Raw genomic sequence first — 288358 nt, forward strand, 5'->3', positions numbered from 1 at the left:
AGTCTTCCAAGGCTTACAGAGGAAAATCCTCTTACAAGGGTTACACTCCTAAGAGACATGACTTCCATCAGTCCCAGAAAATTGGAGATCGAATCTATCGGTACTATTTTCAATGGTCCTCCATACAAGGAACCGTTGGGTTTTGGAAATTATAGAAAGAGGTCACACTTTGGAGTTCATCGAATTCCCTCCACCCACACCACCTACCGGACTGCCACAGGCTCATATCGAAGAACTGTTACAACAAGTTCAATTTCTATAACACAAGGGAGCCATAGGAGTAGTACCAAGATCTCAAAAGAGGGAAAGGATTTATTCCCGATTCTTCCTTATCACTAAAAGGAAGGGGGAATGGAAGCCCATTCTAGATCTGAGGGCTCTCAGCAGGTATCTAAAGAAACATTCTTTTCGTAGGCGAACGCATGTAGAGATCTTGCGATTATTTTCACAAGGAGATTTCATGGAAACAATCGACCTCCAAGATGCATATTTACATATCTCCATACTACGACAACATCGGAAATTTCTTCGTTTTCGAGTGGGTCGAGGGGTTTTTCCAGTTCAAAGTTTACCATTCGGACTACGCTCGGCCCCTCGAGTGTTTACAAGGGTGCTAGCCCCTGTGCTAGCGTCCTACGTTCCAGGGTATTCAGATCTTTCCATTTCTGGACGACTATCTCCTAAAATCACAATCGAAAGTTCAACTTCTACAACACACACATCTTTGACAGGAGGTGTTTTCGCGCCTTAGGGCTCTCCATAAATACCACAAAGTCCCATCTACAGCCTTCTTATCGCACGGATTTTCTGGGAGCAACTTTAGACAGTGTCAGCAAGGGCACTTCTCTCCCAAGACCGTCTTCAAAAAAAAAAAAAAAAAAAAAATTCTCCGACTGGTAACCCTTATCAGATCAAAAAGACCCGTTTCTGTAAGAATATTGAAGTCCTTTTCTGAAAATGGCGTCATCATGCATTGCATTGATCCCTCATTACAGATTACAGACACGCCCCATCCAAGGAGTACTGGATGTCCAAGAACGCCAGGTTACAGGTTCTTTAAACGATGTTGTAAACGTCACAGATCGGATGAAGTTGGCGCAAAGGTAGTGGACGCAACCGTTAAATCTAACGGAAGGCATTTCTTTTCTGACAATGGTACCAGACATGACAATAACAGACGCCTCTCTGGAAGGAGGGGGTGCTCATTTGGAGGATTTATCAATAAAGGGAAAATGGTCAATATGTCAAGAAACCTGGCACTTCTACAGGTTGGATCTCATGGCTATATATTGCTGGCTCTCAAAGCTTTTCATCCTTTAATCCAAGGAGAATCAGTCCTGATACAGACAGACTATACAACCTGCATGCACTATATAAACAAGCAGGGCAGGATAAAATCTCCGAAACTGTCTCGACTAGCTCAGTCGATTTGGGATTGGTCTGTCAACCATCGCATCACGATATGCAGCAGTTAATCGACCGGGGGTATCCAATATCCTGGCGGATTCCCTGACCAGGTCCTCCTCATCGACCCACGAATGGGAGTTGCATCAACCAACTCTAGAGAGGATATTTCAACGATGGGGTAGCCCACAGCTGGATCTCTTTGCCACACTAGAGAACCGGAAATGCCGAGATTACACAAGCTGGCATCCCCACAAAAGATCTCTGGGCAATGCCTTTTTGATGGACTGGTACGATCTGTTTGACTACGTTTTTTCTTCCCCCAATCCCATTCGTACCTCGAGTTTCTGTGGAAGATGCGGAGGCAACCTTGCCATCTACTTCTATAGCCCCCGTTGACCTCGGCAGGCATGGTTCTCAGAACTACTCCTACTGTCTCAATGCGAACCAATCATTCTACATCCTCGTGCAGATCTTCTCACGATGGACAAGGGGAAAATTTGTCATCCGAATCCCTCCTCACTGAGCTTATCAGCTTGGAACCTGAGCACTGTGAATTTGCCCATTTGGATATTCCACAGGACTGTAGAGACATTTTTAGCTCAGGCGAGGGCTCCTTCTACGGTGAAAACGTACAAAATAAAGTGGAAAAGGGTTCTCCAGTGGTGTGCATCTAATGGGGTGCACCCGTTTTCACTCCACACCAGAACAATTGTTACCGTTCTTCTTGCATTTAGCTAACTCCGGGTTCTCTAATGCAACCTTTAGGGGTTTTTTCTGGCGGCAATTTTCCGTTTCCGTCAGGATGGTTCAACTTCCCTTTGTTCTTCAAGGATTATCCATCAATTCGTCTAGGGGTTATTTTGCAAATTTCCTCCTGTTAGACGCCCTCCTCCATTGTGGCATCTGAACATCGTATTGGTTCAACTAATGAGACCACCGTACGAACCGATTCACAAGGTCAAGTTGTAGTATCTAACATGGAAGGTGGCTTTTCTTCGGGCGCTAACGTCTTCACGTCGCGTCCGTGACATTCATGCATTTACAATAAATCCACCTTTTTTCCTACAGTTCAAAACAGATTCTGTAGTATTGCGTACAAATCCAATTTTCTTGCTGAAGGTGCCTTCAGACTGTCATATTAACGAACCAGTGATTTTAAGAACTTTCTTTGCTATCCGCAAACTCCTGCGGAGCAGAGATTACATTCCCTGGATGTGAAACGATGTTTAACATTCTACATCAGCAGAAGGGCTGCTTTACGAAGGACTGATCAACTATTCATAGCTTATGGACGCTTTCACAAGGGTCGTCCAGTGACGAAACCAACTATTGCACGTTAAGTTTTCAGCTGCCATCGTCTTCTGCCATCAAAAGGCAAACAAGCCATTGCAGTCACCAGTGAGGGCTCACTCCACCAGAGCAATGTCTTCCTCAACTGCTTTATTTGCTGGAGTGCCTTTGCATCAGAGCTGCAGAGCAGCTACGTGGTCGAGCAGACACACGTTTACAAGACACTATTGCTTGACAACTTTAAACAAGGAGGATGCTGCAGTTGGGCAGGCAGTGCTTCGCAATCTTTTTAAATAAGATGAGCCTCTTCCTTCCCTCCTCCATATTGTTTCCATTTATAATTGACATAATGATGCATTTATACTTTACAGTTATTCAGTACTGTCATATGCATAAGAAGATTGATTGTCATTACAATTTCGAAGCTGTGTGATCATGGAAACAATGATATTGTTACTGCTAGCTATTCTATATTCAAGCATGTGAATCTATGAAAGACACCCCAATACTGGAGAAGAACAATTGTTACTTACCTGTAAACAGGTGGTTCTCCAGTATTGGAGTCTTTCATAGATTCACATGCGACCCTCCCTCCTCCCTTCAGAGGCTCTCTTCTCCTCATACACTCTGAGTCACTATGGTGCTACGAAAATCTGAGGTGAGGAGCTCTGAGGAGAAGGTTCTAGAGAGGAGCTGGCGCCTGATTGGCCGGAGTTCGGACTAACATAATGACAGAGATAGACTGCGAATGTCTTTTTTCTCTTTCCATGTAGCTCTATGGAAATTTCATATAGGGACATTCTTGAGGTTATTATATGCTTATATCTCTGTTTTTATATGATTACGTATGTATAGGTATATATATATATATATATATATATTATCACTGTATATATTGCTATATTATTTACCGTGGGACTCCCACTCCGACGACGGGGAATATTCAAGCATGTGAATCTATGAAAGACTCCAATACTGGAGAACCACCTGTTTACAGGTAAGTAACAATTGTTCATACAAGGCGGCGAGAAAGGTTGCCAGCCACAGGTAGCAATGTCGTGCGATGGACACAAAATTACAAACCAGGATGCTCCTCACTCACCCCTACCCTGATGCCTTAAATTGACACTCTGCATGCCAAGGGAAAAGCAAGGTAGGACTTGTAGCGTCGCAAAGAAAAGTTTCACTTTGAGGCAGTTTTCTTTATTTAGATTTCCCAAAATGCCACAGGTAGATTTTAGCGAGGGGCTTGAAGTATAAAGTAAGGGTTGTGAGAAATGGGGGGGGGGGTGCGTTCTCTGAATGGGTCCCAGCCTGCAGCTATTGGGGCGCATGTTTGGCGACTCATAGATTCACGCACAGCTTCTACAGGTAGCGCCCTACTACAGCGCTGATGCCCCAGTTCTACGACTCAACTAGAAGGGGGTGGAAGAGATTTTGTGGGTGCAGTCCCGTTCTAGGTTTGAGGGTGGAGCTCATCCTCACAGGGAAACCCCGATGCATGCTCTCCCGCCTCCCACGCCAGCACGGAGAGACGCCGCAGCCTGTGGGGAGTAGCGAATTCGAAGAGTAAACTGACGTGGCTGACGATCACGCGCCTTACGCATGCACATCACCTGTCTGGGCACGCACATGAACTGAAAGCTAAATCTAGCGCGTGGTGGGAGCATGTGAGGCAGAGAGGAGTCGCCATGCGCGTGCACATCGCCTGTACGGGCGCGCACATGTCCTGTCCCACTTCGCGCACCAAACCGACAACAATAGTCACGCCAAGGGGAGCAGGGCATGCGCTGCGTCGCTAGGCGAGACCTAAAAATGAACAATCTGGAAATGGCTTTCATCCTTATTATGCAAAAGAAAATAAATTAGATGTGGAAGGGGATGGATGGTGGATTTACAGCTGTGAGGTCGGGTGGGGGAGGGATAAGTTAGGTAACCTAGAAGCGCACAGATTGTAAGTGCTATAAAGAAATTATACATCATTTATTAAACTATTAGTTTATTAACTGTACATGGAATTGAAAATAATAAAAGGAAAGTATCAAACGAACACACGTTTCTAAAAGGTGGTGATTGGCTCCCAGGAGGGCTTTTTGTTAGGTTGCCGATGGCTGCAGGTCTTTAGTACAAAAATGAGTGGATCCTCCCACAAACATGGCAGGAGGAATATTTCCTGAAATATAGCGTGGCTTCTCTGGTTTATAAACACCAAACTGATTATTTCCCAACACGTACAGGAGCAGCAGAGCCTCGGAGTGAGTAGCTGCTCCCCATGTAATTTTCACAGGCATTCCATCGAATTGCTCACAGGTTTGCATCCGATTCAGTCTCTTCACCTATTCCACACTGAGGAATTTCCTTTTCTTGGCCGTGTGGGTATACGGGTGCCAGCGCCACTCCACATCTGCAGTCTTCTCATTTTCGAGAGTTCCAAGTTTAATCATGTACACTGTGAATAAAAAGGGTGGGATATTAAAGCATGGCATTTCCTGCTGGTTTACAGTCTCTGTCAAGACATGGGATGCTATACTAACTGCTGTGGGCAAGTTACAACAATGTGACTGGTCCTAGACCCATATTCTATGAGGAAATAGTCTTTACAACAAGGTTTTTACCTTATTTTTTAGCACATGCATGCCTTTACAACGTGTACCTTTACCACACATTTAAGTTTGGGGGGGGGGGGTCCCCGCAAAAATACATTGTTTTTAGATATAAAACAATGCATGGTAATGGCATGCGTTGTAAATGCATATTCATGATAAAAACATGTGAGCTAAAAAATGTGTGGCATAGGCATACAATGTATTTACTTACAGTGTAAGGTCATACAACCTATTTTATGAAACCTTTAAAGTGAACAACTTGCTTTATCAGATCATCTTTGTTCCAAGGACATCATTTAGTGATAGGAAAGTAGCTGTCAGAGGTCTGTCCGCTATATTTAAGCTGGCCGGGACCATTTTCCAAAAGGGATTGCTTCTCCTTGGCTCGTCAAAAATGTACTGAGAGACAGCCACTATGAAATGACAGCCATGTCTTTTTAGAAAGAAACCCAGGAAGCAGTTGCTTTTATTCAGAAATATAAACAAGCATTTGCAATGCAATAGGTCTCGCAATGATAGAGTTTGAGCTATTGGCATTGTAAATAGGCATTGTCTTTTACAATGTCAGTAGCATAAACTTGCATAAAAGCAGTGTATGGAGTGTAGCAGTGTGTGATGTGCAACATTGTGTGGTGTGTAGTAGTGTGTGGCGTGCAGCAGTGTGTGGCGTGCAGCAGTGTGTAGCGTGCAGCATGCAGCAATGAGTATTTCAGCAGTGTGCAGCAGTGTGTGACGTGCATCAGGGTGCGGTGTGCAGTAGTGTGTGTTGTGCAGTAGCGTTTTGTGTAGCATTGTGCGATGTGCAGCAGTGTGCGTTGTGCAGCAGTGTGAGGCGTGTAGCAGTGTGAGGCGTGTAGCAGTGTGAGGCGTGTAGCAGTGTGAGGCGTGTAGCAGTGTGAGGCGTGTAGCAGTGTGAGGCGTGCAGCAGTGTGTGGCGTGCAGCAGTGTGTGGCGTGCAGCAGTTAAGGGTGCAGCATTGTGAGGCGTGCAGCAGTGTGTAATGCAGCAGAGTGTGCATTATTGTGTGGTGTGCTGTAGTGTGAGGTGTGCAGCAGTGTGTGGCATGCAGTAGTGTGTTTTGTGCAGTGACATGCAGCAGTGTGGCGTGCAGCAGTGTGTGGCGTGTAGCAGTATGTGGCGTGCAGTAGTGTGAGGCGTGCAGCAGTGTGAGGCGTGCATCAGTGTGAGCTGCGCAGCTAATTTTTTGTTTTAATAATGCATATCTTAAGAATATAGGTTTTTAAATTTATTTGGTAAACATGCATTTTCTGTTATAACATTAATAATTATTTGGTTATATTAATACACATTGTAATTTAAGCCCTTTTAAAAAAATATTATGCAAAGTATGTGTAAAAACAGTAAGCATTTTTAATTATTTTTTTTGCATTTTAATCAGTTTTTGTTGAATAGTAGGTGTTACGAAAACATTTTAATAATAAGGTAAATATTACACATATTTATTTTTTTAATGCACAGTGTAATGTTGATAGCTATGTACGTTTTTGAAAATGAATTTAAAAAAAAAACATAAGCAAAAATAATGTTATGAGCAAGGTAATAGCTGTAAGTTTACCAATGCCGAGATTTTTGCATTGTAAAAGCTTGTTTAATGCTTTTGTGTTATGGTTTATCACTTTTAAGTAAAGACTTTAAACACGTATACACGTGTTTACAATATGTGTTCAAATATGCATATAATTAGTGCGTTGCTGAAAGAGCAACATCGTAAAAGCAATATATAAAATATATCTTTATTTATAGAGTATTTTTAATAACAACTAACATTTATCTTAAAACTGTTCGTCATGCTGAACGTATGCTAGTTGGGAAAAAAAAATATCACGTGATACGACCTTGCTAGCGTGCTCGTGCACATTGCTGCTGGGAGCATTTTGCTTTCGTTTATACACAGGCACAATGGAAACGTTAGCTGGATGGGCACACGGAAACTCGTAGCGAGGCTATTTTAAATGCTGCTAACTGTAAGTACCTTAAAAGATTATTACATTAAGAGGAGCGTAGAATCCTAGCATGATGAAATAGTTGTAAGAATGCTAAAGTAAAAGGATTGAATGTTGTAAGAAGAGAAAAGGTATGGCGTAGTAACCGCGTTGGTAGTGTAGTGTTTATGTATTGCAGATAGAGTAAGTGCTAGGTTGCAGGGGAGTATAGACTATATTTAAATATTAGTGTTAGTAGGAGAGCGCAAATGGGTAAATACGAGTAAAAATGTGTTTGGAGCTATGCTAATTATGTAGCAACGCAAGAGGCAAATTAACGTGGCGAAAACAGTCAACTAAGCAAACGCTGATGTGAGTCACTGAATGCTGGGGCCTATGTATGAGCGTTCACAGACACTAATGAGGAAGAAAGTGAAACTGGATACTGACTTGCTGAGGGAAGAGAGACAGGAGATGTGCACGCCGCGTGGCTGAAAGCGCGTACACCAACTCAAATCCGCCGAGACCATGCGCGTGCCCATCTCCTGTCCCACTTCCGAGGCAAGTCAGTAACAATAGATCTCGCTGGCGACAGCGCTTCGCGCTGCGTTCGCCAGGCGAGACCTAAAAATCTGTGTCGTTCATTTACTACCTTCATCTGGGGGCCACAGATTTTTTCTTCAGCAAGATTTGCCATGTCTTTCATGGTGGCACCAGGAAGGAAAAATGCACAGGAAAGTCTTCCCTTAATACCAAGATATTGTTGCTGATGTCCCCAGTGGTGGATGGGCAGCTGGCCATGTTTGCGATGGCAAAGCCAGCTGAGATGCTGCCAGTGAACCCCGCCCTCCTGTAAAAGAGGCAATGGAAGCACAGGTTTGATGAGACAGTAGACCTGCCAATTTATGGTGAATCTCCCCACTGCCAAACTCCAAATGAACCCCTAGATGCCCAAATTGATTTTGGTTATATTACTCTAGTTTCTCAAATGTCGCCAAACTAACCCAGGTCATAAACTAGGGGGGCCCTCAGTTTTCACTTCTTCCTTGATGCCCAAGGTCCAGGCACGACCTAGTATCTGGTGTTGTCTTTTTAACGGGTAAGGAGGTAAAAAAGAAATATGCTAGGTAGATTTTTATTATTCTTTGGATTCTTCTGTGGTTTGATGGTTCATCCATGTGATAAGGATATAGTAATTTGTGGATACTGCATTTGGAACACAGCAAATTCGTCCCTGTGTGGATCGACAGCCGAGGGCCTTCTCAAAGCTAGTAATTTAATTTGTTAATACAAAAGCGTTACTGGATGGTGAAGATGCAAATTACTGTTCTATAGATGATCATGTGGCTATTTGAAAAAAGAAAACCTAGCAGATACCTTAGCGTTAAAGGTAATCTGTGCTGAGCAGAAATCTAATTCTAATCTACATCTAATTCTTGTCATCCATCTACCAAGAAGTAGATGGATGAGAAACAGAGTCCAAAACAAGTGTGAGATGTGCATGCATGGATGCATGTTCCGGATACCTTTAGGTTCTCCAGTATTATATATTTCATAGATTCACATGCTTGAATCTTTCCCATCGTCATGGTGGGAGGCCCATAGTAAATAACAATAGAAAAGCAATGCTGGTTGATAGGCAGTAGAAAAACCCACTGAAAACAACAGAAATTGTTAACCTATTAACATGTTTTAAAGCAATCCATTTCAGACGCAAAGATCCAGAAGCGCTCTTCCCCTGCAGAGTCACCATACTTCAGATTTCTTACAGCACATCCACGTCGAGCAATAGGGAGTCTCCCGGAGCTCTGCTCAGTCAGCTTTGACCTTTTGACCTCTCAGCTATTTGGTGACTTTGTGAACCTCCAGCTACATCTGAAGTACAGTGAGAGATTACTTCTCAAAATTTTGCATAATGTCCGAGGGGTCCTGAACTTATAGGCCTTGCAAATCCTGTGGGAAATCCAGGATATATTCAGAAGATCCCCACAAGGAGTGCTTATGCTGCCTGTACCCCCAACACAAGTCAAAGGAATGTAAATACTGCCGTAATTTTCTGCGAAGACTCTCAAAGACAAGAAGGCCAGACTACTTCCTCTGGCTCCAGAGAAAGAAGGTGACTAAGCCAGACTGACAGCGACGAACGAGGACATACATCCTTTGAAAGGCAAAAAAGGGAGGACTCTGCCTCATCTGCCAAAGATCCAAAGAGGGCGAAATCCCATTCCAGGGAAGCAGGTGCTGGGAGGTCAAGTGATCAGGATCATACTAGACCATGTCCCTCTCACAGAAGGTCTCCATCTGATACTCCTTCAGTTCCTGTGAAACCCTTCAAGGAGCCAGCGACTGAAAATTTGCCAGTCTACGGATCCCTTGATGACAACACCGTTGACCGCAGCTTTGTCCTTGAGAGCGTGGACGATACAGATACTCAACGTCACTGACCACAGTGGCATTGACGAGAAGAATGACAACAGCAGTTGATGAAGTTGGGGGTGCCTGCTGAGAGTAGGAAGGGGGGGACATAATGGGTTTGGTTCAATGTGTTGCATCATGTTTGCTGGGGAGGGGGGCAGTTTTGTTCCATCAATATGCATGAATACTGACACTGAGGCGAGAAAGCATTGTCCGGACGATGCCCAGGAGTCGGGGGAGGTGGGGGTAATTCTACCTCTTGTTTGACCATTAGGCATGATTACAGCTATCGCGCACCAATGGTATTGTTGTGGAATTGGTACGGGAACGCAGTGGGCAGATGAAGTGAGACACCTTCTTGATCCAAGGCAGGGGGAGTCTACAGTCATGACGTGGAACGTCAATGGGCTAGGGAACAAAATTAAGCGGGGTCTGGTATCCAACTACATTAAAAGACTCAAGCCCGATATAATATTACAGTAGACGCATCTTCTGGGTCCACACTGTTCATTTCTGGGTAGGGGACAGTACACCACCCTGGCTCATGCGGGGTTTACTCGTGGCTCGAGGGGAGTGGCAATCCTTATTCGAAAATCACCCCCCCTTCAGAGTTACACTCAGATGGGACGACCCGGAGGGTACATATGTAGCGGTCAAGGGCATCTGGAACCACACACCATGGTTCATAATTAGCGTTTATGTTCCCCCACGCCTCCAGCAACATACACTTGACAAAGTGACGGATCTCCTCCTGCAGTCCGGCCCCGCCACACATCATAGGGGGTGATTTCAGCGTTGTGAGTGATCCCTCTCTAGATCGTACGCTAACGGGGCCAGGGCCCCGGGAGACCACTACACTGGCATGATTTCAAGCGACTGGGATTAACTGATCTTTGGAGGCGTCGCCATCCGTCTGCACGTGTATATTCGTACTTTTCAGGGGCCCACAGGGTCTTTTCAAGGCTGGACTACCTCTTTGCCCCAGCCGGAGAGATAGGGCAGGTGGAAGAGTTAGTGTACCTGGCCAGAGGTATCTCAGATCACTCACCGCTCTACTTGAGGGGGAGGGGGGTGGGCGTAGGAGGAGGAGGGGAGTGCAGGGTACCTCCTGGAGATTGAACGCATGGGCCCTGAAGGATGAAGCGGTTGCCAGAGAAATTAGGGTAGATGGGGAACTCTACTTCCATGAAAATCAGGGATCGGTGCAATCCGCTGTCATTTTATGGGAGGCCTTCAAAGCAGTAATACGCAACAGAGCTCAAAATATTATTGCCCATTAAAAAAAAGGAGGGAACTGCAGGAGCTCCTGACGTTGGAAGGCAAGCTGGTAGACCTTGAGAATAGGGGGGACACCACCTTAAATCCACACACCCTCCGCCAGCTTGACGTCACTAGAAGAGAATACCAGGCATTGGTCACCAAAGAGACACGGACACACTAGCTCGCAGTCCAACATTGGCTGTATGAGGTTGGGGATGAGGCGGGCAAACTGCTGGCATGGTTGGGCAGGAAGGAACAAGAGTCGAGGTGGGTTATATCCATTAGGGAGCTAGACCAGACCTACATCACGCCTCAAGATATTGCCGGGGCTTTTGCTCGATATTACTCAACATTATACACAACTCAGACACAAGCCACTGAGGCACAAATTACACAATACCTTGAAGGTATTGAACTCCCCTGCCTCACCCCTGAGGAGCGTGAGGGACTTGATGTAGACATTACATTAGACGAAGTCACGGAGGCCATTGGTCGTCTGAGGATAGGGAAAACCCCGGGCCCCAACGGTCTCCCGGGGGAAATTTTTAAACATAGTACCCTTTTGGCTCCACACCTACTTAAGATGTTTCAAGCTTCTAAATATATTGGGATACTTCCAGCAGATCTTCGAATGGCAACAGTAGTGGTGATACCCAAGGCAGGGAAACCCTCGGACGAATGTGGGTCATATCGTCCCATTTCGCTACTAAATATAGAAACCAAAATCTCAGCTACTATACTTGCGACACGCCTCTTAACAGTCATCACCTCCTTGATTCATGAAGACCAATCAGGCTTTATGCTGAAATGAGCCACCCACTATAATCTTCGAAGAGTGGCTAATTTGATGGATGCAGTCAGAGACAGGGGGGGGGGGGGAGAGGCAAACTTGCTCCTTTCCCTGGACGCTGAGAAGGCGTTTGACACAATCCATTGGCCCTTTATGAGACATGCTCTTGAGAAATTCGGATTTGGCGAGGGTTTTAGAAAGTGGGTGGAGCTGCTTTACACAAAGCCCGAGGATAGGGTTCGGGCTAACGGAGCTTTATCGGAAACCTGGCCAATACAAAGAGGTCTGTTCCCTTTACTCTTTGCTCTTATTCTAGAGCCCTTGGCCTGTGTCGTACGCACCACCCCAGGGTTGGGTGAATTTGTAGATGGTTCCCGAATACTAGATAAAGAACGTATTTCCCTCTATGCGGACGACATCCTACTTTATGTGACGAACCCCAAGGAGACGCTACCCCAACTCCTACAAATTTTTGAGACCTATGGACGCCATGCGGGATATAAAATCAACTGGAGCAAGTCCACCCTATATCCAGTTGGGGGTGGGGGGGTGGGAGGTGGAACCCAAAGCGTACCACGATTGTCTACATTGGTCGACCAAAGGGTTTACTTATCTTGGCCCCTATATTACTACAGAGGAGGCAGCGTGCATATCACGTAATATTAGGCGGGTCCTCTCACACTTTCAGGAAGACGTGAAGAGATAGAGAAGACTTCCTCTAACTATTATTGGGAGGGCCACCATGTATAAAATGATTAGACTTCCTCAACTGTTATATGTGTTACAAAACACGTATTGTAAAATTCCGGATACGTTGTTCAAACTCAGAGAGTGAGTTGCGCCTGCTTCTCTGAGACGGGGCCCAACCAAGTGTGGCACTTCAGACCCTGCAGTGAAATCCATACAACGGAGGTTTGGCCTTCCCAGATATTAGGGCATATTATAGAGCGTCCCACCTTATAGCTATCAACGACTGCATCCACGCGCCGGGGAGTCACTCGACATATCAATTGGAGCGTTTGCAATTTAGGGGACATACACACCTTCACTATATTTATGGGGGTAAGGGAAGTAGGTGCATGTTACAGGCGACCCAGAGATCAGTAGAGGCATGGAAAAGCTCGGAGCGTCAAATGCAGTGGGACCGGAAGAGCACCAGGGAAACCCCTCTATGGGAAGGTTGTAGGCTGACCGACGTGGCGAAGCTCAGAGGCTTCAAGAAATGGGATCTGATAGGCATTTCTAAAGTAGGGGATGTCTTGGACAGGGGTGGGCTGGCCTCGTTTAGCACACTACAGGTCAGATATCAGCTACACGACAGTCAGGCATATGCATACCTTCGTCTGAAACATGCATGGACTGCGGAGGGGTTGGAGGGGGAGACATTGCCCGAATACGCCCCACTAGAGGGTCGGCCCCTGCAGGAGGAGATCCCAGCTAAAGCCATCGCACTTAATCATAAGACGTTGCTCAACAATATGCCTGACAAATTAGGTCCACTTCGAACTAAATGGGAAATCACCACCAGTGTGCTGGAAAACAGACTGGGAGGCCGCTCTCATGCATCCTAGAGAAGTGGCAATCACTTTGGTTACGTCTCATCCAATACAAGATCTTGCATTGCATTTACTTTGATGGAGCACGGTTGCATAAAATAGGGAGGGCGGAAAGTCCAGAATGCCTTAGGTGCCAGGTAGCAAATGGCACATTCATACATAGTTTATGGGAATGCACAAAGATTCAGGTGTACTGGAGAAAGATTGTGAGGGAGCTTAATAATGTCCTTGAAGTTCAAATAGAATTAGAGCCACAGTTTCGTCTTCTAGGAATCCCCACAGACGTGGATATCTCGAGACGCAAACTCCTATTTGCCAACTTGGGGTTAGTGGTGGCCAAACAGAACATAGCGAAATATTGGGGTGCCCAACAAATACAGACACTTGCGGAATGGAGGACGAGTCTTGATCTCTACATGATGGCGGAATTGGTGACGTATAGGGCGAGGGGGTGTCCGCGGAAATTCCGGAAGATATGGGCACCGTGGATAAAATACTACGATTTAGAAGTGGAAGGGGAGGTCGAGGGCTGTTTTCAGAACAGAGGGAAGAGTCCTGAAGGATATATTGTACGTCCCTGCTGTTGGGAAACAAGTGTGTTATAGTCTTGGGGTGTTCTTCATGCCTGCCCGGCTCGTCCGAACTCCTCTACAGATTCATCTACAGTGGCCGGTACATTTGAACTATTGCCGTATGAGTTAAATGTGGAATGATAATTATTGTACATTATGTATTCATGCATTGTTCAACGTGTTAGAATGCACCAACTGGTCTTATTGGTCATCCCATGCCTGATTCTGTCATAATGCAGGTGGCACAGAGAAAGGTTAAGAATCCATCTGCTCCTTGTTTGGCTCCACCCGATAAGGAAAGCCGTAGACTTGACAACATTGCGAGACTGTTTTAGGCCATTGCAGTGACTATGAAAAGAGCCTCTAATGCACTAGCGATTCAAGGGCGATATGACCGGCAAATGTGGTCCGATCTGTCAGCATTTATAGAGTATCTCCCTGATGAAAAACAGAAAGAGAGATACTCACAGAAGTAGAGAAAGCCTCTTTGTAGATTATAGACACAGCAATGGATATCTCCTCCACTGCATTCTGTCAAATGGCAGGGGCAGCAGTATTGAGGCGCCAGGGCTGGCTGAAGGCTACATACATCTTTCCGCCCCAAACTGCAATCGAAGATCTTGGACATGCCATTTGACGCTGAGAATCTTTTCGACAAACATGTGGACAATGTCTCCTGTCCATTAAATCCAATACTGAGATAGCCCACTCTTTGGGTTCAGTTCAACAAAGACGTTTTTCTTCCTTTCAGAAGAAGAGGCAGGGGTCAATTCACACCACCACTATACAGGCCAGATGTCAAAGCTCAGCAGGGATTTTGTCCAACCTGTCCCTCACAGACAACCCACTGGGCAGCTGCAGGTTCCACCTATCCTTGACCACCAGCTCGAAGACGCCCTCCAGCTGTAGGTAAATCTCAAGATACCTCTAATAGACAATGATATGTCCCTGGCACCGGCCATCTCGGCCCCATCTCAGAAATTCAGCGATTTTCTTTCCAAATTCTTCAGGTTGTTGGAAAAACATCTCTTCCGAAAAATAGATGTTAGACGTAAACCAGCACGGTCACACCTTGGAATTTGTTCAAAAGCCTCCAAATCATCCACCATACAAAACGTCTCACCGACGCCTCGTTTTGCAGAAGGCAGAGATCTGTGAGCTTCTCTCCAAAAAGACACTAGAAGTTGTCCCGCCAAATCAGCGCAACAAAGGCTTCTATTCCCATTTTTTTTCTTCTCAGGAAGAAAAGAGGCAAATGGAGACAAGTTTTGGATTTAAGGCTTCTGAACAAGTTTATCGAGAAGCAATCATTCTGAATTCTTTCTTTGCAGGAAATTCTTCAACAAGTGGATCCAGGAGATTTCATGACATCAGTAGAACCTCTAGATGAGTATTTCCACATTCCCATCGATCCCAAACATTGAAAATTCCTTCGCTTCAAGGTGGCAGGGTGCCATTATCAGTTCAAAGTGCTTCCCTTTGGCCTTCACTCCGCCCCAAGTCTTCATGAAATGCATGGACCCGGTGGCGGCTTTTCTGAAAAGAGAAGATCACCAGGTATTCCCCTAAATGGACGACTGGCTTATAAAAGGGACCCACCTTTCTCTCAGCCACAAACTCGACTTGTGCCTGTCAAACTGTTGCAGTCTTTAGGTCTGCAATTGAACAAAGAGAAGTCCTCGCTAACTCCATTCAACAGCTCAAGACAACAACAAGACTACTGTTCTCAAGAAAGTCCACTTCAGTACGGAAGCATAAATCAATGTTGGGGATGATGTCATCCTGTATTAGGTTAATATCAAACTTCGATTTACAGATGTGTTTGCTGCAGGAAGAGATGGACAAGCAGTGGGTGCAAAGTTGAGGGTCTTTCCAGGATTCCATCTCAATAACTCGTCAGATGAAGTCTGCAATGTCCTGTTGAGTAGAAATACAAACTATTTCCCAGGCCTCTCATTTATCCCAGTGAAGCCTCACATAGTTATGACAACAGATATTTCTCTCCAGGGATGTGGAGCTTATTTGCAAGATCTGGAGATGCACGGTAAGTGGACCCTGCAGGAAGCTGCCTCCCACATCAATCTCTTGGAGCTGGAAGTGGTCTTCCTGGGTCTTTAGGCTTTCGTACCCAGGTTATGCAATTCCTCGTCATTGGTTCGAACAGACAACACCACCACCATGTTCTAACTTTTCAAACAAGGGGGTACAAGTTCAAAGGTTCTCTCAGCACAACAGATCTAAGAACGGGTGCTCAACATCATCATCTTAAAAGTAGAGCATGTCCCAGGAGAACAGAACAAATTGGCAGACACCCTAAGCCGGACAGACAAACAATGTCACGAGTGGGATCGGAATCAACATCACCTGACCAAAGTGTTCCGGCGATGGGGAACTCCCAAATTAGATCAGTTTGCTACCCTGTTCAACAAGGACTGCAATCGGTTTGCCAGGAGATATCCTCAACCAGGATCCCGAGGGAATACTTTCAATCTGACATGGACGTAGAGGTTTGTATAAGCTTTCCCACCTTTTCCTCTCATCCCCAGGATCATCAGGAAGATAAAGCTAGAACCGGTCCATCTAATTCTAATAGCTCCGGCTTGGCCAAGATAGTACTGGTACACAGAGATTTTTCGCCTATCAGACAAGCTCTCCTCTAACATTCCAGCCAGCGGAGGATCTATTTCATTGAGCAAGGGTAAAGTTCTGCATTCGCAGATCAGATACCTAAATCGGTCTTAAGATAGGATGATTGCACGACAAGCACTAGCAGAATCTAAAAATAAAAATTATACTGCAAAGTGGAAAAGGTACTGTCTTTGGTGCACTTCTCACTTGGTGTATCCCATCTCTTCAACACCAGAACAAGTTCTGCTTTACTTGCTGCATTTAGCAGTCAGATTTGTCTCATACTTATGTGAAAGTTGAACTGGTGTCCATATCCAGATTCATACGACAGAAAGGAAAGCTCTCTTTGTGGTCGAACAGATTCACTAAAGAATTTGTGAAAGGACTTTTCCAGGCCATTCTGCCAGTTAAGCCTCCACCAGTGGTCTGGCAATTCAATTCAGTTATTACAATAAATGAAGCCTCCATTTGAGCAGATTCACAAGGTTGACTTAAAATTTGTTATCTGGAAGGTTGCCTTTCTCTTGGCTATTACCTCCACGAGGAGAATAAGCTAAATTGAGGCTCTGACAAGCTGAGAACCATATCTTCACTTTCAGGAAAACAGAGTAAATACGAGAACTAACCCAAAGTTTATTCCAAATGTGCCAACCAATTTACATTTCGATGAGCGTATTTTCTTGCTAGCCTTTTTCCCTAGTCAATTTTTGCCTATGGAAAAAGATCTTCATTCTTTGGACATTGAAAGATGTTTCAAGTTCTATCTGGACAGACCTAAATCGTTCAGGAAATCTGATCAACTCTTAGTCTCCTATGCCTCACCCAGAAAACGGCAGGCCCTCTCAAAGGCAAGTATTGGACGTTGGGTTGCTGCAGTCATCGGATTCTGCCATAAAAAAAGCAGGACAGCCACTGTCAGCTAAGGTGAAGGCACATTCCACAAGAAAAGTGGCAGCTTCTTTGGCCCTGTTTGCGGGGGGTTACAGTCCCTGACATCTGCCGGGCAGCCACATGGGTTAAAGCAAACCTGTTTGGGAAACACTACTGCCTGGACTCGCGGCAAAAAGGTGATGTGGCAGTTGGACACGCTGCATTACGACACCTGTTTTCATAAGGTATACAAGTTTAAGTCTTTTATAACATGGTGCCTTTTCATATTCCCTTTCCCTCTGTCTTTTATTGAAATGTCTAGTTCATGATATAGGATTAGAAATTCTGCAGATATTTAAATGTTGTATTTTAAGCGTGGCGTTTATGGTATAAATTGGTGCTTAGGGAAAACAAAATTTCATCAGTATATCATATTTAAGGTTCTGATGGTTCTCATTGTGGGAAGGTTCCCCTACACCTCCTAAACATGTTTGATACTGCTCGCTACTCTTGATTCAGGCAAATGAATCTATAAAAGATATGATACTGAAGAAAAAACAAGTTACTTACCTATACATTGTGGTTCTCCAGTATTGATATCTTTCATAGATTCACATGCGACACTCCCTCTTCCCCATTCAGGCTCACCAATATTTTAGCTCTTATCCCCTGGGTATTACACTTGTGCTCGAAATCTCAGGTATGGTGGCTCTGCAAGGGAAAAGTGCTTCTGAGTCTCTGCTCTGATTGGCTGAAGTTTGGATGCTTTAAAACAACGTCAATAGGTTAACAATTTCTATTGTTTTCAATGGGTTTTTCTAAGGCCTATCTATTAGCATTGCTTTTCTATTGCTGTTACCGTGGGACTCCCACCATGACGACGGGAAGATTCAAGCATGTGAATCTAAGAAAGATATCAGTTCTGCAGAACCAGTGTACAGTTAACTAACTTGTGTTTTATATATATAAGTCCTAAAAATAAAATAAACAACGGAAGCCCAGCCTTAGGAAGTCATGGTGACTGGAAGCGTGCAGCTCCTCAGATTGGGTAGGTGCGTCTTGCTTAATGTGCCTAGTCCATGGTGTGAAGTCAAGGTCTTCTTTAAGTTCGCTGGAGCATCTTGTCATGATGCTGTGTGGTAAAAGTAAGTCCATGTTGGGTCGTGCCAACTGTCTTAGCTGTTACCATGTTGTGAAAATGTAGGTGCCAAAAGACGTTGAGTGGGTTGTTCACTAGTGTGCAACATCCTAGTGTGGTCACCATGTTGGGAGAGCGGATGCTGGAACAGCCTGCATGATGTGGTATGCCAGTCCTCATAGTCTAACTATTGGCATTATATCTGCTGTACTGGATGCCATAATTTCAGTGGCCTGGAAGGAGGATGGCGATTCATTTTATCATGATATAATATTGATTATCAGGTCCTTCCCTTGTGCAACATAGTGCTTTGTGTCTGTCAAATAGAGCACAGACGTACAAAACTGTCAGGATTGATATCAAGTGTTAGTTGTAGAAAAGGACTCCGGATCCAAGTGTGCATAATATGACTAAAAAGCATGTTGTATATCGGAATTTTGCAATATGCGCAGTAATAAAGTGCCAAATAAATGAGGTCTAATTAATTTTTATTAAAATATGATTTTTTTTAACGTAGAAAAGGAAACTGGTGTGATGCCACATTTCACATAAAAGTCAATTGTACAAACTTGTGTTCTAGATACTTAATTAAGAAAATGGGCACTGGCTGAGTGTGCAGTATGAATAAGGCAACGTATAACAGTCAATATGGAATACCTGGCTGTTTTCATGTAAAAGTAGGCTTAATGTCAAATTATGCCCAGTAGTCATGGGTGCAAGCATGGTCATTGGTACTGGTCTTTATATGGTTTGTACATAAAAGGTATGTTACACACGCCTGTCTTATAATAGGAGGGCATGCTAGGGTAGCAAGGCGTCCAATTGGCCCTGTGAGGGATTATGCAGTGTGGCATATAAAGCAGAGTCACACATACTCGTATGTATAGCTGTAATTCTCTAATTTACCAATGTGTTTCTTAAACTGCTAACCCTGAGCTGGAGCATTTAGTCGAGAGCTGGTCAGGGGTTTATAGAAGTGTGGTTCTGCATCAAAATTCAATCAATGTTGTACACGGTTCAAAGTGCATTGCTCTCTTTCTTTCTTGGAAGTCTTTGATCGTTTATGTATGTGATAGATCGTGAAGGATTTACAAAATGCAGTCATGTTTGTGGAATTCACTGAAGTGTTCAGACACTGGTTTGCCTGGGTTGGGTTTGTGTATATCGCAGTATTGTGCTTGTATTTTGTGTTTACGGGGACCAATTGTGCTTCCAACATTGTTTACAAGTACAGTTAATCAGGAAGATAATGTATGTACTAGTGCAGTCCAGCCAGTGTTTAATCAAATAATTGTATTCTTTATGGTTAGTGAATTTTGTTTTCTTCTCTATTGCCAGTTTGTACACGGGACACTTGTGGCAGATGTGGAAACCTGGTGGTCTTTCAGTATGTGTTTGGGTGCTCTTCAATCTCTGATCTGCACAGCATGTCTTTTAGATTTTACAAACTTCTGAATCCTGCATGTGGCCTTGATTAGAAGGCCTGTTGCACTTTAGAGTTGTCTATGAGCTGATTTGAATGTTGGTGTATTGATCGTCTTATAAAATACAGACTTTCATGATACTGTGTTATACATCTTATAGGCGCTGTTATTGGTTTCCTTCTTCCCATATGTTTTATCCAGTAGTTTAGTTCCGTTTAAGCTCATTACACTTTGTGCCATGATTCGCGCTTATCGTCTACGGATAAGGTGTCCAATTCTTTTTTATATTTTTTTGTATGTGCACTTTTGGTTCATGCTACGGTCCCTTTGATGCTCATCTCAGGTAGTCCGCTCGGTTTCTTTTTTTCTCTTAGTGTTCCGTCATATTATTATTGAATTAGATTGTTTTGTATGTAATCAGTACTTTGCATAATTAACATATTGCAATGCCTTGTAAGTAAGCAGTACTGAGTGGACATGTTACGTTTTATACACTCACCCATGTGCTGCATAAAACTTTCACAGTCATTCTTCAGTTTGCTTAATCCAATACAACAGTCCAACGTAAAATTCTACGTATAACTGACAACCGCGTTCCTTACCAACTGCTACCCTTATGCCAGTAGTACTCAACACAAGCGGTCAATGAACATTATTTAAAATGAACCAACTTATTCCCTCCTCCTGGAGGTAGTAAAGTAAATCTATGAGATATATTGTAGCTTATAGTAAGTGGAGCTGTCCTATGGTGAATCTAGGAGATATATTGTAGTGTATATAAAGTGGAGCTGTCCTAAAGGCCATTTCTGGGTATTCCTGGTCTTGATATCCCAGCCTATTATATGTGCGACTCCTCATACAACCTTACTAAATGTTAGGCATTGGGGCAAGAATATTACAAACAGTTGTTGGTCCAGCGGCTGAAATACTCTTGATCGACCTTAAAGAGCCCTCAAATAGGGATCAAATCTGGGCCACTGGATTTCGGAAACACCGACTTTGACTCTGCAAAATAGACTGTCTACCTTTTAGACTCAACCAATAAAAGGAGATGAAAGATTGCTAACTGTCAACTTTCAGAACAGTCTGGAGCATCTGCAAATGAAGTTAATCATCAGGAGTAGCATACGCCGAGAAGCCTAACTTTCCTTCAGCACCAGGTTTAAATTAACGTTTGCAATGGCACAAATCATCATGAAGACATAATATTCAATGAAAACCAATGACTTTGCCTTCAAAATCTCTCCTGCCCACAATGGACTGTGAGGTTTGGACATTTCCAATTATGGCAGGGCTCATCTTTAATATAAACTTACATTTCATCTCGAACCTGGGACCAACTTCGGAGAGTTCTATGTTCCGGTGATCTGTTTTTTTGTACACATGGTGCCTGTATAAGAATAAAAAAGACAGCATTGCTTCAGCTCAGATCCATCGATTCTGGCCACTTCAGTTCTACTAGTGAGAGACCTTGGGTAGTCATACTGGATCTTTAGCATGAGCGAGATTCCTTGGGTAGATTCCGGATGAAACAAAATATATGTTGGAGGCACATACAATATTCAATTTCACATTTATGTGGTGCTTCTTACCTTTGAGGAGGTCACAAAGTACACGATTCAGAGTCAGGTGTCTGGTGCATTCTTACAGTGTATGGTAGGTGTGGGATAGAGTGTCCTATAAGTAGGTGCTGGGTGAGGAGTCGGTAATTCTAAGATGCGTTTCCAACATGGGGTGTTGAAACTAAATACTTTTACTCAATTTACAGCCATTACAGCGGATATCTATTACTTCAGGTGCATCAGTCAATGTGAAAATAGGATTACCTGATGTCCAAAGTCAAACTTTGTGCTCGGATCAGGTCACTGGCTAAGTACATGATCTTCTACCTACAACCAGTGTAGGACCCGTTTTGCCTCAGGGATAGGCACACTATTGCTCCTAATCACTCATCTTAAAGACTAGACTTTGGTGCTCTCTGCTATATAAACATGGCTTGGAGTAATATATCAGTAATAGAGGCAGGCTTGAAGCACCTCAAGAAAGCCACAGTGTTATCACATATTCAACTTGGGCAACAACAGTCCTTTCAAAATACTTAATTTGCTGCTGACCATTTTAAGATTGGTTTTAATATTTCTTTTTAGAAAGACATGGTTAGAGGTTTGTGACCTTGTTTTTGTCCACAAGGCGCATCTCTCACCAACTACAAGCATTAAAATGCCTTCATTTTGTCAAGATTTTACGGAACTAAAGGGGATAGGAGTTTATTTTGGAGAAACTGCTTCTGTGTACCTTAATTCTCAATCACTTTTATCCTTTATAGGTCTCGGCTAGCGTGGCTGCGCACATGCGCAGCTCGCTCGGCGAGATTTAATGATTCTGAGGGAATTCTGAAAAGGGTTAAACGGTGGCCAGCCATTAGGAAAGAGCACGTTGTGACGTAGACTTTTCCAATTTTAAGACGGCCCACTTGGGCGGGCTCGTCTCACTTCCTCCCGTCGCAAAAGGTTTCTAATCTTTATGGGGCCATGTGTTTATTTTTGCATCTCGCTAAACCGTGGCTGCCTGGCGAGCGAGCCCTCCAGCCATCATAACCCCTCTTCTCCACTACCCGAAACGCCCCCTGCGACCTCCCCAGTCTCAGACGACGCAACCGACGATAGTACATTTTGCTGCTGCAAAACAAGGATCACAGGCAGCTCCGCCAATGCACCTCACTCCACTGCGTATTGCTACAGTTATACCAATATTTCTCACACGGAGTGTGGCTCTCTCTTGCAATGTTCACTAGTGTTTTATACTATTTATATAATGTGTAACGTAACTGGTGCTCATGTAAAGCGCTCCAATACCTTCGGGTCGAGTTTTTTTTTTTTTTAAAGTGGTCATCCTAACACTGCTTTGTCAATGCACGTCACATAAATAATGCCTCGTTTCACTATAAGCATCACATAGGGCATAAAAAGGTCTTCTTGGGCGCTTCACTTCAGTAACTTCGTTTATACGTATAATCAGTTCCCTCAGAGCTCTCCCAAAGCACCTCAGTTTACAACCTCAAAATTCTACCGTATAGAGAACACTCAGCTCCGCAAATGCGCCTCACTGTAATGCCTTCTGCTGTTAATATACTGGGACCACACACTGGTCATAGAAAGACCTTCACGTTTGTATGTACACTCTACGCTCTGCACGGTCTGGGACTTTCACTCTGGCTCCGGATAATCTATACTGCACTATAGGGATGAAACACTCATGGTGCGCCACGCCTCACTGCTGATCATTATGGCCGATCACACTTTACATGGGTACAGTTGGGTGGACACATCCGTGAAGAATTCCTTCTCTAAATTCGTGATCCAACCAAACTAACGCATCTTTTACACTCTCGATGTGATGTTGACGTGGGGATCTGCACTTAAAATTTCTTTCGGGGTAGTGGTTTAGCAGAGACACCCTTCATACTCGCTCTTAAGCTCATGTGTGAGGGGGCTTTTCATCAGCCTATCAAGCAGCATGAGGGGGTTCTCTTCTTTCTACCCCGCAAGGCAGTTTACGTGTGTGATATTTCACAACACATGTGCCCTTTTGGTCATCCTGAAGCGACCATGGGTACCTCCTTCTTCCCAATTTAAAGCAGTGATTGGGCGTGATACTCCCAACACGTAGGCCGTGTAAAAGGCTTCCCTCTTACAACCTCACTCGAAGCAATGTTGGGTAACTTTCCTCTTACATTTTACCCGAAGCAATTTGTTAGGGCCCATCTAAGCAATGTTTGGTGTAAGGAGCCCCCCTTCCCCAGGAGTGTGCGCGTCTGAGGCTCCCTCTTCCAGCTCCCCAATTCTTCATTCCTCTCGGCAGTTTGGCTTGACGGGCGACTTTGAAGCAGGGAAACCAGGTTTGAGTCTTGGCAGGAGACTCAAACATTTTGTGATTCTGGGTAAATCACATAATTCCCCCGTTCCTAACAATGAATAAAAGTGTCCGTCTGTGATACAACTATACCCCAAGTTCGCATTATATAACAGTACTGCAAAAAAAAAAAAAAAAGAATACATTTTTTTTACCACGCGCACTTTTTGAAAATACGATCATGTCTCGCATTTTATTAAGTTAAAAACATTTTCTTTGCTATACAATACCATTAGCAAAGCAAATGGCTTTAACTTAATCAAAGGCGAGACCTATTGAATTTTTAATGCTTGTTTTTAAAGTTAATGACTGTGAGAAAGTGGCTCTGTATATACTGTTCCCAAATAGGTACAGTGTGTACAGAGTCCACAGTACCCAGAGGTTTGGCAGAGGCTAAAGTTAGATATAACCTTACTCTCTAAAGTGGTAGCTTGGTCGAGCAGTAAGGCAGTATCAGAGGACAGTGAAAAGCATTTGTTGTACACACTCGGTCAGCAAATGGTCTCACACACTCAATAACTGAACTCTAGGCCAATGGTTTATATATAAAAATATGTTTGTTTTATTTTAGAACCAACAATAGGTATTAAAATATACTTTCTCAGAATGAGATGATTTTGTTAAATACTTTTGCAATATGCAATTGATTTTTGTAAGTAGTAGTTACAGGTTGTTGCAATACGCAACACAATTTCTAACACAATAATACATTGAGCTCAATGGAAGTTTTAAGTTATTTGCAATAGATAACTTTCAGGATTACTTTTGTAACTCCAGGACTGGATCCTAGATTCAGTCCTGGGACACTTCTAGAAAACAAGTGAGTAAAGTCGACTTAGTTACTGTTGTGATTTTTAGGCAATATTTTGCTATTTTAAAAGTTGACACTTCGAAGAAATTTCATAGAAAAACAGTCAATGATTCCCTATGGGAGAAAATTCAAGTTACAGGTATGGTATGTTCTCGTTACTTTTGTAATCCAGTACTGGGCTCCTAGGCTCAGTACAAGGACCTCTATCTAAAACAGGTAAGCAATTACGTTTTCACAGTTGGTACAATTTTTAAAGAATATTTGTAGTTTGCAAAAATCGACACTTAGAAGAAATTTCACAGAAAAAACAGTCAATGATTTCCTACGGAAGAAAATTGGGTTAATGGTAAGTATGGTTGTGAGTACTTTTCAGAGTCAGTGCTGGGCACCAAGATCCATCACTGGGATCTCTCCTAATAGCAGGTGAATATTTTCGTTTCTCGGTTGATTTTAGGTGAATATTTAAAGTTTTAGAAACTCCACACTTGGGTTATCGGCTTTCGGGTAAGTACTCGACTGGCAAAGTTAAGGTTCTGGGCACAGACTCAAGGGTCTCCCAGGGTCAGGTAAGTACAGTTGTTACACCCTCGGCGGCACAGGGGCAGCCGGGTGCAGAGTGAGTTAGGCCCAATGTTATCCTATGGAAGGCAGGGGGGCCTTGGTTGGTGGCTGCTGACTAGCAGGCCACGCGGCTGTGGGAGCTGGGCTCCTGGTCTCTTGCTCAGGGCAAAGGTGGAAGTAGATAGGAGTAGAGGTTACACTGCCAGGGTCACTCGGGCGGCTGGCTGCAGGGTGCTTTTGAGCCTTCGGGCGCTCAATGGATTTCAATGGGAAAGCTCCTGGATGAACAAAGGCTGCAAGCTCGGGGACGAAGATTCTTCAGGTGCCACCACCACTTCGAGAGGTAAGTTGGGTAGTTGGAGGATAGGTAGGTACCTAGGAGTTTGGCACAGGGGGACACAGGGGGCCGGGTGCAGGGGTGCCTTTTGGTGTCGGGAAATCTTACTCGGTTGATCGCGGTTGGGGGGGGGGGGGGGGGGGGGGGGGCATCGTCAGGAGCGTCGAGGTGAGTCTTTGGGTGGCGGATTCGGGGTCACAGTCGCCGTGGGGTCGTCCTCGGGGTCTTTGTTCACTCCGGCACAGGCAAGGCTTGGCGGGTGCAGAGTGTGCAGGGTTCGCGGTTCCAGGCTGATGCCAGGGGTTAGAAACTAGTTTTGAGCGGAGCCACTGCTCATGGGTCCCAGGTGCTCAGAGTCAAAAGGTAGCCAGGTCCTCCGGGGTTTGTGAGGTTGCTGGCCACAAGAGGTGCCGGGATGTAGCAGGAGCAGGTTCGACGGTAGACAGGCCGGTAGGGCTGGGGCCAAAGAAGTTGGTGTCTTCCTCTTCTTAACAGCTACACGGTAGGTCTTCTTTCTTCTTGGTCTTCCTTGTTTTTCGGAATCTGGAATGTAAGGAAGGAAGGTTCAGGGTGCCCCTAAATACAAGATTTAGGGGTGTTACAGGTAGGTAAAGGGCAGGGGATCAATGGGTCCCTGCCCTGGGGTGGGTACACCCCCTATCCTGCCACTCTCTTATGGGAGGGGGGCAGTAGCCTAGTCCTGATTGGGCAGGGCCTCCCATCTACAAGATGGCGAGTGCCCGGAGATGCGCTTCACCTCGCCTCCCCCACCTGAGGGGTGGGGTTGGCAGGCTGGCACATCCCCTGTCCTTATTTGGGGTTTCCGGCCAGGCTTCCCGCCAGAGTGGGGGCAGCAAGTGGCCTGGGGAAGCTCACAGAGGTGACATGCCTTTGAAGCTTCCCCCTGTCCATCCTGGGGGAGGAGACCAAGCACCTCGTTCAGGATGTGCTTTGTTGCAGGCCCAGGAGAGCGGGGGCTCGCCTACCCAGGGGTCCAGCAACATGTCTGCTGTGTGGCAGCCTAAGCAGACTCCCAGACCAGACGTGGATTGTAGGTTAGGTTTCAGGGGGCCTCTCTAAGATGCCCTCTGTAATGCTTTGTACATTAAATCCCACACTGACAACAGTGCGGGTTTAATGTGCTGTCTTCAGTGTTGCTATTATGGTGCTGCGGAGTTAGTGTTTGACGAGCTCTCAGCACCATGTACTCTTAAATGGCAGCACTGCACTTACAGTGCCCAGGAATGGACCTGGGTACTGTAGGGGCACAGGGCTCATGCTCCAGTGCCCACACCACTGGCATAGGGAACCCAGCTAGAGGGGTGGCTGATGTATGCCAGGGCAGTGTAGGTTGTGGGCATGGCACACAGGGATGCGTGCCATGTCGACTCGGTTTCGTCTTGTACCCAGACACTCAGCCTGCAAGGGCAGCGTGTTTGTGTTAGGGTACAGGGCCTCTGAGGGTGGCAAAATAAGTGCTGCAGCCCTTAGAGGCCTTCCCTGGTCACAAGGCCCTGGGTACCTAGGGTACCATTTACCAGGGGCTGACATATGGCCAGGGTTTGCCAATTTGGGTTTGAGGTTTTAGGGAAGGAACATAGCCCTGGGCACCTGATTGGCAGGAGCCCAGGGCACACTCAGTCAAAGTACATTCAACAATTCAGAAAAAAGTGGGGGCATACCATGCAATAAAGATAGCACTTTCTCACAATGACCAGCCAACTTGGAGGCCTGTTGCTTACATCTAACCATTGGAGGCAACTGTACACTTTTCCATGCAAGGGAAACGCTCCACTTTATGGATATGGTGCTCAACAACCACTCTACTATATATGGGCAACACTGAGATTCACCCTTTTCTGCAATTGCTTCGCTGCATGACAATCCCCAAGCACAGGGCTCATACACGGTGTGATATGCAAGCAAACTTCTTCCACCCGAGTTGGATGAAGTGCTAAGCTAGGGAGAGCAAAGAGGGGCCCTAGGGAAGGCAGGGGCTAAGAGCCCAGACAGATGATACAAACGGTACAGGGAAAAATCTTTCTTGTGTGAGTGGGACCTATCAACAAGAAGTTAAGTAATATACAGAAAAGGCTACAAGACATTTAAAGTGCAAATGGGAATAGGTGCTGTATGGGAGAATATGGCAGAAGTGACGCATTACCCCAAAATTTATTTAAAAACAATTAAACAAATTTACTTTATTTGCTAGACAAACTCATTGAAACTAGGAGAATGTTTAAGCCATACAGTGGATTGGAATCAATAATGAATATAAATAATGTTAAGGCACCAAAAATAGGAATAATTGAGCATAACCAACACAAAAACTGTCTTTATCAGAGCCAGGCTCCTACATGTTGGCAAGATATCCCAGTGAACTGTGTTGAGTGATCCCATTTTATAGCACTTCATACCCGATGAATCCACAAAGCTGTCCTATTTGAAAAGTATTCCTGGATACCCTTTTAGAGTTTGTGGTTGTAATGTTTTGGATGTATCTTCTATAGAAGATGTATGATGAGGTGCATGAGTGTAGGACGCTGGCTCTTTATACAATATCCCAAAAGAAGTATAGAGTGTCCAGGTATCCCTTATGAGTGGACAGGGGCTTACTTTAACAATCCCAAGGTGCTCTTTATGTGGTAGTGTGGTCGAGCAGCATTAGGCTCATCAAGAAGGAGTGTTAGACATTTATAGCATACACACAGTCAATAAATGATACAGGCACACATTCAATAAGGAGATGCACAGCAATTTAGAAAAACACCAAGTATTTTTATATATTTTTAAACACCAAGAACTTAGTTGGGTAAGTACGGGATAAGGTCCAAGGCAACACCAACAGGTCAGCTCAGTAGGACCTGGGGCGTCCGGTTGCAGAGGTGCTTTTTAGCGCCGGGTGCCCCGTTGGTTTCAATGGGAAACGGTCCTGGGAAAAAGAGGCTGGAAATGGTGACTGGGGAGCCAGTCCTATTGAACGCATGGGGGCTTGGTCCTTGAGATGCTGGGGCATGTAGACACAGTCGGTCCACTTCTCCTTGGGCTGTGGGGCTCAGGTGCAGTGGTGCTTTTAGGGGTCAGGTCTGTGCTGCGGAAGACACTTGCGGTTGAGGGGGCCTGCACAAAGAAGCTGCAGGCAGCGACTGGGAGTCCAGTCTGGTCAAACCGAAGATGGGGTTCAGCTCCGGAGGGTCACAGGACCTCGTTGGCACCATTGGCCCATGTCGACTCAGACGGGGGACTTAGATGCAGTGGTGCTTTCCGGTGTCGGGTTTTCAGAGTCCTCACAGTTCCTCTTAGGTGCTTGCAGGGTGCAGAGAAGTATCTCCCCTACTCCATGGGAGATGCTGGTTGCTTCTTGAAGTGCTGGTAGTCCTTTCAGACTTTTGGAGGCAGCGCATTTGCAGGACGAGTCGTCTTTGGCACAATTGTCAAGGACAGCAGGCAGGGTTGGCGCCACGTCAGTTGCTGCTCCTCAGTTCTTGATCTTTACATCTCTTCGGTGTCCTCCTAAGGTCGACAGAATCGGCTTTCCTAGTGCCAGGGACTCCCCTAAATACTTGTTTTAGGGGAGTGAAGGGTTGTAGCCACAGGGCTACTTACCCTTGGAGTCACTACACCCCCTATATGCCCACTTCCCACAGGAAGTGGGCATAAGCCTGTCCCAGAGTTCGTAATTCTGCCACCACCAAGATGGCAGAATTTTCCTAAAGGGGGGTCACATCAGACAGCACACCTTAGGGGTGTGAATGGTCTGGTAGTGCAACACGCCTCCCTTCATATCTAATTTCCCGTCTGTCCTGGTTCCAAATGGGCATAGGGCAGGGGGTTGGCATTTTCGTCTGTCTAGGGAAGCCTTGGTCACATATTAAAGGTGGCAGAGGCCTTTGAAGCCTACTTTCAATCAATCAGGTGTTTGTTAAGCGCGACTACTAACCCGTAAGGGTCTCAAGAAGCTGGGGGTCGCAGGTTCCAGTCTATCAAGGAAGGGGTCTGCCGAAGAGCCAGGGTTTAAGGTTTCATGCGAAGATGGGGAGTGATGTTGTCTGTCTGAGGTGGAGCGGAAGTTCGTTCCAAGCTCTGGCCGCGCGGAAGAAGGAGCAGCCTCCCGATCTGGTCTTTCTGGTGCGGGGTACCACAGCGTAGGACAGCTGGGCTGATCGTAGGGTCCTTTGGGGTGCGTGGAATTTGAGTCGGCTGTTCAGGTATGCTGGTACGGTGTCGTGGAGGGCCTTTTGAGCGTGGGTTAGCGTCTTGAAGGTGACTCTAGCTTCGATGGGGAGCCAGTGGAGTGTGAGCAGGTGCTGGGAGATGTGGCAGTGTCTTGATACTTTGATATGTTGATTACTTAGTCATCCTACTTGGAGGAGATGACAACATCTCCAGCCAAAGCAGGCACTGTTACTGCCCTCCAAGAGTATAGGCTCTCACCTGCAGGGGGTCAGAAACCTGTCTGAAGTGGCAGCCTGGTCGACACCAGGCAGCCAACACACTAAAGGCTGGTAGGTTTTCAAGGGGCACCTTTAAGGTGCCCTTTGGGTGAATGCATTAATAAATCTACTGCTGGAATCAGTGTGGGTTTAATAATACAAGGTGTTTGATACCAAACACCATAGATTTCAGTAAAGCCATCATGTAGCTGGGGAACCCGTTTTTGTGTGTCCAGCACATGTAATTAAAATGGCTTTCCTGTTCACTTGTGATTTCTAAGAATTGGCCTCTGACATCACAGGGGAATATTCACTCCTGAAGATGTGCCCACATGTGTAGTATAGTGCACCCTGCCTTAGGGTTGTAAAGCATTCTGTAGGGGTGGCTGAACTATACTGCATGCAGTGTCTACAGGCATGGCAGATGGGCATGTACCGTGTTGTGTTTTCACTTTTACCTACACCAAGACACGCAGGCTGCAATTGCAGTCTGCACAAGTTAGGTGAGGGGTCACGTAAGGCAGTACAATTCATGCTGCAGCCCTTAAGGACACTCTTTCCCCTCCTTGCCCTGGGTACCACTTACTAGGGACTAATAGGGGGTGCTAAAGGTATTGCCAATTGGGGGAACAATTGTACTGTTTATTGAAAGAGACCTGACACTGGGGAACTGGTTTGCAGTAACCCAGTGCACTTCTGTGAAAATTGCATCAGATACCAGGCAAAAGGCGGGGGTGACCATGTCTAAAAGGGCCACTTTCCAACAATGAGGTTCAAAGACATGCTTCAAATATGTGCAGCAAAAGTGACGCACATAATCTTAAAGTGGAGCAGAGTATGAATAGACACATCTGATGGAGACATTTAGCCGCAGATTCCTTACCTCTGAATTTACCAGGTATAAGACTGGATTTGGAACATTTTTGTGTGAGCAGTAACCCTGCGCTCCTGTGACATTTGCGTCGTCTATATAGGCGCCACCTCATCACGCTGTCAGTTCTTTTCTTTTCGCGACAGTTAGCACTGAAAGAGCTACCCCTCTGTCGGTTTGTTGACAGAATTTTATTTAATGTTTTTTCAAGTTCTTTTTTGAGGGATTCTTCCTCCCGGTTGTGTCGAGAATGTCTTCGAGAAAGACGGGGTTAAACCGTGTGACGCCTGTCGTTGCGCCAATGTCGGTTACAGACCCACATCTAGTGTGTTTGTGATGTCTTGAGCATGACCACAACTCCAAGTCGTACGTGGATTGCCTGGCCATTGCTCCCTGGAGGTGCTAGCTGCCTGGCAGGCAATGCGCCGGGCAACTCCTCAGAGATCTCGCTCCTGATCGAGAGGGAGGTTGTGGGACCGCTTCAGGAGCCCAAAGTCGTCTTCCTCCCACACCAGGTCACTGCGACATTCGGGAAAGAAGCACATGTTGAAGTGGGCCTTGACTTCGCCTCATCCGTCAGCTGACGCGACGAAGGAGTATCGACGTAAAAGGCACAGTTCTTCAGAAACGTTGCAAGGGCAGACTCCAAGCCTCCCACTTTTTCCAGGAGCTGGAGCAACCCCGCTCACATAAAATAATTTTACGATGCCATGGGCTGCATATGTGAGCGGCCCAACACCTTCAGCGTGCCTTCAAGCCCTGAGGGGGTAGGAGGGGGCCCCATCTGGTTCCGCACCAACGGCTCGGGCCTCAGCTCCATGAGCCCCCATGGTTGCGGACCAGCGTTGGTTGTACCACTGAGATTGTCCCCGGTGTCAGCCCCATTCGGATACCGGACGACATGGAGACGAAGCTGCGTCGATTGACGCTGACAGGACCCCTGTGTCCTAGGTCGGAGCCTGAGCCTTATTCTGAAGGGCTAGGCATGGGGGGGAAGAATGGGAGAGGTCACTGGACCCTTCACAATACCAGTTATAACAGGATGTGGACCGATGTGAGGAACTCTGAGGCCAGTGGTTTGGACAGCTCTGCTGGTATGCTTTCTCCGCTACCGTGGCTACTAGGAGGGAGCATCATATTCCATGGTGGTGAAGAGGGCAGCTGGACCTCGAATTGCCCTCTGTCAAGTCTAACATCCTGACGGAAGTGCTACAACTGGGACCTTCCGCTCCCGAACCCCTGCTCACTTTCAATGAAGCACTAACAGATGTGCTATTTGGAACCTGGTCCAAGCCCAGCCCAGGGGTTGCGGTAAACAGGACAATTGCCTGCCGCCACCGCCATGCACCGGAGAACCCAAACTTTCTCGCCCAACCCCCACCCGAGAGCTTGGTGGTCCACACCTCTACATTCCATGGCAAATTCCCTGCCCCACCCCCAGACTGGGAATCCAAGAGGCCGGATAGCTTGGGTAAAAAAATGTTTTCCTACACCATTCATTCCACACCAGCCTTGCATTGCGATGGGTGAACACCGCATGCTTAGTGGGCAACTTCTCCCACACTCTGTGGGACATGGTTGTGTAAGTGCTGCCACAGGTCCTGGAGGAGGCGCGGGAAGTTCTCCCCCAAGCGGTCAAGGAAGAGAAGTGCAACGAAGTTCACCATTAGGTGTGGTTTTGATATGACGGACTGTTTCGTCAACTGTGGCACTTAGACGCCACGCCTGGCTGAGATCATAAGGCTTTTTAGGGAATGTCCATACTTCCCTCATGGCCATGCCCTTCAATGGCACCAGTCTCGTCGAAAAGGCAGACTCCGCGCTGGAGCGCTTTAAGGACTTACAGCTACAGCCAAGTCGTTGGGCCTCGCAGCTGCCCCGTGTAATCCTCAGTCTGCCTATCTCAACCACGCCAACCATATTCCAGCAACCGCCCACGCAAGCTTCCCAGACTGCGGGGGGCGTCTACGCTGTTCATACTGCCCATGTGAGTCAGGTAGCCAGAGGTCTGCCACAACCACCAATCCCCCTGCAGCCACAGCCTCTAAGCCCGTCTCATCTTACCCTACAAGATCTTAGGTGTCTAGCTGTAGTCAGAATCAGCCATCATCTCTACCACTGGCAGTCCATAACATCGGACAGGTGGGTTTTACAGATTTTTTGGAGGGGCTACTCCCTTCCTTTCGAATCCTCCCCTCCATCTCACGACCAGCTGACGGAGGATCATTTGTCCTTGCTCCGCGAGGAAGTCACAGCTCTCTTGGCCAAGGGAGCCATAGAGAGGGTTCCGGTGTCAGTAGTAGGTAGTGGTTACTATTCCCGCTACTTTCTGATCCCTAAAAAGAGCAACAGGTTTCGCCCGATCTAAGTTCAGAGAATCCTCAACCTCTACCTCAAAAAGGAGAAGTTCAAGATGCTCACATTGGCTCACGTTTTGTCTGCCCTGGACCCAGGAGACTGGATGGTAGCAGTGGACTTGCACAATGCCTATTTTCACATCCCCGTCCTGCCCGCCGATTGGCATTACCTGTGGTTTACGGTAGGCCACGAGCATTTTCAGTTCAACGTGCTCCCCTTGGACCTTACCAGTGCCCCTCAGATTGTCACCAAGATGATGGAGGTGATAGCAGCTCATCTGCACAGATCAGGGGGTGCCAGACTTCCCCCTATCTCAATGACGACTGCTGAAGGCGGGCTCACCCCAGGCTGTCTTCTTCCACCTTCAGACTGTGGCGGAACTCCTGCATTCGCTGGGGTTCACTCTCAACATGTTAAAGTCACACCTAACTCCCTCTCAGACGCTCCCTTTCATCTGAGCTGTTCTGGATACAATGCAGTTTCTGGCTTATCCTCCAGAGCAGCGAGTCCAGGTATTCAGGATATGACACCGATGTTTCAGCCTCTATCTTGAATTTTAGTGAGAATGACTGAGGCTGCTGGGCCTCATGGCCTCCTGCATGCCGCCTGTGACACATGCCAGATGGTGTATGCGGGCTCTGCAGTGGAACCTGAAGTTCCAGTGGATGCAGCACCACAGGAATCTCTCCAACATGGTCCATGTTTCGGAGGGAACTGCAAGAGACATGCAGTGGTGGCTAACGAACTGCAATTGGGTCAGAGGCAGACCACTCTCCCTTCTCCAATCAGATCGGACAGTAGTGACAGATGAGTCACTCCTGGGATGGAGCGGCCAACTGGGAGAGATGGCGACCAGAGGACTCTGATCTCCAGCGGAATTCGGACTCTACATAAACATGCAGGAGGTCAGAGCGATCAGACTGGCATTGAAAGCTTTTATACCCTCCACCAAAGGATGGCTGATGCAGGTGGTCAAAGACAACATCACCGTCATGTGGTACTGCAACAAACATGGCACGGCGGTGTCGTGGATCCTTTGTCAAGTGGCCCTGTGTCCCTAGAAATGGCTGGAACAGCGGGACATATCCCTGGTGGTTTAACACCTGGTAAGTTCCCTTAACACCAGGGCAGACAAACTCCGCCGTTGATGCTTAGCGGATCACGAATGGTGTCACCAATTGGAGGTGGTGCAGGTCTCTTTCAGCAGTGGGGAGAGCCTTGGTACGACCTGTTCACCTCTGTCGAGAATGGGCGATGTCAGAAGTTTTGCACACTGGAGTTTCCAAGGCGGCTCTCGTTTGGAAACACTTATCTCATGTGGAGCTCAGGTCTCCTGTACACCCTTCCACCCATACCACTTCTGGCCAGAGGTCTCAAGAAGATCAGAAGCAACCAGGCCCAAGTCATCCTTGTGGCACCGGAATGGGCATAGACAGTCTGGTATCCTGAGCTTCTCGGCATGAGCATCGATCTTCCAATCAGGCTGCCCCTTCGGGAAGATCTTCTGTCGCAGCAGCAGGTGGTTCTCCACCTGAAACTGTCCACTCTCTGCCTTCTTGCGTGGATATTGAGCTGTGACAGTGGACAGCTTTCGACCTTCCTCCCGAACTCTGCAATGTTATCTTGGCAGCCAGGCGTCGCTCCACCAAGATATTTGCATGCCGGTGGAAGAAATGTATATTATAATTGTACAAAAAATTCTATTGACCCTCTTTCTGCTTCCCACATATTTTTTATTTTTATTTTGACCCTTGCCCAGCAGGACTCTGCTCTGGGCACTCTGAAAGGGTATCTTTCTGCCTTTTTACGATTGCCTGGCCAACACTCTTTATTTAAATCTCCCACTGTAAATAGCTTTCTGATTGGTCTTGTACATATGTTCCTGCCTTACTCTTTCATTCCGCCTTAGTGGGATCTTAATCTGGTTCTCACATTTCTGATGAGCCTTTACATAATTGTCCCTTAAAGGCTGCTCACCATCAAAACAACCTTTCTCTGTGCAATAACATCTGCCCAGAGGCTTTATCATCCAAGCCTCCATTCCGGTCTGTCTTTCCAGACAAACTGGTGCTTCTCACTAGGGCCTCTTTCTTGACAAAAGTTAACACCATTCCATGTGGGCCAATCAGTCACCTTGCCCACTTTCTATGCTCCTCACAATCCCTCAAGAGAAGAGCGACTCCGTCTGGACTCAAGAAAAGCATTGTCATTCTACCTTGACTGCACACAAGATTTCTGGGTGTACGACCAACTCTTCGTAGCGTATGTTGAAGTGAAGAAGGGTCAGGCAGTGCAGTAAAACTATTTCGCACTAGGTCAACCTCTGTATTAAAATCTGCTGCACACTGGCCAAGAAGCAGCTCCCCCCACCCCCAAGGGCTTAAGGGCTCATTCCACCAGGGCTAAAGCCAAGACCACTCCGTTAGCACGGGGAGTCCCGGTCCTGGACATCTGCCAGCAACCTGGGAGCCCCTGCACATGTTCACCAAACATTACTGCCTGGACAGTCAGGTCTGCAGGGATGGGAAATACGTGCGTTTGGTCCTGATGGACTTTCTAGTTTAGAATTTGTCCGCAGCCCACCACCAGGGACGGTATTGTTTGGGTATCTTTTCAAAGGTAAGGAATCTGCGGATAGATGTCTCCATCAGATGAACAAGTTACTTGCCTTCGTTAACACATTATCTGGTAGAGACCATATCTAGCCGCAAATTCCTTACTGACCCGCCCTCCCCACTCTGCGGATAGATTTCTAGGGTTAGGGCTGATCCCTATGAGGGCCATAGTTTGAACACACCAGTGTCAGTACACTTCATGGGCTTCATTTCTCTGCGCTCCTGGCATGGAAAGTCGTGAAAAGTAACTTACAGGTGATGTATAGTGACGCACACATCACTTGCATTGTGGATCTTGCTGATGACGCCACGTAATGGTGCAGAGGGGTACTGCTCACGCGAAACATCTTCCAGGTCCAGTCTGATGCCTGGGAAATTCAAATGTAAGGAATCTGCGGCTAGATATTGTAACCGAATCTAAGTAACTTGTTCATTTATGCATACCTACGTAGTAATTTGCACAGATCATCATTTGAATCTTGCGGGTACAATTATTGGGACAGCCTCTTTTTAGTGCCCAACGGTACTGGATGAGCTTGACAATTCTTATCCATGCAAGCATTTAATTTCAACGTTTTGCTGTCTAGACACAGGTGGAGTTTCCACCGGGTTGTGACTTTTTGAAGGGTACCACAGTGAATAGAGGAGCCAGCCTTGATTCACGAGGTGTGTGGAGTTTTTTTTCCCATGGAAGAGTGGTTGAGTCTTGTGGATTGCTTGATGAGCTACGCCCATTGCCACGAATGGAATCTTGCGTTAGCTGATGAGACCTGTGTCCTGCAGGTCACAACTTTGAATTACGCCAGCTAACTCAGCACATTAGTCTTCTCAAGCCAATAAAAAAGGGCTCCATTGACTTGGGTAACGATAGGACCGGCTATTTAGAGGACTATGAAAACTTGTTTACTTACCTGCAGTAATAATGTTTCTGATAGGTATATCACCCATAGATTATCTACCCGAACCCCTTTTGGAGCACCAGAATGAGTCTGATAACTCTTTCACAGTCCACCCACTTTCAACTGCATCAGGTGGCACAGAATCGCACTGGCAGTGATGTATGTTGGCTCCATTAAAAGTGAAGTGTCGGCCTCCGTAAGAAACGGCGCGAGCTATGGTGACATCAGTTCCTTCAATTTTCCATGCCGCAAGTATGTTAAAAAAAGCTGTACATAATACAAAATCACAGCATAAATTTCCTCAAATAGATGGAAGACTCTAAGAGACATCCATCAGAAATTTACCAAAGGTAGTAAACTTGTTAAATGTCCAAATAGTCCACACAAAAAAAAAAAAAGAAGGTTGAGGACTGAAATCCAAGTTTGTTCAGAAAAGACTGCAAAACTGCTTTGGAAACTTAAACTGAGCACAGCTCCCAAGCTCTTGGAAAGGTAAAAGAGCGAAAAGAAAACTATGTTGCAGCATTACAAACAGACTGCGCAGGAACAGAAGCAGAAGTTACTGCAGTACCCCTCATGGAGGAGACCCAAAGCCTTTAGGATAAAGTTCATCTGCCAACTCACAGCCAAATGTCACAGTGAAAGAAATTCAATGTGAAATAGAAACCGCATAACCCTTCTTGGTTTACAAAATGTTGATAATTTATTTTGAAAACACTACTCATTCTCTGGATATAGAAGCTTAAATTCCTCCTGGGGTCTAATATCTGAAGTCTCTCCTTTTTTGAGTGATGCTGGAATAGAATTTAGTCTGTAATACCTGAAATTCAGACACTCCTTAAGGTAAAAAAAAAGTTTCCACTGGAAGGGCTACTGTATTCTTCTGAAATACTGTGACAAAAGGAAGAGGCTGAAAAAGCCTGTAGCTTACAGACTCTTGTAGCCGATGTAATAGTTACCCCTGTCAGCCAGGGAAATACTAAATTGCTAAATATTACCTGCCTAAGTCTGGAAAGAATCAACAAAACATACAGGACACCAGGCAGCAAAACTAGGCTATGTACTAGAACATAGCGTGGGTCGAGTGCTTACGAGGCAAGAAAAGAACCTCTAACGTAGTGGAAAACAACAAGAGAACATTCATATCGCAAGATCTTGGTTCAAAGGCTGGACTCTGTGCTTTGAGTGGAACAATGTGACCCCCTGCTCAGACTCGATCCCCCATTGGTAAAGGTCTTCTCTCTGAGGAAGAGGCCAAGCAGAAGTCAGACTTGGGAGCCAAAAGTCTGACTACCAAGGGTGAGAAGTCCAATCTGGAACAATCCAAATCACATGTGACTTGTGAAATCAGAATCACCTTCGGCATCAGACCAAGACGTGAAAGTGCTTAATTAGGTCTGAAGCTCCATTACAGGCACAGAACTTCCATCAGAGAACCTTCCAATCGATACTCTCTTGCACAAAACCAAGGGCAAACAGTGTTGTCCTTGGTTGCTAAAGTGTAGGAGAAGATGCCATTTGTAGCATGTCGACAACAGGCTGCTCAAAGATTTTTAGGTCTCGCCTTGCTATCGCGTAAGCGATCGCAAAGCGAGACTATTGTAAAAGGGCTTTTCAAAGTGCTCCCAAAAAGCGGATTGCATTGCTAGCACGCGCACAATCACGCGCATGGTGCCGCCATGCACTCCGCTTTTTGGGAGCACTTCAAAGGGTCCGCTCCCCCGCCTGGAATGCGCTCCCCCGCCAAGCGCGCGTCACGCTCCGCCGAGCTTGTTTAATTTCAGCTGTTTGAGAATGCGCAGCTGGTCGTGTTATCTTGTTTAGCTCATTTGCTGTACTTTCGCTGGCCTCACAGAGAAGATATTTTCGAGCCTCGCAGAAAATAAACACTTCCTTGCTTCAGAAGCTTCGCTTGTGCTTTTCACGTTTCGCTGGCCTCACAGAGAAGATATTTTCGAGCCTCGCAGAAAATAAACACTTCCTTGCTTCAGAAGCTTCGCTTGTGCTTTTCACGCAGCATTTTTGTCGGCCGAACTGCCCTCCTTCCACTAAACAGGGTGATGGCTGGCCGTAGAAAACCCTTCTCTCAGTCAAACCAAACACACGCGGCGTGATTTTAAGCTCCGGCAGTAAGGTAGCTATCCTGCAGTGCTAGTTATTTCTACCCTATAACAGCAAGCATTGGAGTTATTAACACACACTGCAGGCACTTCTCTGCAGCGGTAACACTGCCCCATTGCTGGTAGCTGCAGCCCACAACTCGGACTCTCCCGAGCGGCCCCGCCCATGCTTCAAGGACTGGTCATGCTTAAATATGGAAACCGTGAGGGGTAAAAACCTTTGAGGGACGTAAGTAACCCCTCCATGTGAGAAATTTTGTTTACAAAGTTAATTTGCTAATTTTCCACAAATATATTGAGCTGGGTAGATTTTGTGGAATTGTGTTTTGCAGTCTTTGCACCGTTTTAAGGGTTTTACGCCTCACCCCCATGCAAACTACCGTGGGAAAACACCAAAACACACGCTCGCCTTTCCCTCGCTTCGGGCTGTTCTCCCTTTTACAGCTGCCCCTTCCTCCTTATCTACTACCGGACGTGGATTATTTTATTGTAAGCTCGACCCTCTTCCCGCCCGCCTCTACGGTCGCATCTCTTTGCCTTCTCAGACCTTGTTCATCCTACCTCGAGCAGAGTTACAGATCAGTAAGCGAGTCCGTGGCACATTTAGTATAAGCATATTCACATATTAAGTTAAAGCGGCTCAGTGCAATCAATGTCCTTTGATTTTAACTTCGGCAGGCACTGCGCTTTACACAGCGTTTTTATATCTGCCTTCCATAGTGAAGTGCAGAGGCAGCCGACGTTAAAATCAAAGGGCCTTGCATGCACTGAGTCACTTCACTTTTACTGACTACACCACGCTTTATATCTGCATTCGCATAGTCAGTGAAAGCAGCTCAGAAGCATGCAGGCCCTTCGATTTTAACTTTCGCAGGCACCCTGCTTTAAATCTGCCCTTCAGATAGTAGTTACTCACTGCCCTTTCTCTGAAAATATATTTTCAACGGTTTCTATGCAGGGCTAGAGGCCTCCAGATCCCTTTCTACTTTTTGAGTGATTACCAACGAGAAGCGCAGCCTTGTGCCCCTTCTGAAGTGGAGCCCCAAACAACGTCCATAAGTAGAAGCAGCTCCTGTGTTCCTGTCACAGATTTCCGGCGTCACAATGGCAGTGCCAGGGATTGTAAGGGGAAGCCAGGGATCGCAGCTGCGACCCCTGGGGACCCGAAAATGATGTCTCCATGGAGTAGGGAGGGCATAAGGGATGATTAGGGAGGGACATGCACCCACCCACTAATGAGTAAGCCCAAACATGCAACGTTTTAGAAGAGGAAAGCAGGAGATTTATCAAAGTTATCAGGAGAATGTATTTCTCCCAGTGACTTCTATTGAGGGTGATGCCTTAATCGGGTCTATTGTCATGTATGGGACTTGCACGTGTGCTGCTGCAAGGTCAAGATCAGAAAAGCAAACATTTTATTTTACTTACCTGTCATGAGAACAGAGAAAGCGCTATAGCAGGCAGAGAGAGCATGACAAAAATGTTGTGCACTGGCCCGAGGGAGAAGGTTACTGGCTGTGAATACATTGTTGCATGCAGGAATCGGGAGGTGGGAGACTAGCTTTGAAATCGGTAGTCTCCCGCCTGAATCGGGGGGGTTGGCATATATGTAAGCCCATCACTACACAAACTGTGGGGCACATTATCAAGACAGGCGATAAAATTATCTCCGCTTTAGCGGCAGAAAACCGACGCTAAAACGGCGATAATGGGCTTGATAATATGCTCTATGGAATTCCAATTAAAGCCCATGTTAGATGTGAAGGACATCTAACATGGGCTTCAATTGGAATTCCATAGAGCATATTATCAAGCCCATTATCGCCGTTGTAGCGTCGGTTTTCTGCCGCTAAAGCGGAGATAATTTTATCGCCTGTCTTGATAATATGCCCCTGTATTTCTATGGATACTACCGCCACAAATGAGCCAAAACAGTCATTAATATACTCTAGCTCAGAGCTAGAGTAAGTCTAGCGCCACACAGACAACCACGGGTAATGCAACACAATTGAAAATGAAGGAGGCAAGGACAAAAAATAAAAGCATATAGGAACTACTGTTAAATTAAATTGACTTATTTTAACTTCAAAAAAATATAAGTACATTTAATATAAAGAAGTGCCTATTTACTCGGCTGTTGACCAATGGTACAAAATCTTTGCTATTTACGCAGTGGCTGGCAAAATAGTCCATAATTTGCGGTTTAGCTGTTTAGACCAAATAGTTGAGATGGTGTGCAATTTGACCAGTGTATGTATAAATAGTGCAAATGAGGTCTTTATTTAGCCTGCCATAAGGGAAACAAGCATTTGCAATGCACTAGGTCTCGCATTTGAGAGAGTTTAAGCTATTGGCATTGTAAATGACAATGCCTTTTATTTATGTTTTAAAAACCAACATGTATAATAAAAGGCATTGCCATTTACAACGCCAATAGCTCAAACTCTCACAAGTGCGAGACCTATTGCATTGCAAATGCTTGTTCTTGTTTAAGCTGTGTGGCCGAGGAAAGGATACAGCATCAACTACTTGTCATTGAGTATTGACTGTAACTCTGAATTTTACATTAACTTTGGGATGCTCTCTCAAGTTTGGTGGCTTACCTGTTGATTTTAGAAGTAAACTATTTTTATTTACTGTATTTATTGATACTGTGCCGCCATGTGGTTGTATTTAAGCGAAGGTTACCCTGTCTTGAAAGAAAACTTTTATATTAATAATTTTATTGCTTCCCTTTTACTGAGAACGATGGGAGGAGCCTTGTGAAAAATATTTTCTAATGTTTAAGTTTTGATTCTTATAAGCGGATTGTAATGTGGAGTAAGAAGGAGGAATGGTAAACATCCTTTACCTGATTTGTGTCCCTTGCACTTAAGGCCAGGGTCTTCAAAGCTGGCGACCACAGCCCCTATACCTATGATACTCAGTGTAATTTGTTTGCTGGTGAACGCTTTCCCAATGCCTTGGCAGTATCAGTTGTTTGAAGTGCTCTAATGATGAATCTATTTTCTCAACAAATACCGATTGGCCATAAAACAGCATATCAATCAACTAAACCTAAACATCATTAAAAAAAACAGTGATCTGCATCCATGCTTGCATTCTCAAGACTATAGGCGAGACCATGGACTGCAGAATTACCTACACAGTATTCAACCCAGTCTGTACCATTGTTTGCCTTGGTACATTCATCCCAATCTTGCAAAAGATCTGTAAATGGAGAGCATAATGTGTTGATGAAGAGAAGGCACAGCTAGTATAGCCAATCCCCATACTACACGAGTATCTCTCTAGCCCTTTGAATTCAGAAGCCACTTGCTTGCTAGACAGCCCAGTGAAAGTGTTTTCCCCAAAGTGTCCAATTGTTTTGATTGCCCGGGGATAGGGTTTTGTTTCAATTTACTTGCAGAAAGTCGCACAGAAAAACTTTCAGATATAGGATACCTAGAGAGCTAAGGTGTGTATGATGGTGCACATCTATACTTAATCGAAGGTGATCGGGGAAGTGGAGTGCAGTTTAGAGCAAGGCTCCTTCGCCCGATGATTTAGTGCCTTTTTGAATCTAGTAATTACTTCACCACTCAAAATGTCTGTGAAAAATGAAGACTTCTATTGCGGTCTACACAACTCAGTCTTAACCAAGCAACAGAACTAGCTTGTTCAGCTGAAGCAAGCTCTTTCAGGTCTGGTAGCTCCTTCTTTGAGGATGTATCTAAGCTTGTTGTATTACACAGATCCATCAAATAAGCTGCTATGAGTGAAAGAGGCAAAAACTTTCATCATGAAAATTATCCGTGTCCTCGACAGTGGGGTTTGCGAGTTCTGGAACACCAGAATAAGCACCAAACAAAGACTTGAGATCAACCTGGTCTTAGATATAGATGATCTTAGATCTTTCTTTCTAAAGACGCCATAACAAATTTTGACTGCCACTCCATCCAAGCCTCAGGATCCACGTTCGGTCACAAGATGCAGGACATCGACCCTACAGATGACCAACGTCAAGAAGAATGAGGATCCATCCCAGACCGATTTCTACTACAAGGGCTTAAAGTCCAACAACTTGGGAGGTGACGGTAGGTCAAGAACTCCTCAATTTCTTGAACTTCAAGACATGCTGAGACAAATTCAACAGCCCCAGATGCCCTGGACTTGCAGAAAACAAGATGTCACTATTGCAAGTAATAAATGGTGATGTACATGCTATTTACAGAGGAGTTGAAGCATGCCACTAGCAACCACATTCTTCGCAAACTGATATTGGTGAAGGCGATGGTCTATGAAAAAGATCCTGGATCAGTTTTTGCCTTTGGGAAGGGATTAAAGTAAGGAATCTGCAGGACCCATAAGAATGGCAAAAATCAGAGTATATAAAAAATATTCCTTAATTAAACTAGGATTTTTTGGGGGGACAGCTTTCATTTCACCTTGATATACAGTGAAGCATGTCCAGGAGAATCCATATCACAACTTCACCACCTTTACATCGACCTGACATGACTTTGACCTTACATAATTGTGATTCTATCAAGAGTCCATGCAAATCAGGCGACGGATGACAATATAATTATCAAGCTGATGGGGGTGAACCCCTGAAAAACTCCGTCAGGACTTCAAAGTCACATTCAAATGTTTCAAACTGTAGAACAAATGCCCAATGTTGAGATTTCATCAGTAGTTTGCGTTGTCTGGCTTGGAACATAAGTCAGCGAGGAATAGAACCTATTTTTGTGTTCACACAGACACCAATTCCTTAGGAAAAGTTGGAAACAGAGTGTCAGACAGAGTACTTAAAATCCTGGCTGAAAGACGGACTTCAAAAATCTTTGTTACCAGTCAAAATGTTCAGCATACATCAATCAGTACCCTAAAACGTGGCTGGAGGAGATCATGGGATCCAGATTGATCTCATGGATTTGAGTCTTCTTGAAGAGTTACACAGAGGTTCCCTCTACGCCAGCTAAATCCAAACAGTCTTCATGATGCAGGTTTTCCCAAATGGCAAATCTGGAGCTTCTGGTTTATGGACTTTGCTAGCGAGGTCATTACTTTGAATTTGGAGTCTGGCAGCTTGTAGGCATGGTAATTTAGGAGTGGGAAGAGGGTGCTGTACTCCAACAGATAGCAGAGGTCATAAGCAGGTTAGAAGCCACTTATGTCTTGGTCAAGTAAGCCACATTCCATGGTTTACGTGTGGAAAATAAAAGTTTAGACAACTCTGGTGACAGCTGAAAATGCTAAACCTGTACTCAAATTCTAATCAGTGAGGTAGTTCTTATTCAATACAGGCTCTGGACGCAGACAGCTGTCTGAGGTGGCTGGAGTAAATGCTTCGTCCACAACCTTACACTTGAATCAGTCATTGTACATTTCGTGGTGTCTTACACTGGTGTAAAATGTGTGCATCCTTCATGTTGCCCTGGTCACAGGACCCAGTGTCCTCAAGGACTTGCATTAGCAAGAAATGCACTAAGAATAAAAGCACTCCATTCAAGTAGAGCAAGCGACCCCCAGGTTACTCAGTGTTCAGTACTACGATACATCTTTGAAAATGATGTTCAGATATTTCATCTATGTCTGTACGCCGTAAGATGAATGCTGTCATTGTAATGATAAACGAAATGTCAATATAAATTGTTATATAAAAAATAAAAATAAATGTTGTGCAGTAAACTAAGATTTAGGTTACTATTTGCCCATCCCCAGCCCACTGATCTTCATGATCTTCAAGGCCGCATGCTTGGGAAGCATCGATGTAGTGCACAATGCAGTTGCATGTATTAGACATTTAGGATTCTTTAACCATTGGTGAGACCTTTGGACAGCGTCCCTTATGATCTGAGAGTTCTGGTCAGGACACTCAAAGACCAGGGCCCACTCAATTAGGCTCATGAGCGAAGACTATCTTGGCCAAGGATCCATGGACGATTGAAAGACCTTTCAAATGAGGGGGCCTTGATAAGTGACGCACATCCCTACCAGCTTTCAGGAGGCCACAATACAAGAAGTAGTTTATCCTGAACTGCAGAGATGAAATATAAAAGTGAACAGCGAAAGCAGAATCTGAGGAGGTACACCCAAGCAAACCGACATGCGTACTGTACTGCAAGACTAGCAGGCAGCTGTTAGGACCATAGCCAATCACGAAGACCAATCAGGCACAAAGATGCAATATATTTGGCTTGGTTTTATAGCTTGTTAGAAACTACGTTAATCCAGTTCAGAGAGAACAACATTGATAGGAGGAAGGTCCCCTTACTAGAGTGCACCCGATTGCACCCACCATCAAGTCTTCTGCGTGCTAAAAGGTTGACCTGGAGAGTTTTTCCCCTGGTGGCTTCACTGTGCAGCCATGGCTTGGTTGTAAAATACACCTCTCCTGCCTCACCCTATTAAGATTCCCCTCCGGCACACTAACCTGGTAGGCGAGTCCTCAATAAAACGTCGCTATGGGTTACTATTTAACTTCACAACTTTGAGCGTCTTTCCCTGGTGCCAACTGCACACTGGGTAAGTAGGTGCAACCTGGTGTTTTTTCTGGTACTGCCTTTCTTATACCAGTTTGATAAAGATTGTCACAGCCACAACTTAATCTACATGGTGGTGGGCTTGGAAGCCTGCCATGCTCTCTTCCTGTATCGAAAAAACCCTTATCGCACTGCATAACGCATTTTAACCGTGGAACACCTCTACATGTTGCCACCATCATACTGAAGTTGCCCTGAGATAGTCATCTGAAAGGGTCCCAAACAGGCCTGTTAAGAAGTAGGGAGCTGCTGACTATAAAGCCTAAGGTGGGTGATAACATCACATATGACGTGGAGCCAATGGCAATACTGCAGTCATCTGCCAGGATCATGTCTGATAGGCAGACTTGTAGCAGAGTAGATCTCACGTCAGCATTTGCATAGGCAGAACTGAGAAATAATTAGTCATGTGTCATGAATGCTTCTGAAAGCAGGTATGGCTCGTTAAGGGACAGTGATATGACAATATTTAACTCTCAAAGGTTGTGAAGGCCGATTCATTCTCATGTCCGACCAGTGAATGATTACCCGTGCATGTCACAGCCATCAATCAGGATCACATTTGAAACGCCAACTAGACAATAAGCAGTCAGTCTGTCTTGCAATGGAAAGGGTGATAAAGTCAAGGAAATGTGATAAAAGAGCTGTAAGGTTCTCAAATGGCAAATTTGCAGCTTCTTGTTTACGCCCTAGCTCTTGCCGTGGCAGGTATGGCGGCATCCTTAGACATCTTATTGACTTTGCCACAGCGCTACTACACCACATGATAAAAATGAAATCAATATAAAAAACAGACCTGGGGTATTTGTAGAGCCCACGTTTACCGAAGGGGTCTTTTGGACAATGGACGATAACAATGCTTACAGTTGCCTAACTTCAGGTCACTATTAACGGGAAAGGGTGAGTGGACCTGCTAGGATATGAACCTGAAACCAAAAGGGTCAAGCACATATCACTTGCAGTGGATGCACAAGTCTAAGGAGTGACAGCCGTAGCTTAATGCAATAGTTTAGGCACATTGAAACCTGTATCTAAAGTATAGAGTTTACTTCACTTTGTGAAAAAAGGGTCAAGTGGAGAACCTGTGGGTCTACCAACTTTAAGTTACTTGACTTGTAGGGCTATTGCCAACAATGTTGCCGTGCCACATGGAATACAAGGAGTTATGCAGTCCAGCAAGGGAAGAAGAACCTGCTACAGACCACTCGAAGACCTGCACAAGGCTCAGCAGACTGAGAATCTACCTCAAGGTACTGCAACTGCCCAGGTGCCCTGAGATCTTTAACGTCCAGGTAGCCTGAAAAACAGACAGTGGCCGTTGAGAAGCAATGCATGGATTGAGCAACTTCAGGGGAGCTTTCCTACATTAAAACCAGTAAGCCTTTGCCATCCTAAACTAGCCCTGTACCCTTAGGGGGCTGTTATTTGTTCTCCCCAGTCCCTAGAAGACCTCTAGTCCTGGAACCTTTACGCACCCAGTGGGAGAAGGAATAAGCCGTTCTTATTCCAGAACTGTTTTACGCATATTCCTTTCCAAATGGAACTACACTAAAGAAGCTAGGAAATCCTGTGGATAGTAGCAGTATCATGAGTGCTCCCCTTCACTAGGAAATCTTGAGAATGGCTGGCCATAATGGGCGCTTAATCACTACATCTGGAACCTTGTCAGACCCGTTTAGGAGGGTGGGGAGGGGCAACTAGCCACAACCGTGGGGGTTGAGGCCTTTTACCACTCCGGACCCTGAGCCGGTCTACTATGGTTCTACAAACTGAACCTTGTACAATCCTCTCCACACTTGACTCTCAGGCGAGCAGTCACAGGCTTCTTAGGGAGATCAGTGTGGAGGTACACAGGCATCACTACCACCCCCACCCAGCTGTGCAATAAGATCAATGCCCAGCACATCTGTTTGTAGAAAAAACAAGTACAGTACTTCATTAAAAAGAAAACATAGAATTCCATCACACGTGCAATAATCCATGCATACCCAATTCACAGATGTTCGTCTTTGTGATTTTCAGTGGCCTCTCCTGGCTAATCTCATTACCTCTCCACCTGTCCCTTCATGGGTCCCCAACCCCCGCGTTTTCTGGGTGCCCCCACTTCAGGATCAGAGTTCCAGTTGAGGTCTATAGGTGCAGTTCGTGTTTCCTACCCTGTGTGATCTTAAAACTCAGTCTCTTACGCGTAGGCCCGCTCAGGCCATCACCCACTTTATAGGCCCAGCGCCAGCTTGCATACCGTCAGCAGTCTCACCAGTCACAGGAAGCTTCAAGGTAGCACATGGCAGTCTTCCAGAGAGCTGCACCGCAGTTGGCCACGCAGCTTGTCGTTTGGAGGGTCCCGGCAAGAGCATAGGCTTTCGTAGATGGCCCTCTTCCAGGCAGCTGGCTGCGGGTCTTGGATCACTCTGTCACTCCGGTAGATACCCATCACACAGCGCTGCTCACTACAACACTCCAATGAGCACAGTGGCCACATGCTCGTAGATGAGGATTCTTTGGCATGGCAGACGCGAGTCACCTTCAGCATGCCTCGAGTATACGTCCTCTATTTTTCATGAGGCACCATCCTGGTCACTTATTCTTCCAGACTGGTCCCAATAAAATGGCACACTAGGTCAGTGCTGCAATCATGCAGTCCAAACTGTGGGGCAAACAGGACTGCAGCAGATGCTTATCCTGGCTTCGATTGGGCATACCACTCAAGAGCACAGCTACATAGGCAGCCTGGCTTGAAGAATTACCCTGCTGGATTGAGACGCTGCCACATCTGCTTGCAGCCATACCCGTTCTGTGGGTGGCAGATCACACGGAGGACCAGCCCGATCTGGCCTAACTGAGGCAGTACCATACTCGACATCAAGGTCAGGGTGGCAGCCAACCAAGAGGCCACAAATGACGTACAAGTAGGATTAATGGTGCATTTTGGCCCCGATGGCCCCCTAATCCCCTCAAGCATGTTAGAAAGGAAATTAGCTGCACTCCAGATGAAAGGGTTCACCAGCTAAAGCTTGTAGGCAGACTGCGAAGACGTGTCCTAGGCAGGGGGTCAAGGATCGGAGGCATAGGGTCCAGTGCTAGTGGGAGTTGTGATCCCGTAAAGTTGGCTGGTCCACAGAAAGCACAGATCAAGAGAGCCCCCCACCCCTCTGATTCAGAAAGTGCTAGTGCCTGCTGTTTTTGTGTGTGTACATCACTGTAAATAAATACTTAAGTCAAACTTTTAAACTGAAGATTGAGTTTATGGAGTGTAATGTCTCATGTCATAGAATATCGGAGTTCTAAACTCCTTAGCCCCCCCACACCCCCAGTGTAAACCTGGATTGCTCAACTGCTCACCCTTGAAAAGTTGAGTGTACACAGAGAGTAATTTTGGTTATGCTGACATGGTCTATCCTATTCCTGGCAACTTTCCATTTGAATTTGAAATGTTGCTGTCTGTTTTTTGGCAAGACTCTGATGACTTTGGTTTTTCTGTAGATTAGCTTCAGGCCTAAAGATTCAATTATACTGTATAGGGTGGTTATTTGTCGCTGCAGGCCGATGGAAGTCTGGCTGCATAAAACAATGCAACCTGCATATTGTAAACTACGCACTGGTCTTTGTGCGAGTTTTGGTGGGTCGCTCGAGACTTCCGATAACAGGATGTCCAGGTCTGCTGTATAAAGATTTAAAAGGGCAAGGACACATCTTAGTTTGAGACCAATGGATGTGGGGATCTTTCTGGTTATTCTATCGCCCTTGCCGATTTTAATTTGCACCCAGGTATCAGAGTATAGATTGATGATGGCTTGGAGACTGGTTTTGGGGCACACCCCATCTGGACATTTTTGCCCACAAGAGGCCTCTCTGGACCGTGTCGAATGCAGATTTTAAGTCAACAAAGCAGGTGTATAAATTGGAGGCCTTATGGGTGACTTTTTCTATCATGAGACTTTGGTTATGCAATTCAAGGACAATAAAGCCCAGGACCATGGGACACCAGTGGTAAATAGCTGCATCCTTAAGAGACACGGCCTACTAATGGGACTGTCAAAGGACACCCAAAAAAACTCACAACCACACTGCAGCATGCACAGGGTGTGGTGAAAAAAGAATACATTGAATCGAACAGCTGAGGAGGCTCCGAAGGCCCACATACTCTGCCCTCGTTGTCCGGTTTGCTGTGGCACTAAAGACACTAGTTCATCCTAGCTCTTTCTGTGGTTTCACAACACTATCATGAACCTGCCTTTGTCCCAGGTTGTACTGTATTCACTAGGACAATGTTCTAACCTTTCACCAATATTTTAGTCTACATTTGAGGTTTGCATCTACTTACCGGAAAGATATGTAGTCCTCCTGGTTGGCAAATGTTATCACCCTCTTACTTTCATCCTTGGGCACAGGGAACAAAAACTTTAAGATACTGGAGACCTGCGTCAGAAAAAGTATGACAAAATAGATAACTTAGTGATGTGTAGAGTTAATCAACATAGTTATAAAACCTCTCAGACCTTTGCTGGAGGACAGGGTAGTCGAAGGAATAGTAGAATATTTGATCTGTTATTTCGGATTTCTCACATTTTTTGACCGCTTCAAGTTTACTAATGGCCGGCTCCAGGACAATTATTAGGTCTCCTAAACCATAAGCAGGTGAAAGAGCACACAAAATATCAAGCATAACTCCACAGGTGATTAAGAGGTGTTCATACCTGAAGAGGTCGTGCACATTTGTCTGGAGGCTAAATTAACTCCTCCTGGGAGTACCCCGACTGCGTAAACAGGCCACCCTTTTAACTCTAGAAGAGCATCAAAGCGGAAGCGCGATGTAATTGTCTCCAGAGCTATCCACACGGACTCTAGATTCCTAGGTGATGCTGTTGTCAAAATAGAACCTGGCAGAGCTTTGAGAGTCTGCTATGGGCGCGAGAGTCTTGTCAATACACTTGGAAAGAATTTTAGAGTTTTGGATTCAGAAGGAAAGGGAAAGAACTATAATATAGAGCCTATACAATCTGTCTAGTCCACCTTAGCATACCTCTGAGAATGGGAGGCTAATATATCTCTTAACATTTATTTACAGACCACCTCCCTATACATCCCAGAGTACTTACCCTCTGCCCCAAGCGCGAGGTGAAGTTATGGAATATGAGATGTGGATATGCCTCAGACATGGTGCCCAAGTCAGGAATGTCATGGCGCATGACCACGTTGCACAGTGTGAAGTACGCAGTGGGTCCAAACGGGAGGTGACACACGATCAGACCATCTGTGAAGACAAAACAGGGAATCAGCAGGCGTCCAAGGAATAAACAGCAGGTAACCCACTAGAGCTATGCAGGGGCATTCATTTGGTGAGAGGAATGGAATCGCAAGTTACTGTTTCTCAGTGTTCATTTTGGACCAGATTCTTGCTCTGTATGGCTCACCTGGGTGTGGCCCTCCTACACAGAAATGTATCAAACTTGTGAAAGAGACAAGTTAATTTCAAAGTACTCCACAATGATGCGGAGGTCTTCCTGAACAGGTGAGCGGTCTCTTATTTCATCTGTATTTGATATGTTTTTATTTGGTGGTTGATAAAGTCCCATGAACAACTTTAGTTCTGTTGCTACTGGCCTACTGTTTCTTGATCAGTGACCAAGCACATTGCAGCAGAGAGTGGATGTGTGTGTCAAGAATTCCTGTCATGCGAGGGGAGGAAAACGGTAACCAGCGAAAACGGACTACATCTCCCAGGATGCTTAGCGGTTGAGAGGTTATGTAAACAGGAGAGCTGTTACATAACTCAAGGAAAACACGCCCTTATGTAAACAGGAGAGCTGTTACATAACTCAAGGAAAACACGCCCTTATGTAAACAGGAGAGCTGTTACATAACTCAAGGAAACACGCCCTTATGTAAACAGGAGAGCTGTTACATAACTCAAGGAAAACACGCCCTTATGTAAACAGGAGAGCTGTTACATAACTCAAGGAAAACACGCCCTTATGTAAACAGGAGAGCTGTTACATAACTCAAGGAAACACGCCCTTATGTAAACAGGAGAGCTGTTACATAACTCAAGGAAAACACGCCCTTATGTAAACAGGAGAGCTTTTACATAACTCAAGGAAAACACGCCCTTATGTAAACAGGAGAGCTGTTACATAACTCAAGGAAACACGCCCTTATGTAAACAGGAGAGCTGTTACATAACTCAAGGAAAACACGCCCTTATGTAAACAGGAGAGCTGTTACATAACTCAAGGAAAACACGCCCTATAAAGGGAGGAACCGGGAGGTACAACGCTGTCGGATATTGCGTTTACACCGACGTACCTGCTTAGTGAAGAGCAGTGTTCCGGAGTGGTGCTCCAGTAAGGCAAGAACGGAGGTAGGTCGAGTCGTTACTCCCTGGGCCGTGTCTTGCCCCATCGTCACCTGTGAAGGACCCGGAAGCTCTACCGGATAACCATTGAGCTTCGCTTTTTGACTCGGCTGAGTCAAAGCGCAGAGGCGCTTTTGCTGGTTGGAGTCGTAACTCCCAGCCCGACCAGAGATACAGGGACTGCCAGCTGTAACGCACACCAGGAGGTGTTTGCCGCGTTACAGACTCGGAAGTCCACAGGATCGATCGAGCGGCTGCTCTCGGTTCAGTCTTCTTTGCTTGTGATTGGGGTATCGGTGACGCACCACCAGGAGGTGACTCCGCGTCCCGGTGCAGTCTGAGGAAGAGGTTGAGCGGCTGCTCCCTTCAGGTAGAGACCCCGGCTGGGTGTTTCCCTGACTCCTCGATTCTCCCCAACACTCTTCGTGCCCCTCACAGCCTACCGATTGGCATTGTCGGCCATTTCATTTCTGCCCTCTGTTGGCATACGCCGGGATCGGCGTATATGCAGAGGACGGTTAGGACCATCCGTGCTGTGGGCTGGTAACGTACTTAGCCTGGAGGATTCCAGTGACTATAACCTTTGTTTATTCCTTGTATTATTTTTGCCTTCATTAAAATAACTAAACCTTCACAAGTGGTTGCGTTCTCATTATCGTGTCTGTTAAACGATCCTGAGACGTTCAGGGCGTTACAGTGTGGGAAAGCAGATCTATGAGGCATTGATTGCTTTATTTGTGTGGTCAGTTGGATATTTTGCAGATCTCTCCCATCTGCATGCACAGGACTTCAATCTAGGAATTGCCAGGTCCAAGCAAGGTACGGACGCAGATCACTGGATTAGCATGTACAAAGACCTATAGTTTGTGTGTGTCCAGACTCCCACTGACGTGTACACAAATCTCTGGTCAAGGGCATCTGTTTATGCTGGAAATTGGTCACAATGGTTTTCTAGTGGTATTGATTAGAAAATGGCCATGATTTGCAAACTGTGCAAACTGAAAACTGGCAATGACGTGTTAGAGGGGCTTAACAGTGTTCGGCTGTAATGGCAATAGGCTGCGGTGCTCCACCTGGGTATATCAGAAGTTGGCAAGAGCTGCAACTAGGAATAATGTAAAGTAGGCATACTGTAGGAACTGGCCATTAATAGAAAAGGGTCTTGATAGGTTATCTGTGCATGACAGAGACTGGTAATCATGTACTAAGTGCATCATGGAAGGTGCCAGTGATGTGCCACATGGCCATAATGGAACTCAGAAACTATGTTCTAATGTTCACAATGGAAATTGGCAGTGATGTGATAACTGGGCATAGGGGAAATAAGAATGACAAGCTAATGGGTTGTGGTGGGAACTGGCCATAACATATTGAATGAATAATGGAACCAGATATCCAACTAGACGTGATGGAAATGGTTCTATGAAACATCATGTGGGCGTTATAGAAACTGCTGTAATGTGCCAACTGGAAATAAAGGTAACTGGACCGAATATGCCAATAGATATGGTTCATGAGCACAATAGGACAGGGTCATATGTTTATTGAACATTGTTGAAACTAACAATATACGTTGTAGCCACGCAAGACCACTAACTTGGCAAAATAGGTCATTATATTTTTCTTGCTCATAAAAAATGTGGGTATGGTGTGGTACTTGGATACAACGGACCCCAGATGTGACATGATAACTGTGCATAAAGGAAACCAGACATAACATGTTCAAATGTCATAGTGAACACTGCCAAATCAAGCATATTAAGCTTAATGCTAACGAGCCACAATGTGCTGAATCGAGTGGAATGCAAGCTGTCACAATTGTGCTCACAGGGTATAATGGCAACTGGATCCAAGGTACCAACCTAACTTAATGGGACATATTGTAGCAGTGTGCAAGCAATCACCATCGTGGTCGCCTGTCGCGTCTTAAGGGATAGAATAACGTCCAAAGTAACAGCATAGAAGTGCAACGAGAAACTGGAAGAATGCTAGGGCACGAAGGAATGTGGCATCATGTGCAACATATGCAAAATGGAAACTGATTATAATGCGCCAGTTTTGTTTAAAAAACCTAACCTGATTATTTTGTGATAAATATGCGCGATGTTAACTGGCAATGATGTACAGACTAGCAATAATAGAAACTGGCCATGCCCTGCTAATCATGATACTTGTAAAGAAGTACGATTATCCAAAAATGAACAATGGAAAGGGTCTCTGATGTGCTAAGAGACATGAAACGCAAAAACCACAAGTAAACATGTACACGCAAAGAACAGAAATCGAAAAGTCATAAGATCTACACAAACGAACAGCTATTCTAAATGGAGCCACATGTGGCACTGCTCCTTTTGTTTCGAACTCATCCCAGGGCAAATCTCTTGAGGCAGGACAGAAGCAGCATGAAGAGATTTGGGGGCACGTTTTATTAAAGACTTTTTTACCCCATAATCTGGCATCCGCTCATTCTTGCATGCCTTACACTGGGGGCTTTAAACCACTGGTTGCTTGCACATATTTTGTATTTATCACAGTGCTGTTGCCCTCATATACCAGGAGTATCCTTGGCAAAGGAATCCTTTTGACCACTTACCTGGTGTCCCTCTGTGCTCGTGCACAATGAGGAGGTCTGTGACGCTGTTGGCTTTGCAGGCTTGGACTAGTGATCCCACCTCATGCTTACCCCTGTTCATGCGCTGAGCATTGGGGAAGATCAGCTTCACCTCCTGCGGAAAGAGACAGACAGCAATACAGCTGAACTACCAGTCAAAACACAAACACGCAACTCTATTAGCTGCCTTGAGACAACAACTATCACCCCATCTGAGTTCAGGCAGCTGCCATGAGATAAAAACCAATACCCCATTTGAGTCATAGGCAGCTGCCATGAGACAACAACTAGTACATCATCTGAGTTCAGGCAGCTGCCATGAGATGACAACGAGTACCCCATCTGAGGCAAAGGCAGCTGCCATGAGACAACAACTAATACCCGGAGTCAGGGACAGCTGCCATGAGACAACTAGTACCCCATCTGAGTCAAAGGCAGCTGCCATGAGACAACAACTAGTGCTCCATCAGAGTTAAGGCAGCAGCCATGAACTGGTATCCTTTCCAGAAGAAGGATATGGAACATGTTTTTATTTTTGCTACCTTACACCTCTGTCGCCAACTTCACGCCACTTAACTGAACCAAAGAAGGTTTTTGCTCACCTTGGCAAACATTTTGAGGCGTGAGCTGGGGTCCCTCGAAGTAGTGATCATGATTTTGGGGTCTTCCACGCCGGCCCAACGGTATTCATCATCCACATGACTGCTTACACCTTTAGAACAAAGACACGGTCTGAGAAACTTTTCCCAAGAAAGGCAGTTAAAAAGAAAGAAAAAAAACATACACCCCTAAGCACAAACCCAAACCATCGTTTTTCTGGCCACTGTCAAGAACTTCGTTTTTCCCTGTTAAGGGAATGGGCATTTTTGTGGCATCATCTTCTTTCTTTCTCCAAAACCCTTGTGCAACAGATGTTCAAAAGCTCATGAATTACCAATCCTCCCTTACCAGGCATAACCCATTATAACCTGGCTTGCGTAAGACCCAAGGAGATGGCCCTCACAGCTGTCCAGTTCCCTAGCCTCTGCGCCAACACCTCCCCCCTCTATCATCCTTTCTCAGCATTCCAAGGAGTTGACACAACAGTGCCTTGGGTGGGGGGCAGGGATGCAGGCATGGATTTAGCAGTAGAGTGGGTTATCTCCTTGCTCTACACTCCCACTCCTGTCACCTCCCCATCCAATTGGCAATCCACAGGGATCAGTCTTTGGCCGCCTACTAATCTTCCTTTAGATGATCTCAATCTATGGCACCATCTTCTCTTATCTCTACGGTGACAAATCTCCTTGCTCTGATTCACATCCAACTTTCAGATACCATCTCGGATTTTAACCAACAAGCACTGGATGGTCCATGGCTTGGTCTGCTCAACTTATCAAAAGCTCAGATAATTTAATTTCTGGCCCTCTTCATCTTCTTACAAACATGCCCTCTGTGATGGTCTTTACTCCAGTCTAAAACATCACAACTCCCTCAGCCAGCAGAAACCTTAGCGTTCAGTTTAACTCCCCCTGGAGACCTTTATCTCAATTACTGACTCAGCAGTCTGACACCAAAGACTTATTAGAAGGCTCTGTGCTCACCAAGTCTTCCAGATTGCAAAGCACTAATTAACAGCCTAATGTGGAGCCAGCTGAATTAGTGCCATGGCTCACTAGAAGCATTTTCAGAGTACTCTGTCACTGCTCAAGAAATGTATTATGTTTTTTTACAAAAAGGACACATTTACACCGTCAAGAATACATTAACTTTACTACACAGGCACCAAACCTACTGAGCTAAGCACAGGACTCAGTACAGACTTCTCGCCCCAATGTTTAAAAACATTACTGCATGGCAGAGAACCTCCTATGCCACTCAATAACTACTAGCCCAAGTTCTGACACACTACGCTCAGCTATGCAAACCCTACTTTAATCTACACAAGCCACCTGGCACCGTTTCTAGGTTTCTGTGGTTTGCTTTGCTTGGAATTTTTCAATGGAATTATCTCACTAGTTAGATCCAAGCCATCCCATCCTTTCAACGTTCAACTGTGCTCTCGAAACCCAATTCTCAATTTTGAATCGGACGTTTTAAGCACATGTAGTAGAACTTCTTCCAATTAATAAATACAGAGACTAAACTGCCATACCTCCACAGTTATACGTCACACATCACAATACAATGAGGTGTGTCTTAAAAAAAAACTTTCTTGTGCAGAAGGCCAAAAGCGTACAAATATTCCTGAATTTAAGATTCATGAACAAACTCTCCAAGAAAGAAAAATGTGAATACTGTGCTGCAACAGAAAACAACTGACATCTAAAGATGGATTTGGTTGTGACCTAAAGACCTTCTAATGTGTATATTTCGGTTCAAGCACCTCAAAGAGGTGTTTGAGATTTCTAGTTGTCCCTCACACATACCAGTTTAGGGCATTTACATTTGTACTGAAATTGGTGCAAAGTCTTTTTAAAGTGCATGGTAGTGGCCGCATCTTACTAGAGGAAGTAAGGTCACTTTATCTGAACACCTTTGGATGACTGTCTGCCAAGGTCGGACACCTAATGAAGGAACATAGCAACGTCACTTATGAACAGCTCTGCTACTCCATCATTCCGGCGCAGCCATAAATTGAAAGAAATCTTCTCCAACCACTTTCACCAAAGCATTATTTTTTTTTTTTTTATAAAGAACCCTTTATTACACAATAAAATACATACAAGGGCCTACAACCACCGAGGCCGGCCGCTACAGAGCCCGAGGGCCCGCAATGCAACGCCACACATTCAAATGAACCAGAAGCGAAGCTCCCGGCAGTTCGTGAGCACATGCAACAGGCCGTGGCCATAGGCCAAGAGCAATCGGAAAAAACGGTTTCATTTTCTATTAAATGCAAAACACACTCAAGGCAATGAGAGTCCGAAATAGCAGCGTGCGCTTCCCAGAACGGGGGACAACGTACAGTATCCGAAGCAGTTCTTGACAGGAAGTGGCAGCGGGGGGCAATGGGAAGACAAAACATGGAACACACTTCACACAATCCCACAGAATGCGTGGCTAGGGGGACAAAGCAATATCGATCTCTAACGGCAGAGGCGGGGTGCAGATATGTCCACGATATGAATTCCATGGACCCCATATCTTCGTCCACTTCCCAGGCTTGCCTCTCGCCACATACACCGTCTTTTCTCTAAACATACACCAGTCCATATTCTCCTTCCATACCGCGATCGTGGGCGGCCTCGGGGAGCCCCACAGCTGTGCTATGTTACGCTTAGCCACCATGTACCCCAGAGTCACCCACTGCGTCTGTGCCACATTATAGTCATTCGGTTCCCAGACATTCAACAAACACCTCCTAGCCTCTGGCAACAGAGCAACGTGCGTGACCTCCTCCATTACGGCGTGGATACCGTTCCAAAATCGCACAACCTCCAAACATTCCCATAGGATATGAAGGAAGGTGCCCGACAGGCCACATCCACGCTTACACATTCCATCCCTCGAATAACCCATACGTAGCAAACCGGGCCCCGTGACATACACTCTATGGAGGATCTTCAGCTGTACAAATTGTAAGCGGGCCGGGATCGCCACCTCTTTCGGGGAGGCCACCGCCGATACCCAGTCCTCATCGTCCAGTTCCAAGCCGTCGCCCATCCATGCCTCCCGGAGACGGATCAGCAAGTCCGCGCGATCATTAATAAGTTTTTTGTAGATCAGAGAGATAGTGCTGTCAGGCACATAGCCATCCAACACTCTATCCTCCAGCGGGGAATATTCGGGGATAGCAGCGGCGTCCGGGAAGACGGAACACAGCGCATGGTAGACTTGTGCATACCGGAAGTACTCTCTATCATTTAATTTGTATTCGGTTTTAAGCATTTCAAACGTTTTGAAAGACCCCTTTGCCCAAAGATCACCCACCTTACATATACCAATCATATCCCATTTCTCAAAGCCTTTCGTTTTCCACAAACAACCCAGCCGCCCGGAGGCATACAACGGCGTCGCCCGAGTCAAGCGATCCCTCCACCCCATCGCAGCACTCGCCGCATGCCACACACGTACCGCGACCTGCGTGGGTCCTGTCAACCGCGCATCCGGGGTCACCGAATACAGCGCCTTATTATAATCCCCACCCGGGAGCAGTAATTTATCCATCTCAAAGGCCGGATTTAAGGCAGGACCGTATATCCCGTGGTTCACCGCCGCCAATTGAGACGCCCAATAGTATCTTTTAATATCGGGGAGGGCGACACCCCCGTCGTACCGAGGGAGCGTCAACTTGGCGAGAGCGATCCGCGGCCGCCCGTCCCAAAACAGTTGGCGCTGAAGACCCTCCACCTCACGAAAAGAACGGGCTGGCACGACATCTAGAGTGTTTTGCAAAGCGTACAAGAAGCGAGGTAGCGACATCATTTTAAACAATGCCGCCCGTCCGAGCGGCGAGAGCGGAAGTCGTCGCCACCTCGCGACATCGGCCTTCAATCGCTGGAGGGGAGGGAGAAGGTTTCGCTCATAGCGGACCGCGGGATCCAGAGAGATAAAGATTCCCAAATATTTGAACCCCCAATGTAGCAATCTGGATAGGGCAATCCCGCGGTAGGAGGGGGGCCTCGCCCGATAGGACGTAAACACATGACTTGGCCCAGTTGATAACCAGGCCAGAGTTGCGACCAAAGGAATTCAATACATCCACCAATACAATTAGCGACTGTCGGGGAGAGGTAAGATACAGAAGGATGTCATCCGCGTAAAGGGAGACACGGTCCTCAAACTCCGGCGTCCATCTAATACCCCGCAGCGACGGCTCCCAACGCAACCAAGCGGCGAGAGGCTCCAAAGAAAGTGCAAAAAGAAGGGGTGATAACGGACAACCCTGCCGCGTACCTCTCCCCAGTGCGAAGGGAGCCGACACCCTACCATTCACCACAACCTGAGCCAATGGGTCAGCATACAGTAATTTTACCCAACCAATAAACTCAGGGCTGAACCCGAATTTCGCCAACACGGCCCAAATATACGGCCACTCCAAAGTGTCGAACGCCATAGTAGCATCTAAAGATGCCAAGATGGCCGGCTCACGTATAAACTCCGCTCTAGCAAGCATGCCGTGCAACTGCCTCAAATTCAGGGCGGTATTCCGATGGGGTATAAAACCGGACTGATCCTGATGAATCAGGTCACCCACGACCCGAACTAGCCGATTAGCCAATACCTTAGCCAGGATTTTGGGTTCTGCGTTCAACAGCGAAATGGGCCTATAGGAGGCGCAGCGATCTCGCGGTTTCCCCTCTTTGTGTATCACAACTATGGTGGCGAGACGTTGGTCAGGGGGAAGGAAACCCGCAGCACGTGCCGCGAAAAACATGTCCCGAAGATACGGCGCTATCTTATCGGGACGCAACTTATATAGTTCAATGGGAAGACCATTAGGACCCACAGCCTTACCAGACGCGATCAAGCGAGTGGCCAAAGCGATCTCATCTGACGACAACTTCGCCTCCATCAGTATTGCATCAGCCTCCGATAGGGTTGGCAGTGCGATGTCTCTGAGCAACAGATGAGAATCCTCCTCCGAACGCACAGAAACCGGAGAGTATCCATTCTCTCCACCACGGGCACCACCCTGCTCGCTCTCTCCTTCTTATCCAACCAAGCAATCAACTTTACGGCCTTATCCCCACATCATACAGTCGTCCTTGCTGCTCTCTACTCATCCCTTTAGCGGCATCCGTGACTAACGCTCTATAATCTGATTGTTTGAGGCTGAGAACGTGCAATTTCTCGTCAGTGACCCCCCGGGCCAAGTCCTCCTCCATTTCAGCTATTTCAGTTTCCAGGCGAACCACCTCTGCTCTCCCGCACCTCTTAACATGGGAGATAAGTGACAAGGCCTGCCCCCTGACCACCACTTTATAACCCTCCCATAGGGAGACAGCCGACGACACCAACCCCACATTATCGTTGAAGTAGTGATCGGTGGACTTGACCATCTCCGCGCGGATCTTAGGGTTACGTAAATACCAGGGGTTAATGGGCACTACTCTCCCCTCTGCCTCAGGGACAACCTTCAGTTGCAACCATATAGGGGAATGGTCAGAAATACCTCGGGCCAGATGACGCACCTCCCCAATCATCCCAGCTTGGATCGCCGGCATAAGCATGTAATCGAGTCTCGAGAGACTCCCATGGGCCCCCGAGTGAAAGGTGTACTGCGCCTGTCCCGGGTGCATCAATCTCCAGCAATCTACAAGCCCCAGAGTGTCCAGAAAGCCACCCAACCAGGCCTGAGCCCTAGGGAGATCCCTGGGGGGGCGACGGTCCTCCAACCCGGATACAACAGCGTTAAAGTCACCCCCAAACACCAGAACCCCCCCCAGGGAGTCCCAGGACCAGACGCCCCAAATCAGCAAATGTAGCCGTCTGTAACCCCGGCGGCACATAAACAGCAACGAGCGAAACAGTCCTACCCTCCCATCTCTCCACCAGTGCCACATAGCGCCCCCTATCATTGTGAAGCACCTCGTCCACCTTCAGTGGGAGAGAGGCCCTGACCAAAATGCCCACTCCCCTCGAGCCAGAAGTGAAACCAGAGTGAGCAGCAAGGCGATAGCCCCTCCTATTTAGGGCATGGAAGGAGTTCCCAATCAAATGTGTCTCCTGCAGGAAAACAATGTCGAGCGAAATCCGTTTCAAAAACTGCAACACCACCCCGCGCTTGATCCTGTCCCCCAATCCATTCACATTCCACGAAAGGATTCTCAATCCCCTACCCCCCACCCCACTCCCGTGCATGATACCCACATCCCGGAAAGCACAACCCGGACAAGTCAGCAGAGAACTTCACATTGCCTTGCGAAACAAACAAACAGTCCCCAACAACCCCCCTCCCCCACAATCCCCAAACCACAACTCCCCCCTCCCTGCACCTCTGCTTGAGCCCAAACAGCCCTCCCAACTCGCAGTGTGCCTGTCGCCCTAACATATACCACGAAAAGAACCCCAGAAGGAGGAAAGGGCCTCAATAAGCTCCCCACAACCTCCAGGCATTTGAAGGGCATATTGTGTCAAACTAGTGTCCAGTTGAGCCAAGGTACAAAACGTCACCAGTCTAGTCCATCACCAGGAACCATGTTCTAGTCCTGCTCCACCAAATCCTCTCCGCCATCCGAGTGCCTCGATCCTGTCCCCGAGGCAGGGCATCCAACCAGTCTCCAACCGCCTCCGGCCGGTCGAAGAAGTGTGAGCGACCCCGGAACTCAACCCGCAGCCTAGCCGGGAATAACATTGCGTATTTCAGCTCCATGTCCCTCAAGCGCCGTTTGACGCCCAAAAATCCCAGCCGTTGTTTTTGGACCGCTTGCGTGAAGTCCGGGTAAAAGCTGACATTAGAGTTCTCAAACTTCAGCGGCCCAGCCACCCTCGACGCCTGAAGGATAGCATCCCTATCCCGAAAGTTAAAGAGTCGGGCGATTATAGGCCGCGGGGGAGCACCCACTTTGGGCGCACCACCCGGAATCCTGTGGGCCCGCTCCACCGCAAAGAACTTGCTCAGTCCCTTGGGCGCGAGACGATTGATCACCAGATCCTCCACAAAAAGATCAGCAGCAGATTCCTCCGATCTTTTCGGCACTCCAATGATACGAACATTGTTCCGTCTAGCCCTGCTTTCGGAGTCCTCAAGTCGACGATCCGTCAGGTCACTGGCTAGTCGCAACCGACGGACCTCCGTCTGCAGGGCGGCCACATCCACAGTTAGGCTCGACGCCGCTTGAGTCAAGGAGTCGACCCGCTCGTTAGTTTTGGACAGGTCTGCCCTGACCAAATTCACATCGATCAGGACCGCGTCCAATTTATGAGCCAGGGTATCAAACCGCTGACCCACAGCAGCCTTCATCTCCTCAATGGCGCCCATGACGTCCTGCAGGGTCAATTCTGACGATGGGCCCGAGACCTCTTTGGACCTCTCAGGCGATTTATGCGAGCCACTAGGGGATCCCTTTGTCTGCGCATAACCATCCATGTTGTTGACCTGAGTATAGGCTCCCCTCCGGGTTGACTTGGGTTTCGACTTGTCTCCGTCTAGTCTCGCCGCCATCGTCCGGAGGCCACCAAGGTTGACTCCCGCCAGCACCAGGGACAAGGACCAGGTAGCTAATTCAATGGAACACAGCAGTCGCAGACAGGAAGCCCGTGTATAGTCCGAAAGTCAGGCCAGACACTCCGCCATCCGCGCTCCTCTGAAACACCAAAGTCCCTCAGCCAGTATCAGGAAACAAACTGGAAAACGAAAGTGAAAGTGCGGGGTACGTGGCAGGTCAAGCCCAGCATGCCGCTGTTGTTCACTTCGTACCCGGGCACCTCACCAACTCGAGATCGGGACCAAGGCAATAGCAGGCTGCAAACTTCGGAGCGCAACCATTCGGGTTCCCAGCGTCCGATCTGAATTTAGAAAACGGGTGGCACCTCAGCGCAAGTTCATCAGCAAAAGCCCGTCAAATTAAGCAGGATTTAGTCAGGATAGACGTGGGAGGTTGCGGAGGCCCTCGAGAGCCGTAAGCCTACGCAGCCATCTTGGTTGCGCGCTAGGCTCCTCCCCCCCACCAAAGCATTATTAATCGGAGTGGACTCGAGAGCAGGAAAAGTGTTCTATTTAAAGGAGTGATCCTAGTTCCTGCTTCAGAGTAGACACCTACTCTTCAATGAACATTTTCTGACACGGCGCTCAATGCACTTCATGCAAGCATCATGGCTTCCTTTTTGTTTGAGATTAACCCCATATGAATGGCACAAGAATGTCTCGATGAGCCAGAGGGCCGAGGAGACTGTGTACAAAAGTGTAAGGTGCGCAAAGAAATGGGAGAGGGTGTGGATGCCATGGAGAAGGTATAGAAACTACGGTGGCGGCGGCATAGAGGCAAGCTAGGGGGCACTAGGCGGGCCTGCTCTGTCCACGAGTACGACGTCATGTATTCTCTGTATAAGACAACTGATGTACTTATGATACGGTTTTTGAATGATGTGGTTTCTCGAGCTTGGTTAATACAAAGATTTTTTTTTTAGGTCTCGCCTGACCCAGCGCATGCGCTGGTCTGGCGAGACTTACTGAGAGGGCTCCAAAAAGTGCTACCAGGCCAGCCTAGAGCTACAGTGCATGTGCACGGGCGCGCGCGCCGCGCTTTACCGCGATCACTTTCGCGGCCGCAGGGCCGCTGTGATGTTTGATCGCGATCACTTTCACTTTCGCGGCCGTACGGCCGCTTGGCATAGCCAATAGGTCTCGCTTTTGGGACCTTATAAGTATTTAGTTATGCAACTGTTGCATGGCTAAACACTTATAAGGTCCCAAAGGCGAGACCTATTGGCTATGCCAATGCTTGTTTAAAGTAGGTCTCAAAGAAAATGGAATCGGAAGGACAAAGTCAACGTCCGCGAGCATGCAAGACTCAGTGCAGAAAGAATCGTGCAAGGGATGCCCCTTCCTCGAGCAACAGTCACAAGTAACCACAGTTTCTAAGCATTCCAACAAGGGTTGAGTAGCCCATTTGAAAAACAGTGCAATGCACCTCGTCTCCACCGAACAGACATTAAAATTAAACATGCTGGGGTAGCAGAGCAGTCCATATTGCTAAAAAGCCTTCTTACCAACAATTGTTAAAACATAAAGCTTAATTTAAACAAAGACAAATAATCATATTTCTCGAGGACACGAGTAAGGCTGATATCACAACTCCTGGCAAGAGACGGCCAGACGCTGGACTCTGAAACTGGGACTTTTACAGACAGTGGCACATCTGCCAGAAAATCACAGCATTGCAGCAAACAATGTCAACACAGTGCTCTGGGGGGCCATAGGATGCTTTCAACTTGCATGTTAAATGTGCCATTTCAGACAGATTGAAAGAGGGCAACTGGTTTGATGCAGCAGACAAGACAAATTGCTGCACTGCTGCCTTCAACTTTCCAAAACAGAGGTTCCAAGTGACTAGCTTGAGAGCCCTTACTCAAAACCTTCCGAAACCCACATTAGTCCCAAAAATCAAGATGAACACACCAGTAGCAGGACACAGACCATGTACTGCTTTCAGACCAATAAATTGGAGGCTGCCAAGCAGACAGCGCCAGCTTTCCAGCCTGCTTTGCAAAATAGGTCAACAGCACGTTGTTGCACCTGGGAGTCTGGCCATCTAGAATCGCCTACAGATTGCAAGCAAATCTTTAGAAAACCAAAAAGAAAACCAAAAAGAAAACCAATAAGTACTCGCTATGCTTTCAAAAGGGAGGAGAATCTTCATCTGGTGCGCGCAGAAAGGCGTTGATCCTCTTTGAGGCAAAGGCAATGGTATGTTTGATCTGCTGCATCTAATAAGGTCCTCCTTAAATGTTCTTCATTAATAGGTCAGTTACTACTTGTCATCAGTACTTAGAACAAGCATCATTCTCCGGTCTATTTGTGTTATCACTGTCAGTTAATTTTGGAACACCCTCACAGGGCCTTCAGGGGAACAGTCTGGATGAACTGTTCCAAAAAAAGAATGTTTCCTCCTTTTGAAAGCACATCGATTTTCGCGTTTAAGTCAGATCTTGGATATCCTACCTAAAGGCTGGTCTAAAACTTCAACTGGCCAGGTAAGTGAGATTTAGTTGTTTTGTAATAATGAGCAACACATGAGTTTTTTTTATAAAGACAAGTATATCCTTTGAACTCCTCTTACTTTTCTTCCAAATGGGATGTGGACCTTCAGGTGAATCAGGCAGTGCATTCACTATATGTTTAGCATCTGCCTGCAGACAGATTTACCGATCCGCTGTGAGTGTTAATGTCATCAATGTAGGGATAGTGAATAGAGGATAGTTTCACACTGTGCAGGTTGTTCCTACAGTCACTTTCTATTCCGCATGCATGAATTACTGATTACATGTTTTGCAGAGCACACTGTTAACCAACTGGGGGATCCTAGAATAATGGCGCCACCCTGCGCATTACACTGGAAGCCAGATGTGCTGGCATGGCAAATGCTTATTTATAAACCCTTTGGCCCCCGATGCAAAACCTGTGCTTAGTTTTTAAGTAGATAAAACTAGATATTGGAGGTAGATATTGTTTTATTTTTGTATGCAACTGCTGACATATGGGCTTGAACGCCTAAATAGACTACACGGACAAAACATTTTGTTCAGAGTTTACACTGGCAAAATTCAACTACCCCCCTCCCCAATCCAGGAAAGTAAGGGGTTCACTGTACTGATGGGAAGACAGCTTTTACAGTTTTACTGGAGAACATTGCTACTGAAGAAAACTTTGCCATGTTACCTGGAGCAAAGGGCATTCCATGAGTCCTCTTCTTTAAATCATTGTGTAATCATTGAATTTGGGCAATTAATGCAGTGTGTACTGGCATTTACCCATGGCATCCCAAGACCACAAGAGTGACCGGCCAAAATACATGGGTCTGCAGGGAAGGCTGCAGTCGTGGTATGTGTGTTTTCGGGCACGGTGCACACTCATTGCACTCAAACTCCAATAGGATAAACAAGCAAATCCCTTTTAACACCAAATTCTTCAGAATTAGAGATGTTGGGGAGTCCAGGCTTACCTAAGGAATGGTGGTCAATCAAAAATGAGGTACAATCTTGCACAGTAAATGACATTCAAACTCAGTGTCAAGTCAGAGCTACCACTAATAAAAGAGATAGGCAGAGAAGGTAAATTAGGCTAAACAAAAAAAAAAAAAAACACAAGATGCTAGTGCCACGTTACGCCCTCAAGCCCCTTTATAGTGTTTACATGCTAGGCGCTACTTTTTTAAAGACATGGGGCTCTATGCCAATTGTTCCAAAATGAGGTTGGATAGATTGGATGTTCTCAGCAACCCAAGTAACCAGGTTTACAACAGTTTGTTTGCAACCAGCTAAATCAATGGGCAGTTCAGATTCTCCTTCCAAAAATGGCCCGGCAGCATGACTTCTGTAGTCACATTAAGGGGAAACAGCTACAAGCAACCTCCTATCCCCGATAACCTAGAATCAGGGCTAGGACGATCAAGAGTCTCCTCGGCCCCCAGACAAAACACAAGTGAATGGCTCAAAAGTGCAAGCGTTTATTCTACTTTGGGGGAACTGATGAGAAGCTACGGCCAACCAAAAGATGTCCTTTGTTTGAACGTTTGAGAACTCTTTCCTCATAAGGTCCGACACACTGCCCAAATAATTCTAATGAAGATCTCACAAAGGAAAAATAAATGTTATCACCTGTACGCACAGTTATTCCTCTTGCGTAGTTTAGTCAGACTCACAACCAGCGCACATTCCTCAGCCTCCCCTGTATTGCTGAGTTTCAAATAGAGCAATGGGACTGAGAAGGTCAAAGTATAATGAGAGCTAGAAGGCGGATGTACTACTTCTGAGGCAGCCTTTGCTTGAGTGTTATAAAAGAATTAACGCGCTTTCCATGTCATCACGGTTAACATTTCTTTATTACATAATGGTTTTAGCATTTACGAATACAACACAAATATCCATGATGGAGAAGCACAAGTACAGGCAAGTAACTTTTCACTCTTAATTAATGTTGCGGTCATAATCTTCATTTTCTGTGCATCACTGTGATCCCAAACACAGAAGTATGCACATATTTAGCAACCACAGTGACTTGTTGCCTCAGTTTATCAGGTAAGATCTGTACTGCTGTGCTGAGGAAACAAACACTCATTTGGGTCGGGGCAAGGCGGATTCTCAAATGGATGGCCTCAGTCTTTAATATCACAGACTGAGTAAAATGATGGAATGTGCACAGACTACTAACCAGTGGTTTTGAATAGTTAAGGGATTTGTTAAAGTAATTGGTTTTTATTGAACACATGGACAACTTCAAAGGTTTTTTGGTGACAGTGTGAGAATGATTTTCATCTTTATCATTTTTGTTGTCAAACTACTACCTACTACTAAACAGGAAAATACTTACAAAGTACAAACAAAAGGATAACAGGGTAGCACACGGGTTAGACAAGGGTAAACTAAGCTACTTCTAGTTCGAAACCCTACCTCCGAGCGATGAAAAGGGGCCCTTGGGTTCTGTCCCTTGTTCCAGATTCCCAATATCCCCATGACCTGGTGGTCAAAAGAAAGCAGGTGACACAGAAACAGCCTGTAGGTTTCTCTAGTAACAGGCACTCAATGCAGCTGGGAACCGTTGTTCTTGGAAACCCGCTCAGAGTCTGCCTCCGCATTCCAGACATACTACGCCACATCCAATTGCTCTCTCTGACTTGAAGCCCTCACTTGCTCACGTAAATTGTTCATTTGAGAGAAAATGTTTTATTCAATTCTCTTGCACAGAGATCAGGAGTAGTTAATATACTAGAGCAAGCATACAACAGCTTCTTGCAAATGTCTGCACCTAAGCCGGAGGGAAGGAAATATATTCACCCTAAAGCTACCAGATAAAACGGGAACATAAAACTTAAACCCACTCAGATGCAGCCATTTTTCCTCCTCGCCCCACCTGCTTAGCAAAAACAGCATCCTCAATTGAAGCCAGGCTTTTCAGCATAGGAATAAGCTTATAGACTCAATTGCCCACACGACCGAAGATGTAGTGCAAATCGTTTCCCAAGGGAACAGCTCTAGATGACGGCTGTACTACTGAAGCAAGTGCCTTAAACACAAGACCAAACTGCCCGAATTGTGTTGCACAAAAGGTATCACAGGGCCAAGCCATGATCCCTCTCAATAGGGATCGACATACAAACAGGAATGTCTTCAGCCTCCACCATTCTGTCTTGCTACAGAAGCTGTACACCAAGGAAGACCCTTACCTTCTATTGACACAGAAACTTATAAAATAGATAAGGTTGTAAGCATCTCACCTCAAACAAAATCCTAAAACAATAAAACGAGTCCTACCTTCGCCACCTTCATCGTCATATTCTATCAGCTTCTGGAGAGAGAGGGCATCACGGCGGATTTCAGTTGGAATAAGACGATTTTCTAGAAAATAAAGACATGACCAGGGTTATACGCTACATTATCGGATGCACAATTGTGCATTTCTAAATTCTTGATACTGTTCCCATCCATACCATCTAAAGCTCTTTTTAACCTCTGCTTCTTGTCCTCGATGCTGTGCTGTTTCTCTTCAAGTGCCTTCTTGTACAGGTACTCCCTCCGCAATCGTGCCTCCCGCCTCAACTACAGGATAAAGAAAGTAGTAGTGACACCGGCTACAAAAAAATGTTAATCCAATTCAGTGTACAGTCTGTTACAATGTCCCACCCTCTCAGAATGTCCTGCAGTCAAGGTGTAGAAAAGTGCCCCTTTTTGACCCCCACTTTCAGCCTGGTAAATGTGATTTCGACTGAAACTGCACTGGGTTCCTGCTAACCAGGTCCCCAGTACCAGAGCTCTTTCCCAAAACTGTACAATTGTTCCCCCAATTAGGAAACCTTTAGCACCCTCTGTAAGTCCCTAGTAAATGATACCCTGGGCTTGAGGTACTAAAGAGGGCCACTAAGGGCTGCAGCACAAATTGTGCCAACCTAAGGGACCCCTCACCAAGCACATGCAGGACTACCAGTGCAGGCTGCGTGTCTCGGTGCAGACAAAAGTGAAAACACAACATGTCGCACATCTTTGTGTGCCATGGCCCCTAACACTGCATGTCATATTTGTAAGTCACCACTAAAGCAGACCGCTAAATCTTACATGTGAAGGCGTACCTGCATGAGCAGATGAGACCGACCCTGTGCTGGTCAGTTTGATTACTGCCAGTACAAGTGACCAGGGAAGCCATTTTAAAACATGTGCTGGACACTGCTGGTGTAAATGAGTTCCCCAGCCACATGCCGCCTTTAGTAAAAATAGGGATGTTGGGCATCAAAGATCTCGTATTGGTAAATACACACTGATAACTGTTGGATTTACCAATGCATGCACCCTGAGGGCACTCTAGAGGTACCCCCTGAAAACCAGTCTCTGGTGTGCATGCCGACTGGGTTCCGCCAGCCTGTCACCTTAGACGCTGTTCTGACCTCCTAAGGTGAGATCTCAAGAGCCCCAGAACAAAAGTCTGCCTGGGAAGAGGTTGTAACACTCCCTCCCACAGGACAATATGCTGATTAGACCATTGTGATTTGGGATTACTGTAACTAGCTGTCCCAACACACAACGGAATTATTCACAATATTTTACTACACCCTCCACACTAACCAACGCGTGATCTTTCCAACAATCAAATACTTTTCAACCGGCAAGTTACATCTTGCCTAGACGCATTGAAAAACCGGCATTTTTAACAAAATGTTCCCTTTATTCCATTAATTTTCCTATGGATAATACATATGGCTTTAGGAATCTCCTATTTCCAAATGACTCCCAAATCAGCTTTGCATCTGGGGGTTAGCTAGATATGTTTCTGACGAGTTCCTATTGACTCATATGTTGGTCTGTTGTTGAGCTGAAAAAAAGCTACCTTTACTTGGTTTTTCATGCTGAAATGAATTCCAATGTACCTTTGTGCCACTTCTGGCCAACGTGAAGAAGGGCAAGCTAAAGGGCGGTGCGATCAGTGCCATCACACTGGGCGGTGACCGGAGGGGGAGAAGAAGGGGGGGGCATGTTTATTGTTCTAAAAGCACCATATGCCACGTTCCTAGTCCCAGCAATAACAAGCATTGGCATAGCCAACAGGTTTCACCTTTGGGACCTTATAAGTATTTAGTTATGCAGCAGGTCCCAAAGGCGAGACCTATTGGCTATGCCAATGCTTGTTGTTATATCTGGGCATGTTGAGAGGCTAGGGGACTGGGTCTAGATGTCGGGTTTGGAGCACGGCAATGACAAATTTGAATGCATAGGCAATACAACCGGAGGCGTGAAATGAAAGGTTCACTACCAGGAAGGTACAAAGTTAGGCTGGTTAGAAAGGTATGGAGGGGTAGAGGAAGGCATGGTGGTGAGGGGAGAAACGGATGCGTGCTAGGAGAGTGCTGTGAGGGAGGGAGGCGAAATGGGAAGAGGCAATGAAAGGTGGGTCGGGTAAAGACCATAGTGAGGCAAACAGAAGGGTAGCGAGGGGTGAAGGATAGACAAAGAAGTGAGGTGTAGAAGAAAAAGATTCAGGTGCAGAGACAGGTAAATCAAAGATGGAGAGGGGAGAATAACGCAGTCGTAGAACGAGAGAGGGCCAGTAGAGAGAGGGAGAGGTGTGTCAGACAGCTGAGGAAGAGGGAATAATAAAGACTGAGGTAGAGAGGTGAGGTAGAGGGGTGCATTGATATAAAGGAAGTGCAGAGATGTGTCAGAGAGATAGAGGAAAAGAAGTAGAGGTATTGAGAAAGGAGTAAGGTACTAAAAGAAGTAAGGGGGTGAACAGAGGTAGAATGAGTGGAAGGGGAGAGAACACGTAGAAGATGAATGGCAGGGTAAAGTGAGCGATCAGGCAGGGAGTGTGAGGAGAGGGATACAGAGGGATATGTGGCAGTGAGCGCGAGGTGTGGGGTACACAGGGATATGTTGTGGCAGTGAGCGCGAGGTGTGGGGTACACAGGGATATGTTGTGGCAGTGAGCGCGAGGTGTGGGGTACAGAGGGATATGTTGTGGCAGTGAACGCAAGGTGTGGGGTACCGAGGGATATAAGGCAGTGAGCGCAAGGTGTGGGGTACAGAGGGATATAAGGCAGTGAGTGAGAGGTGTGGGGTACAGAGGGATTTTAGGCAGTGAGCACGGGGAGTGGGGTACAGAAGGATATGAGGCAGTGAGAGATGATAGAGGAGCGGAACAGTGGTGAATTAGAAGGCAGAGAAAGTGGTAGATAGATGTTAGGTATAGAGAGATGGTGAGGAAAAGAGCCGATGATGAGAGCGAGTGGAAGTAGAGATAGCGAGTGGAAGTAGAGACAGTTGCAGGTGTTGTACATAGAGATGATGAGAGAGGAAAAAATGAATTTGTCCTTGTGTAAACCAAAAAAATGAACAAGGAAAGCAACATGACAGATTGTTTTTAAATGTAATTGCCACCAACTGTCTGGGAGAGCGAGGCTTGAGGTTTGGCCGCTCAAACATGCAACCTAAGTTTCCGGTAAGCATTCCCATCTGCAGAGTTAAGAAAAAAACGTTTCTCATGCAAACAGTTATTGACTTCAAACTGTCCTGATCACTTTACCAGGGGGCTCCTCGGAAGGTGGGGGGCGTGGAAATCTGCCCAGTTTGACCATGAATTGAAACCAATCTGGGGAGAAAAGCAGTCCATTGGCTCTGTAACGTGAATTTGACAAGCCGATTTCCTGGTACTGCTACACGGGAGCACAATAATGTGATAAATTGTCATGGTTGTAAACATTAATTCAGTAACTCCGTGGTTTGATGATTGGTGTTTGCAACTGAGTCTTCTACATTCAGCATTGGCCATCTAGCGGCTGGCATAGACAACTACGCCAATATTTCGTATTTCTTTAAAACAAGCAGCATCTGTGTTCCGGAGTGGCGCGCGCGTGCAGTCTTCACTTTTCAAGCACTGCACTCGTGCTTGTGGCGCACCGCTGCTCGCACCCGCAAGGTGGATGCCGCCACAAGCATGAGTGTGTGCTTGAAAATGAGCAGAGCGACGGCTCAAGGCCCTCCTATGCAGTGCATGCGCGCTGCTGCATAGGCGAGACCTAAAATGTCAAGAGAACTCAATTGATTAATGTTCTTCCAGGGGAGAAACCGGAGCTGTGTCTGAGGAATTTTGACTTGTAGTGTAGAAGGTTTACATGCCTGTTGCAAAGAGCGTGTCCCATTCAGATCACACAGTGCATATAATATAAATTGGTCATTGGGTTACCGCTTTTGTCAGAGAGATTCTTTTGTTACTTGCAGTTTATAAGTTAAAATCTTACATATTAACTGTCAAAGAGGTGCATGTAAACTGCAAGGAATGTATAGGAGCTATGTGTTTTTTTACCCAGTCTTTCGTTATCCCAATATTGCAAAAAGGGTTCATTGAGGTAGAAATCAATTATTATTATTAAAGAAAAGCCCTAACAATGGTGTTACATTTTAAGTTCTGATTTTTCGTTGTTCCAGACCAGGGACTCAAAGTATACTGCCTACCAGAATGGATGACATGTGACTCCTATAACTTGTAGGCCTCTGTCTTATGTAACATTTCCTATACACTCATTTACACATGGATGATTGTCTCTGTGCAATGTGTGTGTGATGTAAAGTGTTCCGACACCTTAAACTTGTATGAGTGGCTCTATAAAACGAAATTAATCTGAAACAGTGGTTATGGAGACTGGAGGGACACTCTCAAATGGTGGTAGCGAGGGAATCCGTGGCAGAGGTAGTCATTGGGGGGCACCAACAGACATTGTCGCACAGGGCGCCACCAGTGCTAAAGCCGGCCCCGACGCGAAGCACAGCAATATTTTTAAGGAGACTATCAAAGGGTTGTGGACTCTGTCCTCACATTACTAGATTGTCCAAAAGCCCGATACAGATGGTCAACACACCATGATAATTTGAAATGAGTGCATTCAATTAAGAAGCATATGTCCAGCTCTGCTTTAAGCTGGATAAACCCCTTAAAGAGGGTACTGACAGACACTGGAAAAACTAGTGAAACATATTTGTAAAACCGTCAGTGCATGGTGCACTTACAGAAGTCTGAACCATGGAGACACAGATCTTCTGCTGCAGTTTAGGAGCCCCAGTCATTCAACCACATTCGGCTGGTAGAAACCGACCTCCCCGCCACCTGGTCAGAAGTCCTCGCCATATCACTATAGCCTATTGGACTACAAATCATCTGCCAGCTAGTCTGGAACCCCAACCCAGCCTACGAAAGCCCTCCTGGTGCAGACCTTCCACGTGAAGTCAGAAGCCTTAGCCAGGCACATGGGCCCCACGTACAGACTTTCATTATGGTCAGGTGAGTCCCCACTACCCTTCGTAATGAGACATGGTGCCTCATACTATCTAATCTTACAGTCAGTGATGAACCTTCTTTCATTCATGGCCTGTCGGTTGCTCATACGATGCACCTGCACACATCCCTTGGCACTATAGAGAGGAGGAGATTAACAAGGATGCTCTAATTCTACGAGTGTAGAAGACTGCGAGGCCTCTTCCGTGGGTCTTAAGGCAGTCAGCAGGTACGGGGCATTATTCTGTGTGGGTATTCTTATTTATTACCGATGACCCAACAACGTACTTTGCATCCAATTGGATGATAGAATATGGGGAAAAGCACTGAATGGCAGCAACATCCAGTCCGTGCTGTCACTTCAAAGATGACTACTACTTAGATCTGTCGATAAAAAGGAGCTATAAATACTATGAACATAAAAAGTACAAGGCACTAGCAGATTCGAAGGCTCAGATATTACAACTATTATATTTATAGCACCTAAGTGCTAGATACTAGATTTTCTGTAACGTAAGGCACCCAGTCAAAAGTATCTTCTGATTTACTCTAGAAAACTTTCAAACTCATCTACCGTGTGCGAAGACTTTCCCCACAGATTTGGGGGAAGGTATACAGAAGCAGTGTTTTGAAATCAAGTCCTTGATGTGTCCAAGCTGGATATGTGTGTATTAAAGTCTCATTATGCGAGTTTCCAGCATCCAATAATGGGTTCCAAAAATCTCTAATCAAAAAACCCAGGCCCCACAGGAACCCATCCAATGAGAGCAGTGATGCAGTTCATGGTTTGTTCAGAATTCAGGTCAGTGGTGTCTTGTTCACTGGGATTCAGAAATCAGTTACAGGCCGAACTGACGGCGAAGTATTTTATATTTTTTTATGGGGCAGATAGATGTATTTGTGAGCCAGCACCCAGTATGCTGCCACCTGGATGTCTACACCTTAGGGCCCATATCAATGCTCTGGCAGGACCCAAAACCTTCACCAATTCCACCAAGAACTGGTATTTATTTATTTATGGTTAGGGCTCACGCCTGACTTTAAACAAAGATATCTTCACTTCTGAGCTAGAGATGGTTCAAATGGTTTCAGAATCAGGACGACCTGCTCAAGCCAACAGATTTGGGACCTCCTGGTCCCTCTTTGACTACGTAAGGGGTGAAAAAGGCAACCAAAGAGTATAGGGCGGGTCAGCGAGGATGAAGGCTAACCAAATCTGTGAAAACAAGCAAAACTTCAACCCTGCGACTGTTGCAAGGTTGATCATTTCTTCTGGCAGCACAGAAATTTCAAGGGTCCGATATAATACTGAACTTCAGAGGCCGGCTTCAAGCAGCTTCTGCAGTCAGTGAGTCCTTGTGCAAACAGTTTCAAGGATTAGGTAATCTTTTCTCCTGACAAGCGAAGTCCAGGTCCTCTTACAAACTGGTAAGTTCTCTCCTCAAGTCACAGCAGCAAAACTCACTATAAGAATCCACAATTATACCCAGTTTGGATGGAGAGCATCAACCTGGCAGAATTTCAGCTCCTGTGTACATGTTTGCTATGCATAAGTGCACAGAATTCTCAGGAGGAAAAAACTAAATACAGTTCACTAGCTCAAGGACGAGTATTTCGTCTACGTTGGTGGCCAAGGTGTTGAATAGTTCCTCTCATCAAGGAGAAATGCTTTCTCCCTTTGTGTCCAGGTTTCCCTGTCCTTCTGGTGAAAAGAGCAACATTTCAGATTAGTCAGAAGAGTCCACAGTGCATAGCACATGCTGTTGCCCTGATGGTTTGTAGAAACACAGTAAGAGGGGTAGGGGTGGATTTCATCCGCTAGACTGATGGTCTCTTCCACACACCTGGCACAAAAGTCTTCAGGAACAGAAAACAGAGAGCTAGACAGATATATATGCATTTGCACAGTGAAAAGGTCATTCCATGGCAATCTGGGGTAATTTTTATTTTTTTATTTAAAGTAAATGCCATCATTCATTCCTGATCCCCGTCCCAATTGATGCAGTTCCTCAATTTACAATTTTGTCATATGTTCTATCAAAGTCTTCGATCTAGGAATGCAATGAAAATTTTAAATAAAAAAATTACCATTTTAATAGAATAGTAAAGGTACTTCTAGCAGCCAGGTGTACTTGGAACAGGTATAGATAATGTTCATCTTTAATGCACATCACAGGAAAATATGATTCTTATTTGCACAAAGAAAAGGCGCTTCTGGCTTTGAATTACTGTCCCCTGAAGACATGGTTTAAACACACAAGGATGACTGAAAAAATAAAAAAGCATACCGAAATAAAAGATACAAGCATTGGCCAATAGGTCTCGCCGATGTGGGAGCTATTGGCTTCGGCAATGTGTTTTAGCTGGTATTTACACATGGCTGGGGTTCAGCATGGCTAAAAGTAATTGGCGGGGTGGGATACATTGAGGTAGATTAGAATGAGGTAGATTAGAATGGGGTAGATTTGAGGGGAGTGGGATAGAATGGAGTGGTGTGGATTGGAGTCTATTAAAGTGGGGTGTGGATTGAGTGGGGGTAGATTGGAGTGGTGTAGATAGAGGTAGATTGAGGTGGGGTAGATTGTGATAGACTGGAGTGGGGTACAGTGGAGAGGAGTTGGATCGACAGCGGTGGAGTTTGGAGTGGGGTAAATTGGAGTGGGGTAGATCTGAGTAGAGTGTGGTAGATTGCAGTGGTGTGGGGCAGACTGGAGTGGGGTTGAGAGGCATGTTGTAGAGTGCTTAGAGGGATGGGGCATTGCGTGGAGTGACAAAGAATGGAGTGGAAAGGCAACAAGTGGAATGGCAGTATGGATGGTGTGGTAGCGCACAGCCATTACAGACAACACATTTTCAATTGAAATGTCTATTACATGTGCACCGAAATACGGTTTTACTGCACACAAACAATAATATGTGCAAATGTCATCACCTAGTGTATTGCTTCTTGATCATATTCAAATATTTGTTGTTTCCACCACACTTTAGAATTACAAAAAAAAAAATGTAATTTGTACTAATTCTGATATATTCTGAAACATCAGCACAGTTTTCAGGTCTCGGCTAGCGAAGGCTGCGCTTGCGCAGTCTCGCTCGCGAGATTTAATGACGTGGAGAAGAGGGGCTTGAACCCGCCCCTCTTCTCTCCTCTTCTCCGTTGGCTGGCCTCTTAAATGCTGGCCAGCCATTGGAGAAGAGGTTCGTCTCGCAAAACAGGCCCGTCCTTTTCGGATTCGGGGGCGTGTTTTTTCGCTACTTTTCGCTGGGCGTGTTTTTCTCTCCTCCAGCCAATGGCAAGAGGAGAGAAAAAGAAAAACACGCCCCCGAATCCGAAACCGCCGCTGCGTTTCTCCGAGGCATTTCTGCTTTACCTCGGAGAAAGGCGGCGGCGCTGGGACTGATTTCTTTAGGTTTAATTTTTTTTCTTCAAACAGGCATCCCCTCTCCCCGCTGCTTCCGTCCCTGGCCGGTCTCTGCCTCCTGGCCGCCCTCTCCGCCTCGGAGCCCGTCAGCCCGCAGAGGAGCCTGGTGTGGGGACATCGTCATACCCGTCAGGTACTTCTTCATCCAGGCCGTGAGCCCCGAGGGACGGAACCTGCCGAGCTCGCCCTCAGGTACCGATGCATGCGCATGCCCATTTGTGACGCTGCTTGTCTTATAGCGCTGGTGGGACGCTGCTTGTTTATCGGCATTACAGCTTTTTTCTTTTTGGTGGGTGCGGCTCCGACACATTGACTTGTTTTTGCCTCACAGTTCATAAGGTGGGTTCGTCTACAGTACACCCTGGTCTTGGGGGGGGCGTGGGTGACTCCCCACGACCTCGAATGTGGAGGCCCCGCTGTGCTTGAAACCCCTTCCTTGGCAAGGAGCCTGGTGACGTTACGATTCATTGTTACTGCTGCCTTCCCATTGGCCTTCGAGCGAGGCTCCTCTGCGAACCAGTGCTCTTCGCGCACGTTAATTAATGCACATCTCAGAAGGGACAAGTCACCCCTCGGATTCCCTCACAAGGAGGTTTCAGGTTAATCTTTAGTACGTTGCTTATTTTTATTATATCAAGCCCCCAGTATGCACGATGCATGGCTCATCGGTGATGCATGTTTATACATCTTCAGACACTAACTTGATGGGTGAATTTTTGCAAACCGATGCTCCGTTTTAATGCATCCAATCACCAAGGCAGTTCAGTGCGCACTTTAAGTATACCCAATCCAAAGTGAATGCATCCGTGCATTTTCTTAGGGTGCCACATTGCAGAACAATTTATCTTAATCAATCCTTATATGCGATTGATTCCCTTCGTACACCATCTTGTCAAGATGTAAAATCGCGCTGTTCTAAGGACATGACCAGGAGAAAGAGGAAGTTGACGCGGCTCTGGCTTACTTTATGAGCCTCACACCGACCGCGTTTTAATATAGCTCAGGAGGAGGAGAGTAAGTCACCGGCACGATACAGGTATGTTGCATGCTGCAGTTCTCGGGGTATCATACCAATAAGGTGGCTTATGCTACTAATGCACTTGCGACAGTCTTGTCGTTAATCTCCAGTCGCAGGGGGGTGGGGGGGTTGAATTGCGCTTCATAGACAGATGTACATCTCGTAACTGTCGGGGTATGATATGGGTAATGTAGGTCAGATAGACGGTTCACTGGCTGCAAATATGTAATCTCTGGTCGCGGGCTAATAGATATTATCATAACTTAGCTTAAAGGTGTTATCTCCCTTCTCGAGCGTTCCATGAAATCTGCAGGTTCCAGGTATGTGATCTTGTAAGGTTACTCAATGAACTCGTGCACTTGTTTCCGAAATCCTTGTGTAACCTCCTGTTCCAAACATCTCCTCTAACGTGTAGTTGATATGTTTGATTCCCTGCCGGTTGCAACTCGATATTTCCTTCTTCATAGGCTGCTAAAGTGAGCTTCCTTGGGTTGGGTAGAAAGTAACACCTGTCGTTAAGGTCCATAAACAATTAAATTTGCACGGGGTGCTCTCAAATGGTCACTGTACGTGTAATCATGGACCGATCTATAGGCAGAGTTTAAGAGATTGAAATTATTTAATTTTTCTGGCCAAATTGCCACATGACAAAGTTTTTTTGTTGTTTTTTTTGATCTGAGAGACTTCTACTGGAAAGCTGTAAGTAGGTAAATTTAGACGATCCAGTTTATAATGTTTCAAGTACAGCCAAATTGTTTTTGTTAAAAAAAGCAAGTGAGAGAGGGCAAAATAAATCTGAGTCACATCTGTTATTTTGTGTAATATGGGCTAGGGCAAGAGTTTGGAAGTGCTTTAAAATAAATAAGAAAGATTTGCTGTTTCGTCGGTATGTGGCTCGGGGACAGGGAAAAGAGGCAGAATGTGAGGCGGTGTGATTTTTGCGGCCTCCATGCACTTTGGGTTATCTGCAAATGCCGCGCATTTTTCAAAGGCGGGAAGCCCGCCACTCTTTAATTTGCAGCGCTAAAATATAGTGCCTTGTTTGGGAGTGGTGGTGCATAAAGGAGCCCTCCGCTGCTCTGAGCTTAAACTATTTTTTCATTCTTGTTGAAAATGTTCGAATGGAACCCACCCGTGAGCTAGATTGCATGAATGTGCTTGCTGCATTGTTTGAGACACTGCAGCAAATGTGTGTGGGGGTGGTATTCTCACATCTCAACAACAACCGTGGAGCAGACTCCGTTGCATTTTGTGATCTATTATTTCTAAAGTGCGCGTGGAAGCCTGTTCGAATGTGTCTGACTTCGTTTTGAAAGAGGTGGCCTTGGGATTTTACATTTTATAGCCTGATCATATAATATAACTCTTTGATTTAGGCTTCAGAGCCCGATCCCGAGAACATTACTGGCACTTTGTTATCTTGTATCAGTAGAACCTATTGTGATGCTGTAGAAATATCTTTTGAAGTATGTGTATGCGCGAGTATGTTTGTGTATGTGGCTCTGTGTATGTGTGCGTGTGGATCTGTGTGTGTGGCTTTGTGTGTGTGGCTCTGTGTGTGTGTGGGTGGTTCTGTGTGTGGGGGGGGAGGCACTATGTGTGTATGTGTGTGCCTCTGTGTGGGTGGCTTTTTTTGTAGGTGGCTCTATGCGTGGGTGGCTCTGTCTGTGTGTGGGTAACTGTGTGTGTAGGTGGCTCTATTTGTGTGTGGGTTGCTCTATGTGAATAGCTCTGTGTAGGTGGCTATATGTGTGTGGGTGGCTTTCTGTGTGTGGCTCTGTGTGTGGGTGCAAATGCAATAGGTCTCGCATTTGAGAGAGATTAAGCTATTGACATTGTAAATAACAATGTTGTTTCTTTAACCCCTTGTGTGCCACGCCCTTTCCCCGCCCTGTGCCGGCCGTTGCATTAGCGGGCGGGGTTCATGACGAGCTGGACTCGTCATGGGCACAGCGCAACCGCGGCCCATGACGAGTCCAGCTCGTCATGGGCACACAAGGGGTTAAATGTGTTAAAACAAAAACATAAACAAAAATAATGTCATGAGCAATGCCAATAGCTCTAACTTTAACAATGCCGAGACCATTGCATTGTAAATGCTTGTTTTTTGTTGTGTGCTAGAAAAAGGAGAAGAAAAAAAAGACATCAGACACCCTCTCCTCTTACTTGGATTTTCAGCAGGATTGTCACATAAATTCTCTCACTTTGAAGTCACAGAAAGAAAAGTCGACACCAAGCTCCCATGGAAGAGAGCGTTTGACATTGGACCTCGGTGTTTGAATGCACAGTAAATGTGACAAGATAAGAACAAGAGTTAAAGGCCTGTTTACAGAAAGCGAATTTGAGAAAGAATACGATAAACAAGTCTTGGGCAAAGGGAGGGACAAACTCAAACTGGACAGCCTAAAGCAAATAAAGCCAGCTAATAGAAAGCCAGAAAATGTGTGTTACAAACCACAAAGCCAATGGTAAGCAACAGGCAGAATGTATTCCTAGATCAGCTTTCTAAATGTCCCCAAGACATCCTTAGCAAACCAGACACCTGCACACTCTGGTAGGCTTCGACACTATAAAAAACATTGTTAAAGTAAAGTATTGACCCACTAACCCAGGCAGTGAAGAGCACTATTTAGGCTAATGTGCACTGGATCTAGGAAAGTCGCCAGAGAGAAAGAGAGCCAATGGCTGGTCCAATTCCCAAACACACAAAAGATGATGGGAAACTACTTGCAATATATCTAACTACTGTCAATCGATTGGGGTAGCGTTCTATCCCAACGTTCTTCTGCCCACCACGCCACTTCAGATTAGATCTAGGCATCTGCAAATCAGTCTTGACCCTGCTCCAATAAAGGACAGTAGAGCCCGAACTGCCAAGCCAGGTCCTCTCTGAAGCGGAACACAATCACCTAGGACCGGTTTTAGCCTGCTAGGGCCTCTTCAGTAGGGTGTGGTTTAGTTCCATTAGCACAGTGAGCAAGGGTCCCACGTGTGGGTATTCCCTTGGCCACTTAGGGTGTTACATTAAACACACAAAAAGTGACAGGAGGAATGCTTAATTAAGTCTAACCACTGGCAATCGCTTGGATCAGCATTCCAACCCTTTGTTCTTTTGCCCACCATGCCACCTCAGGTTAGACCCTTGCTCACTGTGCCACTGGATAACCTAAGTGAAATACTGTATGCTGTGGTGCGCAGAAGCAAAACTCCAATTTATGAAGAAGACTGACCCAAAGAGACTACATAAATGGATATAAATACATTTGTGGGTTTTTTTATTACATGAAGCTGTCTGAAAAATTCGAGCAGTCTCTACACTAGATCTAAAACAGAGAATCTGAGTGTGTAGAGCTTTTCAAGCCATGCACTGAACTTTTGTTCCGACAGTGACTAAGTCAGTGTTACATTAAGGGGTTGGCACCGTCTAATTGTAATTATATAGCTCTTACTACCCCTGACGAGGGGTTGAAGCGCTTTTCAGCAAGTAGCACGCTAATTCGGAACCCAAAAGGATTAGTGGTGGATTAGCAGGGGCAGCTCCTCCGCTATGGCAGAGGAGCATCACCCCACTGCTGCTACCCAGCAGAGGCAACAGTAAAAAAGAAAATGATAATAAAATTATTTTATTGTCATTTTCTTTTTCACCATTGCCTCTGCTGGGTAGCCGAGTTGCTGTAAGGGGCCCGGCCATTCTCCTGAGCATCAGGCGGAGGAGTTGTGGGCACTACTAAGTCGCATGACGGTTTGGCCAGCTGTTTTATGCCGGCCAAACCATCATGCACACTTAGCATTTCTCCACCAGGCTGTGTTGTGCAGCCGGGTAGAGAAAAGCCACAGGCTCCCAGGAACAGTCTGAGCGGCAAACCAGGCCGCTCAGACCAATCCAAGCGCTGCTCTCATGCGGGAATAGCATTCCCAGCATGAGAGCAGCACTGTGATTGACATCTGGGCGCCTGCGCAGAGTGCGCCAGTCAGGGATCGGGAGAGGAGGAAGACTCGGCATCATGAAAGCCTCAATTTATTTATTATATATAGATTTTTTAATTGTATTTATGTCGCCCTACCACTTCCATTCGGGGTCAGCCGCCACTGTGGAATACTATAGGGAAATAGGAGTATAATATTAGAATAGAGAGGTACGAGTTAATTTGAGCAGAGGAAATGTGAGTGTTATTTATATTGAATATAGTAAAGATAGAAGAGGGGGGGGGGGAACTAAGGGGCAGATTTACAATCCCCTTGCGTCACTTTTGTGACGCAGCAGCAGTGTAAAACAAGCATTTGCAATGCAATAGGTCTTGCATTTATAAGAGTTTGAGCTATTGGCATTGTAAAATTACAATGCCTTTTATTTATGTTTTGGTTTTAAAACAAATAAAAGGCATTGTCATTTACAATGTCAGTAGCATAAACTCGCATAAAAGCAGTGTGCGGCGTGCAGCAGTGTGCCGCGTGCAGCAGTGTGCCGCGTGCAGCAGTGTGCCGCGTGCAGCAGTGTGAGGTGCAGCGGCGTGCAGCAGTGTGCTGAGTGCAGCAGTGTGCTGCGTGCAGCATGCAGCAGTGAGTAATGCAGCAGCGTGCAGCAGTGTGTGGCGTGCAGCAGTGTGTGGCATGCAGCAGTGTGCGGCGTGCAGCAGTGTGCGGCGTGCAGCAGTGTGCGGCGTGCAGCAGTGTGCGGCGTGCAGCATGCAGCAGTGAGTAATGCAGCAGTGTGCAGCAGTGTGTGGCGTGCAGCAGTGTGTGGCGTGCAGCAGTGTGCGATGTGCGGCGTGCAGCAGTGTGCGGCGTGCAGCAGTGTTTCGTGTAGCAGTGTGAGGCGTGCAACAGTGTGCGGCGTGCAGCAGTGTGCGGCGTGCAGCAGTGTGTAATGCAGCAGTGTGTGGCGTGCGGTAGTGTGCGGCGTGAAGCGGACATCAAAGGAAGGGTGGGAGGGAACGAGCATATGGGGTGTGAGTTATAGCGAAAGTTAATTGTTGTAAGAGGAGATGCAGGAAGTGAGGCCCAGCGCGCACTGGCGAAAGCAGTCTGCTGCTTTTAAGTCCGATGCCAGATGCCAGCTTCGCGCTTGAATGCCTCACATGCACTGGCGATAAACCGCATTCCTAAGGTCTTGTGCCCCTTACTAAATCTCTCTGAATGCGTGAGGCGGCGCACGCGCAGGAAGTAGCTGGTGGCAAATGGAATGCGAGTGGTTGTGCGCGTAACCGCCACCCGATCCGCCTGGGAAGCCTTTGGGAGCATTTTCTGAAGCCCCTACATAAGTCTCGCTGAGCGATCGCTTACGCGATAGCCAGGCGAGACCTAAAAATGTGGCCAATTTAAAACGTGAGGTATCTAGGGAGATGCGTCACGTTGTAAAGCCATGCGTCACATTATACCTGCGTCAGGTGTCACATGCACACCATGCATCACATTATACCTGCATCAAAGTGACGCGTCACTTCTAGGACACCACTTCGTCAAAACCTTACACCTGCTTAAGCAGGCGGAAGGAGTGACACAGTGTAGCGGGAATAGGCCTCAAAATGCATTGCTGGAGTTGCGTCGTGCTTGCGACAAGACTCTAGCAATGCATGACTTTTGCCCCAACTGATGCGTCAGGATTTCTAATGCATCTATCAATCCTTGCCCTATGGTGCACCGTATTGTAAATATGGCGCATCATGGTGGCACAGGGATTTAGGGGTTTCTCAGGTTGGCGCAGGGAAAGTGAGGCATCTCTGGATGCATAACGTTCTTGTAAATCTGCCCCGAAGTGTTAATTGGGAGATCTTAGTAGAAGTTGAGGTCTGGAATAGTTAAAGGAGAGATGGAGAAGGGAAAACAAAATACTCCCAGTGCTTCCTCCAGATCCCATTCCAGTGGGTGTTCTCTCTTAATCCTGTACCCCAGAAATTATACAACATACGAAACGACTCAAACTCCGCTTCCAAGACACAACCTTTGTTACACCCCCCCAACACAACCACTCCATACATCAGCACAATTCACTGCAAAGACCACCAAGGCACATCTAAGAACTGAAAGATGCGCCCGATCCACGTGTTCATAGCCCAGCTCCAGCCCACACAACCCCGTACCCCACAAATAACACAGATTTCACTGAAACCTCCGGGTATAAATCAAAACGTAACCCATCCCTTCACAATACGCCAAACGCTACCCCAGAGACTGGAAGCACATATAAACTCACCATGGCAGCAGCTCTCCCAGCTCACGTGGGGCAAAGGAACTCACCAACAACCCCAGCCGCCATTCGCTATCGTCATCATAGAAATGAAAAATACACTCAACGGCCTCCATGGTGGAACGGGGATCGTACATTTGCGACAGGGTGGGTTTACCCCGTTTAAAATTATATAGCGGTCATCGCTAATGAAGAAAACACCCCTTTCCCTTTAAATAGGGCGCTATGTTTAATTGAGGTTCTACCTCATTTTCGGTTGTATATAGCCAAACTAAATCAGACGAAGCTCTATTATGTATAGCGGTTATACTGTGCGCTAGCTTACGTTTTAGTTTGTTTTTTGTGTTACCAGTACTGCAGTAAAACTCCCATTGTCTTTATGAAACGTGAAGTACCCGAAAATGCCCCCGTTCTAAAATGGCCGCTTCATTCACGTCCAAGCGGCACTGCGCACGCTCGAGATGCTCCCGGGTCTCCAAGGTCACATGATGTATTCAGAGAGCAGTAGCTCAATTCCAGCTGAAGACAGAAAATGAAATAGAGAGATAGGAGATTCAGACAGAAGAAGCAAGAGGAAAGGAACACCAGGTGAGACCTAAAGCATTTTACGACAATCTTACACGTCTTAGGGTCCGATTCGTATATCGCTATGCGTAGGCGTACAAGCAATATTGTGTTGTAATTGCTTTCAAATAGCCCATAGCACCCTTGACGAGGTATTGAAGCGCTTTACGGTAAGGTCAAGGCTACGTCTGAATCCAAGGCCAGTTGTGAATCCAGTGATTGATTGTAGGTTATTGGGATTAGTTTTGTGCTTTCAATAACCACTGCACGGATTGTCTTAAGTTTCTTTGAGGTAGATTACATTAACATGAGTCGGGTGTGGTCATAGTGGGGGTGAGTTCATGCAAACGGTTGGTGGGATGAATAGACAAAGTAGTGGAGTTTAGGTATTGTTAGGTTGCAAGGATGTGGTTCATAGTTACTAGCAGACTTAGGGGCATATCAACAAGGGCTTTATCTCTGCTTTTTTTGGCTTTAAAAGCCAAAAAAGGAGAGATAAAACTAGCGCTCTATCAACAACAGGGTGCTAACATGCAAATTTGCATGTTACCACCCTTTTACTCTACGCTTCCCCTTGCATCTCTAATGAGATGCAAAGGGGGCGTTCCAGAGTAAAATAATAGGACAAATGTCGCTAAGCGACATTTCTCCTATTATCAAGAATGTCGCTAACCCTGTTAGAGACAAAAAAAGCAGCGCTAACCGCGGTTAACGCTGCTTTTTTACGTCTGCTATTTTTCTGACTTAGCCATGATATCCTATGAAAGTAGGATATCATGGCTAAGTTTGTCTGTCCCTATCAACAAGCTAACGTGAGATTATCGCTGGGTTTCCAGCGATAATCTCACGTTAGCCTGTTAGCGTGAGGATTTTTATCGCTATTGAGATAAGCGTTGCTAATAGCACGCTATCTCAGCGATAAAAATTCACGCTAGCCGGCGATAATTATCCTAGCGCTAAGTGCGCTTGGAGATAATTATCGCCGGTTGTTGTTGATATGCCCCTCTATTCAGACAGGGCACTCCCGCTGTTTGAAGACAAAAATGTGTTATTCTAGCTATTACCCGCCTGAAATTTCCTCTGCTTCAACTTAAGTAAATGGGGAAGTATACCCCCCCACACACTTTTTTTTTTTTAAGTCTCCCGCTTTCCTGTTCTACAATGTTGGCATGTGTGGTGGTTGAAAAGAAAGAGAAGTTGTGTGCTGTGAAATGAGATGTGAGCAATTTGAAGAATTACAATAAAGGCAGACGGGCATACAACTTAAAGTAGGGTATAATAAGCGAAAGAAGGCATGTAGCAGATGAAAGGTAAAGAGAGGGTCACTTGAAGGAAAGAAATGAGATGGACTAATCAAACGTTTGTTGAAGTCCTTGTAATGACTATTCTTTGTCTTTGTATCCAGTCAGCTACACTATTCCATTCGGTAGCTTCTACCCCAGGGTGATGCGCCCCCCCACCCCCCATTATAGTAGTCCCCTCCGCAATGGCCCATTCCTTTGTTCCCATGCTGGCAATCACTCTCCCAGCCTATGTCACACGCTCGTGCCCACCTCCAAACATCCTTCCCATTCTCATGTTCTCCTTTGCTGCTATAATGGTATTTCATAATTGGATTATGCTCTGTCCCCCTTCCCCATGCCGGTATCATACATAAAGTGATACCCCTATGTTGGTCAACATTGTCTGTGATTTGTAGCACCCCATACAGGTTTCTTAACCCCCCTTCTTCATAACTCCTTCCTCTATTCTGCACAACTACCCCTCCCTCTCCTAAGCTGGACATTAATGCTCTATCCCCTGGGCTGCATCACCTTCTTATTTGCACTGGCCACCCACACTTACTCCCTTGTAGGTGTGACTCTCCACCCTAAATTATATTATATCAAACTTATAAAGCACACGTTCACCATAGGTTTCCTGGCGCCAAGGTAAAGAAAGCAACATCTGCTCAGATTATTAACAGTAGGTTTGTTTGAAGAGCTAGGTTTTCAACTGCTGCCTGAAGCCCATGTAGTTAGCGTCTAGTCTAATTTCAACTGGGACTGAGTTCCAAATATGGGGACCTATCACTGAAAATCTTGCTCCTCCCATCTTTTCTTCTTAAATCTTGGAACCGTGAAAAGGTTCAAGTGGGCAGATCTGAGACGGCGTTTCGGGGTATATCTCTAGATTCTTGAGAATATAAACTTTGGACTTTTGTTATGGATACATTTGTAGATAATACAGCCTGTTTTGAAGATGGTCTATTGAGCCACCGGAAGCCAATGTAATTGCTTCATTAGTGGTTTGATGTGACAGTGCCTCAGTTGCTGAAAGGCCAGTCTCGCTACCTTGTTCTGTACCATTTGTAGACTGTGGTTAAGGCCTAGGTAAAGGGCATTTGCATAATCAATTCTAGATAGGACTAAAGTAATGATGATTTGGATAATTGCTTCCCTAGAGAAAAATGTTAGCATTTTCCCAAGTTGAAAGAAGCATGATGACGTTTCTGCTCCTATCTGTGAATCCATGGATAAATGTTCATCAATTTGGATGCCCAGACTTTTTAAAGAGTTATTTTTTTTTTTTTTTTTGCTATGGGGAAAACCCATCTCCTTTAGTCAATGAGATGAATTCCACCGGTTGAACTTGTTATTTATGACAACGATCTCTGTCTTATCAGAGCTGAGTTTTAGTTGAGTATCATTCATCTAGTTTCTTATGTATAGCATGATGTTTTGGAAAGCTTTCCTTGATTCCAACATATCGATGGTGAAGATTAGTTGCAGATCGTCAGTGTAGTTGTAGAATTTTTCCTTATTTTACTGGAGTGTGTGTACCAGCGGGAGAATATAAAGATAGAAAAGATGTGGGGATAAGACGAGCCCTGTGGTACTCCACAACTCAAATGGACTTTAGCTGATAAGTAAGGGGAGAGGCACACTGACTGGGTTCAATCTATGGTGACCCCTTGTACGACTGCAGCCTCGATTCGGTCAACCAAAATTACATGATCCACCACATCAAAGGCTGCAGAGAGATCTAGCACTACCAATGCCCGAGCACTGCCTCCATCCGCTTGTTCTCTCAAGTCATCTACTACAGATAGAATGACTGATTCAGTAGAGTGAATGGGGCGGAATTCTGTTTGGGGCGGGATCAAGACATTTAGAATCCTTTAAGAAGAAGCATAAGCAATGTGCCACATGTCCCTCTAAGATTTTTGATTGGTAGGGAAGAAGGGGGATGGGTCTGTAGTTTTTCAGCGACAGAGGGTCCTCACCTAGTTTTTTCTGGAGTGGGATTATCACAGCCTCTGTAAAGGATTTGGGCACTTGACCCTGAGTTAAAGATTGATTCAGAAGGGATATGGGTTTGGGGTTTGTAGGAAAGAGTCTGGAGCTCACTCACCCTTCTGGCAGAAGTGATGGCCACCAGGAACGCAGTCTTAAGAGTCTCAAACGACAGTTGTGAAGCAGCGCAAAGGGAGGGCACATTAAATAGGTTAAAACAAGATTCAAGTCCCACTGAGGCATAACGAAGGGAATATGAGGAAAGAGATGAGTTAGGCCTTTCAAGAAACGATTAACAACCGGGGACTTAAAAAGAGAAGGCTGATTGGGAAGCCGAAGGAAGGCAGAGATGGCCGAAAGATAGCCTTTGATAGTGCCCAGAGCAGAGTCCTGCTGAGCTAAAGTAAGAAGGGACAAGAGAACTTCAGAAAGGGGATCCACAGCCTTTGCTGTGCACTATGTCACAAGCTTGTTCCACCGGCAGGCGTATACCGTCTTAGTGGAGGGACACCTGGCTGCCAAGATTACATCGCAAACTTAGGGAGGCAGGTCAAAAGAAGTCAACTGCTGCCGCTCAATCTTCACGCAAGGAGGTGGAGGTTGGACAGGTTCGGGTGGAGGACTGTCCTTTGCTGCTGCGACAGAAGATCCTCCTGAAGAGGCAGTCTGATCGGAGGATCGATGGCCATGTTGAGCAGCTCGGGATACCAGACTGTTCGTGCCCAATCCGGAACCACAAGAATGACTTGGGCCTGGTCGCGCCTGACCTACTTCAGCACTCTGGGCAGAAGTGGTAAAGGCGGAAAGGCATACAACATACCGTAACTCCACTTGCAAAGAAAAGTGTTGCCTAGCGAGTGCCGCCTTGGAAATTCCAACGCGCAGAATTGCTGACATTGTACGTTCTCTTCGGTGGCGAATAGATCTAACCAAGGCTCTCACCACTGTTGAAAGAGACCTTGCACCACCTTCGAGTGAAGACGCCATTTGTGATCCATCATGTACCTGCGGCAGAGTTAGTCCGCCCTGGTGTTCAGGGAACCTGCCAGGTGTTGAAACACCAGGTATATGCCCTCATGTCCCAGCCATATCCAGAGGCGGCGGACCTCCTGATATAGGGTCCACGACCCCACCCCGCTCTGTTTATTGTAGTACCACATTGCGGTGGTATTGTCCCCGCACACCTGCACTACTCTTCCCCGGACAGAGGGAAGGAATGCCTTGAGAGCAAGACTAATCCCCTGAAGCTCCAGAAGGTTGCCCATGTGGCCCCACCATCACAGAAGGGATGCGTCCGTCACCACTGTGTGCTCTGGTTGGGGAAGGCAGAGGGATCTGCCATTGACCCAATCCTGGTTCGTGAGCCACCACTGCAACTGTTGAGCAGTGCCCTCTGAGATCTGGACACAATCGGACAGATTACCCTGCTGCTGCGCCTACTGGAAATTCAGGTCCCACTCCAGAGCCCACATATGCCACCTGGCATGATCGACCAGCAGGATGCAGGAGGCCATGTGGCCCAGCAGCCTCAGGGTCATTTAGACCAAAACCCGGGATAGTGGCTGAAAGATTGGAATCGTAGCCCGAATATCCAGGACTCGCTGCTTGCGAGGATAAACCCGAAATGGCGTTGTGTCCAGAACTGCTCCGATGAAGAGGAGATTCTGAGAGGGGATCAGATGTGACTTCGGCACATTGATGGAGAACCCCGGCGATTGCAGGAGGTCGGCTGTAGTCTGGAGGTGGGAGACGACTGCCTGGGGCAAGCCCGCCTTTAACAGCCAGTCGTCAAGATAGGGGAAGACTGAAACCCCTGATCTGCGCAGATGGGCTAAGACCACTGCCATCACATTCGTGAACACCCGAGGGGCGCTGGTAAAGCCAAAGGGGAACACGGTAAACTGAAAATGCTTGTGGCCTACTGTGAACTGCAGGTAACGCTGATGGGCCGGCAGGATGGGGATGTGAAAATAAGCATCATGCAAGTCCAACTCTACCATCAAGTCTTCAGGGTCGAGGGCAGACCAGACATGAGCGAGCGTCATCATCTTGAACTTCTTCTTCCGGAGGAAGCGGTTGACGTTCCTGAGATCCAAGATATGATGCAGGCCCTTGTCGTTCCTGGTTACCAGAAAAAAGTGGGAATAGCAACCACGACCTACTACTGGGGCAGGAACACGCTCAATGGCTCCCTCGGCCAAGAGAGCCAAAACTTCCTGTTGGAGGTGTCAGGTGATCCTCCGACATGCAGTGGTATTGAGGTGGCATGGCTGAAGGGGTAACCTCGAAGGAAGTAGCCCCCTCAGACTATTTGTAAAACCCACCTGTCAGATGTGATGGTGCGCCAGTGAGGGAGGTGATGGCGAATCTTGCCGTCCACTGGCGTTTGATGGGCCTGAAAGGTCTGACTAGGAGGGTTCGGATGCTGCTGCAGGGGGGGGGGGGAGGGGGGGTTGGTGGACTGGCCCTCCCGCCCCCTGAACCACAGCGTTGGTTCCCACGTCCCTGCGAAGGTTGGGAAACTTGCTGCGGCCTGTGGCTCTGTGCGAGACGTAGTGGAGCACCTCTTGCGTAGCCACGAAAGGGGGGAAAAAGCAGACTGCGCTGGGCGGCTGGAGAGGCCCAAGGACGTGGCTGTAGCCTGTGACTCCTTGAAACACTCTAGAGCGCTGTCCGCTTTGTTGCCAAAAAGGCAAATTCCATCAAAGTGCATGTCCATCAAGGTGTTCTGGACATCCCCTGAAAAGCCAGTCGATCTCATCCAGGAGTAGCGACAAAGGGCTACAGACTTTGAAATCGTTCTGCCTAGAGAGTTGGCGGTATCCAGCCCACAACGGATCCCTCCCGGTGGCGACAGCCTGGGAGAGGACTGTCCTGGCCTCCTCCGGACACTGGAGCAGCACCTGCACAACCGTATCTCACACAGAGTGGGAATAATGGCCCAATGTGCATGCAGTGTTTACCGACCGCAGTCCCAAGCTGGTAGAAGAGAACATTTTCTTCCTAAGATGGTCCAGCTTCTTGGATTCCCTTTCAGGTGGAGCGGTAGGGAATGCGCTCTTGGAAGTGGGGGCTTGGACCACCAAGCTCTCCGGGGTGGGGTGTTGGGAGAGGAAAGTGGGGACGCCCGGAGCTGGGTGGTGGCGTCGGGCAATCATCCTATCCATGAGAGACCCCGTGTTGGGCCTGGACCACGTGCCCAAAAGGACGTCGGTAAGGGCCTCATTAAACGGCAGCAAGGGCTCCGAAGAGCTCTCTGCCGGCTGAAGCACCTCAGTCAGGAGGTTAGTCCTGACTGCCACCATCGAAAGGTTGAGAGCCTCGGCCGCCCTACGCAACACGCTCCCTCCTCCGTAGTCACGGTAGGAGACATGCCAAGGTCAGTTAATGTGTCAAGGCCACTGGCATCCCCCCAGTTCCTCTCTCCAGTCCTGCTCAGATTCCATCTGATCACTTAAAGGGTCACCCGACACCTCCCAGTCCTCCTCATCCTCAGGTTGCCAATCTGGCTGAAAAGGGACCCCAGGAGTGATCAGGGGCACAAAAACCCCTCACGACACCAGTCCGGCTCTGGGTCCTCTTCGGGATGGAAGCCGGGGTCGATGCCAGCCAGGGACATGACTGGCGTCAGTTGCGGTGCCAGAGGAAGTGGCGCTGGTGGAGGTGTAATGAGGTCAACCGGCACAGATCTGGATCCAGGCCGGGATCCAAGGGGGGCCCTGTGGCACCGTGGCCGAAGACGATGGCGGAGTAGGCCCAGGCCCCCCAACAAGTCTGGGGGGACCGAAGGCGGGTTTGGGTCGTCCAAGATGGCATGCATCGCTTCGTAGAACGTACTAAGTTGGGCGGGAGTTGCACCGGGTCCCGGAAAGGGAGGGAAGCCCGGAGTTGACTCTTCAGGCTCCTCACACGTAGCCGCGGGAGGGGCACCGCCCGCATCCCTCGTCACGCCAGCCGACCGACAGGGAGAAGTCGAAGAGCGACAATGCTTCAACTTCTTTTTGTGCTTTGACTTACCCGACCCGAGTGCGAAGACTTCAAAGACTTGGACAAGTAGTGATGGCTCCACGACCGGTCCTTCGACTTCCCTCGCGACCGGGACCTCGAACGGCGCGGAGCCGACCGCCATCGACCGGCAGCCGGGGCACTACTTGGGGTTGTGGTCGTGCTCCAGGCAAAAGAGGCACACACAGTGCGGATCCGTAACCGACATCAGTTGGGGACAGGAGCCACAGGCCTTGAAACCGGGCATCCCTCGTGCACCAGGAGTCGTAGACTCAAAAAAGACGTAGACAAAAGTTGAGAAAAGGTCAGTCAAAAAGTGGCTGGAGGTACCGCTCTCTCCAGATCTGCGCTGATTGGCGCGGAAAAAGAAAGAACTGACGTCAGCGTGCGAGGGCGGCATCTAAGTAACTACCGCGATGTCATTCCGACGACCACGACACCAAAGACAAACGCGGAGCCGGCCGACGCCACCTTCCGACGGCCAGAGGTACTGCTGACTCAAAACTTTCCGGATCCAGTCTGACGCTTGGGGTTAATTCTAAGGTATGGAATCTAACGTGTTCCTTTCAGATAATAGTTTTTCATATTTTGAACGAAAATTCCCTCATCACCGGGTAGGTATGTTTTCCTCTATTTCCGATATGCCTGTCGCAGTAGTACTTTGGCTGTCTTTAAATCTTCAGAGAACCATTTGGTTGCCTCATGGCATCGAACAGATCTTGTCCTTTGAAATGGGGCATGTAAATTGCTGGCTGGCTGTTTGCCTGTCTGATATTACTTCCTCAAATTCATTCAGGTTCCACCTTAAGAGGGGCAATTTAGATGACAAGGTGTCATGGAAGGAGTTCGTATTTTTACGGTTCCAGTTTCTTGAGTTAATCCCTGGGCGACTGGTATTTTAGGTAAGGTAGGCTCCTCTAGGGTGAACCTGATTTAACGCCCTCCTTTTCAGCTGCCCTCATTCCTTGCTTGGCTTACTTTATAGAACAGTTTTTTCATGGATCTGTCACAGCGAGTGTGCAATGGTGAACATAAAGCACAGGTGGTGCACGTGCACTACATATAACATTTATCATTCTGTCACAGAGCACAGTCAAATTACAATTGTAGTGCATAGGTGCACATCACTGGTCCCCATTTCAGTGACTTTCAGCCAGACATAAGTGTTTTTTCACCCGATCAGCACTGTGCATGTTGGAACTAGAAGTCTCATGTTTCCCAATATAAGAATTGCCACGAAAGTCGCAGTGTGTAGCTAAAAATCAGGACTGACCTAAGTCTCCCTTGTAAACTATGGCTAGTTGCATAGCCCTCGAACTTTAGCAGGAGTTTTGCAGGTGAGATTTCACGATGTGCTCTGATCTATGCCAACCCTAATTTTGAGCAAAAGAGTCCCCTATTTTTAGCTAGTAACGACATTTAAACGTTGTGGGCCTATTTACATAATTTTCTAAAGATTTGTTTTACTTTCACTGCTAGGTTACTTGTCTTTGTGAGGTTGTGTTTTTCGAAGTAAAACTGTTTTGATCACTGGCCTCTGACTGCTACACTTAACTCTTGAATTTAAAACTTTGAGCAGAGTGATGCCAGAGCCTTAGATCAGCAGCAGGAGTCTGTAGCAGACCGCAGCATGACATCCCAGGCTGGTAGAGAAAAGAGGCTAGTGGGTGAGCAGGCACGTGTTACCCTCCAAAGGTGTGTGAGTTTAGAGGTATGTAATTCCCTGCTATGGACTGTATGGCCCATATGTTACATATCCCAGCGAGCCACGATAAAACAATGCATAGATGCACACTGTTTCCATATAGCGTTTCGTGTTCTGTAAATGCATACAGTAGTAACAGCAACATGCATAAGTGCACACAATATATCCATCCATATCATATGGTCATGTTATTTTGTGTTGCTTTTTTGTATAGAACTTTAAATCACCACAAGCCTGCCATATAATACTGAGAGTTGCCAGAAGAGATTGAAAAGTAATATTCCAGAGAGTACCAAAAGGAGACAACCGTATTCAGGGAATAAACAATAGCTTTGTTGGTGAAGGGATCTTGCTCAATATCGCAACAGACAAAGCGATATCGTATAATAAGTCTTGGGTATTTATATAATTTTTTTTGTTGCTATGGCAAAGAATTGGGTCATGAGTTAGATCCCAGTGTACAGATTACTCCATAACAACGGTGACTGATATCCTGTCTGCCGAAATATAAATCCCATAGGGTATAATGAAATTTATATTTTGGCGGACGAAATACCCGTCACCGTTGTGACTGATTAACCCGTCTGCCGAGATCTAAATCAGGCCTTTAGTCTGAATGTGCACCAGAGTACCTTACTCGTGAATGTAACTTTATAAGGCATAATGACGTTAACTACAACGGAAATAATTAAAGTATACGGTTCACAGTAAGATATGACATGCAGATTTATGGGGGTTAGATTAACCTTTGTTTGAGTATTATATATTTTTAAGCGGTAAAGTGCAAATCCGTATCGGAGTTGAGGAAGACAGAATAATGGGGTGCACGCTAATGAACGAAGAGAAGGAAAGGATAAGGAGTAATAACAGAAAGTTATAATGGAGTATAGGAACTCTCCACTACAAAGCAGAAGTTGGCAAAGAATATGGAGACTCGGGTAGCTCAGAGCAGGCAAAATAGATTTGAATGAACAGATGGTTTTGATATTCCAACAAGGAGAGTTGTATTAAAGTCTTTTGGAATTTTGTTCCAGGTTTTAGGAATAAAACCTGCAAATGAGCAGAATGTGGTGGGAGTTGAAACAACCAAGTGTTAAATGATAGTGTGTTGCAGCTATGTAGATTTCTCGTGTTACTTGATGTTTTAAGGTTTATTTTGGAGTCTTTTGACACATTCAGTGTGAGGCCCTTGAAGATGATCTATGGTAATGTGAAGGTGCGCCTAGTTGTCCAGAGGAGTAGTTTCAGTTGTATTAATATAGGAGATGCATGGTCATATTTTTGGGTGTGAAAGATCGTTCTGTGCGCATAAATTACAATCACTGTAGTGTGAGCTGTATGTAAAGCAGAGAGGCCTCTTTGGATGAATATCCCGTAGTGAAGATGGCAGAGTTAATACTAGTTTGTTGAAGATGGACTTGATCCTGATTCTTAAGTGCTTTTTGTCAATAAGGAAGCTTAGAAATTTGGTACTGAAATATTTTGGAACGTAGATCGAATCCCCGCAGATTATCTTCCCAAAAGATTGCTTTGTCCCCCTTCGGATCTGAGCTGATAATGAGTAATTTCTTTTGTTTTATTTTTGGACTTGGCCTCCCTAGGGTCACCCACTTTTTTATCTTGGTGAAACAATAACAGTCTTTCTCTGTTTTATTGTAGGGTGAAGTTGAGTGTCATCAACTTATTGGGGATTTGAGACCAATTTTTAGTTTTAGTTCCACAAGAGGTTTCCTCAATATGTCAAAACTGATCCTTGTGTCTTTAGTCATAAAGGCAGGCAGTGAGGGATGGAGAGATCATTGATTTTAGTCCCCTGACAGTAATATAGATAACATTTATAGCGGTGCAGTACCAACCATTGAAACCGAATTTTGATTGAAGGGTTGTCAGCAGGATGTCATGGCCAACTGTATCAGAAGCTCCAGAGAGAGCCAGAAGGTGTGGTTCAGCTTTGTGAAACATCTGTTAGGTGTCACCCTCTATGTTTGCAGCCTAGGTACTATGACATCTGCTGAAAACTGATTGGTTGTTCTTGAGTAGGGAATTTTCTTCCAGATTGGAAAGTGAATGATGCATTGATGTAGTCTTACACACTTTGACGAACCCTTCATTCATCAGGTGACTGAGGACCCCAAGAGAGAGAGAGGCTGTCATGTAAATGGAAGGATTTCATAGTCCCTTCAATCCACTCCCTTCTCCCCTTACATCTACAAAGACTGTGACCAGTGTTCAAATGGAGATAGAGGAAAGGAGTAAATGGCCTAGTGCTGTATGTAGCTCCAAATGAGTTTGTAGCTTGTAATGAGTGAGTTCACTATTCTTAGCATCAGTGCACTCACTGTTTTGCAGCTCATCAGTTCACTCTACCATGGGGTGTGTTCACTGCTTCTCTTTCCTTGCTTTTCATTTTCAGATTGACCTTTGACAAGGGCTCGTCTCAGACGCCAGCAGCTCCTCTGCCTCCCGCCCGGACGTGAGCTCATCAGAAGAGGCAATGGCTGGTGATGACCCAGAGCTCACCGAGGTGTGCGAGGAGCTGGACAGGCTCCTGCTGCACATGATGTCTGAGCTGGAGACACTGCAGAGTAAGAGGGTGGCCTTGAACGAACTTGTTGAGCAGGTGGGTGACCGCATATGACACTTGAGATGGCCAGGTTCAGGACTTGTGGGACTTAGTCTTCTTAGTTTATGAACTCAGTATTTCAAATGGCCTCCAATGAATCAAACGGTCAGGTATCCATTACAAGAATAAGTAGCAGAGCGTTTTTCTGAGTTCTTAGGGCATTTTATAGCTGTACACAGGGTTCATGAATCAATAACTGTTCCGAGTTTCTAAGACAATTAACATTTAGGCCCTTATTACAATGTCGATTAGAGTTTTCTACACCCTACACCGTTTCGGTGGAAGAACTGCCCAACCATAGGTCGGCAGTTCCTCACACCAAATTACGAAACGACCACACATAGTGCGGTCAGAAACTCTCATTTCTCAATGGCAGCTTGTGCGTCGGACAGAAACCGCCCGCACCATAAGCTCCCATTAAGAAAGGGGAGTTTGTGAACTTCCCTGCACCTTGTTGCAGACACCTAACGGTACAGGGATGTCCAGGGGGGCACCATAGGTGGCCTCCAGATGCGTAGGGCAGGACTGACGGGGGCCCTGCTAGGGGCTCCCAGTGTCTCTTTCCGGCAGCCTTTTCATGTCGGAAAGGCCTACATGAAAAGGCTGTCAGAAACCGACATCATAATCCTGGCAGCGGAAACGTCGTCATTAAGGGATTATGAGGATTTTCCGCCCGATTGGCGGGCTCCATTATCTTGTTGGTTGGTCTCTTTGACTGCTGCCTCCGACCGCACGCATCGTAATGTGTCGGTCGGACCGTGGCAGTAGATGCAGTTTGGACCGCAACACAGTCCGAACCGCAACGTAATGAGGCCCTTAGTCTTACAATTTCCTGTAAACATTTGCAATATATTTTACTTAAATTACTTGGAATTCCACAATCCTTCCTTCCTTATCCAACTGATCTGCCTCCCTTGTGGTTATATGAAGATATGTTACAGACCAAATTTATCTTTCAACTGTAGGGCTGGTTTTCGCTTTCCCAATCCCGATACGCCATGGGGAACAAGGGTGTTTCATCACTACAGTATGGTAGCCAAATGGAGCCATTCGTCCGTGTCTCTACCAGGTAAGACAAAGAAGAGTGCTATTCCCCAAGTAATTCACCACTGTCTCCCTGTAGGAAGTGGTGAATTTGTCTGGCAAAGCAGCTGACTCTAAATTGGTGGCACTGCAATGAAACAGTGTGGAAGATGTTAAGGGAGTTACTAAAACTTCAATTTAAGGTACCTTAAAATTCAGTACTTTATATTCTGAGACCTTGGCTCATATTGCCAATTCAGAAGTGTCTTCTTAGTGTACAGGTTGGGGGTCTTTAGCTTGTAATGATCTTTGTTTGTTGATGATGGCTCCTTCTATTTCATGTGGGAGATTGTGCTGCACGATGTATGCAAGTGGTATCTAGCCTCATTTCAAGTAATTTTTCACTCCCTTTTGGGTGCTATGACCTCTTATTTCCTGAATAAACCCCCACTTTCTTACCTGCCTTTAACTATGGAATTTCTCTGGGTTCCTATTGGACCCAGTCTAAAGCACTGAAAGGCCATCACAGCAGCAGCACCTAGCTGACGGGGTGTGCTTCTCATAATGGAGGGGTTGGCAGGGGCATGTAGAGGAGAGTTAAGAGGTAAAAGGGATGTGAGAAAAGTTAAGAAGGCTTCTGGTTTACTGTTGTGGATAAAAAGCATAGAAGAAAGATTTTCATATCCTGGCAGTTTCTAAAGAAGATCAACATCGCCTCTCTGTCCAGCTCAGCCTCCTTCAAGGCACTGATAGGCACCTAACATGCTGCCAGCGTTGTGTGTTTTTGATTTTCTTCTGAACATTTAACTCAGTAGTGGCTGGCACTCTGCAATGAAAGCATTCATCTTTTCTCTTTTCTCCCTGCTGGGCAGTGCCAGTGAGGACGGGAGCTGCCAGTTTCAAGTGGAGCGCATTACAGCCATCAAACCAGAGGCCTCATACGCTTCAGAGCCACCCCTAGTGCAAGACATTGGCCCGAGAGATCAAGGTAAGTGAGGAGCAAGAATGTCTACTCTTCTGTCTGTAACAAATTGAAAAGAAGCAAAAGAGGATGGTTAGCCTCAGAGGCCCTCTCTCTTGGCCCAGTCACAGCACGTTTGTCATTTACCATTTGTAAGAAAGTGGCTCTGTATATATTGTTCCCAAATAGGTACAGTGTGTGCAGAGTCCACAGTCTTCAGAGGTTTGGCAGAGGTTAAAGTTAGATATAACTTTACTCTCTAAAGTGGTAGCTTGGTCGAGCAGTAAGGCAGTATCCGAGGACAGTGTAAAGCATTTGTTGTACACAGTCAGCAAATGGTCTCACACAATCAAGAACTGAACTCTAGGCCAATGGTTTGTATATAAAAATATATAGTTGTTTTATTTTAGAACCAACAATAGGTATCAAAATATACTTTCTCAGAGTGAGATGCTTTAGTTAAATACTTTCAATAGGCAATAGACTTTTGAATGCAATAGATACAGTTGTTGTAGTAGGCAACACAATTCAAACACAATTATAACATTGAGCTCAATGGGACTATTTAAGTAAATGCAATTTTAGTTACTTTACGTATGATTTTCTTACTCCGGGTTGGATCCTGGATTCAACCCTGGTGCATTTCCTGTAAACGGTTGAAAGAAATCGTTTTTGTTACACAGGCGATTTTTAAGGAATATTTGTAAGTTTGAAAAATCGACAGAAGAATTTCTGGCAAAAACCAGGCAATGTTATCCTATGGAGGAAAATCAAGTTATTGGTAAGTACGGTTGTAATTACTTTTCAGGGTCAGTGCTGGGCACCACGATCTAGCACTGGGATCTCTCCAGATAGCAGGTGAGTAATTTCGTTTTCGTTGATCGGCTGATTTTTAGTGAATATTTTAAAGTTTCAAAACTCGGCGGAAGAATTTCCAAGTGAAACCAGTCAATGTTACCCTATGGAAGAAAAGTGAGTTATCAGCTCTTGGGTAAGTACTCGACTGGCAGAGTTAAGGTTCTGGGCATAGACTCAAGGGTCTTCCAGGGTCAGGTAAGTACAGTTGTTACACCCTCAGTGGCACAGGGGCAGCCGGGTACAGAGAGAGTTAGGCCCAATGTTAGCCTATGGCAGGCAGGGGGCCTTTGGTTAGTGGCTGCTAGCAGGCAGGCCACACGGTTGTGGGAGCTGGGCTCCTGGTCACTTGCTCAGGGCAAGTGGGGAAGAAAAATAGGACAGAGGTTGCACTCGGGCGGCTGGGTGCAGGGTGCTTTTGAGCCGTCGGGTGCTCAATGGATTTCAATGAAGAAGCTCAGTGATTAACAAAGGCTGCAAGCTCGGGGATGAAGATTCTTCAGGTGCGACCACCACTTTGAGAGCTAAGTTGGGAAGCTGTAGGTTAGGTAGGCACCCAGGAGCTGGGCACAGGGGGCCGCAGGGCGCCGGGTGCAGGGGTGTCTTTTCGCGTCGGGAAATCTTACCCTCAGCTGGTCGCGGTTGCAGGGGTCCCTGGTTCTGAGGCTGCAGGCGTCGTCAGGAGCATAGAGGTGGGTCCTTGGGTGCTGGATTCAGGGTCACAGTTGCCAAGGGGATGTCCTTGGGGTCTTTGTCCACTCCGGCACAGGCCAGGCTTGGCAGGTGCAGAGTGTGCAGGAGTCGCGGTTCCTGGCAGGCACCAGGGGCTTGTTACTTGCTCTGAGCAGAACCACTGCTCGTGGGAGTCCCAGTCTTTTTAGAGTCACAAGGCAGTCAGGTCCTCTGGGGTTTTTGAGGTTGCTGACCACTGGAGACGCCGGGTTTCAGCAGGAGCATGTTCGAGGGTTGACAGGCCTGTAGGGCTGGGGAAAAGTCAGTTGGTGTCGTCCTCTTGTTAGCAGCTGCACGGCAGGTCGTCTTTCTTCTTCTTCTTGCTTGTTTTGGATTCGGGATCTGAGGAAGGAAGATTCAGGGTGCCCCTAAATACTAAATTTAGGGGCATTACAGGTAGGTAAAGGGCAGGGACAAATGGGTCCCTTCCCAGGGGTGAGTACACCCCCTAGCCTGCCACACTCCAGTGAGAGGGGGGTAGGAGCCTAGTCCTGATTGGGCAGGGCTCCCCATCTTCAAGATGGCGAGAGCCCGTAGATGTGCTTCACCTTGCCTCCCCACCTGAGGGGTGGGGTTGGCAGAGGCTGGCACACCCCCTTTCCTCCCTTGGGGTTTCCCACCAGTCTTCCCGCCAGAGTCTGGGTCAGAACCGGTGGGGGCCAGTTGCTGAGTACAGCAAGTGGCTTGGAGAAGCTCACAAAGGCGGCATGCCTTTGAAGCTTCCCCTGCCCATCCTGGGGGAGGAGACCTAGCACCTCGCCCAGGATGTGCATTGTTGCAGGCCCAGGAGAGCGGATGGCTCTCTACCCAGGGGTCCAGCAACATGTCTGCTGTGTGGCAGCCTAGGCAGCCCCTCAGACAGTACGTGGATTGTATGTTAGGTTCAGGGGCAACTCTAAGTTGCCCTCTGTCGTGCATCTTACATTAAATCCCACACTGGCATCAGTGTGGGTTTAATGTGCTGAGAAGTTTGATACAAAACTTCTCAGTCTTCAGTGTAGCCATAATGGTGCTGTGGAGTTCTTGTTGGCGACCTCCCAGCACCATATACTCTTAATGGCAACACTGCACTTAATATGCCCAGGAATGGACCTGGGACCGTAGGGGTACAGGGCTCATGCACCCGTACCCACACCACCGGCATAGGGCACCCAGCTAGAGGGGTGACAGAGGTATGCCAGGGCAGTGCGTGTTGTGGGCATGGCACACAGGGATATGTGCCATGTCGACTCTCTGTTTTGTTCTGCACCAAGATACTCCGCCGTGTGTGTGTGTGTGTGTGTGTGTGTGTCTCTGTGTGTGTGTGTCTCTGTGTGTGTGTGTCTCTGTGTGTGTGTGTCTCTGTGTGTGTGTGTGTCTGTGTGTGTCTGTCTGTCTGTCTGTCTGTCTGTCTGTCTGTCTCCTCTAAGGGTGGCACAATAAGTGCTGCAGCCCTTAGGGGCATTCTCTGGTCACAAGGCCCTGGGTACCTAGGGTACCACTTACCAGGTGCTGACATGTGGCCAGAGATGCCAATTGGGTTTAGGCTTCATTCAGTTTTAGGGAAGGAACACAGGCCCTGGGTACCTGATTGGCAGGAGCCCAGGGCACACTCAGTCAAAGTACATCAGCAATTCAACAAAAAGTGGGGGCATACCATGCAAGAAAGATGGCACTTTCTCACACCATTGGTGCCACAGCAAATCTTTCCAGGTATTTCCACACCTGCAGGGGACGTGTCTGGTACTAAATGGTCTGAGTAATCTGTGTTCCATGAGAGACAGACCAGTCTTGCCAGAGGGCATTCACTTGTTACCAGGCTGCGCAAGGCAAACGAGAAGGCCAGAGATGTCCTGAGGGATGTGTATTCCATGGAGGCACTATGCACCTAGGCTGAGGTGGGCTTACAAACTGGTTATGATCTGTTTTTGTTTTTTAGCAGAACTCTGTCTCCTGGCACGAGGTGACTCTATTTCCTAAGTCCTCCCAGATGTGCTAAACCTCACTGCAGTGGCGTAGGTCCTTGAAAGGTGTCCTATCTAAAAGGGGATAAGGAGAAGCAACTCCATTTTGTGCTATAACTAGACGCTCACAAAGGACACCACTAACACCGCACACAGCATGGAATGTACTATGTACATTCCTACAAATCCTCAAATACATGCAGGGGGTTGTAAACCAGCCCAGTTTTGGGGCACTGAACAGAATTTCCATGAAGTTGTTGGGAGTCCCTGTCACCAGCAGTCTGTACCCCCTGTAAGCCTGGTGCTGGAGGCTGTATTGAGATGCATTTATAGGTGGGGTTTATGGTTTGGGTACATCATGTAGCAAGTGCTGAGTTTACTGTGGGAACATCAGTAGGGGAGATCCTAAGGTAAGTTAGAAAGGCACAGCTCTGCACACAGTGTGGCATTGTTCTTCCCAACAAAGACTTTTCTTTCAGATGGGTGACATAGTGCTTTTTACAGGAATATGCAATTTACATACATTAACTCTCACAACTAATCACAACCACAGTACAGTTTACACACTTTCCAATCTTTACACGTCCATGCATAGCACCTTTCGAAGACTCTGTGTCACTGACCACGCCAAATTTCTACCTTTCAATAGCATTACAAAGCAGTACACTGACAAATCCTCATTCATAAACATGATCTCCAAACCCACTCTATTTACATTTTTGTGTAAACTGTATTTGTAAGCCTTGTCAAGATGCAGCTTCTTTTAGATACCGTGACAAATCATTTAAGGAATTGAAATGGATCACCTTAACAGACAGTCCCAAGACAAGACTGAGCACATTTCATGCTAATCCCATGTGAAAGCCCTTGTTCTGTTTTCGATTATTTTTTAGTATTATGATTTTATCATAAGAAACGGCTGATTATTGCCATGAGATATCAGCAGCATAAGGGTATATGGATGAGTTATTCCAACTCCATGCTTTAGCTCTCTCCTCATGAAACAACAGTCGTATAACATTATAACAGTCCTCTTTCATATCATATCTGGGTCACTCTTTCCACATTCCTCCCCACTAACAGCCCAACCTAAGCTGAACCAGTGCCCACTGAAAACTGGCTCTTGTTCTTCACCCTGGTCATTGAACTGCACAGTAGCCTATGCACGAAGTAGGCCAGTGTCATGGGTTTTGTGTTCACGTGGGTTTAGTGGCTCATCAGAACTCTTCCAACTCCTGTTGTCTCCCAAACCTGTATGGCAACAAGATTTTGGGGAGCTACAAAGTGTTTTTGGGTAGCCGTGGCATTTCTCCAGGGGGCCTGTTGGCAGTAGGGTGGTCAATGTGTTTGGTTTACACCATTGCAATAGAAATCGAAATTCTGCAGCTTTGGAGCATCTTTTAGATCCAAAAAGCCCTATTCTTTCATTTTTGGGGGTAGTGCGACCTAGTGGATGGGTCTACTAATGGGCTTTTGTCCCCAAATAAATACATTTATAATGCTCAAACTTAAGTTTGTATTTTTAAAAGAAATATAAAATCTCGGACTTCACCGGTTTTTTATAGTGGCTATTCTACCTAGCCATGAACGTGTCCTCTAGTGCCACCCTTGTTAGTCTTTTTTTTTAGGTCACACCTAGGCAGCATGCACTGTCGCTTCGAAGCATGCTGTATATACTCTGTGGGCTTTCAGCACGCCCATCGCTTATCATTAGTTGTTTCGTGTGCCTTTCCTTACTTTTCAGTAGTAAATCGTGGCCATTTGTCCCTCCCATAGCGACTGGCTCTGTTACATTTCTTATTTTGCTTCTTGCCATTTAAGCAAGTTACGGTGCGCTTTGACTCGGCTCATGTTTTTGGAATGCTGTGTTTATATGTTTTCCGAATCAAATGCGTTTTTTTTGTTTTTTTTAGTTGTTAAACACACAGGTTACTTTGATTGCTTTGGCTCGGAAACAAACGTGCTACGCTAACGGCATTAATATTTTTGAAACACCCACAACATTCACTGCTTTTTTTTTTCTTTTTCTTCGCACAAATGCACAGGTTATCTTGATTTTCTTCCCACGGGCCATCGCTCACTCCCACCCCCCCCTCAAAAAAACAGTGTACGCACAATATGAGGCTATTAACAAAAGGTTGTCATTCTGCTAGTTTTGTCCAGGTGCGTACTATTTTACAAAGTTACAGTGTGCACACTGGTGCATGTAAGGGTTATGAAAACACACTGTACTCTTAACAGTATTTTATGAGAGACTGACCTTGTGAAGTATATGCCTGCAGCCGTCTGGCTTGGATTCCTGTTTCTTTTTGTGAAATCCCCCCCCCCCCCCCCCCCCACCCCCCTCCTCGTACTTGAACGTGGTACGTTCAGGGTTTCCTCTACAATGCCTTATGCTAATTGACTGACATCAGCACAAAATACACAGCGATTAGCTGCCTATTTAATTACACCCCAGCAGGAAGGGTTGGGGAGGTGTACGTTGGGAGCTCTGAGAAGAGGGCTCAAGTCCAAGGCAGGAACACCTCTCTAAGCATGCTCTAGAAGCTTTTCTTATGTATATACATATATGTACATATTGATTTATCCTTGTATTGCTGCACTGGTCCCCATGACTGGACTGTGAGCAGCATGCTGCTGCAGCATTGATTGATATGCTCAAAGCTTGCCTTCTGGTGTCACTTTTTGAACCGCGAGCTATGTGTGCAGAAGGCTGAAGATTTCCCCCCGGGAAGGGCCAGGGAGCTGGTGGCCGCGTGCTGTGAACAGTTCGTGTTTGTGTATATCACCTTTGCAACATTGTTTTTTTATAAAATTACAGCAGGCAACCAGCATGCCCAGTCCCATATCCCCAGCATACACTGCACAGGTGCCCTACAACTACAACCAATTTGAGGGGAGCTGCAAGGTGAGTTTCACAACTGCTGCTTTGTTGTCAGTGTTGCCAGGGAGAAGGAGCCCCCTTGCATTATTACTATGCAAGCACACGCTATAGATTGGAATTAATTGCCTTTGAAGATTTATGACAGCATTTTTGTTGGCGACATATGAAAATCAGTGGGAAATTGCACTGTGTCAGATCACATGTGTAGATGGATAATGCTGCACACGCATATATATGTATTGCGTTTGTATATGTGTGAGTGTACATATAAAATGCAGTATTTGGGATATAAATACATTCTGGAATGCACAAAGAGTGAGTCTGCCCCTGTGATACCTTACTGACCATGGCTGGACCACCACAGACTCTAGTGCAGAACAATGGCCTTGGTCTGACAGAGGGGTGCGGTTGTGAGTGTGGCCCTCTTTTAATCAAAATCGTGTGGTTGCTTTTTACTATCGTGAAGTATGGGTGATGGACTACATCAACACCGCCATAACCTAGTGTGTAGCAATTGTATGGCTCTTCAATCCCTGGCGGCACAGCACCCAGGATAATGTACTGTGTGGCTTAAAGCTTATAAGTTCGTAAAGGCAAGACATATTGAGTGTGCCAATGCTTGTTTTTTTTCCCAGCGGTGAATTCAGTGTTGAAAGCTTGTTATAAAAATGCCCTCTATCGCCAATGTGATATGAACTGGATGCTGGTTAATATTTATTCCAACCAAAGGGGAAGTTGACGGCATCACTCCAGCCCACAATGTTTTGTTAAATGATTTTTTTTTTTTTTTTTAAATAATGTGATGCCGGAGACAGGGACGCAAGTGACACCTCTTGTTTAATCTTTCTGACTAAGATGTTTTCAGCTATCATTGTTAGGTTGAATCTCAATCTGCACCCTAATACCTTTTTACGTTTGCCCCTATCATCTGAGCGAGGACTCAGCGGGCTCACCTGCCAGCACCCACGCTTGTAAGTGTTGATTGAAGTCCACGTGGTGTAGCATTAGTCTGGAAGATCCATTCGAGTTTCATATGCTTTATCTTTGTGGGGTAAGATGAATATATCTTCCTTTCTTTTGCAATTATCTTCCACAGGGAGAATTTTTGTGGTGTTCCAGCTAGTCTGTTCCACATAAAGCTCATCTTGATTGGAGTAGCCAAGGTGTCTTCAAGGGGTCTTATCTGGATGTCAAAATTTTAGTAAAGATGTTGAGGTCTCATCAGAAGGAAGGTGGGTCGATAGTTTGCACTTACAATGGGATCCTGACCTGGTATACAGCATGGCCAACAGCACAGCATCTGTCATTGACTGAATAACAGTCTTTGGTGTGGTTGAACAAAGCGTCCGGTTTGTAATAGCCTAGGTGCAATCTTTTTAAATAACAGGTGTCAAGCTGCGTATGCCTGGAACTTTTGCATTTTTAGGGCCTGTATGACCTATAGGATTCTACTTTTTTACGAGAGCTTGCAAGCTGTCGGTATCTGTTCATCAGATAATTGAGACTGATGTTCTTGGCATTTGTAGACCTCCTGCAGTGCATGGAAGTCTCATAATTCCAGTGATGTGCTTGATACAAGGTTGAAATGAGGCTAGTTTTTGATTCTCATCCAGGGAATGTTCCATCTTGCCTCCTAAATTTCAGAAACACAAGAGGCTCCTTGTATTGTTTTGCTTTGTTCCGCTTCTTTGCTTTTCCAAGATGAACGTCCACCCACCATGCTTCTTCCTTCATAGTGAGCTTGATGAAATTCCAGAAATGCACATTGTGGCCTATTTAATATTGAAACTTGCAGTTGCCCCCCACGAGCAACTTCTTACCATTGTATCTTTTTTTTGGGAATGGGTGTGTTAATGGGATAGAATATATATATATATATATATATATATATATATATATAATTTCTGTAATGCCCTTACAGATTTGTTAAGGAGTAATTAGCCAGTGTATAGATTTTATTTCCTGATGGGTTGGGTAAAAATTACATATCACTGGGAGTACTTCGATACCTAAGAAAGGGACGAAGATGCGCTATAGGATTGCACTCTTGGTGACTAGTCCTGGCAAAACGACGAATAGCTATTCATTGGCTACAACCTGGCCCACCTGCCTGGAAAAAATGGAGGGACGACGTACGGGAATGGGGGGTAGCCAAGGAGTGTCGACTTAAGATAGTGCGGACTGATGACAACACGGAGAGTGATCTCCTAGATTGGGGACAAATGTTAACCGCAATGTCCACAACAACAAATAAGAAAGCACGCATGGCACACAGAGCATCATACTTGTCTCAACACACCCTGAAGAATCGCCGATTCCTACACCCTCTCACAACATGAACACATAATTCACATGCTAGTTATGAGTGTACTGCCAGCTTTTCTATTGAGGTTAACCAGGTTAGGCCACCTGTCTCCCGCTATCACGAGGGGGGGAGGGGGAGGGGACTGGAGAGGGATTTTAATTCCCTAGTTGGGATGATTATTAGTGTTATCCAGTATTGGGGTATCTTTCATAGATTCACATGCCTGAATCATTCCCCGTCGCCGAGGCGGGAGTCCCGGTAAATAAAAAAGTAGTGCCAAAAAGTATTAGTGGTAGTAGTAGGCCCAAAGAAAAGACCCTAAAGCCTATATCTTAGAAGCCTATCCACCTCATTATGCAAAATGACTAAAGAATTGGTAACAACCAATCAGACATCAACACCCTTCCAGAACCCTCTCAGCAGAGCCAGTTCTCCTCAGATTTTCACCGCACGTCGTGTGGAAGGGAGTCTCCCTGAGTGCCTACTCAGTTTCTTCATTTTTCTTCAGAAATGTCTGACAAGAAAGCTCTGTTTAGACCCTGCAGGACCTGTGATAAGAAGAGGGTCCATGTGGACGACCAGCATGAGGACTGTATATACTGTCTACATCCTAAGCATGTTGCCAAGGATTGTAGAATTTGCCGGACTTTCCCTCCTAAGACTTTAAGGGACAGGGAGGCAAGGTTGTTATTATGGCTGAAATCTTCCTCGGCTGAGAAAGAAGACAAGGCCTCGACATCTAGCAAAAGGGCTAGATCGCTTGATGGTTCTTCCAGTGAAGGAAGAAAGCATCATAAGGCCTCTCATGAAGCTTCTGACCAGAGGTCACAAGTATTATCCTCGGAGTCATCACTTCCGTCACACTCTGAGGTATCCAAAAGATCTTCAACATCTAAAACTGTGAGTAAAACTCAGGTTAAAACTTTGACATTGGGGTCTTCATATACGGTCTCTGTGACTTCTGCTGCTCCACTGTCGACGGCTACAGTCTCCACTACGTCTATTTCTTCACCTATTATGTCTTCTAAAACCTCTACGTCTGAGACTCCGTCGACGACGAGCTCGATGGAAGTTCCATCAACGACGACCCCGTCGACGGCGAAGACCCCGTCGACGACGACGTTCCCGTCGACGCCCCAGACGGCAGCAATTCCGTCGACGACGAAAAGCCCGTCGGCGAGAAGTTTATTAAAGGCGATTCCACCAACTACACAGGTTACGCCTATTGCTTACACACATATTCAGTTGAAAACTTTTCACAGGCAGGATTACAGCAACATATCTCCTTTATTACCTTCACATATACTAGACTCTTATGAAGAGGATGATTTTGATGAGGAGGATGACGAGGGTCCTTTTGGAATAGCTCGGCACCCCTCGGAACTACATATAAAATGTCAAGATGAGGATGAGGAGGACGACTACCAGGAGCATGTTTATCAGGAAGGCCTTGCTACACCAGGTTACAGACATCCCAGAAGGGATTGGGATCGTAGAGAAACGAGTCCTCTCCCGCCTACACTGATACAGGATCTTCAGGCTATGCTGGCGGATTACCGCCAACGATTTCCTCCACAACAGCCTCTTCCTGATTTACAACCTGCTGAAGAGACACTCCCTTCCGACGGACATTCCAAGTTCGCCACTTCATCCTACTGGTTCTGGGCCGCAATCACACCATGATACCATTTCCTCTGATGAGGAAGAGATCGAAGAAGGTGAAGTGCCTGATAAGGACACCAGTCTGGATCCTTGGGATGACTATATTATCCCTATGCCTTCTCCACCCATTCCTCAGCCATCGGATTCTCCTCCTGAGGATATAGGCGGCTTTCACAACTTAATGCAGCGTGCCGCAGTCAGATTTCAATTACCAATCGCAGTGGAACATACGGATTGATTCCTCCATGACTTTAAAGAGGAGCACAGAAAAATTACCAGAGCGATTCCCTTCATTGATTTTATATGGAATGAGGGATTAAAAATTATGAAGACACCTGCTTCCGTTCCTGCGGTCCTCCCTCGTATTGACAAAAAATATCGTGCTCCTCCAGAAACGCCATCTTGTCTAACCGGTCATCCCCGACCAGATTCCGTTATATCGCAAGCTGCTCAACAAAGGTCCAAAAATCCAGCTATGTCGATATCAACGCCGCCGGATAGGGAAGGACGAAGATTGGATCTCATTGGTAAAAAGTTCTCTACTATGGCGGCAACTTCTATTAAAGCAGCAAACTCGTTGGCCATACTCTGTCGTTATGACCGCCAGATGTGGTCAGAGTTGTCGGAATTTATAGACCTCATTCCGGAAGATCGTAAACAGGAGGCAAGGAAGATACTATTGGAGGGAGAACGAGCCACATCAGAGATCATAGACTGTGCTCTGGATATTGCTAACACCAACTTTAGGCAACTTGCCGGGGCTGCAGTTCTTAGGCGCCAAGGATGGCTTAAGGCAACATCTTTTAGGCCAGAGGTTCAAGCAAAAATCATTGATATGGCCTATGATGGAGAGTCCTTATTTGGGAAACATATAGATGAGGCCCTCCTAGCGATTAAGACCGATACGGATACAGCTAAATCGCTAGCTGCTCTCCAATATAAACGTGGATCTTTCCGTGGTGCAAGAGGCCGTGGCTTTGTATCAAGGGGAGGTTATCAAAGTCAGCAAAACGGGCAATATCAATCACAATATAGACAGCCTTATGGACGATCATCATCCAGACAATCTTCCTCGAGTAGTTTCTCTCGCCAGGGCGGACGGATGCGATCGAACAATCAGGGTCGCGACACCAACAAGAAGCAATGATTTTCGCAGGACGCCAGTCATCCCTTCTTCCCTCCCAGTGGGTCAACTTTTGCACACAAGTGGGAAAAGATCACCTCGGATCATTGGGTCATTGACCTAGTCAGAAACGGTCACACCCTGGAATTCTTAAAACGACCACCCACTACCCCGCCCAAGGGTCCCCCTCCCACTCGTCTTCACTTATTGTTTAAAGAAGCCTTAAAAATGCTCCACTAGAACGCAATAGAAAAGGTTCCATCGTCCCAAAAGGGAACCGGGTTCTATTCTCGATTTTTCCTCATCAAGAAAAAGTCAGGAGAGTGGCGCCCGATTCTGGATCTCCGCAAGCTCAACACATTTCTAAAGAAGCAAAGTTTTCGGATGGTTACGCTGGCCGAAGTTTTGAGCTGCCTGAACAAAGGGGATTTTATGGCTTCTCTGGATCTGGAAGACGCATACTTTCACATCCCTATACATCCCAAGCACCGCAAATACCTACGATTTGTAGTGGCTGGCGTCCACTATCAGTTCAAAGTCCTTCAGTTCGGGCTGAAATCTGCACCAAGAATCTTCACAAAGTGTCTCGCACCGGTAGCAGCGACTCTAAGATCTCAGGGAATACAAGTATTTCCATATCTGGACGACTGGTTGCTCAAAGGCCCTTCGAAGCAGACTGCCGAAGAGGCAGTTTCAGCATGCCTAGGTCTATTCTCAAATCTAGGCCTCTCTCTCAACGAAAGCAAATCTCAACTGCGTCCTCTTCAAAGGATTCCTTTTCTGGGAGCGATGCTAGACACCATACAATGCAAGGCATTCTTGTCAAAGGACCGTCCGCTTCGTTTACAAAAGCTGGCACTATCAATCGCAAAAAGAAAGTCAGTTTCTGTCCGGACGTTTGCGTCTCTTCTGGGAATGTGTTCATCTGCAATAAATCTTGTACCGTTAGCACGACTCAGAATGAGACCTCTGCAAGAGCAGTTACATCTGCAATGGCAACAGGCTGTAGGGTCCTTCGGCGACACCATCATGATAACACCGCGCATGATAGTCTCTGCATTGGTGGTCTCAGATGAAAAACCTGGCTCCGGGTCTTTCTTTTCTGCCAACTCCTCCAGAATTCGTTGTAACAACAGACTCTTCCATGGAGGGGTGGGGAGGCCATCTCCAAGATTTACAGATTCAGGGAAGATGGTCCCAAGAATACCGTCAACAGCATATCAACAGATTGGAGCTTCGCGCCATTTTTCTCACTCTGCAAGCATTTCTCCCAAGAATTGCAGGTGCCTCAGTGCTGGTCCGAACCGACAATAAGACCAGCATGTATTACATCAACAAGCAGGGAGGAACGAGGTTGCTGTCTCTTTCGCAGGAAGCTCAGGAACTGTGGCAGTGGGTTACAACACACAAGATAACCTTAAGAGCAGAGTCACGAATGGGAATTGGAGCAGAAGCAACTAAACAACATTTTTCAAATTTGGGGCAAACGAGCACTGGATTTGTTTGCAACAAAAGAAAACAAGAAATGCCGATATTACGCCAGCAAATTCCCTCAACAGGGATCAAGAGGGAATGCCCTGCCCATGAGATGGTCAGGGCTTTGTGCGTACGCTTTTCCCCCAATACCACTAATTCCGAAAGTGCTCCGCAACGTGAAGATGGAGGGGTGCCGTCTCATCCTGATTGCACCCCGTTGGCCAAGACAATATTGGTTCCAGGAGCTGCTTCTTCTATCTCAGAACAACTCTATCCGTCTAGTACCAACAATCACGATGTTGACAAGGGAGAGGGGTCAAATACTCCATCCAGATCCACAGTCGCTGCACTTGCACGCATGGCTCCTGATTTCTTAGAATACAAAGATCTAAACAATCCACAGGAATGCCGTGAAATTCTATCTAAATCACACGCGCAGAGTACATTAAAAACTTATCGCTTAAAATGGAAACGGTTTTGTCATTGGTGTGAGGGGAATGATGTCCACCCTCTACAAGCTCCTGTAGAGCAAATTCTTCCTTATTTGTTATCCATGGCCAAATCTGGGCTTGCATTCTCATCAATAAAAGTTCATCTTGCTGCTCTCTCAAGGTTCAGGAAGACTGCTTCTAAACCTTCGCTCTGTTCCTCTTCATTAATAAAACAATTTATGAAAGGGCTCTTCCGAGTTTTTCCCCCAATTCGTGCACCTCCTCCAGAGTGGGAGTTGAACACAGTATTAGCTCAATTAATGAAAAGACCATTTGAACCTATCCACAAGGCTGAGCTTAAATTTCTAACATGGAAAGTTGCTCTTCTTTTGGCTCTTACATCGGCTCGAAGAGTTAGCGAAATCCAAGCTTTCACCATCTCAGAACCTTTTTTGCATTTCTCTAAAGATTGTCACTCTCAGAACAAATCCAAAATTCATCCCTAAAGTTCCGTCTCATTTCCACTTAAATGAACCAGTGACACTGAAAGTTTTCTTTCCAGATCCAGCCACTCCATCTGAGCGAGCATTACATTCGCTTGATGTAAAACGTTGTCTAAAATTTTACTTGCAAAGGACTAGGGACATCAGACGGTCCAATCAATTGATAATAGCCTATGGTCAAGCTACACTTGGCGCTGCTGTAACTAAAGCGACTATAGCCAGATGGTTGGCTTCTACAATTCATTTCTGTCATGACAAAGCCAACAAACCTATACAAAGGAAAGTCCGGGCGCATTCTACTAGAACTATGGCAGCTTCTACTGCATTGTTCGCAGGAGTAACCTTGGAAAACATCTGTCGTGCTGCAATGTGGAGGAATGTCCACACGTTCACAAAGCACTACTGTCTACAATCGACTCTGCAGGAAGATACAGCTGTAGGACAAGCCGTACTTCAACATCTTTTAAACTAAGGTCAGATTTATGTTTTACTTATACTGCACAATTTCATGTGTTGTGTATATTTATACATTTTTAAATTTGCTTTTCATAGTTACTGTTTTTTAAGCTGCATCTTTCATTTCCTTGTGTAGGTTACATGTTTGAATTTTAAGATTGATCATCTTATACCTCTGGTTATCAAATTGCGGGCGTAATTGGGAGTGTTTAAGATTGATCATCTTATACCTCTGGTTATCAAATTGCGGGCGTAATTGGGAGTGTTTAAGATTGATCATCTTATACCTCTGGTTATCAAATTGCGGGCGTAATTGGGAGTGTATCAGCAACAGTCTCCCACCATCCGCAAACCACTGTATACTTGGCATACTGCTTGCTACTCTGATTCAGGCATGTGCATCTATGAAAGATACCCCAATACTGGATAAGAAAACAAGTTACTTACCTGTAACTACAGTTATCCAGTATTGGTATCTTTCATAGATTCACATGCACCCACCCTCCTCCCCGTAGAGTCAGTTCTCTGTTTTGGGATATTGGCTTCCCACTCGTGCTAGGAAAATCTGAGGAGAACTGGCTCTGCTGAGAGGGTTCTGGAAGGGTGCTGATGTCTGATTGGTTGTTACCAATTCTTTGGTCATTTTGCATAATGAGGTAGATAGGCTTCTAAGATATAGGCTTTAGGGCCTTTTCTTTGGGCCTACTACTACCACTAATACTTTTTGGCACTACTTTTTTTATTTACCGGGACTCCCGCCTCGGCGACGGGGAATGATTCAGGCATGTGAATCTATGAAAGATACCAATACTGGATAACTGTAGTTGCAGGTAAGTAACTTGTTTTCTTATTTGTTATGTAGAGTATAGGTCCTATGAACATAAAAATATAAACTGCATTTGCACTGTTATAATAGACCAACACTGTGCTCACGGGATGTTGAGACTGTCTGTGAACACTATGTAATGTGTGGACACCATAGCCTGTATATTGCATATAAGATTTCTAATTTTATGTGCATGTCCTTTGTACCTGATGCAATGGAAGTGATTTTTAATAAAAACAAGTTTGAAAAAAAATCCATATCGTCCACTTTGCTCATCCTCCGGGAATCCTAAAGCTGTGGGCTAAACACCATGCAAGCCTCACATAACCATAATGCATGTCTTGTGTCATCTGACATTCACCGCCAAGCTAAGTCAACCCCTCTTGGTAGTTCTCCCAATGAAAATTACAGAACCTTTTGTCTGTGTGGTCATCAGGCAGCCTTCTTGTTCTGCATTTGGTTTGTATATGGTGACTAAGGGTTCATGGTGATGTCTGTGACTTCCATTCCATGTCATCTGTATGTCCATGACAATGTTAGTTTACCATTTGAACAGTAAAACCTCCACTCCCTCTTTGTTTCACATGGGCTGATACCATGATTTGTTGTTATTTCTATGTGGCCTTCATTTAGAAGATGAGTTTCTTGTTTGCAGCCAATATCTCCCCTCAGGTCCTCCAACAAGGACAAGATAACTAACCTCCTTAGTAGGGACATCTTAAACACTGCATGTTTAGCATTGTCAATTTAGCTCCATGAGTCTATCCAACCAAACCTACAAGGCTTCTATGTATCTTCATTTACTATCCGGGAATTGAGAGTTCAGTACATTGTATAATCATGTCGGTGAAATGGGGCTCTTTTATTTGCAATGCAACGGCATCAATTGCCGTGGCAGTGAAAATAAATGAGTCTCAATAACACGTTATTGGGAGCAACCATACTAATAAATGCCCATTAACACATTTATTACTACAGCCCAAAGGCAAACTCCATGCTATGACTACAGTACAGTGAAACTGGCCTGCACAAAAGCACTACTTACTGCCTCACACATTGCATGTTACTCTGGTTTTTCACAGGGACACAAATGTGCTAACCGCTATGGGACATCTTCAGTGTGATTTATGTCCCAAATGAATTTAATCACTTGCACCTGGGTTTGGATATATATATATATATCACTGTGGCCTAAATTATATATTTTTGTTGAAGACTGATAGGGGATCATGACCAACTCAAGGTTTTGTCTCTTGTGAGTCCACACACTCACCAGCAGCAATTGATAGTATGTTACACCCCGTGAACTGTATATGGATTTATATAAAGAACACATGATGACCTTGGCCACAGGAAATATGCGATTGGGGATGACCAAATTGTGTGGCTGGGTTAACTAAATTATGTGGCAAGAAAAGGCAATGTATACAGCACATTTTGTAATATTACTTCATTAGTTTAGCATTTTTACAAATATTAACACTGACTGAGCAAACCCTTTCGCCCCAATTGTACCCGTTTCACACCCAAATATAGCAATAAGCAGGTAAACGGCGACCAGTCTGTTTTTGCAAAGGGACTTTCACTGCACAGCAATATATGATGACGCATTTATAGTAATTTTTGATCTGTTTGATTTGGAATTTTTTTTATTTTTTAAGAATTTACAAATTATGCAGCAGCTGATGGATTACATGGTAAATGCAGAAAATATATAATTATGCAGCCATATAAAGACATCATTCAAGTGTCCCTGATAATTTGTAACTGTGTAATATGGTCCAATACTTCCATCTCGGCCAGGTGGTTTGTAAATGTCACCAGAACCCTGACTTGGCAGTGTAAGACCATATTACACATTCTACCCGTCATGTGTTTTTCACATTATATGTTTATTTTGGGGTAGTTAGCTTGAAAAAAACAGTTTTGTTCAAAGGGCATCTAACGGGGCGCTGGTTGTAATTAGAATGTTTAGAATTTGTTTTAATGAATAACAGCTAAATGTGTAATATATGTTCAAAGAAAAAATGTAAGTTCACTGGGAGTTGAAGATGATGAATATGTTTTACAGTGGTTTTGCAATAAAAACTAAAAAGCCAAATGAAGGTGCTACTTTCACTCCGCCGTACATCTGAGTCAACCTTAACTGCAAACCCTAATAGTATAAAATTAAATCTGTTTTGTAGAGTAATTTACTATGTTTGGAAGTGTTTTACGCGTGTGTATGATAGTGTCATTAAGTGGACTTTAGATGTGGAACACTGGTAAATGGCAGATGTCTGTGTTATACTTTGTGTTAGTGTATGATGGTTATGTAAGTGACAATTGATGGGTTTGTGGGCATTTCCTGATGGGTGAATGATCATATGTTAGTGGAGTTGTGTGAGCAGATGAACGTAACTGTCTGGTTGTTTCAATAGGGAACGTGTATGCATATACTGGTGGTTGTTTCGACAAATTGGGTTGGTTATGTATGATGTCTGAATATATGATAGTTGTTTTGTTGTATACATTATTGGTGCATGATGGCTGGTGTATGCTGGGGATCAAAGTTAATATTTACTTTTTATAGCAGGGTGCAAGCAGCACTTCTCACTTTTTTTTTTTTTTTTTTTTTTTTTTTTTACTTTTCAATTTTTATGGCAAAGTCAGTCTTACCGTATTAGTCAAACTCAGCTCCTTTTCAAATGTAGATTTTTCTTGGAATTTGTTTGCTTTTTAATTCTTTCATAATAAGATATGTAAGTTTTATTGGTTAAATGGCCTTGCAGTGTTTGCTGCAAATTAAATTTCATAAACATAGGTTTTGATTAATTTATTAAAATTGTTATAGTAAATATTTTTTCATTATAAAAGTTTGCAAACATCATGTTCAAATAGCATTTAAAAAATAAGTTACCTTAGTGTCTGTTGTAAATCTAAGCCCATGTTATTGGTGGGTTGGGAGGGGGGAGTGGGGGACACAGCCCTTTCTGGTTTAGATTCTTCTTCTACAAAGACACTAGATGGGACTTTGGCACTGTGGACTTTGCGTGGACCCCAGTACTTCATTCAAGCTAATGTAAAACTGATGTTCTCAGAGGCAGTAGTTGAAGCTCCTGTGATACCAGTCTGCAGTCACAAAGAGCTCTTTGAAATCGCATAAACAAACGGCAGCATGTTGAGAGACTGACAACTCACAGATGTGATATAGTCACAGTTCTTATACCTTTTAAAGTTCACTTACCCTTCACCAATGCTTTTCTTTTGCTTCAGTTCTCAGGAAACGCAAGGGCCCTGTAAAGACAGAGGAGTCAACATCCCCTGAAATGCTGTCCACCAAGGAAGCCGAACCCCTCGGACCAGAAAAGGCACAAGGGATCAAAGTGGGAGTTGAACGGCTGGCTGTGCAAGATCCTCTCAATTGGTTTGGTATCCTCGTTCCACAGAGCTTGAGGCGGGCACAGACCAGCTTTAAACAAGGTGAGGACCAGACCAGTGTGGGCCTGGACAGTTCGAAGCATTAGACTGTACTTAAACCGGGCACATAGCTACCCACAGAAGGCGCATGCCTAAGTGCTGAGCTAATGTTCCGCTCAGTGAGCTATTTCTCCATTCACATAGGCTCGAGTCATAAAACAGGACCATTACTGTAGTTTTAAAGATCGTACAGTCCAAGGCATCAGATGTGAGAGCTATCCAGCAGGTTACACAAGTTAAACACCGACTTTAGCAAGCTATTCCTCAGGTTAGAGTCTGTGTACATCCAGGCTTCTGACGGCAGTGGTAGTCACTGCGCCCACAGAACTTGTGAGTTTAGGCTTCTTGGGCCTCTGACAGGAGAGCGATGCCTCATGAAAGACCGATCATAAGGTTTGGGCAGACTACAGAGCTGTCTGTACGGATGCACATTTATACAGACTCAAGTCTTAGCAGAGACATCATTCAGTATGAATATATCCTCATACACACTTGTACATTAGCTATCACCCATGTTACCCAGATCATACAGGCTCTAGCTTCAGACAGAGCTATTCATCAGTTTGTACACATTATATAGTTTTAGGCTTTAGATTGCATAACTATTCATCAGGTTATTTAGCTATTTGCGGAACCTCTGATAGCACAGGTATCCTCTGAACACACTCCCTTTCATAGCATTGTCATTAAGTACAGCCGACAAGCCTTGTAGACTTCTCTAATTGCATGCACCTAGGAAGCGGCTGCCTGGAGTTGAATTCATGTTGAAGAATGTATGGTTCTGTGAGGTAGAGGACCATTCTAATGCTTCCAGTCAATGATGCCAAGACTTTCATGGTGTTTAATTTCTCTTTTGTTTCCTCTGCAGGGCTGGATCTGGCTGGAGAGGTGGCAGGTTTACAGAGCAGCATTGAAACCACAAGGATACAGTACAGGACCCTTTTAGCGAAGAAACAACAACATCTCACCCAAGACAATTAGAACAAGTAGAACCTGTATACACCCTAAAAGCAGTGCTCCTAAGACAATCTTGATCTTCTTCCTCCAGTGACCAGTCTACTGATGGTCACCGTAGAATGAGGACTTTGTTCTGTAAGACATTCCTTAACAGTGTGCGGAGAGTTATTCAGAAGGTGGTTCAAAACATCTGCTTTGTTTTGTGGGTGGCAAGGTGTCATGTGCCAGTGGACATCCTCACTGAAAATGAGTGGACCCAGGAGTGTGTCCTGGCAAGTAGATGTGCTAGAGGCCGCGTTATTGAGAGAAAAACCATAGAGTGACTGTCCTTGTTGACAGCAGCAAATGAAGATTGTGCTCCAGTAACAGATGGGGATGTATTACCAATCTGTTTACATCACTGCTTTGATGAACAGCATCTTAAATTCTTAAAGCAATCGTTTCCCAGAATGAAATACTCTCCTTTGGGCATTGTTTTCTTGAAATGTGAGTGAGGCCTGTTTTGCTACCTTGATTTTAACTAAAGATGTAATGTTCCTTGTTAATCTGCTATTGTCTAGTAGCTGCTGGATTTTCAGCACATTTCTCTTGCATGGCCTGGTCTACAACAAAAAAAGGCATAAAGGTTTTTTTGTGTGTACTCACAAACGTCAAATAACTTCACTTCCAGGCACTTTGGGCAAAATAGAAGCAATCTGTGAAAGAGACACATTTTTAGAAGTGTCCATTTCAGATCTATTCCAGGCTCGTTATTGGACACATCAGCATTGCCAGTCTGTGGCAAACTAGCCTCTGGGCAATTCTCAAGAGCCTGACCCATGACTAACTACCGCAGCCCTGCCAGGCTTTCAAAGGCATTAATATTTCAAGGTAGCCCTAGACTCTCCATAGCCCAACCCACTTCTGGTAGCAGTTCATTTGCCATAACTTATGGATTGTTTGGGAATCTTTCCTGTAAACCTCTAGCAGGATAGTTTGTGTGATGTCAGTCCAACCCCTGGCGGGGTTATCATGTTTGGCTTCAGTTGAGTTTTTGTTGCTACTTTGTAGTTGCACATCATGGGCAAAAAATAAATAAAAATTATGTGATCTCTGTTTAATAGAGTTGGTAGACTCTGTCTCAGTTTAGAAAGGAGGGGCAGGCTAGCATTTGAGTCTATGTTGAAATAAGCAAAAAAAGTGACATTGGTTCTTCTTGTGGGAGACTTGAGACATAAGCTAATGCAAAGATATCAGCTGTTCAGTGCATTAAGGAATTAAAGCCAGGAGAGAGAAAGAAGCGAGAGAAGCATAAATACCTTTCTGATGGTGCTCTCTTATTTTTTCGGGTAAGTGGATTAGTTTGGTGAGACTCTCTCGTGTCAACAATTCTGACACAGCCGCCCTTTCAAGGGTCTTAAAGAGGGTGATCTGTGTCCTTCAGCTTATTTGTTTCTCTTTTGATCCATAGTGACGCCCCTTAATGATCTCACCTCCAAAAGAATGGATAAGGAAGTTCAGTGGACAGTTAGCTGTCAGAGGGCATTTGATGACCTGTGCGCCGCTCCAATTCTGCAAAGTCCTGATCACTCCAAAACCTTTATTGTCCAGACAGATGCTTCTGAAATAGTTAGGTGCAGTATTATAACAACTTAATGCAGAAGGCCAGGATCAACCAGTAGCTTTTTATTAGCAGAAGGTTGATTCTTCCACCCCCGCTCCCCTAACCCCCGCCCTCCCGAAGAAGTGTTGGTCTGCTATTTAGAGGGAGGCCTTTGCTGTGGTCTGGGCCTTGAAGAAGTTGAGGCCATACCAGTTTAGCACTCATTTCATTGTTCAGACAGACCATAAGCCCCTCTGATGACTTAAACAAATGAAGGGTGAAAATCCCAAACTTTTGAGGTGGTCTGTCTACCAACAGGGGATGGACTTTTCTGTGGAACACAGACCGGGGAGCAACCATGCCAACGCAGATGGACTCTCCAGATCTTTCCACTTAGAAAATGAAGCCTCAACTGGGCAAGGTCAGTCTCCTAACTTTTCGTTTGGGGTGTAGGGTTGTGTTGGAAAGTAGGATCTGCTTTCATGGTTACCCCCATTTTTTGCTGAGTGTCGGTATGTTTTTTTTACTGCTAATCAGGACCCCAGCTGCTGTGCTTTCTCCCCTACATTGATCTGGTAAGTACTTTTTGTACCTCCACAATTGGCTACTGGTGTTCCCTGGTCAGTCCCTAGTATATGGTACCCAGGGCATAGGTACACCAGGGGCCTCCCATGGGCTGCACCATGTATTGTGACACCCATCGGAGTCCACTTAAACTGTGACTACAGGCCTGCCATTGCAGCTTGTGTGAGTTGATACTTGCACCTCTCATAAAAATATACGTTTCCTTATATCTGAGGTAACTACACTTAAAACCTACAAGTCACTCCTCTGACCGGTTCTTCAGTACTGAGGGCAGGGTTCATGGTTATAAGTGTAAGGATGCCCCTCCATGAGCAGAAACCCTAAAAACCCTGTAGTTGATTATCCAGGCTTTGTAAGTGCGATCTGCCATTTTTAGACATACAGAGGAAATCAGTCATTCTGAGGCCTGATCAGTCCTCTGCAATTTTGAGGCCAGTATCCCTCGTGCAAACTGCAGGGAGCAAACCTCTGTGCGCCACATCGACTTGTTGTTGCCAAGGCTTGTTGACTCTGCACTCCAGAGATCATTGGGCTACAAGAAGTCCAGCATCGCATCCTTCTCTTCAAGATCAACGTCCTCACCGCATCCTCTGCACCGTGGGCCTTCATCTTTGGTTAGCTGCTCGAGGTCCTCTTGTGACTCCTATGCCTTCGGCCTGTGGGTACCCCTGAGGGTCTTCTACTGCTTCAGTGGGTTCCCCGGTTTGCTCAGGGCTTGCTCTGACTCTCATGCTGTTGGTGAGTCCCTTGGACCTTGCTGTTCCCAACGTTGCTCCTTTTTCATCTTCCATGCCAGTTGCGGCTACCAAGGCTTGTTGGTGCTCCTGCCGGACACCGACCACCTAGTCCCCGATATCTGACGTGGGACAGCTCGTGCACAGCTCCTGGTTTTCCTCAGCGTCGTCTGGTCCTCACAGCTGCAGGGACAAGGTCCCCATTGACTCCAGAATCTCCTGAAATCTGTGGGCATTGCTCTTCTGTGCCTCCTAGTCACCTCCGAGTGGCATAGGCTTTGCCCCCTTTGATTGCAGGTTCTTCACTTCCAGAATCCACCCTTAGATTTCACCGGCATCTCCTCCAGAGGCATTTTCTTCGAAGTCTCCCATTGTTGTAAATGCAGGTTTCGACGTCACTTCACACCTATGCACCCTGCTTCCCTGATGTAGGTAACCTGGTTCCTGGGGCATCCACAGTTGGGGTGGCTCTCCAACCATCTTTCTTCCAAAGGGTTTCTTGAGGGCCCTCCGGGATGGACCATTCTACAAAACTGCAACAGCGACTTCCCATTGACTTCTATTGGATACGCGGCTGTGTTTCCAGTCTGCACACAGCCTCCGTGGGGTTCCTGGCTACTTACCTTGGGTGGTTCCTTGTGTCCCTGGCTCCCATAGGTCTTCTGGTCCAATTCACGTCCTCCGTTGCAGTTCGCATTCCACTTTCTTAGGATATGGTTTGGTCTCCCCCTGGAGACCACTGTATGTTGTGCTACTTAACCTGATTCCTTTTGAAGTATTCTTGTGTATTGTGGTAATATCTCTGGTTAGGAGACATACCAATGTGTTGGTGAGTGTTGTGTAATAAATAGAAGTATTTTTATATATGCACTGTGTGATTCTTTTTCATTTAACTTGCACCCTAAGGTTAAACTGGTAAAACAAGCTGCTTTACACTCCTTCAAAATAAGCCCTCAGGTTGCTCTCCACAGCTACCACTTTGAGAGCTTTCTATGGTTATCAAAGACCAATAAAATCACCATAAGGCAGTGGTCTTCAAACTTTTTAATGCCCCCCCCCCCCCACACCACCCTCCAGCACTGGAGAGAGAAAAATAATCGCCCCCCCCCGCCCTTAGAATTATTGTATCTATTAAAAATATCCACAGTGTGTGGCTGTATGACTTGAAGTATATTTGGAGTCCCTTCCCTTCGGACACATACTCCCAGCTAGGATATAAATGACAAAAGATGTTGGGGATGGCCCATTACAGAACATAATGCTTCTTTTAGCCAGAAGCCTGGAGCCCCCCCCTGAGATCACCAGAGGCCACCCCCAGTCTGAAGACCCCTGACATAAGGGTTGTCTGGATTAGTGCAAGGTGCCTCACTTAAATAAGTGCACACCATATACTAAACCGGCGTTCGTGAATGGCAGGGCAGGTAACAGGCTGTCAAAAATGAGGCGTTTTAATTCCTTTTCCAGTCCGCAGCGAATGCCGGCGAGGCCAGTCCTAACGATTAGAGGGTTTGGGTTTAAGGTACGCAAAAAGAAGTGTTCCTTCCAGTGTCAAGACGCACTAAACCTCATTGTAGGTAATACGGGATTATAGGGTGTCTCTTCCCTGTTTCCCAATTTTTCTGTTTCTTTATTTCACTTCACTGTCCTGACGAAGCACACATGGATCCATTGGGGACCCACACAATGCGCGAAACATGTTGACCTAATTACACTCTTTTTCACTCACTTTCACGGATTGTGAGCAGCAGGAACATAATTTTTCCCTCCGCAATATTTGCTTCAAGGAGAGACTCTATTCCAGTATCATTTTTTAACCTTACCTTTCGAGCCCCTGAATTAAAATTGTTTCCATGCACCTTCAAGGTAATTTTATTCACCACTTTTATAGGCTCACACACCCACATGCACAACTGTGGCACCTCCTTAAAAAGAGCCCTCTCGCTGGGCCCTTGGGGGACAGCAGCGCCACCCCCACGAGGAGCAAAAGCCTGTGTGTGTGTGTGTGTGTGTGTGTGTGTGTGTGTGTGTGTGTGTGTGTGTGTGTGTGTGTGTGTGTGTGTGTGTGTGTGTGTGTGTGTGTGTGTGTGTGTGTGTGTGTGTGTGTGTGTGTGTGTGTGTGTGTGTGTGTGTGTGTGTGTGTGTGTGTGTGTGTGTGTGTGTGTGTGTACGTACGTACTAATTCCAAGAGGAGGAATTCTCTCTCTCTCCCCCCCCCCCCCTACATTTAGACCCACCTGTTAGTACTTCTGGAGACCACTAAAACTTGGAAACCACAACAGGTTGCCTATCCTCTTACTTCAGGAAAGGTTACCCATTCTTGAATATACTAAGCCAGCCTCCTACAACAAGGCACTGGAAGTGCACAGTGGATTGCATGGCATTATCAGGGCCAAGCAGAGGTGTCTGAAATGGATTAAATGTCTGCAGACTGATGATTTTATATTAATTACTTGCTTAAAAAGAAACTATATAAAATGTCTGGGCTGTAATCTTCTCCTAGGAACCTAATGCAATAAAATGCACCAAATGGATCTTGAGGGAAGTATGGCAACGTACTTCTAATGGCCTTTTTATATTGCCACTGAAAGACCTATTTGACGATACCACATTCATTCTGCTATAGGAAATGAAAGACAAGAGTGAAGCAAGTCCACCACATGCCTTTCTATACTTTAGACCAGGAGCGATGGCACAATCAGTGTTGCTGAAGAACTACCACCAGTAAAACTACCAACATTTGTTCTCAACAGTGCCAGAAAAAATGAAACTGATTACTCAAATATACAACTGTACACATGTGAACATCAAAGGGACGGAAATGAGGCCAATACCTGCTTGAGAGAATGACCTGGCAGACCAGGAATGGTTATTTGGTTGTTCACACAGCAGAGAAGACTCCCATCAATGGCAGGCCTCTCCTGTTCCATCTTAAGTTTATACATAGAATATACTATACACCACTACACTTATACCTAATGGGGCTTAGGCACAATCCTAGATGTGACAGATGATCTGTTTTGCTACACTTTGCCTGAGTATATCCGATAATCCAGGAATTCTGGACACGGGCCTTTCAAGAATTAGACAAAAACAAATAAACACTCCAATACAAATATCTATTCGGATAACTCTACAAGGCTATGTAAGAGGTGTCCTACGTGTTGTTCATAAACTGGTCGCTTTAGTGCTACTATTAGCAAAACAAAACTAGGGGCAATTAGATGGGGAAAAGTCCGCCTCCCACATCTGATAGATGGATTAAAAACCTAATATATAGCAATGAAAACTCAGAACTATCTGCTTCTTTGCAGTCGGATGCAGAGATATTTGCTCTCTACAGACCTACCTATTCGAATAACCCACACGAGCACACCTCATCACAGCACTTGGAACATTCTGATTATGGCCTATTAGCATCTGATGAGTGCACAATACACTTATTAGACAGATGTGGGGGAGATGCGCTGTAAATATATGGAGTATACATTAGTTTAGGAAAATTGATTTAAATAGGTTCTGTTAAAAAGATTTCCTAAACTGGTTGGTATGTTGGGAGATGTGATGAATTAATCACAATCAAAGAAAAATAGTTTGTGGACAAAATTTCTGCTATGGAAAATGCATAGGGAGGAAGGGAGCAAGGAAGGGAAAGTGAAAATACATGAAGCCTGGTTCGGCTGTGCCAATCTGCTAAGCACTCTTTCTAGTTTTATCACAACAAAGTACATTATTACATTTCTCCAATTTCACTGAATTCACAATTGACTTTTTTAATATATTATCTGGTGCAAGCGGTGTAACAGATGACTAGTTGGCGAGGACCGTGTTGATAAATCACACAAGTGAGTAGTCTGCAATACTTTAAGGATGCATTTTCTAATATTCAAAATGTATAGCTAGTATTTAGTAATTGCTGCTGAATTTATAGATTGGGATAGGCTACCTATGGCACTGTACTTTTTCCTGCTCTAAGGACTTAGTGTTGATTAAATACCAAGTGGTTGGGTATTACTACTTATTTATGACTTCTGAGGTATAGGAGGTCATCAATCGGGACTCTCCATCCATCTCTGTCCAAAGCTTGTCTTTCAGTCTTTCTCCAGGTGTAACCCATCTCCTTGTAGCCATCTTGAGGCCTCAGTGCCAGGTGTCTCGTGGCCTTCCTCTTTTCCATTGTGGGTTCCAGGTCAAGACTCTTGACCCTTGACCTTGTTGGTAGGTCACTCCCCCACCACGCAGCTCCGCCTGTGTGTCCTGAGCCTGCCCCAGCTGCCGCTGCTGTAGAAGTCGAGGCCCTCCTCCACCCGCAGGCTACCACCTGCGCCTCATCCCTGGCGGCCAGTGGTAGGCCTTAGGTTTGTATCTGTCGCTGTCTGTCTTCCCTGTACTGCCTGCATTCTTATCTGTGCCCGTTTTTGCTTGCCTTCTGTTTCCGTTGTTGCCCCTTCATTCTGTGCCCTCTTGCCTTCTGTTCCTCCTCGCTGCCCCTATTGTACCCGTGTTGCCTTCTGTTCACCCTCGATGCCCCTGATTGTACCCGTGTTGCCTTCTGTTCCCCCTCGCTGCCCCTGATTGTACCCGTGTTGCCTTCTGTTCCCCCTCGCTGCCCCTGATTGTACCCGTTTTGCCTTCTGTTCCCCCTCGCTGCCCCTGATTGTACCCGTTTTGCCTTCTGTTCCCCCTCGCTGCCCCTGATTGTGCCTGGTTGCCTTCAGGTGCCCTCGCCGCTCCCGCCACTGCTGCCCCGCCCCCTCACTGCCCATTCGCTCCTCCCGCCTCCCAGCTGCTCCTCCCTCCCACATCCCCATACATGGCGGCCGCTGCGTGGCCATGCGCAGCGGGCGCACCTTAGGCAAGCCCGTCTGCGCCCGTCCGAGCCTGGACCGCGCCCAGCGCAAGAACCCCTGGTCTCTGCACCCGCCACGACGACCACCACCGCTACGATGCCAGCGCACACCACGCTCTCAACCCCGGACGGACCCACACCTGCTTCAAGACCGCCCCGAAACGCACACACGGTCCCTTCACCTGACGGAACTGCAGCTACACCAACCACAGAGCCGCCAAACAACTCGCCAAGAAAGACCTCAGCCACCTCCGATGCATCTTACTAAACACCCGCTCCGCACGCAAACACGCCGTCGAGCTCTGGGACCTGCTCGACACATCATCCCTGGACGTCGCCTTCCTAACAGAGACCTGGATGAACGACTCCTCCGCACCCGACATCGCCATAGCCATCCCAGACGGCTACAAGATCACCCGCAGAGACCGCACCAACGGAGTCGAAGAAGGAATCGCCATCGTCCACAAGAACAGCATCAGGGTCTCGATCAGCACAGACTACACTCTCTCAGCACTGCCGAACACATGCATTTCCAGATCCACACAGACCCCAACTCCACCCTCAGAGGCACCCTCATCTACAGACCCCCCAGACCCCGACCCCAGTTCAGCGACTCCATCGCCGACTTCATCAGCACGCATGCCCTGACCTCCACCGACTACATCGTCCTCGGAGACCTGAACTTTCACCATGAGAACAACGACGACAGCAACTCGACAACCCTGATCGATAACCTCGGACTAAGGCAACTCGTCACAACGCCTACCCACTCTGCCGGCCACACACTTGACCCCATCTTCTCCGCAAGCCCCCATGTCGCCTTCAGCCACACCACCAAACTCCTCTGGACCGACCACCGCTGCATCCACTTCTCCTTTCAGAAACCCACCACACACCCAACAGATCTCCTCTCTGCTGCTGGAGAAAAAGTACCGAAGACCAACTACACGCTAACCTCGCTCTCAGCCCACCCACCGAACCCTCCCAACACCGACGCTGCCCACAGCCTCAGACACTGGATCGACGACTGCGCCAACACCCTCTCCCCACTGAAGAAACCCCTCCACCCCCCCCCCCCCCCCCGAGACACCAGTAAGAGGGCCAGCTGGTTCACCCCAGAACTCCTAGCCTCCAAGAGAGCCTGCCGGAAACTAGAGAGGAAATGGCACAGCGAACAGACTCCGGACAGCCACGCAGCCCACAAGGACGCCACCCGCAACCACCATCACCTCATCAGGACTGCCAAGAGGACCTCCTTCAAAGACCGCTTCGACAACAACGCACACAATAGCAAGGAGCTCTTCAACATCGTGAAGGAACTCTCCAACACCAACGACATCCCGCCGTCGCATGCCCTGTGTGACTCCCTCGCCACTTTCTTCCACCGCAAGATAGCAGACATCCACGACAGCTTCAACACCAAGACAGCCCCAACAGACAGCAACACAACAGACTCTCTGCACACCATCGACCACGACCCCCTGCTAGCCTGGACCAGCGTGAGCATCGATGACACCATCAAGACCATGAGCACAATCCACTCCGGCTCCCCGTCAGACCCATTCCCGAACAACATCTTCAACAAAGTCAGCAGCTCCATCGCACCCCACCTGCGTGTAGGAAGGTGGATATCTGACTGGTTACCCCCAACTTTTTGCCTAGTGTCTAGCTGGTTTTTCGACTTAGTTGGCCTGAGATCCTGCCATTCAGGGTCTCAGGCTGTCTGCTCTCTCTGTAAAATGGACTCCATGTACCCTAGGTACATAACCAATTGGTAAGGATCACCTTATTGGACCCTGTACAGTGTACCCTAGGTACCCAGGGCATAGGTGTACCCTAGGCCTCCCAGGGGCTGCAGCATGTATTATGCCACCCCTGGTCTGGCCTTCCAATCAGACACAACTGGCTGATCACTCAGCTGGGGCAAGGTCGTGTAATCACCCCTTGCTTAGATATAGTATGCCTATATCTACCCTTATATATAGACACATGTGTACCTATCAGTCACTCCTATGGCAGGCCTTAACAATCCTGGAGGCAGAGTGCTTGGTAACATGTGAGATGGTGCTCTAGCATGAGCTGAGCCTGTCTGCAGCTTTCGGAACCTTGTCCTTATAGCTGTTCTATGATATAGCCTACCATATACTCTTAAAGTGCCTTATAACCTTAGACGGTTATGGTAACTATGGTTTGGCTTTATCGAAACATGTCGTGTAAGGTGTCTAACACTGTGGAATAATACCCCCATGCCATTTCTGGACATGAGAATATTATTCCCCCCTTCTAGAGGGAAAGACATGTTAAAATCATACTTCAACTGTTAGCCTCTGACCAAAGCCTCAGCATCACAAAATGGATGCTGCTGCCACGACACAAGTCTGACCTCCTGCAGCTGGGAGTGATCCCAGCCAGGGAGGCCTGGACAATAGGTTTCCTGCTTGGGGAGGTGCTAGCACCTCCCCAGACAGCCTTTAGTGTATTGGGGCAGGGTGGGCTGAAAGGAATGAGACATGCCTGGGGCACACAAGGTGTTCCTTGCATAGTCCAGTTCAAACCGGCGCTGGGGCACTCCAGCCCCAGCTCTGGCGCGAAACTGGACAAAGGGAAGTGGGTGTAACCACCCCCTCCCAGGTCCCACCCATAAGGCGTGACCTAGCAGGTATCCCAGCCCCCCAGATTAGTATAAGAGTGGGAGTTGGGCCTCAAGACTTTAGATTATCCTGAACCTGCAAAACTGAACAGAAACTCTGGACCTTCGACATTCGACGAAAGAAGAAGACTGAAGAATCTCCCTTGTAGCCAAGGAGTGGCTACCCTGTGCAAACAGGCACCATCAAGAGACTACCCTTTGCTTTGCGACCGTTCTACGAGGAACCGACTGCAGAGCCCGACCAGAGCCTTGACTTCCAGACTTCTCCGACCCTCATCCACATCTGCAGCAGAGCTGAGATCCGTGGAGGCGACGAACGACGTGGGACCGGCTACCTGGAAAAAGTGGCTAGTAACTTACAGCGCAGCTTCTGAGGTACCCTCGAAGTTGTGCACCGGGGATTGAGAAGCCCCAACCCCAAGCACCATCTGCACCGAAGATCAGCCCCCCACACTCCACGAGTCCTGCGTGGGGCCCTTCAGCATTTTCCTGCTTGCCGCGTCTGTCCGGTTGCTTGCCCGCTGGCTAGTGGCCTCTGTGACGACGCACCCTGAAATCTTCTGCGCTGGTTTGGCTCCTCCAGACTGGCTCCCGCTTCTCTGCAAAGAAGAAGCACCCCAGACCTTCCTGGTCTGCACCAGAAGCAAGTCCTTCGTTCTTCGTGGGTTCCGCTTGCCAAGGCTTGGTGAGTCCTAGTCCAACTTCGACGCCGCCGACAGCAAGAGCCTTCGTGGGACAGCTCGCCTCCTGGTCCTGGTCGTCCTCGACGCTTCCTGGTCCTCCTGGCTGCAGCGACAAGCTTCACCTTCACCTGCAATCTTCACGACATCGCCTGGTTCCTTCCTGGTTCCACGTGGTCACTGGCTAGTGACCTTGACTCTGTCCCTTCTGCTTGCAGGTTTCTTCTCTTCTTGATCCCAGCCTTGGGATCCACCGGACACTCTTCACTGACTGCCTGTCAGCATCTTTCTTCAGGCATCCATAGGAGTCGACGACGAAAACGACGCATCTTCACCCCTATGCACCCGCAGCCTGTGGGCTAGGTAACTTGGGTACTCCGGTACTCATCAGGATAGTGACTATCCTAGTGTCTAGTTTTCAAGTCTCAACTTCCTAGCTACTCCGGAAGTGTCCTAAATCTACCGTTTTCTAAACTGTACTATTGCTATTGACTTTTACGCATTACGCGTGAGTGTTTCCACTCTGCACACGAATCCCGTGGGCCTCCCACTTCCTAACTAACGCTAGTGTAGTGTAGCCCCAGCGATTCCCTAGGCCTAGGCCTATTCTATTTCCGTGACAGTGGTTCTTATACCACTTACTTAGTATATGGTTTGCGTGGCCCCTAGGGCCTAACTGTATTACTTACCTGTGTGACTTAATGTATGCATAAATAAGACTGTGTTGTACTTACCTCTAATCTCATAAAGAGTGCTGAGGGTTTGCTTAGAATAAATACACTTTATTTTATATATATATCTGTTGTGGTGTCCTTTCATTTGGTATTCAAGGGATTATATATGGTATCACAGCTGGCTTCACATGCCATTCAGAGTTTAGCCTAAGACTGCTCTTGTCCATGCTACCACTAGGATAGCTGGTCTATAAGGTTGACTTTACAACCAATCACCATAAGGGTATTTGGACTGATATAAGGTGTACACTATAACTAGTGACATCATACATCAGGCCAACTTCTCACATTGGTGAGCAGCGGTTGGGATCTGAGCTTGCTGTTGTAATACCATTGTAATCTTGAGATACTAAATTGAAAGATCACACAGATATTGTCTAGGTACATATAACATAGATTATTATACTTAAGTCCTACTGGACTTTGTAGTTGTAGGTTGAAGGGAGTAACACACCCTGACTACAACTACTAGAGAGGTTTAGTAGATACAACTAGTGTAGGTAGGTGCACACACCACACCCTCACTAGATCATGTCTCTGAGAGGAGATCAAGTAGATGCTCTCTCAGGAGGATCAGGTCTGCAAAAGATCCCCTCTAGATATGATACCTTAACATTCCAGGAGATGAGACACTTGTGTACCTCCAGAGGAATAAAACAGGGTGCAAACCCTACCCTCCTTCAGTTAAGACAACTCCTAGAGGAGTATGATGCTCATAGGGCATCTCAGGCAGGTGCCCTAGGCACAGATGAGGGTCTACCCACCACAGAGGAGTCAGATGGGGCTTCAGATGGAGAGGTAGACAGCCAGGGCCAAGTAGGAAGACTTAGCCAGGCTAACCTAAGTTTACATGGGAGTTTGCATGGGGTCCCCCCATACAGACCCACAAGTAGGCTTACAGAGAGAAACAGGAGGGACAGATCCCCTTCAAGGGAATCCATCCACTCCCATGTCTCTAGCATCTCTAATGCTTCCTCTCACAGGGGAATGACTTCACCTGAGAGAAAGGAGCATGAAGCCAGAATGAGGGAAGCTAATCTGAGGATTCAGAGGGAAGAACTTGCCCTTGCCAAAGAGAAGCTTGCTCTGGCTAGAGAACAAAAGTTAAGTGGGTTAGAACCCACTGGTGGCATTCCTAGAGATAGGGATAGGTCTTATGACCATAGAAACCTAAGCAAGATAGTCCCCCCATATCAGAATGGGGATGACATCCACAAGTGGATGACTGCTTTGGAGAGGGCCTGCAAAGTACAGCAGGTTCCCCAGAGTCAGTGGGCAGCTATCTTGTGGCTCTCCTTTTCTGACAAAGGTAGAGACAAGCTCCTCACAGTCAGTGATGAGGATGCAAACAATTACAAAGTCCTGAAGAGTGCTCTGATAGATGGGTTTGGCTTAACCACTGAGCAATATAGGTTGTTGTTCAGAGACACCCAGAAGACACAGGACTGGTCTGATTTTGTGGATTGTGCCACTAAGGCTTTGGAAGGTTGGTTAAATGGCAGCAAGGTACAGGACTATACAGGATTGTACAACTTGATTATGAGGGAGCAGATCCTTAGTAATTGTCAGAACCAGCTTCCCCATCAACACCTGGTAGACTCAGATTTGACCTCTCCCCAAGAATTGGGAAAGAGGGCAGATAAATGGGTCAGGACCAGGATTAGGCCTAAAAATCAGGGTGGTGACCAAAAGAAAGATACCACCAAGCCTCAAGAGAAGGGTGGGGATAAAACAAAAGAGAAATCTTCCTCAGGGCCCCAAAACTCCACACAGGGTGGTGGGTCCCAAGCTCCCTCCTCTACCACAGTTAAAAAGCCTTACTGCCATGTGTGTAAAACTCCTGGGCATTGGAAAACTGACAGCAGTTGTCCACAGGCTAAAAACAAAACTGTTCCTCCAACTACTCCTGTCACACCACCTATTACTGTCAGCAGTAATCCCCCAGGTGGTGGGAGTGCCCCCAAAAATTTGGTTGGGTTTTCTTGGGGAACACAGGGGGATCCTGGCTTAGCCAATTCCCCTACAGCAGCTACTCTTGTCTGTGATGGTGGCATGGGGTTTGCCAACTTCACTGCCTGTCCCAACACTTTGGGTAGGTACAGACAGGAACCCTACATCAATGGTAGAAAAGCTGAGGCCTACAGAGACACTGGAGCTAGCATCACTATGGTGGCCCATAGGCTAGTTCCCTCTGAGCAGCTTTTGCCTGGTTTCTCATACCAGGTGACTAACATTGATGGCAAACAGAACAGTCATCCCATGGCAGAGGTATGTCTCAGCTGGGGAGGTGTCACTGGCCCTAAAAGGGTGGCAGTGTCTCCAACCTTGCCTGTGGACTGCTTACTGGGGAATGACTTAGAACTCTCAGCTTGGGCTGGAGTTGAACAAGACACCCATTCCAAAATGGTAGGCCTTTCCAAAAAGGGTAGTGGGGTTGTGCCAGTCACAACCCCTGTCCAAGCAGATTTCCTCCCTGAAAAGGTTGGAAGGGCAGTGGTAGCCACAGCCCAGGCACAGACAGACTTCCCTGTAGAAATTGGCAGAGCTGTGACAGTCACAGCTCAAACACAAACTGAGTGCCTTCCTGAAACGGTTGGCAAGGCTGTAATGGTCTCAGCCTATACTCAGATTGACATAGGTGTAGTGAAGCCTGAAACTATGGATCACTCCACACAAACAGAGAGTAGTGGGGAGGAAGAAAAGTCTCCCTCTCCCCAGACATTAGGAAAAGGTCAGCCTCCTCAGGGATCTGACCTCACCCCTTGTGAAGGAACTGCCCCAGAGGTAGCCAGGCCTGGCCTGGCAGAGCCTCTGATGTCAGTGGCCCCTTCCAAGGTGGGACCCAGTCTGGTGCAGGTAGCCTGCCTCTCTCTACCCTGCCCCAGTCAGCCCAGGGCTGCAGAGGTCAGGGAGGCCAGTGGACCCCAAGAGGGCCCCTGTCCACAAGAACCCCCCAATCAAAAGAATGAGGATTGCCTGGCTAGTAGCCCTAGCCAGGTGATGGGTAAAAACATTCCTGAGGGATCCCCTTTACAGGTAGTTAGGGACCTCCCCCAGAGGGATTCTGTTGGGCACAGGCAAACCTGGGACCTTAGGGCCCCAAACCTGACCTGTCCCTCCAGTAAGCCCACAAAAGGGACCCAGCCTCCAGCTTTAGGTAGCCAGAGGCTGACCCTGAGAGCACAGTGCAACTCATTTAGAGAAAGAAAGGCATCCATGGTGGAGGATGATTGGAGGAAGCTGAGGCCTCACTTTGAGGACACTCACTTCAGTACTCCATCTCAACACCAGCCTTTTACTTTGCAAAGACACACCAAAGGTAGAGATTCCCTATGGTGGAGACCCTATGATATCTTTAGGATGAGGGATTGCTTAGTGGACCATGAGACAGGGGGTAACCATGCCAGTGCTGGTTCTTCCTTATATGGCCACTCAGGCAATAGAGGCTTACCTTGTCAAGGCCAGCCTTATCTCCTTTCGTTTGGGGGGGGGGGGGGTTGTGTAGGAAGGTGGATATCTGACTATGGTTACCCCCAGCTTTTTGCCTAGTGTCTAGCTGGTTTTTCGACTTAGTTGGCCTGAGATCCTGCCATTCAGGGTCTCAGGCTGTCTGCTCTCTCTGTAAAATGGACTCCATGTACCCTAGGTACATAACCAATTGGTAAGGATCACCTTATTGGACCCTGTACAGTGTACCCTAGGTACCCAGGGCATAGGTGTACCCTAGGCCTCCCAGGGGCTGCAGCATGTATTATGCCACCCCTGGTCTGGCCTTCCAATCAGACACAACTGGCTGATCACTCAGCTGGGGCAAGGTCGTGTAATCACCCCTTGCTTAGATATAGTATGCCTATATCTACCCTTATATATAGACACATGTGTACCTATCAGTCACTCCTATGGCAGGCCTTAACAATCCTGGAGGCAGAGTGCTTGGTAACATGTGAGATGGTGCTCTAGCATGAGCTGAGCCTGTCTGCAGCTTTCGGAACCTTGTCCTTATAGCTGTTCTATGATATAGCCTACCATATACTCTTAAAGTGCCTTATAACCTTAGACGGTTATGGTAACTATGGTTTGGCTTTATCGAAACATGTCGTGTAAGGTGTCTAACACTGTGGAATAATACCCCCATGCCATTTCTGGACATGAGCATATTATTCCCCCCTTCTAGAGGGAAAGACATGTTAAAATCATACTTCAACTGTTAGCCTCTGACCAAAGCCTCAGCATCACAAAATGGATGCTGCTGCCACGACACAAGTCTGACCTCCTGCAGCTGGGAGTGATCCCAGCCAGGGAGGCCTGGACAATAGGTTTCCTGCTTGGGGAGGTGCTAGCACCTCCCCAGACAGCCTTTAGTGTATTGGGGCAGGGTGGGCTGAAAGGAATGAGACATGCCTGGGGCACACAAGGTGTTCCTTGCATAGTCCAGTTCAAACCGGCGCTGGGGCACTCCAGCCCCAGCTCTGGCGCGAAACTGGACAAAGGGAAGTGGGTGTAACCACCCCCTCCCAGGTCCCACCCATAAGGCGTGACCTAGCAGGTATCCCAGCCCCCCAGATTAGTATAAGAGTGGGAGTTGGGCCTCAAGACTTTAGATTATCCTGAACCTGCAAAACTGAACAGAAACTCTGGACCTTCGACATTCGACGAAAGAAGAAGACTGAAGAATCTCCCTTGTAGCCAAGGAGTGGCTACCCTGTGCAAACAGGCACCATCAAGAGACTACCCTTTGCTTTGCGACCGTTCTACGAGGAACCGACTGCAGAGCCCGACCAGAGCCTTGACTTCCAGACTTCTCCGACCCTCATCCACATCTGCAGCAGAGCTGAGATCCGTGGAGGCGACGAGCGACGTGGGACCGGCTACCTGGAAAAAGTGGCTAGTAACTTACAGCGCAGCTTCTGAGGTACCCTCGAAGTTGTGCACCGGGGATTGAGAAGCCCCAACCCCAAGCACCATCTGCACCGAAGATCAGCCCCCCACACTCCACGAGTCCTGCGTGGGGCCCTTCAGCATTTTCCTGCTTGCCGCGTCTGTCCGGTTGCTTGCCCGCTGGCTAGTGGCCTCTGTGACGACGCACCCTGAAATCTTCTGCGCTGGTTTGGCTCCTCCAGACTGGCTCCCGCTTCTCTGCAAAGAAGAAGCACCCCAGACCTTCCTGGTCTGCACCAGAAGCAAGTCCTTCGTTCTTCGTGGGTTCCGCTTGCCAAGGCTTGGTGAGTCCTAGTCCAACTTCGACGCCGCCGACAGCAAGAGCCTTCGTGGGACAGCTCGCCTCCTGGTCCTGGTCGTCCTCGACGCTTCCTGGTCCTCCTGGCTGCAGCGACAAGCTTCACCTTCACCTGCAATCTTCACGACATCGCCTGGTTCTTTCCTGGTTCCACGTGGTCACTGGCTAGTGACCTTGACTCTGTCCCTTCTGCTTGCAGGTTTCTTCTCTTCTTGATCCCAGCCTTGGGATCCACCGGACACTCTTCACTGACTGCCTGTCAGCATCTTTCTTCAGGCATCCATAGGAGTCGACGACGAAAACGACGCATCTTCACCCCTATGCACCCGCAGCCTGTGGGCTAGGTAACTTGGGTACTCCGGTGCTCATCAGGATAGTGACTATCCTAGTGTCTAGTTTTCAAGTCTCAACTTCCTAGCTACTCCGGAAGTGTCCTAAATCTACCGTTTTCTAAACTGTACTATTGCTATTGACTTTTACGCATTACGCGTGAGTGTTTCCACTCTGCACACGAATCCCGTGGGCCTCCCACTTCCTAACTAACGCTAGTGTAGTGTAGCCCCAGCGATTCCCTAGGCCTAGGCCTATTCTATTTCCGTGACAGTGGTTCTTATACCACTTACTTAGTATATGGTTTGCGTGGCCCCTAGGGCCTAACTGTATTACTTACCTGTGTGACTTAATGTATGCATAAATAAGACTGTGTTGTACTTACCTCTAATCTCATAAAGAGTGCTGAGGGTTTGCTTAGAATAAATACACTTTATTTTATATATATATATCTGTTGTGGTGTCCTTTCATTTGGTATTCAATGGATTATATATGGTATCACAGCTGGCTTCACATGCCATTCAGAGTTTAGCCTAAGACTGCTCTTGTCCATGCTACCACTAGGATAGCTGGTCTATAAGGTTGACTTTACAACCAATCACCATCAGGGTATTTGGACTGATATAAGGTGTACACTATAACTAGTGACATCATACATCAGGCCAACTTCTCACATTGGTGAGCAGCGGTTGGGATCTGAGCTTGCTGTTGTAATACCATTGTAATCTTGAGATACTAAATTGAAAGATCACACAGATATTGTCTAGGTACATATAACATAGATTATTATACTTAAGTCCTACTGGACTTTGTAGTTGTAGGTTGAAGGGAGTAACACACCCTGACTACAACTACTAGAGAGGTTTAGTAGATACAACTAGTGTAGGTAGGTGCACACACCACACCCTCACTAGATCATGTCTCTGAGAGGAGATCAAGTAGATGCTCTCTCAGGAGGATCAGGTCTGCAAAAGATCCCCTCTAGATATGATACCTTAACATTCCAGGAGATGAGACACTTGTGTACCTCCAGAGGAATAAAACAGGGTGCAAACCCTACCCTCCTTCAGTTAAGACAACTCCTAGAGGAGTATGATGCTCATAGGGCATCTCAGGCAGGTGCCCTAGGCACAGAGGAGGGTCTACCCACCACAGAGGAGTCAGATGGGGCTTCAGATGGAGAGGTAGACAGCCAGGGCCAAGTAGGAAGACTTAGCCAGGCTAACCTAAGTTTACATGGGAGTTTGCATGGGGTCCCCCCATACAGACCCACAAGTAGGCTTACAGAGAGAAACAGGAGGGACAGATCCCCTTCAAGGGAATCCATCCACTCCCATGTCTCTAGCATCTCTAATGCTTCCTCTCACAGGGGAATGACTTCACCTGAGAGAAAGGAGCATGAAGCCAGAATGAGGGAAGCTAATCTGAGGATTCAGAGGGAAGAACTTGCCCTTGCCAAAGAGAAGCTTGCTCTGGCTAGAGAACAAAAGTTAAGTGGGTTAGAACCCACTGGTGGCATTCCTAGAGATAGGGATAGGTCTTATGACCATAGAAACCTAAGCAAGATAGTCCCCCCATATCAGAATGGGGATGACATCCACAAGTGGATGACTGCTTTGGAGAGGGCCTGCAAAGTACAGCAGGTTCCCCAGAGTCAGTGGGCAGCTATCTTGTGGCTCTCCTTTTCTGACAAAGGTAGAGACAAGCTCCTCACAGTCAGTGATGAGGATGCAAACAATTACAAAGTCCTGAAGAGTGCTCTGATAGATGGGTTTGGCTTAACCACTGAGCAATATAGGTTGTTGTTCAGAGACACCCAGAAGACACAGACACAGGACTGGTCTGATTTTGTGGATTGTGCCACTAAGGCTTTGGAAGGTTGGTTAAATGGCAGCAAGGTGCAGGACTATACAGGATTGTACAACTTGATTATGAGGGAGCAGATCCTTAGTAATTGTCAGAACCAGCTTCTCCATCAACACCTGGTAGACTCAGATTTGACCTCTCCCCAAGAATTGGGAAAGAGGGCAGATAAATGGGTCAGGACCAGGATTAGGCCTAAAAATCAGGGTGGTGACCAAAAGAAAAATACCACCAAGCCTCAAGAGAAGGGTGGGGATAAAACAAAAGAGAAATCTTCCTCAGGGCCCCAAAACTCCACACAGGGTGGTGGGTCCCAAGCTCCCTCCTCTACCACAGTTAAAAAGCCTTACTGCCATGTGTGTAAAACTCCTGGGCATTGGAAAACTGACAGCAGTTGTCCACAGGCTAAAAACAAAACTGTTCCTCCAACTACTCCTGTCACACCACCTATTACTGTCAGCAGTAATCCCCCAGGTGGTGGGAGTGCCCCCAAAAATTTGGTTGGGTTTTCTTGGGGAACACAGGGGGATCCTGGCTTAGCCAATTCCCCTACAGCAGCTACTCTTGTCTGTGATGGTGGCATGGGGTTTGCCAACTTCACTGCCTGTCCCAACACTTTGGGTAGGTACAGACAGGAACCCTACATCAATGGTAGAAAAGCTGAGGCCTACAGAGACACTGGAGCTAGCATCACTATGGTGGCCCATAGGCTAGTTCCCTCTGAGCAGCTTTTGCCTGGTTTCTCATACCAGGTGACTAACATTGATGGCAAACAGAACAGTCATCCCATGGCAGAGGTATGTCTCAGCTGGGGAGGTGTCACTGGCCCTAAAAGGGTGGCAGTGTCTCCAACCTTGCCTGTGGACTGCTTACTGGGGAATGACTTAGAACTCTCAGCTTGGGCTGGAGTTGAACAAGACACCCATTCCAAAATGGTAGGCCTTTCCAAAAAGGGTAGTGGGGTTGTGCCAGTCACAACCCCTGTCCAAGCAGATTTCCTCCCTGAAAAGGTTGGAAGGGCAGTGGTGGCCACAGCCCAGGCACAGACAGACTTCCCTGTAGAAATTGGCAGAGCTGTGACAGTCACAGCTCAAACACAAACTGAGTGCCTTCCTGAAACGGTTGGCAAGGCTGTAATGGTCTCAGCCTATACTCAGATTGACATAGGTGTAGTGAAGCCTGAAACTATGGATCACTCCACACAAACAGAGAGTAGTGGGGAGGAAGAAAAGTCTCCCTCTCCCCAGACATTAGGAAAAGGTCAGCCTCCTCAGGGATCTGACCTCACCCCTTGTGAAGGAACTGCCCCAGAGGTAGCCAGGCCTGGCCTGGCAGAGCCTCTGATGTCAGTGGCCCCTTCCAAGGTGGAACCCAGTCTGGTGCAGGTAGCCTGCCTCTCTCTACCCTGCCCCAGTCAGCCCAGGGCTGCAGAGGTCAGGGAGGCCAGTGGACCCCAAGAGGGCCCCTGTCCACAAGAACCCCCCAATCAAAAGAATGAGGATTGCCTGGCTAGTAGCCCTAGCCAGGTGATGGGTAAAAACATTCCTGAGGGATCCCCTTTACAGGTAGTTAGGGACCTCCCCCAGAGGGATTCTGTTGGGCACAGGCAAACCTGGGACCTTAGGGCCCCAAACCTGACCTGTCCCTCCAGTAAGCCCACAAAAGGGACCCAGCCTCCAGCTTTAGGTAGCCAGAGGCTGACCCTGAGAGCACAGTGCAACTCAGTTAGAGAAAGAAAGGCATCCATGGTGGAGGATGATTGGAGGAAGCTGAGGCCTCACTTTGAGGACACTCACTTCAGTACTCCATCTCAACACCAGCCTTTTACTTTGCAAAGACACACCAAAGGTAGAGATTCCCTATGGTGGAGACCCTATGATATCTTTAGGATGAGGGATTGCTTAGTGGACCATGAGACAGGGGGTAACCATGCCAGTGCTGGTTCTTCCTTATATGGCCACTCAGGCAATAGAGGCTTACCTTGTCAAGGCCAGCCTTATCTCCTTTCGTTTGGGTGGGGGGGTTGTGTAGGAAGGTGGATATCTGACTATGGTTACCCCCAACTTTTTGCCTAGTGTCTAGCTGGTTTTTCGACTTAGTTGGCCTGAGATCCTGCCATTCAGGGTCTCAGGCTGTCTGCTCTCTCTGTAAAATGGACTCCATGTACCCTAGGTACATAACCAATTGGTAAGGATCACCTTATTGGACCCTGTACAGTGTACCCTAGGTACCCAGGGCATAGGTGTACCCTAGGCCTCCCAGGGGCTGCAGCATGTATTATGCCACCCCTGGTCTGGCCTTCCAATCAGACACAACTGGCTGATCACTCAGCTGGGGCAAGGTCGTGTAATCACCCCTTGCTTAGATATAGTATGCCTATATCTACCCTTATATATAGACACATGTGTACCTATCAGTCACTCCTATGGCAGGCCTTAACAATCCTGGAGGCAGAGTGCTTGGTAACATGTGAGATGGTGCTCTAGCATGAGCTGAGCCTGTCTGCAGCTTTCGGAATCTTGTCCTTATAGCTGTTCTATGATATAGCCTACCATATACTCTTAAAGTGCCTTATAACCTTAGACGGTTATGGTAACTATGGTTTGGCTTTATCGAAACATGTCGTGTAAGGTGTCTAACACTGTGGAATAATACCCCCATGCCATTTCTGGACATGAGAATATTATTCCCCCCTTCTAGAGGGAAAGACATGTTAAAATCATACTTCAACTGTTAGCCTCTGACCAAAGCCTCAGCATCACAAAATGGATGCTGCTGCCACGACACAAGTCTGACCTCCTGCAGCTGGGAGTGATCCCAGCCAGGGAGGCCTGGACAATAGGTTTCCTGCTTGGGGAGGTGCTAGCACCTCCCCAGACAGCCTTTAGTGTATTGGGGCAGGGTGGGCTGAAAGGAATGAGACATGCCTGGGGCACACAAGGTGTTCCTTGCATAGTCCAGTTCAAACCGGCGCTGGGGCACTCCAGCCCCAGCTCTGGCGCGAAACTGGACAAAGGGAAGTGGGTGTAACCACCCCCTCCCAGGTCCCACCCATAAGGCGTGACCTAGCAGGTATCCCAGCCCCCCAGATTAGTATAAGAGTGGGAGTTGGGCCTCAAGACTTTAGATTATCCTGAACCTGCAAAACTGAACAGAAACTCTGGACCTTCGACATTCGACGAAAGAAGAAGACTGAAGAATCTCCCTTGTAGCCAAGGAGTGGCTACCCTGTGCAAACAGGCACCATCAAGAGACTACCCTTTGCTTTGCGACCGTTCTACGAGGAACCGACTGCAGAGCCCGACCAGAGCCTTGACTTCCAGACTTCTCCGACCCTCATCCACATCTGCAGCAGAGCTGAGATCCGTGGAGGCGACGAGCGACCGGCTACCTGGAAAAAGTGGCTAGTAACTTACAGCGCAGCTTCTGAGGTACCCTCGAAGTTGTGCACCGGGGATTGAGAAGCCCCAACCCCAAGCACCATCTGCACCGAAGATCAGCCCCCCACACTCCACGAGTCCTGCGTGGGGCCCTTCAGCATTTTCCTGCTTGCCGCGTCTGTCCGGTTGCTTGCCCGCTGGCTAGTGGCCTCTGTGACGACGCACCCTGAAATCTTCTGCGCTGGTTTGGCTCCTCCAGACTGGCTCCCGCTTCTCTGCAAATAAGAAGCACCCCAGACCTTCCTGGTCTGCACCAGAAGCAAGTCCTTCGTTCTTCGTGGGTTCCGCTTGCCAAGGCTTGGTGAGTCCTAGTCCAACTTCGACGCCGCCGACAGCAAGAGCCTTCGTGGGACAGCTCGCCTCCTGGTCCTGGTCGTCCTCGACGCTTCCTGGTCCTCCTGGCTGCAGCGACAAGCTTCACCTTCACCTGCAATCTTCACGACATCGCCTGGTTCCTTCCTGGTTCCACGTGGTCACTGGCTAGTGACCTTGACTCTGTCCCTTCTGCTTGCAGGTTTCTTCTCTTCTTGATCCCAGCCTTGGGATCCACCGGACACTCTTCACTGACTGCCTGTCAGCATCTTTCTTCAGGCATCCATAGGAGTCGACGACGAAAACGACGCATCTTCACCCCTATGCACCCGCAGCCTGTGGGCTAGGTAACTTGGGTACTCCGGTGCTCATCAGGATAGTGACTATCCTAGTGTCTAGTTTTCAAGTCTCAACTTCCTAGCTACTCCGGAAGTGTCCTAAATCTACCGTTTTCTAAACTGTACTATTGCTATTGACTTTTACGCATTACGCGTGAGTGTTTCCACTCTGCACACGAATCCCGTGGGCCTCCCACTTCCTAACTAACGCTAGTGTAGTGTAGCCCCAGCGATTCCCTAGGCCTAGGCCTATTCTATTTCCGTGACAGTGGTTCTTATACCACTTACTTAGTATATGGTTTGCGTGGCCCCTAGGGCCTAACTGTATTACTTACCTGTGTGACTTAATGTATGCATAAATAAGACTGTGTTGTACTTCCCTCTAATCTCATAAAGAGTGCTGAGGGTTTGCTTAGAATAAATACACTTTATTTTATATATATATATCTGTTGTGGTGTCCTTTCATTTGGTATTCAAGGGATTATATATGGTATCACAGCTGGCTTCACATGCCATTCAGAGTTTAGCCTAAGACTGCTCTTGTCCATGCTACCACTAGGATAGCTGGTCTATAAGGTTGACTTTACAACCAATCACCATCAGGGTATTTGGACTGATATAAGGTGTACACTATAACTAGTGACATCATACATCAGGCCAACTTCTCACATTGGTGAGCAGCGGTTGGGATCTGAGCTTGCTGTTGTAATACCATTGTAATCTTGAGATACTAAATTGAAAGATCACACAGATATTGTCTAGGTACATATAACATAGATTATTATACTTAAGTCCTACTGGACTTTGTAGTTGTAGGTTGAAGGGAGTAACACACCCTGACTACAACTACTAGAGAGGTTTAGTAGATACAACTAGTGTAGGTAGGTGCACACACCACACCCTCACTAGATCATGTCTCTGAGAGGAGATCAAGTAGATGCTCTCTCAGGAGGATCAGGTCTGCAAAAGATCCCCTCTAGATATGATACCTTAACATTCCAGGAGATGAGACACTTGTGTACCTCCAGAGGAATAAAACAGGGTGCAAACCCTACCCTCCTTCAGTTAAGACAACTCCTAGAGGAGTATGATGCTCATAGGGCATCTCAGGCAGGTGCCCTAGGCACAGAGGAGGGTCTACCCACCACAGAGGAGTCAGATGGGGCTTCAGATGGAGAGGTAGACAGCCAGGGCCAAGTAGGAAGACTTAGCCAGGCTAACCTAAGTTTACATGGGAGTTTGCATGGGGTCCCCCCATACAGACCCACAAGTAGGCTTACAGAGAGAAACAGGAGGGACAGATCCCCTTCAAGGGAATCCATCCACTCCCATGTCTCTAGCATCTCTAATGCTTCCTCTCACAGGGGAATGACTTCACCTGAGAGAAAGGAGCATGAAGCCAGAATGAGGGAAGCTAATCTGAGGATTCAGAGGGAAGAACTTGCCCTTGCCAAAGAGAAGCTTGCTCTGGCTAGAGAACAAAAGTTAAGTGGGTTAGAACCCACTGGTGGCATTCCTAGAGATAGGGATAGGTCTTATGACCATAGAAACCTAAGCAAGATAGTCCCCCTATATCAGAATGGGGATGACATCCACAAGTGGATGACTGCTTTGGAGAGGGCCTGCAAAGTACAGCAGGTTCCCCAGAGTCAGTGGGCAGCTATCTTGTGGCTCTCCTTTTCTGACAAAGGTAGAGACAAGCTCCTCACAGTCAGTGATGAGGATGCAAACAATTACAAAGTCCTGAAGAGTGCTCTGATAGATGGGTTTGGCTTAACCACTGAGCAATATAGGTTGTTGTTCAGAGACACCCAGAAGACACAGACACAGGACTGGTCTGATTTTGTGGATTGTGCCACTAAGGCTTTGGAAGGTTGGTTAAATGGCAGCAAGGTGCAGGACTATACAGGATTGTACAATTTGATTATGAGGGAGCAGATCCTTAGTAATTGTCAGAACCAGCTTCTCCATCAACACCTGGTAGACTCAGATTTGACCTCTCCCCAAGAATTGGGAAAGAGGGCAGATAAATGGGTCAGGACCAGGATTAGGCCTAAAAATCAGGGTGGTGACCAAAAGAAAGATACCACCAAGCCTCAAGAGAAGGGTGGGGATAAAACAAAAGAGAAATCTTCCTCAGGGCCCCAAAACTCCACACAGGGTGGTGGGTCCCAAGCTCCCTCCTCTCCCACAGTTAAAAAGCCTTACTGCCATGTGTGTAAAACTCCTGGGCATTGGAAAACTGACAGCAGTTGTCCACAGGCTAAAAACAAAACTGTTCCTCCAACTACTCCTGTCACACCACCTATTACTGTCAGCAGTAATCCCCCAGGTGGTGGGAGTGCCCCCAAAAATTTGGTTGGGTTTTCTTGGGGAACACAGGGGGATCCTGGCTTAGCCAATTCCCCTACAGCAGCTACTCTTGTCTGTGATGGTGGCATGGGGTTTGCCAACTTCACTGCCTGTCCCAACACTTTGGGTAGGTACAGACAGGAACCCTACATCAATGGTAGAAAAGCTGAGGCCTACAGAGACACTGGAGCTAGCATCACTATGGTGGCCCATAGGCTAGTTCCCTCTGAGCAGCTTTTGCCTGGTTTCTCATACCAGGTGACTAACATTGATGGCAAACAGAACAGTCATCCCATGGCAGAGGTATGTCTCAGCTGGGGAGGTGTCACTGGCCCTAAAAGGGTGGCAGTGTCTCCAACCTAGCCTGTGGACTGCTTACTGGGGAATGACTTAGAACTCTCAGCTTGGGCTGGAGTTGAACAAGACACCCATTCCAAAATGGTAGGCCTTTCCAAAAAGGGTAGTGGGGTTGTGCCAGTCACAACCCCTGTCCAAGCAGATTTCCTCCCTGAAAAGGTTGGAAGGGCAGTGGTAGCCACAGCCCAGGCACAGACAGACTTCCCTGTAGAAATTGGCAGAGCTGTGACAGTCACAGCTCAAACACAAACTGAGTGCCTTCCTGAAACGGTTGGCAAGGCTGTAATGGTCTCAGCCTATACTCAGATTGACATAGGTGTAGTGAAGCCTGAAACTATGGATCACTCCACACAAACAGAGAGTAGTGGGGAGGAAGAAAAGTCTCCCTCTCCCCAGACATTAGGAAAAGGTCAGCCTCCTCAGGGATCTGACCTCACCCCTTGTGAAGGAACTGCCCCAGAGGTAGCCAGGCCTGGCCTGGCAGAGCCTCTGATGTCAGTGGCCCCTTCCAAGGTGGGACCCAGTCTGGTGCAGGTAGCCTGCCTCTCTCTACCCTGCCCCAGTCAGCCCAGGGCTGCAGAGGTCAGGGAGGCCAGTGGACCCCAAGAGGGCCCCTGTCCACAAGAACCCCCCAATCAAAAGAATGAGGATTGCCTGGCTAGTAGCCCTAGCCAGGTGATGGGTAAAAACATTCCTGAGGGATCCCCTTTACAGGTAGTTAGGGACCTCCCCCAGAGGGATTCTGTTGGGCACAGGCAAACCTGGGACCTTAGGGCCCCAAACCTGACCTGTCCCTCCAGTAAGCCCACAAAAGGGACCCAGCCTCCAGCTTTAGGTAGCCAGAGGCTGACCCTGAGAGCACAGTGCAACTCAGTTAGAGAAAGAAAGGCATCCATGGTGGAGGATGATTGGAGGAAGCTGAGGCCTCACTTTGAGGACACTCACTTCAGTACTCCATCTCAACACCAGCCTTTTACTTTGCAAAGACACACCAAAGGTAGAGATTCCCTATGGTGGAGACCCTATGATATCTTTAGGATGAGGGATTGCTTAGTGGACCATGAGACAGGGGGTAACCATGCCAGTGCTGGTTCTTCCTTATATGGCCACTCAGGCAATAGAGGCTTACCTTGTCAAGGCCAGCCTTATCTCCTTTCGTTTGGGGGGGGGTTGTGTAGGAAGGTGGATATCTGACTATGGTTACCCCCAACTTTTTGCCTAGTGTCTAGCTGGTTTTTCGACTTAGTTGGCCTGAGATCCTGCCATTCAGGGTCTCAGGCTGTCTGCTCTCTCTGTAAAATGGACTCCATGTACCCTAGGTACATAACCAATTGGTAAGGATCACCTTATTGGACCCTGTACAGTGTACCCTAGGTACCCAGGGCATAGGTGTACCCTAGGCCTCCCAGGGGCTGCAGCATGTATTATGCCACCCCTGGTCTGGCCTTCCAATCAGACACAACTGGCTGATCACTCAGCTGGGGCAAGGTCGTGTAATCACCCCTTGCTTAGATATAGTATGCCTATATCTACCCTTATATATAGACACATGTGTACCTATCAGTCACTCCTATGGCAGGCCTTAACAATCCTGGAGGCAGAGTGCTTGGTAACATGTGAGATGGTGCTCTAGCATGAGCTGAGCCTGTCTGCAGCTTTCGGAACCTTGTCCTTATAGCTGTTCTATGATATAGCCTACCATATACTCTTAAAGTGCCTTATAACCTTAGACGGTTATGGTAACTATGGTTTGGCTTTATCGAAACATGTCGTGTAAGGTGTCTAACACTGTGGAATAATACCCCCATGCCATTTCTGGACATGAGAATATTATTCCCCCCTTCTAGAGGGAAAGACATGTTAAAATCATACTTCAACTGTTAGCCTCTGACCAAAGCCTCAGCATCACAAAATGGATGCTGCTGCCACGACACAAGTCTGACCTCCTGCAGCTGGGAGTGATCCCAGCCAGGGAGGCCTGGACAATAGGTTTCCTGCTTGGGGAGGTGCTAGCACCTCCCCAGACAGCCTTTAGTGTATTGGGGCAGGGTGGGCTGAAAGGAATGAGACATGCCTGGGGCACACAAGGTGTTCCTTGCATAGTCCAGTTCAAACCGGCGCTGGGGCACTCCAGCCCCAGCTCTGGCGCGAAACTGGACAAAGGGAAGTGGGTGTAACCACCCCCTCCCAGGTCCCACCCATAAGGCGTGACCTAGCAGGTATCCCAGCCCCCCAGATTAGTATAAGAGTGGGAGTTGGGCCTCAAGACTTTAGATTATCCTGAACCTGCAAAACTGAACAGAAACTCTGGACCTTCGACATTCGACGAAAGAAGAAGACTGAAGAATCTCCCTTGTAGCCAAGGAGTGGCTACCCTGTGCAAACAGGCACCATCAAGAGACTACCCTTTGCTTTGCGACCCTTCTACGAGGAACCGACTGCAGAGCCCGACCAGAGCCTTGACTTCCAGACTTCTCCGACCCTCATCCACATCTGCAGCAGAGCTGAGATCCGTGGAGGCGACGAACGACGTGGGACCGGCTACCTGGAAAAAGTGGCTAGTAACTTACAGCGCAGCTTCTGAGGTACCCTCGAAGTTGTGCACCGGGGATTGAGAAGCCCCAACCCCAAGCACCATCTGCACCGAAGATCAGCCCCCCACACTCCACGAGTCCTGCGTGGGGCCCTTCAGCATTTTCCTGCTTGCCGCGTCTGTCCGGTTGCTTGCCCGCTGGCTAGTGGCCTCTGTGACGACGCACCCTGAAATCTTCTGCGCTGGTTTGGCTCCTCCAGACTGGCTCCCGCTTCTCTGCAAAGAAGAAGCACCCCAGACCTTCCTGGTCTGCACCAGAAGCAAGTCCTTCGTTCTTCGTGGGTTCCGCTTGCCAAGGCTTGGTGAGTCCTAGTCCAACTTCGACGCCGCCGACAGCAAGAGCCTTCGTGGGACAGCTCGCCTCCTGGTCCTGGTCGTCCTCGACGCTTCCTGGTCCTCCTGGCTGCAGCGACAAGCTTCACCTTCACCTGCAATCTTCACGACATCGCCTGGTTCCTTCCTGGTTCCACGTGGTCACTGGCTAGTGACCTTGACTCTGTCCCTTCTGCTTGCAGGTTTCTTCTCTTCTTGATCCCAGCCTTGGGATCCACCGGACACTCTTCACTGACTGCCTGTCAGCATCTTTCTTCAGGCATCCATAGGAGTCGACGACGAAAACGACGCATCTTCACCCCTATGCACCCGCAGCCTGTGGGCTAGGTAACTTGGGTACTCCGGTGCTCATCAGGATAGTGACTATCCTAGTGTCTAGTTTTCAAGTCTCAACTTCCTAGCTACTCCGGAAGTGTCCTAAATCTACCGTTTTCTAAACTGTACTATTGCTATTGACTTTTACGCATTACGCGTGAGTGTTTCCACTCTGCACACGAATCCCGTGGGCCTCCCACTTCCTAACTAACGCTAGTGTAGTGTAGCCCCAGCGATTCCCTAGGCCTAGGCCTATTCTATTTCCGTGACAGTGGTTCTTATACCACTTACTTAGTATATGGTTTGCGTGGCCCCTAGGGCCTAACTGTATTACTTACCTGTGTGACTTAATGTATGCATAAATAAGACTGTGTTGTACTTCCCTCTAATCTCATAAAGAGTGCTGAGGGTTTGCTTAGAATAAATACACTTTATTTTATATATATATATCTGTTGTGGTGTCCTTTCATTTGGTATTCAAGGGATTATATATGGTATCACAGCTGGCTTCACATGCCATTCAGAGTTTAGCCTAAGACTGCTCTTGTCCATGCTACCACTAGGATAGCTGGTCTATAAGGTTGACTTTACAACCAATCACCATCAGGGTATTTGGACTGATATAAGGTGTACACTATAACTAGTGACATCATACATCAGGCCAACTTCTCACATTGGTGAGCAGCGGTTGGGATCTGAGCTTGCTGTTGTAATACCATTGTAATCTTGAGATACTAAATTGAAAGATCACACAGATATTGTCTAGGTACATATAACATAGATTATTATACTTAAGTCCTACTGGACTTTGTAGTTGTAGGTTGAAGGGAGTAACACACCCTGACTACAACTACTAGAGAGGTTTAGTAGATACAACTAGTGTAGGTAGGTGCACACACCACACCCTCACTAGATCATGTCTCTGAGAGGAGATCAAGTAGATGCTCTCTCAGGAGGATCAGGTCTGCAAAAGATCCCCTCTAGATATGATACCTTAACATTCCAGGAGATGAGACACTTGTGTACCTCCAGAGGAATAAAACAGGGTGCAAACCCTACCCTCCTTCAGTTAAGACAACTCCTAGAGGAGTATGATGCTCATAGGGCATCTCAGGCAGGTGCCCTAGGCACAGAGGAGGGTCTACCCACCACAGAGGAGTCAGATGGGGCTTCAGATGGAGAGGTAGACAGCCAGGGCCAAGTAGGAAGACTTAGCCAGGCTAACCTAAGTTTACATGGGAGTTTGCATGGGGTCCCCCCATACAGACCCACAAGTAGGCTTACAGAGAGAAACAGGAGGGACAGATCCCCTTCAAGGGAATCCATCCACTCCCATGTCTCTAGCATCTCTAATGCTTCCTCTCACAGGGGAATGACTTCACCTGAGAGAAAGGAGCATGAAGCCAGAATGAGGGAAGCTAATCTGAGGATTCAGAGGGCAGAACTTGCCCTTGCCAAAGAGAAGCTTGCTCTGGCTAGAGAACAAAAGTTAAGTGGGTTAGAACCCACTGGTGGCATTCCTAGAGATAGGGATAGGTCTTATGACCATAGAAACCTAAGCAAGATAGTCCCCCCATATCAGAATGGGGATGACATCCACAAGTGGATGACTGCTTTGGAGAGGGCCTGCAAAGTACAGCAGGTTCCCCAGAGTCAGTGGGCAGCTATCTTGTGGCTCTCCTTTTCTGACAAAGGTAGAGACAAGCTCCTCACAGTCAGTGATGAGGATGCAAACAATTACAAAGTCCTGAAGAGTGCTCTGATAGATGGGTTTGGCTTAACCACTGAGCAATATAGGTTGTTGTTCAGAGACACCCAGAAGACACAGACACAGGACTGGTCTGATTTTGTGGATTGTGCCACTAAGGCTTTGGAAGGTTGGTTAAATGGCAGCAAGGTGCAGGACTATACAGGATTGTACAACTTGATTATGAGGGAGCAGATCCTTAGTAATTGTCAGAACCAGCTTCTCCATCAACACCTGGTAGACTCAGATTTGACCTCTCCCCAAGAATTGGGAAAGAGGGCAGATAAATGGGTCAGGACCAGGATTAGGCCTAAAAATCAGGGTGGTGACCAAAAGAAAGATACCACCAAGCCTCAAGAGAAGGGTGGGGATAAAACAAAAGAGAAATCTTCCTCAGGGCCCCAAAACTCCACACAGGGTGGTGGGTCCCACGCTCCCTCCTCTCCCACAGTTAAAAAGCCTTACTGCCATGTGTGTAAAACTCCTGGGCATTGGAAAACTGACAGCAGTTGTCCACAGGCTAAAAACAAAACTGTTCCTCCAACTACTCCTGTCACACCACCTATTACTGTCAGCAGTAATCCCCCAGGTGGTGGGAGTGCCCCCAAAAATTTGGTTGGGTTTTCTTGGGGAACACAGGGGGATCCTGGCTTAGCCAATTCCCCTACAGCAGCTACTCTTGTCTGTGATGGTGGCATGGGGTTTGCCAACTTCACTGCCTGTCCCAACACTTTGGGTAGGTACAGACAGGAACCCTACATCAATGGTAGAAAAGCTGAGGCCTACAGAGACACTGGAGCTAGCATCACTATGGTGGCCCATAGGCTAGTTCCCTCTGAGCAGCTTTTGCCTGGTTTCTCATACCAGGTGACTAACATTGATGGCAAACAGAACAGTCATCCCATGGCAGAGGTATGTCTCAGCTGGGGAGGTGTCACTGGCCCTAAAAGGGTGGCAGTGTCTCCAACCTTGCCTGTGGACTGCTTACTGGGGAATGACTTAGAACTCTCAGCTTGGGCTGGAGTTGAACAAGACACCCATTCCAAAATGGTAGGCCTTTCCAAAAAGGGTAGTGGGGTTGTGCCAGTCACAACCCCTGTCCAAGCAGATTTCCTCCCTGAAAAGGTTGGAAGGGCAGTGGTAGCCACAGCCCAGGCACAGACAGACTTCCCTGTAGAAATTGGCAGAGCTGTGACAGTCACAGCTCAAACACAAACTGAGTGCCTTCCTGAAACGGTTGGCAAGGCTGTAATGGTCTCAGCCTATACTCAGATTGACATAGGTGTAGTGAAGCCTGAAACTATGGATCACTCCACACAAACAGAGAGTAGTGGGGAGGAAGAAAAGTCTCCCTCTCCCCAGACATTAGGAAAAGGTCAGCCTCCTCAGGGATCTGACCTCACCCCTTGTGAAGGAACTGCCCCAGAGGTAGCCAGGCCTGGCCTGGCAGAGCCTCTGATGTCAGTGGCCCCTTCCAAGGTGGGACCCAGTCTGGTGCAGGTAGCCTGCCTCTCTCTACCCTGCCCCAGTCAGCCCAGGGCTGCAGAGGTCAGGGAGGCCAGTGGACCCCAAGAGGGCCCCTGTCCACAAGAACCCCCCAATCAAAAGAATGAGGATTGCCTGGCTAGTAGCCCTAGCCAGGTGATGGGTAAAAACATTCCTGAGGGATCCCCTTTACAGGTAGTTAGGGACCTCCCCCAGAGGGATTCTGTTGGGCACAGGCAAACCTGGGACCTTAGGGCCCCAAACCTGACCTGTCCCTCCAGTAAGCCCACAAAAGGGACCCAGCCTCCAGCTTTAGGTAGTGTCATGGCCCAGCAGAGGGGGCGCCGTAGAGCAGGAAGGGCGTGAATGCGTATGACTGAGGGGCCGGTACACTACAACTCCCATAGTGCACTGGGAACCACAGCCGTCAGTATATAAGCCCCGCCCCCACGCAAGGCGGTGCTTGACACTCAAGTTCCGAATCTATGCCGTGAAGCTTCGCTTCACGTAACGCTGTTTACCTCGAGCCAACAAGGAAGGAACCGCAGCACGGAAGCCTGCTATCACCCGCACCTGCTTCGCACCACAGAGACTCTCCCGCCGCGCGGGAGAACCGCGATACCTGAACCCTGCCGATTCCGCCACACTGTCCCTGGAAGGCGGTTGGCCTCCGCGCACCGACGGGACGCAGAGACACACTCTCTCCCCTGCGGGACTCGCAGCAGGCTCTTCGAACAGTAGGAGAGCGCTGCGCATGCTCCCCGCACCAGTCATTACTCCGCTACCCCCACCGCCCAAACTTCAGACGGAAGTTGGGTGAACTCCAACCTGTGTCCCCACACTTTATTCTTTACTGGCATACCGGTGACAATGCCCTGGGAGAATTGAACTTTCCTGCCGGAGACTCTCCCAACGCGACACTGCCACGGAGTCGCGCTCTTCCCCCGCAAGAGTCCCTGGTTGTCAGCGTCCCCCTTGCCAGAGTGCTGTTAACCTTGGTACAGGAGGGACTGTTCTTCACATGGTGCGCTTATGATAGCGCTGGATTTCAGCTGGAAGAAAGTCAACGTCGGTGCCAGACTTGCCGAGCTTGGCGTGATTGGATAAGTATCCTGCAACTTCCTTATTCAAGACTGTTGTCTAAGTCTAGTGCTGCATTATTGATCCTAAGAATTCGCCTGTTTCTACGCCTGCTTCCTTGCAAATACACATTGTGAGCTATAGTCTAAAGAGGTGGGAGGAGGTTGGGAAACGCTTGATTGTAGAACTTGCTGAATGTATGTTGTGCTCTCATTTCAGAGACTAGAGGGAGGAGCTGAAGCAAGACCTCATCCTTCCCGCCAAGTGCGTCCGCAGTGCAGGCGACAAATCTATTTTTTGTTTCCTTTGTCCCTTTTTTCCCTTCCCCGGTAGGAGTGTTTTCTGTGCCGCATATATATACGCTGCGCGCAGGTATCACTTCTGAGGGGAGGAGATTACCTAGCATCGTTCCTGCTGTATCCGGCTGTCAGGTTAGTGGCACTCAGTTATACCTGACCACGACAGGTAGCCAGAGGCTGACCCTGAGAGCACAGTGCAACTCAGTTAGAGAAAGAAAGGCATCCATGGTGGAGGATGATTGGAGGAAGCTGAGGCCTCACTTTGAGGACACTCACTTCAGTACTCCATCTCAACACCAGCCTTTTACTTTGCAAAGACACACCAAAGGTAGAGATTCCCTATGGTGGAGACCCTATGATATCTTTAGGATGAGGGATTGCTTAGTGGACCATGAGACAGGGGGTAACCATGCCAGTGCTGGTTCTTCCTTATATGGCCACTCAGGCAATAGAGGCTTACCTTGTCAAGGCCAGCCTTATCTCCTTTCGTTTGGGGGGGGGTTGTGTAGGAAGGTGGATATCTGACTATGGTTACCCCCAACTTTTTGCCTAGTGTCTAGCTGGTTTTTCGACTTAGTTGGCCTGAGATCCTGCCATTCAGGGTCTCAGGCTGTCTGCTCTCTCTGTAAAATGGACTCCATGTACCCTAGGTACATAACCAATTGGTAAGGATCACCTTATTGGACCCTGTACAGTGTACCCTAGGTACCCAGGGCATAGGTGTACCCTAGGCCTCCCAGGGGCTGCAGCATGTATTATGCCACCCCTGGTCTGGCCTTCCAATCAGACACAACTGGCTGATCACTCAGCTGGGGCAAGGTCGTGTAATCACCCCTTGCTTAGATATAGTATGCCTATATCTACCCTTATATATAGACACATGTGTACCTATCAGTCACTCCTATGGCAGGCCTTAACAATCCTGGAGGCAGAGTGCTTGGTAACATGTGAGATGGTGCTCTAGCATGAGCTGAGCCTGTCTGCAGCTTTCGGAACCTTGTCCTTATAGCTGTTCTATGATATAGCCTACCATATACTCTTAAAGTGCCTTATAACCTTAGACGGTTATGGTAACTATGGTTTGGCTTTATCGAAACATGTCGTGTAAGGTGTCTAACACTGTGGAATAATACCCCCATGCCATTTCTGGACATGAGAATATTATTCCCCCCTTCTAGAGGGAAAGACATGTTAAAATCATACTTCAACTGTTAGCCTCTGACCAAAGCCTCAGCATCACAAAATGGATGCTGCTGCCACGACACAAGTCTGACCTCCTGCAGCTGGGAGTGATCCCAGCCAGGGAGGCCTGGACAATAGGTTTCCTGCTTGGGGAGGTGCTAGCACCTCCCCAGACAGCCTTTAGTGTATTGGGGCAGGGTGGGCTGAAAGGAATGAGACATGCCTGGGGCACACAAGGTGTTCCTTGCATAGTCCAGTTCAAACCGGCGCTGGGGCACTCCAGCCCCAGCTCTGGCGCGAAACTGGACAAAGGGAAGTGGGTGTAACCACCCCCTCCCAGGTCCCACCCATAAGGCGTGACCTAGCAGGTATCCCAGCCCCCCAGATTAGTATAAGAGTGGGAGTTGGGCCTCAAGACTTTAGATTATCCTGAACCTGCAAAACTGAACAGAAACTCTGGACCTTCGACATTCGACGAAAGAAGAAGACTGAAGAATCTCCCTTGTAGCCAAGGAGTGGCTACCCTGTGCAAACAGGCACCATCAAGAGACTACCCTTTGCTTTGCGACCGTTCTACGAGGAACCGACTGCAGAGCCCGACCAGAGCCTTGACTTCCAGACTTCTCCGACCCTCATCCACATCTGCAGCAGAGCTGAGATCCGTGGAGGCGACGAGCGACGTGGGACCGGCTACCTGGAAAAAGTGGCTAGTAACTTACAGCGCAGCTTCTGAGGTACCCTCGAAGTTGTGCACCGGGGATTGAGAAGCCCCAACCCCAAGCACCATCTGCACCGAATATCAGCCCCCCACACTCCACGAGTCCTGCGTGGGGCCCTTCAGCATTTTCCTGCTTGCCGCGTCTGTCCGGTTGCTTGCCCGCTGGCTAGTGGCCTCTGTGACGACGCACCCTGAAATCTTCTGCGCTGGTTTGGCTCCTCCAGACTGGCTCCCGCTTCTCTGCAAAGAAGAAGCACCCCAGACCTTCCTGGTCTGCACCAGAAGCAAGTCCTTCGTTCTTCGTGGGTTCCGCTTGCCAAGGCTTGGTGAGTCCTAGTCCAACTTCGACGCCGCCGACAGCAAGAGCCTTCGTGGGACAGCTCGCCTCCTGGTCCTGGTCGTCCTCGACGCTTCCTGGTCCTCCTGGCTGCAGCGACAAGCTTCACCTTCACCTGCAATCTTCACGACATCGCCTGGTTCCTTCCTGGTTCCACGTGGTCACTGGCTAGTGACCTTGACTCTGTCCCTTCTGCTTGCAGGTTTCTTCTCTTCTTGATCCCAGCCTTGGGATCCACCGGACACTCTTCACTGACTGCCTGTCAGCATCTTTCTTCAGGCATCCATAGGAGTCGACGACGAAAATGACGCATCTTCACCCCTATGCACCCGCAGCCTGTGGGCTAGGTAACTTGGGTACTCCGGTGCTCATCAGGATAGTGACTATCCTAGTGTCTAGTTTTCAAGTCTCAACTTCCTAGCTACTCCGGAAGTGTCCTAAATCTACCGTTTTCTAAACTGTACTATTGCTATTGACTTTTACGCATTACGCGTGAGTGTTTCCACTCTGCACACGAATCCCGTGGGCCTCCCACTTCCTAACTAACGCTAGTGTAGTGTAGCCCCAGCGATTCCCTAGGCCTAGGCCTATTCTATTTCCGTGACAGTGGTTCTTATACCACTTACTTAGTATATGGTTTGCGTGGCCCCTAGGGCCTAACTGTATTACTTACCTGTGTGACTTAATGTATGCATAAATAAGACTGTGTTGTACTTACCTCTAATCTCATAAAGAGTGCTGAGGGTTTGCTTAGAATAAATACACTTTATTTTATATATATATCTGTTGTGGTGTCCTTTCATTTGGTATTCAAGGGATTATATATGGTATCACAGCTGGCTTCACATGCCATTCAGAGTTTAGCCTAAGACTGCTCTTGTCCATGCTACCACTAGGATAGCTGGTCTATAAGGTTGACTTTACAACCAATCACCATAAGGGTATTTGGACTGATATAAGGTGTACACTATAACTAGTGACATCATACATCAGGCCAACTTCTCACACTGCGCAACGTCATCAATCTCTCCTTCGAGACCACGACCTTCCCAGAGAGCTGGAAACATGCCGAGATCAACGCCCTACTCAAAAAACCCAAGGCAGACCCTAGAGACCGCAAGAACTTCCGGTCCATCTCGCTGCTCCCATTCACGGCCAAGATCATCAAGAAGATCGTCAACAGACAGCTAACCCGATACCTCGAAGAAAACCGAATCCTGGACCCTTCCCAGTCAGGGTTCCGCAGCAACCACAGCACCGAGACCGCCCTCATCACCGCCACTGACTACATCAGGACCCTGCTGGACAACGGTAAGACTGCAGCCTTCATCCTCCTGGACCTCTCCGCCACCTTTGACGCCGTATGCCACCGCACACTATGCGCGCACTACGCGCACGCCTCCACGCCGTAGGGATCTGAGACAAAGCCCTGGAATGGACCACCTCCTTCCTCTCCGGCAGAACCCAGAGCGTCCGCCTCCCCCCCCCATTCTGTTCCGAAGCCTCAGAGATCATCTGCGGCGTACTGCAGGGATCCTCCCTCAGCCCGACACTGTTCAACATTTACATGGCCCCGCTCGCACACGTCGCCCAACAGCATGACCTCAACATAATCTCCTACGCCGACGACACTCAACTGATCCTCTCCTTCACCAAGGACCCCATCACTGCCAAAGCCAACCGCCACGAAGGAATGAAGGCTGTCGCCGACTGGATTAAGATCAGCCGACTGAAGCTGAACATGGACAAAACGGAGGTCCTCATCCTCTGCTCCAACCCTTCAGCCTGGGACGACTTCCGGTGGCCGGCACTGGGGGCAGCCCCAACACCCACCGACCACGCACGCAACCTGGGAATCCTCCTCTACTCAACGCTCTCCATGACCAATCAAGTCAACGCCATCTCCTCCTCCTGATTCAACATCCTCCGCATGCTCCGCAAGATCTACAGGTGGATCCCAACAGATACAAGAAGAACAGTCACCCAGGCTCTCGTCAGCAGCAGACTCGACTACGGAAACGCCCTCTAGGCGGGAACCCCGACCAAGCTCATCAAACGACTGCAACGCATCCAAAACGTCTCGGCACGACTGATCCTTGATGTACCATGCCACGGCCACGTCACCCCCACCTGAGAAACCTGCACTGGATGCCCGTCAACAAGAGGATATCCTTCAAGCTCCTCATCCACGCACACAAGGCACTCCACAAGACCGGCCCAGCCTACCTCAACAAACTTCTTACCTTCTACATCCCCAACCGCCAGCTCCGCCGACCTCGCACTCGCCACCGTCCCGCGCATCCGAAGAACAGCCACCAGCGGGAGATCCTTCTCCCACCTCGCAGCCAAGACCTGGAAAACCCTCCCAATGAGCCTACGACAGACTCCAGACCTGCTGACCTTCAGGAGGCTACTCAAGACCTGGCTGTTTGATCAGTAGCGCCCCCCTCCCAGCGCCTTGAGACCCTTGCGGATATGTAGTGCGCTCTACAAATGTTTGATTGATTGAAGACTGTCCTGGTGGTGTTTGACGTGGGCTTGCGGAAGATGTGACCTATCCAGCCAAAGAATCTTTTTCTTCATGAGCTGGGATTTTGAACCTCTGCTGCCATATGTCATTGTTGCTGATGATGTTGGGCCAGTGGGTTTAGAGGATTTTCCTAAGACAGGTGTTGAGGAAGGTCTAGACTTTGTTGGCAGTGGTTAATGGTGTCCTCCAAGTTTCTGCTCCATACAGAAGGACCTCTTTGACATTGGTGTTAAAAAGCCTGATCTTGGTTTGCAGCGTTAGGTCATTGGAACTCCAGATCTTTACCTGAATGAAAGCAGCCCGTGCTTTGCTGATTGTTTCCTTGATGTTGGTATCTGTGCCGCCCTGTTTGAACTACAACAGTGCCCAGGTAGGTGACGGCCTCCTTCCTCTACCAGCGCATCGCCTGTAAAAGTAACTGCAGTTGTGCTGGCCGTGTTAGCCTTCAGGTTCTTGATTTTTCACCTGTTCATGTTGAGGCAAAGCTATGTTGATGTGGCTGTTACATTGTCGATCTTCTCTTGCATTTGCAGATGGGTACGGAGAATAGGGCCATATTGTCTGCAAAGTCCAGGTCATCGATCTATGTCCAAGGTGTCCACTGAAACCCATTTCTTCTCCTTGCTGTGGCTCTCTTCATGATCCATTCTATGGCCACCAGGAAGTGTAAAGGTGTGAGCAAACAACCCTGGTGAACTCGGGTCCTCACTAGGAAGGCTTCTGTTAGTTGTCCTTTATGGGCTATTTTGCAGCCCAATTCTACATAAGAGTTCCTGATAATTCTTAGGAGTTTATCTGGCACACCGTAGTGGTGGAGAGTTTAAAAAGGTTTTCTGTCTCCATGCTGTCAAATGCCTTCTCATAGTCTATGTTGACATAGAGGGGGGAGTTCATTTGTATTGACTGCTCCATGATGATGTGCAGTGTTGCATCTGGTATTTGCATGATCTTTGCGTCAGCCAGCTTGCTGGTCTCACAACTAAGCGTTGACTTGTTCCTTCATTCTGTTCAGGATGACTCCGTTGAAGACTTTGCCTGGGGTTGAGTTATCCTTCTGTAATTTGTGCAGTTAGGCTGTTTCACAGTACCATATTTTTGATTTCTAAGGTTCCAGATTTATACATTTCAAATTAGCCTTATTAGATTCCTCATTAATGAATTTCTCAATCTTCCGATTAGGTTTTAAAAAGCTTGATTGCCAGTTTATGTTGAGATCTCAATTCTGTGTGCTTCACACCAAAACGAAAAGTCTTGGATGCCTTATGTCCATTCTGTGGCCTGCGTTCATATTCATCTGCTCTGTATGCAATTTCTTCTCACTTAAGTCACCACACTTTATTCTCACTTTCATGTTTCCTCCAATCAGGCTACCATCTCTGTTGCAGCAAGAGGCCAGGCTCGATCACCCAAATCTGCGCAGCCTCCACCTCCACGCATGGAGATTATGCGGCGGTAGCTGACTGCGTTTGATCTGCTGCCTGCAGTGGTGGGTGTGATGCTTGCCAGCAGTCACCCTGCCATGAAGTCCATTCATTCCCGGTGCTGGGAAAGATTTGTGGCCTGGTGTGGTGTCTAGAAGACTGACCCTTTACCAGCAAAAATGTTGGCTATTCTTTTGTTTGTTTTGTCTTTGAAGCAGCAAGGCCTTGTGGTGGACACTATTCAAGTTATTTGTTGGCCTTTCAGCTTTTCTACATTTGCCGGACCAACCATCCTTGTTTAAATCACCTGTTATAATGAGATTTATAAAAGGTTTAACACACGTTTTCGCCCAAGTCATTTGTAATGCTACAGTGGGACCTTAACTTTGTTTTCACATTTCTGATGAGTCGGCCCTTCGGGCAAAGGCTGAGCTCCTGGCTGCATCCCTGACTTTAAAGACTGTCTTCCTCATTGCGATTATTCCAGCTTGTTGCATAAGTAAACTTCAGGCATTACTGGTGTACCTGCCCTTCCCAGACGATTTTGTGCAGAGGACTACAGTGGCATTCTTACCAAAAGTAGTGACTCCTTTCTATGTTGGGGGAACCCATAACTCCACCATCCTTCTTTGCTCTCCCTCAGCCCTTGAAAGAGGAAGAGAGGCTTCAACAGCTGTAGCCAATAAAGGGCTTTAAGCTTTTATATTGATCATACCAAGGAACACTGTGTGGACAATCATCTTTTTGTGGGCTTCTCTGGAGTAAGGAAAGGGAAGGCTGTGCAGACGAGGACCCTTCTTTGGAGCTGGATTGTCTTGCATAAAGGTTTACTACACATTTGCGAAGCACCAGCTTCCACAAGGTTTAAGAGCTCATTCCACCAAGGCCACGGCTGCTACCACTGTGTTGGCACATAGCATGCCTGTCCTTGATATCTGTCCGTGCACATGGACATGAAACACTACTAGCTGATAGCCAGGTCTGGTGGGAAGGGCATTTCACCCATTCAATCCTGCAAGACCTTTTGGTCTGAGTCCACTCCACTTACCCTCCACCCTGAGAAGGTCATGCTTGGGTATATAATTTAGGGTGAGGAATCTGTGGTTAGAAGTATAGATCAGAAGAACAAATTACTTACCTTTGGTAATGCTTTTTCTGGTGATAGTCCTAACTAACTGCCCTTCCAGCTCACCATCTAAAAAAGTCCAAGCAGCATCTAATTTAATTCGGGAGTTAAAATGTCCGGTCTCACATCAATCCACAACAGACCCAGATAAAATAGGTGCGATAATGCTTTGTCATTATCAAAATATATATTCACACCAGCTTAACATTAACCAGTCCAAATTAAACTCTTTCTTACGGCAGGCTGAGATTCCTTCTCTTTCCCACCCCGACGAGTTAACCATGGCAGATGGATTTTCTTTGGAAGAGATAGAGGGGGTGGTAAAAAATCTTCCATCTGGGAAAGCTGCCGGTCCGGATGGACTCCCTGCAGAGTTTTTTAAGGTTTTTTTTTCTTCTTTCTCTAATTTGTTGTTACTTTTGTTCAACTCTATGTTGTCTGGAGCCTCAATCCCTGACTCTTTTCGCGAGGGCACTGTGGTCAGTTTCTTGAAGAAGGGGAAAGATGCTACTGATCCTAATTCATATCGCCCCATTACTCTTTTAAATTCGGACTACAAGATCGTCACTAAATTATTGGCTATTCGATTTAATCGCATCTCTTCTGATTTGATCCATACAGACCAAAACGGTTTTATTACCGGTAGACAGCTTATGACTAATACTCACTTTCTGGCAGAAGCTTTGGATTACCTGGAGACACGGAGAATCCCTGCACTTATTTTGTTATTCGACGCAGAAAAAGCTTTTGATTTGGTGGTTTGGGAGACACTTTTTGTTATTTTGCAGCACTTTCATATTCCAGGCATCGTTATCAACTTCATTCGTAATCTTTATTCTGGTGCTAAAGCTAATATTATTATTAATTCACATTTGGTTGGATCTGTTGCAGTTAACCGTGGAACTCGTCAGGGGTGTCCCTTATCACCGATTCTTTTTGCCTTTTTTATCGAACCCCTTGCCATAGCTATTCGTAAGTCTGCAGAGATTTCACCCCCAATCCCATTTATGTCTAAGATAAAACTTTATGCTGACGATATCATGTTGCTCATTAAATCCGATTTGCAGTCTCAAGCTCAGACATTTCAGATTTTTGAGCAATATGAATCTTTCGGGGGCTACCGGATTAATAAAAAAAAGACCGAAATATTGATTTGTGGCAATCACATTCCAGAATTACATCCGGATTTACGCGGTTGCATAAATAGTAAACCGAAAAGATATTTGGGGGTGTTTTTTTCTTCTTCAGTTACAGATCTTTTCGGTTTGAATTTTGTTCCCCTTCTTCAAAGGGTTCGTTCGATGTTAACTCGCTGGAATAAATTGCCTTTATCATTACTAGGCAGAGTTGCCCTGATTAAAATGTCCATTTTACCATTGTTTAACTTTCTGTTTTCAACAATTCCGTGTTTTCTCCCAGGGTCTTTCTTTTCTAAAATAGAATCCTTATTCTCAAGTTTTCTGTGGTCACATAAAAAGCCCCGGATTGCGTTGACTACCCTTTATGAGGGTTTAGATAATGGCGGTCTGGCACTTCCAAACATTAGAGAGTATTATTACGCCTATTTTGCTCAGTACTTAACTCGTTTTAAGGTCCCTTCGCCGATTCCAAATGATTATATTAGTTTTTTTTTCGATTTAATTTTTTCCGAGAGTCAAATATCCTCCCCTCTTCAAATACCCAAATCTCCAAAATTGGTTAGGTATAAAATAATTGCTTGGTTTTTTATGAAGCGTAAGGCTTTGATTAGTCGATACTCTATCTCTCTTTTCAATACTTCCTCTTCGCTGATTAATTTACTCTCCTCAAGAGGGCAGGTGGTAAGCCCGCATTTAATGGGCTATTGGTCTAAAGCCGGCTTTAGCATAGTAGGCGATTTTTTACATCACTCTAGGTGGTTAACTCCGCCCGAGATGCGCCTACTACTTTCAGGCAACTTTTTGTTAGCCGGGTCTTATCATTTAATCTATAAACTTTTACTGCCGTTTGCTCCCACCTCCTTTACTCAGATTTCCCCTTTTAACAACGATCTCCTGTTCAATACTACTTTAATAAGGAAACCTGGTGAGTGGAAACGTCATCTTGCTCAGATCAAACAAGATGATTTAGAATCGAAAGCAGTTAAAAAATGGTGGGAACACGAAAAGCAGGTTTTATCTTTAACGACGTGGCGGACTATTAATAAATATAATTTCTCCACTTTACGGGGAGCCAATTGGCGTAGAATGATATTTTTTGGGAAATGGCTCCTCTACTATACCCCGGCGGTAATTGCCAAAATGTTTAGTAATTATACACCGATCTGCTTTCGTTGTCAAAGTTTTGCCCCTGCTAACTGGACACACGTCACAGTTGAATGTTGCATGATCAAAGAGTTCTGGAGAGATATTTTTGCTTTTTTATCTTCTATTTTGCATATCCAGATATCTTTAAATTCCAATTTGATGCTGCACGGTTTGGATCAGAATCTAAATATCTCTGTCTCACATGCTAAACTTCTGTTTATTTGCATGGCAGTGGCAAGATCATTGCTTCTTCAGAATTGGCGATCAACTCAGACTCCATCCTTCTATGAATGGTTGCGTAAAATGCAAAGAGTTAAGATTAGTGAGCGTAACTATGCAGCGAGGATTGGAGGGGGGAGAAAATTCGATAAAATTTGGGAAAACTTTTTTTGACTCTCTTTTCATTCAGGTCACCTTCTAATTGTTTTTGTTATTGTACAAAGATCTTGGTTCATTGTATCGGAGATGTTTTTGGTTTTTTGTAATGCGATACTTTATGTCTTAACTTGAATGTTGTATGACACCTTCAGTTTCAACAATAAAAAAATAAAAAAAAATAAAAAAATAAAAAAATTAAAAAAAAAGTCCAAGGTAGGAATCTGTACACTGGTACTGGCAATTATTCATACCCTGCATCTGAAGGCACAGAAATGGCCAACAAGAAACATACGTCAGCAAACAGGGTCGGCAATTATTTGCGGCTCCACTCAATCATTTCCGGGGCTGTACGCAGCCAGCATGGAGCACAAACAGGTGACTAGTAGTGTGCGAAAGCATTGCTGAAAAAGTTTCCCTGATCCTGTCTGGCGCCTGGGGAGTATTCCAAGGTGAGGAATCTGCAGTTTGAATGTTCATTTCTACTGAGTCTAAGCTGTTCTTTGATATTTTTAAGAAAAGGTAAAATGTAAAGAAAGGTAACAGTAAACCTAAAGAACCACACAAAAGGCAAAATCTAAAAATCAAAGAATAGCTAAGCAAGGGGCAATAGGTTACAATTACAAATACAGTTCAATGTCATTTGATTGGTCTGCAGTAAGGGACAAAATAGTGGAGATCACCAAATAAATTTATTGCATTTGGGAGACTGTTAAAAGGCTCTTTCTGCTAAGGCAATATCAACAAAGGGCAACCAGGGTCAAAATTCAGGAGCCAGTACTAACTATATAGGCATCACCTAAGTTAGGAAAAAAGCACAGATGTGAGCAGTATCATTGATATTGAATCCCATCAGCCAATACAGGTAGCGCATATCATCATTTAGGATTCAGCCATACACTTGACTCCAGTTCCAGAGAACCATGTGGTGTATGAAACCAGAGGAAGCAATGGAATTCCCAACCCTGGGTCTACTATGATGTCGCTAAAGTACAATTAGATGTGGTAGATGGTGTTGAAGCAGTGCAGAAAAACAAAATTAGTGAGTGCAAATGTTAAAAACAACTACTGGGTCAGTACAACCATTTTATTCATAACTGACCAAGTGATGTAACTAAAAACAGTGCAAAAAGCAGTTTGAAAGAATAACTGCTGTTGTCCTAGAGTTGGTCTACATGTTTCAGCCTATCGATTGAGTGCCAATCAGGCTTTCGTCAGGACCAGATCAAACATGCTACTGCTATATGGTGCAAGTATCCAAAAAAAGAAAGGAAAATACAAGACCTACTTGAGTGCAGGTTCTGAAGCACTCCCGAATATTCGTGGAGTGATACTCAAATCCTAGAATTAACAATAAAGAAAATTATTAATAAAGAAAATTATAGGAATATCAATGATGTTCACAGGCTTTTTATCAACATTATCTCTGAAAAAATAGGCGTTTACAAGGCTACACTTGGTTAATAAGTTGTCTTTCATTTAGCTAAATAGACAAATCTGTAGCAAATTATGCTGAATTCAAAAATTATCTCGCCAAAATGAAAACTTAATTGGTAAAATGCTTACCCCTCAATGTAGGGGGTCTCGCCTCACCCCACCTGGCATCCGCTCAGATGAATGAGGCCCCGCTCTGTATCAGAATAAACGGGTATGACAATTTGTATGCCAAGCAAAGTTTGCTGTCAATATTAAAATCACTACGCGCTTGTCCTAAAAATAGGAACATGGAGAACATAACAGAGAACCATCTATGAGCCTGCCTTCTCAAATCTTATCTCAAGTATGGACATAACGAGACATACAAGCTAAAGAGAATATCGATGCTGATGTTATCTAAATAGCTAACTGCGAGGCTGGTGTCATTACGAGCCCGTCTATCTAACTCAGGAGTAAAGATAAAGACACAGCATTGTGTAGAGACGCTCACCTATCCGTCGGTACCTCTGGCTGTGTTGAGCAGGACGGGGAGGCACCGGCGCATACAGCCGACGCGAATAAATAAAAACGCGTCTTCGTAACGGGAGCGTCAATGGCAGAAGAGACTTCTGGGAGTTGAAGTCTTTAAACAGAAGCTTGAACATTGACAGGTATCGAATTATATTTGAAACCGACAACAACCACATCGCGTAAAGTAATACCCATATGGAAGCAATGTGGCTCGATAGCATAACGTTATTAAATTGTTGTTCGGTGTTAAAATCCAGCTTGATGTTAAAGTTAAATAAGTGAGCAAACATACAGTCGTTCCAAAGGTGGTGTGAGAAACGGCTAGTAAATGTGAGGCAGTGTAATAATATCATAGAGGAAAAGTCAGAACTTAATATGGCTACATCTCCTCCACTGACAACAAGGTGAAAAAAGACTGCAAGATTGTATTAGTCATGTTGCCATGGAGAGATATATACATCATGAACTTAAAGGCTAGTCCACGGTATATCGTCATTTAACCCTTGTGTGTCGCTATGGAGCAAATAAATCCATTTCTGTTCCTTTTTAAATAGGAAACGGGTGATGTCACTGACATGCGGCGGAATGAACGGTTGTTCTAATACCGTCCATTTGAGTTCCTCTGCTTTATGTTGAAAGGTGAGGAAGTGCTGAGTCAATTTAGTCGCCTGTTTCTTGCGCCGGATAGTACTTTTGTGTTCATTGATACGCAACTTTATTTTGCGTGTCGTCATCCCGACATATCTCAATGAACAGGGGCAAGTAATGAGGTATATGACTCTTTCAGAATTGCAGTTAATATGTTTTGTGATAACCCAGGGTTTCTGTGTCCCAATATCAACCTCTTTAGTTGGTGTGGTCTGTGGACAAGCTGTGCATGTACCACAGGGAAAATGTCCTTGAACCCTCGGTAGATCCCATAATGTATTGGTTCTGGCAGATGAGACGGTTTTTGGTCTGGTACGTACAAGGGTGTCTCGCAAATTGGTACCTCTTTTATAGGAAAAAAGGGGCCTTGGTAGGGTATCCTGGCCCGATGTTTAGAATCGACCAGTGTCTGCGTATGCTCTTTTGAACCTTGTTAGTCTGAGTACAAAAAGTGTTACGAATGTAAGTCTCGACAAAGGTGGTTTAATTACAGGAGGCTCCAACAAAGCATCTCGGTTATTGTTCAGTGCTCTCCTCATTGCCTTCTTCACTAAATGTGAAGGATATTGACGCTGTTGTAGCTGAACAGAAAGATTCTGGGCATGCTTGCGAAAACTCTCCGTGTCCGAACAATTTCTGCGGAGTCGCAAAAACTGTCCTACCGGCAAGTTCTCTCGCAATGCTCTAGGGTGGTAACTTTGAAAAGTGAGCAGAGAGTTTCTGGCCATAGGTTTTTTGTATAGTTCGCAGCCTAAGCCACCATTTGTAGGGTATATACATATATCCAGAAAAGGTAGTTTCTCTTTGCTGTACTCCATGGTGAATCTAAGAAAGGAATTTTGGTTATTTAACCAATCGTAAAATTCCGAGACAGCTAGGGTGGTACCTCTGAAGATGACAAAAATGTCATCAATATAGCGTTTCCACACTCTTATTTGCTCGCGGAATGGGTTGTCAACATTGAGTACATGATTCTGTTCAAACGCATGAACATAAAGATTGGCTAACGAAGGGGCAAAAATACTCCCCATCTTCTATTGCAGGCAACACCCACATCTTGTCGTGCTCTCCTTTCCCAAGTCATTTAACATGCCTGTACCTGACTGCCTCTCTTCCTGCCAATACTGGTCGGCCATTAGTGGAGCTTGACCCCCAAACAAACTGACAAATTTGGTGGTGGAGTAAGATGGCTTCTTATACTTGGGGTGTATATATATGTATATATACATACATACATACATACATACAGGTCTGTCACATGGCAGCACAACACAGCATCGTAGAGAAACTTTCTGAGGTCAGAGCTGAACTGCTGTAGACCCTTGCCCCGCTCTCTTGTGGAGAGCTGCCATCTTCATTATGTATCACTGCCTGGTATATTGTACCAACTTAAGAATTATCCATACAAAATCCCTCGAGGCTTATTTCCCCAATTGGCACGGCATAGGACCCGGCCTAAGCAAATGAAGAGTGGGTTATTGTGGGAAACGCACCCCATACGTTATGTATATGATGAGAAACTAAATCCCGGCCTGCCATCAGCAACAGTTGTTATAGTTGTAGAGAGGCAGCCTGAAGGTGATGGGCTGGCTCCGTAGACTCACACAGGTAACACCTCTGGTTAGGGATATGGTTGTGGCAGGTTAACATCCTCCAAGAAGATGGGATGACATTTGAATGTCGAAACGTGGAGATGAAATAGTCGGTAACACCCCATGCTAAGCATTTAAGATGCGCACAGGAGTAAAGTTTTTTTTTTAGCTGTTTACAATTATAACATGCAATCCTCACCTATATTATGGACTCAACAAGCTTGTCAAAGCTCAGTCATCTAAAGTGGAAAATTGTTAATGGGCAATACGGGAAAGCACAAGATCTCTTCTCTATAGAAATCCTGAGTGATACACACTCCCAGTACATTTCTGGGGTTGAGAGAGGTTTGAGAAAAAGATGTAGGGGTCTCAGCGTATGGGGAGTGGCAGGAAGCCAAGATTCCAATATGGTCCAGCATGAAATTGTTGTGACTAGACAGTTTTGTACAATCCATCTCCTCTACCTCCACCAAAAATACTTTATCCAACATAGACTCTGACTATGCGGAACAGCCCATCCCTTGCCATCTCATATTGGAGAGGGTTAAAGGTAGATCGTATCCACACTCTATGGGATAAAGGCAGATCTTCTCCTCACTATAATGGATATAGGTAGATCGTATCCACACTATATGGGATAAAGGCAGATCTTCTCACTACAAGGGATATAGGTAGATCTTATCCACACTATATGGGATAAAGGCAGATCTTCTCACTATAAGGGATATAGGTAGATCTTATCCACACTACATGGGATAAGGGTAAAGCTTATCAACACTAAATGTGATAAAGGTTTATCTTATCCACACTATATAGGTTAAAGGTTTATCTTATCCACACTATATGGGATAAAAGTTTATCTTATCCACACTATATGAGATAAAGGTAGATCTTATCCACACTTTATAGGATAAAGGTTGATCTTATCCACGCTATATAAGATAAAGATAGATCTTATCCACACTATGGGATAAAGGTAGATCGTACAACACTATATCGGATAAAGGTGAACTTATCCACATTATGTGGCATAAAGGTAGATCTTATCCACACTATATGGTATAAAGGTAGATCTTACCCCCACCATATGGGATAAAGGTAGAATTTGTCTCCATTTTTAATGGCTCTTAAATGTTGCAACACACGCTTAGGTACAGGTAAAATCGCACTGCCCACGTACCTCAAACCACAAGGGCATTGAAGTACGTAGACAGCATGATCTGTTTTGCATGTATAATGTCCTCTGATCTTAAATTCTTTGTTGGAAAAGCCAGATGTGTACATGGTGGTGTTAGTGCCATGCGCACATGCTTTGCACTTCGTGCATTTCACAAATCCTTCCTTTTTTACTAACCACATCATGGCTGCTACCTATTCAATGCCCTTGTGGTTTCAGTTACGTGGGCAGTACGATCTTACCTGTACATAAGCGTGTGTTACAACATTTAAGAGCCAATAAAAATTGAGACAAATCCTACCCGGTGGCACGCCACTTTGAACGTTATCACCATAAAAGTACAACAGGGCTGTCCTATTTTGTAATAGATGCAGTCAAGTCTAATGAGAGAGGGGGCAACCGAGAGAAACAGTTGAGAAGACTAGAATCTTCATATATAATTAAATTAAACTGTAAAATACCTGCTGGTTTAAGTATGGAGGAGGATCTTGATACTCATCTGTAAATATTATAATGAATTTTTTCTACTTCCCTTCCTGAATGTTTTTAACCAAGGGATGTCTAAGCGCACAATAAACACAAATAGTATTAAGATGAGACCCTAAGGATGTTAGATCATACTACAAGTAACAAGGTAGATATATAAAATCTGTCCTTGTTAGGGACTAAGAACCTCATTTGCAAGCAGGCTGCGCTGCTGTTCCGTCAAAATCTTTGACATAGTGGCGGCGCAGGCCATACGCCACATTTACAAGGTGATGCATGTGTGCACATGCGTCACTTATAGTAGCCTTGTGTCGCAATTTAGCTATGCTACAACCGGCTGTGTGATGCACAAATTAAAATATGCAAGATAGGTGTTATTATGCTAAAACTACCGTAATACTGATGCTGTCACATTTATGGGTTTTCAGAAAAAAGACGCATTGTTAGCAAAATGCATCAAAATTCCTACACATCATTAACCCAGGCATAGGAAATGGTGCATTGGCTGTGACATAGAAAGAAAAGCCAGACAGGACTGTGTGGCAAGCTGAACTACACCATGGAAGTGCTCATTATCCAGTATTAGGGGTGTCTTTCATAGATTCACATGCCTGAATCATTCCCCGTCGTCGAGACGGGAGCCTCCGGTACATAAAAAAAGTAATGTCCTATAGACATACATAGAGAAAAATAGGCCTAAGGGCCTCCCCTTAGTAACCTATCCTAGTCCTTATGTAAAAAGGACCAAACTCTTAGAGCCAGCCAATCAGCTGTCGCCTCCCTCTAGAACCTTCCTGGCAGGAGCCTCAGTCCCTCAGATTTTCTACCGCACGTTGTGCTAGGGAGTCTCCAGCCTGAGTTCTCCTCAGGATTTCCTTCAAACCAGATTGTTCACTTTTTAAGTGACTTACTTCTTCAAGGACTTGAACGCAGACCACTTCAGGCCACCTATTTATGCAGTGAGTGTTTATTTCTTCTGAAACTCCTGGCATGTCTGAATCCCAGAAGAAAGCCCTTTTCAGGGCCTGCTCTTCATGTGGGAAGAAGAGGCTACATGTGGACGACAAGCATGACCTCTGCCTATATTGCCTTTATCCTGACCACGTGCCTAAGGACTGTAAAATATGTAGGTCTTTCCCTCACAAGACCTTGAGAGACAGAGAGGGTTGTCTGCTTATCTGGCTGGACAGGCTTAAGGACAGGGAGAGTGTGGTATCCTCAGAGGGAAGCTTTTCCAGAACCTCTGAAGTCTCCCTGAAGAGGCCGAGAGTGACATCTCCTGGCCCCTCAGACGCTCCTCCTATGAAGACACACAAGAAGTCTTCAGAGGCAAGATCTTCAAAATCTTCAGTGTCTGACAAGGACTCTCTGACTTTTAAGAAGCCTACCCTGTCGGCCAGCAAGATTGCGACACCTTCCTCAGCGCTAAAAAGGGCACCAGGTCATGTCTCCAAAGCGACGACGACTGTGTCAACAACGACAGCGTCGTCAGTCTTCTCGTCGACGACGACCACCCCTTCATCGTCGTCAGCAGGTACACCTATCTCATCTGTTATACTGCTAAAACCGTCGACGACGAAGATTGTCCCGTCGACGACGACATCGTCGATGAGGAGCCCCCCGTCGACGGAAGAGTCGACGACGAAGACGTCGACGACGAGGGCGTCGACGACGAAGGCATCGACAACGAAGGCATCGACGACGAAGATGTCGACGTTGAAGGCATCGACGACGAAGGCATCGACGACGAAGGCGTCGACGACAAATGAATCGTCGACGAGCGCATCGTCGACGAAGACATCGTCGACGGGGACACCGTCGACGAAGGCCATGCCATCGACGACGGTATCGTCGACGGGAACGTCGTCGTCGTCCATGGGTATTTCTGAGCCATGGAAGAAATCCGAACTAGTAGGAATGTCGTCTATGGCCCTACCACCGTTACCAACAGCACGGAAGACTGCAGGGGATCCTGTACAGGGTTCCGGATCTGGCAGACTGACCAGAACACAGATTACACCGGAAACAACGTCTCCAAGTAAGGTGCAAACCAATTTGCCTATGGAGATTCTTCAGAGTGAGGAATCGGAAGAAGAACTTTTTGATCAGGCTACTTCCCCTTCTGAACTGCACGTCAAATGTCAGAGCACGGACGAAGAACAGGAGGAGATGAGCGGCCAGGAACGCCGCGTCCGGGACCAGGTTCGCACGGAGGTCACCCCGATGGTATGCCTTCCCTTGTCAATTGTTAATGACCTCAAATACCTTATCCGGGACTACAAGCAACGTTTCCCGGAATCGCCAGCACTGGACACAGGGGGCCCGGTGCCTACTACAAATCCACCAACGACAGCCCCAAAGCAAACACGACCAGCTACTCAGGTCTGCCACGAGAAACTGCCACCTCAGGTGATAGAGTCATCGGATGAGGAGGCTGAGGAGATGGAAGAGGGGGAGGTCCAGGAAGACCAGACGGACCAGGATGAGGAGGAGTAGTATGTGGCATCCTCCCCAGCTTCCCCACAACCGCGCCAAGCTGATTCACCGCCAGTGGATATTGGCGGTTTTCATAAGATAGTTGAACGAGCAGCGACGCGGTTTCATATGGTCATGGAATCGACGGAGACTGAGTGCTTCTTGCATGACTTTAAGGAGCAGACACCCGAAACCGGATTCGGTCGTGACCCAGGCGGCCCAGAAGAATTCTCGTAACCCTTCCTCTCCTCTGTCAGCCCCACCAGACAAGGAGGGCAGAAAGTTAGACACAATTGGCAAAAGGTTTTCGACCACTTCGGCAATGACCATCAAGGTGGCCAACTCCATAGCCCTGTTAGGGCGTTATAACCGCCAACTTTGGGAGGATATAGCCCCATATTTAGCGGAGCTGCCAAGCGCAGTTCAGGAGGAGGTCAAGGCACTACTTTTCTGAGGGCCAAACCTCGGCGGCCGAGATCATTGATTGTGCCATAGATGTGGCCATGACAGGTTTTCGCCAACTTGCTGGGGCTGCAGTCCTGCGCCGTCAGGGATGGCTGAAGGCAACATCGTTCAGGCAGGAAGTGCAGACGAAGGTGCTGGACATGCCCTTCGACGGACAACATCTTTTCGGAGATAAAATTGACGAGGCGCTCCAAGCTATCAAGAAGGACACTGATACGGCTAGAGCGCTGGGAACCTTGCAGGCAAGGAATCAGTCCTTTCGGGGCAACAAATCCAGAGGCCAGTCCTCCTACAGAGGATCCTACCAGAATAGGTCCTCGTATTCCTTCCAGAATAAGACCCAGTACCAGCAGAAGCAGCAACAAGGTCGGCAGTCTTCTTATGGAAGATCTAACTTCAGGGGTAAGAACCAGAAGAGGGGCACCGGCGGACGCCAGTGACCAGTTACTCCAGCCAGTCCAGCTACTATCTCCCTCATCAAAGATTGGAGGAAAATTGACCCATTTCCTGGAAAATTGGCGCCTCATCACCACGGATCGATGGGTACTCCAACTACTAAGATTCGGCCATTCCCTAGAATTTACCACCATCCCACCTGCAACCCCTCCCCGCAGGTTCCCACACAAACATCTGCGACTGCTACTCCGAGAAATATCGGAGATGTTGAAGAAAGGAGCGATCGAGCGGGTTCCATCGGCTCAGAGGGAGAAAGGATTCTATTCCCGCTTCTTTCTTATACGCAAGAAGGAAAAGAAGTGGCGGCCCATTCTAGATCTCAGGTGTAAAGAAAAAACTAACGCCTAGGGATTAATGATATTTCTACGTTCTGGTGACGAGAAAGATTAATTATCTCCTCCCTTGAGTTATTTTATCCTCAATGTGAACTATGTTATCATTATTTTTAGTAGTCATACATGGTAAATCCGACCCAACAATGAGTATATCTTTCCTTAGATCTGTGTCTAACTATATTTATTGTTTTGTATTTCAGCATCAATATATAAAGAGATTAATCTTTCAGACATATATACAAAAACATTTATAATATTTACAATCTTTACTTACAAGAAATCAGAAATCAATGAACATATACATCTATGAAACCCTATATTTCAATTAGGATGCTTATAGGATTAATCTACTCAAGCATTCCTTTCTAATGAAGATCAAACCTACTCGAGAACTTTTGCGATCTTTTTTTCATTATGATCTCGTTGTCAACGATTTGGAAGACATTCAGTTGAATTATTGATTATTTTGGATTCACTTTAACAGAGTACTTTTATGAAAGTAGAGATCATAATGAAAAAAAGATCTCAAAAGTTCTCGAGTAGGTTTGATCTTCATTAGAAAGGAATGCTTGAGTAGATTAATCCTATATAGGGTTTCATAGATGTTCATTGATTTCTGATTTCTTGTAAGTAAAGATTGTAAATATTATAAATGTTTTTGTATATATGTTATGATAACATAGTTCACATTGAGGATAAAATAACTCAAGGGAGGAGATAATTAATCTTTCTCGTCACCAGAACGTAGAAATATCATTAATCCCTAGGCGTTAGTTTTTTCTTTACACTTGTTTAAGTACCCAGATGCCAAAGGGTTATTATGGGTTCCCCCCTTTCTTTCTAAACATTCTAGATCTCAGGGCACTCAACTCTTTCCTGAAGAGTCAGTCGTTCAGGATGGTGACGCTCCAAGAAATACTAGGCATTCTAGAAAAAGGAGATTTCATGACATCCTTGGATCTTCAGGATGCCTACTATCACATCCCGATACTCAGGGGGCACAGAAAGTTTCTACGTTTCGAGGTGGCAGGACAGCACTACCAATTCCGCGGATTTTCACGAAGTGCCTTTCACCTGTGGCAGCTTTCCTGCGTCAAATGGGTCACCAAGTCTTCCCCTACCTCGACGACTGGCTGGTAAAGGCACCGACAGCTGCAGGCGCAACCAAATCCTCCAACGCCTGTACCAATCTTTTCCAACATCTAGGATTGACTCTCAATCTTCAGAAATCCTATATGTCCCCAACAAGAAGCATCACCTTCCTCGGGGCGACCCTGAATACGGAATGCGCGAGGGCATTTCCTTCAGAAGAAAGAAAAAACAAAATAATATCTCTGGCCACAGCGGTGGCATCAAGGAAGTCCCTAAGGGTTCGCACCTTCAAATCACTCCTAGGAATGATGTCTTCTTGTATACTCCTCATCCCTCACTGCAGACTTCGGATGCGTCCATTGCAAGAAGCCATCACGAACCAATGGACTCAGAGTACGGGTTCGTTCGAAGACATTGTGAAGATAACACCGCGAATATCCAAGAGCCTCGAATGGTGGAAGGATTACAGGAATCTGTCTATGGGACTGCCATTCCTGCTTCCAGCAGCGCCGCTGGTGATCACCACCGATGCATCTCTGGCGGGCTGGGGAGCTGTCCTTCAGGACCTCCGAGTAAGCGGCAAATGGTCAGATCAGGAGCCGCATCTCCATATCAATCTTCTGGAGTTGAGGGCTGTGTATCTAGCGCTACAAGCCTTTTTACCACGCATCCAGAACTCCCAGGTGCTCGTCAGAACGGACAACACCACGCCGATGCACTATCTCAACAAACAGGGAGGAACGCGTTCGCTCACTCTATCACGCGAATCGCAAACGATTTGGAACTGGCTTGTTCTCCATGGGATCACTCTCAGAGCGGACTATGTCCCGGGCAAGGACAACACCATCGCAGACGCCCTAAGCAGACAGAAATCCCTCTCCCACGAATGGGAGCTCGACGAGAATACGCTAACGCACATATTCTCAGAATGGGGAGTCCCAGGAATCGACCTGTTTGCCACCAAGGAGAACGCCAAATGCCCAAACTACGCAAGCTGGCATCCCCAACCAAGGTCACTCGGAAATGCCTTTTCCATAGGCTGGTTCAGCGTATTTGCGTACGCTTTTACGCCGTTCCCGATGATTTCCAGGGTCCTCAGGAAGATGAAGGCGGAGCTTTGTACCCTGATCCTAATTGCCCCGTTCTGGCCGAGGCAGCACTGGTTCTCGGACCTTCATCGCCTCTCCATCAGGTCACCGATTCGTCTGAAACAGCACCCGAACCTGCTGACAATGTCCAACGGACAGGTGCAATTCCCGAACCTGCAATCGCTCAGGTTATCGGCCTGGCTCCTGAGCACAGAGAGTTCTGTCATTTAAACATCCCGCAGGACTGCAGGGACGTGCTGGCAAAAGCGAGGGCGGATAGTACCAACAAAACCTACTCTCTCAAATGGAAACGCTTCTGCGTATGGTGTTTAGAGAAAGGCCTGAGACCACTCCATATCACACCTGAACAGATATTGCCATATCTACTACACTTGGCACAGTCAGGTTTGGCGCATGCATCCATAAAGGTGCATCTGGCAGCCATTTCACGTTTTACCAGGACTTACAAAGGCCCGTCTCTCTGGTCCAGTAGGCTTATCAAACAGTTCCTCAAGGGACTATATAGGTCCTTCCCAAGACCTAGACGGGTCCCACCGACGTGGCACCTCAACTTGGTCCTTAACCAACTCATGAAGCACCCTTTTGAGCCCATTCATCGAGCTTCCATCAAGTACATCTCATGGAAAACGGCTCTGCTGCTCGCTCTAACATCTGCCAGGAGAGTCAGCGAGCTCCAAGCTCTCTCCATTCAGGAACCCTTCATGCAGTTCAAACAGGACAGGGTGGTGCTGAGGACAAATCCCAAGTTCATACCGAAAGTGCCTTCAGACTTTCACCTCAACGAGCCGGTGGTTCTACGTTCCTTCTTTGCAAACCCTACCACGGCAGCAGAAAGGACGCTCCACTCTCTGGACCTCAAAAGGTGTCTTAAGTTTTACATAGACAAAACAAAGAGCTTCAGGAAGTCATCACAGCTATTTGTGGCCTACAGTAGGCCAAGGTTGGGTATGCCTCTAACAAAACAGAGCATCTCACGGTGGATCTCCTCAGCGATAGCATTCTGCCATGACGGGGCCGGACGGCCTTTAAGAGACAGGGTGGAAGCGCACTCCACCAGAGCGATGTCCACATCAGCAGCGCTGTTCGCTGGAGTGCCGATTTTGGACATCTGAAGAGCGGCGACGTGGAAGTCACCGCACACCTTCTCCAGACACTACTGCCTGGATGCCGAACTTACGAAGGATGCGGCAGTGGGCCAGGCGGTGCTTCACCATCTATTCCAGTGAGGTGAGCCTTCCAACATCCCGCCATCCTGGTATGCACATCTTTTGCTGATATACTGTTTTGACGTATGCCAATGTTTCAAACTGATATGATAATATGTGTATTATCTAAAATAACTATATGGCATGTTACATCAGAAATGTGCATAACGTATTGCTGACTACTCTGATTCAGGCATGTGAATCTATGAAAGACACCCCTAATACCGGATAAGAAACGCGTTACTTACCTGTAACAGCAGTTATCCAGTATTGGTGTCTTTCATAGATTCACATGCAACCCTCCCGCCTCCCCTGGAAGGACTCACGTCTCTCTCTAACTATATTACGCCTACCTAGCTTGGTGCGTACGGAAATCTGAGGGACTGAGGCTCCTGCCAGGAAGGTTCTAGAGGGAGGCGACAGCTGATTGGCTGGCTCTAAGAGTTTGGTCCTTTTTACATAAGGACTAGGATAGGCTACTAAGGGGAGGCCCTTAGGCCTATTTTTCTCTATGTATGTCTATAGGACATTACTTTTTTATGTACCGGAGGCTCCCGTCTCGACGACGGGGATTGATTCAAGCATGTGAATCTATGAAAGACACCAATACTGGATAACTGCTGTTACAGGTAAGTAACGCGTTTCTTTTGCAGCTGGGAGTTGCTAGGAGACAACCACCCCATGGACCCCCACTCCCTATCCCTCACCACCACGAAGGCAGCGCAGAAGAAGGGAGTGCATTTATTGGCAGCGGACTCCCCTAATTGATCTCAGGGAAGATGAGGTCATCACCTACTACCAGCTCAAGAGATAGTCCATTGTCCAACTGCTACACCAGATATCACCAAGGCTCTAGCCACCACCCCTGCTGGGATGAAAGCTGCCACTTGCTCCTCAAAGGCATTCAGCTAGTCCTAGGGGACGGATCCTCCTCCTCTGGTCTGCATGACTGCCTTCAGGTGTTTGGCCAGTTTCTCCTTCGTCCGGCGCTTATAGTCGTGCCAACGTTTCTTGCAGTCGGTGACTGTCCTATTCGCTTGTCCCACACTGTTGATCTTGGCCACTATGGACTGCCAGGTGGCCTCTTTCTTCCCTAATGGCAATTTTGAGGTGACCAGGAGTTGGTGCTCGTGCTTTGTCACCTCTGTGATCAAGTTGTCATTCTCCTCCTCACTGGAGTTACACTTCCTCTTCCCCTGGGAGTCTGTCTGGACATCCTGGCTGGTGCTGGGGTTGTTGCCTTGGCTGCTGTTCCATGCTTCCTGCTCCATCACTGCCTTGTGTGAGGGGTGCAATTTTTTTGACCTCGATGTTCGTTTTTTATAGTATTTCTGACGTTTGACGCGCTCAAAAGTGACGAGTAGGTGGTTAGCATCACTTTACGTGCCGCAAACCTGCCTTCCATCACTTTTGTTGCCCATGCGTCAGTTTGCGTTACGACATTCTGCCCACGGATGTCTCCATTTTTTTATGCACCATGTGGGCTACCCCATGGTGCGCCGTATCGTAAATACCGCACATCAATTGGGTTTTAAACTGATGTACCGCAGCGCACGTTTTTCCTGATGCTTCGCTGCCTTGACGCAGCAATGCATCAGTTTTTGTAAATGAGGCCCTAAGGGCCTGTAAGAAACGCTGGCATGACTATAAGCATATGACAAAGGAGAAACTGGACAAAAACCTGAAGGCAGCCATGCAGACCAGAGGAGGAGGACCTGCGCACCAGAAGGAGCTGGATGTCTTGGAGGACCAGGTGGCAGCTGTCATTCTAGCAGAGTTGCTGCTGGCGCCATGGCGCTATCTATTGTAGCGGTTGGACAATGGACTACCTCGTGAGCTGGTAGTAGGTGATGACCTCATCCTCCCTGCGATCAATTAGGGTAGTCCGCTGCCGAGAAACGCGCTCCCTTCTCCTGCGCTGCTTCGTGGTGGTGAGTTGGTCGCCTCCAAGCTGCAAAATGAGCACCTCAATGGTATATTTCAGCTTGCCACACTGTTCTGTCTGGCTTTCCCTTATATACCACCATACTACAGCAAATGTGCCATTCCCTACACCTGGGTTACTGACACACAGGAAGTTTGACGCACTTCAGCCTCGCGTGCCACTTCCAGACGATGTGTAATTTTTCAGAAAACCCATAAATATGACCACATCAGTTTTATGCTAGTTTTAGCGTGGTACCGGGTACCTTGCATATTTTAATTTGGGCGAAGTGCAGACGGTTGTGGCACAGCTAAATTCCGATACAGAGCTACTATAAGTGACGCATGTGCACACATGTATCACCTTGTAAACATTGCATATGGCCTGAGCCGTGTCAATAAGTTTGATGCAACAGCGATACAGCCCGCTTGTAAATCAGGCCCGTATTCTTTTTATATCAGCCTTGAAGACCTTGAGGGAGGGGTTTGTTTTGACCTGGGGGCATTTCCTCAAAATTGTTTAAGGGAACTTTTCGTCTGGCAGGAAAGGACTTTTAGTAAGAGGATATTGATGTTGTGAAGGTAATGCTACTCACCATAGATTACCCATTTTTTCAGAAAGACATCTCTGGCCTTGGAGTATAGCGATTTGTGGACAATGCATGCCACTTTTAGTATACTTCTAGCTTAGAAGGGGAGCCAGGGGAGACGGTTCATTGATATAAAAATAGGATTAAGTGTAGTTAGGCGGAAGTTATTTGAGTTTTCTGGGCCAGGTCTAGGCTTTTTCAGGAGGGGACACATGACCAACTTTGGGATGTCAGATGAGTGCCTTGGGAAGGGAGACATTGATAAGTTTGGTCCAGAAAGGGGCCAAGATGGTACTCAAGCCCTTCTTGGTGGAGGTTGAGATGGAATTTGCAAAGTGGGAGGATGATTTCAGTTTGGAGATATTTTTATGGAAATCTGATTGAGTGACCTATTTCAATTCAGGCTAGGTAGCTGCAGATTTGTGAGAAGGATCATAGAGGGGGAAGTAGTCTGTAAGAAGTTGAGAGAAAGTTCAGTTTTCTTAATTTTGTCCTCAAATAAGGTGGTGAAATTATCGTAGATCGCTTCAGGGTTGTTGTTAGCCAGATTTAAAGGCTTACTGCCTGACTATTTGTAATAGTTTTCTAGGTCGATTCTGGATAAGGATGATCTCCAATCGAATCTGCAAGGCTTTGGCTTCAAGGAAAAGTTTTTTCTTTTTTTTCTGTCATTATGTACATTCTGTAGGTTTTCTGCAGTGAGTGTTAGCTTCACCTTCTTTTTAGGTCTGCGCAACATAGGAGGGCCTTTAGCCGTCGCTCTGCTTATTTTCAAACACACACTCCTGCTTGTGGCGGCATCCACCTTGCGGGAGCGAGCAGCGGCGCACATACTAATTGGCTGTTGCTCTCTCCCGCAAGGCGGATGGTGCCACAAGCACGAGTGTGCTTGAAAACAGTGCACGGGTCTCTCTCCTGAAACCAGTTGCTTTTACGAGTGTATTTGCCTGCTCTTTCGCTGCTGCGCCACACTCCCTCATGCTTCCAGCCTTTCTATCTCTTGCTCCTTTCTCTCAATGTTTCACCCCCTTGCCCCGTCACTCTCATCCCTTCATTTAAGACCTGACGGATTCTCTGCATTTCCCAGTTGCACCCGATGCTGTTTTAGCCTTGCTGATTGCTTTAATTCTCAGCCCCGCCCCGGCTCCAGGAAGGATAAGTTACTTACCTGTAATCCTAGTTCTCTTCCAGGGGTAACCTCATCAAAGTCATAAGTCTTCGACGCCGAGCCCGACGCCGATGGAGAACAAACAGCGATCAACTGCTTCAACGTCGACCGCATCTCAGAAAGGCCATAAAGCCTAATCCTCTCCCTTTCTTTCAAAGTCCTCTTTGAAAGGTTTTTTACAATGACGACAGGAAGCAGGAGAATGTGTGTCAGGTAGACAAATGATACACACATCATGTGTATCCGAAGTAGCCTTCTTTTTACCACAGGATGGACAGGCCACGAACAAGGAAGGCATTTTTGACAGAAAAAAGGTTAAAAATCTATCAGGAAAATCAGTAAATGCTTCACCAAACAAGGAGAATATTTTGAATGAAGCAAAAAAAAAACCACCAAAACTTGGTAAGTTCTTGACTAGAAAGTCAAAAAAGAAGAGCTGAATTCCAGGGTCCTGACTGAAGGAGCCGGAAAGAACAACTGACCCAACTGTCACCCCTGAGGCATGATGGGATCTTGGGATCAGAGCTGCCTTAAAGGCACGGTGCCAGTTTTTATCTGTACAAGGCTTTTCAGTCTCTATGGTATTGTATTACAATGCAGCCTGCAGGCTAACAATGTTTTTTATCTGTGTTTGGCACAGTGTGTGTTTTCCTTTCTCATGAGGTTTGTCTCATTAAAAAAAAAACAAAAGTTTTTAGGTGCATTTGTATACCTATGGTGCCTATTTAGATATTTATATCTATCTGGGAATGTTTACATTCATTATTATTACATTGTCTAGTCTACTATAGGGGCTGCATTGGTTTGGACAAAATAATATATGTGTTTATACATATACAGAGCTGTATATATATATGTTTTTCATATATAATTTTTATTATTTCCGGGGTCCCCGCACATGGGCGGGAATATTTAGTGCTTATGACCATTGATGAGGATCCCCTGGAAGAGAAACGAAACTTTACCTTTTGTTCCTCGAGCAGCCAGGAAAGCGAAACGGCCGTTGGGCCTGGATTGAGGCCAGAGGCCCTGTATTCTGCTTGCTTACCCGTCGGAGGCCTCTCTCTCCCTGTCATCCAGAAGCCCACAGGTTAGCATCTTGTGATTTTGGGAAAATCACTTAATCAGAATGTGTCCGTCTGTAATGCAACTGGTGCTCATGTGAAGCGCTCTAATTACCTTCGGGTCGAGTTTGCGCTATATAAAACGGCAAAAAAAAAAGACTGCGTCACAACTGACTACAAGCCCACTAGAAAAAACTTTACTAGTCTATTATGCGGTTCGCAATAAAATTGTGTTTCCCTTGGTTCTGATTAGTGTATTTCCAGGACCTGTTTAAAACGACCTATTTTTTATATTCATTATCTGCATTTGAATTCTGTGTTTAACAGGTCACTAAACTCACAACTCAAACTCACAATACTCTTGCTGAATCTTAAAGTGGACCTCCTTTTTCGAACGTACGTGCCACAGCGCTGTGACGTCACTGTTCCCCGGGGCTATAGCCAGGGCCATTGGAATTAAACAATTTTGCAGCTGCTGTGTTTCCTTATTATTATGGATTTGCCGCATAAACCATAATCTTCTGCATAATTTTCAGATGTACAAAAAAAACTCAAACGGATCAAAAGTAACTAAAAATGCAGCAACACGCATGGCTGCTCAGTGAATAGCTCTTTGAAAGGTTGACTTGCCCTCTTTTGTTGCTTGTTGCTCTATTTCGCTATTAAACTGAAACTAATGAGATGAAACCTTTGTGCGGACAGATGTTAACCTGTGGGAAACTGACAAATTATGGAAATAATGCTATTAAAAAATGTGCCACCTTATGCCGTATAATTTGTCTTCTCTTGCTGCAATATTTAGTCACCCCTGGCATAATTTGGTCCTCCCCTGCTGCCCTGTGACCGTGGCTATAGCACTGGGACTTGCCCGTCTGACTGTTCCACAACGCCAATGACATAATTATAAACTCGTCTTTAATTGGTGCTACTGCAATGTGACGTCTGCGTCTCCCTTAAACCAGACCCTGAAAACTGCCCAGCACTTCTGGCACCCCAGTCCTAGCACCGCAGTTAATTATTTAACTTATTTTAGAGCCATCAATAAATAGTTTAAATCCTACCTTAAAGCTGTTATCAGTGGTGTGACTCATGCCTTTCCTTTTGTGGCAATACACAGAGTTCCGTTGCTCCAGAACACTACACAGATGTCCCAAATTACCACAAACAATGCAACGTAGTGGGATTCATGAAACCTCCCACCGAAGCAGTACCATGAAAACCACAAGGTCTTACAACATATTGTGAATTAAAACCTGAACATCAAGTGTCTGAAGGTACAATAGCTCAAGTCATCCAGCACAATTTCCTTGGTGCAACAACATAAACTGTTGCATGGCTAAACACTTATAAGGTCCCAAAGGCGAGACCTATTGGCTATGCCAATGCTTGTTACTATACTAACCTCAAGGCTTTCCTTCCCAGATTGAACTGTTTAGAGAACCGCGGTGGAAAGGGATTTGGTTTGATTGATTTCATTTTTAATGGGGCAGCTTCATTGATGCTCCGAACATGGTATCTACATATTCATGGGACGTGTTTTTAGCCCCCGATGATTTTGGAATGAATCTGATTGACAAGGAAATTTGGTGGATAGATCCTTTAGGTGATGACTGTGTTGTCTCTGACTCACTTTTAATGTTGCTTTGCTTGGCCTTTGATCTTTGTTTGGAGGAGGATGGAAAGAATGGGATTTGAAAGCAGTCAGACCAGTCGTCTGGGATAGTTATTTTATTGCAAATCAGAATTGGCGATCACAAGTTCAAATATGTAAACTTTCTCATGGGTAGAAGCGGTGGAGACCTGGGAGAGGTCCTTGTTGAGGAGGAAAGTGTTCAACTGACAGACAGGAATCATTTTCTGCTCCCCAGTGCCGGTTTAAGGCACCGAGGAAGATGTGATTTGAGGTGGAGGACAGTTTCTCAAGAAGAAGCTTAGTGATGTAGCCTACAAAGACCAGAGAAGGTGTAGATGGAACTTAATAGTGTTTGTTTCCATTCTGCTGAGAACCTGGTCACCAATCAGAAAACACACCTTGTTTCTTCTACTTCCTAAGTAACCATCAGCTGAACAGGTAACAATACAGCAGATTACAGTCTACAAATCTGTAACAGGAAGGGACATGCACTCCATGACAGAAGTGCAAGAGCCAGTGGTCACACTCGCAGGGGTTAGTGGACGTTCACAAGTTCAAAGCCCCACCACTCAGTAGTGAAAAGGTACAGCTGGAAGACAACAGCTGACATTTTGCAAACTGCTTTGAATACAGACACATAGGCAACACTATTTACAAAAATGTCAAGACAAAGTGCAAAGTTTGACAAAAATGTAATTTTGCGTGTTTGATGCATTTATATTAATGATAAGAAACACTGGATTCTTACTGGCCTTAATCTGTAATGTTATGCTAAAAAAACTGTTTATGGTTATCTAGAAACAAAAAGTAGCACAACGGATTTATTAGTGTCATGATTGTTCTCCTCGCCGGATATTCTGTTGTATGTTGAACTTGAGCAGTGCTAAAACAAAAACAGAACACTGACCCCCACTGAGTGCGCTATGCAGCAGTAATGAGCTGCTGATTGTGCAAGCAAACTTCCTCTTTCGTATAAATCGTTTTTCAACCTTAATCTGCTCACATAGCACTGACGCGTCTTTAGTGACGTTTTAGCGCTTTACAAATCGAATTAGGGCATACAGTACATTTACGTCCAGATAGGAGCATTCTGCCCGCCCCTTTTTTACGACTTTGTCCAAAATGTATTTGATATAATTATAATTGGAAGACTTATTTTATTCTTTTATGTGTAAGATGTAAAAAAAAAACAAAAAAACATTATGCTGTTCCCATACCGGGAGTCGAACCCGGGCCGCCTGGGTGAAAACCAGGAATCCTAACCGCTAGACCATATGGGAGCGCTGACACATAAGTTGTCTGGTGTTTTCTAGTACTTAGAAGAGACATGTATACGCCACCTAGCGGCCTTTTCCATGCATACACACAATGAACAGTGCAGGCAGCACGAAGACGAACACAGAATAAATAATGCACGTGGCATGAAGACAAACAGAGACTGCGGCATGGAGACACAATCCTTGGCCATTTCATGTGCATCATCAGCCCATAGGCTTGTTGCAGAGACACCGTTAAACACAGATACTTCAGTCTGAGCAGCAGAAAAGACTTCATTTACGCCCTGTACTATGTCCTGCCTCCTGAACATTTAATACAAACTTCATACCACTTGCAGCTCTCCCACGGCGCAGCTTTTTATACTGCATAGTTACATCTCGCTATTCTAAAATGGGAAGACAAGTGTGCTTTTAGTTTGTATTTAAAATACAATTTGTTTTATTTTTTGAAACCACTGCATATTTTTCTTGAAGCATACTAGCACACATGTTAACGCTAATGCGGAAGTTAATTTAAAACACGATGAAAACATAAAAGGACTCATTACACTGTTAATGAAAAAAAAACAATAGTGGACTGAAAACAGCTTAAATGTTTAGCCAAAACTGTGCAGGGATACAGAAACCGCCTCAAGCCCGCCCCCTCCAATATGTTTTAGTTGGTTTTGTTCGGCAGCTTGGGGCCCAGAAATGGCACATTTTGTGACAAACTCGCACGTGTATTTCTAATTCGTTTTTTTTTCTGGGTGCCTTTCACCTCACATCTCTGAAACCACAGCAGTGCGGGAACAACATCACTGCCCAGCTCACGGCACACGCAACTTAAGTGTGAGAGTGTTGCCAGTCAGGGTGGCACAGACACACTGAGGATGTCACTGGGTCTCTGGCCCATGCACACTCGTCTGTCATTGCAGATGCTTCAATTACTTTTTAATAGGGCCAGAGGCGTTATTGATAGCACACTGCCCATGCATGTCCAATATTTCCTGGCAGAGAGCGTGCTTTCTGGTTGTAATGTGGTCAGGCAGTTGTACACAGTTTGCCATGATATTGTCAGCTCTCATGCACTTATTCTGTGGTAGTCACGACTGACGCCTACAGAGTGCACAATGTCTTGGAAGTAATGTTCTGTTTAAGTCTTGGCAGCCAGATAACTCTTAACTGTCTGTAGGGGAAAGCCTCTTACCAAAAACTAAAATATGTTCTAGCTCACTCGTCTAGAACTTTCAGTTCTATTAAGGTTAAGGACTTGGAGGCGAGGATTATGCTTCTCTTTCTTCTCTGTTTATTGATATAACATTCAGAGCAGCCAATCAAAAGCAAACTTCAATATGAACTACATTTCCCATAATTCCAGTAATGATAACACACATTCTGTACAAATCATCGTGTCTTTGCCATTATAAAATGTATCAGTGCCATCTTTAATCCCCTTTCTTTGGTTTATCGTCAAAACATAACAACAGAAATTTAAGTTAATCAAAATGAAGGTAACAGCTTCACCAAAAGAAGGACAGTGGGTCCTTTGAAACCAGTGATCAGGAATTGGAGTCATCCACTGGACCAACTGGAAGTTCACAAACTGTGTACATGGAAGCCTCTCTGCTGTAGGTTACTCCTGCTTCTGGTCAACACCTAGAAAGGAGATGAAGGAAATATGTGTAGTACTCATGCCACTTAACAGGAAAATTATGCTTCCTAATGTAATGCTGTTTCTGGGTGTGTTATAATAGTCATACAAACAGAAGTAGAATTTTGAATAAAATCTGAATAAAGGTTTTCAGGGTGGGATAATCCTCGCCTCCAACTCCTTAATAGAATTGGAAATTCTAGACACGTTAGCTAGAAAAGGTTTTATTCTATGTCAGAACCGAAGGCTTCGGATGATGCTTGTTCAAAGCTGTTCCAACACCACCGTGGCTACATTTGATAATGGTTTTTAATAGAAAGTTTTGAAAGTTGAATCTGTGGATCAGTCCGCTGCTCTCATGATGTCTCATAAATGGGAGGCCAAAAGTTACGATTTCAAGGCCATAACTCCTCTCACAAAGTGAGCTCGGAATTTACTGGTGTCAATACCATTCTGAGAGAATCCATTTCACCCACCTTCCCAAAGTGGCCGATGACCCTGGATGAAAGGGTTTCTGGAACGCAATTAAAAGTTGACCACCATTAGACTGTATCAATTTCCTTGTGTGATCCTCATATTCCTTCAAACAATGCACAATGCAAACTTGTGGATTATCTGGGACACTAGGATATGTGATCTGTTTTGAAAATGTCTTTGTTCTCCTAATCAAAGTAAAGGAAATTCTATTACGTGAAATTATCGTACCTGTTAGGTCCAGGGCTTTTACATCTGACACCCTCCTACAGGAAACTAAGCATAGGAGCATAGCCAGTTTTGCTGAAACTTTTTTCCTGGATAGGTCTGAGTTGGTTGGCCATCTCTGCATGAAGTTGAGGACTAAATTATCATCCTAGAAAAAAGAGTACTTCAGACGAGGAGGGTTAGATAAACGGATACCCCTTATGACTTTGCTTACTAGCGGGTGTTCGCCTATGGGTCATCCCCACTGCTGCAACTGCTGAGTAATAGTTGTTCACAGAGAAATATTTTACATTTGAGGAAGCTACTTCAGCCAGGAAGTTGATCACAAAGTAATGGGGGCCAAAAAGGGATCCAGACCTCGCTCGTCGCACCAGCCCAACCACCTCATCTATGCTGAGGAGTAAAATTTGTGAGTAGCTTCTGACCAGGAATTGGATATGAAAGATTGAGATTGTTCCGAAAGGCCTGGCAAGAACCAGCAGTACCTGAAATGCGCCAAGGATTCTATCTCCAAGAGAAGAATCCCGCTAATTGTGTGGACAGACGGGAAGCAAAGAGGTCCGTATTGCATGGACACCAACGATTCTGTAGCAAGCTGAAGACTCTCGGGTGCAGCTTCCACTTGCTGAAATCTCAAGTTCCAATCTGCCACTAAATTGTTCGGGCCTTGGAGAAATTCTGCTGTTACCGAGATGCTTTCGCGATGTCCACTAACACTTTGAATCTCATCCCCCCCGCCGTCCCCCTGCCAGTCTGTTTATATACTGTACTGCTGAAATGTCGTCCATTCCCATCAGGATACAGCAACTGGATTTGCGTGGAGCTAGAGTTCTTATCGCAAAGGATCCCACTGGGAGCTCCAAGAAGTTTATGTGAAGACTTGCTTCTTCCAAAGACCACAGACCTCCGGTGGAGATACTGCCGCATCTGGCTCCCCAACCCCTTAGGTAGGTGTCTGATTCTATAATGATGCCTTGGTGGGAGCCTGCTATTCCAGGCAGCCATGTGGTCTAACCACCATTGTAATTTCGCTTTGGTTTCAGGAGACAGACTCACTGTCTCATTGTCTCTGAAGAGCTAATACCCCTCTGAAAATGTTGGCTCTTCAATCAATGGAGACCTCTATAATGTAATGGAGCAGTAGAGATCACCTGTATAGAGGATCCTAGAATGCCTACTATACTGGCAAGAACTCTCAAGCACACTTTGTCCCTGTGAAGAGCGGAATCAAATTTATTTCTGGACCTCTTTCAGTTTTTGTTGAAGAAGCGACAGGAATGCTGTAGAAGAGTAGATCTGAAATCCCAGAAATTCTAAGAGTTTGTGAGGGAACCAGAATTGATTTCTTCTTGTTCAACAGGAAACCTATTTCTTTGAGCAGCTGAATTGTTCAGCTCAGATGCTTCAACAATAGGTATTTATCCTGGGCCATGGGATGTTGTTGAGATATATGATCAGCCACACGCCTCTGGTAGATTCTTGACAAATGGGCGCTTACCCTTGGTGAAACACCATGGGGCGGAGGACAGATCAAAGGCTAGCACCTTGAATTCGTACCAATGACCATCCCAGACGACTTGGAGGAACTTCGGTGAGGAGGGAAAATAGGAATGTAGAGGTACTCGTCCTTTAGGTCGAGGTGCACCATCCACTCTTTGTCTTTGAGGAAATCTCTGAGAAGGTGAACCACCCCATCTTAAATTGGCAGTGGAGTATCCACCCATTGAACTCTTTCAGATTTATGACTAGCCGGGAGCCCCTACCCTTTTTGGTCACTACGAAGATATTGCTGCAGAACCCTGAGGGGTGGGATGACAGAGACAAATTGCGTTCTTCCTCAGGAGTTGGAGTACCTCCTCATGAATAAAGCTCCAATCTTGTCAGGAAAAATGGCTAGGATGGGGTGGAAAAGGTTGAAGAGGAACACTATAGAACTGTATCTTGTAATCTGTTATCGTCTCCAGAACCTATGGGTCGAATGTCAAAGAACTCCAATACAACTGACGATGGATGTATGAGTGTTAGACCTGGCATCATTGCCATGGGTTTCCCCTGTATTTTTGCCTTTGCCTCCTTGTGTGTTTTTGCTGTATGGTAGACTTTGTTTTGCTGGTCTAGATGCTTTGGGCACTCGGCCACTGCTATTCAGTGCCAAAAAGCAAGTGCTCCCTTGGCAAATTGTTGTTATAGGCCTTATGTTTCCATAATTGGCTTACTTGATTTACTAGTCAGTCCTTAGTACAGTGCACTGTGTGTGCCCAGGGCCTGTAAATCAAATGCTGCTAGTAGGCCTGCAGCACTGGTTGTATCACCCACATAAGCAGTCTGTAAATGTAACTCAAGTCTGCCATTGCAGAGCCTGTGTGCAGCCTTGTACTGCCATGTCAACCTGACAAGTGCACCCACTTTCAAGGCCCTAACCTTTCCTTTTCTTACATGTTAGTCACCCCTAGGGTAGGTCCAAGGTCCCCTGTGGGCAGGGTGTAGTGTATGTGAAAGGTAGGACATGCCCTGGTGTGTGTGTGGGTGTGTGGGATGTCCTGATAGTGAAATACTGCCAATTTCATTTTTCACTATTGCAAGTCCACTTGTTCCCGTAGGATAGAATGGGGAGTTTGCTTTTTAACATCTTATAAACATAACTACCCCTGGGAACAAGGTGGGAAATAAAAGTTTAGTATGCCTGAACTCAGAATGTTAAAATGCATCTTTTAGTGAGGGTGATATTTGCATTCTGTGTGTGAAAATACCACTTTTAGAAAATAGGTATTTTCTTGCTTAGCCATCCAGTGTGCCTCTGCTAGGATGTGTATCGACTGTCTGGCTTTGGAGTGACAGGGGCTGGGGATGTGCCGTGGTTCCAGAGAGTCTGGATGAGTCAGGGCTGAGCTGAATAGACCTGGGCTGCATTTAGAGTAGGGGGAAGAGATTTCCTTTCACCTAAATGGGTCTAGTCTGCCTTCCACAATGCTTTCTCCATCTTCTACCAGAAAGCTACACCAGAGAGGACAGGACTGGTTTTGACTGAGCACAGAGCTTCCATGCCACAGAGAACAAAGGATTTTGCTGTATAAAAAGAGGGGCCCAGACCTCAGACGTTTAGATCAATTCTGGGAAATCAAGAGGAAGCTTTGCCAAGGGAAAGAACTGGAGAAACTGAGGAGGAATACTGTCCCCGTACTGTTTGCTGTCTGGGGTTGGCCTGCAGTGGCAACTTTCTGCCAAGAAAAGGGAAAAGGGCTTTGCTGTTTGCTGTGTCCCCTGCTTGAGGAAGATCTCCAAGGGCTTGAGAAGAGCTTGCCTCCTTTTCTGAAGCCTCAGGGACACAAAGACTTCAGCCCCAGCTACCCTGAACATTCTTGCTGGGAGTTCTGACTTGCCAAGAGATGCCTGTAGCTGATCTGGGCCTCTGGAGGTTGTTCTGGCTGTTGGGAGCTGGAAAAGCAATGCAACAACAAGAAGCGTGATGCATCCACACCTGTTTCCGACGCATCGCCAAAGAAATCGTTGCAGCGCTTGCCCGTGGCTCAAGAAATCGTCGCACACCGCATTGAGTGCACAGATCTCCAAAGTCCGACATCACCCCACCGATTCCGACGCAAGCCCTGCTGTGCGGCTGCAAGAACCCACGCATCGTCCCGGATCATCGCATTGAAAAGCCACGTCTGTCGCATCGCTGGGAGATGCAGTAAGAAACAGACGCATCACCTCCCCACGCAGTAGGAAACCGACGCATCACCTCCTCTCCGGTAAGGAACCAACGCATCACCTCCTCTGCGTAGCAGTAAGGATCAGACGCATCACCTCCCCTGGAGCAAGGAACCGTCAAATAACCTTCCCTGAGTGTAAGGAACCGACGCATCACCTTCTGCGCGACCCTTTTTGTTTGTGTGCGCAACGCATCCAAGGTACTTTGCCTGAATAGTGTTGCATCTGCAATTTGCTTTGAACTGAACTATTTCTACCATTTTAAAGTCATATTTTTATTACTGTATTGTGGATTTTTGTCGGTTTGGTTTAGATAAAGATTACTTATTATTAGGTCAAACCTAGAGCCAGCGCGCATGCGCTGCGAGGCTTGTTGTAGAGGAGTAGGTGAATAGAAGCTCCGCCCACTCTCAACTCATATTTACTATTGGCTTGTGTCATTGTTTGTCCTAAATGTTGGCTTCTGATTCGTTGATAGGCTTGTTAGTCCCTCCTTAGTACTGCCTCCTCTTCATTTGTCACCTCCTATGGCGACTGGCCCCTTTACTTCGGTTTTTCCACAGTACATGCATTTTAGACTGTGAGTACTATTTCCTTAATGAGGTTCTCCTACAGCAGGCACAACGTGCTTTGGTGCCTTCTTTACTCCCCCCTCCCTCCCGTAGTCGGTGCCGTCCCCCCTCCCATTGTCCGTGCATTCTCCCCCCATCACGTTGTCTGTGCCTTCTCCCCCTCACCCCCTCCTGTTGTCTGTGCCTTCTCGCCCCGCCCTCCTGTTGTCCGTGCCTTCTCCCCCTCACCCCCTCCTGTTGTCTGTGTCTTCTCGCCCGCCCTCCCGTTGTCTGTGCCTTCTTCCCCACCAGCCTGCCCTCGCGTTGTCCGTGCCTTCTCAACCCCCCCACCCTCCCTCCCGTTGTGGTGATGCCTACCATTTGCAAACCAATAGGTCTCGTGTAAATGCGAGACCTATTGCATTGCAAATGCTTGTATTGAAAGGGTTCCTTCCCTGTCCTCACATGGGCAAATTGACAGGCACCAAATGAGACCCCAACAGCACCAAGAAAGAGAAAAGCAGACACACAGCTGTCTCAAACCTTGTATATGCACAGCTTCGAAGCACATAAACCACTGACTCACTTGAAGAGGCGGTCGCAAGAGCCAGCCCACTCACTGGACTTCAGTGTAGGCAGAACCGGCAGATGTCACTTTGCCTACGTGAGACACCCTGCAGGGCCAAGAGGCAATAGAAATAGCAGAGCGGGCGCTATAGAACGGTTTTACATACCAGAATCTCAATGGGTGGTGGGGGATGGTGCGGAGAACTTGCAAGGCTTCTGTGGAACCAGCAATGACGTAAATGCTACTGGGCACCGAGTGCCTCGTCCAGAGTTTCAAAGACAGGAAACTCATGTTGATAAAAAGATGATCTCAGCGTGTCTGCCTCCATTACACTCTCTTCCCACACCCCCCACCCCCAACCTCTGCTGTGAGACAGAAAAATCAGAGTAATAGGGTTGAAGTCTAAGTGTTTTCTTCTTTCTCGACATGTACATCAGAACCGTATGTCCATATGTCCAGGGTATTAGTTTTTAAACTTAATCTAGGAAAAAATATTACTTCAGCAGGCAGTGATTGATAGAGGACGAAGTACCTCTTTTGCAACACAAGGTTTGAGATTGTCCTGGGGAAAGGGAGGGGCTAGGGATGAGGAGTAAGGGCGGGGCAGGAAATCCTCTGTTTCAAGAAGTGACACTGTTCCCCGCCTCCCTTTTTCAGGTGCATTTTCAACAAGCATTTGCAATGCAATAGGTCTCGCATTTACGCAAGTTTAAACTATTGGCATTGTAAATGACAATAAGTTTTATTTATGTTTTAAAAACCAAACTATAAAAGGCATTGTCATTTACAATGCCAATAGCTCAATCTTTTGTAAATGCAAGACCTCTTGCATTGCAAATGCTTGTTCTAAACTGGTGTGGTGTCCATTTGTAGTGTTTTCACTGTATTACTGGATGTGTTCACACATGCTTTACACACTTGCTCTGAGATAAGCCTGTCTGCTCGTGCCAAGCTACCAAGGGGGTTATTTTAGAAGTGTATCCCCCTTACCCTGACTAGAAACAAGGGTCCCTATTTGGACAAAGGTACCTACCGCTGCCAACTAGAGACCCCCATTTCTAACACTGGTGGTCAGCGGTGAGGATCTGGACTTGCATTAGTGTCTTACATACAGTGATTGGTGTACACTACTAGTATAGTGCAGATCCTTACGGGACCACATACATTTGGTGGAATGTTTTCTTTGGGACGATTTCTTTTTTTTCTTGCAGCTGAGAACTGCCAATCTTCATCATGTCAAAGCCAGCATCAATTGCATCCATGGATCTTGAGTTTGAGGAGGATAGGGTTGAAACCTAGACTTTGCCACAAGTGCTATCTGCAATTTAAAAACAAATCTCTTTAAGTGGCCTCTCTAGGAAGGAGGAACTCCAAAAGGTGCTGAGGGCCTGGTTGGAGTCAAGGGATGCCAGCGAGCATGCTGATCAGTCTATGGAGGAGGTAGAGAATTTAGATGGATAGCAGGATGGGCTATTGTGTGTGCCTAGAGGGAGGGTACCTTCCTGGGGGGGGCAGCAGTGTCTCTTCAAAGGAGCTGTCTCCAGTCCAGCAGAAGAGCGGGAGGACAGGGCAAAAACCAGGATGCATGAGTTGGAGCTCACAGAGCTCAAGCTGGGGAAAGAGGACAGGGAGTTGGCATTTCAGAGGGAGAAGTTAGCCATGAAATAGGGTTGAGGGAGTTGGATCGAAAGGCAAAAAGTATAGAGTCCAATCCCCATGGTGGCAGCGCACCATCAGTGCCTGGAGAAGGGAAGGTATACATCCCCAAGGAGGTTATTAAAGATTTCACAAAGCATGAGGACATTGGAAAGTGGTTCAAAGCTTATGAGGTAGCAATGAGGTCCTACAGGATCCTGTTAAATGGTAAAAAATTGTATTTTCTTAAATTAGCCTCTGCTCTCAGCCATTTTGTCTATCAGCCTTATTTTGTTATTGCAGCCTGTATAGTAGGCGCTATTCTAGGATGTTGCCTTTGTATTCAATGTATGCCTATTATATGCCCCATCTGTACTTCTTTGTGCATGTCCTGTGTCCCTAAGAAAGTGGATATTTGTGATGTTGATAAGCAGCTTATGCTTCAGCAACAGATAGATCAATTTATGAAAATAGATATAGGAAGCTTGAACGATGCAGACAAAGTACCCTCAGCTGTCATAGTATAACATTGATTTGATTTATTATGTATTTTCATTGAAAAGTTCTTTTTATGTGTTTAAAATATAATCTCAATTTGACAAAATGAATTTAGCAGAGGCTTAAAGGAGGGACTGTTTAACGGTAAAAAGTTTTATTTTGTTAAATTAGCCTCTGCTCAGCCATTTTGTCTATCAGCCCCATTTTGTGTTTCTGTGGGGACTTTCGTAAAGTTAGAAGTTGCGTGTTCACTGAAAGCTGGTTATACTGATAATGCTCGCCTGTACCTGACTGCCTCTCTTCCTGCCAATACTGGTCGGCCATTAGTGGAGCTTGACCCCCAAACAAACTGACAAATTTGGTGGTGGAGTAAGATGGCTTCTTATACTTGGGGTGTATATATATGTATATATACATACATACATACATACATACAGGTCTGTCACATGGCAGCACAACACAGCATCGTAGAGAAACTTTCTGAGGTCAGAGCTGAACTGCTGTAGACCCTTGCCCCGCTCTCTTGTGGAGAGCTGCCATCTTCATTATGTATCACTGCCTGGTATATTGTACCAACTTAAGAATTATCCATACAAAATCCCTCGAGGCTTATTTCCCCAATTGGCACGGCATAGGACCCGGCCTAAGCAAATGAAGAGTGGGTTATTGTGGGAAACGCACCCCATACGTTATGTATATGATGAGAAACTAAATCCCGGCCTGCCATCAGCAACAGTTGTTATAGTTGTAGAGAGGCAGCCTGAAGGTGATGGGCTGGCTCCGTAGACTCACACAGGTAACACCTCTGGTTAGGGATATGGTTGTGGCAGGTTAACATCCTCCAAGAAGATGGGATGACATTTGAATGTCGAAACGTGGAGATGAAATAGTCGGTAACACCCCATGCTAAGCATTTAAGATGCGCACAGGAGTAAAGTTTTTTTTTTAGCTGTTTACAATTATAACATGCAATCCTCACCTATATTATGGACTCAACAAGCTTGTCAAAGCTCAGTCATCTAAAGTGGAAAATTGTTAATGGGCAATACGGGAAAGCACAAGATCTCTTCTCTATAGAAATCCTGAGTGATACACACTCCCAGTACATTTCTGGGGTTGAGAGAGGTTTGAGAAAAAGATGTAGGGGTCTCAGCGTATGGGGAGTGGCAGGAAGCCAAGATTCCAATATGGTCCAGCATGAAATTGTTGTGACTAGACAGTTTTGTACAATCCATCTCCTCTACCTCCACCAAAAATACTTTATCCAACATAGACTCTGACTATGCGGAACAGCCCATCCCTTGCCATCTCATATTGGAGAGGGTTAAAGGTAGATCGTATCCACACTCTATGGGATAAAGGCAGATCTTCTCCTCACTATAATGGATATAGGTAGATCGTATCCACACTATATGGGATAAAGGCAGATCTTCTCACTACAAGGGATATAGGTAGATCTTATCCACACTATATGGGATAAAGGCAGATCTTCTCACTATAAGGGATATAGGTAGATCTTATCCACACTACATGGGATAAGGGTAAAGCTTATCAACACTAAATGTGATAAAGGTTTATCTTATCCACACTATATAGGTTAAAGGTTTATCTTATCCACACTATATGGGACAAAAGTTTATCTTATCCACACTATATGAGATAAAGGTAGATCTTATCCACACTTTATAGGATAAAGGTTGATCTTATCCACGCTATATAAGATAAAGATAGATCTTATCCACACTATGGGATAAAGGTAGATCGTACAACACTATATCGGATAAAGGTGAACTTATCCACATTATGTGGCATAAAGGTAGATCTTATCCACACTATATGGTATAAAGGTAGATCTTACCCCCACCATATGGGATAAAGGTAGAATTTGTCTCCATTTTTAATGGCTCTTAAATGTTGCAACACACGCTTAGGTACAGGTAAAATCGCACTGCCCACGTACCTCAAACCACAAGGGCATTGAAGTACGTAGACAGCATGATCTGTTTTGCATGTATAATGTCCTCTGATCTTAAATTCTTTGTTGGAAAAGCCAGATGTGTACATGGTGGTGTTAGTGCCATGCGCACATGCTTTGCACTTCGTGCATTTCACAAATCCTTCCTTTTTTACTAACCACATCATGGCTGCTACCTATTCAATGCCCTTGTGGTTTCAGTTACGTGGGCAGTACGATCTTACCTGTACATAAGCGTGTGTTACAACATTTAAGAGCCAATAAAAATTGAGACAAATCCTACCCGGTGGCACGCCACTTTGAACGTTATCACCATAAAAGTACAACAGGGCTGTCCTATTTTGTAATAGATGCAGTCAAGTCTAATGAGAGAGGGGGCAACCGAGAGAAACAGTTGAGAAGACTAGAATCTTCATATATAATTAAATTAAACTGTAAAATACCTGCTGGTTTAAGTATGGAGGAGGATCTTGATACTCATCTGTAAATATTATAATGAATTTTTTCTACTTCCCTTCCTGAATGTTTTTAACCAAGGGATGTCTAAGCGCACAATAAACACAAATAGTATTAAGATGAGACCCTAAGGATGTTAGATCATACTACAAGTAACAAGGTAGATATATAAAATCTGTCCTTGTTAGGGACTAAGAACCTCATTTGCAAGCAGGCTGCGCTGCTGTTCCGTCAAAATCTTTGACATAGTGGCGGCGCAGGCCATACGCCACATTTACAAGGTGATGCATGTGTGCACATGCGTCACTTATAGTAGCCTTGTGTCGCAATTTAGCTATGCTACAACCGGCTGTGTGATGCACAAATTAAAATATGCAAGATAGGTGTTATTATGCTAAAACTACCGTAATACTGATGCTGTCACATTTATGGGTTTTCAGAAAAAAGACGCATTGTTAGCAAAATGCATCAAAATTCCTACACATCATTAACCCAGGCATAGGAAATGGTGCATTGGCTGTGACATAGAAAGAAAAGCCAGACAGGACTGTGTGGCAAGCTGAACTACACCATGGAAGTGCTCATTATCCAGTATTAGGGGTGTCTTTCATAGATTCACATGCCTGAATCATTCCCCGTCGTCGAGACGGGAGCCTCCGGTACATAAAAAAAGTAATGTCCTATAGACATACATAGAGAAAAATAGGCCTAAGGGCCTCCCCTTAGTAACCTATCCTAGTCCTTATGTAAAAAGGACCAAACTCTTAGAGCCAGCCAATCAGCTGTCGCCTCCCTCTAGAACCTTCCTGGCAGGAGCCTCAGTCCCTCAGATTTTCTACCGCACGTTGTGCTAGGGAGTCTCCAGCCTGAGTTCTCCTCAGGATTTCCTTCAAACCAGATTGTTCACTTTTTAAGTGACTTACTTCTTCAAGGACTTGAACGCAGACCACTTCAGGCCACCTATTTATGCAGTGAGTGTTTATTTCTTCTAAAACTCCTGGCATGTCTGAATCCCAGAAGAAAGCCCTTTTCAGGGCCTGCTCTTCATGTGGGAAGAAGAGGCTACATGTGGACGACAAGCATGACCTCTGCCTATATTGCCTTTATCCTGACCACGTGCCTAAGGACTGTAAAATATGTAGGTCTTTCCCTCACAAGACCTTGAGAGACAGAGAGGGTTGTCTGCTTATCTGGCTGGACAGGCTTAAGGACAGGGAGAGTGTGGTATCCTCAGAGGGAAGCTTTTCCAGAACCTCTGAAGTCTCCCTGAAGAGGCCGAGAGTGACATCTCCTGGCCCCTCAGACGCTCCTCCTATGAAGACACACAAGAAGTCTTCAGAGGCAAGATCTTCAAAATCTTCAGTGTCTGACAAGGACTCTCTGACTTTTAAGAAGCCTACCCTGTCGGCCAGCAAGATTGCGACACCTTCCTCAGCGCTAAAAAGGGCACCAGGTCATGTCTCCAAAGCGACGACGACTGTGTCAACAACGACAGCGTCGTCAGTCTTCTCGTCGACGACGACCACCCCTTCATCGTCGTCAGCAGGTACACCTATCTCATCTGTTATACTGCTAAAACCGTCGACGACGAAGATTGTCCCGTCGACGACGACATCGTCGATGAGGAGCCCCCCGTCGACGGAAGAGTCGACGACGAAGACGTCGACGACGAGGGCGTCGACGACGAAGGCATCGACAACGAAGGCATCGACGACGAAGATGTCGACGTTGAAGGCATCGACGACGAAGGCATCGACGACGAAGGCGTCGACGACAAATGAATCGTCGACGAGCGCATCGTCGACGAAGACATCGTCGACGGGGACACCGTCGACGAAGGCCATGCCATCGACGACGGTATCGTCGACGGGAACGTCGTCGTCGTCCATGGGTATTTCTGAGCCATGGAAGAAATCCGAACTAGTAGGAATGTCGTCTATGGCCCTACCACCGTTACCAACAGCACGGAAGACTGCAGGGGATCCTGTACAGGGTTCCGGATCTGGCAGACTGACCAGAACACAGATTACACCGGAAACAACGTCTCCAAGTAAGGTGCAAACCAATTTGCCTATGGAGATTCTTCAGAGTGAGGAATCGGAAGAAGAACTTTTTGATCAGGCTACTTCCCCTTCTGAACTGCACGTCAAATGTCAGAGCACGGACGAAGAACAGGAGGAGATGAGCGGCCAGGAACGCCGCGTCCGGGACCAGGTTCGCACGGAGGTCACCCCGATGGTATGCCTTCCCTTGTCAATTGTTAATGACCTCAAATACCTTATCCGGGACTACAAGCAACGTTTCCCGGAATCGCCAGCACTGGACACAGGGGGCCCGGTGCCTACTACAAATCCACCAACGACAGCCCCAAAGCAAACACGACCAGCTACTCAGGTCTGCCACGAGAAACTGCCACCTCAGGTGATAGAGTCATCGGATGAGGAGGCTGAGGAGATGGAAGAGGGGGAGGTCCAGGAAGACCAGACGGACCAGGATGAGGAGGAGTAGTATGTGGCATCCTCCCCAGCTTCCCCACAACCGCGCCAAGCTGATTCACCGCCAGTGGATATTGGCGGTTTTCATAAGATAGTTGAACGAGCAGCGACGCGGTTTCATATGGTCATGGAATCGACGGAGACTGAGTGCTTCTTGCATGACTTTAAGGAGCAGACACCCGAAACCGGATTCGGTCGTGACCCAGGCGGCCCAGAAGAATTCTCGTAACCCTTCCTCTCCTCTGTCAGCCCCACCAGACAAGGAGGGCAGAAAGTTAGACACAATTGGCAAAAGGTTTTCGACCACTTCGGCAATGACCATCAAGGTGGCCAACTCCATAGCCCTGTTAGGGCGTTATAACCGCCAACTTTGGGAGGATATAGCCCCATATTTAGCGGAGCTGCCAAGCGCAGTTCAGGAGGAGGTCAAGGCACTACTTTTCTGAGGGCCAAACCTCGGCGGCCGAGATCATTGATTGTGCCATAGATGTGGCCATGACAGGTTTTCGCCAACTTGCTGGGGCTGCAGTCCTGCGCCGTCAGGGATGGCTGAAGGCAACATCGTTCAGGCAGGAAGTGCAGACGAAGGTGCTGGACATGCCCTTCGACGGACAACATCTTTTCGGAGATAAAATTGACGAGGCGCTCCAAGCTATCAAGAAGGACACTGATACGGCTAGAGCGCTGGGAACCTTGCAGGCAAGGAATCAGTCCTTTCGGGGCAACAAATCCAGAGGCCAGTCCTCCTACAGAGGATCCTACCAGAATAGGTCCTCGTATTCCTTCCAGAATAAGACCCAGTACCAGCAGAAGCAGCAACAAGGTCGGCAGTCTTCTTATGGAAGATCTAACTTCAGGGGTAAGAACCAGAAGAGGGGCACCGGCGGACGCCAGTGACCAGTTACTCCAGCCAGTCCAGCTACTATCTCCCTCATCAAAGATTGGAGGAAAATTGACCCATTTCCTGGAAAATTGGCGCCTCATCACCACGGATCGATGGGTACTCCAACTACTAAGATTCGGCCATTCCCTAGAATTTACCACCATCCCACCTGCAACCCCTCCCCGCAGGTTCCCACACAAACATCTGCGACTGCTACTCCGAGAAATATCGGAGATGTTGAAGAAAGGAGCGATCGAGCGGGTTCCATCGGCTCAGAGGGAGAAAGGATTCTATTCCCGCTTCTTTCTTATACGCAAGAAGGAAAAGAAGTGGCGGCCCATTCTAGATCTCAGGTGTAAAGAAAAAACTAACGCCTAGGGATTAATGATATTTCTACGTTCTGGTGACGAGAAAGATTAATTATCTCCTCCCTTGAGTTATTTTATCCTCAATGTGAACTATGTTATCATTATTTTTAGTAGTCATACATGGTAAATCCGACCCAACAATGAGTATATCTTTCCTTAGATCTGTGTCTAACTATATTTATTGTTTTGTATTTCAGCATCAATATATAAAGAGATTAATCTTTCAGACATATATACAAAAACATTTATAATATTTACAATCTTTACTTACAAGAAATCAGAAATCAATGAACATATACATCTATGAAACCCTATATTTCAATTAGGATGCTTATAGGATTAATCTACTCAAGCATTCCTTTCTAATGAAGATCAAACCTACTCGAGAACTTTTGCGATCTTTTTTTCATTATGATCTCGTTGTCAACGATTTGGAAGACATTCAGTTGAATTATTGATTATTTTGGATTCACTTTAACAGAGTACTTTTATGAAAGTAGAGATCATAATGAAAAAAAGATCTCAAAAGTTCTCGAGTAGGTTTGATCTTCATTAGAAAGGAATGCTTGAGTAGATTAATCCTATATAGGGTTTCATAGATGTTCATTGATTTCTGATTTCTTGTAAGTAAAGATTGTAAATATTATAAATGTTTTTGTATATATGTTATGATAACATAGTTCACATTGAGGATAAAATAACTCAAGGGAGGAGATAATTAATCTTTCTCGTCACCAGAACGTAGAAATATCATTAATCCCTAGGCGTTAGTTTTTTCTTTACACTTGTTTAAGTACCCAGATGCCAAAGGGTTATTATGGGTTCCCCCCTTTCTTTCTAAACATTCTAGATCTCAGGGCACTCAACTCTTTCCTGAAGAGTCAGTCGTTCAGGATGGTGACGCTCCAAGAAATACTAGGCATTCTAGAAAAAGGAGATTTCATGACATCCTTGGATCTTCAGGATGCCTACTATCACATCCCGATACTCAGGGGGCACAGAAAGTTTCTACGTTTCGAGGTGGCAGGACAGCACTACCAATTCCGCGGATTTTCACGAAGTGCCTTTCACCTGTGGCAGCTTTCCTGCGTCAAATGGGTCACCAAGTCTTCCCCTACCTCGACGACTGGCTGGTAAAGGCACCGACAGCTGCAGGCGCAACCAAATCCTCCAACGCCTGTACCAATCTTTTCCAACATCTAGGATTGACTCTCAATCTTCAGAAATCCTATATGTCCCCAACAAGAAGCATCACCTTCCTCGGGGCGACCCTGAATACGGAATGCGCGAGGGCATTTCCTTCAGAAGAAAGAAAAAACAAAATAATATCTCTGGCCACAGCGGTGGCATCAAGGAAGTCCCTAAGGGTTCGCACCTTCAAATCACTCCTAGGAATGATGTCTTCTTGTATACTCCTCATCCCTCACTGCAGACTTCGGATGCGTCCATTGCAAGAAGCCATCACGAACCAATGGACTCAGAGTACGGGTTCGTTCGAAGACATTGTGAAGATAACACCGCGAATATCCAAGAGCCTCGAATGGTGGAAGGATTACAGGAATCTGTCTATGGGACTGCCATTCCTGCTTCCAGCAGCGCCGCTGGTGATCACCACCGATGCATCTCTGGCGGGCTGGGGAGCTGTCCTTCAGGACCTCCGAGTAAGCGGCAAATGGTCAGATCAGGAGCCGCATCTCCATATCAATCTTCTGGAGTTGAGGGCTGTGTATCTAGCGCTACAAGCCTTTTTACCACGCATCCAGAACTCCCAGGTGCTCGTCAGAACGGACAACACCACGCCGATGCACTATCTCAACAAACAGGGAGGAACGCGTTCGCTCACTCTATCACGCGAATCGCAAACGATTTGGAACTGGCTTGTTCTCCATGGGATCACTCTCAGAGCGGACTATGTCCCGGGCAAGGACAACACCATCGCAGACGCCCTAAGCAGACAGAAATCCCTCTCCCACGAATGGGAGCTCGACGAGAATACGCTAACGCACATATTCTCAGAATGGGGAGTCCCAGGAATCGACCTGTTTGCCACCAAGGAGAACGCCAAATGCCCAAACTACGCAAGCTGGCATCCCCAACCAAGGTCACTCGGAAATGCCTTTTCCATAGGCTGGTTCAGCGTATTTGCGTACGCTTTTACGCCGTTCCCGATGATTTCCAGGGTCCTCAGGAAGATGAAGGCGGAGCTTTGTACCCTGATCCTAATTGCCCCGTTCTGGCCGAGGCAGCACTGGTTCTCGGACCTTCATCGCCTCTCCATCAGGTCACCGATTCGTCTGAAACAGCACCCGAACCTGCTGACAATGTCCAACGGACAGGTGCAATTCCCGAACCTGCAATCGCTCAGGTTATCGGCCTGGCTCCTGAGCACAGAGAGTTCTGTCATTTAAACATCCCGCAGGACTGCAGGGACGTGCTGGCAAAAGCGAGGGCGGATAGTACCAACAAAACCTACTCTCTCAAATGGAAACGCTTCTGCGTATGGTGTTTAGAGAAAGGCCTGAGACCACTCCATATCACACCTGAACAGATATTGCCATATCTACTACACTTGGCACAGTCAGGTTTGGCGCATGCATCCATAAAGGTGCATCTGGCAGCCATTTCACGTTTTACCAGGACTTACAAAGGCCCGTCTCTCTGGTCCAGTAGGCTTATCAAACAGTTCCTCAAGGGACTATATAGGTCCTTCCCAAGACCTAGACGGGTCCCACCGACGTGGCACCTCAACTTGGTCCTTAACCAACTCATGAAGCACCCTTTTGAGCCCATTCATCGAGCTTCCATCAAGTACATCTCATGGAAAACGGCTCTGCTGCTCGCTCTAACATCTGCCAGGAGAGTCAGCGAGCTCCAAGCTCTCTCCATTCAGGAACCCTTCATGCAGTTCAAACAGGACAGGGTGGTGCTGAGGACAAATCCCAAGTTCATACCGAAAGTGCCTTCAGACTTTCACCTCAACGAGCCGGTGGTTCTACGTTCCTTCTTTGCAAACCCTACCACGGCAGCAGAAAGGACGCTCCACTCTCTGGACCTCAAAAGGTGTCTTAAGTTTTACATAGACAAAACAAAGAGCTTCAGGAAGTCATCACAGCTATTTGTGGCCTACAGTAGGCCAAGGTTGGGTATGCCTCTAACAAAACAGAGCATCTCACGGTGGATCTCCTCAGCGATAGCATTCTGCCATGACGGGGCCGGACGGCCTTTAAGAGACAGGGTGGAAGCGCACTCCACCAGAGCGATGTCCACATCAGCAGCGCTGTTCGCTGGAGTGCCGATTTTGGACATCTGAAGAGCGGCGACGTGGAAGTCACCGCACACCTTCTCCAGACACTACTGCCTGGATGCCGAACTTACGAAGGATGCGGCAGTGGGCCAGGCGGTGCTTCACCATCTATTCCAGTGAGGTGAGCCTTCCAACATCCCGCCATCCTGGTATGCACATCTTTTGCTGATATACTGTTTTGACGTATGCCAATGTTTCAAACTGATATGATAATATGTGTATTATCTAAAATAACTATATGGCATGTTACATCAGAAATGTGCATAACGTATTGCTGACTACTCTGATTCAGGCATGTGAATCTATGAAAGACACCCCTAATACCGGATAAGAAACGCGTTACTTACCTGTAACAGCAGTTATCCAGTATTGGTGTCTTTCATAGATTCACATGCAACCCTCCCGCCTCCCCTGGAAGGACTCACGTCTCTCTCTAACTATATTACGCCTACCTAGCTTGGTGCGTACGGAAATCTGAGGGACTGAGGCTCCTGCCAGGAAGGTTCTAGAGGGAGGCGACAGCTGATTGGCTGGCTCTAAGAGTTTGGTCCTTTTTACATAAGGACTAGGATAGGCTACTAAGGGGAGGCCCTTAGGCCTATTTTTCTCTATGTATGTCTATAGGACATTACTTTTTTATGTACCGGAGGCTCCCGTCTCGACGACGGGGATTGATTCAAGCATGTGAATCTATGAAAGACACCAATACTGGATAACTGCTGTTACAGGTAAGTAACGCGTTTCTTTTGCAGCTGGGAGTTGCTAGGAGACAACCACCCCATGGACCCCCACTCCCTATCCCTCACCACCACGAAGGCAGCGCAGAAGAAGGGAGTGCATTTATTGGCAGCGGACTCCCCTAATTGATCTCAGGGAAGATGAGGTCATCACCTACTACCAGCTCAAGAGATAGTCCATTGTCCAACTGCTACACCAGATATCACCAAGGCTCTAGCCACCACCCCTGCTGGGATGAAAGCTGCCACTTGCTCCTCAAAGGCATTCAGCTAGTCCTAGGGGACGGATCCTCCTCCTCTGGTCTGCATGACTGCCTTCAGGTGTTTGGCCAGTTTCTCCTTCGTCCGGCGCTTATAGTCGTGCCAACGTTTCTTGCAGTCGGTGACTGTCCTATTCGCTTGTCCCACACTGTTGATCTTGGCCACTATGGACTGCCAGGTGGCCTCTTTCTTCCCTAATGGCAATTTTGAGGTGACCAGGAGTTGGTGCTCGTGCTTTGTCACCTCTGTGATCAAGTTGTCATTCTCCTCCTCACTGGAGTTACACTTCCTCTTCCCCTGGGAGTCTGTCTGGACATCCTGGCTGGTGCTGGGGTTGTTGCCTTGGCTGCTGTTCCATGCTTCCTGCTCCATCACTGCCTTGTGTGAGGGGTGCAATTTTTTTGACCTCGATGTTCGTTTTTTATAGTATTTCTGACGTTTGACGCGCTCAAAAGTGACGAGTAGGTGGTTAGCATCACTTTACGTGCCGCAAACCTGCCTTCCATCACTTTTGTTGCCCATGCGTCAGTTTGCGTTACGACATTCTGCCCACGGATGTCTCCATTTTTTTATGCACCATGTGGGCTACCCCATGGTGCGCCGTATCGTAAATACCGCACATCAATTGGGTTTTAAACTGATGTACCGCAGCGCACGTTTTTCCTGATGCTTCGCTGCCTTGACGCAGCAATGCATCAGTTTTTGTAAATGAGGCCCTAAGGGCCTGTAAGAAACGCTGGCATGACTATAAGCATATGACAAAGGAGAAACTGGACAAAAACCTGAAGGCAGCCATGCAGACCAGAGGAGGAGGACCTGCGCACCAGAAGGAGCTGGATGTCTTGGAGGACCAGGTGGCAGCTGTCATTCTAGCAGAGTTGCTGCTGGCGCCATGGCGCTATCTATTGTAGCGGTTGGACAATGGACTACCTCGTGAGCTGGTAGTAGGTGATGACCTCATCCTCCCTGCGATCAATTAGGGTAGTCCGCTGCCGAGAAACGCGCTCCCTTCTCCTGCGCTGCTTCGTGGTGGTGAGTTGGTCGCCTCCAAGCTGCAAAATGAGCACCTCAATGGTATATTTCAGCTTGCCACACTGTTCTGTCTGGCTTTCCCTTATATACCACCATACTACAGCAAATGTGCCATTCCCTACACCTGGGTTACTGACACACAGGAAGTTTGACGCACTTCAGCCTCGCGTGCCACTTCCAGACGATGTGTAATTTTTCAGAAAACCCATAAATATGACCACATCAGTTTTATGCTAGTTTTAGCGTGGTACCGGGTACCTTGCATATTTTAATTTGGGCGAAGTGCAGACGGTTGTGGCACAGCTAAATTCCGATACAGAGCTACTATAAGTGACGCATGTGCACACATGTATCACCTTGTAAACATTGCATATGGCCTGAGCCGTGTCAATAAGTTTGATGCAACAGCGATACAGCCCGCTTGTAAATCAGGCCCGTATTCTTTTTATATCAGCCTTGAAGACCTTGAGGGAGGGGTTTGTTTTGACCTGGGGGCATTTCCTCAAAATTGTTTAAGGGAACTTTTCGTCTGGCAGGAAAGGACTTTTAGTAAGAGGATATTGATGTTGTGAAGGTAATGCTACTCACCATAGATTACCCATTTTTTCAGAAAGACATCTCTGGCCTTGGAGTATAGCGATTTGTGGACAATGCATGCCACTTTTAGTATACTTCTAGCTTAGAAGGGGAGCCAGGGGAGACGGTTCATTGATATAAAAATAGGATTAAGTGTAGTTAGGCGGAAGTTATTTGAGTTTTCTGGGCCAGGTCTAGGCTTTTTCAGGAGGGGACACATGACCAACTTTGGGATGTCAGATGAGTGCCTTGGGAAGGGAGACATTGATAAGTTTGGTCCAGAAAGGGGCCAAGATGGTACTCAAGCCCTTCTTGGTGGAGGTTGAGATGGAATTTGCAAAGTGGGAGGATGATTTCAGTTTGGAGATATTTTTATGGAAATCTGATTGAGTGACCTATTTCAATTCAGGCTAGGTAGCTGCAGATTTGTGAGAAGGATCATAGAGGGGGAAGTAGTCTGTAAGAAGTTGAGAGAAAGTTCAGTTTTCTTAATTTTGTCCTCAAATAAGGTGGTGAAATTATCGTAGATCGCTTCAGGGTTGTTGTTAGCCAGATTTAAAGGCTTACTGCCTGACTATTTGTAATAGTTTTCTAGGTCGATTCTGGATAAGGATGATCTCCAATCGAATCTGCAAGGCTTTGGCTTCAAGGAAAAGTTTTTTCTTTTTTTTCTGTCATTATGTACATTCTGTAGGTTTTCTGCAGTGAGTGTTAGCTTCACCTTCTTTTTAGGTCTGCGCAACATAGGAGGGCCTTTAGCCGTCGCTCTGCTTATTTTCAAACACACACTCCTGCTTGTGGCGGCATCCACCTTGCGGGAGCGAGCAGCGGCGCACATACTAATTGGCTGTTGCTCTCTCCCGCAAGGCGGATGGTGCCACAAGCACGAGTGTGCTTGAAAACAGTGCACGGGTCTCTCTCCTGAAACCAGTTGCTTTTACGAGTGTATTTGCCTGCTCTTTCGCTGCTGCGCCACACTCCCTCATGCTTCCAGCCTTTCTATCTCTTGCTCCTTTCTCTCAATGTTTCACCCCCTTGCCCCGTCACTCTCATCCCTTCATTTAAGACCTGACGGATTCTCTGCATTTCCCAGTTGCACCCGATGCTGTTTTAGCCTTGCTGATTGCTTTAATTCTCAGCCCCGCCCCGGCTCCAGGAAGGATAAGTTACTTACCTGTAATCCTAGTTCTCTTCCAGGGGTAACCTCATCAAAGTCATAAGTCTTCGACGCCGAGCCCGACGCCGATGGAGAACAAACAGCGATCAACTGCTTCAACGTCGACCGCATCTCAGAAAGGCCATAAAGCCTAATCCTCTCCCTTTCTTTCAAAGTCCTCTTTGAAAGGTTTTTTACAATGACGACAGGAAGCAGGAGAATGTGTGTCAGGTAGACAAATGATACACACATCATGTGTATCCGAAGTAGCCTTCTTTTTACCACAGGATGGACAGGCCACGAACAAGGAAGGCATTTTTGACAGAAAAAAGGTTAAAAATCTATCAGGAAAATCAGTAAATGCTTCACCAAACAAGGAGAATATTTTGAATGAAGCAAAAAAAAAACCACCAAAACTTGGTAAGTTCTTGACTAGAAAGTCAAAAAAGAAGAGCTGAATTCCAGGGTCCTGACTGAAGGAGCCGGAAAGAACAACTGACCCAACTGTCACCCCTGAGGCATGATGGGATCTTGGGATCAGAGCTGCCTTAAAGGCACGGTGCCAGTTTTTATCTGTACAAGGCTTTTCAGTCTCTATGGTATTGTATTACAATGCAGCCTGCAGGCTAACAATGTTTTTTATCTGTGTTTGGCACAGTGTGTGTTTTCCTTTCTCATGAGGTTTGTCTCATTAAAAAAAAAACAAAAGTTTTTAGGTGCATTTGTATACCTATGGTGCCTATTTAGATATTTATATCTATCTGGGAATGTTTACATTCATTATTATTACATTGTCTAGTCTACTATAGGGGCTGCATTGGTTTGGACAAAATAATATATGTGTTTATACATATACAGAGCTGTATATATATATGTTTTTCATATATAATTTTTATTATTTCCGGGGTCCCCGCACATGGGCGGGAATATTTAGTGCTTATGACCATTGATGAGGATCCCCTGGAAGAGAAACGAAACTTTACCTTTTGTTCCTCGAGCAGCCAGGAAAGCGAAACGGCCGTTGGGCCTGGATTGAGGCCAGAGGCCCTGTATTCTGCTTGCTTACCCGTCGGAGGCCTCTCTCTCCCTGTCATCCAGAAGCCCACAGGTTAGCATCTTGTGATTTTGGGAAAATCACTTAATCAGAATGTGTCCGTCTGTAATGCAACTGGTGCTCATGTGAAGCGCTCTAATTACCTTCGGGTCGAGTTTGCGCTATATAAAACGGCAAAAAAAAAAGACTGCGTCACAACTGACTACAAGCCCACTAGAAAAAACTTTACTAGTCTATTATGCGGTTCGCAATAAAATTGTGTTTCCCTTGGTTCTGATTAGTGTATTTCCAGGACCTGTTTAAAACGACCTATTTTTTATATTCATTATCTGCATTTGAATTCTGTGTTTAACAGGTCACTAAACTCACAACTCAAACTCACAATACTCTTGCTGAATCTTAAAGTGGACCTCCTTTTTCGAACGTACGTGCCACAGCGCTGTGACGTCACTGTTCCCCGGGGCTATAGCCAGGGCCATTGGAATTAAACAATTTTGCAGCTGCTGTGTTTCCTTATTATTATGGATTTGCCGCATAAACCATAATCTTCTGCATAATTTTCAGATGTACAAAAAAAACTCAAACGGATCAAAAGTAACTAAAAATGCAGCAACACGCATGGCTGCTCAGTGAATAGCTCTTTGAAAGGTTGACTTGCCCTCTTTTGTTGCTTGTTGCTCTATTTCGCTATTAAACTGAAACTAATGAGATGAAACCTTTGTGCGGACAGATGTTAACCTGTGGGAAACTGACAAATTATGGAAATAATGCTATTAAAAAATGTGCCACCTTATGCCGTATAATTTGTCTTCTCTTGCTGCAATATTTAGTCACCCCTGGCATAATTTGGTCCTCCCCTGCTGCCCTGTGACCGTGGCTATAGCACTGGGACTTGCCCGTCTGACTGTTCCACAACGCCAATGACATAATTATAAACTCGTCTTTAATTGGTGCTACTGCAATGTGACGTCTGCGTCTCCCTTAAACCAGACCCTGAAAACTGCCCAGCACTTCTGGCACCCCAGTCCTAGCACCGCAGTTAATTATTTAACTTATTTTAGAGCCATCAATAAATAGTTTAAATCCTACCTTAAAGCTGTTATCAGTGGTGTGACTCATGCCTTTCCTTTTGTGGCAATACACAGAGTTCCGTTGCTCCAGAACACTACACAGATGTCCCAAATTACCACAAACAATGCAACGTAGTGGGATTCATGAAACCTCCCACCGAAGCAGTACCATGAAAACCACAAGGTCTTACAACATATTGTGAATTAAAACCTGAACATCAAGTGTCTGAAGGTACAATAGCTCAAGTCATCCAGCACAATTTCCTTGGTGCAACAACATAAACTGTTGCATGGCTAAACACTTATAAGGTCCCAAAGGCGAGACCTATTGGCTATGCCAATGCTTGTTACTATACTAACCTCAAGGCTTTCCTTCCCAGATTGAACTGTTTAGAGAACCGCGGTGGAAAGGGATTTGGTTTGATTGATTTCATTTTTAATGGGGCAGCTTCATTGATGCTCCGAACATGGTATCTACATATTCATGGGACGTGTTTTTAGCCCCCGATGATTTTGGAATGAATCTGATTGACAAGGAAATTTGGTGGATAGATCCTTTAGGTGATGACTGTGTTGTCTCTGACTCACTTTTAATGTTGCTTTGCTTGGCCTTTGATCTTTGTTTGGAGGAGGATGGAAAGAATGGGATTTGAAAGCAGTCAGACCAGTCGTCTGGGATAGTTATTTTATTGCAAATCAGAATTGGCGATCACAAGTTCAAATATGTAAACTTTCTCATGGGTAGAAGCGGTGGAGACCTGGGAGAGGTCCTTGTTGAGGAGGAAAGTGTTCAACTGACAGACAGGAATCATTTTCTGCTCCCCAGTGCCGGTTTAAGGCACCGAGGAAGATGTGATTTGAGGTGGAGGACAGTTTCTCAAGAAGAAGCTTAGTGATGTAGCCTACAAAGACCAGAGAAGGTGTAGATGGAACTTAATAGTGTTTGTTTCCATTCTGCTGAGAACCTGGTCACCAATCAGAAAACACACCTTGTTTCTTCTACTTCCTAAGTAACCATCAGCTGAACAGGTAACAATACAGCAGATTACAGTCTACAAATCTGTAACAGGAAGGGACATGCACTCCATGACAGAAGTGCAAGAGCCAGTGGTCACACTCGCAGGGGTTAGTGGACGTTCACAAGTTCAAAGCCCCACCACTCAGTAGTGAAAAGGTACAGCTGGAAGACAACAGCTGACATTTTGCAAACTGCTTTGAATACAGACACATAGGCAACACTATTTACAAAAATGTCAAGACAAAGTGCAAAGTTTGACAAAAATGTAATTTTGCGTGTTTGATGCATTTATATTAATGATAAGAAACACTGGATTCTTACTGGCCTTAATCTGTAATGTTATGCTAAAAAAACTGTTTATGGTTATCTAGAAACAAAAAGTAGCACAACGGATTTATTAGTGTCATGATTGTTCTCCTCGCCGGATATTCTGTTGTATGTTGAACTTGAGCAGTGCTAAAACAAAAACAGAACACTGACCCCCACTGAGTGCGCTATGCAGCAGTAATGAGCTGCTGATTGTGCAAGCAAACTTCCTCTTTCGTATAAATCGTTTTTCAACCTTAATCTGCTCACATAGCACTGACGCGTCTTTAGTGACGTTTTAGCGCTTTACAAATCGAATTAGGGCATACAGTACATTTACGTCCAGATAGGAGCATTCTGCCCGCCCCTTTTTTACGACTTTGTCCAAAATGTATTTGATATAATTATAATTGGAAGACTTATTTTATTCTTTTATGTGTAAGATGTAAAAAAAAAACAAAAAAACATTATGCTGTTCCCATACCGGGAGTCGAACCCGGGCCGCCTGGGTGAAAACCAGGAATCCTAACCGCTAGACCATATGGGAGCGCTGACACATAAGTTGTCTGGTGTTTTCTAGTACTTAGAAGAGACATGTATACGCCACCTAGCGGCCTTTTCCATGCATACACACAATGAACAGTGCAGGCAGCACGAAGACGAACACAGAATAAATAATGCACGTGGCATGAAGACAAACAGAGACTGCGGCATGGAGACACAATCCTTGGCCATTTCATGTGCATCATCAGCCCATAGGCTTGTTGCAGAGACACCGTTAAACACAGATACTTCAGTCTGAGCAGCAGAAAAGACTTCATTTACGCCCTGTACTATGTCCTGCCTCCTGAACATTTAATACAAACTTCATACCACTTGCAGCTCTCCCACGGCGCAGCTTTTTATACTGCATAGTTACATCTCGCTATTCTAAAATGGGAAGACAAGTGTGCTTTTAGTTTGTATTTAAAATACAATTTGTTTTATTTTTTGAAACCACTGCATATTTTTCTTGAAGCATACTAGCACACATGTTAACGCTAATGCGGAAGTTAATTTAAAACACGATGAAAACATAAAAGGACTCATTACACTGTTAATGAAAAAAAAACAATAGTGGACTGAAAACAGCTTAAATGTTTAGCCAAAACTGTGCAGGGATACAGAAACCGCCTCAAGCCCGCCCCCTCCAATATGTTTTAGTTGGTTTTGTTCGGCAGCTTGGGGCCCAGAAATGGCACATTTTGTGACAAACTCGCACGTGTATTTCTAATTCGTTTTTTTTTCTGGGTGCCTTTCACCTCACATCTCTGAAACCACAGCAGTGCGGGAACAACATCACTGCCCAGCTCACGGCACACGCAACTTAAGTGTGAGAGTGTTGCCAGTCAGGGTGGCACAGACACACTGAGGATGTCACTGGGTCTCTGGCCCATGCACACTCGTCTGTCATTGCAGATGCTTCAATTACTTTTTAATAGGGCCAGAGGCGTTATTGATAGCACACTGCCCATGCATGTCCAATATTTCCTGGCAGAGAGCGTGCTTTCTGGTTGTAATGTGGTCAGGCAGTTGTACACAGTTTGCCATGATATTGTCAGCTCTCATGCACTTATTCTGTGGTAGTCACGACTGACGCCTACAGAGTGCACAATGTCTTGGAAGTAATGTTCTGTTTAAGTCTTGGCAGCCAGATAACTCTTAACTGTCTGTAGGGGAAAGCCTCTTACCAAAAACTAAAATATGTTCTAGCTCACTCGTCTAGAACTTTCAGTTCTATTAAGGTTAAGGACTTGGAGGCGAGGATTATGCTTCTCTTTCTTCTCTGTTTATTGATATAACATTCAGAGCAGCCAATCAAAAGCAAACTTCAATATGAACTACATTTCCCATAATTCCAGTAATGATAACACACATTCTGTACAAATCATCGTGTCTTTGCCATTATAAAATGTATCAGTGCCATCTTTAATCCCCTTTCTTTGGTTTATCGTCAAAACATAACAACAGAAATTTAAGTTAATCAAAATGAAGGTAACAGCTTCACCAAAAGAAGGACAGTGGGTCCTTTGAAACCAGTGATCAGGAATTGGAGTCATCCACTGGACCAACTGGAAGTTCACAAACTGTGTACATGGAAGCCTCTCTGCTGTAGGTTACTCCTGCTTCTGGTCAACACCTAGAAAGGAGATGAAGGAAATATGTGTAGTACTCATGCCACTTAACAGGAAAATTATGCTTCCTAATGTAATGCTGTTTCTGGGTGTGTTATAATAGTCATACAAACAGAAGTAGAATTTTGAATAAAATCTGAATAAAGGTTTTCAGGGTGGGATAATCCTCGCCTCCAACTCCTTAATAGAATTGGAAATTCTAGACACGTTAGCTAGAAAAGGTTTTATTCTATGTCAGAACCGAAGGCTTCGGATGATGCTTGTTCAAAGCTGTTCCAACACCACCGTGGCTACATTTGATAATGGTTTTTAATAGAAAGTTTTGAAAGTTGAATCTGTGGATCAGTCCGCTGCTCTCATGATGTCTCATAAATGGGAGGCCAAAAGTTACGATTTCAAGGCCATAACTCCTCTCACAAAGTGAGCTCGGAATTTACTGGTGTCAATACCATTCTGAGAGAATCCATTTCACCCACCTTCCCAAAGTGGCGGATGACCCTGGATGAAAGGGTTTCTGGAACGCAATTAAAAGTTGACCACCATTAGACTGTATCAATTTCCTTGTGTGATCCTCATATTCCTTCAAACAATGCACAATGCAAACTTGTGGATTATCTGGGACACTAGGATATGTGATCTGTTTTGAAAATGTCTTTGTTCTCCTAATCAAAGTAAAGGAAATTCTATTACGTGAAATTATCGTACCTGTTAGGTCCAGGGCTTTTACATCTGACACCCTCCTACAGGAAACTAAGCATAGGAGCATAGCCAGTTTTGCTGAAACTTTTTTCCTGGATAGGTCTGAGTTGGTTGGCCATCTCTGCATGAAGTTGAGGACTAAATTATCATCCTAGAAAAAAGAGTACTTCAGACGAGGAGGGTTAGATAAACGGATACCCCTTATGACTTTGCTTACTAGCGGGTGTTCGCCTATGGGTCATCCCCACTGCTGCAACTGCTGAGTAATAGTTGTTCACAGAGAAATATTTTACATTTGAGGAAGCTACTTCAGCCAGGAAGTTGATCACAAAGTAATGGGGGCCAAAAAGGGATCCAGACCTCGCTCGTCGCACCAGCCCAACCACCTCATCTATGCTGAGGAGTAAAATTTGTGAGTAGCTTCTGACCAGGAATTGGATATGAAAGATTGAGATTGTTCCGAAAGGCCTGGCAAGAACCAGCAGTACCTGAAATGCGCCAAGGATTCTATCTCCAAGAGAAGAATCCCGCTAATTGTGTGGACAGACGGGAAGCAAAGAGGTCCGTATTGCATGGACACCAACGATTCTGTAGCAAGCTGAAGACTCTCGGGTGCAGCTTCCACTTGCTGAAATCTCAAGTTCCAATCTGCCACTAAATTGTTCGGGCCTTGGAGAAATTCTGCTGTTACCGAGATGCTTTCGCGATGTCCACTAACACTTTGAATCTCATCCCCCCCGCCGTCCCCCTGCCAGTCTGTTTATATACTGTACTGCTGAAATGTCGTCCATTCCCATCAGGATACAGCAACTGGATTTGCGTGGAGCTAGAGTTCTTATCGCAAAGGATCCCACTGGGAGCTCCAAGAAGTTTATGTGAAGACTTGCTTCTTCCAAAGACCACAGACCTCCGGTGGAGATACTGCCGCATCTGGCTCCCCAACCCCTTAGGTAGGTGTCTGATTCTATAATGATGCCTTGGTGGGAGCCTGCTATTCCAGGCAGCCATGTGGTCTAACCACCATTGTAATTTCGCTTTGGTTTCAGGAGACAGACTCACTGTCTCATTGTCTCTGAAGAGCTAATACCCCTCTGAAAATGTTGGCTCTTCAATCAATGGAGACCTCTATAATGTAATGGAGCAGTAGAGATCACCTGTATAGAGGATCCTAGAATGCCTACTATACTGGCAAGAACTCTCAAGCACACTTTGTCCCTGTGAAGAGCGGAATCAAATTTATTTCTGGACCTCTTTCAGTTTTTGTTGAAGAAGCGACAGGAATGCTGTAGAAGAGTAGATCTGAAATCCCAGAAATTCTAAGAGTTTGTGAGGGAACCAGAATTGATTTCTTCTTGTTCAACAGGAAACCTATTTCTTTGAGCAGCTGAATTGTTCAGCTCAGATGCTTCAACAATAGGTATTTATCCTGGGCCATGGGATGTTGTTGAGATATATGATCAGCCACACGCCTCTGGTAGATTCTTGACAAATGGGCGCTTACCCTTGGTGAAACACCATGGGGCGGAGGACAGATCAAAGGCTAGCACCTTGAATTCGTACCAATGACCATCCCAGACGACTTGGAGGAACTTCGGTGAGGAGGGAAAATAGGAATGTAGAGGTACTCGTCCTTTAGGTCGAGGTGCACCATCCACTCTTTGTCTTTGAGGAAATCTCTGAGAAGGTGAACCACCCCATCTTAAATTGGCAGTGGAGTATCCACCCATTGAACTCTTTCAGATTTATGACTAGCCGGGAGCCCCTACCCTTTTTGGTCACTACGAAGATATTGCTGCAGAACCCTGAGGGGTGGGATGACAGAGACAAATTGCGTTCTTCCTCAGGAGTTGGAGTACCTCCTCATGAATAAAGCTCCAATCTTGTCAGGAAAAATGGCTAGGATGGGGTGGAAAAGGTTGAAGAGGAACACTATAGAACTGTATCTTGTAATCTGTTATCGTCTCCAGAACCTATGGGTCGAATGTCAAAGAACTCCAATACAACTGACGATGGATGTATGAGTGTTAGACCTGGCATCATTGCCATGGGTTTCCCCTGTATTTTTGCCTTTGCCTCCTTGTGTGTTTTTGCTGTATGGTAGACTTTGTTTTGCTGGTCTAGATGCTTTGGGCACTCGGCCACTGCTATTCAGTGCCAAAAAGCAAGTGCTCCCTTGGCAAATTGTTGTTATAGGCCTTATGTTTCCATAATTGGCTTACTTGATTTACTAGTCAGTCCTTAGTACAGTGCACTGTGTGTGCCCAGGGCCTGTAAATCAAATGCTGCTAGTAGGCCTGCAGCACTGGTTGTATCACCCACATAAGCAGTCTGTAAATGTAACTCAAGTCTGCCATTGCAGAGCCTGTGTGCAGCCTTGTACTGCCATGTCAACCTGACAAGTGCACCCACTTTCAAGGCCCTAACCTTTCCTTTTCTTACATGTTAGTCACCCCTAGGGTAGGTCCAAGGTCCCCTGTGGGCAGGGTGTAGTGTATGTGAAAGGTAGGACATGCCCTCGTGTGTGTGTGGGTGTGTGGGATGTCCTGATAGTGAAATACTGCCAATTTCATTTTTCACTATTGCAAGTCCACTTGTTCCCGTAGGATAGAATGGGGAGTTTGCTTTTTAACATCTTATAAACATAACTACCCCTGGGAACAAGGTGGGAAATAAAAGTTTAGTATGCCTGAACTCAGAATGTTAAAATGCATCTTTTAGTGAGGGTGATATTTGCATTCTGTGTGTGAAAATACCACTTTTAGAAAATAGGTATTTTCTTGCTTAGCCATCCAGTGTGCCTCTGCTAGGATGTGTATCGACTGTCTGGCTTTGGAGTGACAGGGGCTGGGGATGTGCCGTGGTTCCAGAGAGTCTGGATGAGTCAGGGCTGAGCTGAATAGACCTGGGCTGCATTTAGAGTAGGGGGAAGAGATTTCCTTTCACCTAAATGGGTCTAGTCTGCCTTCCACAATGCTTTCTCCATCTTCTACCAGAAAGCTACACCAGAGAGGACAGGACTGGTTTTGACTGAGCACAGAGCTTCCATGCCACAGAGAACAAAGGATTTTGCTGTATAAAAAGAGGGGCCCAGACCTCAGACGTTTAGATCAATTCTGGGAAATCAAGAGGAAGCTTTGCCAAGGGAAAGAACTGGAGAAACTGAGGAGGAATACTGTCCCCGTACTGTTTGCTGTCTGGGGTTGGCCTGCAGTGGCAACTTTCTGCCAAGAAAAGGGAAAAGGGCTTTGCTGTTTGCTGTGTCCCCTGCTTGAGGAAGATCTCCAAGGGCTTGAGAAGAGCTTGCCTCCTTTTCTGAAGCCTCAGGGACACAAAGACTTCAGCCCCAGCTACCCTGAACATTCTTGCTGGGAGTTCTGACTTGCCAAGAGATGCCTGTAGCTGATCTGGGCCTCTGGAGGTTGTTCTGGCTGTTGGGAGCTGGAAAAGCAATGCAACAACAAGAAGCGTGATGCATCCACACCTGTTTCCGACGCATCGCCAAAGAAATCGTTGCAGCGCTTGCCCGTGGCTCAAGAAATCGTCGCACACCGCATTGAGTGCACAGATCTCCAAAGTCCGACATCACCCCACCGATTCCGACGCAAGCCCTGCTGTGCGGCTGCAAGAACCCACGCATCGTCCCGGATCATCGCATTGAAAAGCCACGTCTGTCGCATCGCTGGGAGATGCAGTAAGAAACAGACGCATCACCTCCCCACGCAGTAGGAAACCGACGCATCACCTCCTCTCCGGTAAGGAACCAACGCATCACCTCCTCTGCGTAGCAGTAAGGATCAGACGCATCACCTCCCCTGGAGCAAGGAACCGTCAAATAACCTTCCCTGAGTGTAAGGAACCGACGCATCACCTTCTGCGCGACCCTTTTTGTTTGTGTGCGCAACGCATCCAAGGTACTTTGCCTGAATAGTGTTGCATCTGCAATTTGCTTTGAACTGAACTATTTCTACCATTTTAAAGTCATATTTTTATTACTGTATTGTGGATTTTTGTCGGTTTGGTTTAGATAAAGATTACTTATTATTAGGTCAAACCTAGAGCCAGCGCGCATGCGCTGCGAGGCTTGTTGTAGAGGAGTAGGTGAATAGAAGCTCCGCCCACTCTCAACTCATATTTACTATTGGCTTGTGTCATTGTTTGTCCTAAATGTTGGCTTCTGATTCGTTGATAGGCTTGTTAGTCCCTCCTTAGTACTGCCTCCTCTTCATTTGTCACCTCCTATGGCGACTGGCCCCTTTACTTCGGTTTTTCCACAGTACATGCATTTTAGACTGTGAGTACTATTTCCTTAATGAGGTTCTCCTACAGCAGGCACAACGTGCTTTGGTGCCTTCTTTACTCCCCCCTCCCTCCCGTAGTCGGTGCCGTCCCCCCTCCCATTGTCCGTGCATTCTCCCCCCATCACGTTGTCTGTGCCTTCTCCCCCTCACCCCCTCCTGTTGTCTGTGCCTTCTCGCCCCGCCCTCCTGTTGTCCGTGCCTTCTCCCCCTCACCCCCTCCTGTTGTCTGTGTCTTCTCGCCCGCCCTCCCGTTGTCTGTGCCTTCTTCCCCACCAGCCTGCCCTCGCGTTGTCCGTGCCTTCTCAACCCCCCCACCCTCCCTCCCGTTGTGGTGATGCCTACCATTTGCAAACCAATAGGTCTCGTGTAAATGCGAGACCTATTGCATTGCAAATGCTTGTATTGAAAGGGTTCCTTCCCTGTCCTCACATGGGCAAATTGACAGGCACCAAATGAGACCCCAACAGCACCAAGAAAGAGAAAAGCAGACACACAGCTGTCTCAAACCTTGTATATGCACAGCTTCGAAGCACATAAACCACTGACTCACTTGAAGAGGCGGTCGCAAGAGCCAGCCCACTCACTGGACTTCAGTGTAGGCAGAACCGGCAGATGTCACTTTGCCTACGTGAGACACCCTGCAGGGCCAAGAGGCAATAGAAATAGCAGAGCGGGCGCTATAGAACGGTTTTACATACCAGAATCTCAATGGGTGGTGGGGGATGGTGCGGAGAACTTGCAAGGCTTCTGTGGAACCAGCAATGACGTAAATGCTACTGGGCACCGAGTGCCTCGTCCAGAGTTTCAAAGACAGGAAACTCATGTTGATAAAAAGATGATCTCAGCGTGTCTGCCTCCATTACACTCTCTTCCCACACCCCCCACCCCCAACCTCTGCTGTGAGACAGAAAAATCAGAGTAATAGGGTTGAAGTCTAAGTGTTTTCTTCTTTCTCGACATGTACATCAGAACCGTATGTCCATATGTCCAGGGTATTAGTTTTTAAACTTAATCTAGGAAAAAATATTACTTCAGCAGGCAGTGATTGATAGAGGACGAAGTACCTCTTTTGCAACACAAGGTTTGAGATTGTCCTGGGGAAAGGGAGGGGCTAGGGATGAGGAGTAAGGGCGGGGCAGGAAATCCTCTGTTTCAAGAAGTGACACTGTTCCCCGCCTCCCTTTTTCAGGTGCATTTTCAACAAGCATTTGCAATGCAATAGGTCTCGCATTTACGCAAGTTTAAACTATTGGCATTGTAAATGACAATAAGTTTTATTTATGTTTTAAAAACCAAACTATAAAAGGCATTGTCATTTACAATGCCAATAGCTCAATCTTTTGTAAATGCAAGACCTCTTGCATTGCAAATGCTTGTTCTAAACTGGTGTGGTGTCCATTTGTAGTGTTTTCACTGTATTACTGGATGTGTTCACACATGCTTTACACACTTGCTCTGAGATAAGCCTGTCTGCTCGTGCCAAGCTACCAAGGGGGTTATTTTAGAAGTGTATCCCCCTTACCCTGACTAGAAACAAGGGTCCCTATTTGGACAAAGGTACCTACCGCTGCCAACTAGAGACCCCCATTTCTAACACTGGTGGTCAGCGGTGAGGATCTGGACTTGCATTAGTGTCTTACATACAGTGATTGGTGTACACTACTAGTATAGTGCAGATCCTTACGGGACCACATACATTTGGTGGAATGTTTTCTTTGGGACGATTTCTTTTTTTTCTTGCAGCTGAGAACTGCCAATCTTCATCATGTCAAAGCCAGCATCAATTGCATCCATGGATCTTGAGTTTGAGGAGGATAGGGTTGAAACCTAGACTTTGCCACAAGTGCTATCTGCAATTTAAAAACAAATCTCTTTAAGTGGCCTCTCTAGGAAGGAGGAACTCCAAAAGGTGCTGAGGGCCTGGTTGGAGTCAAGGGATGCCAGCGAGCATGCTGATCAGTCTATGGAGGAGGTAGAGAATTTAGATGGATAGCAGGATGGGCTATTGTGTGTGCCTAGAGGGAGGGTACCTTCCTGGGGGGGGCAGCAGTGTCTCTTCAAAGGAGCTGTCTCCAGTCCAGCAGAAGAGCGGGAGGACAGGGCAAAAACCAGGATGCATGAGTTGGAGCTCACAGAGCTCAAGCTGGGGAAAGAGGACAGGGAGTTGGCATTTCAGAGGGAGAAGTTAGCCATGAAATAGGGTTGAGGGAGTTGGATCGAAAGGCAAAAAGTATAGAGTCCAATCCCCATGGTGGCAGCGCACCATCAGTGCCTGGAGAAGGGAAGGTATACATCCCCAAGGAGGTTATTAAAGATTTCACAAAGCATGAGGACATTGGAAAGTGGTTCAAAGCTTATGAGGTAGCAATGAGGTCCTACAGGATCCTGTTAAATGGTAAAAAATTGTATTTTCTTAAATTAGCCTCTGCTCTCAGCCATTTTGTCTATCAGCCTTATTTTGTTATTGCAGCCTGTATAGTAGGCGCTATTCTAGGATGTTGCCTTTGTATTCAATGTATGCCTATTATATGCCCCATCTGTACTTCTTTGTGCATGTCCTGTGTCCCTAAGAAAGTGGATATTTGTGATGTTGATAAGCAGCTTATGCTTCAGCAACAGATAGATCAATTTATGAAAATAGATATAGGAAGCTTGAACGATGCAGACAAAGTACCCTCAGCTGTCATAGTATAACATTGATTTGATTTATTATGTATTTTCATTGAAAAGTTCTTTTTATGTGTTTAAAATATAATCTCAATTTGACAAAATGAATTTAGCAGAGGCTTAAAGGAGGGACTGTTTAACGGTAAAAAGTTTTATTTTGTTAAATTAGCCTCTGCTCAGCCATTTTGTCTATCAGCCCCATTTTGTGTTTCTGTGGGGACTTTCGTAAAGTTAGAAGTTGCGTGTTCACTGAAAGCTGGTTATACTGATAATGCTCGCCTGTCAGAGTAAGCAGCCCTGCCCTGCCGAAGGACCTACATGCACAGATGTTTAATCTGTTTGCACACAAACGTCTGTAACCTCCCTTGCCTATCTACAAAGATGACGTGGGTAGGGGTTTATCAGGATTCCACAGTTCAGCATGTAAGCATTGTGTAAGGGGTTGTGTAAGGGGTTGTGTAAGCGTTATGTAAGCGTTATGTAAAAATGCCATAAGAGGGTTATGTAAAGTGTTCTAGTTCGTTCCCTCTCAGGCACTTGTAGTGTCTGTATGACGGAGCCATCTCATGAAATGTAATAAACTTGTGTTTTGTTCCACTCCAGTGTCGATCCTCATTTGTGAACCCGTCAATAAGGGGTGGCCCTGCACCTGTGAAACAGATAAAATATCTCACTTCTACAATTGGCGCCGACAACGTGGGGCCCCATTGAAAGACACAGCTGGACCAGAAGGAGGTCATTTCGAGGGGACAATCAATCAATCAATCAGGCGTTTGTTAAGCGCGACTACTCACCCGTAAGGGTCTCAAGGCTCTGGGGGGGGGGGGGGGGGGGAGGGGGTTTAGCAGGCTCCAAGCCATCAAGGGGGGTCTGTCGAAGAGTCATGTTTTGAGGTTCCGTGCGAAGATGGGGAGCTATGTTGTCTGTCTGAGGTGGAGCGGCAGGGCGTTCCAGGCTCAGGCTGCGAGGAAGGAGAAGGAGCGGCCTCCCGATCTGGTCTTTCTGGTGCGGGGGACCACAGCCAAGGAGAGCTGGTCAGATCGTAGGGTCCTCTGGGGTGCATGGAATTTGAGTCGGCTGTTCAGGTTTGCTGGTCCGGTGTCGTGAAGGGCCTTGTGGGCGTGGGTGAGCATCTTGAAGGTGACTCGAGCCAGTGGAGTGTGTGCATGTGCTGGGAGATGTGGCAGTGTCTTGGCAGGTCGAGGACCAGTCTTGCGGCGGCGTTCGGGATGTTCTGTAGCTTGCGGGTGTGGTTTTTGTTTATTCCGGCGTAGCCGTAGTCGAGTCTGCTGGTGACCAGGGCATGAGTGCCGGTCTTTCTGTGTTCGTGGGGGATCCATTTGAAGGTCTTACGTAGGAGGCAGAGGGTGTGGAAGTAGGAGGACGAGACAGAGTTGATCTGGCGGTCCATTTTGAGCTAGGAGTCCAGGATGATTCCCAGGTTGCGTGCGTGGTCCGTGGGGGTGGGCGGGCTTCCGAGGGTGGGGGGCCGCCAGGTGTCGTTCCATACGTCGGGGTTTGGGCCCTTGATGAGTACTTCTGTTTTGTTGGTATTTAGTTGTAGGCAGCTGTTTTTCATCCATTTGGCGACGGCTTCCATGCCTTCTCGAAAATTGTGTCTGGCGGTATTGGGTTCGTTGGATAGGGAGAGGATGAGTTGGGTGTTGTCTGCGTATGACACAATGTTGAGTCCGTAGGTTCTGACGATGGGGGCGAGCGGAGCCATGTAGACGTTGAAGAGTGTAACGCCGAGGGAGGACCCCTGGGGGACTCCGCAGGTGGCAGGTGTAGGGTCGGAGAGGAAAGGAAAGGGGGGAGTCTGACCCGCTGCGTTCTGCCGGAGAGGAAGGAGCAGATCCAGTTGAGGAAACACTAAGGGGCGCCTCGCAAACTTAGACTTGTTCTCGCGGACAAGGTGATTTTCAGCTTATCGACCTGACCTTTGTGGCGGCTGTGTGTCTCAACTGGGGCTCTTCGGTTGGCATCTTGGAGGTGATCTATTGATCCGAGGATCGGCAGGTGGGAGTTGGAGTACTGCGATCAGGTAGGATTGAATTGGTTGTCTTTTTTGCGTCTTTTTGTTCGTAATAAAGTCATTTGCAAATGTCTTTCACAGATAATGTGAGATTTTTTTCTCATCTTTAGGTTGGTATAAAAGTCTCTAAACCCTATTGTTAAGAAGTATTTGGTAAACATGCCTGTTTTGAGCACTCTTCGTGCACTATGTTCTTGTTGCAACAAAAACGGTATCCTGGAAAAAAGACAGCCAGCGCCTTTAGAATTATGAAATGTACATTAAATATGATATTTCTTCCATACTGTTTAGTGCATTATGGAACAAATATAAAAAGGCAGACGCTGGTTTACAGTGGCCTCTTCATGGTACCTTTGATTTAAATAAATTGCAATATATAGAAGAACAGCTTTTTAAAAAGAAAAGTAGGCAGAGTATGTTTGATGCTCTAGGATTATGGAAAAAATATATTAAACAGAAACAGAGTAAAGAAGAAAAGGATAGGAAGAAAGCTGAAGAACAGACTATTAAAGAGCTACAATTAAAAGTGCAAGAAGAAAGTGTAGAAAGTGATGAGAGACGATTTAAACTTCAATTGCAGAAAGTATATGTGACTAAGGAAGAAACAGTACTTAAGGGTTTAGAGGAGAAGGATTCAGAACTAAAAGAAATGCTTTGCAGACCAGCCCGCCTCCTTATGCACCGAATCCTGTCGGGAATAATGCAGTCCCGACGGCGCCTCCCCAGTTACCTCCAGTAGTTCAAACGTATCCTCCATTGCCTGCTGCCTCTGCTGCAACTCCTGTCCTTGATAGAAAGACTGTAGTTTGTACACCCGCAACTCCTAAACGACGTCATAGATCTACCCTTACGGAAGATGACAAAGTGGTATTATTGGTTAGGGCCTATGAATGGGTTCGCAATGACGATATACGATTGGACGAGGTTTTCACGATTTTGACACAATACCCACAAATGACTCATCAGTATGCTGTTGGGGAAATGGCTAATGCACTAATAGAGGACTGGAGGACTAATATGAATGAGGAAGCTCCTCGAGAATTAATTAGAATAGGAAAAAGGACAAATGAAGGAGCGCTGACCGCTGCTCTCTTAAAACTAGCGGTAGAAGATATATTTACTCAGAAAAGAAAACATAGGAGGCTCATGTCGGCCTCGACTAAAGCTTTCCCTATGCAAAAAGCGACCCCTGCGTTTCAAGCAGCTGTAGGTGACGGTCAGGGTGTTAATGCGGCTGGGTTCGGGTTCCAATAGATTTATTCCCCTAGAAAGCGATCAAACGTATTGGCCCTTAAGAATTCTTTGCCTCACCCTAGAAAAAACCAGAGTGCATTTTATGATGAATTGAATGCTGCCGTAACTTCTTGTGTTATGACTTTAGTTGATATTGATATGTTTTTTGGATTGATATTGCCCCCTGACCTTTGGTGTATGGTCCGCAAACAGGACCATGAGGCCTTTGGTGGTACTTGGGCGCAATTACAAGCAGCGGATATTGATAAAAAAGCGGGGGAGAAACCACCACAGCTTATATTAGATTTACTGGGTCACATCATTACTTATTTGAAAGAGATAGTGCCACCAAAGAAAATATCATGGGCGAAATTGGTAGCTTGCAAACAAAGGAAAGATGAGTCGGTCCCTGTCTTTTTCACGAGGTTTGAAACGACGTTTCATGATTACAGTGGTCAAATTACAACTTCAGATACAGGTCACCGTTTATTTGTGGATAAGTTTGTCGCTAACTTCTTACCTGAGATTTCGCAAAAATTAAGAGTAGCTGAAAGTACGTGGGCTTCCTCTACCCCGCCAAAGATTTTGGACATGGCCCAGTATTATGAGAATCAAATAAATGATGAAAAGGAAAAGAAAGAGGGTAAAAATAAATGTTGCGTAGCAGTAAGGATCAGACGCATCACCTCCCCTGGAGCAAGGAACCGTCAAATAACCTTCCCTGAGTGTAAGGAACCGACGCATCACCTTCTGCGCGACCCTTTTTGTTTGTGTGCGCAACGCATCCAAGGTACTTTGCCTGAATAGTGTTGCATCTGCAATTTGCTTTGAACTGAACTATTTCTACCATTTTAAAGTCATATTTTTATTACTGTATTGTGGATTTTTGTCGGTTTGGTTTAGATAAAGATTACTTATTATTAGGTCAAACCTAGAGCCAGCGCGCATGCGCTGCGAGGCTTGTTGTAGAGGAGTAGGTGAATAGAAGCTCCGCCCACTCTCAACTCATATTTACTATTGGCTTGTGTCATTGTTTGTCCTAAATGTTGGCTTCTGATTCGTTGATAGGCTTGTTAGTCCCTCCTTAGTACTGCCTCCTCTTCATTTGTCACCTCCTATGGCGACTGGCCCCTTTACTTCGGTTTTTCCACAGTACATGCATTTTAGACTGTGAGTACTATTTCCTTAATGAGGTTCTCCTACAGCAGGCACAACGTGCTTTGGTGCCTTCTTTACTCCCCCCTCCCTCCCGTAGTCGGTGCCGTCCCCCCTCCCATTGTCCGTGCATTCTCCCCCCATCACGTTGTCTGTGCCTTCTCCCCCTCACCCCCTCCTGTTGTCTGTGCCTTCTCGCCCCGCCCTCCTGTTGTCCGTGCCTTCTCCCCCTCACCCCCTCCTGTTGTCTGTGTCTTCTCGCCCGCCCTCCCGTTGTCTGTGCCTTCTTCCCCACCAGCCTGCCCTCGCGTTGTCCGTGCCTTCTCAACCCCCCCACCCTCCCTCCCGTTGTGGTGATGCCTACCATTTGCAAACCAATAGGTCTCGTGTAAATGCGAGACCTATTGCATTGCAAATGCTTGTATTGAAAGGGTTCCTTCCCTGTCCTCACATGGGCAAATTGACAGGCACCAAATGAGACCCCAACAGCACCAAGAAAGAGAAAAGCAGACACACAGCTGTCTCAAACCTTGTATATGCACAGCTTCGAAGCACATAAACCACTGACTCACTTGAAGAGGCGGTCGCAAGAGCCAGCCCACTCACTGGACTTCAGTGTAGGCAGAACCGGCAGATGTCACTTTGCCTACGTGAGACACCCTGCAGGGCCAAGAGGCAATAGAAATAGCAGAGCGGGCGCTATAGAACGGTTTTACATACCAGAATCTCAATGGGTGGTGGGGGATGGTGCGGAGAACTTGCAAGGCTTCTGTGGAACCAGCAATGACGTAAATGCTACTGGGCACCGAGTGCCTCGTCCAGAGTTTCAAAGACAGGAAACTCATGTTGATAAAAAGATGATCTCAGCGTGTCTGCCTCCATTACACTCTCTTCCCACACCCCCCACCCCCAACCTCTGCTGTGAGACAGAAAAATCAGAGTAATAGGGTTGAAGTCTAAGTGTTTTCTTCTTTCTCGACATGTACATCAGAACCGTATGTCCATATGTCCAGGGTATTAGTTTTTAAACTTAATCTAGGAAAAAATATTACTTCAGCAGGCAGTGATTGATAGAGGACGAAGTACCTCTTTTGCAACACAAGGTTTGAGATTGTCCTGGGGAAAGGGAGGGGCTAGGGATGAGGAGTAAGGGCGGGGCAGGAAATCCTCTGTTTCAAGAAGTGACACTGTTCCCCGCCTCCCTTTTTCAGGTGCATTTTCAACAAGCATTTGCAATGCAATAGGTCTCGCATTTACGCAAGTTTAAACTATTGGCATTGTAAATGACAATAAGTTTTATTTATGTTTTAAAAACCAAACTATAAAAGGCATTGTCATTTACAATGCCAATAGCTCAATCTTTTGTAAATGCAAGACCTCTTGCATTGCAAATGCTTGTTCTAAACTGGTGTGGTGTCCATTTGTAGTGTTTTCACTGTATTACTGGATGTGTTCACACATGCTTTACACACTTGCTCTGAGATAAGCCTGTCTGCTCGTGCCAAGCTACCAAGGGGGTTATTTTAGAAGTGTATCCCCCTTACCCTGACTAGAAACAAGGGTCCCTATTTGGACAAAGGTACCTACCGCTGCCAACTAGAGACCCCCATTTCTAACACTGGTGGTCAGCGGTGAGGATCTGGACTTGCATTAGTGTCTTACATACAGTGATTGGTGTACACTACTAGTATAGTGCAGATCCTTACGGGACCACATACATTTGGTGGAATGTTTTCTTTGGGACGATTTCTTTTTTTTCTTGCAGCTGAGAACTGCCAATCTTCATCATGTCAAAGCCAGCATCAATTGCATCCATGGATCTTGAGTTTGAGGAGGATAGGGTTGAAACCTAGACTTTGCCACAAGTGCTATCTGCAATTTAAAAACAAATCTCTTTAAGTGGCCTCTCTAGGAAGGAGGAACTCCAAAAGGTGCTGAGGGCCTGGTTGGAGTCAAGGGATGCCAGCGAGCATGCTGATCAGTCTATGGAGGAGGTAGAGAATTTAGATGGATAGCAGGATGGGCTATTGTGTGTGCCTAGAGGGAGGGTACCTTCCTGGGGGGGGCAGCAGTGTCTCTTCAAAGGAGCTGTCTCCAGTCCAGCAGAAGAGCGGGAGGACAGGGCAAAAACCAGGATGCATGAGTTGGAGCTCACAGAGCTCAAGCTGGGGAAAGAGGACAGGGAGTTGGCATTTCAGAGGGAGAAGTTAGCCATGAAATAGGGTTGAGGGAGTTGGATCGAAAGGCAAAAAGTATAGAGTCCAATCCCCATGGTGGCAGCGCACCATCAGTGCCTGGAGAAGGGAAGGTATACATCCCCAAGGAGGTTATTAAAGATTTCACAAAGCATGAGGACATTGGAAAGTGGTTCAAAGCTTATGAGGTAGCAATGAGGTCCTACAGGATCCTGTTAAATGGTAAAAAATTGTATTTTCTTAAATTAGCCTCTGCTCTCAGCCATTTTGTCTATCAGCCTTATTTTGTTATTGCAGCCTGTATAGTAGGCGCTATTCTAGGATGTTGCCTTTGTATTCAATGTATGCCTATTATATGCCCCATCTGTACTTCTTTGTGCATGTCCTGTGTCCCTAAGAAAGTGGATATTTGTGATGTTGATAAGCAGCTTATGCTTCAGCAACAGATAGATCAATTTATGAAAATAGATATAGGAAGCTTGAACGATGCAGACAAAGTACCCTCAGCTGTCATAGTATAACATTGATTTGATTTATTATGTATTTTCATTGAAAAGTTCTTTTTATGTGTTTAAAATATAATCTCAATTTGACAAAATGAATTTAGCAGAGGCTTAAAGGAGGGACTGTTTAACGGTAAAAAGTTTTATTTTGTTAAATTAGCCTCTGCTCAGCCATTTTGTCTATCAGCCCCATTTTGTGTTTCTGTGGGGACTTTCGTAAAGTTAGAAGTTGCGTGTTCACTGAAAGCTGGTTATACTGATAATGCTCGCCTGTCAGAGTAAGCAGCCCTGCCCTGCCGAAGGACCTACATGCACAGATGTTTAATCTGTTTGCACACAAACGTCTGTAACCTCCCTTGCCTATCTACAAAGATGACGTGGGTAGGGGTTTATCAGGATTCCACAGTTCAGCATGTAAGCATTGTGTAAGGGGTTGTGTAAGGGGTTGTGTAAGCGTTATGTAAGCGTTATGTAAAAATGCCATAAGAGGGTTATGTAAAGTGTTCTAGTTCGTTCCCTCTCAGGCACTTGTAGTGTCTGTATGACGGAGCCATCTCATGAAATGTAATAAACTTGTGTTTTGTTCCACTCCAGTGTCGATCCTCATTTGTGAACCCGTCAATAAGGGGTGGCCCTGCACCTGTGAAACAGATAAAATATCTCACTTCTACAATTGGCGCCGACAACGTGGGGCCCCATTGAAAGACACAGCTGGACCAGAAGGAGGTCATTTCGAGGGGACAATCAATCAATCAATCAGGCGTTTGTTAAGCGCGACTACTCACCCGTAAGGGTCTCAAGGCTCTGGGGGGGGGGGGGGGGGGAGGGGGTTTAGCAGGCTCCAAGCCATCAAGGGGGGTCTGTCGAAGAGTCATGTTTTGAGGTTCCGTGCGAAGATGGGGAGCTATGTTGTCTATCTGAGGTGGAGCGGCAGGGCGTTCCAGGCTCAGGCTGCGAGGAAGGAGAAGGAGCGGCCTCCCGATCTGGTCTTTCTGGTGCGGGGGACCACAGCCAAGGAGAGCTGGTCAGATCGTAGGGTCCTCTGGGGTGCATGGAATTTGAGTCGGCTGTTCAGGTTTGCTGGTCCGGTGTCGTGAAGGGCCTTGTGGGCGTGGGTGAGCATCTTGAAGGTGACTCGAGCCAGTGGAGTGTGAGCATGTGCTGGGAGATGTGGCAGTGTCTTGGCAGGTCGAGGACCAGTCTTGCGGCGGCGTTCGGGATGTTCTGTAGCTTGCGGGTGTGGTTTTTGTTTATTCCGGCGTAGCCGTAGTCGAGTCTGCTGGTGACCAGGGCATGAGTGCCGGTCTTTCTGTGTTCGAGGGGGATCCATTTGAAGGTCTTACGTAGGAGGCAGAGGGTGTGGAAGTAGGAGGACGAGACAGAGTTGATCTGGCGGTCCATTTTGAGCTAGGAGTCCAGGATGATTCCCAGGTTGCGTGCGTGGTCCGTGGGGGTGGGCGGGCTTCCGAGGGTGGGGGGCCGCCAGGTGTCGTTCCATACGTCGGGGTTTGGGCCCTTGATGAGTACTTCTGTTTTGTTGGTATTTAGTTGTAGGCAGCTGTTTTTCATCCATTTGGCGACGGCTTCCATGCCTTCTCGAAAATTGTGTCTGGCGGTATTGGGTTCGTTGGATAGGGAGAGGATGAGTTGGGTGTTGTCTGCGTATGACACAATGTTGAGTCCGTAGGTTCTGACGATGGGGGCGAGTGGAGCCATGTAGACGTTGAAGAGTGTAACGCCGAGGGAGGACCCCTGGGGGACTCCGCAGGTGGCAGGTGTAGGGTCGGAGAGGAAAGGAAAGGGGGGAGTCTGACCCGCTGCGTTCTGCCGGAGAGGAAGGAGCAGATCCAGTTGAGGAAACACTAAGGGGCGCCTCGCAAACTTAGACTTGTTCTCGCGGACAAGGTGATTTTCAGCTTATCGACCTGACCTTTGTGGCGGCTGTGTGTCTCAACTGGGGCTCTTCGGTTGGCATCTTGGAGGTGATCTATTGATCCGAGGATCGGCAGGTGGGAGTTGGAGTACTGCGATCAGGTAGGATTGAATTGGTTGTCTTTTTTGCGTCTTTTTGTTCGTAATAAAGTCATTTGCAAATGTCTTTCACAGATAATGTGAGATTTTTTTCTCATCTTTAGGTTGGTATAAAAGTCTCTAAACCCTATTGTTAAGAAGTATTTGGTAAACATGCCTGTTTTGAGCACTCTTCGTGCACTATGTTCTTCTTGCAACAAAAACGGTATCCTGGAAAAAAGACAGCCAGCGCCTTTAGAATTATGAAATGTACATTAAATATGATATTTCTTCCATACTGTTTAGTGCATTATGGAACAAATATAAAAAGGCAGACGCTGGTTTACAGTGGCCTCTTCATGGTACCTTTGATTTAAATAAATTGCAATATATAGAAGAACAGCTTTTTAAAAAGAAAAGTAGGCAGAGTATGTTTGATGCTCTAGGATTATGGAAAAAATATATTAAACAGAAACAGAGTAAAGAAGAAAAGGATAGGAAGAAAGCTGAAGAACAGACTATTAAAGAGCTACAATTAAAAGTGCAAGAAGAAAGTGTAGAAAGTGATGAGAGACGATTTAAACTTCAATTGCAGAAAGTATATGTGACTAAGGAAGAAACAGTACTTAAGGGTTTAGAGGAGAAGGATTCAGAACTAAAAGAAATGCTTTGCAGACCAGCCCGCCTCCTTATGCACCGAATCCTGTCGGGAATAATGCAGTCCCGACGGCGCCTCCCCAGTTACCTCCAGTAGTTCAAACGTATCCTCCATTGCCTGCTGCCTCTGCTGCAACTCCTGTCCTTGATAGAAAGACTGTAGTTTGTACACCCGCAACTCCTAAACGACGTCATAGATCTACCCTTACGGAAGATGACAAAGTGGTATTATTGGTTAGGGCCTATGAATGGGTTCGCAATGACGATATACGATTGGACGAGGTTTTCACGATTTTGACACAATACCCACAAATGACTCATCAGTATGCTGTTGGGGAAATGGCTAATGCACTAATAGAGGACTGGAGGACTAATATGAATGAGGAAGCTCCTCGAGAATTAATTAGAATAGGAAAAAGGACAAATGAAGGAGCGCTGACCGCTGCTCTCTTAAAACTAGCGGTAGAAGATATATTTACTCAGAAAAGAAAACATAGGAGGCTCATGTCGGCCTCGACTAAAGCTTTCCCTATGCAAAAAGCGACCCCTGCGTTTCAAGCAGCTGTAGGTGACGGTCAGGGTGTTAATGCGGCTGGGTTCGGGTTCCAATAGATTTATTCCCCTAGAAAGCGATCAAACGTATTGGCCCTTAAGAATTCTTTGCCTCACCCTAGAAAAAACCAGAGTGCATTTTATGATGAATTGAATGCTGCCGTAACTTCTTGTGTTATGACTTTAGTTGATATTGATATGTTTTTTGGATTGATATTGCCCCCTGACCTTTGGTGTATGGTCCGCAAACAGGACCATGAGGCCTTTGGTGGTACTTGGGCGCAATTACAAGCAGCGGATATTGATAAAAAAGCGGGGGAGAAACCACCACAGCTTATATTAGATTTACTGGGTCACATCATTACTTATTTGAAAGAGATAGTGCCACCAAAGAAAATATCATGGGCGAAATTGGTAGCTTGCAAACAAAGGAAAGATGAGTCGGTCCCTGTCTTTTTCACGAGGTTTGAAACGACGTTTCATGATTACAGTGGTCAAATTACAACTTCAGATACAGGTCACCATTTATTTGTGGATAAGTTTGTCGCTAACTTCTTACCTGAGATTTCGCAAAAATTAAGAGTAGCTGAAAGTACGTGGGCTTCCTCTACCCCGCCAAAGATTTTGGACATGGCCCAGTATTATGAGAATCAAATAAATGATGAAAAGGAAAAGAAAGAGGGTAAAAATAAATGTTGCGTAGCAGTAAGGATCAGACGCATCACCTCCCCTGGAGCAAGGAACCGTCAAATAACCTTCCCTGAGTGTAAGGAACCGACGCATCACCTTCTGCGCGACCCTTTTTGTTTGTGTGCGCAACGCATCCAAGGTACTTTGCCTGAATAGTGTTGCATCTGCAATTTGCTTTGAACTGAACTATTTCTACCATTTTAAAGTCATATTTTTATTACTGTATTGTGGATTTTTGTCGGTTTGGTTTAGATAAAGATTACTTATTATTAGGTCAAACCTAGAGCCAGCGCGCATGCGCTGCGAGGCTTGTTGTAGAGGAGTAGGTGAATAGAAGCTCCGCCCACTCTCAACTCATATTTACTATTGGCTTGTGTCATTGTTTGTCCTAAATGTTGGCTTCTGATTCGTTGATAGGCTTGTTAGTCCCTCCTTAGTACTGCCTCCTCTTCATTTGTCACCTCCTATGGCGACTGGCCCCTTTACTTCGGTTTTTCCACAGTACATGCATTTTAGACTGTGAGTACTATTTCCTTAATGAGGTTCTCCTACAGCAGGCACAACGTGCTTTGGTGCCTTCTTTACTCCCCCCTCCCTCCCGTAGTCGGTGCCGTCCCCCCTCCCATTGTCCGTGCATTCTCCCCCCATCACGTTGTCTGTGCCTTCTCCCCCTCACCCCCTCCTGTTGTCTGTGCCTTCTCGCCCCGCCCTCCTGTTGTCCGTGCCTTCTCCCCCTCACCCCCTCCTGTTGTCTGTGTCTTCTCGCCCGCCCTCCCGTTGTCTGTGCCTTCTTCCCCACCAGCCTGCCCTCGCGTTGTCCGTGCCTTCTCAACCCCCCCACCCTCCCTCCCGTTGTGGTGATGCCTACCATTTTCAAACCAATAGGTCTCGTGTAAATGCGAGACCTATTGCATTGCAAATGCTTGTATTGAAAGGGTTCCTTCCCTGTCCTCACATGGGCAAATTGACAGGCACCAAATGAGACCCCAACAGCACCAAGAAAGAGAAAAGCAGACACACAGCTGTCTCAAACCTTGTATATGCACAGCTTCGAAGCACATAAACCACTGACTCACTTGAAGAGGCGGTCGCAAGAGCCAGCCCACTCACTGGACTTCAGTGTAGGCAGAACCGGCAGATGTCACTTTGCCTACGTGAGACACCCTGCAGGGCCAAGAGGCAATAGAAATAGCAGAGCGGGCGCTATAGAACGGTTTTACATACCAGAATCTCAATGGGTGGTGGGGGATGGTGCGGAGAACTTGCAAGGCTTCTGTGGAACCAGCAATGACGTAAATGCTACTGGGCACCGAGTGCCTCGTCCAGAGTTTCAAAGACAGGAAACTCATGTTGATAAAAAGATGATCTCAGCGTGTCTGCCTCCATTACACTCTCTTCCCACACCCCCCACCCACAACCTCTGCTGTGAGACAGAAAAATCAGAGTAATAGGGTTGAAGTCTAAGTGTTTTCTTCTTTCTCGACATGTACATCAGAACCGTATGTCCATATGTCCAGGGTATTAGTTTTTAAACTTAATCTAGGAAAAAATATTACTTCAGCAGGCAGTGATTGATAGAGGACGAAGTACCTCTTTTGCAACACAAGGTTTGAGATTGTCCTGGGGAAAGGGAGGGGCTAGGGATGAGGAGTAAGGGCGGGGCAGGAAATCCTCTGTTTCAAGAAGTGACACTGTTCCCCGCCTCCCTTTTTCAGGTGCATTTTCAACAAGCATTTGCAATGCAATAGGTCTCGCATTTACGCAAGTTTAAACTATTGGCATTGTAAATGACAATAAGTTTTATTTATGTTTTAAAAACCAAACTATAAAAGGCATTGTCATTTACAATGCCAATAGCTCAATCTTTTGTAAATGCAAGACCTCTTGCATTGCAAATGCTTGTTCTAAACTGGTGTGGTGTCCATTTGTAGTGTTTTCACTGTATTACTGGATGTGTTCACACATGCTTTACACACTTGCTCTGAGATAAGCCTGTCTGCTCGTGCCAAGCTACCAAGGGGGTTATTTTAGAAGTGTATCCCCCTTACCCTGACTAGAAACAAGGGTCCCTATTTGGACAAAGGTACCTACCGCTGCCAACTAGAGACCCCCATTTCTAACACTGGTGGTCAGCGGTGAGGATCTGGACTTGCATTAGTGTCTTACATACAGTGATTGGTGTACACTACTAGTATAGTGCAGATCCTTACGGGACCACATACATTTGGTGGAATGTTTTCTTTGGGACGATTTCTTTTTTTTCTTGCAGCTGAGAACTGCCAATCTTCATCATGTCAAAGCCAGCATCAATTGCATCCATGGATCTTGAGTTTGAGGAGGATAGGGTTGAAACCTAGACTTTGCCACAAGTGCTATCTGCAATTTAAAAACAAATCTCTTTAAGTGGCCTCTCTAGGAAGGAGGAACTCCAAAAGGTGCTGAGGGCCTGGTTGGAGTCAAGGGATGCCAGCGAGCATGCTGATCAGTCTATGGAGGAGGTAGAGAATTTAGATGGATAGCAGGATGGGCTATTGTGTGTGCCTAGAGGGAGGGTACCTTCCTGGGGGGGGCAGCAGTGTCTCTTCAAAGGAGCTGTCTCCAGTCCAGCAGAAGAGCGGGAGGACAGGGCAAAAACCAGGATGCATGAGTTGGAGCTCACAGAGCTCAAGCTGGGGAAAGAGGACAGGGAGTTGGCATTTCAGAGGGAGAAGTTAGCCATGAAATAGGGTTGAGGGAGTTGGATCGAAAGGCAAAAAGTATAGAGTCCAATCCCCATGGTGGCAGCGCACCATCAGTGCCTGGAGAAGGGAAGGTATACATCCCCAAGGAGGTTATTAAAGATTTCACAAAGCATGAGGACATTGGAAAGTGGTTCAAAGCTTATGAGGTAGCAATGAGGTCCTACAGGATCCTGTTAAATGGTAAAAAATTGTATTTTCTTAAATTAGCCTCTGCTCTCAGCCATTTTGTCTATCAGCCTTATTTTGTTATTGCAGCCTGTATAGTAGGCGCTATTCTAGGATGTTGCCTTTGTATTCAATGTATGCCTATTATATGCCCCATCTGTACTTCTTTGTGCATGTCCTGTGTCCCTAAGAAAGTGGATATTTGTGATGTTGATAAGCAGCTTATGCTTCAGCAACAGATAGATCAATTTATGAAAATAGATATAGGAAGCTTGAACGATGCAGACAAAGTACCCTCAGCTGTCATAGTATAACATTGATTTGATTTATTATGTATTTTCATTGAAAAGTTCTTTTTATGTGTTTAAAATATAATCTCAATTTGACAAAATGAATTTAGCAGAGGCTTAAAGGAGGGACTGTTTAACGGTAAAAAGTTTTATTTTGTTAAATTAGCCTCTGCTCAGCCATTTTGTCTATCAGCCCCATTTTGTGTTTCTGTGGGGACTTTCGTAAAGTTAGAAGTTGCGTGTTCACTGAAAGCTGGTTATACTGATAATGCTCGCCTGTCAGAGTAAGCAGCCCTGCCCTGCCGAAGGACCTACATGCACAGATGTTTAATCTGTTTGCACACAAACGTCTGTAACCTCCCTTGCCTATCTACAAAGATGACGTGGGTAGGGGTTTATCAGGATTCCACAGTTCAGCATGTAAGCATTGTGTAAGGGGTTGTGTAAGGGGTTGTGTAAGCGTTATGTAAGCGTTATGTAAAAATGCCATAAGAGGGTTATGTAAAGTGTTCTAGTTCGTTCCCTCTCAGGCACTTGTAGTGTCTGTATGACGGAGCCATCTCATGAAATGTAATAAACTTGTGTTTTGTTCCACTCCAGTGTCGATCCTCATTTGTGAACCCGTCAATAAGGGGTGGCCCTGCACCTGTGAAACAGATAAAATATCTCACTTCTACAATTGGCGCCGACAACGTGGGGCCCCATTGAAAGACACAGCTGGACCAGAAGGAGGTCATTTCGAGGGGACAATCAATCAATCAATCAGGCGTTTGTTAAGCGCGACTACTCACCCGTAAGGGTCTCAAGGCTCTGGGGGGAGGGGGGGGAGGGGGTTTAGCAGGCTCCAAGCCATCAAGGGGGGTCTGTCGAAGAGTCATGTTTTGAGGTTCCGTGCGAAGATGGGGAGCTATGTTGTCTGTCTGAGGTGGAGTGGCAGGGCGTTCCAGGCTCAGGCTGCGAGGAAGGAGAAGGAGCGGCCTCCCGATCTGGTCTTTCTGGTGCGGGGGACCACAGCCAAGGAGAGCTGGTCAGATCGTAGGGTCCTCTGGGGTGCATGGAATTTGAGTCGGCTGTTCAGGTTTGCTGGTCCGGTGTCGTGAAGGGCCTTGTGGGCGTGGGTGAGCATCTTGAAGGTGACTCGAGCCAGTGGAGTGTGTGCATGTGCTGGGAGATGTGGCAGTGTCTTGGCAGGTCGAGGACCAGTCTTGCGGCGGCGTTCGGGATGTTCTGTAGCTTGCGGGTGTGGTTTTTGTTTATTCCGGCGTAGCCGTAGTCGAGTCTGCTGGTGACCAGGGCATGAGTGCCGGTCTTTCTGTGTTCGAGGGGGATCCATTTGAAGGTCTTACGTAGGAGGCAGAGGGTGTGGAAGTAGGAGGACGAGACAGAGTTGATCTGGCGGTCCATTTTGAGCTAGGAGTCCAGGATGATTCCCAGGTTGCGTGCGTGGTCCGTGGGGGTGGGCGGGCTTCCGAGGGTGGGGGGCCGCCAGGTGTCGTTCCATACGTCGGGGTTTGGGCCCTTGATGAGTACTTCTGTTTTGTTGGTATTTAGTTGTAGGCAGCTGTTTTTCATCCATTTGGCGACGGCTTCCATGCCTTCTCGAAAATTGTGTCTGGCGGTATTGGGTTCGTTGGATAGGGAGAGGATGAGTTGGGTGTTGTCTGCGTATGACACAATGTTGAGTCCGTAGGTTCTGACGATGGGGGCGAGCGGAGCCATGTAGACGTTGAAGAGTGTAACGCCGAGGGAGGACCCCTGGGGGACTCCGCAGGTGGTAGGTGTAGGGTCGGAGAGGAAAGGAAAGGGGGGAGTCTGACCCGCTGCGTTCTGCCGGAGAGGAAGGAGCAGATCCAGTTGAGGAAACACTAAGGGGCGCCTCGCAAACTTAGACTTGTTCTCGCGGACAAGGTGATTTTCAGCTTATCGACCTGACCTTTGTGGCGGCTGTGTGTCTCAACTGGGGCTCTTCGGTTGGCATCTTGGAGGTGATCTATTGATCCGAGGATCGGCAGGTGGGAGTTGGAGTACTGCGATCAGGTAGGATTGAATTGGTTGTCTTTTTTGCGTCTTTTTGTTCGTAATAAAGTCATTTGCAAATGTCTTTCACAGATAATGTGAGATTTTTTTCTCATCTTTAGGTTGGTATAAAAGTCTCTAAACCCTATTGTTAAGAAGTATTTGGTAAACATGCCTGTTTTGAGCACTCTTCGTGCACTATGGTCTTGTTGCAACAAAAACGGTATCCTGGAAAAAAGACAGCCAGCGCCTTTAGAATTATGAAATGTACATTAAATATGATATTTCTTCCATACTGTTTAGTGCATTATGGAACAAATATAAAAAGGCAGACGCTGGTTTACAGTGGCCTCTTCATGGTACCTTTGATTTAAATAAATTGCAATATATAGAAGAACAGCTTTTTAAAAAGAAAAGTAGGCAGAGTATGTTTGATGCTCTAGGATTATGGAAAAAATATATTAAACAGAAACAGAGTAAAGAAGAAAAGGATAGGAAGAAAGCTGAAGAACAGACTATTAAAGAGCTACAATTAAAAGTGCAAGAAGAAAGTGTAGAAAGTGATGAGAGACGATTTAAACTTCAATTGCAGAAAGTATATGTGACTAAGGAAGAAACAGTACTTAAGGGTTTAGAGGAGAAGGATTCAGAACTAAAAGAAATGCTTTGCAGACCAGCCCGCCTCCTTATGCACCGAATCCTGTCGGGAATAATGCAGTCCCGACGGCGCCTCCCCAGTTACCTCCAGTAGTTCAAACGTATCCTCCATTGCCTGCTGCCTCTGCTGCAACTCCTGTCCTTGATAGAAAGACTGTAGTTTGTACACCCGCAACTCCTAAACGACGTCATAGATCTACCCTTACGGAAGATGACAAAGTGGTATTATTGGTTAGGGCCTATGAATGGGTTCGCAATGACGATATACGATTGGACGAGGTTTTCACGATTTTGACACAATACCCACAAATGACTCATCAGTATGCTGTTGGGGAAATGGCTAATGCACTAATAGAGGACTGGAGGACTAATATGAATGAGGAAGCTCCTCGAGAATTAATTAGAATAGGAAAAAGGACAAATGAAGGAGCGCTGACCGCTGCTCTCTTAAAACTAGCGGTAGAAGATATATTTACTCAGAAAAGAAAACATAGGAGGCTCATGTCGGCCTCGACTAAAGCTTTCCCTATGCAAAAAGCGACCCCTGCGTTTCAAGCAGCTGTAGGTGACGGTCAGGGTGTTAATGCGGCTGGGTTCGGGTTCCAATAGATTTATTCCCCTAGAAAGCGATCAAACGTATTGGCCCTTAAGAATTCTTTGCCTCACCCTAGAAAAAACCAGAGTGCATTTTATGATGAATTGAATGCTGCCGTAACTTCTTGTGTTATGACTTTAGTTGATATTGATATGTTTTTTGGATTGATATTGCCCCCTGACCTTTGGTGTATGGTCCGCAAACAGGACCATGAGGCCTTTGGTGGTACTTGGGCGCAATTACAAGCAGCGGATATTGATAAAAAAGCGGGGGAGAAACCACCACAGCTTATATTAGATTTACTGGGTCACATCATTACTTATTTGAAAGAGATAGTGCCACCAAAGAAAATATCATGGGCGAAATTGGTAGCTTGCAAACAAAGGAAAGATGAGTCGGTCCCTGTCTTTTTCACGAGGTTTGAAACGACGTTTCATGATTACAGTGGTCAAATTACAACTTCAGATACAGGTCACCATTTATTTGTGGATAAGTTTGTCACTAACTTCTTACCTGAGATTTCGCAAAAATTAAGAGTAGCTGAAAGTACGTGGGCTTCCTCTACCCCGCCAAAGATTTTGGACATGGCCCAGTATTATGAGAATCAAATAAATGATGAAAAGGAAAAGAAAGAGGGTAAAAATAAATGTTGTTGCAACAGGTTTATGGGCCATAGAGAGTTAGAGGTCGCAGAGTATTTAGAGCTGACCTCCCAAGGTGGAATAATCAAAATTCTGGGGCGTCTGGTCCATTGGGACGGAATCAATGTGAATATTGTAAAGAAGACGGATATTGGCGATCCGAATGCCCATTGCTTCACGAACAAGTTAGAGGTACGGGACGGGGAGTGACAAGGGGCCCTCAACAGCGTTCTGGTCCTAGTAATAGACAGAATTATTTTGACAATCCTGCCCCGACAAAAGCCTATTATGCAGATGATTTCCGTGCATCTGATGCCACGGGTGTGCAGTTTAACTAAGAAAGCGTAGGACGAGGGGAGTGATCGGTTTCCATACCGATAGATTAGACAGGCCTATATGTTACTGCTGAAATATTGGGGACCTCACAGAAGTTCCTGGTGGATACTGGGGCTACACAAAGTGCGCTTTCTAAAAAACTGATCCCTGGGACTCCCTCGTCTGGCCATAATAACCTGTCCATAGGCTTTGCTGGAAAGCCTATTCTTAGTCCCGTGTCTAAACCCCTGGATCTTACTATTGGACCGTTTACTGTCATTTCACCGTTCCTTCTTGCACCAAATTGTCCTGATAATCTGCTAGGTCTTGACTTACTCAAACATTTCCATGCACGCATCTATTGTTCACTGGATGGTGTATATGTTTCGTTTGGTAAGCCGATACGTAATAGGCAGTATGTTGTTGATGAAGTCTCACATGCATTATCTACTGTCCCGCCTTCTGTGTGGGCGGATGGCGATACTGACGTAGGTTTATTGTCTATTGAACCGGTGCATATTCAGGTTAAACAGAATGCTGTCTTGCCCCGAATACCTCAGTATAAAATATCGCAGGAAGGCAAAAGCGCCTTAGTTCAGATCATAGAGGATCTTATTGTAATAGGGGTACTGGAAGAGACTGATAGCAATGTTTGTAACAGCCCTATCTTGCCTGTTTTGAAGCGTTCCATTTCTGAAGATAAAGAAAAAGTTTATCGCTTCGTAATTGATTTGCGTGAAATCAATAAAATAGTAGTGCCACAGTTTCCCGTAGTTCCAGATATTACTGCTTTATTGACAATGATTCCAGCCACGGCTTGTGTTTTCTCTCTAATTGACCTTAAGAATGCGTTCTTTTCCATTCTCATTGCACCCTCTAGCAGGTATTTGTTTGGTTTCTCTATTAAAGGACGGTTATTCCAATTCTGTCGTGCTCCTCAGGGGTATACAGAAAGTTCGAGCATTTATAGTCAGGCCCTTAAACGTCAACTTGATACCTTGCAGTTACCCCCGGGCACTTCATTGTTACAATACGTGGATGATCTGCTGATAGCAGCCGACACCACTGAACTTTGTATTGAGACTCCTTTGCTCTTATTGACTCACCTTGCGAAATTGGACCACAAAGTATCGAGAAATAAGTTGCAGTTATGTCGACCAGAGGTTACCTATTTAGGTCACCTCTTGTCGAAGAAGGAAAGGACGTTGACTAAAGACAGAATTCAGGCTATCATACATACACCTATTCCTCAAACGCCAAAGGACATTAGGGCATTGATTGGCATGGCTTCCTATTGTCGTCATTGGATCCCTAATTTTTCACTCATTACTAAACCTCTCCTTGCCCTTACAACCAAAGATACCCCATTTCCTTTGCCCTGGTCCTTTGAGCGTCAGGATGCATATCAGCAACTCCGAGCAGCGTTATGTTCTGCTCCTGTATTAGGAACACCTGATTACACGAAACCATTTTCTCTTCATGTACACGAACGAAAAGGTTATGCATTGTCTGTCCTAACACAGCCACATGGGGACAAACAACGCCCATGTGCATACTTTTCTGCAGTTGCGGACCCTGTGGCCAGGGCACTCACTGGTTGCCTGAAAGCTGTGGCAGCAGCTGCCATTTCGATCAGACAATCAGCAGGACTTGTACTGGACCACAAACTGACGGTTTTTGTCCCCCATTCAGTTGATGTATTATTGAATCAAACTAAGACACAACATTTGACGAGTGCTCGTCTTACCGGGTATGAACTAACTTTGTTAACACCACTCATTACTCTTAAACGATGTCTGACCCTAAATCCAGCCACTGTGTTGCCATTGCCTTCTGAACAGCCTAGTGACATACACAATTGTATTTTCACCACTGAAGAACAAACTAAGGGTCGAGTGGACCTTACCGATACTCCTCTGTCTGATGCCCAGGGTTGAACAGTACGTAGATGGGTCTTGTTTTAAGTTACCCGATGGTACTACGACTGCAGCTTACGCTGTCACTACACTGTACACAATTGTGGAGATGGCTCGAATCCCCTATAAGTCAGCACAAGCCGCCAAACTTATTGCACTCCTGAGAGCTTGTGAGCTTAGCCAAGGACTGTCTGTAAATATCTATACAGACAGTCAGTATGCCTTTGGAGTTGTACATTGTGGCAGGAAAGGGGGTTTCTGATGTCACACGGAACAAGGATCCAACATGGAGAATTAATTCAGAATGTATTGACTGCATTAACGTTACCAAAGCAGGTGGCTATTGTTAAGTGTAGTGCACACCAGAAAGTAGTAGATGATGTGGGAAGAGGCAATGCTTTTGCAGACAGTACGGCAAAAGAAACAGCACGTAGCCAACAAGGGAAAATGTATGTAATGTATTCCTCTGCAGAAAAAATGTATAATGTAAAGAAGAGATTAGAGAGATTCAACAGATGGCAACAAAGGGGGAAAAAGAACAATGGGAAAAGACAGGCATATTGGACAGTGAAAATTGTTGGAGAAGAGGGCCATATGGGGACAGGTGGAAATTGCCCAGTTCTCATTTACTACCCTTTGTCACAATGGCACATGGCCTAGCACATGTTAGTGCAAAAAGTATAGCCACACAGTTAGAGCAAGTATGGGAGCATCCAGACATAAGAAAACAGCTGAACACCATGTCGGACATTGTATGATTTGTTTGCAACACAATCCGGGGAAGGGAGTGTCTACCCCAAAAGGAGGGTTCTCTCCGCCTAGTGCACCATTCAAAGTCCTGCAGATGGATTTCATTGAACTGGAAAGGTGCAATAACCTTAGGTATGCCTCGGTTATAGTATGTGCCTTTAGTAAGTGGGCGGAGGCATATCCTACGAAAGATAATACTGCACAGCTAAGATCCTTTTGAAATAATATTTCCCTAGGTTTGGGATTTGTAGAATTTTATGGAGTGATAATGGACCTCATTTTATTGCACATGTTATTAAGTTGATTACTGAAAGTTTGGGCATATGTCAGAAATTTTATGCTGCTAATCATCCACAATCTGCCGGTTTGGTGGACCGCTATAATGAGACTTTGAAACTTTAATTAGCTACGGTGCAGGCCTTGACAGGGCTTAAATGGCCTGATGCTTTGCCATAAGCCCCCATGTCCACACGAGTAGTGGCACATAGCAAGTCTGGCCTTACACCCTACGAGGTGGTATTTGGGATACCCATGAATGTATGGGTTACGCCACGTCCTAAGAAAATGAGAGAACTTGAGTATTCTATTTGGTTAGATTACATAAAGGAACTTACAGACAATCTCTCTTTGATTCATCAACAGGTGCGAGACTCACTTCATGACAATTCTGAAGGTCTTGGGCCCTCGTTACAACCAGGTGATTGGGTTGTAACGAATAATTTTCAGCGTTCAAAGAACTTGGAACCTCGCTGGAAGGGGCTGGAACTGGTCCTCTTGGCAACACAAACAGCAGTCCGAGCTACGAACAGAAGGAATTGGATCCATGGCTCACACTGCAAAAAAGTGCCAGCCGATCTGACTCAGATTACGGAAACTGAGAACGCAAGAATTGCACACAATATTCTCAGCAACGAAGAAAAGATGGACCATTATTTTGCCACACCTGAAGAATTGCTTTTTACTGATCCAACGATAGCTGGAAGAGAGAGGTACAATCTGAGACCTCGTGTTACCCACTGAACGAAGACTTTGAGAAGAGGGTGCGGCGAATCTGGTCCGGTTAAGGGGCCTACTTGGCAGAAGACTCTGTGCTGCAGAGGCGGCCGAACTAGGTTTGGTGCAGTTTGTGGCGTGGATATCCTGAATCCGTGGAAGAACCCAAACTTCTGAACTACGAATTGATTTGTGGCAAAATCATCCGTCCCACAGTATTTGAATGGAGAGAATTCGAGGGTTTTTGGTGCAGAAAACCACTGACACTATTCGAGTGTTTATCAATCTACTTAGCCCAGGACTGGAAATTGAGTCAGAACTTTCCACTTCTTGGCCAAGGAATCCGGTCAGAAGTAAGATAGCAGTTGTTTGCCTTGGCCCAGAGCTTCAGTTCCCTGACTTTTCCCCAACAGGATTTTATAGGAGACCAGAATTGCATCCTTTGAAGGAGGCAGTATATCTAACGATCCTTGAGGCTATAAGGGATGAACTTGTGGACGATTTTTCTTGAGTACTTATTATATTGATTTTCTTTTTCATTGCTTGATTTTTGTTTCTTTCTTATTTTTTACTTTGGACTTTGTTGAGATGAACAAGTGTTGTTTGATTCAAATGTTTGCTTTTTCTCTGAAATTCCCCATTGACTGATACATGCATTGGACATAAACTATAGACCCTTTTGAAAAAGAACATTTTTGTGCAGCGTTTTTATGAGACAATACAGTTAAAGACATTGTTGATTTTTGGTTGCTAAATATGGAGGAAGAACACCAGGATATTCAACACCTTACGTCGAGAGCGTGAGAAAAACAGAAAATGGATGTCCATCTTTTTAGCAGCAAGTTTAATTAGTGTTATAGAAATTTGTGCTATAGCTTGGTTTTTACATGTGAAATTTCCTGTGCATACGCTTGTACTTCCAACACCCACAGCGTCCGAACATTACCATTTTACGCTGTCACCGTTAGGTGAAAGGCATAGACTCTCCTACAAGAATAATTCATTTATTGGAATGTTTCATTATACTCATAGCATTACTAATATTTTTAATTGTTGGGCTTGCAGATTGTTACCTGCACACCAGGAGGTACCTCTGCCACGAGATATGTCTTTGCAAGGACACGGACTAAATTAGAGAAAGGATTCCCTATTATAAACAGTAACAGACACGAGCCCCCTCATGTGTAAGAAGTTTTGGTCCCATTTTTGTAGGTCATAGTGATTGTAACACTGTATTGACTATAACAGGCCCAACTCTTAGTAGTTTTATAGCATCCCATAATACATATTTTATTTGTGGAAATAAGAGTTATTTCTATCTACCGCCAGGATGGTCAGGGATACGTTACGTATCTTTCCTCCTGCCTTCCGTTTATTTCGCTCCAACCTCTTATCATAAGACTGGATTATTACCTCACAATCCTTTATTAGCACGGCCCAAGAGAATGATAGATATTAAAGCAGTAGATCAGACTGACACCTCATTGCAAGAATATGTTGACGTGAACTTGGGTATGTTTTTCTTTGTTGGTCCACCTCTTAATAGTAGGAACATACGAAGACTCACTAGAGTAGTTGAGGCAGTAGTTAATCAGACTACGACAGCTCTAGGTAACATCACTGAAGAACTCCAGGCGGCAAGACTTGTAGTTTTGCAGAACCGTATGGTTCTAGAAGTTATTCTTGCAGATCGTGGAGGTGCATGCCGAATTATCGGTGCCAGTTGCTGTGTTTATATACCAGACAACGCACCTTCCATTTATCAGGCCATTTCCAAATTACATAAGATAGCAGCTGAGATACACCAAGACACTTGAACATGGACCTGATCTAGTTGGTTCTGGAGCATTGTTATGTCATGGGGATGGAAATTACTTGCTATTGCAGCCTGTATAGTAGGCGCTATTCTAGGATGTTGCCTTTGTATTCAATGTATGCCTATTATATGCCCCATCTGTACTTCTTTGTGCATGTCCTGTGTCCCTAAGAAAGTGGACATTCGTGATGTTAATAAGCAGCTTATGCTTCAGCAACAGATAGATGAATTTATGACAATAGATATAGGAAGCTTGAACGATGCAGACAAAGTACCCTCAGCTGTCATAGTAGAACATTGATTTGATTTATTATGTATTTTCATTTAAACGTTTTTTTATGTGTTTAAAATATAATCTCAATTTGACTAAATGAATTTAGCAGAGGCTAAAAGGAGGGACTGTTTAACGGTAAAAAGTTTTAATTTGTTAAATTAGCCTCTGCTCTCAGCCATTTTGTCTATCAGCCCCATTTTGTGTTTCTGTGGGGACTTTCGTAAAGTTAGACGTTGCGTGTTCACTAAAAGCTGATCATACTGATAATGCTTGCGTGTCAGAGTAAGCCGCCCTGCCCTGCCGAAGGGCCTACTTGCACAGATGTCTAATCTGTTTGCCCAACAATGCCTGTAACCTCCCTTGCCTATCTACAAAGATGACGTGGGTAGGGGTTTATCAGGATTCCACAGTTCAGCATGTAAACATTGTGTAAGCGTTATGTAAAAATACCATAAGAGGGTTATGTAAAGTGTGATGTAACCATGACAAAGGGGTTTTTGGTGAATTCCTATGGTACCCAAAATGTATAAAAGGCAGGTTTGAAACTGTTCTAGTTCGTTCCGTCTCAGGTACTTGTAGTGTCTGTATGACGGAGTCATCCCATGAGATATAATAAACTTGTGTTTTGTTCCACTCCAGTGTCGATCCTCATTTGTGAACCCGTAGACGAGGGGTGGCCATGCACCAGTGAGACAGATAAAATATCTAACTTCTACAATCCCTGAGAGAGACTGGGGAACGGGGTTGTGGAGCCGCTTCCTGTCTGAGGGGAGGGTAACCTTGCTAGCATTGCCCACTGAGGATCAGATGTCTTATGCCCCTATGAAGGCAGCCTTGGTAATGAGGTATGCTTTGACCCCAGAGTGGTACAGGCAGAAGTTGAGGGCTTGTAAGAAGCTGGAGTCAAGCACTTGGGTAGAATATGTGTCCTATTTTTGAAGAGCACTGGATGGGTGGGTGAAGGGTAGCCAGGTAAATGATTTTCAGGGGCTCTATGATTTGGTTGCATGGTAGCACATGTCAGATAATTGTTTTCCAGCGCTACGCTAGCAATTGATTGACAGTAAGCTGACTGACCCCAGGAAGCTTGCTGTGGAGGCGGACATCTGGGTCAGTACCAGGGTCCAAAAAGGTTGTGTGGGAGACTCTGCCAAAGGTGGGCAGGGTCCCCAGAAGAGTGGGGGAGACAAGGGTAAACAGAAGGAGTTCCAGAAAAGGCCCCAAAGTAATTTCCAAGGGAACCAAGGGAAAGGTTCCCAGCCTCCTACTGAGAAGAAGCCATGGGTCCCTACAGGTAAGCCTGGTCAGAAGGGCCCCAGGGCATGTTATGGTTGTGGTCAGGTGGGTCATCTTTTGCATTTTACTGGCATTGTAGTACCCCTGGGGGTGGAAGGAACCCCTCTCGTACCTGTAATAACCTCCTTGCGCTCTGGTGGAATATAAGGTGTCACTCGGTTGGTCTGAGGAGCTGCGACCTCTGGCTTGAGTGGAACAGGAGGGGCCTTCACAGATTTGCTCAGCCAGACTATTGCCCTCTATAACAACCAGGCCTGGCAAAAAGGTGGTTGTGGAAGGGCTTGTGAAGGGATGACCCTGCCTTGTTGAGAGTCATGAAGGTATGGACAACTTTGCCCAGGTCTTTAGGAAATTTGTCTCCGAAGAGAATTCTGTTGGCCATAGGCCCGCTTCTGCAGTGGCAAGTTCGGCCAACGTGGGGTCTATCCCAATAAGCTCCAATATCTGGAGCTCCACTAAAAGAGTGCAGTTTCCATTGCCTAATAGACACAACGCCTGTTGGGCCCAACCTGTTAGGATGCCAAAGTCACCCGGAGTGCCTGTGTCTTTAGCTAGCACTGCCTTTTCCAATATTTTGCATAGTGGGCCGGTGAGGCCCACACCTTTGTCCTGACAGGCCCTCTATGACTTGTCAGACTATTTTTAGGGGTCTTTGGTGGATTGTTTGAGAAATGTGGTGAGGTTTGGGTCTAGCTCTGGTGTTTCTGCTACTTTTTCAGGGATATCCGACCTGGATCACTCAGAGTGGAAACAGTTGCGGATGTCTCTATTGTAGCTCTTTCGAATGTGGTCATGGATATAATCAGTGACAGCTGGAAGGGGGGCCAAGTCTGAGAAGCGGGGGTATACGATAGAGTTTGGATCCAAGTCCAGGGAGGTGCCAGGATCAGTGGAGGAGCAGGAAATCGTAGAAACGGACTGGTCTTGAGAGCTCCACCTTCAGCGCTTGTGACGTTGGCTGTGGGAGTCATCAGAGTCAGAGAAGATTGTATGTGTACTGTCTGTTTCGCTGTCTTGGGGTGTGTGAGGGGTGGAGAGCCTGCTGGTGAAGTGTCCCGAGCGGTATATGCGTGGTCAGGGTTTGTGAGAGGCCTGCTATGGCAACTGCATGAGGCTAGCAGCAGGACTTCACCACGGCTTTGCCGCTCTTTGGGGGGAAAGTCAGAGGGGGATGTGGCCAGGTCTAGAGGAAGCACAGTCAGGGGATTGTGCATGGCGTGCTGTCTCAATTGGTGGGTAAAAGGCTGGAGGGCGACCGCTTTTGATTGGATGACTTGCGTTTCTCTACTGCTTGTATTCAAGGAACTATTTTTTTTCTTTTTATATCAGCACACTAAGAAAGTGTATGTATTTTCAAGCCCTCTTCTATGTGTCCTGCTTCCAAGACAAACTTCCCCATGCTCTCCCTGTTACTCCTTCAGCCACCTAAATCTCTCCTCTGTTTTACCTACCCTTTTACTGCCTTTTTAAAATTATTTTGTTTAGCCTCCTGTATATCCAGCCTCAAATACTTCAGTTGCTCCCCTGCCCCTCAACATCCCCCGTGCTCCTGCCCATCAACTACTTTTTTGGAGGACCCAGCAGCTGCCACTTGCTGCAGGGCAGCTCTGCAGTATCTAAAGCGTGTTTGCACACCTAAAATGACATTTTTTAAATGTATCTGTCCAAACAGCATAAGCTATCTTAGATTGGTATGAACATTTTTTAAAAAGTGGCGCCCCATCATTCTCATTCCTTAGGTGCAAGCATGCTTGGTGATGCATGATCTCACATATCATCATGCATGTGGATACCTTGTGAATGATCCGGACACTAGTAGCAGCTGTGTCATTGTGCTTGCTTGTTTTTCCTCTCTTTTTAGGCCTGGCGTTAACCAAGACCTTTTTAATTTACCAAAATTATACGCATAATATACTAAGTTACAGATGGCTTCAGCAATCTCGCTTCATTCATTGGTCTGTTTTTTTTGTTTGAATCTGTTTTATTAAATTTTTTCCCTGTTATGTACCACAAGAATACAGCATCATGAAAAATAACATGCATCACAAACAGTTGACCTTGCAGTGAACCATCATTCTACATAAGACACTCTGTATAGCGACGGGGTAGCCTATATCAGGCGTTTGATTGTGGGTGCCGTGGGTGCAGCTGTAAACTGGGTCTCGGCAGATTGTACAAGTTCCGTAGGGATAACAGCGTGCGTGTATTTGGCTTGGTTCCCTTGTTCCCTTTGTGCAGAGTCAAACAGTTCAAGCAAGTGTGCAGATATTATGAACAGAAAAACTCAACTATTAAAAATCAAAAGCAAAACAAACAGCAGCAGCATACATCGGCTCTCAGGTGTGTGTGTGGTATCCTGTCTCTTTGCACCCCCCATCCCCCCACCCCCTCAGGGTCTGCTCCTGCATCTATCCTCCGTGCTATAGCGTATCTTTACTGTCAGGTGGTCTGCACACTCCTACTCATCACCGCAGGCACTTGCCGTCAGGGCCCCTCTCCCCCTTGTCAGGGTGTCTACTCCACTCCTCGGTTGGCCCCCCAGGTCCTCCCCCCTGATACGCGTCAGGGCCTGGAGCATTTCCTCCCAGCGCCCTGCGATGGGCGTCTTTCGTAACCCCAGTGTCTCTTCCCGCCTAATGGCGATTTCCTCTGCCGTAGCCCATGCTATGAGTGAACGTCTCCATGCCCATGTGTGTGGTGGGTCTTGTGCCTTCCATTTCCTGGTGAGAAGTCTCTTGGCCACCACCAGCCTGAGGTCTAGGAAGCGAGAGGATGCCGTCATGGTCTTAGACCTACGGAAATTATGCAATAAATAAACTGGCCATTCAAAGGGTATGACTCGGCTTGTACAGGTGTGCAGCGCAGAGCCTACAGTTTGCCAATAATCGCGCAGCCTGCGACAACCCCAGAACATGTGTATCATACCCGCCCCCACTTCCGTGCATCGGGGGCACAGCGCATCTGTGCGGTGAAAGTACCTGTTTATCTTTTCAGGCATGAGGTATGCCCTGTGGACAATAAATAGTTGTATTGCCTGAAGCGCATGTTCCTAGGAATGTGTGTTGGGCTTTTTAGCATCTTTTTCCATTCCTTGTCCTCCATCGGCCGATTCAGATCTGCCTCCCACTTGCGGCGCAGTGGGTCTAGAGTCACCGCCGCGTGCACACGAAGAGACGCTGCAAACCAGCAGATCAGGTGCCTACCCCGTCCCATAGAATGAAGGTATTGAATGGTGAGGTGCTGCGTAGATTCTTCTTGCAGTTCCCCCCATTTAGAGGACAGTGTCGCGATGAGTGTGCGGTGTCGTAGAAATTGTCCCGGTGGGAGCCCCAATTCATCCACCAGAGATTCGTAGGATATAAGCCTGCCGTCGTGATACAGATCTCCCAGTGTGTGTAAGTCAGCTTCATGCCAGTCAGCGAGCTCGAGTGTTGTCAGCACCCCGGTCCCACTGGGGGAGCCCGCTAGTGGTATGGCCGGCGCATATGGGATCACCGACTTAGTAAGGTACAGGCAGCGACGACAGCATCTATAAGCCACCGCTAAGAGGAGAGGGGTAGGCACCGGGGCCTTGGAGGCCGGGTGGAAAAGTCTGGTGATGGACGCAAGGGAGTGCGGGGGGCTTCTAGTTGCAGTGTCTTCACTTCCTCTATCAGCGAGCCAACGGGCTATCCACTGCAATTGTGCAGCCAAGTAGTAGTGTTCAAAACAGGGCGCAGCTAGTCCTCCCTGATCAGTGGGCAAGTACAGCTTCGCCAGTGCTAGCCTGTGACGCGTATTGCCCCATAGGAAGTCCCGTAGCAACTTAGTGAGTGTAGCAAAGAAGGACGCTGGGATATATAGGAGCAGGTTAGCAAAGTAGTATAGTAGTCGGGGTAAGACCACCATCTTAGATAGCGCCACCCTGCCTGTGACTGTCAGGGGTAGCGTGCTCCAAAATTTTATTTGTGACTTAATTGCCGTCACTGCCCGTCCCAGGTTACCATCGAAGAGATCCGCCGGTTGACGGTAGATCTGGATACCGAGGTAGCGGAATGTGTCCGCACTCCACCGCACTCTCGTGCCCTCTAAAACATAGCCCGGATCACGCGTGTCTCCTCCAAAAGGGTAGAGGCAGGACTTGTGGACGTTCACTCGGAGGCCCGAGAGAACAGCAAAATCACGCAGCGTGTGCTCCAAATGGATCGGTATATCGCCCACGTCTCTCACAAAGACAAGGAGATCATCCGCATATAATGACACCTGGTGGATCGCGTCTCCCAGCGGTATGCCGTCCCCTAGCGTCACACGTATAGCCGCTGCCAGGGGTTCGATGGCGAGGGCGAAGAGGAGAGGCTACAGCGGACACCCTTGTCTTGTGCACCTACGGATAGGGACGTTGTCGGATATGTATGGTCACAACCGCACTCCGACCGTGGGGTTTTTGTACAGTAAGTTGACCATCTGGAGGAACCGCAATCCCAGATCGTGCCGTAAGAGCACCGCTGCCAGGTAACTCCACTCTAGGCAGTCGAAGGCCTTCTCAAGGTCGAGCACTAGGCATCCCGCCCTAGGCCAGTCCCTCACCCCATCTGTGGCCACTCGAAAGAATCTCCTCAGATTCAGCAAAGTGCTACGCTTGGGCACGAATCTGTTCTGGTCAGCATGAACCAGCCCGGGGACCACTGGCGCCAGCCGCTCCGCCAGCACTTTAGCGAGTATTTTATAGTCCATGTTTAGGAGCGCCAATGGTCTGTATGACCCTAAACTTTCCGGGTCTCTGCCTGGTTTCAACAGCGGCACCAGATAGGCCTCCCGCATCGATGGGGGGAGTGTGCGCTCCTCCAGAGCCGTGGAGTACAGGGCATGTAAGTGCCACATCAGAGGCTCCCGGTAGGACTTCCGCCGGAAGGCCATCCGGGCCTGGTGCCCTCCCAGAGGCCATCGACCCTATGGCATCTTTTATTTCCTCTAGGGTAAAGGGGCCATTAAGTGCTTCCTGGTGCTCCCCCGTAGTTGTGGGCAATTGGAGCGGTTCAAGGAACCTCTCAAGTTCAGAGCTGGAGCATTGTACTTTGGATTGATAGAGCTGGGAATAATGATCCAACATTACTTTGTGTATTTCCCTATGTGTAAACACAAGGTTCCTCTCCATTGTGCGTATTGCTCCTATAGGAGTGTGCCTATCATCTTGTTTCAGCAGCCAGGCCAACAGACGCCCTGCCCTGTCTCCTGTGGCGTGGGTACGGGCCGTATGAGCAGTGTAGTTGTGGCACCGTAGTTTTTCTATGAGTACTGCGTGTTGCGCCCTAAGGTTTCCTAGGTGGGCAGATTGCTCGCCTCCACCCTCTCCCCCCTGCTCATATTGTAAAAGCCGTGTTTCAATCTGGTGGAGCGATAGCGACAGCTGCCTGCGGATGTTCCATGTGGCGCCCAGGCAATGTCCCCTAACAGCTACTTTGTGAGCATCCCATTTCACTAGTCTAGAGCTCCCCGACTCCTCGTTGAGTTCAAAGTATTCGATAACCATTCTTTCAAGGGAAGTGCGGAACTCTGGGTCTTCCAGCGCAGTTGTTTCGTGATGCCAAGTGGGTACGGGGTGTCTGCCGGGCTCCCAATTCAACCAAAGTGTCATGGGATTGTGGTCGGAGTGTGTCCGTCCTAGGTATTCCACCTCCTCAACGAGCGGAAGCAGTGATTGGGACCCCACTATCCGGTCGAGACGCACATGTAAGTCGTGCACCGCCGAGTAATATGAGTAAATACAGTCTGTAGGGTGAAGTACTCGCCACAAATCCAGTAACGCCCACTGCGTCAGCCAGTCAGAAAGCGCCCGCGCTTTTGAACCAACCGTCGTCGCTCGGAGGGGTGGGAATGATCTATCTAAGTGTACATGGAGTACCGAGTTATAGTCCCCACCCAACAGCCAGGGGAGTCCAACATAGGGGGTCAGGGCAGCAGATAGTTGTGTCAGGAACGTGGGTTGGTCCGTATTTGGGGCATACACGGAACCAAGCAGTATTTGTTGGCCATTGAGTGCTCCCTGCACGAAAGTAAATCGACCTTCTGGGTCTACCACTTATTCTGTGCAAAGAAATGGAGTACCCGCCCTCACCCAGATCAGTGTACCCCTCGCATGTGCCGAGTATGTTGTGCCGTATACTTGTCCCCTCCAGCGTTTTTGCAGCCTGTCTAACTCTTCTCTAGTCATGTGTGTTTCCTGCAGGAGGGCGACTGCGGCAGAATGTCTCTGAAGGTACGCAAAAATGGAGTAGCGTCGAGTAGGCATGTACATACCCCGTATGTTCCATGTGACTATGGCCACACGTGTCATTGGTGTTAGAATTTAGGTGACAAGAGCGCTAGGGGTCGGGGGCACCACGGGGTGCGGAAGCCAGGGGTATATGTGAACGTGTCGATGTGCTGCAATAAAATCAACACCAATAAGAATACTGCAAACAACAACATCATAACATCTGGGGCAGGCATTGCGAGATGCCTGTCCAAACCTCATACAACAAATAAGCGATGTAAACTAGGCCAACATGTTGCCTATGGGGCACGTGTACTAGTGTTGTTGTAAAATGTCCACCCCCTCAGTTCCAGTGTGTCTGTTGTGCCAGTTAATTAGCCTGGGATGTTGTTGCAAAGGGTCCCGTACGTTACAGGCTTGACCATCGAGGCCGGGCGGGAGCATATTGACCCACAGTCTGTGTGCCACAAACTATAGCAGGAGCCCCATTACTGCCCCTGCGCATTGGATGTTACGTGATCTAGCCTGTCTAGTGTTCCCAGACTGACTAATGATGTCTTAGACAGCAACAGACATAGTTCTACATGCGTGAGTTTCTCATGGCGCCGGTTTCCAAATCTGTCATGCTTCATATGATACTGTCAGCAGTTTGTGGAGTGATCCCTGGCAGGTTAAATTCTTCGGAGATCTCAGTGGACAGGGATGAGGAGCCGCTGGTCACCAGTATCTCCCGAGTGGAGATGCCCGGTCTGTCCGTGGACGGTGGAGTCCCCAGGGTTGTGACCGCCGTCAACACATCTTGCCGTTCCTTCCTCTTCTCTGGGCTGGGCGCCACAGCCGACAACTTTGCGCTTCTTGGGGGTCTGCGTTTTCGCCGTCTCCGGAGCCTGTTATTCACGGAGTCACCCCCGTCCGGAGCCGAGGGCCTCGTTCCTGTCCACAGTCCTGATTCCTCCAGCCAGTCCCACGCATCTACCGGGGTGTCAAAGAAGCGAGTCCCTTCTATCGTGACCACTCGCAGGCGGGCCGGGAATAGTAGCGAATATGGCTACTCCAGAGATCAAAGTTGGCGCTTCACCGCTGTGTAATTGCTCCTGCGTTTTTGTACTAAGGCTGTGTAGTCTGGGAAGAGCATGACCTGGTTGCCGCTCATTTGGATGCCATTCAACTTACGCGTTTCACGGAGGAACGCGTCTCTATCTCTGTAATTGAGCAATTTGAAGATGAATGGACATGGTCTAGCTCCTGGTTTAGGCCTCTGCGCAGGCATGCGGTGGGCTTTCTCGACCACGAATTGCGCTGATAGAGATCCCTGGGGTAGTAGCTCAGGTAGCCATTTTTCCGTGAATGCCTCCGGGTGTCTCCCTTCCTCGCCCTCTGGCAGACCCACCACACGAACGTTGTTGCATCAGGAGCGTCCCTCCGCATCCACTGCCCGGTCCTCGAGTTCATTCACACGGTCTATCAGGTCTTGTAATGCAGCTGCGTGGTTCCGCGTTATGGGCTGCAGTTCTGTCAGTGCCTGGTCTTGTGTGGCAACTTTGTCCGCCAGCTTGCGGTGATCTGCATGTAGGGTAGGGTGAAGTCCGAGGTGACCTTGTCTCTCCTGGTTTCTAGGGATGTCCTTGTGTGGTCCAGCGCGGTCCCGAGCTTTACCACCGCCGCTAGTACTGAGTCCATTTTGGCCTCTAGTGTGTCGCGGTTGCTGCCGCCACCCCTCCTCCCGCAGGTATGTTGGCGGGGTCCGTGCAAGACGTGCTCTGGGTCCCCCTCTGAAGGTTGGCTCTCATCCGTCCCATCACCAGTTGTTGCGCCGTGGGCATTGGGAGCAAGTGTCAGATGTATCAGCGCGTGAGCAAGCGACACAGCCACTCAGCGGTGGGGTCCGGATTCTAACTTCTGATGACGGCCTTCTGTATTCTATGTCTTCGTTGGTCACCGCTGCTGCGATGGCCCCAGTCGGTGCACCGCGTGCCGTCACCCCCAGCGCCGCCGGAGCACAGCGATGGGGAACTTATGGATGCCCCAGCCGGGGGCCCGCCGCAGCCGCTACCACCACCTTTTGTCCACTGCCTTACTCCACTGCCCAGGGCCAACTCCCTCTCGCGGGGGGCCTACACGGTTCTGTCGTTCTGCAGCCACACACTCTTCGCCGTGACCGATGCACTTCAGGGGTCTTAGTGTACTGGGCTCCGAGCTCAACCCGTGTCGTTGATGTCTCCGAAGTCGTGCCGCCCACGGGCGCACCTATCTCGCACCTTCTCCACCCCGCGGCGCAGGTGGCTCCACCGCACGGGCTATGCGCTCCTTGTAACTTCAACCCGCAGGTTCTCAGCCGTCACCTCCGTCGCAAGTGGTATTCCTGGAGGTCAAGAGATTGTGGCCAGGTGTTTAAAAGTAGGCGCAGCTGAGTCTGCAGGGGCGAGCAATAGGAATCCCGACTGCACCTCTTCGCCACGCCAGCAGCTATTCAGGGACCTCGGATCCTCTTTCGCGGGTGCCACGCATCCGCTGGCTTCTCCGGTGTGACCAGGGCTTCTGCTCCCTACGCTTACAGGGCTGATTGCCCATTCAACGCAGGGCCTCTCCAGGTATCCACTGGTTCGCTAGACCCAGGCTCCCCAGGTCCCTCGCCCGCTTCAGGTCCCGTCTCCGCAGTCCCAGTGGTGGAGTTAAACTCTCTCCGGGCTCAGCGGCGGTGGCGATGTCAAACACACTTCTCTGTGCCCCCGCACGTCTCAGGGGCCCCAGCTGGTTTCCCTCGCGCAGCCCCCACCTACGATTGGTCTTCACAACAGCCAGTGTCTCATGTAGGTCCAGGCCCCAGTGTCTCGCCGCAAGGCTGCTCAGCACGTTGGGACTGGGTGCTGGTTGTCACCGCTGCTCACTCCTGCGCCTCGTGGGGGTCTCGCAGGTCTCACTGCACTATTAGGCACTTAGAGGCCGCCAGCATCCCATAGTTCGCTACTCACGGGGTGCTGCGGCAAACGCCGATAGTGTTCTGCATCCCAGGCAGCAGGGGGCCGCAGACAGGATCGCGCGGGAGTCTCTGCTGCCGATCGCCGCCGAGGTGCTTCCTGCTCCTGCGCGGGGTGTTTTTTTGTCGCTCACCGCGTCTTGTCGTCCGTTTCCGTCCCCCGCCTCCTCCTTATCTTGACTTGCTAGGTCACACCAGGGCTCTCCACATAACTCCGGTCCACCAGGGACGGAAGGTCGTCTCCCGGGTGCGATCGCGTCATTGGTTCCTTCACTGGGCAGCGGCGTGGGCAGCCATCTTCTTTCGCAAAATGTCCGGCGCTCAGCTTCCCCGTCAGCCAGGCCTCACACTCCGCTCCTGTGTCTTCGGTCTCCCGCTGGGTTAGGTGGCACAACGCCGGTTGTGAGGGATGCAGCACGCCGTCCGGTGCCCAGATCGGGCCTCTAGGGACCCAGGCGGCGCTTTTAGGAGAAACGTAGTGGATAATGGGGCATTAAGGGACACAGGACTAGCAGATAATGTCCGCCATGATAGCCGGCTCGCCACGCCCCCTTCATTCATTGGTCTGTTGTTGTGCCTTTCACCTTTTTCTTCCTCCAACTTCAGCAAACAGCATGGGCCAATGGGTCAGCCCACTTCAGCCCTTGGCTAACTTCACTGTGTGTGGCAAAATGCTGCTCTTTCACAAGGACCACATCTGCACACAAAGTGGTTCTAATAAGTGCGCGGTCGTGCTATAGCAATGTGTTCTTTTTGAGGCCAAAAACACATTTTTGCTTTTAGCGAAGGTTTGTCGTCATAATGTCAAAAACCAGGCAGCTTCCCCCAAAAAGGGTAGGCCTATGGACTTTGACAATGCTAGTTGTCTTCAAATATTTGATGGACAGAACCCCTGAGCTCTGGAGTATCCAAAGTGAGTGTGTAGCTTATCCATGTTTCGGCATTAGTCTTTGCAATTTTTTCCCATGATAAACACAGGAATACAAGTCCCAGATCATAAAATAGATGCTGCACTTGATGGACACCTCACACCTATATGGGGCAACTAAAGATCTCTGATAGGTTAAACTGTACTAATGGCAAAAGGCAAGCTACCATTTAATTCATCCAACAGAATAAACATTGCACATGCATGAACATGATTGCATTGTACTTATAGACCTGTAAAACCTTGAATACAAAAGTAAGTTATGCAGACTTGTAGCAGTCGGCTGTGGAATGGTTGCTAAACAGTCCCACTGTTTGTATATGACAACAATGATGCACCAGAAGATCAAGTGATTTGCCCTAGAGCACACATTTAGGTCAAGTAGATAAAGAAGGATGAGAACTCGAGTCTCCTAGTTCCTCAGGTATCAAATTAATCAGAGGACCACATATTCAACCAGCTTTGAAATCCGTTTGAACAACTACTTTTTGTCAGTGGAAATTATTTGAGGGAAAATCTATGGCTTGCAATCAATCAATCAATCATTATTTGTATAGAGCAATAATCACCCATGAGGGTATCCAGGTGCCGGGATGCAGAGCCCAGTTGAAAATCCAGGTCAGGTGGTGGTTGATGTATGCTGGTCCTAGGTCATGGAGGGCTTTGTAGGCAAGTGTCAGTATCTTGAATTTACATAGTTTCTGGAAGAGTAGCCTGTGGAGGTTCCTAAGGTGTGGGTCAGTGTAGGCAGGTTGAGAATGAATCTGGCGCTGAGTTCTGTATCATATGTAATCTCCTCATGAGTTCGGTGGTGGTTCCTGCGTACAGTGCGGTGCTGTAGTACAGCCGGCTGGTAACTAGGGCTTGGGTGACGCTGTTCCTTGTGTTGATGGGGAGCCATTTGAAGATTAAGTAGGCGGAGAAGACAGCATTTATCTGCCGTGTCATGGTGAGCATGGTGAGCTTGCTGTCCAAGATGATGCTGAGATTTGCAGGTGTGACATGTCGGGGTGGGACTGGGCCACCAAGGAGAGGTGTTGTTGACAAAAATCCTCACTTCAGTCTTCTCAGTGTTTAGCTTCAGACAATTGGTCTTCATCCAGTTGGCAACATTCTTCATGCAGTTGTAGAAATTGGTCTTCGTGGTGGTGGGGTCTGCGGAGAGCAAGAGGATGAGCTGGGTGCGTCAGCATAGGATATAATGCTGAGGTTGTGGCGTTCTGACGATGTCGGCTAGAGGCGACATGTAGGTGTTGAAGAGGGTGGGGCTGAGGGATGAACCTTAAGGTGAGCCGCAGATGGTACTCTTGGGTTCTGAGGCAAAGGGAGGTAGGCAGATTGTCTTAGTGCGAACCACCTGAGGGTGTCTCCTTGAATCCCGATGTGGTGCAGTCTCTTGATAAGAGTGTGGTGGGATATGGTGTTGAAAGCTGCAGAGAGGTTGAGGAGGATCAGGGCTACTGTTTCTCCACTGTCAAGGAGGGTGTGGATGTCGTCAGTGGCGGCGATCAGGGTGGGTGTCGGTGCTATGGTTTGCGCGTTGTGCAAGTTGTTTTTTCCAGGTGTTCTGTGAGCTGCTGGTTGATGGCCTTCTCAATGACTTTGGAGTGGGAAAGAGAGTAGAGATGGGATAGTACTGCTGGAGTTCACTGGGGTCAGCAGATGGTTTCTTGAGGAGAGGTCTGACTTCAGCGTGTTTCCATGAGTCTGAAAAGGTGGCTGTGGTGATGGATGCCTTGAGTGTGGTGGTGAGATGGTGGATGATGTTCTCACTTCCGAGTTTGAAGAGGTGGTGGGGCAAGAGTCTATGGGTGCTCCAGAGTGGATGGAGTTCATGATGGCTCTGGTGTTCTGTGTGGTGAGCTGTTTCCATGCGGTGATCGGCTGACCGTGGGCGGCTTCCGTTGGAGTGATGAGGCCGGTGGGTTGGAGCTCGAAGTTCTTGAAAATGGTGGATATCTTGATGTCGAAACGGTCAGCAAGAGCGTTGCAGAGTTCCTGTGAAGTTGGGATCATGTTCTTTTTGGCAGTAGGGAAGGAGAACTCTGCCGATGCAGAAGAGTTCTGTGGTGTGGTTGGTGCTAGCTTCGATGCGGTTTACTAGGATGGCTTTTTCGTGTCTTTAGGTTGTTGGTGGTATTAGTTGGGGGCTGACTTGAAGTTGGCTCTGCCTGTGCTGTCTCTGCTGCTGCACCCTCCTCTCTCCAGTTGTCTGCAGCTGCGTTTCATTGTCCTGAGGTCTGGTGTGTCCCAGCTGGCTAGCTTGGTGGATCTATGTGTCTTGGCTTGTTTGACTTGGTCAGCGGTGTTGGTGATCCAGGTGGTGAAGTTCTGGACTGCTTGTTTCAGGTTGGTTGTGGGGTTGGGCTGAGTGGTGTTGAGGGCATCCATCAATTGGATCTGTGACACTTTGTTCCAGCTCCAGAATGGGGGTTGGGGGGGGCTGGTGGCAATGCCTGGTGATCCTGTGATGGTGAAATGGATGATGGAGTGGTCGGTCCAGGTGAGATACGTGCATGGCTATACTGTACCGAGTGGCTTTCGCTACAGGAGCTACCAAACACATAACTGGATAGCACATTTAACATATCTGAAAAATTTAAAAGAGGAAGTTGGCCACTCTAAATGGAGCATAATTGGGTCCAGTGCAGTGGAATGCCAGAGGGAAAAGATGCTTTGTCAATAAGAGATCACACATATTTGCACTGACACAATTTTGCCATAATTTGTATAGGTATTTTTGAATAGGTAAAGTAGTTCTATCACTAGACCCCAAACTCAGAAAATATATTAACTGCAGGCTTACTAGCACAAAGAACAGTTTTTAGAGCAAACGGAGAACACCCAGTAACCAGGGCTGGTCAGTAATTATATAAAAGGTGGTTCCCGCAGGGGAAGTATGGCCCTTGACTTCCGCAGCAATAGAGGCAGAATCGAGATAAAGAAAACCCTCAAAGGAGTAGGTTTGCAATTATGCATTTAGTGCAGTTATTTTCGTATACCCTAAGTCACGAATATATATATTTTTATATAACAATTATTATGCATGCTGATATATTAAAGAAAAGGTGCTCCTAGAAAGTGACGGTGCAGTGAGAGTCATTATTGGTGATAGAAGTGCATACATGCTATGTACAAAGATATATGTGTGGCTGATAGGGATAGTAGAGTGTATGGAATCAAGGTTCGGCAAGATTGATATCCCCCATCAAATTAAAAGACACTGTCCACATATGTTGTTTTGGCGATATTTTGACCCGAGTTTAAATGGTTAGAGTCATCATTAGAACTTAAAATGTACAGGAAGCACCTATACATAAAAAGCTTGTATTAATTTCAATGCATTTAGCAAAAGGATTAAAAGAATTGTGTGGTTTGTATTGCATACCGAAAAGTTATGGAGGGGTAACACAGCCAAATCGAATTGCAAGCTATAGCAGGTGAAGTAAATTCAAATCAGGTGTTGGTTCCACTGAAATTAAACAATATATTCTGTGTGGTTATACTAGGTTGTCCATATAACGATATGCTATTGGTTGGACATACACGTTTATTTCTAATGTCTGGTAATCATATTAGGAAAACTTTTTTTTTTTTTTTTCCAAAAACCTTTATTCTTTTAAATCAGTGACACAGCTATTCAGCCGACAACCCGGAGGCACGGCAACTTTAGAAACACAACACATGTGAGCGTCCACATTTCACTGACAGGAGAATCAAAGGTTCTGTTTTAAATAAACACAAACCCAAACCTAAACACAAGCAAGGCGATAAGTACTGAAAGCACAAAAAGGGTTCCCATCAGGGGGAGCGAGCCCCATTTCGTCCATCAGACACAGGTCTATAGTAAGGGAAAGGAGGGGAAGTCAGAGACTCAAGAAGACAAACACATACCAGCAAGGAGTAAAAAGCCGGAAAGAAAGCTAAGGGGAGAGCTGCTCCTCAGGCGGGTCCGGGTCTGGGGGCAGGCATATGCCCCCTCTGTACTGGTTCCATCGCGCCCATACAGATTGCCATTTCCGAGGGCGCCCTCGAGCACAATACACTGTCTTCTCCCTGAACATGCTCCAGTCCATGTTTTCCATCCACGCTGTCAATGTAGGAGGCCCAGCAGAGCCCCACAGGCGAGCGATGTCGCGCTTGGCTACCATGTTCCCTAGGGTCACCCACTGAGTCTGTGCCGCGTCGTGGTCAGTAGGACCCCAAACATTCAGGAGACAACACCGCGCCTCCGGCTGCATGACGATGCCTGTCACCTCCCCCATCACATCGTGGATTCGCTTCCAAAACTCCATAATCGCACCGCATTCCCAAATAATATGTAGGAAGGTGCCCACCATACCACAGCCTCTCTTACATAAGCCCTCCTCAGAGAAACCCATATGAACCAGCCTGGGCCCCGTCACGTAGACCCTATGGAGTATCGCGACCTCTTTGGGAGAAGAAACTGCATACTGCCAATCCTCATCATCTAGTTCGAGGCCATCCCTGGTCCATTGATCGCGCAACCCTAGAAGAAGATCCGCCCGAACATTAATTAGTTTCTTATAAATGAGCGAGATCGTACTCTCTGGCATATGGCCATCCAGGATCCGGTCCTCTAACGGAGAGGAGTCAGGCACCTTCTCCCCCTCTACAAGGACTGACCGCAAGGCGTGGCACACTTGAGCGTATCGGAAGAACTCCGTGCTCCCTAGCTCATATTCCTTCTGCAGCTCCTCGAATGACTTTACCCTACCCTTAACCAAAAGGTCTCCAACCCTGGATATACCAATCAGATCCCATTTCTCAAACCCTTTTGTATGCCAGAGCTTTCCCAGAATATCGGAGTCAAACAGAGGGGTGGCAAGGGTAAGCTTACCCTTCCAGCCCAGTGAATCAGTCGCCACCTTCCATACATGCACGGCCACCCTGGTGGGCCCCGTAAGGGTTAAGTCCGACGACTTCGAGTACAACGCTCTGTGGTAATTACCCCCACGCAGCAACCATCGGTCCATGGCGTAGCCGGGGCTCAGCGCCGGACCATATACACCATGGTTAATCGCGCTCAACTGAGTGGCCCAATAATAACGTCGAATGTCTGGAAGCGCGATACCCCCGTCGTACCACGGAAGCGTCAACTTAGCAATCGCTATGCGCGGGCGCCCTTCCCACAATAGCGCGCGCTGGTGGCTTTCGACCTCACGGAAATAACTGGCCGGGACCAAGTCAAGGGTATTCTGCAGGGCATAGAGGAAACGGGGAAGAGACATCATTTTAAACAGGGCGGCACGGCCAAGGAGGGAAAGCGGCAACCGCCGCCTGCCCGCCACGTCCCGTCGCAGGTAGGAAAACTTTGTTACACTTTTTGTCACTTTTTTGATTTATAATTTATTATTTTAAGGGTTAGCAACCCCAGATAATACAGCGTGCAAAGGTTGGAAATCTCTATCCTGTAACAGAGCCCAAGATTAATGTCACTCATGAGCCAATTTAAACTGAAAGTATTGCTGTGCCTCAGCAATGATGTGAAACTCATAGGATTTAAGTTTGAAACAGTCACAGTACTGCTAAACGTCCCTCAAGGCAAGCAAATGCCTAATGTAACTCACAAAAACGGATACAGTGCTGGATGTCTGTGGCATCTGAAAAATTAGCTTCTTCTTTGAATATGTACGGTGCCCTCCGATAAGCAACCTGTACTCTGGATGGAAAGAAATCAAGACGTTATCTCTAGTGTCTGGCCGAAGGCCCAGAACACCGGGTCCATGTGAAGGTCATGTTAGTTAAAAAAGGCCCCATTATCTTGTCTGTAACAGATACATTTCTTTTTTGAGGGGTGACAGTGTGGAATCTAGGAGACTATGGAGCAGTGCGTTACCACCATCCAGATGCAAGAGCATGAGAGTTTGAACAGCAGTTCTGAAGTCAGTTACTAAAAGAAATGGTAACACATTCCTTATAAGCTGTCTTTGTGTTTTGGGGCTGTGTGTGAGGGTGGTGTCCATTGAGAATTCAAGTGACTTGACATTCATTGAATGATGGGGTTCAAAGCCATCAAGATTCGAATCATTGAGACAAGTTTGTACTGTGTGTTGTTCTTGGCAAATAACAATAAGTTTGTGTTAGCTGTGTTGAGCTTCAGGTAGTTGGTGAACATCCAGACCTGGATGATGTGCAGGCAGTGTTTGAGGCGTTGGATGTCTGAAGCAGAGGAGAATTTCAGGAAGAGGTGAGTATCACCAGCATACTGGTAAATCTTGATACTGACATCTGTGATTAGAACATCAAGCAGCACCTTGTGGAGGTTGGAGATGACAAGGGACAGCATCCTATACAATATTTTTTGAAGTTCTGACTTTGTTTGCTTTAATACTTGCTTAGGAATAGGTTAAACAGTTTCACAATACTTTTCAAGTGGTTCCTTCTTATACTTGCTGTTTTAAGAGTTTACATATGAGTGGAAAACATACTGTATTGTTATGATATTCAGTTTTTTATAGACCTTGTCAGATAAATATTGTGTCAGTGAAATACTGGCCATGTGGCACAAGAGAAGGATGACACACGAAATTATTTAGGCCACAACAACATTTTGCTCTTTTTTACTGCTTATCATCAAAGAACTTTTTATAATCAAATCAAACCGTTTTCCCTCCGAGGTGCCTCCTCTTTCACTTTTCTTCCTCTCTTTCCGTTTTTCTTTTACCTCCAATAACATTGAATTGGCTTCTTATTCCTTACTTCTGCATTAATTTTTTTCTAATCCTTCCCAAACCGTTCTACCCATTCTTGGTTCCCACTTAATTTGATTTGCCCTCATTTTTTCTCCCCCTTCACACTTCTATCCATTAACCTCCACTTTCTCAGCTTCTTGCCTTATCATGTTTATATGTTATATCTTGCCTTATTAAGTAATTATAGCTTTAGTCATGTCCAGAATTGACTAAGCCAACTCGCTCTACCTGGGTCTTCCCAAAGCTCCAGCTAATCCAAAAGAAGGCCTCCCGGATGATATACAATCTGCCCAAACACAGCCACATCTCCCATGTGACCATAGACCTTCAATGGTTGCAAGTCGCACAGAGAACTATGTTTAAAGCGTGTTGTATGGTCTTTAAGGCTCTTTACTTGAATTTCCCCCCATTTGTGAAATCTCGGATCATAAAATGCTGACCTACTAGGGCACTAAGATCTAGCCACATTCACTTTCTGGTGACCCCCTCTTGTAAAAAACAAAGGATCAGAGGGCGTAGGTTCGGCGTTATCGCCCCTCAAGTATGGAATATCCTGCCTCTGGATCTTACGTCCATTTCTGATCTTGTTAGATTTAGGAAACTCCTGAAGACATGGCTTTTACAGACAGGCTTAACAATAAGTGGGGATGAAGGCCGATCAATCACTTAGCACCAAGAGACCGTCTGGTGAATGTGTGCTTTAGAAATGGACAGTAACTTAACATAACATGTTCCATTCTGGAACCATTGTAACTGAACTTTACTCCAGTATTTGTTTGCGCTTGTTAAATTGTTCTTTCTTCCATCAAATTCAATGTTAAATTGGAGCATATTTCTCTTCTTTCATGTACAGCACACTGATACTGCACGGTTGAGTGCACTATATAATAAATAAAATGAATAAATACATAAATTAATAAAACGCTCTTTGGGTTTGAGGGTCTTATTCAAAGATGGGGTCTCAACCACAATTGTGACAGAGTACTCTCAACTTTCTCTATTTAGAATTGAGGTAACTGGCATGTTTCACTGATGGAGCCTTTGCTGGCAGAAACCTCTGACTGAACGTTTGATTGACATTGAGCTATTGGTCCAAGTACCTCAGATTGTCTTCCCTGTTTAAAGTGGACTTTCCGACATATTTGGGACACTGCAGTGAAATCCTGGCGGCCCCGAAAAGGACAACAAATAAATGTCCCATAGACATTAGTGACGTATCTTTCTTGATTTTCAAGTACATTTGCCTTGTGAGAAAGTGCCTCTTTTGACATGGTTAGCCTCCATGTTTTGCCTGAAAAATTATGTGGTTTCGATTGAAGTGCACTGGATACCTGCCAACCAGGTCTTCTGTGCCAATGCTTATTCCCTAAAAACTATTCCACAAGTGGACTTTCAGTTTGCAAGTCCCTAGTAAATGGTACCTGGTTACTAAGGGCATTGGGACTGAAGAGGACCCTCTAGGACTGCTCCCCTAGGCAATGCAGACAGCTACTGCAGCATGCATGGCCTGGTGCATACAAAATGACAAAGTCAACATAGTACACTGTTATGTCCCATGCCAACTAGCACTGCCTAAGATATAGATAAGTCACCCCTCTAGCAGGCATTCCCAGCCCCAAGGCAGAGTGCACTATATCACAAGTGTCAGCATATCTGCATGAGCAGATATGCCTCTGCTGCTTTAGGGTCTATTTCTTAATGTCGTAAGTGCCAGGGAAGCCATAGAGAGTACATGAGCTGGAAACATGACATCTCGAGCTCCACAGCACCATGATAACTTCACTGAACTCAGGAGTGTTTGGTACCAAACTACTCCTATCTATAAACTCACACTGCTGCCACTGTGAGATTTACTGTAACATGTATTCAGAGTGTACCTCGAAGGCGCCCCTGTAAAACCTACCAACCCTGGTATGGTCATAATCTGGCTGTAGGCTGCCTGCCACCACCAGACATGTTTCTGGATCCCTGGGTCAAGAGCCTCTATTCTCTCGAGGACCAGAAACAATGCACATCCTGGGTAGAGGTGTCACACCTCCACCCCCAAAATGGGCATGGTGCTCGAGAGGGAAGCTTCAAAGGCCTGCTGCCTTTGTAATGCGGCCCTCAGCCTCTGCCGCTACCAGCATATGACAGCCCCCAGTTTACACCCCCACTTTGGGTGGGGAAACTCGGCGGGAAAACCTAGACGCATAGGAGGTGTGCCCACCTCTGCCATCTCCACCCCTAATTTAGGGGAGGCGAGGTGAACAACGTCTTTCAGTTCCCGCCATCTTGAAGATGGGGAGACCCCTCCAATTAGGGCTAGATCAATGCCCCCTCCCACAGGAGTGTGGCATAATTGAGGGTGTAGTCACCCAAGGTAGGGTACCCATTAGCCCTACCTGCTACTCCTCTAAAACACCCCTAAACTTTGTATTTAGGTGGCGCCCCCAGACCTGGAAACTAGCACCCTGCCAACATAAGAAGAAGGACGAAGAAGACGCTGTGCAGCGAAGCTTGAAGATGCCTATTGACTTGGCCCCAGACCTACTGGCCTGTCTCCAGCTTCATAGACCCCACGAAGAAGACAATGCCTGTCCTGCAGCCAGCGACTTCCAGAACCTGAGGAAGACTGCCTGCCCTTAGACAAAGATCAGAGACTCTCAAGGACAGTGGCTCTGTCTCCAAGAAACCTACACAAAGGACTCAGTTGGCCTCCGGATCCGTGAGTCCTCTCCACTCTGCACTCGACGTCTCTGGCCCATGTTCAAGTGGACCACCCACCCAGGGCAGGTTCCCCAGTGATCCTGACCTCAAGTCCAGCGTTGGCTGACTCCTCGTGGACCCCCCTCACAACAACTGCATCCTGAATCTAGCGGCTCCCTCTGACCGCGACAGGCTCTGGTAAGAAGAAACAGACATCTAAGGCCACCCTTGCACCCAAAGTTCCTGGGCCTTGGTGAGGCAAATCAACGGTGCCTCTACAACTCCCTACATCTATACTTACCTTTGGGGTTGCTGGTCTCCCTCCTGCAATCTCCAGTGCGACGCCTGCAGATTGTTCGTTCAAAGCAAGTTCTCCGCTGAAAAGCATTGGGTGCCTGACGCTGAATTTGTAACCTCCACTCGGCCTCTCTTGTGCGCTGGTGGTGTATGTTTGGTGCTGCTTTGTGCCCCACCCGTGCTTGCTCTATCTCCAAAAGCTTGGACCCTGCAACCAATTCACCTACCTGCAAGCAGAGTGGCTTCGAGCATCCCCAGTCTCCGTTGAAACGCATTGGGCCGAACTCCGATTTTGACCTCTGCACCCGGCTGCCCCAGTGCCGTTGATGGTGCAGATTTGGTACTCACGTGCCCTTTGCCCCTTGCTGACCTTTGGTCCCGAAGACTGGAACTGTAAGTTGGATACTTACTTATATAACCGTATTATTGTTTTCCTCCATAGGATAACACTGAACTCTTTAAGAACTGCACTAAGGGGCTGATTACAATGGCGGGGAGACCGCCACCGACAGGATGTCGGTGGCGGTCTCCCCGCCATTGTAACTAACTTTACCGCCTGCCATGTTATGATGGTGGGTGGACGTGTGGTGGTTATAAAGACCGACTGCCACACATCCGAAGGGCTCCTTGAGCTTGCTGGTGCGGCAGAGGGGATCGTAGTCCCTACAATGTTGGAGGTGCCTACCAGGCACCGCCGTAGGGATTACGATGTCCCTTTCCGCCAGACCGACTGCCACACATCCGAAGGGCTCCTTGAGCTTGCTGGTGCGGCAGAGGGGATCGTAGTCCCTACAATGTTGGAGGTGCCTACCAGGCACCGCCGTAGGGATTACGATGTCCCTTTCCGCCAGCCGTTTCATGGCGGTACCCGCCATAAAAAGGCTGGTGGAAAGGGACATTGGGGGCCAGTAGCAGGCCCACCATCTCGTCTGGCCCTTGATTGTGGGTGGTGCCCCCCTAGATATCCCTCTACCATGAGGCAGGCACCGCGTGGTGCCTGCCACGTAGTGCAGGGATATGTAACATGTCCCGTTTTTACATTGCAGCAGGTGAAGCCAGCAGCACCCGCCGCAATGTAAAATATAGGCATTGCATTGTGACCACCGTGGTGGTGGTCGCATTGTAATGCCTACTATGGACTGCCGACAGCATGTCGGACAAGCCCAATCCCCGATACGATGGCGGTCAGACTTAGGTCTGCCAGCCATCGTAATCAGCCCCTAAGTGTTGACTTTTGAAAGTCTTAAGTATTTTTCTGCAAAACTTACTTACCTTATTGTGAAGATCTTGGTCTTAAAATAAAACTTAAACAAAGCTTATTTTTATAAAAATTGGTGTGGATCTCCTTTTTGAGTTGTCTGTCCCTATTAGCCAATGTTGTGCAATAAATTTCTTACACTCCTCTGTGTTAGGCCTAAGGCTGCTCGCTCACACTACCACTAATAGAGCACTTTGGGTTTACATTGAGCCCTGTACACTTTTGGGGAATCTCTGGACTCTGTGCGCGGTACAATCACCTAGTGGCATACTATATATAGAGCCAGCTTTTTACACTCCTATTTTGGGAGTTTCTTAATGAAAAATGAAAAACTTGGCTAATACTGCCTGCAGAGCAAAGCTTCAGTGCCTTTATAGAAGCTGCCCTGGTGGCAACTCCTCTGAATAAACAGAAATCTTGTTAGCCTGGCAGAGAACTCTAAATATGGCGTGCTATAGCCTCCCCTTCAGGGCAGCAAAGTACATCATTCCTCTGCCCTGGCAGAATTAAGTAGAGCCAGCCATAGTGTAAATAAGGACATTAGTCTGAGAGACAATAGAAGGATGAGGAAACAACCTTGCCAAGCGTCACTTGTCAGAGGTTAGAGTAATGCATATTGGTACTTATTCCCTCAATACCTTGAGTCTGAGTGCTGAGGCAGTATTTCGCTGCTGCCACCTCCCTAGCTTGCATGTGGTCGAGGAGAGGTGGTTGTCAGGAGATAAGTGCTCTAAACATGGGGCTGGAGTCCCCGCCACTCACTCCGTCCGCTGAAGTTGTTTGGGTGCTTCATGGTGGATGGACCCTAAAAAGGCTGCCGACTCTCGGGAGGACCAGTTTTAAATGTATTTATTTATTTGAAAGGTTGTATATTGCGCGAACATGACCTGTAAGGGTATCAGAGCGCTGTACAAAGAAGCAGATAAAATTGGAAGGTAAAAGCGTATATAATAAACATTTAGTAAGTTAACAACCACAGTTACAAAAAGAGCAAACCAAACATGTGATACATGTAAAGTGACAAAAATTGCATCATTGAATGAGAGACAGATGTTGTCTATAAGAAATAAAAGTTAGTTATGGTGTCTTCAGGTGGATTGTTGCAACAGGTTATTCAGGAGTAACCCTTTGACTTGTTTTTTTTAATGAGGAGGTCGAAGGGTTAGATAAGATTTCAGGAGGAAGAGCGTTCCATATTCTCAGGGCAAGACACGAGAAGGAGTGGTTGTAAATTCTTTTCTTTTTGAATTGGTGAGGTTTCAGCAGGAGAGTGTTAGAGCTTATTAGGGCCCGATTCAGACCACAGAGGTCAAGTTATTTTGCTAGGTAAACGGGTGTGTTATAATGAAGAGCTTTGCGCGTCAAGCAGGCAATCTTGAACCGAATCCTAGCTTCGAGCAATAGCCAATTGAGCTGAATTAGGTCAGGTGTGATGTGATCATGTTTTCGTGATGCCGTGATGAGTCTGGCAGCAGGGTTCAGAGTGGCCCTTAGTGGGGAGAGTCTAGCTTTGGGTAACTCTGCCAGGGTCACAATTCAATATTCCAAGCAGGAGATAACTAGGGATTGGACTGCTACCTGCAGGTCCTCAGGGGCAAGAACGGCTTGATTTTCCTAAGTGTGTTGAGATGGTGGTTGGCTCACCTAGTTGTTGCACTGATGTGTCTTGCATATTAAGGTATTTGTCCAGAGTTATGCCTAAAGATCTTGTGGAGTCAACAACATGCGGATAGCATTTGAGAGCCGTAAGTTGTTTGAGCCAGCTTTGAATGGGTGCAGAGTGGCTGTGGGGAACAATCAAGAGGAATTCTGTCTTGAGAGTATTTAGCATAAGGTGATTGTAAGCTAACCATTATTGAGTTTTCAGAAGTACGCAGTTCAGAGTTTTGATGTCTTTCAGTGAGTCCATTTTCATATACAGTTGGGTGTCATCGGCGTACATTTTGGTATTGTATGTGATGTTATGTTATGTTATGTTATTTGTACACTTCTATAGCGCACGGCCACTCCACTGGAGTATCCCGGCGCTTTAACGAAGACTCCCAACCGAAGATGGGGAAAAACATAACACCAAAAGGGCATACAAACACAGAAACAGCATCAAGATTACGGGAAGAGCAAAGTCTTAAGAGCCTTGCGGAAAGACAGAAGACTAGAAGTCTGTCTTAGAGAGATTGGAAGATCATTCCAGGCATGAGGGGCTAAGTGACGAAAAGACCGTCCTCCTGCTCTTGCTCGTTTGATAGTGGGAACACTCATCTTTGATAAGGACGAGGATCTAAGAGATCTGGGAGGGGTATACCAAGACAGTCGTTTGGAGATATATTTGGGGCCTATGCCATGCAAGGCCTTGAAAGTCGTGGTCAGAGTTTTAAATAGAATCCTTTTTGCAACTGGGAGCCAATGCAATGTGGCAAGAAGATCCGTGGCTCTGACTTTCCTTGGAAGACCAAAAATGGCTCGGGCTGCAGAATTCTGGGCGATTTGCAGACGCCTGACCAAATATTTGGGAAGTCCCAGAAACAGAATGTTTGCATAATCCAGCCTGGAGCAGATCAGTGCCTGGACAATAATTTTTCTGTGCTGGATAGAGACTAGAGGGAGAAATTTGCGAAGCATCCGCAGGATGCCGAAACATTTCCCAGTAAGAGATGAAATATGTGGTCGGACAGATAGCTTGTTGTCAATCACCACTCCCAAATTTTTGGCTTTCACAGACGAGCTAGTGGGAGGAGACATATCTTTCGGCCACCAGGTTTTCCAATTGGGTTCAGATGTACAGCCAAAGAAGAGCAGCTCCGACTTGTCGGCGTTGCACTTCAGCCCATGGCGTCCAAACCACTCAAAGACAGCACTCAAACATCCGTTGACCTGGACACTATCAAACTGACCATCCCTGTTACTTACAAAGAGGAGCTGGGTATCGTCAGCATAGCTGACAATCCGGGCGCCAAAAGCCTCCGCTGTCACCGCCAGGGGGGCCATAAAGATGTTGAACAGGAGGGGGCTCAAGATGGAACCTTGAGGGACCCCCACTTCAAGCGGTGACATTTCAGCAGAGAAGGGTGGCGCCCAGATTGTCTGCCGGCGGTCGGCTAAGAAGGATTTAAGCCAATTCCACACCGTTCCCCGCAGACCAAAGTCCCAGAGTCTGGAGAGAAGAAGTGCGTGGGGAACGGTGTCGAACGCCGCCGACAGGTCCAGCATAATCAGTACCACTTTTTTACCAACATCCAACTCCTCCCTGATGGCATCTGTGACTTCAAGGAGCGCGGTCTCCGTGCTGAAATTTGCACGGAAACCAGATTGAGTATTATGCAACAGACCCCTTTCCTCAATAAAATTGGAAATAGATCTGTGAGCAAACCTTTCAGTCACTTTCGCCAGAGCAGGGAGTAAGGAGATGGGTCTGTAATTTGCATAGACTGCAGGGTCGAGCGCAGGTTTTTTTATAAGTGGCAAGATCATGGCACTCTTCCAAGCTTTGGGAACTACCCCGGAAGAGAGTGACAGATTCAAAATGGGATTAATCAAATCATTAAGAACAGGTGCCATATTTGCTAGACACTTGGCAGGGCAAGGATCCTGTGGAGATCCGGATTTGAGACTTGTCAGAATAGCAAGAGAGCTCTCATGATCTAATAGGGGAAAATTGGACAGAAAGGGGCCATGATCTGGCAAGGGACACCCCAGACTTGTCGTATGCTGCTGGAAAGTGGCCTGGAGAGATGATTGAATAGAGGTGGTTTTCTGTACAAAATAGACAGCTAATTCCTTCAACCAAATTTCGGAGTGAGCATGGATCGGAGTATAAGCAGAGGGGGAGGTGAAATCTTTAACCACCCTGAAAATTTCCTTGCAAGAATGCTCCGCTTCATTTATTCTAGATTCCAGATAGGATTTTTTACCATCCCAAATTAATTTATGGTAGGCTCGAGTCAGCGTCTTAAATTTTTGCCTCTCAGAAAGATCATAGGATCGCCTCCATGCTCTTTCTGCTTTCTTAAGATCTTGTCGTGCTTTTTTTAGATGAGGGGTAAACCAAGGGGCAGATGTTCTCTTATCTGCAGAGTTTTGTTTCATGGCCGGAACCAAGCTCTCTAGACGGTCTGTGAACCAATTATGGAAGAGATCGCTGTACTCCTCTACATTGTCAGAGGTGGGACACGGGAAGTTAGTTAGAACATTTGATAGCATCTCTGTAGTAAGAAGATGGAAAGATTTAGAGAGATGCTTTAGCGACCCTACTGGTTTAGACCGTGATGGAACCATGACAGAGATGGAAAAAGTGATGAGAAAATGATCTGACCACAAAACTGGCATGGGAGGGTCAACACAGATAGGAGAAGTAGAAAAAATCTGGTCGAGCGTGTGGCCTTTATTATGAGACGGTCCTGCCACATAAGGAGATAGGCCAAACACGGAAGTAATATCTAACAGTTTTAGAGTGTCCGGATCCGAGCTATTATCCATATGGATATTTAAGTCACCTAATAAAAAGCAATGATTGGACCTAAGGCATGGTATTGATAGGGCTGCCTGTAGTTCTTCCAAAAACAGCCCCACCGAACCTGGTGATCTATAGACCAGGATACCAGTACAGGCCTGGGAAGATGAGAGCTGGAGAGTAAAGCCTAATGCTTCGCAGCCCTGTATATTATCTACTGAGAAAGTATGGCATACAATATTCTTATTAACTATAATAGCCACTCCACCACCTCTACCAGATGACCTATCTTTCCTATAAATGTTATAGGCAGAAGGTACGGCATTTGCCAAATCGGGTGAGGAAGATTCGGACAGCCAAGTTTCCGTAAGGAACAGACAGGATATCTTAGAATCCTGTAACATATTCCAAATGTCTAGAGCGTGGCCGGGTAGAGATCTAGTATTCAGTAGTAAACATTTATGCAGAATAGGTGGGCTGACCTGTGTAAAAGAATTCCGAGCAGGAAGGCGCCAGCCACAAGTACTACACCCTGTCTTCAAAGCCCGCCCTCCCGGGAAAACATGATGGCAGTGACCACACGGGGGGCGGAGCAGGTAAAGCAAAAATTTGTATACCTCCTCTATTTTGCATGAAATTTAATTACGTAATCATTCTAAATATTATCTTGTACTAATTGTGTGAAGTGGCATGAATAATCAACAATTGCACTTTAATAAACACAAGATACACGTGGGACTAAAATGCTAATTGCATGGCGAAATAATTAAATGATTAACTGTGGTACGCAAACCAACTTTAGGATATGTTGAAACAGAGAATTGCATGATTCATGTTGCTTTTGTGATGGTTTGTGCTTCCAGTGCTGCAGAATGGTGAGTATTATTGCTTTAAATGTTGCTAGAAGCTAGGAAAATTCCAATATATATTGGGATTAGTGCGGGTTTAGACATTAGAATCTTCATTTCTATATATTAATTACGCATTGTCCTAAAAGTAAGGAGAAAAAGAGTATAAAAGGAGGGGATTTGGAAGAGGGGATTATTATTATCATTATTGCTGTTGTTGCTGTTGGTGTGGAGGGTTGATTTTTGCTGGGTTGTTGGTTCGTTGGTTCGATCGCCCGGTCCTTTGGCTGAATCGTAGGGACTGCGTCGAGCTGAAGGAGATTCCCTGGATTTACCTGGGGTTCCTTTGATTATTAAAGGACGATTCCATCTGAAGGGATTTTGATTATTGCTGTGGGTTGACAGATTCTTCTGGAGGTGGTCGCCAATGTCCAAACTTAGGTAAATATAAATGTTATGTCAATTTATGTTAAAGATCAAAGATTGGAAATCGCTCAATAGAGAAATTATTTGAACTGAAATCCTGAATATGCCAACACAGAGTGACCTAAATAGATAAACTAAAATTTGATTAATAAGAAACGAGTTTGTGGTTCTTTAATAAGGTATTGAAAGTTAACCAAAGGTTCAGAAGCTTTAAATGTGCTTTAGCTGGTTCTAAATCACCATCAACTAGTCCAACTAATTGTTCCATCGACCAAATGGCTTGATGTCAAAGTTAGGATTCTATAGGTGCAGATGTATATAATGTATATAATGTAAAGGAATTACTCCCGATAGGTAACAAGGTACCCCCACATGTTCAGCACTTCTTTTCCTCCTGTGTGCAGACTAGAGTGAGACGTATGAGTGTTGGTGTTATGGGCCCCACCAATGAATGTATGTATGAGTAAGTGTGATGACGAGTCTGTGACATAGGGAGGATATGTAAATTTGCCCTTTTCCGCTGGAGCATATGTTTGAACGATTCAGAATTTTGGTGAGGGGTTCCATGAACAAGTGTAAGGGAATAAAATAAATAAATAAATACATTTTTAAAGGGAATATTAGCAGAATTACGCCACAATTGGTATCAAAACTCAAAGGAGTATCATCAAAGGGACCTTCTACCATACCTATTGTTTGTAATTGTTAGCGATGCAACACTGTGAAATATGGTTTTTGTCTGTACCGTATGGCCTTTTTTTTACCTGTTTTTGTGTGGTATAAGATAAAACGTCTCAGACTCATAAACTTAAGAAATTGTACATGGGCCTCCTTCCTGTGAGACGTCAACTTTTTTTTTTTAGCTATTTCGATAATTAGTCAATTCAGGGACAAGTGCTCTTCCTAGAGAGTCTTTGTTAAAATTCCCCTCTTGTTTGAAAAAAACAAACATTTGCAAATGTTAATAAAGAATTGTGATAGAAAAACAACTGACCTCTTGAGCAGTGGTCATTAACAGGTGGTTTGGCTAATGCTCGGTGGTTGCCTAGTAACTACTTAGACTACGGCGCGCGGCGTCCGCCAGAGCTAGGATGCACGGCATGAACCAGCTTGCCTCTTGTTGCGCAGGCGCTGAGCGCGTACAGCAGGAGAAGGAGGGCTAGAGAGCGAGCCGGCCAGGGCCATTTGTAACTAGATCATAAAAGTAGAGAAAGGACTAGAGCTCGTGGTAGCGCGAGGCAGGCGGACGTTATGCAACCACGCTGCCCACGTGGGCGCCATCGCGCTGAGGAGAAAACTGTCGACGTTTTGCCATTCTCTAAGTAGGGGATAGCTTTCGGGGACCACCACAGTCCTTTACTCACTATTTTTGGTGAAACCTAGCTAGATGTTGATGTAATTTGGTGTAATTCGTTTCTTAAGTCACTGGATGCGTAGCATTGTTTTTGTTGTGCCTAGGCTGAGTTATCAGTGAGAATAAAATGGCATCCGAAAAATAAAATTTGTTTCAGGGGACCATCAGTGGAAATGTCGAATCCTCTGTTCACAGATCAGGGAGCAGAGAATGCTGTTCTTTTTATAGTGCAGGACTGAAGCAACAAATGGAAGCACTGGTTGGGCTTATTTGGGTAAAGGTCATTTCAGGTAGTATGCAAAAAGAAGAGGTCTACATCTCACAAAAATGAAACTACGCTGAACTGATTGGCCAGGATGTTTAAGACTTGTAAGCAGTCCTCTGACTGTGACCTCAGAGGAAACATTTATAAGGTGGTGTAAGTAAAAGGGCGGGACAAGGTCCTGTCTTTGACCTTGCGCTATGAAGGCGAGGAACAAACGGGAAGGAGGTATTTTTCTGCTCACATGAGCTTGATTTGGAATGTGACATCACAGATAGGATGAAGGTGATTAAGTAGGAAAACAAAAGTATGAAAATGAAGGAAGAAGTTACATGTGCAAAGGTTATGAATGTTATGGACGATGTGATAAATCTGCAGCGTGTTGCAGATTACGTTGACAGATGCTGACGGATGCATAGAAAAAATTGTAAAGAGATAGATATGCAACTACATTCCTTATGAATGCTTCAAACTAGCATTAGGTCAGAAGTTTTAAATACATCTGAAATAGACAATGCTTGACATTTAATAATAATGACTTCTTATTGCACTTAATTTCCAAAGTCTTAGTATTACTCAGTTTAATGGTACTCAGAGTAACCAGAAATGGCAGCAGTGCAACTAAAGGGCTGAACAAGGGTTGAAGTTCCACCAAGATTATTTACTGGATAAGTTGGCCCTCTGATCAATCCCTTTGCCATGTTAAAATGTTTTTCACTGTTGATTCTCTTGATTTGGCTGTGCACTTGAGTTTCCTGCAGTGGTCTGCTAGCCTTCTTGGTAGTTGGTGAGTTTTCAGTAGAACATGTTGATCATAGTGTTGGATCCTTAGCAAAGGTTTAGTCTCAGAGAATGCAATTCATATTTATTCGGCTTCACCATAGAGGATTTATCCCACAGCTCTTCTCACAGTGCAACACCTATGACACAACCAAGAACGGAATGTGGCGAAAACAGCTAAGGTAAGGAAAGGACCAGGCTTTTTCTTTATATAACTTTCTACAGTTGAGTGGAAGATTGACAGAGTTCAGGCAGCAGTGATCTGCTGTAGCAACAGATATGTGAATTTTAAGGCAGTGGTGAAACCCGTTCAGAAAAACCTACCGTAGTCACTGCAGACTTCAGAGGTGCGCAGGATGTATCTGGATATAGAAGTAAAAGAGTGGGTATGGAAAGGAGACGCAGAGGAAGTTTGCTTTGATTGTTCAGGCTTAATAAATAATAAATTCCTGTTAACAAAAAAAGAACACAGAGACAAGACCAGTGATCTACCAAAGAGAGTCAACTTTATGTATGGTTTGCCACATTTTAAAATGGAGAGGATTAATCCCTGTCAGGCTGTGTTGGGCCCTCTTTCCAGAACTTTGGGCATTATGTGGTTTCTATAAAGTTCCCTGGTTCGTGACTGTCATTTACTGCTGGTCGCATCGAATCTCGCAGGCCGTATTGAGGAGAACTGTCATTATGAAACATACAATGAAAATTGGAGCCCTTAAATAAGTTTTGTGAGCGCCACATGCAGTAATACAATGACAGAATCGGCCATTACGCACATCTAGAGGCCCATTAGTATATCGGGCGGATAGCCACCACCCGCATGGCGGTGGCGATCCGCCCGATTGCCTACCGGGCGGAAAAGCTGTTTATATGGCGGCGGTGTCTGTTAGACACCGCCATCCATATCTGGATACATGCGGGAATTTGCCCGTTGCCGCCACGGAAATGCATGCGGTCTTTCACATTGGGGGCCCGTAGCGGGCCCCCAGGTAATTTTGGGGGGGGGGTGCATCCTAATTGTATTTGCGGGACCGCCGCATGCAAATGGGCAGTCCCATTTCCTGGGGCTACGGCGGGCTTTTGTCCGCCCGCCATGCTAATGGTGCCCCTAGTGTTCTTTGGACAAAAATACACAAAAGGTATAGATGCCATCTTATGAGTGATACTACAAGCCTTTGATAGTAACTGGATGAACACTCACCCTGTAGTGAAAAGGATAGTGGTGTTGTTCATCAATGTATGCACAATATAGGTGTAATTGCGCCTGGCGAGAAACAAGAGATTGATATTTGATACGGAGGATATACCAGAATCTGTGCACCAGCTGGTAGCGGTGCCCGAAGAAATCCTTCCACATTGTACTCCTTTGTACCCCTACCACTTGTTGAAAAGCTACGATTTTGGAAGGTCCTGAGGAAGGTGGTCAACATAAGGCAAATTCTACCGAAACGCGCGTCGACACAGTTGTATGCGCCCAGCCCACAACACGGTCATGGAGACCCAGAACACCTTTGTCCCCTTCTGACCAGGATGTGTATATGCTCTAGGATTGGTTGTTAGTATGAATGGTTTGATTGAGTATGATTGTGGAGTTTGATTGTATGGTGAATATATAGGGGTCTGGTGAAGAAGATTACACCTCATGCATAAAAGAATATAGAATTGTTTGTCCAACATTGAAATGTATAGGAAAAATATGGAAAAAATAATTTTTACTAATATGTATGTCTTTTAAAAACTTTTTTGATATTACAAATGAAAATAAGCATACATTTCTAGAAAAATTAATTAAAATGTTTTTGAGTAAAAGATGATGTTGTATATATATTGTCTCAAAATATATAGTGGAGCAGATTCAGCCCGTAAGTTAAATAAATAGAGGTCAAGTGGGAGGTTTATACTATATTTGGTGTGCTTGTTCCCCTTTTCTCCCAGACCTAACTGAACTAAAGTGGGGGTTCCCTTATCTAGGAATTTACTGCTGGTCTCCCATGACTTTGGCTGCTTCTTCACTGAGTATTTTATGCCATTCATTCTAGTTTGGGTCTCATCTCTGCAGAAGGTGGTGTGGCCGAGCAGGCAAGGCTGCATCCAAGAAATTTGGGAGAACATGCTTTGGCACTTGGGTAATGAATAATAAAAAGGTTAAATATCTGATCAAATTGATACTTTTGAGAGTTTGGATCTTTATTTCCACTACACAAAATAGAGCAATAAAACAAAAATAACCACAAAAACAGACGATTATAGGACCCCAAGTAATGACCCCAAAAAGATATGTAGTGCCTACACAGAAGGGTCATACAATTCAGTTAATATTAGTGTCTGTTGTCAGTGCGAGTCTGTTGGCCATAATTTGCGGGTCATTAACAATTTCTGTCTGTCGGGGGTCTTAGTGTTTTTTGCTATGGACTTTGCTATCAGTCCAGTTCAACGTCATTGAAAGTAAATTTGCTATATTGATTTATAAAAACTTAAGCTTGCTATCATACATCTGCTTTGCTTGTAGTTTTCAGTGGTGGTTGCTTCAAGGTAAGATAACTCAGTGTATTCGAACCCAGGTGCATGGGAATCAGCTAGAGCGAAAAATCCCAAAACCCCACTTCCCAAAAGTGAACTGGGATTCCCAACTCACAATAATTATGGTATTAGAACAGGATCGATGTAGCACTCGCAGTAGTTGCCCCTTGTACTACCAAATTTTACGGATTCGATTTTCCTGAACAGCTGGCCCCAGTCAAATGTTTTTGGTGACACAACACCAACAGGATTTGGTGCACACAAATGACTCACCGGTTTCTACTAGCAACAAGAGATCTGCAATTCAAGAATAGTGTTCAGCCACCCTTTTAACTTGCGATATCCCCAGAAGCACAGAACATAGAGAGATAGTCTGCATGCTTACAGACACAGGACAAGCAACACTATCATTGCAACAGTAACCCAAGAATTGGGTTGCAGGCGAGATATAGATAGAGAGAGGGAGAGAGAGAGTAGACAAGTATTAATTACTGATTTTTGCTGACATGAGGATCTTGTTGGATTTCCTTTGTACATATCACCTGGTGGAAAGCCTCTGTCATCTTTTATTGTTGTTAATTTCATTGTTGTTCTAAGGAGCGTTTATTTTTTTTTGTTGTGTATCTTTTTGCCTGGTGGCTCAGTGTGCTAATGCCTCCGCTGTAGTTTTCTGTGTTTGACCTATTGGTCACAGGTTTGCTGTCCGGCAGTTAAAGTCATCCTTTCATCTTTCATCTTTCCAAGGTCAATTTAATGAGGCAAGTCAATCAATCAATCAAGTGCCTTGTAAAGCGCGATTACTCACCCGTAAGGGACTCAAGGCGGGGGGAGGGGATGGGGTAAAGTTCTTTGCCATTGAGTGCGCTGGGGTTGATCATTTCTTTGTTCATTTGATCCTGGGTGTTGCTGCTCCTCCATCTCTTCTTGAGCCATCTACAGGTGCGTCTGGACTCATGAAGTGCGGGAGAGAACCAGCTGGCTGTTTTGGAGTGTCGCTTGCCTGGTGCTTTCTTGAAGGGAGCCAGTGTGTCGGTGCAGTTGGAGATCCATCAGTGGAGATTGCATGCAGAGGTAATAGTGTCCGCGGAAGTCGGAGGTGGGGTTTTGCTGAGGGAGGTGGTGAGCTGTTCTTCGGTGACCTTGTTCCAACTTCTGCAAGGGTAGCGATGGGCGTGGTGGTCAGAGGCGCAACTAGAGACAAATTTCGGGGGCGGCTAAGAAAATTTCGGGGGGGGGGCTAATTCTTCAAGCAATAGGCAAAGTGGAGCGAGCGGCAGGGGTGAAAAACAACAAAGCCTCATTAACAAGCAAATGGTCTTTTAAAGACCTATGAAGTACTCGGGTGCGGCTGTGTATGTGCCTGGGAAGCTTCTCAGCCAGGGCTGCCACACACGACGGGGGGGCTGAAGCCCTTTGAGCCCAATGGGCGTTGCGCGCCTGGTGGTGGTGTACGGTGGGTTTGGTGAAGGAGAAGTGGACACATCGGTGGTCGGTCCAAAGCAGCTATTAGGTGTGGCTGAAGGTGATGTTGCCGGAGAGGATATAGACTGAGGAGGCGAGAGCGTGGGAGCTGCTGAAGCGTGGACAGGCTCCGGGGGTCTGTAGATGAAGGTGCTGCAGAGGGTAGTGTGCGAGTTGGTCTGGACCTGGAAATGGAGGTGCTCCATGTTGGTCGATTGGTTGTCCGAGTCAAGTAAAGTTAAATATTCATTACCTGCTAAAAACACAATTTTATCTAAACATGGATTGATATTTTTGTAGCGTAAAAATGGCCGGAATGCAAAGGACTGCTGTGTATTAAGGGAGGAGAAGGAGATGATTGAAGATTTTAAACATCAGTGGATTTTACATATTTAAATCACTTGCTCAGATTTCACAAATGTGCAGCAGTATTTCATTTAACATATTTTACAGTTTTGGGCACACGGAGATGAAATGATTTGCCCAGAATCTCACAATTTGAGTCAAGTGCTGAAGTTGGGATAACAACCAAGGTTCCAAAGTTGCAGCTCAGCCCACATTACCTTCCTCCTTCTAAGTATGCAAAGAGTTGAATATGTGGTCTACAAATACATCTGCTATGTTATTTTGAGAGATGATAAGAGGCACTAGGGATCCCTACCCTTCTAAGATCATGAACTCAATTTTAGAAACTGCTAAAAATATATCTGTTCACTATGTTTTAGAATTGGCCTTTTTCTAGGGTAGTCCCTTCATTTTAGCGCCAGGACATCCATTTTGGGGGTATTAGCACCCTTTATAAATTTTAAAATATTATTAATAAATAATAGAAGCAGTCTATGCTTTGGATAGGGAATATGTATCCCATGAGGCTACTAAGGGCATATCATTGAAATTGGTAGAGACCCGATGGGGCGTGCAGCCGGATGATGATGCATGCCACCAGTTGGTAGTGATGACTTGTGCTCCTCAGCAAAGTTGCCTTGGATGACCTCAACTGGTCCAATCGATCATAGTGGATAGACTGGACCAGCACTATGGAACTGCTCACATACATATCATTTTGTAGTATTAGGGAGTGTGTGTGCTGGACCGGAACTCCTCTCTTCCTCTCTTGATATATTGAGTGGGCACGGTGAGCTTCAGAATTCTTCTACTTTTTTCTGTCCTGGAGGTGGATGTTATGTAATGTTATATTGATTTGCATAGCGCACTAATCACCCAAGAGGGTATCTAGGTGCTTGGGCAGGTGTGTAGGTTTGTGATCCCCAAGGTGCTTATACGAAGAGCCAGGTCTTCAGCTTCTTGCGGAACCTAAGAAGTGAGGAGCAGGCTCTGATGGTTGAGGAGGTTGTTCTATGTTTTGGATGCAATGTAGCAGAATGAGTGACCTCCAGGTTTGCTTTTGTGGATGCAGGTAATGTGTGCAAGTGAGAGTGAGGCAGAGTGTAGGTTTCTGGTGGGTTAGTGAAAGTGTATGCAGCTGTTCAGGTATTCCAGTTCTGTGTTGTGGAGGGCTTTGTATGTGTGTGTGAGATTTTTGAATTGACTCCTCATGTGAATGGGGTTCCAGTGAAGCTTCCTCAGGTGCTGTGTGATGTGGGTGCGGTGTGGGAGTTTGAGTATGAGTCTTGCAGTGGTGTTCTGGATGGTCTAGAGTCTGTGTAGGAGATTTTTAGATATTCCGACTTAGAGAGTGTTGCCGTAGTCCATCCTGCTGGTGATGAGTGCTTGCGTGACAGTCCGTCTGGTGCTCTGAGGCAACCATTCGAAGTAATTTTCGAAGCATGCATAGGATGTGGAAAAAGGACGTGCACACTACGTTGACTTGAGCTGTCATGTTGAGATTATTGTCTAGGATGATCCCTAGATATCATGCATGGTCTGTGGGTGTGGGTGTTGGTCCTAGCTCCGACTGCCACCAGGTAGAGTCCCATGGGGAGATCTTGTGGCCAAAGACTGGTACTTCCGTCTTGTCGGAGTGAATTTACAGGCAGTTGGTTTGCATCCAATTTGCTACAATTGTCATGCAGTTGGTGAAGTTGATTCTAGCGGTTGTTGTTTTGCCTGTCAGGGAGAGGATGAGTTGGGTGTTGTTAAAAATCTGGTTACTGGTTGACTGAGTGTGAGCCCTGGTCAATCTGCAACCACAATCCTAGTCAGGGTAAGGTAAAAGCAAGCCCCAAATCAACCTGTGCTCAACCCCTACCAGGGGTTTTTGCTCAACCCCCTGGTGGCTTGGCACAGAGCAGTCAGGCTTAACTTAGAGACAATGTGTAAAGTATTTGTGCAACACTTCAAACAGTAAAACACTGATAAAGATACCACACCAGTTAGAAAAACAGAGCTTCATTTATTAAACAAAACAAAAACAAAACAACACAAATCCAATTAGTAGAACTGAAGATTTTGAATTAAATTTTTTTTAGTTACACTCCACGCAGTGCAGTGATGCATTGGTTCTACCGTGGTTTTCGTCGCACAACAGATTAGATGTATTGTCATATATTTTAAATGTATATGATGTTATTTTTTTTGTATAATTATTGTTTATTTTTTAAAGTATTTGTAAAATATTTAGTAGTTATGAAATTTAATTTTAGTGTTTTTTTGTCCTGTAGCGGGTTGTGGGTGTTTAGGGGCACAGAGTGGGAAGTAATTTAATTATAATAAATCAACGATACATTTTCAATTAATATTTCTTTAATCAATAATTATGTTAATAGTATAATAAAATGTTTTAAATTTAAATTTTATGTGCAGGTTGTGGGGTTTATGGGGTACAGGGTGGAAAGTAATTACATTTTAATTATTTAATAATTAATTGTTAATATTATTTAATTGCTATTTAATTATGTTAATAGTGTTAAATATTTTTTTTTAAATATAAGTTTAATGTGTGTTTTGTGGGGTTTATAGGGGTATAGGGCGGGAAGTAATTTAATTTTAATTCATTAAGAATTAATTGGTAATTAATTGCGTTCATATTGTTTTTTTGTTTTATTTTAGGTGTGGGTTGTGGGGTTTATAGGGGTACAGCGTGGGAGTAAAATATTTCTAGGTAATTAAAATTAAAATGTTATATAATATTGAGTATTTAATTTATATTTTATTATGTTAATTGTGTATTTTCATTTTTTAACTAACATTTTAGGTGTGGGTTTGGGTTTTGTTGGAGTATATGGTAGGAAGTAAATTAAATTTTAATTAAGTTAGAATATTTTTTTTAATTGCTAATAATTATGAAAATTAAAATTATTAAGTTAACTGTGTAATTAATTTTGTATTAAATTGTAGGAGTGTGTTGTATATTTTGTGGGGGTATATTGTGGAAAGTAAATTAAACCTAATTAATTAATAATTAATTTGTATTTATTGCTAATTAGTTTGATAAATATTTATGTTAATAGTTTAAATATTTAGCTTTTCAAAGTTACGTTTCAGGTGTAGCTTGTAAGTTTTGAAGGGGTATATGGAAGGTGGTAACTAAAATAAAAATTATTTAATAAATACATTTTTTGTTAATAAACTATTTTTTGCAAAAAACATTTTGTATATGAAAATTATTTTTGGGTTTACATTTTAATATTTGTAATTATTTATGATATATACTTAACATCATAATATGCATTTATTTTAAATACTTGTTAATGAAATATATGTTTTTTTTATTATTCATATTTTTTTTGTTTGGCAGAGAATTTGTTTCTAATGTAGTATTGACTGCAGTGGAAATATAAAAAAGTTTCCTGCTGCATTACAACATTTTCCCTACTGTTGCACTGACTGGAGTGGGAATAGTAATTTTTGCCCCTCTGCAATCCAACAACTTCACTACTTTTGTTGTGACTGGAGTGGGAATATTACATTTCACATTTTCGCAATCCAACACTTTCCCTACTTTTGCACTAATTGGAGTGGGAATAGTACATTTTACTCCTCTGCAGTGTAACACTTTCCCTACTTTGCACTTATTGGAGTGGGGATAGTAAATTGTATCCCTCCGCAACCCAACACTTTCCCTAATATTGGACTGACTGGAGTGGGAATATTTAATTTAACCCCTCCACAGTCCAACACTTTCCCCACTGGTACACTCAGTGGAGTTGGAATAATACATTTGACCCCTCCACAATCCAACACTTTCGCTACTGTTGCACTTATTAGCGTGGGAATAGTACATTTTATCTCTTTGTAATGTAAACATTTTTCTATTGTTGTATTAATTGTCGTGTTCTGCAATACAACATTTGATCTAATGTTGCATTTATTATAGTAAGAATATTATATTTTACCTTTGTGTGATGTAACACTTTTATTACTTTTGTGTTGTGTGAGGTTGGAGTAGTACATTTTGTATATTATTAGTATAAGAATTTCTCAATTTTTGTATAAATTGTTGTGGGAATTTTATATGTATTGATTTTAATATTTATCAATTTATTTTATTTTGTTTTGAGTTATATCATTATGTTTCTAATTTGAATTAAAGTGGTTTGCTTTTTGAATATTTTGGGGCCGATTTCAATATCGGGTGGAATTGCTTCCGCCTGTCACCAACTCGGACCTGGGACTGACTGGCAGCTGGTCGGTGGTCTGACTGCCTAATTAGGACACTGTTCGGTCGCATTCCTACATTTCCCCATGGGAGCATGCATCATGGCCGTAATGCATGCTATGCATGCTCCCATAGGGAAATAGGAAGTGTGGTTCATCTCTGCACCCCGTGGCAGGCACCTCAAGGTGCTTGCCACGGGGTGCAGGGATCAACAGGGGGTCAACATAGGTGCCCCTCAGCCCCAAACCAGAGTCTGCACACACAAGGGGGCCCTGCTGGGGAGCCCAAAACACGCTTTCCAACATGTTTTCCATGTCGGACAGGGCGGCATGGAAATCATGGCAAAAACTATGCTTTGTAATCCCAAGTGCGGAAAGGTCCGCCCTTTGGGATCACGAGCCAGTTCCAATTCCGGCCGGCTGCATCTTTATCAGCCGGTCAGAATTGAAACGGACGATGGCGGTCAGAAAGCCTATGACCAAAGGTCGAAGGCTTAGCGACCGACATCGTAATAGACCCCTTTATATTATTGGTAGTTATATATATATAATTGTTATGTTATTTAATATTTTTTAAATTATGATATAACGTAAAATTATTAGTTGTATAATACTTTTTTAACTAGATATATGTTAAATAAATATATATATGTATATGTATGTGTGTTTTACTTTTTTAAAGTAAGTTTAATTGTTATATTTGTTACAATATACATTAAATATATTTAATTTGTATTCAATTGATGTTAGTATTTAATATATTTTATTTGTAATATTTTAATTTATATAGATTTTTAAAATGTATATTTACTACAACAATATTATTGAAAACTCCGGGGGTCATTACGATGGTAGACGAACTTCAGTCCGTCCGCCATCTTGTCGAGGAGTGGGACCGTCCGCCTACAAGGCTGCGATCCCACAGGCGGTATTACGATGCGACCGCCACCGTAGTGGTCGCATCTGCTATATTTAACATTGTGGTGGGTGCTGCTAGCAGCAGCACCCGCCGCAATGTTAAAAATGCACGTTTTACAATTCCCTGAACTACATGGCAGGCACCACACGGTGCCTGCCACATGGTGCAGGGAAATGTAGTTTGGTCGAAGGTAAGTAGGTGACCATCAGAAAAGAGGTCGCTGATCGTGATTAGTGATTGCTCCTGCCAGCTCCTCAGGTCTGTGACAGATTAGGAGCCGGGTAATTGTGGGAGGCCCAGCAGGGGAAGGGCTTGGGTGTACGGAGGGGTTTGGCGTGTACGAAAATGACCCTAGCCATGCTTCTGGTAGCCACTAATGCCTGCATGGACCAAGATGACAGAAGTGTCATTTTAGGGAGCAGATAGCCTCCTTTTGTGGCCAGTGCGAGAGGACCAGACCCATGGCAAGTTTCACCAAGGTCGCGCCCCGCCGTGAGCCAGTGTGACACCCATTGCAGTTGTGCCGCTAAGTAGTAGGCTTCGAAAGACAGGGCTCTGATTCAATCCCTGCCAACCGGTGACGTTTCCTTCCCCAGAGGAGTTCTCACAGTACAGTGTCCAATCCTTGGAAGAAGCACCATGGGGTTTGCAAAGTAATAGAGGATTATCATTTTAAACAGTGCTATTTTCCCAGTAGTGGCTAAGGGGAGATTTTTCCAGAACTGCGCTTGCGATTTAAGTGTGGATAGGGTTTTCCTAAGATTGCCGTCATAGAGGGCGGCTGGTGAGATGTACTCTGAGGTATCAGACTGTGGTCTGCTGCCAGCTTAGTATGGTTCCCTTGAGTCACACCTCCAGAGGGTCTATGCTGAAACGCAGCAGATATATGGATGATTTAGCCTAATTGACTCGGAGACCCGCTGCTCATACAAGTGCATAAAGTGTGGGGTGTATGAAAATGAGGTTGAAACGGACACCCCAAAGGTATAGGAGTAAGTCGTCCCCATATAGGGACACTACATGTGACCTATCCTTTAGGGGGATCCCCCAGTATTGTCCCTCCATGCGCAGTCGAATGTCGAGGGGCTACATTGCTATCACAAATAGCAAGGGGGTCGGGAGCAACCTTGCCTGGTTCTCCTGCCCACTGAAAAGAGTTGCAAGATGAGCCGACCCAACCAGATCTGGTAGGTGGGTTTTGTGTTTAATAGTTTTGTGCACACCAGAAGGTGCTTGCTTACCTGTACTCGGTTGAACACCTGTAAAAGGTAGTACCATGTAAGCAATCAAATGCCTTTTCAAGGTCTAATATTAGTCTGGCTGAATATGGGAATCGCTTCAGGGCTTGGTCTTGCTCCTTAAATAGGAACCCGATGTTTTGGAATTTACTACCCTGGACTAAACCATTTTGTTCCGGGTGAATACGCTCGGTGAGGTTCTGAGCATATCTGTTTGCCTGTATCTTTTCCAGAATCTAATCATCTGCACCAAGAATGTCAATTGGCTTGTACAAGGATAGGCTAGCAGGATCCCTGTCAGGTTTTGGGAAGGATACCAAGACAGACTCTCATAGAATCAAGGGTAATTCCTCGGACTTCAATGCTTCATTAGACATATCTGCTAAGCAAGGGGTGAGACTTGTGACAAAAGTGCTATAGTACTCTATTGGCAGCCCGTCTATGCCTGTTTTTTTTATTCTTTGCCAGGTCCCGAATGGCCTGTTTGACGTCTGTGGCTGAAATTATCGCATCTCGCCTTTCTTTGCAGCATCAGGGATTTGGGGAAGGATGAGCCCTGACAGGAAGGCACTTACCTCGTCCACAGTAGGAAGGGGGATACCTCATAAATAGAGGAGTAGTACCTGAGAAACGCTTGTAGGATGTCTCCTTGCACGTAGAGAGTATTATCATTGGGCGGGGTTATTTCTAGAATGAGGCCCGAGCGGCCCTCCTGTTGCACCAGTCAGGCAAGGAGGTGACCCAATTTGTCACCATCTCAATGTGTCTTGACCCTATAGGCGCTCAAGTTAAAGTCCCGCAGGCACTCCAGAAGGGTCCTGTGGCGTGTTTTGGCCTCAGCGAGCGCAAGATCTCTAGAGGCAACACCTTCCGTGGCCCTCTCCAACGATGGCAGGAGCTGTTCAGTCTCCTCAATCTCCTTGTCCAGAGTCCTGTGGACCCCTACTATCTCCTGCAGACAGACTGCCCTTGTGACCATTTTATAGGGGTCATACTCAGCTTCTCTATTGAATGCCTGTTAGACCTGTCTGCTTCTGAGAGTCCCCTCACACCATGATTTATTTTGTTCTCCCGTGCCTCCTAAAATTTGTCGCTTTTTATTTGTCTACCAGGACCTTTTTGTGTGTTGTACCATGGGGTTAGATGCTCCTTGACGCTCAGTTGCTCACCAAGTTCCTGGCACCTATGTACAAGGCGCCTGACGGAACCGGTGGCATTACACACTGAGGTTGTCAACCCTACAATGGTGGACACCATTGTCCCCTATGAGAGTGACTCCCATTGGAGTCCTTCTGACCTCTGACCCTTTGGAGGTTTTGGCGCACTTTGTGTAACCTGCAAACCTGACAGGAATCCCCTCAGAAGTTACAAGTACACAAAATGGCTGCCTTAGGAAGCCCAGTATGGTGGCTCCTAATGACCAAAAAGACACCTTGGAAGGGCCATGTCATTGACACAGCCAGGGAAGGTTCTAGAACCTTCTGGCTCGTGCTGGCACCCCAGGGCACTGGCTGTAAAAGGCCCAGTCCCTGGCGGCCATGAGGAGAAAAAGTGGAGAAGAGAAGAAACATAGAAGAGGACTTGACACCAGATTGACACCTGCCCTTTTCCCCCCCCTGAGGCAGCTGATAGCGCAGGCAGAAGTACAGCCGAGGTTGTTGGCGTGGACCCTGACTGGCGTTCCAGTCAGAAGCGCGAGCAGTGACCTCTCGCCTTCAGCGCCTGGCCAGCGAGTGCCCAATTGCCCATCAGAGACTTTGGCCATAGTTAGAGCCTCCCCGCCTCCCCCAGTGGTGAGATCGCGACTGCGACCCTTGACAGGGCCCCTTCAACTTAAGTGCCTCCTGGCGGGCGTTCGGACATCTCCGAACCCACCGCCGTCGAAGCGCTGATCGTGGACAGAAGGTGAGGTGCTGCGCTGGGGCGGGGAAAGGCTGGCCTTCATTGGGCGAGAGTACCGTCTCTGCCCTGCCCGAGTGACTTGGGGACTGTTGTTGTGGGCGGGAGCCCCCCCCCCCCGTGAGTGAGATCGGAGGGAGGATCGCGGAGCCCCTGGGACCCCCCTTCGCCCTTGGGAGAAGGGCCATACCGACTGGAGCGCTTACCGGCGCAGCTAAAGTGAGGTGGGACCGTCTCTTCCCCTGAAGTTGCCGCATTGTTCCGGGACTGAGGTGCGGCTCCAATTTTGAACTGTGCGCGCAGGTAGTTTGACCCCTCCGGCAGCCCGTTCAACGGTCTGAGGACTCGTGAACTGAAGCCGCCTTCGGAGACCCCGCCTGCGTTGACAGAAGCGCACAGACTCCTCCGGCCGCAGTAGTATTAAACCGGCTGGCCGCGGAGTGTAATTGCCGTAGTCATTGTATGTCTTTATCTTCCAGATACACGCGCAATATGCTTAAGTGCAACTAAAGGATTATCACGAGTATCTTGTGCCCAGAGAGCCCGAACCCGTGAACACTTCAAAAACTGTAAGAGCGCGCATTCCGCATTAAATGGCAATCTAAAGGTGTTTACCCTGAAAGTGATTAATTGGTGGCAGCGATACCAGTATGACCCTGAGATATTTATGTGAAACGATCGGTATCTAACTTGCTATGCAACTGTGATGTTTTGCTGATATTTATTCCAGTCATTGCTGATATTTATTCCAAATGTATTGAATCCTGATATTTATCCAGTATATTTATTTATTAGAGTCCAACCATTTATTCCTACGCAACCAGTACACAGCTAATCAAACCCATGTAAGAAAGGTGAATGTGATTAACTAATTGAACTTCTTCCAACCCAGAGAACTTTTACATAAACGAAACGTATTTATCTATAACAGTGGTGTGGTGTGCTTCTTTTTATGTGGTGTGCAGGGAGTTATTATTTGGTCATAGCCGGCTTAACACAACAGCCTTCTACCGCCTTGTCACTCGAGCCAAGCTACCCCCCTTTGTGCTGGGCTTGCCCATCGCAGGTCCAACATAAAATTGGTGGCAGCTGTTGGGATAACGAGCCGTGCTGTTGTGAACCTCATAATAATTCAGTGTGCATCACAGGTACACACCCGGAGTATTCTCCCAGCGGCCTTCTAATTCTGTGATTTTGTTTTTTTTAAATTCTTTCCTGGAGGTGGGTGGAGGAGATCCTCAGAGAAAGTTCCTATCTTCATAACCTACTTCGGGGTGGTGGTCCACACTTTCAACTGACAAAAATGGAATTCAAAATGTCAGAGCTGGAGACCTATACTGTGGCACAGCTCAGGGAGTTCTGTCAGGAAAGGGGAGTGTTCGTTAGGCGAGGAGCCAAGAGAGAGGAGCTCCGTACTAGTCTGCGAGCCTGGGTGGAAGCACACACGGAGGGAACGGTAGAGGAGGAGGAATCAGACAGGGAAACTGTCCTGGAGATGATTACAGAATGTCCCCTGGGGGTGGGTGCGATGTCTATCAGCCCCAAGGTAGCCTCACGGGAGGGCAGTAGTGTGTCATCAAGAGGGTTATCAGAAACCGAGTTAGCCGACAGGAGAGAGGAAAGACAGTTAAGGTGGGAGTTGGCCAAGCTGGAGATGGAAGGGAGGAGGATGGAACATGAGTTCAAGTTACGAGAACTCGACCTCAAGACCATTAATAATACTCCGGGGGTGTCGAGTCCAAGGAAATTGCCAGGGAGCCCAGGCCCCATTTACCAAAGGACGTAGTCGCCAGTTATTCCGCTGGGGACGACATAGCCAAGTGGCTGGCAGCCTATGAGGTCTCCTTAAGAGCCCATGGGATCCATGGGAAGCACTGGGGTGGTGGATTATACCGGTACATGCCTCCGACAGGAAGGGATGCCCTATTGGCCCTAGACCGGGAGGAACAGGTAGACTACCCCGCCATGAAGGTGGCGCTCATTAGGAAGTTTGGGTTGACCCCGGAGAAATACCGGCAAAGGTTTAGGGGTAGCCACAAGCTGAGCTCACAAAATTGGGTTGACTTCCTGGATTTTGCCAAGAAAGCCCTGGAAGGGTGGGTCCAAGGTAGTGAGGTGGAGGACTATCAAGGGTTGTATGACTTAATCCTCAAGGAGCATCTACACGAGAAATGCCTTCCCGAGCTGAGGCAACACCTGGTAGACAGCAAATTTACTTGCCCCCGTAAGCTTGCTGAGGAGGCGGACATTTGGGCAAGTACCCGAGTGTCCACGAAGGGGACTGGAGGAGATTCTCAGAAGTCCGGACAGGGCGCTCCCCTAAGGAAAGAGGGGGGAGATAACAAGAAACAGGAGTTCTCCAAAGGCCCCCAAAATAACTTTAAGGGGAAAAACACCTTTTCCAACTCTAAGGCTAACCCGCAGAAGAACCCTAACCCTAGCCAGAGTCAGCAGCCAAGGGTTGTCCATTGCTTTGAGTGCGGTGGTATTGGACATTACAAAGAAGACCCGAAATGCCCAAAGAGACCACCCCCTCCCGCTGGAGGAAAGGCCCCGGGAGTCGCTAGTCTAGCGCTCGGGGAGGAGATGCCCTTAAGTGAGGGAAGGGAGTGGGCGGGAGTCACCTTAGTATCCCTGGGTGATCGGGAGATGGTTCCAAAGATCCAGGTGCCCTCGAATACTACCAAGTATGGGCAGTGGGTCACCATCAATGGCCATAGAGGGGAAGCTCTGAGAGATACAGGAGCCAGTATGACTATGGTAAGGAGTCATCTGGTGTCCTCGGAGCAGGTGGTTCCGGGCGTACTTCATCCAGCCGCACTGGCTGACGGCAGAATGGGCCACTATCCTGTGGCCGAGGTTCCCTTTGAGTGGGGAGGGGTTGCAGGTCCACTTCGAGTCGCCGTAAGCCCCGCCGTGCCAGTCGATTGTTTGCTGGGCAATGATATGGAGCACAATGCTTGGAAGGAGGTGGAATACCGGACTCATTCGGAGATACTGGGTACACTTGATTGGGCCTGTGTGAGTACCAGCTCAGCGACTGCTCGGGAGGAGAAGTCGCAGGGGTCGGAGTCTGGAACAATGGCCCACCCCGTAGCTGCTGATGAGGGAGCATGCCGAGGACAGG

General features: G+C 46.4%; 2 protein-coding genes and 2 non-coding genes across 6 annotated transcripts; 1 reads left to right on the plus strand and 3 right to left on the minus strand.

Moving 5' to 3' along the window:
- Positions 1-4679: 4679 nt before the first annotated feature.
- On the minus strand, positions 4680-83980 carry IMP4 (IMP U3 small nucleolar ribonucleoprotein 4). The gene is made up of 9 exons (XM_085629679.1): positions 83841-83980; positions 68382-68490; positions 68206-68289; positions 54912-55021; positions 54292-54424; positions 50443-50597; positions 49668-49762; positions 21216-21289; positions 4680-5146 (listed from the first exon to the last, which is right to left on the minus strand). The coding sequence occupies exons 1-9, from the start codon at positions 83841-83843 to the stop codon at positions 5034-5036; spliced, it is 876 nt and encodes a 291-aa protein (XP_085485805.1). The 5' UTR covers positions 83844-83980; the 3' UTR covers positions 4680-5033.
- Positions 83981-84292: 312 nt separating this feature from the next.
- Positions 84293-121367, plus strand: VMA22 (vacuolar ATPase assembly factor VMA22). Of its 3 annotated transcripts, none has more exons than XM_085629683.1 (7): positions 84312-84422; positions 93258-93373; positions 95797-96003; positions 96972-97075; positions 97902-98017; positions 116442-116648; positions 117514-121367. In XM_085629683.1, the coding sequence occupies exons 3-7, from the start codon at positions 95878-95880 to the stop codon at positions 117624-117626; spliced, it is 666 nt and encodes a 221-aa protein (XP_085485809.1). In that variant the 5' UTR covers positions 84312-84422; positions 93258-93373; positions 95797-95877; the 3' UTR covers positions 117627-121367. The 3 variants fall into 3 exon arrangements, with proteins under 3 accessions (XP_085485806.1, XP_085485809.1, XP_085485807.1); XM_085629681.1 differs by having other exon boundaries at positions 84324-84422; positions 93258-93389; XM_085629680.1 differs by lacking the exon at positions 93258-93373 and having other exon boundaries at positions 84293-84422.
- A 60675-nt stretch (positions 121368-182042) lies between these two features.
- On the minus strand, positions 182043-182114 carry TRNAE-UUC (transfer RNA glutamic acid (anticodon UUC)). The gene has a single exon. It is a non-coding gene; the product is annotated as a tRNA-Glu (tRNA).
- A 26455-nt stretch (positions 182115-208569) lies between these two features.
- TRNAE-UUC (transfer RNA glutamic acid (anticodon UUC)) lies at positions 208570-208641 on the minus strand. The gene has a single exon. It is a non-coding gene; the product is annotated as a tRNA-Glu (tRNA).
- Positions 208642-288358: the final 79717 nt, after the last annotated feature.

This window comes from Triturus cristatus, chromosome 10 (genome assembly GCF_964204655.1).
Source record: "Triturus cristatus chromosome 10, aTriCri1.1, whole genome shotgun sequence".
Classification (NCBI taxonomy): domain Eukaryota; kingdom Metazoa; phylum Chordata; class Amphibia; order Caudata; family Salamandridae; genus Triturus; species Triturus cristatus.

What these genes read in the sequence shown, in the direction of transcription:
- IMP4 (XM_085629679.1), bottom strand. An exon ending in TGACGATGAAGGTGGCGAAG is followed by an intron (nt 55,022 to 68,205) that starts GTAGGACTCGTT and finishes TTTGTTCTAAAG; the next exon opens with GTGTAAGCAGTCATGTGGAT. An exon ending in CCTCGCGCTTGGGGCAGAGG is followed by an intron (nt 49,763 to 50,442) that starts GTAAGTACTCTG and finishes TTTCTGACGCAG; the next exon opens with GTCTCCAGTATCTTAAAGTT.
- VMA22 (XM_085629680.1), top strand. Translation starts at nt 95,878, where the DNA reads ATGGCTGGTGATGACCCAGAGCTCACCGAGGTGTGCGAGGAGCTGGAC. An exon ending in CATTGGCCCGAGAGATCAAG is followed by an intron (nt 98,018 to 116,441) that starts GTAAGTGAGGAG and finishes CTTTTGCTTCAG; the next exon opens with TTCTCAGGAAACGCAAGGGC. An exon ending in ACAGACCAGCTTTAAACAAG is followed by an intron (nt 116,649 to 117,513) that starts GTGAGGACCAGA and finishes TTTCCTCTGCAG; the next exon opens with GGCTGGATCTGGCTGGAGAG.